Source organism: Gallinula chloropus (genome assembly GCF_964237585.1).
Source record: "Gallinula chloropus genome assembly, chromosome: 17".
Lineage (NCBI taxonomy): Eukaryota > Metazoa > Chordata > Aves > Gruiformes > Rallidae > Gallinula > Gallinula chloropus.
Window position 1 is genome coordinate 6160577 of NC_140102.1, and position 282707 is coordinate 6443283.

At 46.5% G+C, this 282707-nt stretch overlaps 11 protein-coding genes across 11 annotated transcripts; 5 read left to right on the plus strand and 6 right to left on the minus strand.

The window, feature by feature from the left end:
• Positions 1-7820: 7820 nt before the first annotated feature.
• On the minus strand, positions 7821-22016 carry BRAP (BRCA1 associated protein; the record flags this gene model as incomplete). Its single annotated transcript, XM_084272182.1, has 12 exons — positions 7821-8965; positions 10169-10272; positions 12161-12250; positions 13864-13973; positions 14478-14616; positions 15235-15310; positions 17475-17623; positions 18115-18228; positions 19669-19858; positions 20579-20780; positions 21568-21726; positions 21935-22016. 12 exons carry the CDS (start codon positions 22014-22016, stop codon positions 8605-8607), a joined length of 1776 nt encoding a protein of 591 aa, XP_084128308.1. The 3' UTR covers positions 7821-8604.
• A 942-nt stretch (positions 22017-22958) lies between these two features.
• ACAD10 (acyl-CoA dehydrogenase family member 10) lies at positions 22959-37523 on the plus strand (the record flags this gene model as incomplete). Its single annotated transcript, XM_084272016.1, is given in 14 exon segments — positions 22959-23124; positions 23625-23773; positions 24595-24789; positions 26782-26940; positions 27727-27886; positions 28322-28463; positions 29161-29229; positions 29985-30166; positions 30745-30895; positions 32052-32197; positions 32894-33067; positions 34541-34772; positions 34775-34895; positions 36914-37523. Coding segments are annotated over 14 exon segments (2157 nt in total). The 3' UTR covers positions 37025-37523.
• Positions 37524-39889: 2366 nt separating this feature from the next.
• On the plus strand, positions 39890-49239 carry ALDH2 (aldehyde dehydrogenase 2 family member). Its single transcript, XM_084271863.1, has 13 exons — positions 39890-40045; positions 41008-41112; positions 42105-42245; positions 42529-42608; positions 43139-43250; positions 44099-44227; positions 44738-44851; positions 45236-45338; positions 46073-46257; positions 46600-46764; positions 47075-47232; positions 47991-48105; positions 48985-49239. The coding sequence occupies exons 1-13, from the start codon at positions 39917-39919 to the stop codon at positions 49015-49017; spliced, it is 1569 nt and encodes a 522-aa protein (XP_084127989.1). The 5' UTR covers positions 39890-39916; the 3' UTR covers positions 49018-49239.
• A 7646-nt stretch (positions 49240-56885) lies between these two features.
• MAPKAPK5 (MAPK activated protein kinase 5) lies at positions 56886-72219 on the plus strand. The gene is made up of 12 exons (XM_084272166.1): positions 56886-56924; positions 58126-58223; positions 59722-59834; positions 62436-62521; positions 63146-63241; positions 64469-64549; positions 66543-66730; positions 69032-69152; positions 69473-69603; positions 70229-70350; positions 70696-70800; positions 72024-72219. Exons 2-12 carry the CDS (start codon positions 58138-58140, stop codon positions 72116-72118), a joined length of 1224 nt encoding a protein of 407 aa, XP_084128292.1. The 5' UTR covers positions 56886-56924; positions 58126-58137; the 3' UTR covers positions 72119-72219.
• A 5846-nt stretch (positions 72220-78065) lies between these two features.
• On the minus strand, positions 78066-91208 carry TMEM116 (transmembrane protein 116). The gene is made up of 11 exons (XM_084271848.1): positions 91146-91208; positions 90813-90859; positions 90619-90682; positions 86752-86883; positions 82937-83041; positions 81406-81455; positions 80890-80973; positions 80669-80807; positions 79376-79520; positions 79200-79273; positions 78066-78677 (listed from the first exon to the last, which is right to left on the minus strand). The coding sequence occupies exons 1-11, from the start codon at positions 91191-91193 to the stop codon at positions 78477-78479; spliced, it is 1089 nt and encodes a 362-aa protein (XP_084127974.1). The 5' UTR covers positions 91194-91208; the 3' UTR covers positions 78066-78476.
• Positions 91209-91951: 743 nt separating this feature from the next.
• On the minus strand, positions 91952-96985 carry ERP29 (endoplasmic reticulum protein 29). Its single transcript, XM_084272137.1, has 3 exons — positions 96861-96985; positions 94915-95053; positions 91952-93807 (listed from the first exon to the last, which is right to left on the minus strand). Exons 1-3 carry the CDS (start codon positions 96978-96980, stop codon positions 93305-93307), a joined length of 762 nt encoding a protein of 253 aa, XP_084128263.1. The 5' UTR covers positions 96981-96985; the 3' UTR covers positions 91952-93304.
• A 1993-nt stretch (positions 96986-98978) lies between these two features.
• On the minus strand, positions 98979-127889 carry NAA25 (N-alpha-acetyltransferase 25, NatB auxiliary subunit; the record flags this gene model as incomplete). The annotated part of the gene is made up of 24 exons (XM_084272267.1): positions 98979-100823; positions 102535-102681; positions 102874-102984; positions 103199-103296; positions 103794-103859; positions 104217-104340; positions 104562-104805; positions 105113-105238; positions 105538-105689; positions 109944-110043; positions 110683-110863; positions 111855-111941; positions 112520-112727; positions 115318-115430; positions 116197-116366; positions 116727-116816; positions 117637-117748; positions 118236-118314; positions 118764-118871; positions 119719-119793; positions 121555-121673; positions 123142-123280; positions 124406-124491; positions 127832-127889. 24 exons carry the CDS (start codon positions 127887-127889, stop codon positions 100701-100703), a joined length of 2916 nt encoding a protein of 971 aa, XP_084128393.1. The 3' UTR covers positions 98979-100700.
• A 391-nt stretch (positions 127890-128280) lies between these two features.
• TRAFD1 (TRAF-type zinc finger domain containing 1) lies at positions 128281-138249 on the plus strand (the record flags this gene model as incomplete). Its single annotated transcript, XM_084271942.1, has 11 exons — positions 128281-128330; positions 130135-130270; positions 130344-130397; positions 131468-131741; positions 133145-133411; positions 134120-134193; positions 134358-134570; positions 136235-136361; positions 136578-136884; positions 137322-137394; positions 137591-138249. The coding sequence occupies 11 exons, from the start codon at positions 128281-128283 to the stop codon at positions 137642-137644; spliced, it is 1629 nt and encodes a 542-aa protein (XP_084128068.1). The 3' UTR covers positions 137645-138249.
• Positions 138250-138687: 438 nt separating this feature from the next.
• Positions 138688-211340, minus strand: HECTD4 (HECT domain E3 ubiquitin protein ligase 4; the record flags this gene model as incomplete). Its single annotated transcript, XM_084271919.1, has 76 exons — positions 138688-141433; positions 141869-142091; positions 142808-143003; positions 143357-143523; positions 143985-144206; positions 145030-145133; positions 146075-146230; positions 146374-146493; positions 147551-147697; positions 148291-148481; positions 149272-149395; positions 150277-150383; positions 150593-150744; positions 150828-151051; positions 151879-152086; positions 153771-155074; positions 155393-155572; positions 155782-155987; positions 156238-156368; positions 156661-156866; positions 158333-158514; positions 159056-159216; positions 159389-159525; positions 159660-159797; positions 160409-160535; positions 160708-160844; positions 161264-161501; positions 162044-162207; positions 162343-162422; positions 162693-162841; positions 162981-163142; positions 163417-163520; positions 164409-164524; positions 164950-165119; positions 165551-165721; positions 165996-166178; positions 166852-166987; positions 167179-167381; positions 167936-168017; positions 168759-168948; positions 169269-169549; positions 169885-170038; positions 170541-170725; positions 171021-171167; positions 171741-171907; positions 172019-172160; positions 172310-172445; positions 172875-173050; positions 173619-173707; positions 173791-173895; positions 174071-174263; positions 174508-174741; positions 175105-175268; positions 176056-176160; positions 177315-177461; positions 178823-179021; positions 179933-180033; positions 180325-180478; positions 181523-181647; positions 182791-182919; positions 183783-183903; positions 184535-184640; positions 185297-185367; positions 187612-187757; positions 188227-188459; positions 188761-188901; positions 189579-189692; positions 189788-189949; positions 191257-191449; positions 192494-192664; positions 193627-193765; positions 194409-194517; positions 196770-196900; positions 197268-197357; positions 199846-200363; positions 211170-211340. 76 exons carry the CDS (start codon positions 211338-211340, stop codon positions 141297-141299), a joined length of 13284 nt encoding a protein of 4427 aa, XP_084128045.1. The 3' UTR covers positions 138688-141296.
• A 16866-nt stretch (positions 211341-228206) lies between these two features.
• On the minus strand, positions 228207-231777 carry RPL6 (ribosomal protein L6). Its single transcript, XM_084272078.1, has 7 exons — positions 231754-231777; positions 230837-231070; positions 230645-230743; positions 230077-230220; positions 229361-229409; positions 228852-229036; positions 228207-228398 (listed from the first exon to the last, which is right to left on the minus strand). Exons 2-7 carry the CDS (start codon positions 231068-231070, stop codon positions 228246-228248), a joined length of 864 nt encoding a protein of 287 aa, XP_084128204.1. The 5' UTR covers positions 231754-231777; the 3' UTR covers positions 228207-228245.
• A 551-nt stretch (positions 231778-232328) lies between these two features.
• On the plus strand, positions 232329-257986 carry PTPN11 (protein tyrosine phosphatase non-receptor type 11). Its single transcript, XM_084271880.1, has 16 exons — positions 232329-232389; positions 236978-237100; positions 238279-238473; positions 239627-239819; positions 241070-241186; positions 241693-241806; positions 246165-246261; positions 246850-246929; positions 247066-247224; positions 250239-250370; positions 251240-251394; positions 251818-251885; positions 252981-253132; positions 256318-256430; positions 256630-256731; positions 257740-257986. The coding sequence occupies exons 1-15, from the start codon at positions 232376-232378 to the stop codon at positions 256697-256699; spliced, it is 1782 nt and encodes a 593-aa protein (XP_084128006.1). The 5' UTR covers positions 232329-232375; the 3' UTR covers positions 256700-256731; positions 257740-257986.
• Positions 257987-282707: the final 24721 nt, after the last annotated feature.

The following is a 282707-nucleotide window of genomic DNA, read 5'->3' on the forward strand; positions in this document are numbered from 1 at the left end:
AGACAAGGTTGTGACAAAGGGTCTGGCCGCAGAAATTAAATGTTCAGGATTCAAAGTCACCTGCTCCATGGTCCAGAAAGAAAAGTAACGATTTCTAATGGCAAATTACATCCTGCTTTGCACTTTCTGTCCAGGGCCCAGCTCAGAGCTGCTCTTTTTTGAGGCTACTGTTCTCATTCAGATTTGTGACTACATGTGCAGGCTGTATTTGCCTACGAAGATGAATGACTGATAATATCATTACTTACCAGGAAGTGCTGCATGATGTAACATTTCCTTGATCTAACCTGCTCTGAGGCGGTGTGCTCTCTTCCTGGAGCTACCCGGGGGGTGGGGGGGGATCCTCAACAGCATTAGACAAGACAAAGCACGCGTGGCTGCAGAGAGACAAGTGACACAAGTGCTTGGCATTAACTTTAAGCAAAATCAGCTGTTACAGAGGCTTACAGAGCCTGGTTCTACACTTGCATTTTCTGTTACTTATTCCCATTATCTCTAACCCTGTTCTCAGAGGTTGAAGCTTTGTGAGCAGTGTCATGAGCACAGGGATCTCCAAACATTTGGAAAGACAGAACAAAGCAGGTACTCAAACACAAGGGGTACTTCCCAGAGAGATGCGATTTTAGCTGGTTAGTGAAGCTGCCATCGGTTTTTAACTGCTGGCTGAACCAGAAAGAGGTGCAAACAGCCCAACGAGCAAAATGAAAGCCAGCTAGGCAGGACAACTGCCTACCTTCCTTCCCTCCTCGCCCTGCTCACTGTGCAGCCCCTTGAATTCACAGCTCAGTTCCAAGCAGAAACCAGCTCCCACTGGATACAGATTTTGCTCTGTAGTTGCACTTTTATAACTATTACTTCCCAATTTCTCTCAGCCCACCAGCATCCCCCTCCAGCTCAGTTCGGGCTGGGTGCACAGGACAGACATGCCTGCTGAGCCATGTGTGCCAGCTGCTCCTGCAACCAGTGGGATATGAAGGGAAATACTGATGTCCACGGAGCTCAGGAGAGAGCTACAGAAGTGCCCAAGCTCCTTTTACCCCCAGAAACATTTCAGTGAACCTTGCTTTCTGTTTCCACTGCCACAGATACGAAACATGGGGATTTCCTTCCTCAGGCAGTGTAGCTCCAGGACCTGTATGGCAATGCTGTGGCTCTGGAGTAATTGATGTGCAACAGAGCCACGAATGGGGACACCAGTTCTGCCCAGCAAACTGCCAGACAATTGTCAACCAAGCGCTTTACAGACTCCACATTTTGACAAAAAAGGAGGGGTGAACCCAGCCTTGCTCCTGCTAAGCAGCAGCAGCAGCACACAAAGCAATCGTTATGCCAAGATTTAGCTCGTAAATCCCTCAAGATCTGGTGCTCACAGAGCATAAACAACCTTCGCCTCACAGCCTCGTAGAGCTGTACCTCCACGTTTCCCCAGCGCAGCCATGCAGACCCGCCAATACCCATCCTCTCCCCGTCCCTTCCCTGAGACAGGCATGCCAACAAGAAAGCCAGTTGCCATGGCATTTTTTTCCCCCTACAGACAGATGTCCATTAAAAACCAAGTCAGCCTCAGGTTTGCTTCACAGAGCAGCTTTCTGTTATTATTACCAGCCCGCAAGGAATTTCCACTGTGCCCCTTCACCTCCGATGTTTCAATGCACTTCAGTATTAATCCCTGGGGATTAGAAGGAAACTACTACAGAACAGGCACAGGTACAGTCAAAGGACAAATTTAGGATTATGATCTTGTTTTATGTTTTTGGCAGATAACTACCACACAACTGCATGTGGAAAGGGTTGAATTTGTTACCTCTGGCTCTCTTGATTGCTAAGACTCTGCTAAAATCATCAGGGAAATTGGAAGTGAGATGCAGAGCTTTTCCCCTCCTCCAATACGTTACACCTGGGGCTCAAATCCTGGGTTTTGGCTTCAGGAGGATCCTGCCTGCCCCACCCAGGCTGGAGCATCATCTGAGGATCCATCCGTGGAGGAAGAACTGCCACCCCTGTGCACAGGAACTGCAGACAGCCTCTGCAAGCAGGGCCAAGTGCTTCCAGCAAACCTGTGTGCAGCAGCAGAGTGTGATGTCTTCTTCCCTGGTTACAAGGCCACGGTTTTATTTAAGGTTGCAAAAACAGCTTAATGGATTCCATCCTCCCCCTCAGCCCATCCCACCTGTGGTGGGGGCCAAGGGCCGGTCAGAGGGGTCCCTAGGGAAGAGCAGGGGAGCGCACTGCCAGCATCTCTGCAGGGGTGAGCTTCAAAGGGAACTGCCAGGTATTTCTATTTGGACGGTATCAGCACTAAAAGCTTGAGAACTAGAACTCTGAAACAGAACGATACAGGGAAATGAGTTTTGCTTGCTAAAGCACTGCAGTGCTGAGACAATTGTTAAAGAAATCCCCTCAGTGATGTCCAGGGAGGGATCTCCCCTCTCACATCTGGGTCTAAACCTGGCAGGGCTTCAAACACGTTCTTTGGTTAGGCTGTGGTGCTCAGGAGACACAGACCTTCTGCGTGGGAGTTGACATTTTGGAGACGTTATTGCAGCTCGGAGCCCTGCATCCGGGCTGGCTCGCAGCGACTTTTCCACAGGAGCCTGGGTCTTTGGGGGAGCCAAGCGCCGCTACTTCAGCTGTAGGAACGACAGCTCCTCGCTGCTCTGTGAAACAGCCAGGCCTGAGCACATAGCCAGATGCAGGGTCCCAAGGGAGCACTCCTTTCCAGGCTCGCAGTCACTTCCCAAGGCGAAGCATTTGGATTTCTTCTCTCGGTTACAGCTAGCGCAGCTGCAAATATGATCAGAAATATCTAATCCTCTTAACTGCTGCTGCAGTTTGACTCTGATCAGCACAGAGGAAAAAGCAGCGATTTCAGCACACTGCCTGTGTTCCCACCCAGCTGCCTGTAACCCCTGGCTTTTACACCATGGTTCATTCCTCCCTGTTAATTTCTTGGAAGGAAATTCCAAGGTGTTTGGCTGCTTGTGATGAAGCTGCAGGGTTAAGTTAGCAAGGGGTGGAGGCCAGGAGCTCCCGGATCCCACAGCTGCACACAGCTCTTGGTATTCCTTCACAGGCAGGATCCAGTTGGGATTTCTTCTTCATTCCAGTGAAGCCAGAGCATGTTCAAAAGCTGCCAAGGAGAATTGCTTGGGAAAAGCCCCCTTTGCTCTTCACGCAGGCCCTAAAGTTACAGAGTGAAACTCTTGGCATGGCTGTGCTTGGATGAGACCAGCCAGCTCCCTCTCCGATGGCACAGGGCCACTGGCTGCAGCAACATGCCTGTCTCCAGCAGACACCACCAGCTCACCCATCTCGCTCGGCTGCATCCCCCGCTCAGCTCCTCCAGCCTGTGCAGAAGGTTTTCCAACTGGGACTCCACACAGACCATGGATTCAAGCCAACTGCACGAGGAGTTTCTCCAGCCTACGTTAATTCTGCTTGGACCAAGATTACCAGCAGTGTAGAGGAATTGTTCTAGGAGATCTAGTCACGTTTTACATGCTAAACAGATTTACTACGGGTTTATTTTTGGTTACATGAAGGCATCCTGACTGTTTGGTCTTCTGACTGTTTCGCAACCTCCACCAGCACCCGCAGTTCCCAGTATTGGCCCTTGCACACCCTCAAGCACAAGGCACAGGGGCTACACAGCTCAACTTGAATACTCTGGAAAGCACAACTGCTTCAGCAGCGTGTAGAAGAGAAGTGTTACCACTTAAGTGCCACCTTCAGATAACAAGTAACATGCCGGGCCCAGCACTGGAGACCAGCTTAGCCCCAGGGGTCTCAGGTTGGGAGTAAGGCACACCTTTAACACAACACAAGCAGGACAGCAGCTCATCCTCACCCCACTCCTCTCAAACCCACAAACCCAGATGACCTGTGCAACCACAAAATCATGGTATTAAACCTACACCGAATCCCAAAATCTCGGTCTCCTGGTGAGCTCAGGCGTGTCCATTCAGAGCTCAGCTCCCACCAGCTCCCAGCAAAGCTTTCCACTGCTTCTCAGCCTCAGCGCAGTGTAGGAAACGCTCCACGGAGAGCCCTCCCTACCCCAGAGCCAGCTCCAGCAAGGCAGCAGCTCCAAGCTCAGGAGCTTTGTGGGACCTGTTGTCCCTGAAGAAAATTCAACACAAACCAGCCCTCCAGTGGGGAAGCAGAGTGTTCTCACTGAGGCACCTGGTGTTTTTAACTGGTTTGGGATAGCAGGAGTTTGACTTCCCAGCTTGCTTCAAGAAGGTGGAAGGAAACCATACAAAGTGTCCTGAGGTTTGTTGTCTAACTCAACCAATTGCTTCCAGGTCAAGAAGGGGCAAAGCTATAAATGCTGCATGCTGCTATAAATAATGTTTGCTCAAGAGCGGTGTGGGAGCAGGAAGCGCTAGGTGTGGGGTTCTAACTTGGCCTTGAAGTGAAAGCAAATAGCACAAATTGCTTCCTGCTTCAAGCAGATCTGTCGGTATTTTGCTGTTGCCCCTCGGCGGCTGAAGGGAACCAGCGCACAGAGCTGGCTCTTGCCTTGGGAAACGTGCAGGAATTCAGGCTGGAGAATGGATACACAAATGTCCCTCCCGTGCTGCTAAACTCCTCCCCGAACACCGCTGACTGTGCTGGTGTGAGACCTGCTGTGGGGAGCTGGACCGGCCGGATGCATCCGCCTTTAAAATACAATTATTAGACCAAAATGCACTTTTATGTTAAAAGGGGGGGGGAGTGGGGAGGGGAAAAGGCCTAGGGGGAATTGATGTGAATTTCCAGCACTCAAACGAGAACCGACAAGTCAGTTGGTGTGGATCAAGGCAGGAATTTTCCACGGGGCCTTAGGGAGTTAGGCTCCAGTGAAAAGGTAAACGGAGCAGAGAGCGGGTGGTGGGACAGCAGCATAGCCCCCTGGAGAGGCCTGAGCTAGCTGTGACCTGGGCACAAGGAGTCTGGTGTGTCCACAGGGCTCTCCAGCTGCTTGGACAGACGGATGTGGACCTCTGTCTGCAGGGTTACTCCCTGTCCACTGTGCTCATGGCACTGTGCAAGGTAGGGGCAGAAACCAGAGCAATGTCACCTCACCCAGACCTCAGCTCCTAAAAGAGTAGAATCACTGTCACCGTGGGGATTAACTGCTGTGAAGGGATAGGACCTTTCCAAGGAGAAAATTAACCCAGGGAAAAATTACTGAGCCCCTGGAACCATGTGAAACAGAGCAGTGTCAGCCAGCTGCAGCACCCCAAACTGCAGTACCCACGTTTGGTTGGACCACACAGACACCCCCCGCACCATTGAGTTGTGTCCCACCAAGCAGCACTGCTAATCTGCGCTTTGCTGTTCGTTCCCAGGGAGCATCTGTGGTGTGGAACAGTGACAGCTGAGCCCTGGGACCCCGCTCACCCCGAGGTGCCCTACATTTCCCCTCCGAGCTGGGGGGACGTGGCCCTTTCTGTCCCTGCTGTCCCTCCGGCTGCAGGTGCCACTTCTCTCGGCCGACGAGAAGCTGTGCCAACGCGTCACCCCATCGAACCGCCTCTCCCCTCTGCTCGCTCAGGAACAGCTGCTGGAGTGAATCATTTCAGCATCCTCAAAGCGTGGAGGACTCTGCCAAGCTTCATGCGACTTCTGGCTGTCACTCCGCTCCATCTGTGTTTCTCCATGGCCATTTTAAATCCCGCAGCCGCTCCCGCAGTCCTGGATGACCTCCTTGTGTGAGCAGGTGGGTGCTCTCTCCTCAGAGGTGCAGAGCTGACCCCGGAGGCTCGTGGGCTCCCATGGCTGTTCTTGCCATTATCATCCTGCTCACGTATGCAAAACCACGAGTGGTTTTGCTGCCCTGTTCCTTGCCAGCCTGCGACCTGGGGACCTTCTGCTGTTCAGGGACCTCTGCTCTTCAGAGGGAGATTTCCTTCATGGTTTAAAAAGAATTTAAAAAAAAAGAAAAAAAATAGTATCTATTTTAAGGTTTTTAATCAGAGCAGGAGCGTGGCCAATCTCAGCAGTCCAGCGCCGGCGGGAAGCTTGCTGCTGCTGCAAGCTCCTGCTGTGGTGACCCTGAGTCATCAGCCACAGCGCTGACCTGTTGGTCGAGTTACAGATGTCAAAGCTCAGCTGCAGGCGGGAGAGGTCTGAGCTTTCTCCAGGCACCCGGATGACGAGTAAGAAGAGTCACGGATGGGCCTTCACTAGGACTTCTCACCACACGTGGGCTCCAGCCACATTGGCGCAGGGATGGTGCCCTTGGCCGCATGCCGTGGGGAGCCTGGCTGATCTGTAGTGGTGAATTGAGACCCGAAGGGGTGTTCAGGCACCTCACCACCCAGGATGATCTCAGGAGAAGCTGAGAAGTTAGGGACCAGGCTAATTTGGTTTAACACAAAAGCATTCAACAGCTTTTGCTTTTTCTGCAGGAGACCTTCGCTTCGTAGAAGCCAGAGATAATTACTCTCACCTTATATGCTCCTGCCAGCTCAGCTGAACTATACTTCCCACCAGCCCAAATGCAACAAAGAGCTCCTTCGGCCAGCTCTGCCTTCGAGTCAGAAAGGAGACCTCAGAAAGAGTATTGTGTTGTTTTGTCAACCTCCCTGCTAGTTGAATACACAAGCAGAAGTACCGCACGCTGGTTTAATGCGCAATCAGAGTTTTCAGAAATGAATTCCAAGCTACAGTACAGCATCGTAGTGCTCTACACAAAGCAGGCTTTCAGCAAAAGGTCAGAGGGTCTCAGACAGTGTAAAAATATAACTTAAATAAAATTGTTTCCATAGGAGAGCAAGCTGTTGTACAGCTCTAGGTCCTTAGAACAATATGCAGAAGGCAGAGGCCTGGCTGTACAATCCCCACACTAGAAAAGAGTCAGTGTCCATTCATACTACAGTGTCAGAGAAGGTGGAAGCTCCAGGTGGTTGGGCCAGACCTCCCAGACCTCCAGCCCCCCCCAGCAGATGCAGTGAGCGCATCATCAAGCACCCTGTATTTCAAAGTGAGTAAGTTCAACACTTCCAGCCCATAAAGTCAGGAAGCAGATTGCAAAGACTCACTTTCTGAGGGTCAGTCTGTGCGCTGAAGCACATTCCTTCAAACAGGTGGGGAACAGCTCTAAGCAATAAAGGATCAGCTCTTAGCTCTTCATTCTAGTTTGCTGCTAAGTCAGAGCTGCACTTTCAGCACTATAAGCTAAGAGTGAAGCTGTTCCTCCAGTTGGGACACAGGAAAGGCTCATGCTATGGTCTGAATTGACAATTGTGGGAACCCCAGCCCTATTTAATAAGGGATTAACCTTTAATTTAACCTTAAGCACTCAGATTGCTGAGTGCAACACAGCAGCCAGGACAGTCGCCTCTCCAGCCAGGGTAGAAGTCTTCCCACCCCAGAGCCCCAAGTCTGGCACCTAGAAAACCCCAGGTGTCCCCTCAGGTTTCCCCAAAGGTGTGTGGCTCCCGTAATGGAAACACCACAACTATTGTGCCAGCAGATTTTGGATACAGACAGGTCTCAGACCAGAACAGACAGAGCTAAGAAGATACAAGAGCTGCATCTATTGGTGAGGGTCCAGGCGCAGGGCAGGGGGCTCAGCCCTGCCGCAGACCTCAGCACAGCAGCCCTGTGGGTGGGGGCTGGCAGCTCCGGCGAGGGCTGGGAACAGGCACAGAGGAAGTTTTTCAAACGCTGCGTTGGTCACTGTCCCCAGCTCGTTTTGAGGACAGCAACACCAGGGCTTATGCCAGCCCAACCCTAAGGGCAGCTCAGGGAAGGAATGTGTACACATCCTGTGGCAGGAAGAGGAGGATGCTGCGGCAGGTGTGAATACAGAACATGCACCGGGCTTTGCGAAGATGGTTCTATTTTATTTGTAGAAACACCTGCAAAATAACCACAGTAAAGAGTTGCCAGAGTGTCATGACCATCCTGCCATCTGCCCCAAAGGCAGCAAGCACAGGCCTGTCAAAGACCACCCTTAAAACAAAGGAACAGATCGTAGCAAAGTCCCTTAAAGTGTTTAATCTCTCAGATTACAAACCTTTAGCACTCCTTCGGTTTCTTGCACCACTAAGATGGTTTATTTTCCACACCTCATTCCTTTTTTACTTCCAAACTACACTTCTACTCCTGCACTGGCAGTTCTGCAACTGCCAGTACTGCACATACTAAAAGGAGATGTATATAATCTAATTTACACTATTTATTAAATAAAATCACTTCTTAAATGAGAATACTTTTAACCCAGAAGAACTGGAGAAGCCTCACACACTGGGCCTAGCCTACTCTACAGCACCCCCATAGGGAAGGCGATGTTTAACACCTACACACCCACCCACCCCAAAACAGAACACTCTCCAAGAAGAAAGTCAAACGCGTGATAGGAGGGGGCTCAGAAAAGGTAGGAAGGCAAAATGGTCATTAAGATCTGCCTAAAAATAGCTAAATAGTGCAGTGAAATGCTTTTAAATACCACAGACAGCTCCATTGACTGGCAGCCAGTTTTATGAGCAGCTCTGAAAACAATTTCTAGCTGAGCTTTAGTGAACTGGGCGTTCCCAGCTGGAGTCCCAAGAGGTGAGCCTGGCCAAGCACCAGCATGGCCAGTATCAGGATGGCAGTGGGGTGCTCGGCTCTTCATTTGCCCCTCTTGCCACGGCCTCTCCTGGAAGAAGGTTTGCCTGTGCTCCCTGTGGAGGAGCTGGCAGAAGATGCCACTGCAATGTTGATTTGTCCTTCCTGGATCTCCTGTCGAGTCTCAGCTGGGAGGTGATTGATTTTCTGTTGCGTCTCTAAGTAGAACATGACATCCCGCAACTGCTCCTGGATCTCGGAGATCTGCAGGTCCTTCTGTTCACAGGTTTCCTTTAACACTCTCTCCTCCTCCTTTAGCTTGTTCTGAAGCAAGGCTTGATTCGCTCGCAAACACTTATTCAGTTCTTGCTCCTCCTTCAGTTCAGTGGAAAGTTTAGCAACTTTGTTATTCAGCTGAGAACACCTTACAAACAGAAGCACAAGTCAGGAAAGCTGCGCTCTGCACCAAGATCAACCACCACCACATCCCTTTTATTTTGAATCCCTTAGGGCCACTGACCCCGCTGTCCCTGGCCCCACCAAGACCACCCAGGGTTTGGCTTTCTGGCAAAGGATGGGCAAGTGAAGGCAACACAAGAGGACTCTGAAATTCCTCCTGGATTTTCTACCCATCTTAAGGCTTCCTAACAGCTGCCTATCTGTGTGGCATTACCTGCCTATGGAATAGGATGTTGTGAAGCAGAATCCCTTCCTTTTGTCCTTCCAGCTGCATAACCCAGGAGACTTCTCTCCCTGGCAATTCCATCCTGTACCAAAGCTGACAGGGACAACACACAGGGGGTGTGCTGGGGCACAGGATTGTAACCTTGAACACGCATCGGCAACTTAGGGAACAGGTGCTGAAAAGGGTAGAGAGACTTCCTGGAGACCCTAGCAAGCCCAGGACAATCAGGAGCTCCCAGACGCTGGCTCCCACTGCACTCAGAGTACAAGACCCTGAAGATGCCACTTAACTCGGGAGCAAGATGCTCGCACAAGGCTATCTGTGGCCTCGTGCTTCCCTGCTCCTGACAACTCAGTGATTTCGCCTTGCAAGCTTGCTGGCATTGTAGGCCAACTCCTTTCCTCTCATCAAGGTGAGCTGTGGGGACCAGGCCGAGTTCCCTACTCCACGCAGTGCTGCTGGAGAGGCAGCAGAGCCAGCAACTAGGAGGAACCGAGTGCGCAGTCCCACCTCGGGAGCGGCACGGCACTGATTTGTACAGCCCCCATGGCTGACAACCTAAGATCTACATTTTCCTCTGTGCTGGGCGAGATGCCTCTGCTGAGCTGCCTTTCTTCTCTGGGGATGTATCCACCAATTGTGGCACAGCCTGGCATCTGCTTCAGGGCAGGCAGAGGAAGGATTGCTGAATGCTAAATACACAGACCGTGTGAACAGAGCCAAGAGCCCAAAAGCCGGGTTCCACTCACCAGGCACTTTCAATTTGTGAACACCTACAGAAGTGAGAGCTTTTTGTGAAAATAACTGTGTTCTCAGTACACCAGTTTAAATAGCTCAAAATCACCCAGGAATAGCAAGTTTGGTTTTTTTTTTTTTTTTTTGGATGTCAGCAGGCAAGAGTTTTAATGGCTGCACAGAACTAAACCTGGCAGCGGTACCCACTTCCTTTCGACAGACTGCTTTTCTTTGAGCAAGTCATTCAGCCTCTGTTCCAGACTGTCACACTTCTCAATGGTCTCTTTAAATTTGGTCTTCATGTTGTTAATCTGTGAAAACAAACACACAGGCATTTCAAAGAGATCAAAGTCCTGTGCACTTTCATCACGACATTCATTTTCCTGCAGTGGTTTCCAGACTTTGACCAGTAACTGGATCCAGGTAAGCAAAAAGCTTTGAGTGGAGAAAGGGCTTCGTTCTGATGGAGACCCTCTGCCTTTAGTGTGTGCAGTACCCCAAAGAAGAACCACGTTGCCGTGGAAGCTGCTCACACACAGCAGCAACTCAGGCTGCAAATCTGTGCCAGGCATCCCATTCAAACAAAAGCAGCATCAGATCCTTCCCTTCTCTTTGACTGCAGCTAAGCATTCATTTAGCTCTCAGACTTCTTTTTTTGTGTCTGTCAGCAAACTTAAATTTCCATCTTAAGGCTTTACAGTGTTGGGCTTTTGCTCATTTTAAATTAAACCTTAAATTAAACTTTAAAGTACGGTCAAAGTCTGAAAATTAACATGCTACTTCGCTCAGCACTGACTCAGCAGCTTGCTGTCATAAGGCAGTGACCTACTGACACGAATATCTTACTCACACAAAACGCAAACAGAAACACACATACATTGGCTTCCTCTTCCCCTCTGCTTCACAACTCCAGACTGCTACAGCTGAAGAAATACAAGCTCTCCTTCTCCAGGCACCGCACAGAGCATGTCACAACCTCTAACGTTAAGGCTTGCAGGAGATTTACAGGCAGAAAAACGTGTTGCCCTTATATTAGCGTCAAAAGTGTGCTTGCACGGAGTGGAGATGGGAATTTAAAGGGAAAATGCTTTCCTGGAGGAGCAATCTGGATAAATGTCAGTGTCAGCACACATGGTGCCTTCACTGGTGCCAGAGTCAATGCAGAGCAGGTTTTGAGCCTTCCGGCCTTAATCACTGAATGTTTATGCAGCTGATGGTTAATTTGGGGAAGTAGCCCGAGCACTGATAATGGAATACACTGCATGGTGGCACCGATCCAGCCGAGACTGACACAGAGCGAGCGCTGGGAATAAAACTGTAAGGACCTTTAAACACAAAACCATATTTGGGGCGTGTATCGTAGTCCTTTCACTTTGAAGTTGTTTTATGGATCACATTTCCCAGTCACATGCAACACGATTTTCACCCTATCTTTTCCTTTATAGGGCCTGCTGTAAGATTTCTGGGATCATTCTTTAGACCAGGGTCTACATAATGCTACTTACCTGCAGATATGAAACAGTTAATTACAAGTCACACAGAAAGTTCAGTTAAGGACTCAACGCTAAATCCTGACTCATTTTAAATCCAGCTGAAAGGATCTATGTGGAGTGAGAGAGCATTAAAATATTCTCACTGGATTTTTGCTCATGACATTTTGAGGCAGTCCTGCCTACAGAATGCGCTATAGGAGGAGACTCTGAACTTTTCCCAAAGGGTGATGAGGAGAGATAGGGGATCAAAAAGAAAGGGCAAATCAATATGCATTTGGAGCAGAAAGACTGCTGCCACTTTCTGCAGCCGAGCAAATTAAAGTCATATTGTCTATGCTACACTAACCTTCCCTAGAGATAGGCGTCAGTGTGAGACGGATGGCATCAGCAAGCAGGGATCCTGCAGCAGCACAGACTTGTTTTCACTGCTGCTGCAGTTTCCCGAGCAGCACATTTAAATCAACCTGCAATCTAGGTGGCAATCTACCTCCTTCTGCACCACCGAGCAGCAAATTGCTAGATCTGAGCATCCAGATAAGGGATACGTCTGGAGCCAATTTTCTCAGCTGGTAGCGAAACAGGCTACACGAGGCCACGTCAGGGAACATTCAGGCTGTGTGAGGGACCGAACGGCTCCATCTCCCATTTAACAGTGTCCAGGGGCATGTTTCAGCAGGGTTTCCCATGTGCCCAGAGCAGAGCTCACCTCTTCAGCCGTATCCTTTTCTATCCGGACAATCTTGTTTTCCCAATAGATCCGCTGCGATTCCAGCTGGCTTGTTAGCAAATATGAGTACTATAAACACAGGAGATAAACGCAGAACAGTCAGCTTTTCCGTCAGGGTGGCTATGCTGATTAAGAAGCCCAGAGGGCTCCGATACACAGATCGATTTAATCAGATGAAATTGAGCATACAGGACATTCCGAACATACGTGCGAACTGCAGATCCAGCAGATGTATTCCACCAATTTGATTTCAAAAATCAAATCACTTGATTTTTATTTTTAAGTCAAGGAAAGCCTTAAGAGCAAACAGCAAGGATCAAGGAAGAGTTCTGCCAAGCCATACCCAGTATCATGCCAAAAAACTTAAAGAGGAGACAGATTTTTCATTGTTGTAGCACTGTCTCTACAGGTTTTACACTCTACAGGAAAATGAAGCATCAACCATCCCTGTCACAAGTCTGAGATCCCCAAGGCTGAGTGGCTATGTTCCCCATTCACAGCCCAGACCCAGAAGGGTAAATGCACATATTTAGCTTCACTGAAAGAATGTCTCTGGGAAGGCCTCCTCAGCTGTGTGAAACTATTCACAATTACTGTTCTCCAACAAGTAGGGCCCATTCCAATGTTACTTTGGCATCTGAACATGGATATATGCCTTACAGCCCATCTTTTCCCTTCTGGTTCTGAAAATGAGTTTTAAGAAGGTTGGAAAATGTGATCGTTTCTTATCACCAGGCTAAGAAGCACCAAGTAAGAGTTCACTACAACATTAAATGTGGAAAGAGCCTTGAACACTCCCAGTAACGTCTGAGCACCAAATTACCCTGCCAAATACATTCTCTCCAAAAATATTTAGATTTCATAAGCTAGAGAGACCTCACATACTCTAAGCACCAACCTTCCAGGAAAACGGGTTAAAAGCAACTGGTTTGGCATCTAAATGTTACTCAGGAAATCCAAGGGAAAGCAACCAAATATTTATCTGAGCAATAAGCCTACAAAGCCTGGTCTCTATGGGCTGTTCCTCCGCAGATACCCTTGTGTCTAATGCGGCTGAAGTCATGCTGCAGCGTACCTGCTCAGTGGAGCAGGAATTCTGAGTTTCTCTCCTTTATGCTTCTACATAGGGTAGGAGAAGCCAGCCAACAGGGACAAAGAAAAAAGCATTATCTGTTCAAGAGAAGGGAGCAGAACAAGGCTGCTGGATTTCTTTGATAACCAAGGTAAGCACACAGCTACGGATTCCTATGGATTCGTTCTGTTCACAAGCTAAACTGCTCCATCTGATGGTCCCATACACATCCTGGCTCTTCAGCCAAGGCACAGATCTGCTCAGATAGGTCTGGCGAGCAAGTCTGGGCATTCGGACCCATTTCTCTCTCCAACGACCTGAGGGTTTGTAGCAGCGTAACCAGCTCATCTTCAAGCTACTGGTGAACACAGGCTGGAACTGCAGCCAGCTTACACTTCGCTGCATTGGCTCTGCAGAGCCAAGATGAGAGAGGGGAAAAAAAAAAAAAAAAAAGCAGTAAAAACATCCTGCTTCTGCCTGAAGATGATTGCCTACATGCAGGGAGCAGGTCTGCTGCATAAGCTGATGTAATTTTCCTCTAGTCGTATCTGGATTTGAAACATTTCCACGCAGCAGCACAATGCAGAGTCCAACAAGCCAAAATATTTACCTCCAATTGTAAGGCATCGATTTTCTCTTCCTGACACATATCTCCCTCACACTCGTACTGAACTATCTTCCCATCGGTTTTACTCGCAACCAGTCGATGGACGTAGTTATCTGAGGAGAGAAGAATTTAACTGGGGGGGGGGTGGGTGGGTCAAGCTTAAGAACACCCAGGTTGACACCACTGGAAATACTTTATGCAGCACAATTAACCATGCAGACTGCTGCAACAGCACATTAGCAAGGCAGAAAGCCAACAACAGATGTATTTGTTATTTAGCAGACTTCACGCAGACACCTTACAGAATATTTATTACAACAGCCCCATTCCCATACCTCAGGGCAAACTGATGGAAAGGGAAGAACAAAACACATTCCACAGAGACTACAGGACTGCTCTGGTTCATTACAGAACCATGTTCTCTCTCCTTCACCTGCTACAGACCCAGGAAAACTACTATTAGAGAGGAGATGGATGTTGCCAAAAGACAAGGTACTAGACACAGATACAAACCCCTTAATCTCTGAGCAAACTCTCACAACTACTCTTACTATGGGGTCCCAAAAGCTGTTTTACAAACAAGGTCATCCCACAAGAGGGGAAGACAGAGCACTTACCTCCTGCATAGTCCCAGACTCTGTGGTTGGTCAACTGCATTGCGTAGGTGTGCTGGGTCTCCTCGAAGTGCTTGTAAGCGTGTCGACTCACGTAGCGGCCGCAGCCTATGTGCCCACATATTAAGCAGATCCAAAGGTTCTGTCAACAGAAGGAGAAAGCTCTGTACCTCCAACGCTGTCAAGTGGTGAGTTGGTGCTTTGAGAAAGCACGATCTGACACAGCCAGCCTGCTGATGCTGCCAGGCACTTCCTCAGGAAGCAGAGAGCATTTACTTCCTCCCCCACCCTTCTTTGAGCTCTTCTCAGCGGAAAGGCTGAGGAGAGTCCCTGCTCATTCAAGCCTGTGGGTGCTGGGTTTGCTGACAGGCCGCTGCAACCACGGAAGGAAGAATGGCCTCAACTAATGGATGCAAGAATGAGGCACCTCAGCAGGACCACAAAAGTAAGCTCTGAAGAGCACGGACTAGAAGGGACCACTAAGTTCAGCGTTAGTCTAGCTATCATACTCATTGTGTACACCCTGACCAGCTTACATGCTAATACTTCTCTTGAAGAAGCAGAAAGATTTGCTGGAGCAGAAAACCTGGGAGGTAAGATCCCTTTACAGTCCCAGTGCTGACTCCAACTCAAAAGGAAAGCAGCTATACCACCGAAATCAGCCCCAAAGCAGCCACAGAATTAACCCCAAAAAGCAACTAGAGCAGCAGTGCAATCAGATTGAGTCTAGATCTTGCTCACCATCCACCCACCTACTTACTTCTTGAACTCCACACTCAAAACACTTGTTCTCTTCCACGGGCTCAGGAGTTTGGCAGTATCTGCAGACAGGACACCTAGAGGGCAATAAGCACTGATTAGACACAAGGATCTCCCTCTTAATATCACAATATAAGAGATATAATATAATATAATAGAGAGCCAGAAAATACATGTCTTATGCAGCAAGACACATCTCTCAGCCGTCATTTACCCCACTCAAATTTGCCTCCATTCCACACAAGGCTACTGTTTATACAGTCAGTAGGTGATAGAAGAACAAAGAACGGTTCTTCCAAAGCCATTTCAGTCTCAGCTTGATCTGGTTTTGCTGCAGTCCAGGTGTAGAGAACATCTGCAACCAAAACCTCAGTGGGGGCTGCCAGCAACCACAGGCTCTGCCAGTAAGTAAAAAAAACCCACAACCGAGCTCTAGAAACACTTCCCTGCCTCAGCCATAAACACTGCAAGGAACACTTGTATAGATGTGTTACACGTCTCTAAACATCGCTCCTCGGACTGCTGCCAAATGACATCCCCAGCTCTCTACTACCTGCAGGGCTTTATGCAGCAGCTACACACTGTTGTAGAAGGATGGTGTGTAACTACACACTGCTGAGGCCAGTTGAGTAACACTCTGCAAACATCCCTTAGTACCTAAAGCAATCTCACAGAGATGTAAACATACAATTTCCACTCCTCCTCCAATGGATTCAGACTCCGCCTTTCCAGGAAGGCCATCCCATAACTGTACCCTAAAAGAATCAGGGGCAAGCACACTGCTATGATTTCTTTTGAAACTATGCCACCGTGCTGCCAGAAAGACAGGCTCCTGCTGCTCCTGGGTCTTCTTTGTCCAGGCCTGAAGCCCTAGAAACTCAGCTGGGGGGCAGGGTAACTGAGGCTGTGCATCCTGTACCAGGACTGTTTACTTATTTTGCTTTAGATGCTGGATAAGCTACAGAAATATCCAAGGGAGGAGACAGTTGGATTACAGTCAAGCTTTCTACACAAATTCAGGCGCTTACCAGCCTCCGCGGCGCCTAAGCAAAGCGGACGGGGAGTTTCTTTTATCGTTCTAGACTGGGAACATAAGTTCTGCTCAAATTCTATATTTAAGTGCTATTTTGGATCTCAATCCTACACTGGCTAAGCTCCACTGCTTCCAATCAAAACTGGTTTTGATTTAGGGAGCAAAGGGGCCCATAAACTTGAGTGGCTACAAATCCGATCAGTCTTCCCGAGGGTCTGGTACTGTGGCTTACAAACGACAGAGAGGGCTACAATTTTCCTCACACTCCATCAGCAAATTGGGCCACTGGTGGTACTAGCGACAGAGAAGACAACACAGTGAAAATCAGCAGCCTTCTGCTGCAGTTTCTGTTTCTGCCTGACATGCAGTAAAGGAGAAAACAGCGCAGCGCCCAGAAGAACCCAAACGTGCGCAGCTGAGAGCAGCCCCTGGGTGCCAGTCAGGGGTCTGCAGGTGGGAGCTCAGACACAGGGAAATCCCTGTCTACAGGGATGTGAAGGATGGTAAGAGAAGAACAGGGAAGGGTCAGCAGCAGCACAAAGAGCAGCTGCTTTAAGGACAGGCGCAGGTCTGGTCCCCAGCACTGCCCAGTGACGTGGAGGGTCTCCCCAAGGCAAGTTACCCCAGCTGGGAATATGCTTGGCCCATGCCCACCTTGAATAACACAGCCCATCTAGAGCAGCTGCCTCCCCATCCCAATCTACTGAGCGATCTTGTCCCCATCCCTTGTTTCCCTGCCTCCCTTCCAGGCCTGTCCCCCTGCACGCCTGTTTCTGCCCAGCTCTTCTTCATCCTTGCCCAGCAGCAAAGTAAGACAGCGAGACCACAGGGCTCCCGAGAGGACTCCTAAGCCCCAGCCAGCCGTGCAGATCTGCCCGCAGCACAGCCTCAGCTACGCCAAGGAAACGCATGACCGAACAGAGACAGAGAACTGAGTGAACCAGCTCTGTGCTCATGCAATACTCTTTACCCTAGTGTTTCTATCCTACAAGACTTTAAAATCATCTGCATTACTCTGCAACTCACTTCCTGCCTTAGCGGCGAGGCCCACAGGAAACACCGTGCGATTACTTTTGGCAGGGAGATTTCTCTCTGGGAGTCCCGTAATGGGAAAAAAGGACATCAGAACTTGCTGTAATTCCTGTCAGCAGGTAACCACCACACTCAAACCTGGGTTTAAGGTGTGGAAATAAAGAAAGGCTTCTTACGTGGTGTCCTCCCACCGCTGCAGACACTGGCTGTGAAAGCTGTGGTTACACAGGGTGGTAAGGATGCCGTTCACAGACTCATCCATCCTCTCCAGGCACACTGTGCACTTCGGGAGCTCTGTCAGATCCATCACAGGCAGGCTGGCCCCCTTCAAAAGAACAAACAGAGCCAAATTGCTCAGCATCCTCCAATCACCATATGTTGAATGCTCACATAAGAAAAAGTCAAACCTCTCTCTTGGTAGCACTCCTGGCACTAGGGCCCAAAAGCACTAGCAAGTGATCTTGTGAGCCTACACAGTGGTTAGAGATTTATTGAAAGAGAAAGCGATCCCACAACATTTAACAGACCGCACCCAGAACACAGCGCAGCACGGGCTCAGAGCACCAGCAACCAGCCCCATTCTGTTTTCTGGGTTCATTAGATGTAGTCCTCACAGCAAGTTTAAGTCAGAGACACTGCAGGGATGAGGGATGAAGCCCATGAAGTCACCACACAACCTCTCCCAAGTAGCAGCGCAACAAGAAACAAGGTTTGGGTTGATGCAGTTAAGCAGCTCTTGCAGCATTCCACCCAGTCCAAATAATCCCGTTAAAATTCTCTGAAGTGCATGAAAAAAAACCCCAAAAACAAACTTACATCTTCGGATTTGAAGACTTCAGCCCTTTCCACGTACACCAGCTGGCAAACATCCTCCTCTATCGAGTTGAACTGCCGGCCATTGCACGCCATATAAAAGCTATCTGCATCAGCCTGCACACAAAACAAAGGCAGCCAGTCACAGAGAGACCTCGCAGCTGATACAACCCAGGAAGAGAAATCTGCTGTATCCTCTCTTCTCCTCTCCAGTGAGCCCTGTAATACCAGAGGGGGTAGTTTGGACAGCCGGCTCCTGCCAGTAGGCATTGCATCTTGGCACTGGGTTTAACTTCACCACTTGAAGACAAGAAGTGAAGTTCACAGCAGTGACAGTTACTCTGGCATGTGAGCATTCAGCAGGAATAACAGATTTCCCTTTGGCATCTGCTTTGCCCTTTGTCAGCAATTTCAGTGCCTTTGCAAAGCAAATTTCAGCTGTGCAAAAATTTGAGGGCCACATTGCAGGACACAGATACTCATGTCAGGGAAAGGAACAATTATACTGTGGGAAAGGATCTGTTTCACCAGTCACAATTCAGCTGTGCTCCGAACCATACCCCAGAGTCACATGCAAAGAGGCAGAACCAAACCAAAACCTGTGGATTACACCACCCATTTTCACTCCCCAAACCCTTCCCCTTGTAAATGATTGCACCAGACTGAGGCAAATCAGCTGAATTCCCTATTCCTGGTTGCTCTATCTGGAAGTGTAAACACCTGTGAGGTTTGCTTTTGCTCCCTGCAGACACAGCCATGAGGGGTCACTGGGGAACGGGGCTCCAGGGAAATCTCCCAAGAACCAGGAATTTCAGGGTGAGCTGAGTACAGGTTTATGGATTTGTTGGAAGGCTCTTTAGCATTAAGTATCTGCTGCATAATCTGATGTGGTGACAGACAACACACACACACACTGTGGCTGTACAACAGGCATGGGAAACATCTCACGGAGCGTTCATGGCTAAGGGACGCCTCTCCCCTGGCTCCAAAATAAATCATCTGCAGCTGGGAGAAGAGAAGGGACAAGTGAAAGGGTCCACACAGGCATTGTGCATGGGCAATGCTCAAAACTACACAGTCCAAGCACACCTGTAAGCAGCAGACTGTGCTATCATTGCATTCCCTAGGCTCTCAGATTTTTGTGTGACTGTTCTTTTCACACTGTACTGACAGCGCCTGGGAGACCACCCAGCTCTTCAGAAAAGCAGATCAAGTCTTCCCTAAAATGCAAGCAAAGCCCCACTGGCTGGGTCCTTTCCATTCAGTGTAGCACAACACACCACCCTCTCTCTGAATACGCTCTAATAGTGAAAAAACTACATAACCACTGTTTTATTTTTAAATATCCTGCCAACAAGAAACAGGATCACTAGAACATGGCAGACAGCGGCCCCCAGGTCCCAGTGTGGGACTCACCCCAGCCAGCAGCCCTGGGAATTCTCCAGCTCTCCAAGGGTAAAGGCTGACAGCTGGCCAGTGAACCAGAAAGTGCTCCTACACAGTGGCTGCACGTGACAGCGCAGTCATTTCTACAGCAAAAGGACTTCCAGCTCTTACCTGTGAGCTGAACTTTATCAGCACCATGTACTGGTTCGGAGTGGAATCACGGATGATTTTCATGTGCTCGATTACTTCGTAGAAGGAAGCCACAAACTTCATCAGGTCGTGACTGGTCATGGTGGCAGGGACGGTGAGGATGCAGAGCATGGCGCTGCGCCTTACGTCTTCTTTTAAAGAAGTCATCTTGCTGGTAAGACAACAGTGACACAACCCCGTGTCACTGTGGAGGTGGATACAGCACACTTCCCACAGCCACAGTTACTGCAATAGCTCTGCTGTCAAGCATCCTGTGTACCCATGTGAAACTATTAGTCCTTTGCAAAGGATTCAACCCAGCAGTGCCAATACACAATGGTTTTGTCCAGAATAATTTGACATCTGTTTTTCTGTAAGAGGTTGGCAAGCCTCAGATGCTCAGAACTATTCCCAGAACAAGCCAGCAGCATTTGTTACTATTTCAAGTGCCTGTTTTGTGTCCTCTGATCACTTTCATGGAAATTCTCACACAATTATAGGGGAACAGCGTAGAATTGTCATCCCTGAAACACGGGATGAAACCTCTTGCTTCAGACAGCTCCTCAGGCCTGCTGCCAAGACCCCAGAGATCACAATATAATCGTGAGAAGCTGCTTTCAAACATGAGTTTTTAGGAACACGCTTTCATCTAATGCTCCTACAAGCCCTTTCCACCCACAGCAGCATCACCCATCACAGCTGGGAGATCTAGGCCAACCTCAAGCTCCACCACTAACCCGAGGCACCTCTGCCCTCCCAACACGAGTCACCCTTCCTGTTTGTCCCAGCTCAGGAGCCGCAGCCCCTGGGGCGACCGACTCACCCTTCCGGGTGGCAGCAATACTCAGGAGCACTGTTCCCACTAGAGCTACGATGAGTGGAGCATTCTTACTTTGTTTTGTACAGATGCATAATGCCATGCACGATTTCAACCGAGGGGTTCCCGCTGAAGAAGGAAATCTGGTCGGGGAGCTGTTTTGAAGGCGAGTCTGGAGCAGCCTCGTGCTCTTTACTTTGATCATCATGTTTATTTTTGTCCTCGGCAGAGGCAGCCTCTGAAGCTTTTCTTCCTTCCACAGCAGCTTTTGTTTCATCTTTTACAAACCAAAAGTTTCCACATTACTAACGGCAACATCAGACCCGCCTGCTGTTCCCTACCCATATACACAGCACTCCCCCAGAAGTCAAATCAGCAGCCTTGGAAATAAGACTGAGACACCTCTCATCTCTGCTGTTCCTGGGGGAAACTCTGGAGCTGCCAGACACCCGGTGCACCCCCCCCAGCAGGGTTGGTGCTGTGCCTCCAGTTACCAAGGTTTGTCCCGTGCCCAGTGAAATCCCAATGGGCACTGGTATCAACAGGAGGCAGCCAGGCCAGGTTTGCTGAACACAGGCAAGCTGTTCCTCCTGCGCTGCTAGGGCAGCAGCTCGGACATTCAACATCACTGGGAGTTTCTCTCTACTTAAAGTTTTTTAATTTAAATACCTACAAAACTGAGGCACCCCACTCCTACCAGCCAGCAGCGTTGGGAAGCAAAGGCTCAACCAGCCCGTGACACAGCCCAAAGTAAATCAATCCTCTGTGGAGCAGGGAACACCAGCCAGCACCAGCACCAGCCAGCTCACTGCACCCCAACACAGTCCCAACTTCCCTCCTTGGCTTCTGAGCCACACGACTGGCTCAGTGCCCACAAACCCAGCAGTGCCTCCACAATCCCACACCGACAGACCCCCTCCCACACGGGGCCAGCACCCGGGCAGCGCTGCGCACCCCTCTGGTGACGAGGGGCCTCTGCGCAAGAGGGGCAGGTGACCCCAAAAGCAGCGTTAAGGCATCTGCCCCTCCACACACACACACACACACACACCCGGGGTCGGTACCTGGCCGCGGCTGGATGGTCTCGATGATCACGTCGGTCATCTCCCTGCGGCCGAGGTGCTGGTGGAGGATGGCCGCCCTCTCCCCTGGGCCTTTCCCCTCCAGACAGGACGGCACGGCGGCCGGGGCCGCCCCGGTGTTCTCCGCGGCCATCTCCGGAGCTGCGCGGGGGAGAGGAGGCGTTGGGATGCGGCGGTTGGGAAGGGAACCTCGGTACCGGGACCAACCGGCGGCACCGGGACGAGGAGCCCGACCCTCTCCCCGGGCAGCCGAGGGCCACGGCTCCCTGCCCCGCCGCGGCGGCCAGGGCTGACCCACACCGGGGCCCTCCCCTCCGGCAGGAGGGAACCGGGCCGGAGAGGGACTCACCAGCCGCGCTGTAAGCGAAGCCCGCGGGCACCGGCGAGCGCTCGGCCAGCTCCAGCCGGATCACCACCAGAGACACGCTCATGAGCCCGGACGCCGCGGGCCGCCGCGCTCCGAAGGGCCGAGGGAGATGCAGCGCCGCTTCCGCCTCCCGCACCTTTCCCCTCTGACCCCGCCGGGGCCACGCCAGCGGCGTGATGACGTAGCGGCGCCGCCGCAGTAGCGGAGGAGGAAGAGAGCGCTGGGGGGCTGCGAGCGGCGCCCGGCCGCCCCTCGCGAGATTTCCATGTGAGTTCTCGCGATGCTTGGGGGCGGGGGTCAAATGGCGAGGGGAAGCCTGTCCTCTTCCTCGCAAGGCCTGGTCTGGACTAGGCCTGAGGGGGGGAATGGGGGCAGACTTTGTCCCTCCACAGCCCAGGGTGCCCAGAGCCCCATCCAACCTGGCCTTGAACCCTGCCAGGGATCCAGGGGCAGCCCCAGCTTCTCTGGGCAGCCTGTGACAGGGCCTCCCCCCTCCCCAGGAAGGATTTCTGCCTCCCAGCCCCTCTCCAGCTGCCCTCCTACAGCTGAAGGCCATTCCCCTGAACCTGGACCTCCTGCCCTTGGCACCAGCCCCTCTCCAGCTTTCCTTGAGCCCCTCGAGTGACTGGAAGGTGCTTGAAGGTCTCCCCAGAGCCTTATATTCTCCAGGCTGAACCACTCCAAACTCTCTCAGCTTGTCTCCATAACAGAGCTGCTCCAGTCCTTGGATCATCTTCTCTGGACTGGAGCTCCAACAGCTCCATGTCCCTCTTGTCATAGGGACCCCCAAGCTGGATGCTGCAGAGGGGTCACCCCAGAACAGAGAAGAGGGGCAGAACCCCCTCCCTCAACCTGTGGGTCTCACTGCTGGGGATGCAGCCCAGGATACTTAATGCACATGAATAAATACTTACCTTTGTAATTCTGTACTTTGTGTCCTAGCCTCACTCCTTGGTCAGCACAGGCCAGTTGTGAATTTGCCTAACAGCCTCTGCACAGCTGCAGCATGTACCTGAGGAGCATTGCCTGTGCCCCTTATCTGCTCTGCACCCGAATCTGGCAGCACCCACAGGGGTTAATCTGGCAGAGGAGGTCTGGACAGCGCCACTACAAAGCCGTGATCTTTGAGGAGAGCGGAGTGCTCCTCCCGTCCCCTTACAAGACAGCTGCGGGTGTGTATTCCCATTTCTAATTTGATCCTGTTATTTCTATCCATGAATTTCAGGTGTCCCAGTCAGCCCCTTTCCCCCAGTTCCAGTAAGACACTCAGAAACTTAGGATGATGATGGTGGTACCCTGTTGTGCCATCAGAACTGACAGCAACCGATAACCCTCTTGATGGCTTCAGGGCAGGGTCTGAACCCACCCCATAGTGAAACTGTCCTGTATGGCACTGGCTGATGCCACCCAGCACTGGTCCTGTCCTTCGGGGCGCTTTAAGGACTCAGTGTTTTCACCCCAAGGGTACCACACCAAAACCAGAGGGGAGATACTTCGGTTGGGGTAATGCCCAAACTTCGCTCCATGTCTGGACAAATGACACGGCTTTGGCCTGTCAGTTCTTGTGAGCGCTGGTCGATATGTCAGACCTCAGAGGGATTTCAAGCCAGTTTCACAGTTCTGGTGATACTATGCATGCTTTCTCCTGGCTTTCTTACTTCTCTCCATATAGACTGGGAGGCCTGGAATTGTATTCCAACCGGCACCATCCAGCAAGCTATACTCTCTGGAGGGGAAAATAGTCCCTCTCTCAAGTACACAAGAGGAGAGCTGACGGCTGTGGAGTTTTTGCAGGAATTGGGACAGCAGTGTTTTGAGATTGTAAGCCAACTCCCCCCTCCTCTCTTTGTGCTTCCCAACTGCAGGGGAATGGGATCCCGCAGTGTGGTGATTCCATGGGGAAAGAGGAGCTTTTAAAAGGAGTCCTTTGATGGAAGGGCCTGGATTTACCATCTAGGAAGCATTGCTGTCTGATCAGGGCAAACTTTGCACTGCCACCAGCGTTCTGGTACCCAGGCAGGATGTTCAGCTGAATCTGCCTTCGCTTCCACCAGCTTCTTCCTGCCTATTTCATAACTTCTTTATTTCAAGACACCCCTAGGATCAGCCAAGAGGAGAAGTCAGAGAGTCAGAAACCAGCTGAAAGGCTTTTGCTGTTAGTTCATACCCAGGCATGCTCAATAGATGGAGACCACGGTCTCCAGGGAGGGTCCTTAAGATCAGCAGAAGCAGCTGATCTTAAGATCACCACAGCTTCAGGAACACAGTGCAAGAATCCTCTTTTGAGTAAAACCTTTTTGAAACAGTTCAGTCTAAAATGCAGGTTCCTTTCCTGCAGTATTCATCTTTACCCTGCCTTGATTCCACAGCAGGCACAGTCCTGGTGCCCTTCTCTTTCTGCAAATCAGCCCTTTATCTCCGCTGCTGCTTCTGTTGAATTAATTAATCATGTGAGAACGCTTGCTTATTTGGTCCAAGCAGTTTAGCTGGGAGAGTCACTGACTGCCTTCTGCTGCCAAAGGAAGTAGAACAGCAAGATAAGATGATCAGGCAACCTACCTACCCAACCACTCTTATTTTCCTCCCTGCTTAAAACCTATTTACGGCTAATTATCATTCTTGGTGTTTCTCTGGTTTCTTAGGCAAATGTCTGTGTTCCAGTGGACTCTTTTCTCTCGGACTTAATCAGAAAAGAGATGATAAAACAGCTCCCCATAATGGCAGAAGCAGTACGGTGTATCCGTGCAGAAGGTCTTAAGACAGCTCTTCTAAGCAACAACTTCTGTCTGCTGAAAGGAGAGAGCTCTCTGCCCCTCGACCGAAAGCACTTTGATGTGGTAAGGCTGGATGGATTCCAAATGCAGTTCTGGAGCTCTGTCTGTAGAAAGCAGCAACTAACATCCTTTACGTGCAGGTACCGAATGAACGGCACCCAGCAGTGTGTGTTAGTAGACATAAATCTAACAGTCTGTGGAAATGTTTCTGGCAGTGCCTGGGCATTGGAGATGGTCTGAGTGAGTGGCAGGTACTGGGACATGTGAAAAGTTGTTGCAAAATGCCCATACAACCACAGGTATTCACGTAACAGGCACAAGCAGCAAGGGCGAGAGAGGATTTAGAAGCTGGAACACTATACAAGACATAAATATTGCCCTGTGCCCCTGCCTGCTTTACATCTAGTCCTTATTGTTTCAAAGCTTGTTTCATCCTGAAGAATTGCAGAGCATCCCCTACACTGCAAAACACCCCATCACCCCACCTGCCGATGCAGAGGCCCCTCTCCCAGCTTCTGCAAAGGTGAAGCAGATGATTAGCCATGAACCTTGTGGCTGGTTTGGGTGGCTTCACTGTAGCAGGCAGCCACGAGGACTCCCTCAGCGTGATGGGAAATTTGCTTTTTTGTGCATATCCCAACTCATCTCTTTGAATTCTGGGAGTTTATTTGTGCTGGGAGTTTGTCTTGATTAAGCAATGCAACATGCAAAGAAGAGTCTTATCGATACATTTAGGGCTACAAAGATGATTAAAGGCCTGGAGCATCTCCCCTATGAGGACAGGCTGAGTGAGCTGGGGCTGTTCAGCCTTGAGAAAAGAAGACTGAGAGGGGATTTTATTAATTTTTATAAATATCTCAAGTGTGGGACACAAGAGGAGATAGCCAGCCTCTTTTCAATGGTCTGTGGAGACAAAACAAGGGGCAATGGCCTCTAGTTGGAGCACAGGAAGTTCCACACCAATATGTGGAAGAACTTCTTCACGGTGAGGGTGACAGAGCCCTGGGACAGGCTGCCCAGGGGGTGTGGAGTCTCCTTCTCTGGAGATATTCAAGAACCATCTGGATGCCAACCTGTGCGACCTGTCCTAGGGACCCTGCTTTGACAGGGGGGGTTGGACCCAATGATCTCTCAAGGTCCCTTCCAACCCCTACGATGATTCTGTGATTTAAAACCTGAGACTGTTTAAAGTTTTCTTGACAACATTATGTCATTATCGCATTGGCTTCCTGTGCATTAGACCCCTGCCTCAGAAGCTCTCTCAGTGCACTGATGCTCTGGAGCAATGCTCTGTGGTACCTTTCATCCCAGACTGTTCCAAAGCACTTTAATAACCGTGGCCTCACCGGTGTCGTCACTTGTGTGATGTGGCTCTTGTGTAACAGCAAGCAAAGCACTGCACAGTAATTGGGGGGGGGGGGGGGGGGGGGGGGCAGAAATTGAACTGAATGTGGATTTCCTTTAGGATTGGCTTTTTTGTCTATCTGATAGATTCATTTCTATTCCTAGAGCCTCTGTCAGTGCGGGGGTGAAATACTGCTTGCATTTGTTATGTTTTTGAGGGCAACATGAGTATTCAGAGACTGACTCAAGGAGTTTTTTGATGCAAATTTGGGCAGATGATTATGGCCAACATCTCTGCTGCTGTGAAGATTGCTTTGGTGTGGTTGATAGGTGCGATGGTCAGGACACCACTTTTCCAGATCATTTGGAAAGTGGTGCAATCAAAGACTTTCTTGGATAGCATTGAGCAGTCAGTTCAGTGCGGTCTGGGACATCCAGTGTGTCTCCCACATCATGACATCTCGTTGGATATCTTCCATCCCAGGACTGGCTGATCCTGTTTAGCTTATTTGAGCTGATGGAGGCACAGCCAAGGCAATTGGCACCCACGCAGTCACTTGAATCATGTCCTATCCATTCCTCGTGTCCTTTATTTCACATGTTACTTAGCCTTCCAGTCTCTTTCCCACCCTCTCATCCTCCATTTCCAACACTGCACAGATGTTTGTGGTCGCAGCAGGCTCATGCATAACCCATTTGTTGTTGCCGTAGATGGTTGAAGCTTATCGGGAAGGAGTGCGCCAGCCAGATCCTCGTATCTACAAGCTGTGCGTGGAGCGTTTGGCCGTTCGGCCCCAGGAATCCATCTTCCTCGACAGCAACAGCCAGAACCTAAAAGCAGCAGCCCAGCTTGGCATTAAAACAGTGAAGGTACAAAGCAATGTGACCAGGGCAGGCTTTAGGTACGGTTTCTAAACCCAGAAGCTGTGTTTGACTCGAACGAATCAGGGTTTTCAATCACAGCGATTCACTCATGTTGCCAAGCCTTTTGTTTCAGCCTGTCTCTATCCCTAAGGATGTGGCAGGGCTAAAGGGGTGGATTACTGGTGAAGTTTGCACTGGCCCGTGTCATTTACAGCTTTAAACCCTGTTACATGGCCAGCGTAACCTCGGGGAAGTCGCCTCCCCATTATGGACCTCAGTTTCCTGATAGAGAGACAGCCCTAACCATGTGGTTGAGACAGCCACAGCCATCCCATGGGAGACAAATATTTATTTAGCATTTACTAAATTTCTAGAATTTCTCTGAGGCTTTGTGCATCTGTCAGCTGGTTAACCCCAAAGCTAGTGAGCACCAGGGTTTTAGGTTGGTGAGGAGGAAGGACAAGCATGGGACTGGTGGGAAGAGTGAACTCTGCTCCCTGGGACGCTGCACACAGGGAATTCCCACTGATAGCCCAGCCCGAGCTCACAGTGCCTATCCCACCATAGCAGGTATGTCTCAGGGACAGAGACCAAGGCAGCAGGCTCAGCACTCTGGTAATTACAATGGTAATGGCACTCTGGGCTGGCAGGGACTGAGCAGCCAATTCCTGTTTGTCTCAGCATATCGGTGCTCTTAGACTCACAGATAAATGCATCATGAGAGTGCAGAGCTCTTTCTTTCCCAGTTTTATCTTCTATCACCCAGCATTTCTCCTTCCTTCCTACTTTCAGGTTGATGATCCAGAAATAGCTCTCAAAGAGCTGGAAACCTATCTGGGATTTCCTTTGAAAGGCTTTGTTCCATATACTCATTCCGTGAGGCCACGCATGGAAATCCCCAAAGATTGTCTGCAAAAGTACCTTGAAAATATTCTCAATGACCAGGCAACAGGTACCACAGTGCTTTCTGCTCTTCAGCCTGAAAACTCACATGTTCTGGAGCCATTGGCTCTTTCCATCCTGTGACAGATAGGGATTAAAAAATCCTGTTAAGGAAAGGCTCCTAATCTCCAAGCAAATGTTGCAGCCACTCAGGTTGCAGTGATCCATCACTGCTTCCTAGAAATGGGAAACAACATCATAGGACTTCCTCATTTGGGAGGGGTTGGGACAAGTTGCCAAAGAAATGCCAGGAAGTTCCGGGCCTTTGAGTCACCTGTGAGTGATCACCACGCTCCCCAGGGATTTGGGACACAGGAGCGAAGCGTAGGTTCCTGCAAGGGAGGGCTCAGACCTGACTGTGAGAAGGGGAAGTAAAACCTGAGCAAGTGGGAAATAATCCCAGCTTGTACTTCTGTCTGCTGCCCCTCTGCTCACAACTCTTCAGGCCCACTGGTGTTACGGCAGTTTGGCCATGGAGAGTCGACCCAGACCTATTTTGTCAAGTTTGGAGACCGTTCGCTAGTGCTGAAGAAGGAGCGCTCTGACGGGCTGCACCCCTCAGGCCCGGCTCTCCGAAGGGAGTACAGGTGAGAAGGCAGCTCTGCTCCTCTGCCAGTTGGGACAGAATTCTGCCCCAGCCTTCACTTGTCTCTGCCCCATCACAGTCTGCACACTGTCCTCCCACATCGTCCTCCCCTGTGTTTTGCACAGCTCCGTATCCCAGGCTGGGCGCTGTCTGTTTGCCACAGCCGGGCAGCCCTGGCTTGAGGGACGAGGCTGTGAGGCTGTGCTCCCGCTCTGCAGCTGGTGCTTAGCGTGCCATGAGGGCCCTGTGCCCAGGAAAAGCACCCTACTTGCTCCCACATGGTGATCCTTCCAACTCAGGGAGCACGGCACAGCTCTCTCAGCACATGTTGGGAGATGCGGGACCTCACTGAGGCCTCTGGGACCACAGCACAAGGCTGCAGCCAAGCAGAGGAGCCTAGCTAAGGGTTGGTCAGGCTGCAAACCAGGTCTCTGTTTCAGCAGCAGGACACTTGGGGGGGGGGGGGAGCTGCAGGATCACCTTTTGGGTTTTCAGAGCGTGTTAGTCTCAGAGCTCTGAGCCACACAAAGATTTTGGTGTGGTTTATGTCTCCTGCCCCCAGCCAAGTTATTTTACTGTGTTTCAAAGTGAGGACAGGGCTCTCTAATATTGTGAGTCTGCCTAGCAACGATGCAGTTCTGCTATCGATTCCCTGATGCCTCCCCGTGCTGATGCAGCTCTCTGACTCGCCCTGGCAGGCTACTGAAGGCACTCTCCAAGGCCGGTGTTCCTGTTCCTACTGTGCTTGCTCTCTGTGAGGACAGAAGGTAATCTTGTCCTTCAGCTTTCACTCTCTGCTTGACGACTTCAGCCAGACTTCCCCAAAGATGAGGAGAGGAGAAGGAGCCAGAGCTCACAAAGCGTGCTGGCACAATGAGTGCTTGCCCAGGCTCGGGCTAGAGGAGCCTCAAGAAGTTCAAAGGACAGTAGCACGTTTATTTGGCTCGGTTTAGGTATGTCCTATTTTAGCAGTTAATCAAAATGCTGCCTTCCCTTGAGAAGTGGCTGTAAAACAGTGTTGCTTTATGCTCAGGTTTCCAATAAGCAGGTGATTTTTCCAGCTGCCAGACCTCAGACTTGCCCCAGGATCCTCAGCCACGGCAGCAGCAAGGCTGAGACACCCTGCGTAGCTGCAGTGAGCGCAGCGCCGCTCGTGTCTCTGCTGCCTGCTGTAATAAAGCCTCTGCACTGCAGTTAAACACATGTCCACTGCTCACGGGGTTTGTGTGCAGGCTGACAGCCCAGAGCTCACTGCGGGGGAGGCAGGGAAGTGGTAGGTGCCATAGCCTGGCTCCAAGCTCGGCTCCCTGGGGCTGGCGGGGGGGGACAGGACTGATCAAGCCACAGCTGTGTGCCAGCCTGAGTTGGGCTCCTGCCCTGGGCCACAGCTGGGCGCTAATGGAACTGTGCTGCTGAGGGTGCTCCTCACCTTGCTGTGCACCAACATGCATACAAGGTGCAGGTGAGATAAGTGGGTAACAGAATTAACCTCAGACCCACCAGTTCCACCTTGCTTCCCCAGCACCTTTGGCACTCCGTTCTACGTGATGGAGCACTGTGCTGGCCACATCTACAGCGACGTCTCCCTCCCTGAGCTGCAGCCTAGTCAGCGGAAGGCTATTTATGCTGTCATGAGCCAAGTCCTCTCCAAGATCCACAGCACAGACATCAGAGCAGCCAGGCTGGAAGACCTCACAGAGCATGGTGAGAGAAGGCACTGTACCCTGTATCATTGTTTTCTCCTCCTGTGATTCAGCATCTCACAGGATAGGCTTGGGTACAGGGCTTGGGCCAAACATAGGGGCAGTTGGGAAGGTGAAGCTGGGCAGCAGGGTGTTTGAGTCCCCAGGCATGGGAGGAGCCTGTGAGGAGCTGCTTCAGATCCTCCAGGCCTGTGTTTACTCGTAGCAGTCCCCAGAGCTTCCTGCCATGAGCAAGAGCTGCACTGTGGGTGCAAGAGTAACTTGTTTGCTGCCACCTCTGACCAAACTTCCGCTGCTCCTCCAGTCTCTGCAGGGTACCTCGGCTTCTCAGAGGCGATGGAGAAGTTACTGTTTTCTCTGAGATCTGATTATTTCCACCAGAATATCAAATCCAGTGCCCAGTTAAGAATGCACGAGACCTCTGGAAATCACAGTTAGAACTCTTGGAGCATATCTCAGGGTGCTGGACTGAGATCTGCTTGGCTGTTTGTCTTCTTCTGCACGTACCTTTTATGCATCTCCTTTGAAGGCTCTTTGTGCCTGTCCCTTTCCCTGAGAACCTTCCTTCCCTTTGTACAGGTAATTACATTCAGCAGCAAGTTGAGACCTGGACAAAGCAGTACCGAGCCATGGAAACTCATGTTATCCCAGCCATGGAGAGACTCATCGAGTGGTTGCCTCTGCATTTCCCTGAATCTCAGAGGATGACAGTGGTGCATGGTGATTTCAGGTACTGCTTGGCTGCCAGCACGGCCCTGGAGCACGTCCCAGGAGGCAGAAAGGGAGAGAGAGAGTGCAAAACAATATGCAGACTCCAAAGAGGTCCTGAGCTGGGCTGGCATAGCAGCTGCAGAGCAGTCTGAATGCAGAGCTCTGGATCATGTCCAGCATCCCCAGGGCAGTGAGACCTGGAGGGAAACAAACCCTTTGCATCCAACATGAGAAACATGTTTCAAGAGCTCTGACTGGTGCTGTCTTGCGCTTGGAGCTCTCATATTTTCCCCAGTGTTTATCTGCCTGCTGATCTGTGGCAGTTTAAAAGCAGTTCCCATTCCAGAGCAGGGAAACTGTGTGCAGAACTGAAAGCTTGGACTCCCTATGTCCAATTCCAGCCCTGCTGCCTCATTGGTGTTTCTGAGTTCCTCCCCACAACAACCACTGCGAAGACTGGGCTAACACTGGAGGATCATCAACTGTTTCTGTGATACTCTGAAATTAGTCCTGGTGCATCCTGCTAATGATGTTTGGTGCTTAGAGAGTTTGGGTGGCTGGTGAGGCGCTGCAGGGTGTGCGGCAAAACCCGCCAGTGACACGGGTGAAGGCACATGGGGCTGTGGTTGTTGGACACAGAGGTGAGGGATGCTGAGAGCTGCAGCGCCAGTGCAGGCCATTCCTGTGTGACGAAGCTGCCGAGCTCCCCGCACCCCGGCAGGATGGCTGCCCTCGGTTTCCTCCTCAGGAGGCTGCTGCCCTCTCCTGGGGTTCAAACTGCTGAAGCTTGTACTGCACATCATCTCCAGCACATGACAATGCAGGGCCTGGAGGAGTTGTGTGCCAGCAGATGCCCCTGGACAATGACTTCCCTGCGTCACCTGTTGGCTAGCCTGTCCTGTTCCATCCATGCACCATCTGAGGCCCTGAACAACTTGGTTTCATTCTTCAAAGCACAGTTCAGTTCATCATTAACCAGAGCCTTCACTATTGAGTAATCTCTATCCTCCTTGACCTATGCTTGCAGAAATTAATCTTCCACTTGTGCAGCCTCCCAGTGGACTCAGCAATGATTGTGCGGAGTGAAGAGCACCAGAAAGCACCTACTGCTGCTGAGCATGGGGAATTTTTTACCCCTCTGGAGACTTTCTGATCTCTTTTTCCCTGCGATACAGGATGGAGAACCTGGTCTTTCGTGCAGACAGGCCAGAAATCCTCGCTGTCCTTGGCTGGAAGTTTTCGACTCTTGGAGATCCCATCTCTGATTTGGCGAATAACTGTATGGCCTTCTTCCTGCCGCCTCACTTCAGCACACTGAGAGGTACAGAGAGGGGCAAAATCACATTTGACGCACAGAGAGAGGATCCAGAGCTCAGAAGCAAATTAGCTTTGCCCAGATTGCTCAGTGGACAGTTGGGGGTCCTTGCAGCTGGAAAATGCTGTGGGTCTTATACCATATTCTCCACTCCACCCTTTCTCCCCTCCTTTAAGAACCCTAGTTGGTGTCCTCACCCTGTTTGTCCACACGGGGCTTTGTTAGCAGTCACATCTGGAATGGCCCCGGAGAGGAGGGCCCCTGCTTCCCAGCTTGCAAAACTGCATTTAAAAATTAGTTTGGATTATTTTCCCTCTCACTTCAACTTTAAAGCTGGGGAACTTTTTTGGGTGGGAAGTTGTGAACTGGGCTGGCTGGGAAGGGGTTTGTCCACAAAGTTCTACATGTGTTAAAAAGAACAATACGGGGATAAAGGGGAGCATTTCACAGGAAGATCCATCAGTCTCTGCTTTCACAGCCTTGCCCCAGTAAAGGAAACTACCCCTGTATGGGTTTCACCTGCGTGGGTCAGTGCTGCACCCCCCTTGTAATGCATGGGAACAGCACAGCAGCACTGCAGGCGTTGGGTGGGTGCAGCTATCTCCTGCTGCACAGCTCTGCCACAGGCCTCGTGGCATCCCTAAGAAAGCTCTGAGCTCCTCACCTGCTACTGCTTCACTGTTGCCTCTTCACATCTTCCAGGCTTGAGGAAGTGTGATTTGGGGCGCCTGGGAGTCCCCACGGCAGAGGAGTATTCCCAGATGTACTGTGAGCGCATGGGAATGGAGCGCCCCGAGAACTGGAATTTCTACATGGCCTTTGCCTTTTTCCGGCTGGCTGCAAAGCTGCAGGGACTCCACAAACACTCTCTGGCAGGTGAGGAACCCATGGGGCCTCCAGACACAAGCGTTGCTGTGGGGAGAGCTCTCGTGCTGCACCAAGTGAGGTTGGACCATAGCATCATAGAATGGTCTGGGTTGGAAGGGACCCCAAGGATCACAGAGCTCCAACCCCCCTGCCACAGGCAGGGCCACCAACCTCCAGGCCTGGAGCTACACAAGGTTGCCCAGGCCCCATCCAACCTGGCCTTGAACACCCCAGGGATGGGGCAGCCACCACCTCTCTGGGCAGCCTGTTCCAGCCCCTCACCACTCTCTCTGTAAAGAGCTTCCCCCTAATATCTAATCTAAACTTTCAGCTTCCATCCATCTCCCTTGTCCTGTCATTATCTACCTTTTTAAAGAGTCAATTCCCCTTCTGTTTCTCTGCTCCCTTCAGGGGCTGGAAGGCTGCAATGAGGTCCCCCTGCAGCCTTCTCTTTGCTAGGGGACGTGTTCCAGTCCTCTGATAATCTTCATGGCCTCCTCTGAACCCCCTCCAACAGTTCCACATCTTTCTTGTATTGGGGGCCCCAGCTCTGGACACAGGACCCCAGCTGGGGCCTCATAAGGGAAGAGCAGAGAGGGACAATCACCTCCCTGATCAGCAGTGTGTGCTGCAGGGTTTGGGCACCCTGATTGCTCCGAAATCCCAGACAGGAAAGCAAAGCATGGCATTTCTGGGAGTCTTGTGCTTTCTGCATAGAGCTCCTATGGGGAACAATGGCTCAAAATGAGAGAGGTCTTGTTTTCTCTCTGGCTTTGGAGATGAGCAACCTGGGAGTAACTGTGCAGCGAGATATTCACAGGATCACACAGAATCACAGAACTGTCAGGGTTGGAAGGGACCTCCAGAGCTCATTGATTCCAACCCCCTGCCCAAACAGTTTCCTTAGGACAGGTCGCACAGGGAGGCATCCAGATGGGGCTGTGGGAGGACAAGAAGGATTCGAATAGCATGTCCTTGTCAGCAGAGCTCCCTCCCAAACACAGCACAGGCTCTGGAGGGTGCAAGGCCGCTGTAACCTCTCAGGCAGGCTGGGCTGTGTAATCAGGATGTGTCCCGCCAACACAAACGGGCCAAAGGGGAGCACACACAGGGCATTTCCCCAGCCCTTCGCTGGGTGCAAGGTCTGTTCGGCTGCGTAATGGCTTTTCGTTGGCCGGGGACCTGAGCAGAGGACAGAGTTCAGAGCCCAGTGCCGTGTCCTACAGGTGGAGCTCTCAGACCTTCAAACCCAGCACCACCTTCAGAGAGAGACCCGAAAGCAGGGAGGTGGGGAGAACTCTCGGTGGCGTTTATCTGCCTGCATCAGCTCTGGCCTGGAGTCTTTATCAGAGAAACACAAGGGGTTGTTTTTGTGCTCCTTGCAGTCCTGCTGGGCCGGCCCAGACAAGGTTTGTTTGCACGTTCAAACATAACACGGGGGCTCTTCTAAACTAAGGTGTCCTTTTCTTCTCTTGGCCCCAGGGAAGCCAGCCCCAGGTGAAAGCAGCCTGCAGGATGTGGAGTTTGTGGCCAACCTGGCTTGGGACTTTGCTGTAAAAGAAGGATTCCGTGTGTTCGACAGCCTCCCCGCCGCAAAGCCCCTTGCCCGGTGTTACGGCACGTGGGCTGGGCGAGGGCCAGTCCTCAGCAGGAGCTATGGTACCTGGCCACATCCTGGGGCAGCTCCTATGCCCAAAGACCCCCATGTCACTTCTCCCCCACACACCCTCCCAACCTGCTGGGGACGGCCCAAGGTATTTGCTGCAAGCTGGAAGCGATCACGAGTGGTGAGTGGAGTTTTCCCAGGTGGAATCCACATCCTGTTCTAGAGCTGAAGGTGAGACATCTCTCTCCCTAAAGCAGCTTTGCTTTGCTGTACCTACAGCAGCGTGGGGGATTGCAGCATGTCTCTGAGCGCCCTCACTGTGCATCAGACACTTGGCACTCCCAGAGCCCAATGGCCGGGGCAAAGGGGGCTGGGTTCCCGTTGCTGCCCATGTTCGAGTAGCAGAGTTCATAGTCTGGGAATCAGCAGTTTCAGAAGCCAGCGCTCCTTTCCAAGATGAGCAGATCAACGCCAGCCCAGCTGTATTCATTGGTGCTGCTCCACGAAGTCCTGCCACCAGTGCTGGTGGTTGGGCTTTCCAGTGCCTGTCAGGCAAGGGGAAGCCTGGCTGCTGCTCTCTGTGGGAAAGGCTACGTTAATTCTAAGTCCCTCCATGTACCTCTTTGGGAGGTCCCTCAGGTAGGGTAGGGAGCTGCTTGCGTGCTGCGCAGCATCACTTCATCCTTTGTGTTCTCTCACCCTGGTCTCCATGGCAGGGGCTGTCCCTGCAGACATCCCTGTCAGCAGTCTTCTGCTCAATGATAAGCCAAGTGCAACCAGGCCCTCGGCAGTGCAGGCTCTGGGATGCCACTTGGACTTTGGTCTTGCCACCATCCTGGGCTCTTCTGCATAGATCAAGAGCTGCTGCAGCCCTGACCCCCCAAAACCAGAGGGATATTGTTCATTTCTGGTACAGTGGGTGGGGAGGAAGCAGAAACCAGCTACCAAACAGACTTGTCCACGGTCATGTGGTGGGTCAGGGGCAGAGGAGGGAGTAACATCAGGTCCTGAAGCATGGAGGTTTAATTACACGTCTCTTCTTTCTGCCAGCACAAGGCACATCAGGCCAGTACGCAGGTACCAGGACACATGGGTCCCTGCCTGGGTTCTGCAAACTGGTTTCTCTGTGCTTCCACTTCCCAGTGCTGCTGGTGGCCACAGTGCGGCTCAGTGTGCTGGTGGCTCTTGGCTGGCTGGTGTTGCAAACAGATTTGCTGGGAGTGGTGTTAGAAGTAATGATTCACAGAGTGTGTCATGAAAGCAAACTTCCCTGTCCTTGGATTGCTGCTGAGATTGTATTCTTAATGTGTTCTAGTGCCGTTATCAAATTCTACTGGGTTACTTAACCGCCTTTTAGCTGCCAAAAAATAAATCCCATCTGTTGTTCAGCCCTTCAGAAGCATTTCCCTGTGCTCTGGCAGAAGCCACCAAACCCCAGCATTTCTGGGTGCTTAGCAGCTGATCCCTGGAGAAGGTGAAACAGGAGGGGAAGCAGCAGCTCGGGGGGATTTGGAAGTGCTGAGATGGGGCAGATCTCCTCGCCCTTCTTCCAAACACTTGTCTTCAGAGCTGGGAGAGAGTCGCCAAGTCTCCGAGCATCAGGACTGCCACAGTCTGTCCACTCTGTGCCTTGGGTTTGTGGTAGAGATGCTGCTCCTTGTCTGGGGGAGCAGAGCAGAGCCCCTTCATCCCTGCCCTCTCGCTGTCTGTGCCAGTGTCTCCCCCCTTGGCACTGTCAACCTTTGCCATGGAAGGACGCTGTGAAAGCCAGGGGAGGAGTTTTGCTGCCTGCAGCAGAAAGATGGAGCATTAAACATCCCAGGACTGTCACATTGCTCCTGAGCTGGGCAAGGGCCCAGGGGAAGGGCAAGCCTTTCTCATGCCAACTGGTGCTGCAGTGGCAGAGGTTCATCCCAGTGAGCTTGGCAGTGAGATGCCCCAGATGAGGGGCTCTCTGCTGAGCAGCATCTCAGCTGATCCCATCACGTCCCACATGGGCAGCCAGCAGACTGAGCTCTGGTCCCAAAGGCTGCCTGTGCCCACAGATCTCCAGGGGAATCCTCCCCAGGGCCACAGAGCAAAGATCAGTTTCTCTCTTGGAGCGAGCATGTGTCTGGCCAAAGCATGGGGCACATGGCTGCGTTCCCAGAGTCGAGCCTGGGAAGGAGCCAGGACTGGCAATGGGAGGGGGGAGGCACCAGGGAGAGAGCATGTAGGAGGGTATAATGTGTCTCATCCTTTTCTGTCAGGCAGAGAGTCCCCAGACCAAAGCAGCGGCTCTGCCTCTGGCTGTACAGGCCGTGGATCAGGATAGCCAGGTGAGCAGATATGTGCACCTGCCTAACATCTGCCCCACATAAAGTGACCCAAGGACACCCTCCCTTCTGAGCCAGTAGCTGTGGTGCTGGAGAGCCTTGGACATCAGACTAAACCAGTTGCTCTGGCACAAGAGAGCTCCTGCTAACAGCAGCTGGGGAGCTGCTGCATTTCAGTGATGTTCACTGTTATCTCCTATCTGGGCTCGGTGACTTTACTGCTGAGCTTGATGGGTGTGGGGTGAAATCTATCCCTGGCTCCTGAGGCAGTCCCCAGAGCCTTGAGGGGGAAGGTGGTCAGGAGGACCTGGGTGGAGGTGCAAGACTCTGTTTTGGGAATAAAGAGAAGGCAGCAAGGATGTCTCTCCTCCTTCAGCACCTCCTGTTACCAGCAGACCCAGCCAGATTCTCCAGCTAGTGGTAGTGGGGAGCCTCCAGAGCTGATGCAGTGCCTGGGAGGAACTGGGAGGACTCCATGCTCCCCACGGCTGCAGTGGTTCTCCCTGGGTTTCTCTGGGGAGCAGGGAAGATGCAGACTGAATCAATGGGGGTTTTCAGGGCTTCACAGAGACCAGCAGCAAGGGGAGAACTGTGGGAACAACCGTGGCAATTCCTGGGCTCTTTCTGAGTGGTCTAGTACTGATTCAATATTAAACTGACTTTGAATTCTCCAGATTGTCCAGCATGGGCACAACCTCACCCAATTCCACAGGGCCACATCCATCTGCCCACAGTGACCAGCTCAGGGGCACTGGGGTCTTTGGAGAAGCCCCAGAGCTGCTGTGCTGTGAACAGTAGGGCTATAGGGAAGCCCTGAAACCTGAGCTTTGGTTTCTCCCAGGCTCCAGGGTGAAACTCTACCTCTCTCCCAAAGGCACTTGGCCCTGCTGTGGATCTGCGCCTCTATCTGCCCAGCCCAGTTGGGGTGGCCTTTGCACCTCTCATCCTCTCATCTTTCAGGCAGGCTCAATCCCAGCAGCTATTGCAGGGCTAAAAGTTTGGGACTGAGAGCTGGGTCTGCTGTGAAGGTGTTTTCTCCGCTGTGTGTGGACACCGTGCTGCTGGGTTTGACTGCCAAGCCCCAGGGAAGGGAAGGGTCCTGCTCAAGAGGAGCAAAGGTGTTAGCACAGGATTACTGCTCAGTGTGGTCAGTCGTCCATCTGGGTGTCAGTAGGATGGTGTGTGGGAGCTTGGCTGGAGCTCAGCTCCGAGATGTGCCCTGTGGACCCACAGGTCTGTAACAGAACATGCTGGAACCAGCAGTCCTTGTGAGTGCCACCTCTGAAAGGGCTGCCCAGGACCCACTGTCTGGGGATACGGGCGGCCAAGGACGGCAGAAGCTGAGGTCCAGCGCAAGAGGATTTCTTTTCAGCTGATCTAGGAACCACACAGCCTAATCTGAGACCTGCTGGATAACCTTGGGCAGCAGCTTTGCCTCTCTGAGCTTCATGGTTCATCCCTGCAAAATGGGGCAGATATTCCCCTCCTGGAGAAATGCCCGGGGATCTGCAGGTGCTGGAGCTATTCCTGTGCCACCACCAAGGCTTTCAGGACAGGGGGTTAAATGATTTTTGAATTGACATATGGCTACAATTTTTCTGGCTGCCCACCCCGTTACCCTCAGTAAAGACACCAAAGAGGTGCTGTCAGATACAGGGTTACTACCACACGGTTATTTTGGAGGTTAAAAGCACTTTGTATTTTCCATCTGTGGCTTCCTCAGTGATGGCAACGAGAACTGTCCCCATCCTCCCCCCTCCCCCGTGCGAATCTGCACTGAAGCACCCTGAAGTTGCACAAGGCAGCTTAGGCAAACAAGCCGAAAAAGCCTTTAGCCATTGTTGGGAGCAACTTGACAAAGCGGTCGGCTCATTCGCATGCAGGGAGGGAAGGTTCCTGCTGTGGGAGCGCTTTGCTGGCTTTGTTCCCCTTCCCAGTACACAGCACCGGGTTTGGATTCCTGTGCGTGTGCTAACGGCGCCATGCCCAGGTAACCAGGGCTCCCCAAACCTTTACCTGGGCACACCACCTTCCCCACAAAACCGACCAGCGCAACAGGGGTGTGTCTGTTTTGCCTCTTTCTCCTGCTTTTTGCCTGCGCAAAGTTCCCTGGGCATGGAGTGGGATGGGAGAGAGACGGCGTCTGAGCCCAGGTCAGGCTCCCCTGCACATCGAACTGGGTCGTACCAACGGGATCTGAGCTGAGCCGTGCCTGGCTGGGGTTGAGCCGACCTGAACCGAGCAACTTCGGCCGGGCCGAGCCGGGCGGTGCGGGGGCCAAGCCGGAGCGGGTCGGGGCGGAGCGGAGGCCGAGCCCGGCGGGGCAGGGGGGAGCCGAGCCGAGCCGGGCTGAGCCGGGCCGAGCCGGGCCGGGGGGGGGGGGGGTGAACCGTGACAAGTTGATGCGGACGGAACCGGGCACAGCCTCGCGGGACCGCCCCTGGCTGGGCCAGCCCAGGCTGGCACGAGGGCGGAGCCGAACCGGGCCGAACCGAGCTGTGCCGAGCCGAGCCGTGTCGTGCCGAGCCGTGCCGTGCCGTGCCGAGCCGAGCCGTGCCGAGCCGAGCCGGGCCGAGCCGAGCCGGGCCGGGGTCCGAGCCGGGTCGAGCCAAGGCGGGGCGGAGCGGGGCCGAGCTGGGTCGGACCGGGCGGGGCCGGGCCGGGCCGGACCGAGCCGGACCAGGGCGGAGCGGAGGCCGAGCCCGGCGGGGCGGGGCGAAGCCGAGCCGGGCTGAGCCGGGCCGAACCGGGCGGGGCGGGGGCCGAGCCGGGGCGGGTCGGGGCGGAGCGGGGCCGAGCCTGGTCGAACCGGGCAGGGATCGCCGGGGCGGGGCGGAGCGGAGGCCGAGTCGGGCGGGGCGGGGCGGGGTGGGGCGGGGCCGGGCCGGAGGAGCGAGGGCTGTGCCCGCTGCCCAGCTCGGCCCAGCGCAGCGCAGCATGTTGCGGGCAGCGTTGTGCGCTTCCCGGCTCTGCCGCGGCCCGGCCCAGCTCGGCGCGCCGTTCTCGGCCGCCGCCGCCTCCCCCATCCCGGCACCCAACCCGCGCCCCGACATCACCTACAACAAGGTACGGCCGAGGCCGGGCCTGGGCACCACCCCGCCGCGGGTGGGCGCGTCCCGGCCGCTGCATGTGGGCTGCCCCGGCTGGCGGCTGCGGTGGCTTGGCCAGGAGGGAGCTGAGCTGGGACGGGGAACTCGGAGCTCGGCTCGGCCGCCGTCCGGAGGGGTCGTGCGGTCTGCTTGGGCCAGCGGGGTGCGAGTCCGGGGCGGGGCCGGGGACAGCACCATTTAGGGCTGAACCGGGCTGTCCGGGAGCAGCCGGAGCTTTGGGCCCAGAGCTTTGCGTTGCGGGAAAAAAACAACTGGGTTTGCAGTCGAGGCACAAGGCGTGTGTCCCGCTTATCCCGATCCCCGCGGGTGCCGACAATCCGAGGAGAAAACTCGGCGAGAGGGCGTATGAAGGGTGCGGAAGGGTGCCTGGACTGATCCCGGTTATCAGATCAGACCCAGTGCTCCTTGCTCAGCAGCCCTGGGGAAAAAACACTGAATATGCCTGTGCTGGTGGAGGCCCCGCGGTCCTCTCCCAAGGCCCTGACTCCTTCCCGGCGGCCGTGGCAGGGCCGATGGCGCTTGGCCAGTTGTTCGGCAAGTTCTCAGCAAGCACCACGGTCTTTGCACTGGCACTGCCTTGCCAGGGACCTGAATGAAGAAATTCAGCCTTGCTGAGAGAGGAGGAGTTGGTCAGCAGCGGCTGGTGGTGCCTGGCTGGGTTTACACGGGGGACCTAAAATGAGCTAATCCGGGAAATATTGCACAAAGCTTCGGCTTTTACTGATGTGAGGCCGCGCCTTTTGTTGTGGACTTTTAAGCTAAAATACCCTCTTCACATGGGTGCAGTTTTGGAGCCTGCACAAGTTAAGTCTCTTAATTAAGCAGCCTGCTAAGATGTTATCGAACACCTAAAGCTCTTACCGATTTCACTGAGCTCTGCCTCTGAGGCTTAGCACTGCATTGCTTCTTTCATCGCAGATTTTCATAAACAATGAGTGGCATGATGCAGTCAGTAAGAAAACCTTCCCATCTATCAATCCAGCAACAGGAGAAGTTATTTGCCAGGTTGCTGAGGGCGATAAGGTAAGTGCTCTCTTGAGGAGGTTGGATTGTTTTCCACGTGAGCAGGTACATGGGGACTGAGAAGGAAGACACCGACTCTTCTCTCACTGAGGGCAGCTCTGCTGAGTGTGTAAATACCATGTCAAGTGCTGCTTGTGTTCTTCCTTGCCTGCTCCATTGGACAAAAACCCCGTGGCTTTGTCTCTTATGAGTGGCAAGCAGGGACTGGAAAGGGCAGAGAGGAGTAGAGCGCAGCAGAACCCGAGTCGGGAGGCTGGGAAGCAGTCATGGGAGGAGGTTGCTGCGGCAGGCAGGGGTGAAGGCAGACACCTCTGTGGTCCCGTGGGTGCTGTGTTTGGTGATATGACCCAGGGTCACGGTGGCAGAGGATACAAATGGTCGGGATTCCCCTGAGCAGCCCCTTTGTGCTTTACACATGTGATGGGAGACTGACCTCAGCCCTAGGAAATGAAATCAGGGTTTTTTCTTACAGTGTGGAAACTCATCTGTATTTCCTAAGGGAGGGGTGGATGAGGGAAACCCCTCGTTGTTTACTTGTTCATGGCTAGCTTATCCTGGTGACACTGTTAGAGCCAGCCAGAGCAGAGCACCTACTAGAACCAGTTAATGCCCTGACAGTGCACAAGGATGGATTAGAGATACCTGAGCAAGAAAAAAAACCCTTTGGACCGTGCTGGTGAAATCAAATCCTGAGAGAGTGTAAAAGCCAGCTTCCAGAGCTTTTCCTATGCCTCGTTCTAGGGTGCAAATATTAACCTGGCAGGTGACACCGCAGAAATAACAATATTTGCACTCCGCATAGCTAAAGTAAGAGAGTGTGTAAGCACAGGTGGAAGCAGTGGCTGTTGCACCCATCTGTTTCACTGCCACTTCTGCTTCCTCTTCGCCACGGAGGCAGATGGGGCAAGAAAGCTGCATTGAAGATGCGTTTTGAGAGTGCGAATGCAGGTCGGTGACTCTTTTCTGACCCTCTTGCTGGGGCTTCTCTGCAGGCAGATGTGGACAAGGCGGTTAAGGCAGCCAAGGCAGCCTTCCAGCTGGGCTCGCCTTGGAGGAGGATGGACGCTTCTCATCGTGGGAAGCTGCTGAATCGCCTTGCTGACCTGATCGAGAGGGACCGGGCCTACCTGGCGGTGCGTGTTGTGCTCTGGGGTTGAGCTCTCTGTCATGATCGCTGGCTGCAGGGAGGGACAGGGTGAGACTCGTGGTTTGTGCCCATTGGGTGTGGTGGGGATTTGAGGCACATCTAAACTGTGAGAGAGAGCTACCAAGGGTGGGAAAGTAGTTTTTGGGAAGCTGAAAGGAAAAAGGCCAACATGCAGAACTGATCTGAGTTACAAACCAAGAATGAAATCTAAGTCTGTGTGTGCCACGTTCCCCACCTCGCCCTTCAGGCAATCTCATTGTCTTTTGTAGGCTCTGGAGACTCTGGACAATGGCAAACCATACTCCATCTCCTACCTGGTGGACCTGGACATGGTAGTGAAATGTCTCAGGTAGGCGTGGAGGCTGCAGTGACAGCTCCTTGTGCTCCACACTTGCGCTCAGGTGGCCCATGGTGGCAGAACCTCGGCACCTGCAGAAACTAGATGCCTCCAATTCAGGCATTGTGGTGGCAGGGCTGCACCCGACCTGTTGGTCTCATTCGGCCCATAGCAGGGTATCACCCTATTTTCCTCTGTTTTTTGTTAAGGCTGTAACTCCTGAGGCTTTCCAGAAGATTTTCTCTATACATATGTTTCTGTCTTGCTACACAGAGGACTCGTGCTAACGGGGTAATCTGTGTTACAGCCCAGAGGTGACAGAACGTACGTTATGCAGAGCACTGGCAAACACAAAGGGATGGATCTCTGGGTTTATTGTCCATTCTTAAATTCACCTGTTTGGGAAATACTTGTGTCGGTATGGTTCTGGGAAGTGGCTGGAGATGGGAGGAAAGCAAATGTTGGAGGAATTCTCTCTAATTTTCTCTTGACAGGGATCTTGTTATTTATAAATTCAGTGACCCAGACTTTATTGTCGTTAGGTACTTTGCAGGGTGGTCAGATAAATTCCATGGCAAAACCATCCCGTTAGACGGAGACTTCTTCTGTTACACAAGACATGAGCCAGTGGGAGTTTGTGGACAGATAATCCCAGTAAGTAAAATGTATCGGCAGTTTCTGCAACATTTCAAGAATCCAGTGTTACCACCAAGAGTTGTTTTGCAATACAACTTGTTATCTGTTGCTTCCTTCCAGTGGTAAAGTTGTGCTCACACCAGCCGGGAGGACTTTTCCTTTACTCTGGCAGTGCAGAACTGCCTGTTGATTTCACAAGCTCTGAGTTAAGTTTACTTTATATCTGCTGGGAAAACAAAATAATTAAAAAAATGTAAACCTCTTTGTAGGAGTCATCTGGCTCAGAACCACAATTAAGTTTTAATTCCTCCCCCAAACTGTATGCAGGCTTCTGTGTGATGAGGAAATAGAGACCTGGCATGTAAAATTCAGGTGATGGTATTTCTGTAGCTGAGTAACAAGGTGGTTTGTCAACAACAAAGCCACATTTCTATAGTGATCTGGGGGTAGTGTTACCCCTTTAAGGCAAAGGGTGGATTCCAATTGCTGCATGCTGTCTTTGCACACTTTTCAGATTCATATTGAGCAGGAACTGAATGTAAATGCCTCGTGGGTCTGCGCATGCTGCTCTGCCAACCCGGCTTGCTTTCAGAATGCCTTGAAAGAGTATTTAACAGTTAAACTGACAGTAAAGATTCATCTGTGAAAGCTCTGGTTTTTGCAGTGGTACTGAGAGCCCTCCTGCTGCAGAGGCAGCGCTTGGAAGAGCCACTTCCAAGTGCTCTTGGAAGGCCAGACATGGAAGAGCAGCTAGGGATGGATCAGAGACTGCTTCCATAGGTGCTGTGGCTCACTTGAATGAAGCTCACTGGTAACTTACTGATTAATCAGAAATTTTCAGTTTCAAACACCTCCTTGTTTTTCAGTGGAACTTCCCGCTGTTGATGCAGGCGTGGAAACTGGGCCCAGCCCTGGCTACTGGGAACGTGGTTGTGATGAAAGTGGCAGAGCAAACCCCCCTGAGTGCTCTCTACATAGCTAATCTCATCAAAGAGGTGAGCAAAAAGGCTGCGTTTCCATCTGCTGCCTTGCTATCGCTGCTGGAGTGCACTGTGATACATCTAAGCTGGGGAGCTGCAGCGGGCATGAGGCAGGAACAGAGAAGGGCTGGCTGATCTGAGGAAAGGCTGGATGGTCTGGGGTATCTTAGCATTTGATTTACCAAAATTCCAATCCCCCTTGTCCTTATAAATGCATATGCAGAGGATGTAAATGTTGATTAGGGAAGGACTCTGAGGTTCAGTTAAATAACTGTCTTCGGGGTGATTAGAAAGCTGACGTGTATAGCTCCAAAGCACGCCTAGGATGTCGGGTGGGGAGAGGAGTTACCTTGTTTGGCTTTTACAAACCAAACAAGAAAACTAAAGACCTGGGAAATGAAAGTGAAGTAGCAAAGGCTTTGTTGTTTATGGGAGGCCTGCTCAAGTGTTCCTAGAAGGTAAGGGTAGGTGAAATCCTGATTTGTAAAAGGAATAATGTTGCTGTCTCCTGTGGTGAACCGGCAGGCAGGATTCCCACCAGGTGTGGTGAACATCATCCCTGGCTATGGGCCCACTGCGGGGGCTGCCATCTCTTCCCACATGGACGTGGATAAAGTGGCCTTCACTGGCTCCACAGAGGTAAGGGAGTACCTTAACCTTTAAGCTCTTGGAATATAGAGACTATCTCATTGCTGTGATGCCTTTCCTGTATCAAATACTGGAGGTCCTTTGCCTTCTACACTTCTTTTTAAAAATACAGCTGCCTTCAGGGTGTGACATTTGTTTTCACTGTACTTAAGACTCTTTTTAGGTGCCTTCTTTAGAAAACTTCCTTTTTTTTTTTTCCCTTGAGCTGCTTCTTACTAGAGGCAAAACTCTGGGCAGACTTCAATTGTTCCCTTAACACCCTAACCCCAAAGTGGTTATCATTAAACTGCTGACTGAGATCTAAACCCAGCTGCCCTGCCAGGCATTTTTGTAGGTAGGAGTTAATTCCTAATAACTGTTCTTCTCCCACCACAGGTTGGGCATCTGATCCAAAAGGCTGCAGCTGAGAGTAACCTGAAAAGGGTGACACTGGAGCTTGGAGGGAAGAGTCCGAATATAATCCTGTCTGATGCTGACAGTAAGCACCTGCTAGTGTAATATTCGATCCGTACCTTGTACACTGGCTTTCTGCAAGCAGAGCTGGCAGGGAAAGGCAGCCTCCCCTGCGCTGTACAAGCCTCTGGTTCTGGCACCACCTGGCTGTTCTCACCCAGGGAGCTCTCCCTGCCTCCTCCTGTAGCTGCTGTATTTGTGTATCAGTACTGCTTCACTCCCACGTTGTTCTCAGTGCTGCGAAGTTCAGCTATCAACAAATGAGAGTTGTTTTGGTATCTTCCTTTGGTCGCAGGCCCATTTTTGTCTCTGTTTCTTTTTGTTTCTTTTTCCTTTATTTTTTTGTGTCTCAGTGCATACTGCTCTTTTCTGGTGTCACAAAGTTCTGGTTCCCTGTTCTCCTGCACACAGGCTCATTTCTGGTCTTGATGAGCCAAGACAGAGTCTTTTATATGGCAATAAGGAAGGAAATTCTTCTTGACCTAAAATAACTTGTCCCTAATACCTGATAATTTCAAAAGAGAACTGTAATCTGCCTCAGATTAGGTGGGGCTTTTTTCCTCCAGTATGGGGTGCTTTACTAGACCTTCATGCTAATTAAATCTCTGTGTAACTTCAGTCCTACCAACGTATGGAAAGTGACAGTCAGTTGAAAAGACTTTCTGTCGTGTGCACGATAATGGCTCAAAAAAGAAGTTGCTTACTGACTTTGGTTGGTTTTGCTGGCTTATTTGTTTTCTCTCCTCTCCCCAATCTTAGTGGACTGGGCTGTGGATCAAGCCCATTTTGCCCTCTTCTTCAACCAAGGGCAGTGCTGCTGTGCTGGATCCCGGACGTATGTCCAGGAAGATATATATCATGAGTTCGTGGAGAGGAGCGTTGAGAAGGCCAAGTCCAGGGTGGTTGGAAATCCGTTTGACTTCAAAACTGAACAGGGGCCTCAGGTAAGAGCAGGAAATGACCTGAACTGTTACCTCTTGCAATAGGTCTCGAGTCACTGTGCATCGGTAGATCAAAACGAAAGGTGTTCTTTGGTCTCCTGATTAATCTCCTTTGAACTGTGCCCATTTTCCCCTTCCTTGTGCAGGAGGGCAAAGCTAATTACTCCAAAACCTCTGCTTGACACTGGCATTTAACAATTACCATCTCCCTTTGAAGCTGTCTGGGCAGCCTGTTGAAATGCGGGGTTGCCAGAGTGCAGCTGAATGCACAGCAGATTGCAGTCAAATCCCTTTTTTACCCCCAGTAAAAGGTGAAACTGATCTCTCTGTCCTCATGGCTCTTAGGTCGATGAAGAGCAGTATAAGAAGATCCTTGGTTACATCAGTACTGGGAAGCGTGAGGGAGCCAAACTGCTGTGTGGTGGGAACCCCGCTGCAGACAAAGGCTTTTTCATCCAGCCAACTGTCTTTGGTGACGTGCAGGACAACATGACAATTGCCAGAGAGGAGGTGAGGCCTGCAGTGCCTTTCAGTCTGTCAGCTTTTGGCTGCTTTGCCATGTTGCCCCCTCTCCTGCAAAAAAAAGCCAGTCTACATGCCCTGGGCAGTCATGAACTGCAGAACTTGATGCTTCTCACAAAGTTACTACATTAAAATTCCCCTTGAGTTACATCGTGAGCACCTTGTAATACAGGAAGTGATACTTTGAATTTGATGTCCTGTGTGACTTCCAGCACACACACACAACGCCAGCATCAGCCACAGCCTCCCCCATGATGGATGTACACAGATTTTCACACGTTCTGTTTGGATTTTGCAGATATTTGGGCCGGTCATGCAGATTCTGAAATTCAAAACCATCGAGGAAGTTGTTGAGAGGGCAAACGACTCCAAGTACGGGCTGGCAGCTGCGGTCTTCACAAAGGATCTTGACAAAGCAAACTACGTGTCGCAGAGCCTGCGAGCTGGAACAGTTTGGTGAGCCTCGACACTTCCTCTTCCTCAACTGTGGGAAGCTTCCTTGTGTGTTGCCATTTCTTGTTAAGTTTGCTCTGATAGACTCTCTACTTCGGATCCAATTTTACGTGCGCCTCACTGAACGTTCATGTCAGACCTTCAGTTGTAATGCTAACTGTTGGTCAAGTTTAGATACATTAAGCTTCCACATTCCTGCTGTGGATTAAGGAATGGCATGGAGGAAAAGAAATCCTGTACTGCAGCTGAGATCGACAGCAAGCGCTGCAGGGCTCTGACTGCCAGCAGTGATCAGATGGCCGAGCACATCTTTGCAGTCTTGGCTGCTGCATTTGATGTTCCTCTGTGTACTGAGGCTGTGCCAGAGACGATGCCCAAGTCAGTACTTCAACATCACTTTACTGTACTAACACAAGAGATTTTGGAGATCCAGTACCTCACTATCTTTCTGTTTTATGGTAGAGTGACCAAGTAGGTGCTTTTGGTATCTGTCCTATGAAGGATTTGTGAGTGGCAACCTGAATGCTTGTCTCTGCGATAGAGAGAGGTGAATTGATTTCATGGGGTTCTGCTTTCTGGTTGATGCGGATGAGGTTCCAGCATTCGTTCTGTTGGCTGAGAGGTGACAAATCCAGAAATCCTGCCTAGAAATTCAGCTGTCCTTCTGTTGCGAACAGCTGAGATGTCTGTTTGCTGTGAAGGGGCTCTTCCATTAAGCAGGTCTGAAACTGCAGGTGCTTAACTCTTGTTTTCCATTTCAGGATAAACTGCTACGATGTGTTTGGTGCCCAAGCCCCATTTGGTGGTTACAAAGCCTCTGGGAACGGGCGAGAGCTGGGAGAGTATGGTCTGGAGGCCTATGTAGAGGTGAAAAATGTGAGTATCCTGGTGTCCAAGGGCTTCCCAACCCTCTGCCACAGCTCCAGATAGTATTTGTGGCTGTTGGTATAGGATGGCCTGAGCACTGCAGTTCTCCCTTCTAACGTTTGATACAAATTTGGAGCTGCAATTAAAAGTAACCACAGACACAACTCCACATAACTGCATTTAAACCAGAAAGCTGGCCTTGTGTTATACGGGTGAGGGAAAGTGATACACGACCTAATCAATTACCAGTTGCCTGCACCTCTTGCCACTGTTCAGCTGTTTCTCACTGGGAAGAATGCAAGTGTGGGGACTTCTCCCCGAATTTATTTTGTGGAGAATGTGCTGGGTGTGTGTGCCTGATGGGTAAAGCTTCTGCAGGTAAGAACGGGCAGGTGGACACTGGGCAACAGTGCTTAATGCTGCTCTTCTGAATCGATACACCCTCCGGTCCCTGTGCAAGGCCAAGGTCCCTGGCGTTAGGCAGGCCCATCACTGCAGGCGGAGTGATTTCCTGAAGGACAGTGCAGAAGGGCTGCTACACTGACCGCTGGCAGCTGGGTGACAGAGCTCTTGCACGAAGGTGGTTAGCGTGTAGCCTTGGAGTTACAATACAGCGATATGTGTAGTGGTGGAGAGCTCCCAGTTTGTGACTGGCAGGGGGCTGATTTGGTACAGGAGTGCCAAGTTTGCCCACTCCCACCTCTCAAAGAGCAGTGGCATGTCTGGAGAGACCAATTGAGCTTCCCCCTTCTCTTTGAGCCTTCCACCAGCCACTTGTTCTGGTTCTCTTCTGCAGGGTGTTGCTGTCCCTTGGCCTTCGGGTGACAATAACTGAACACTCTCTCCAAAAAAAGTAACTGGTGACTTTTTTTTTCTTTTTCCTTCTAGGTGACAATCAAAATTCCACAGAAGAACTCCTAAAAGACAGCAGCCTCTCCATGCGTTTGGAAACGCCTATGCAGCTTCATGAGATGCAAAGCAGGACAGCTTCTTACCACACGCAGAGCTTAGGTGGAAAAGTGTGTAACTCTGCATTGAGAAATGCTTCTTCAGAAGGCACCCAAAGCAGCTTCTGTTAAAAAAAGTTACTTGGCTTTATCTTTTTAAGGTCCCAAATACAGTCAATTGAGTACTAATGCATTACAGGGGGTGTGCTCTTGTTGCATCTGTATCTGAGGAACGTGCTTTTTTTTCCCCCTAAGAAATCGTTTAACTGCTTTAAATTATTCTTTACAGCAGTAGGTTTTGTAACAACAAAGAATTTTATGTACCTTCTCCTGTACCCCCACCCTCTGCGTCCCCCTGGGGACAGCAGAGGGAACTGAGGCGCGGGGGGAAAACCTGAGGTAAAAGTGCTTTCTCTGTCCCTCCTCCCGCCAACTGCGCCTTGGAGAAGGAAACCGGAGCGGCTGTGGCAGCGAGGCAAGCAGGGTTTCCTCCCCCACGGCATTACTCTCTGCCTCAAGGCAGGGGTAGGGTTTTCCCGCCCTTCCCGCTCTCCTCGCCCCTCCGAACGCCGCCTGGAGCCGCAGCAGGGCGGGCTCGAGAGCTGACGGTATCGCAGCGGGGAGGAGAAGGAGGGCGGGTGAGGTACAGGTGTGAGAGGCCGCTGGCGGGGCGGGGCGAAAGGAGAGGGCAGGTGTGCTGTGCGGGGGTACGGGGCGAAGGGCAGCGGAGCCGCTTGCTCCCCGCCTGAGGCGGGGCTGCCTCCCCTCAGGGCGGCCGCTCGAGCCCCAGATCTCGCGAGGTTTCGCGCCCTCTAGCGGCTCCCCGGCAGGGGGCGGGGTCAGAGCGCTCGGCTTAGCACCGCCCCTTTGGTGGGCGTGCTTCACCCGCCCTTCGTGACGTCATTAGCAAGCGCCCCAAAAGCTCGAAGGCCCCGTAAGGGCTTTGATAGAGATGTCGCGTTTATGGGGACGGTAGTGGCCGCCTGTGCGCCGCGCTATAGCGGTGGCGGAGGCTCCTAAAATTCCCCGGTGGGAACGGGGAGGAGGTGGAGGGTACGGGTGGCTTTTCTGCGCCGGCTTTAGTGGCAGCGGTAGCGCCGCGGCGGGGCTCGCCGCCCGGCGGGGGTGACCGGCTCAGGGTGCCGGCAATGCCTGGCTCCCGGGCGGCGCGGGCGGCGGCGGCGCCTCGGCGGCGGCGTCTCCCGGGCTGAGCGGTGGCTGTGAGCCCGCCCGCGCCCTCCCTGCGGCGCTCCCCGCCATCCGCGCCGGGTGGCGGCACCTTCTTCTCCCCCCGCCCCGGCCCGCCCGGCCGGGAATGAAGCGGTGCGGCGGTGGCACAAAGGCTCCTGCGGGGCTGCCCGTGTCCTAGCGCGGCCCAGCGCCCCTGGGCCGGCTCTGCCGCCGCCCCTGGCCCCTCTCGCCGCTTCCCTCCCCTGTGCCGCGCCGTCCCGCTGTCCCTGCAGCCCCGCCGTCCCTCGCTGGGGACGGGCCGGCGGCTCCCGCGCCCCCCCCCCTCCCCCCGCCGCCCCGCAGCCGCCCGCAGCCCCGCGGGAGGATGTCGGAGGATCACGAGATGGACAGGATGATCAAGGTAGGCGGGAGGCAGTGGCGCTCGGATCTCCCCGCTCGTTGGACCCTGCTCGCCCCCTGCCCTGCGAGGGGAGGGGGGCAGCCCGGGCGGGGCCCTGGGGTCTCCCCTTCTCTGACGGCTGTGGCTCAAGTCCTCGCTGTTCCCCCGCAGGGGCCCCGGCTGCCCTGCGGGTCGTCGCTCTCAGAGCTCCAGTGTGGAGCTGCGGACGCCGGGCAGGGAAATAGGAGCCGTAGGCAGGCAGCTTCCACGAGATCCAGCCTTGGGGCAGTCGGTGTGGAGTCGCTGAGACTGTGGGGAGCAGAAGGGGTCTACACAGGGTGGCCAGGCACTGGGGTCCCTTTCTCACAGCCGTCCCCAGCCGTGGAGGTAACGCTGTTGCCTCGATCCATCTCCGAGTTCCTGTTCGGATGCTGTCATGAAAACAAATCTGGCGTGTGGGATGTTTGTGTTTCGAGTGGTGGTAGAGGAGCTGAACAGATCCAGGATTCCTTTCTCTTTTTTTTACAGTGAGAATCTGTGTGTGAGCTTAGTGCTTCCCGGTGAATCCCTCTGTGACCTGGCTGAGCGGATTTCCCAAAGAAGCTGGGGAAACCCTTTTGAGATAAAGGGATGATAAAGCAGTGTTTTAAAGAGCCTCTGCAGGCTCTTTACTTTGTGCAAAGCATTTGCTGTCACAGACTTGGGATGCCTTTGTATGTGCTTATTTCAATAAGGTGAATGAGTTCCTGGAGGACGTAGGCAAAAAGTGTGCATATTGGTGTTTGCCACCTTAGCCCTGCTGTCTGCCGTGGTGGGATTTGGCTTTCTAAAGCTCACTGGGTTCAGAAAGCAGTGTAAGGGAAGTAGTAACACCATCTTGTGTTGCTAGAGTCAGGGTTGGTTTATAATATATAGGTCTTGCCTTCTGAACTAAAAAAGCCCAAAGCAGGAGGACACCAAAGCACCGTGTCCAGCCAGCACGGATCGTAATCAAACCACAGGATCAAGTGCTGGAACTGTATATTGTGGCTTCTTGCTTCGTTATCGGTCTTGGAACTGTCCAGAAGGCTTTCAAAAGGGTTTTTCCAAGTATTTCTGTGGTATTGCATGGGAAGGTAAAGACTTATATCAGAGGGGTTCAAAACAAAAAGGCTGACACGGTCATGTAAGTGTAGGGACAGCCCTGAATGTGCCTCCTGCTCCTCTTAGTTTGGGGGTGGGATCTGACCGAGAATGGATTCTGGGCAAATCCTTTGGGTTAGTGGCATTGTCTGAGTCAAAAACACAATTTAATGCTTTTATGCTGGTTGCTCTGCTTCTCAAGTACTTGGTTGTTGTTTGGGTTGGGTTGGTTTTCACCTGCATGTGCAGGTTTAAGGTCTGTGATTGAAGATAGCGATCGCTGTGTAAGGCGAACCAGCCAGAGTCGAACAGCAGAGGTGGAGTTACACTGGTTGTTGGCATTTCACTTGTTGACTCTGGAGTTTGTCCCAGCAGCAGCCTGTATACTTTTAATTGCCTGTAGTGAGAATGTGTTACTCTTAAAGCACTTTATTCCAAAGCTTTTCACGTTGGCATTCTGGGGAAGCTGAGAAGTGCCCGAGCTTTCCCCGAGCAGCTCTCTCCCTGTCTGAAAGCTGCTTGCCAGAGATGGAGCTAGGAGAAATCTCAGAGTCCTGTGTTTGCAGGCTGTTAGCATCCCAGCCTGCTGACTCTGCATGGGAGGACGCTTGGACCGTTTGTTTTAGGTACCCCAAGCTGAAAGGGAATTGTGCTGTGTGAAATCCCTTTGTAATCAAACACATTTCAGACTTTGAATGCGTTCGATTGCAAAGAGATTCCACACACATTATTTTATCCCCTTTGCCTGGTGGCAGTTAATGTAAGGAACAGTCGGAAGCCAGAAGTTCCCTTAACAGTAGGAGCACAAAGATTCACTGTAAGAGATTGCAGTGCTGCAGATTCTCTGATGCTCCTCTGCCTCCTCTGTTCCCAGCCACAGCAGATTAATTCCAGCTGACCTGTTGGCCTGTCTGCAAGTTCAGTGCTGTGCAGGAGCCTCTGATACAGAGCTCAAGTGCAGGATCCCTCACCCTCTGCTACCTGCATCCACGGTGATTTAATGTAAACGAAGAGCCAAGGTGTTTAGGTGTACCACTTGAAATAGATTTTGATGTTTTCAGAGGGCAGTTTTGCATCTGTACACGACTATTTCACGCTGTCTGAATGGTATGAGCTTGTGCTGACTTGGTGCTAGATTTGGAGTCCCTGTTTCTGAACTAGGAGGTGTAGGTGATTCCATGCAGTGACAGACACTGAAGTTCTCAAACATGGTTATTTCGTAGTGTCAGGAAATAAACAGTGAATGGTGTTTCTTGGTTGCCAGATTATTCATGTTTACTTCTGAGTGGCAAAGCTGCTTTTGAAGGAAGATTTGAATGCAAATCCGAGATCTGAATCTTTTCAGACCAACCTGCGTAGTTGAAAGCATTAAGTTTTGGGGCAGGCAAAAACACCTAGCACAATGGGACCTAACAGCCCCTTCTGATTTGGGACAGGAGCAGCAGACTTCAAAGTGCTGTAAAAAATAACAAACAGTTGTTGTCACTGAATTGTGCTGTTGGTCCAGGGTAATTTGGCGTTTGCTTCTCTGTTTTAACAATTTGACTTCACAACTTAAACACTAAGCAGGATCTTGAGAGCCTGGGCTGAAGAGGCTTTCCCCAGTTCAGAGAAACCCTTTTCCTGCTCATGAATGCTCTTCTAAAATTGTGTGTTCATTCTACCTCGATGCCTTCAATTGTCTGTATGTGTCAGGCAAGTTAAATTACCTTTTCCCTAACAGGCTTTCCATGGGTGAAACCCGTGTTGGTTAAATTGGGAAGAAAGTTTCTTTGTGCTTCTGTTTGAAAACAACAAACCACATGTGATGTGCTGTGCTGCTCTTCTCCTTCCTTTTAAAACCCCTCATAAACTCCCCAGTGAACTTTTAACTTTAGCTTCTTCCTCTATGCCTTTCACGCTAGTTATTTATGATTCGTGTCATACCCACTACAGACTGTGCTAACAGTCAATTTTTCCTTTCACATCTGTGTTTTTTCACTCCCTAATCCCTTCAAATCTTGCCTTAACCATCAGCTTTCTCTTGCTTTGTGTTCGATCCGTGCGGTTTGAGGTCTGGCTCCAGCCTGGCAGCAGTGTTCATCTGCGACCTCAGGGTTTTAATACCTCCATGGAAAGCACGAGTGTTCAGTTTTCTCATACCCTGTAGCATGAGTGAATCCTGAAGAACTCTGGGCTCTGAATGAAAGCTCATGGAAGGGCTGAAGCCAATGAGAATAAAGTTACATTGAGAGGGGTGGCCAGCAGGGACAGGGAGGTGATTGTCCCTCTCTACTCTGCACTCATGAGGCCCCTTCTGGAGTCCGGTGTCCAGATCTGGGGCCCCCAATACAAGAAAGATGGGGAACTGTTGGAGAGGGTTGAGAGGAGGCCACGAAGATGATTAGAGGGCTGGAGCACCTCCCCTAGCAAAGAGAGGCTGGGGGAGCTGGGCTTGTTCAGCCTGGAGGAGAGAAGGCTGCAGGGGGACCTCACTGCAGCCTTTCAGTACCTGAATGGAACATACAAACAGGAGGGAAATTAACTTTTCAAAAGGGAAGACACTGGCAGGACAAGGGGGAATGGATTAAAACTAAAGGAAGGAAGGTTTAGATTAGATATTAGGGGGAAATTTTTTACAGAGAGAGTGGTGAGGTTCTGGAACAGGCTGCCCAGAAAGGTGGTAGATGCCCCGTCCCTGGAGGTGTTCAAGGCCAGGTTGGATGGGGCCCTGGGCAACCTTGTGTAGATCCAGGCTGGAGGTTAGTGTCCCTGCCTGTGGCAGGGGGTTGGAACTCTGTGATCCTTGGGGTCCCTTCCAACCCATGCCATTCTATGATTCTATGATTCTTCTGTTTGTTTTCAGTGTGTTTGGGAAGTATTTTACCCGCTTGTCTAGTGCTGAGCTATTGTTACCAGCTCCTTCTTTTATGATTTATCAGGACCCATGGCCTTTTTCAGAGGTGATTGTGGGTAGCAATGTTGATAGAGGAACAGAGGTGGGATGTTATGGGGTGTATTCCTCAATGGCTTCAATTTGCTCACAACGTTTCTGCCATTCAGCCCTGCTCTGTTGTTAGATCTCCATCTGCGTAACGGCACGTGGCCGTGGCCTTAACAGAACGCTGCATGCTGAAGCGACGTTTGCATCCTGCCTCGTGACATGTCCAAGCGTGATAACACCCGAGGTGCATCCTAACAAAACCCAGACCCTGTGTACACATGGATTTGGACAAAAGGGTTATAAACATAAGCCTGGTTCATGATCAGGCGAGCTAAAACTAGCCCTTCAGGGTTTCATTTACAGTACAACGATGGCAAAGGCTTAAAAACGCTAAGAAAACAGCAAAATCATTTTTCATTTTACAGCCTGACCAAAAAAACACGTAATAATTCTGAAATCAGGCCTTTGCATTCAGTTGTGATTGATCATTTACAGGTAGGAAGCCAGATTTATGAGGTGGCAGGGTAAGTGCCCTTGATACGCTTTCTGTACCATTTGGTCTTCTCAATAATCCTGTCTCAGAATGCCAGGGTGAGCAGCCTCAACTGCACAGACATGATTTTAAACTGAGATATACTACTGTGCAAGCGTTTGCATTTGATATTTTTCCTATCCTAGGTGAAGCAAGACTCTTTCTTTGCTCAGGCATCTTGCAAGTCAGGTCTGCTCAGCTGGTTGGGTGATTTTTTTGGAAGGGGTGTAGTAATCTATTATTTTGTGTCTTTTTTTTTTTTGCTCTCTTTCCCCTTCCCCTGCTCCTTGAACAGGAAACCTCCATTTTAGAGGAGTACAACATTAACTGGACTCAGAAGCTGGGAGCTGGGATCAGTGGTCCTGTTAGGTAAGACAATACAGCCACAGATTTGTGTGTAGCCTCAGCCTGTTTCATTAGCTGCGGAGAAGTGAGTATGTATTTTAAACATGCTAACAGCAGAGCACTGGGCTGTGTGGAAGACTCTCCTTATAAACAAATAAACTCTCTACTCCACGTGGGTCACAGCTGATGTGTAAGCTGGGTGTTGTCTTTTATGGGGGTATGTTGGAAGTGGAAACCCTCCTCGCCTCTCTGCCCTGCTGCAACTCCCTGCCCTGTTCCATGAGAATCGATCGTATAACGACAGCGGCAGAAAGTTCTGCAGAAACACCTTTGTCCTTTTGGTCCTGGTGTCAGCATGGTGCAAAGGTCGCTGCTCCCATCTATGGTATCATCACTTGGGGCATCAGCACTACGTGCCCATTAGCTATTTTTACCGGCTATTTTTTTTTTTTCACATCATCATGTGAGGCCAAAGCAGATAGTGCCACGAGCTCTGCATCTCCTACCAGACTTGCCCAACCCCTCTCCTACCAACCCCTGCACCAACAGGGCACTTTCTTTAAAACAAATCACGTGTTGCCATTTCAACCCAAACTCTCCCTTTTTTCGGAGTGGGAATTTGTAGAAGCTCTGGAAAACAAAGGTTGGTGCCTCTCTGTTCCTGGGCGATTGTCATTTGCCACCGTTTATATTCCTGTCCATGCAATTGGTTCCTCCTCATTCATTTTCTGTTGCTAGATTGCCTCTGATCTTTATTAAAATATCCCTTTGTTTTTCCTTCATTTAGCTGCCTGATAATATGTGGGCCCTTCCCTCTGATGCGGTTCAATTGTTAATGTTAAATGGGGGAAAGAGAGAAAAAAGTGCATGTAGCATAGTCGATGGCCTTGCTAGAAGAAGGATTTCCATTCAGAAACACTTCATTTATTGCAGACTACACTCCATTGGAGATATTCAGGCTGCCACTGTGGGTGTTGGGGTTTTTTTTTTTCATCAAAAGTATCTCGTCAGGCTGAACGTTTAGAGTACATTTTACTTGTCTGCAGTCCCCATTCACTCTGAAGTGCTTTTTCTGTGTTGCTGAGAATAAAACATTGTGCTAGATGTTTTTTTATAACACATCAGATTGATGTGGAAAGCTGAAACCCAAGGCTTTCCAGCTGGGGCGCTGTGACTGATGCCCTGTGTGTTCCAGGTTGTGGGCATTCCAGTTAATTCCCAGGTGGAGAGCAAGCTCATGACTACAGATCAGTTGCTTAAAGTGTCTCTTTAATATTCTTGCTGACTGAATAATTTTATTGCTGTAATACCAGAGTCTGCGTGAAAAAATCCTCTCAAGAACGCTTTGCACTGAAAATTCTTCTCGATCGTCCAAAAGCTAGAAACGAGGTACAGTTCCTGCTTATACCCTCTGCCTTCTGACACACCACAGTCTTGCACTTTTGGTGGATTATTGTGGTGGTTTTTAGAAAAAGAAAGAATTAAATCTAAAAAAAAAGAGTGCTCTGCAGCTCTTGCAGATTCCTTGGGTATCATCCTTGTTGTGCTTGGTTTCTAGAGGATGAGGTGGTGGGTGGAACAGGGGTCTTTCCAACTCTGAGTTTGCTGTGGATGTTAGCTGTCTATATGCAAGTGTCCTTTGTAGAGCTGCATTTTAGTGCTGTCCCTACATCCCATTTAATGGAAGATGAACAGATCAGAGCTGACTTTGTTTCCGTACATCTCACCCTTGGATCTCACTGCTCTTTAAGAATTGCCAAGAATGCTTTAAATTGCAGGCTGAACAGTCTGGGTTTATCTGTGTACCAAAACCTAAACCCACTCACTGATCCTGTTTGTGGCTTTCCATGGCTGGAGGAGTGTGCCATGGTACCAGACTGTCAGCCTGTTGAAAATGATGGGCGGCTGTTGGAGGTGGCACGAAAGAGAAAGAAGCGTTAATTGTCCTCCAGGTTTAAGCAACTTCCACTTCTCATTGCTGAGCAAAAATCTCCTTTAGGATTCCCAAGGAAAAAAAAGAATCTGTTTACAAAGAGAACCCAGCCCCTGGATTTGATTTAACAGTCCAGGTAGCTTTAAAATAGGGAAAATTCCTTAGGTTCCTGTTTCGGAAAGGCAGAACAGGAGGTGAGGTTTCACGTGTTGGGAGTGAAGACCTCAAGGCCATGAAAGGAGCCAGATTATGGAACATCAGGTTTTATTCATGAATTTTTGGGTTCAACCCTATCTCTGTTTCTACTTTAAAACTATTTCAAGTTTTAAATTTATTATAAAACCCCAAGAAATAGAAGAGTGGGCTTTTTCTGGAGCTCTGCTGGGTTTGATTCCATGGTCTGTAAGAAATAGGTTGGGACCTTACAATCTCCTTGTCCTGCTGGGTCCAAGCACTGTAGTGGCTGTTGGTCACCCACATAGATACTTGTAGGCACTTCTTAATTTTCAAATCATCTTAAATTGGGTGTGATGGGTGCTGAGCACAGTTGGCAGCACCCAGGCTCGTGTGTGCTGTAGTCTTGGGGGTGGAGGGAGGAGTGGAACAGGTCGAGTACAGGTCACTATGTACAGTAACGTTTCTTCCCTTCTCTTCAAGGTACGTCTGCACATGATGTGTGCAACACATCCAAATATTGTTCAAATTATTGAAGTTTATGCTAACAGTGTGCAGTTCCCACATGAATCCAGCCCAAGGTAAGATTACATAGGGTGGTTCATTCCCACAGCTTGCTTTCCATGTTTAGGCCAAGGTATAGTGGAGTTTGGTTTTTTTTTTTTTAATTTTAAATCACAGTGAAACGAATCCAAATGAATATTTAAAGGCTCTTCCAGATTTCCAGATATGATATTTAGTCTGCAGATGAAGCAATGCTTGCTTTTCCCCTGTCAGTGCCCAAACCTTTGCATATTTAAACGAATTTGCATCCTTCACTCCTGGCTTTGAATACGTCTTCATTTCTTAGGTTTTTCATTGACTCAGTCTGAGATACCTGCATTGTCTGAGAGAGTATCAGCTTCTAGCTTCTGCCCTGCTTTGAACTGAGTTGCAATCTCTGAGCTTCCTCCTGCTTTCAAAGCACTGCTAAAGCAGGATTGGAGCTGTGACTTTTGTTGCTGCCTAGAATCCTGAGTGAGATCCTTTTAGATGATGAAGATGCCCGTGAGCCACTGGGAAACTGAGTGCCAGCCGTCTTTTTTTTTAAAATAAGAGATAATTGTTGCTTAGAAACCACTAGTTTCTGCCCTGTAAACTCTCAATATGTTGTATGTAAAACAAATACAGCAAAACATGAAGCAGACTTACTATTTTTCATATGTTAATACTGCTTGGGATAAAAACATCTTATAATTGGATATTAGTTGGGGAGGGGGAATCAGAGCTGGGAGAATTAAAGAGCTGAGACCTGTCTTACTCTCTGATGTATCTGATTTTGCTATGTGGTGAGAAGGACTTCAAGTTCTTGAAGGATCTAGCAGTTTCTAGAGGTTTCTTGAGGTTCTAGTAGTCCTGATCTCCACATTTCCTATTCCTTGTCCGTAATTATGTCCATAAAACCGTAAATTAAAATAATGATGTATGGTAGAGTATCCAGACTTGAAAGCCTTAGAGATAATTCCTCAACCTGTTGCTTCTGAGTTTTCCATGAACACCTTCAGCGCCTGGGCAGGTCGGCGTGTCTGCAGGGATGGGTGCAGACAGGTGTACGCTGTGCCCTAAGCCAGCTCCAGCCTGGAAGCTGTTTAGCCTGTTTAATGCAAGATTCTACCTGCCCTATTGTTCTTTTGAGGGTAGAGTTGTACACTGGTGTGTCGAAATGGCTTCCAGGTCCATCCTGGCCTACTGGTGGAAACCAGGGGTGGAGTTTGCATGCATCTGTCTGTATGCATCCGTGCAGACATGTCCATGGTGGTTATTCCAGCTGGATGTGGGAGCCCAACGTGAAGAGCAAACTGTAGGTTCCTGGCTGACAATCAGTGAGTCAGATTGAGCTGGGAGACAGAAAATCCTGTAGCTTACGTGCTTAAACGCAACATTACCGAACCAAAATAGCTAGAACAACTGTAGGAGAAGCAAGTGTATGTCTCTCTCTCTTGGCCTGCGTCAGTAGATGTGAAGTATGCATTGTTAGCTTAGCAAATCTGTTATTTTTTGATTATTTTTAATATAACAAAATGAAATGCTTTTGAACAGGGCTCGGCTCCTAATTGTAATGGAGATGATGGAAGGGGGAGAGCTATTTCACAGAATCAGCCAGCACCGGCACTTTACTGAGAAGCAAGCAAGCCAAGTAACAAAGCAGGCAAGTTAACACCCATGTATAAGCAAATCCATGACTGATAATGGCGAAAGTATTTAACAATTTCTTGGGATGGTGGGGGTGGGGAAAAAGGAAGCTAAAATAATCCTCAGTTCTGATCCGATGATCATTGCCTGCTTTGTTATAACCTGACAATGCCAAAGTTTTAATAGAAGCAAAGAATTTGAAGGTGTGGGCTAGTTCTTCTGGGTTGGGACCCTGGTGTCTCTGCTGTTCTTAGCAGTGGTTTTCCTAACCTGGTCTATGGAACACTTCACCACAGAGAGCTCTTTTCTTGCACAATCCTCCTCCTGTGTCCTGTCCCTTGCTGTTGTTCTGGAAGCATCCCACCCAGTTGTCCACAGGCTCTCACCAGACTACATGTGGCTCCTCAGCTCCGGTTTGAGAATCGTTCTTGGGTGTGACACAGACTTGGTGTTTCTCTTGCCTCTCACATGGCGTAGCAGACAGTAATGTTACATGTGTTCTGGGCCAGTGGTTTTCAAGCTGGGTTCTGGATTTGATTTTGTGGAAGATAGCCACTATAGCATGTGTTTTCTGTACTGTTTGTTCTGATATCACTTTTATTCTCTGTTTCTCTAGGGGACTCTCTTGAATGTTGTTTTATAGTCTCCACAATCTTTATTACTAGAGGGTTTGGTGTCTGTCAGACTCTTTGTTGCTTAGCAGTGCATCTGGTGTGAGTAGCTTGTGTCCTGCTAGAGAAGGCAGGATGGTGAAGCAGAAGGTTCTCCATGGGATTTGATGTGGGGATCCCCAGAGTTGGTTCCTCTCAGTTTCAGGGGTGAACTTGTTCCTTTTAATTTCCAAGCTGTTGGTTGACTTGTGATGGGGAGGTAGCAGGAAAGAGAACATGGCTGGATGTTGTGAGAGCCTCTCTGGGGAGCCACAGCATGGGACCATCAGGTTCCCATTAAGGAACCATGAGGCAGAAGGATCTTGCTGTTGAAATCACTGAGCGATTCTGTGTGGGAATTGGCAGCAGGACATGAAGCCGAGGGCCAGAGTCGCCTTCGTTTGCTTCTTACAGAGATGATAGTGGCATTTATGAACTGTAGGTGAGAGACTATATTGGAGATGTTAAGCAGTAAGTGTCCTGCTCCCACATCAGTGATCACTGCAGTGAATGAAGGAAAGAAAACATGAGACAAGATATTGCAGCATTTGATGTAAATTGTCATGAGTTTGTGAGTCTATCCATATCCCGATTGCTTCCCCCTAAGCTGGAGAGGTAACGTTTGGTACTGAAGCCAAAAAAGGGGGGCAAATCATTCCTTCTTACTTCTGTCTTGTGCTTTGACGTGTTTCTGATAAAACAGTGATGGTGCTGTTACCTTTTTTGGCTTTGTCCAACAAAGAAATGAGATGGAAGTACAAAATTATTCTTGATGGTTTGTTTCTGCATCCTTTGGGCTGTTTGATTTGGACAATGCAAGGCAGTCTCTGGGGTTAATGTGGTGGGGAAATACTTTGTGCCGAAAGACAAGGCTTTGACTTGAATTCTGACTGTGCATGCACTCAGGTTATCCATGTCCTGAGTAACCCTTTCCTTTAATGTTTATAGAAGTGAAGTTTGAAAGCAATGCTAAGGTCTTATTCTTTCACTTAGTGGTTCTTCATTGCTGTCTTGAGCTATTGGTCTGAGTTCCTTGTACCCAGCAACAGTTAAAACCTTGTTGCAAAGCTGCCTGGTTTTATTTCAGACTGTGTTTGTATTTGTTTCTGAGTTAAGTTAATGCTGAAGTTCTCTTGTCACAGTAATTTTCAGTCTCCTAAGGACTCCTTGCTTCACCAGGGTGCTGTGTTTGGGCAGGATCCTGCCGAAGCCAACAGGAATATTACCAATCCAGGGGCCTGTGGCTTTGCCTTACTTTTCAGTCATGCTGTTTACATGTTTGTGCCTTGGTTTTCTTTAAACAAACTGCACTTTGAAACGTACAGTTTGTAGAGCTGTCACCACAGGGTCACAGGTTTCTAAACTGCAGCAGTGTTAAGAAGCTGTCCTTGAAAGAATTGTTATGCCTTTCTGTGTAATACCAGATGGAACGAGTAAGTTGCAGGCAGCAGCCTCAAGAGTTGTGGAATAAAACTGCCTGAATGTTCACTCTGAAGCCAGTAGCATGCCATAAAATATTCACCAAACTATTGCAACAAGAACTTGCTGTTGACTGTTGTACAGAGTGTAACTGCTGGAGAGCACGCGAGCAAGCTCAGCCACCCTGTAGGCACAGCATATAAAGGACACTGTCATGATCTGTTTTGTTTCCAGGGCAGGTAATAACACCCTGATTTTAATTAAACTAAAATGGTTGGGAAGCCCAGCTCAACTTAGTTTTTGTTTTCTGTTTGCTTGGAGTGAAATGCAAACTGAACAGCTGGCTGGGTTTCGTTTCCCGATCGTCGCTCTGCTGCGCTGCCATGCGGTGTGGCCGGGCTCTTCTAAACTCGGAGTCGTATCCGAGTGGAGTGAAAATGTTTGGGGTCTAAGATGTGTTGGCAATGTCCTTTTTAAAGCTAATGTTAAAGGTCCAGGCTAAAGGAGGAATTCTGTAATTGTAGTTGGTTTATTGTGCCCTTTTTCAGATAGCTTTGGCTTTGCAGCATTGCCACTCGTTAAACATTGCACATAGAGACCTCAAGCCTGAGAACCTCCTCTTCAAGGATAACTCTCTGGTAAGATGAAGACTTGGTGCTCTTTGTTTACTGCTGAATTCTGTAACGTGGCTTGGTGGTGATTTTCAGAATAGCTGTAAAATGGCTTCAAGGCAATGTTTTGGTGACAAAAATGAATGATTTCTTTTGGCTTCATGCTTTTCCGTACTCTGATGTGCGTGGGGTACAGCCTGTCCATGATGGTACTGTTAAACACAGGTCAGGTTCCTCACCTCAACAGAGAATCCTGCTTTGCTGAGGAGAAGATCCTCTCTGCCACGTCCCTAGGTGTCATCAGGATGTTCTAACGTGAATTATAGATGCTTTGAAGTATCCAGGCACTTGCCTGCTGCTTTCTCCTGCTCACAACCACTTAGATGTGCAGTGACCCCCACACCCACAATGCACTTAGTGCTTTCCAGAGCTGAGAGGGGGACTGCTTTTGACCCACAGCACCCTGAAAAACAGAAAAGGTTATTTCAAAGCTCACTTTAAGACCTTTTAGCTGCTTTGTGGAATGGTAAGGGGAGAAATGCAAAAGAGGAGTACGTGTGGCAGAGGTAAGATGAGTAGCAGGTGAGAGGGGTGTATTAGAAAAGCTGCTACGATGAGATTTTATAACGAAACCTCTCCTCCTTGTTTTAGGATGCACCTGTTAAATTGTGTGACTTTGGATTTGCCAAAGTAGACCAAGGTGACTTGATGACACCACAGTTCACTCCGTATTACGTAGCACCTCAGGTAACAAACGATTACAGTTCTAGGCTGAAGGGGAGTAATGGTCTTTATCACCTGTGCCTCCATAACCACATCACTTTAAAATCCTTTGCAGTCTTGTTGAGGGCTTCTGGGAGCAGGAATCTTGAGTCATGGTATAGTGGCTGCCTCTCAAGCTGGAGTGCCACAGTGATCTATTGATTACAGCAGGAGATGGTGAGGCAAATTTCCCAAACTGGGTGCTTAGTGCTGATGCCTCCTGACTCTCCCAGGCCCGATTCCCCCGGCGAGACTGCTCCAAGATTCTGCTGATTGGCCTTTAACTGTATTAGAGTGGTTATTTTGGAAAAGTCCCTGCTTCACAATCCTTCTTCCAGCTCAGGCTCATGTAAGATTACATTAAAAAGGGCTACGCTGAAACAAAAAGGTTCTGTAGAGGTAATTGCCCAAAAAGAGGGCAGTGCTGGAGGGTTGGCTTGGCCCTCTCCTCTGTATGCATTAAGACATAAGCTGTAATTACAGACAGGCTGGTTTTTGTGGTGCTCCTCTTCTGTCCTTTGTGTTGGAGTCCTGAAGAAAATGAAAACTGCAGCTAGTTATTTAATTGCAGTGCTGAGCGTGTTGGCAGGCTTGGATGACTATGAAGAGGTATTGCAGAGATCAAACCATGCAGTCACAGTCCAGTGCCCTGAAAATGCTTCATCAGCTGGAGCCTGTGGGTGAAGGGCCATGTGCACTACAGGCAGGGGTTTAAAATAAACTATCAAACCTGTATAAAGCTTTTCCTGAGCATATTTAAACTGAGATTTTTTTTTATTTTATTCTCTAAGAAACACAGAAACACAAATTTGGTTTCATTTGTTCATGGGTGAGGCAACAGGGGCCATCTCTGGAGCTCAGGTTACCCTCCAAATGCATTTTAAATCCTAGCCCCAAAGCATGGAGCTGTTACAAGCTTTTGAACAGGAGAGGTGTGAGCAATTGCTTTAATTCAGGCAAAAGTAGGATTTTCATCCAAAGCAGCAAAGTATTTTAGCTTTCCCATGTAGAAACTTCCAGCCTGTCTTAGGAAGAGCAGTTTGAGTTTGGCAGAGCTTTCAGTACCTGGCATATGTCCACCTAACTAAAAAGCATCAGGCATCTTTGGTGTGGATGTTGCTGTTTGTGGTGCCTGTAAGTCAGATGTGTTTTTCTTTTTCTTTTTTCCCTATTTTATCTTTTTCTTCCCCTCCCAACCCCACATGGTGACAGGTATTGGAGGCACAAAGACGACATCAGAAAGAAAAATCTGGTATTATCCCCACCTCTCCTACACCTTACACTTACAACAAGGTAAGCTATGAAACACTCCACAAGCTGGTACCTTCAAAGCACGGTGTCTTACTCCCCCTCCCCACCCCCTGACAGATCTGTAGGAGTAGTCTATAGGCACAGCATATCACCTCCAGCAATAAACTTGATTGCCCTGAAATCACACACTTATGGCCAGAAGCAATAAAGTTCTTCTGCTCTCTGTGACAGGAATGCATCTAACAACTGGCCAAATCTCTCAGGATCTGCAGGAAGCAGTAGGGAGATGTCATCTTGCTGCTTGTTTTGTGTAGGGGGGTGTTTTCATCTGCAAGGAAATAGTATCTTTAGGGCCTGTATTTCTCCAAAGTGTGGCTCTTTCAGTTTTTCTAGAGGATGCCCTAGGGACCCTGCTTTGGCAGGGGGGTTGGACCCAATGAGCTCTTGAGGTCCCTTCCAACCCCTACGATTCTGTGATGTGACAGAATGAGTGGATATGCAGTGGTATTTCTCCTCTTAAACATGCTAGGTTCAAACTGGGTTTCATTCATCATCTGATGAATTAGGCCCAAGCCTAATTAATGATCCTCTGATTAGAGGGAAAATATGCAAATTCTGCTTAAGGAGCACTAAATATTAAAAAAGGTTTTGGAGAGAGTGTGACTGTGTGGGAAGTTCTTTTGCCCCACAAGAGGCTGGTTCAAATGGATCCTCTTTTCTGCTCTCAGATGGAGTTTTTGGATGTGCAGAGGGCTTTTTAGGCTTGTCTGAGCAGCTGTGGTAGTACCTTGGTTGTATCAAGGATCTTCTGCAAGCTGACCAATAGTGTGTTGTGTTTTCTGCAGCCATAGTATCGCCATGGGCATTAGCAGCTGCTGAGGTCTTGAACAGTGCCATCAGAAAATGTCCTGAGGGGTTGTATGACCTTTTGGTCATTCCAAAGTGTTTTCCTTCCTGTCAGCATCACTTGCAGGTCTTCCCATAGTCACCTGAACAGGGCTGGAGGTCGGGCTTCTGCTCACACTCGACCACGTGTTGCTGTCTGTCCTTGTGCTGGTGTAAACCTTTGGGAGTCCCTAGGAGGCCTGATAGGGCTGGAAAGCCAGCTAGTGAAAATAAACACTTAGCTTTACAACTGCTAGTGTTGTCACAGAACAAGTGTTGGGAAGGGATGGCCAGGATGAGAGCAGGTCCTGGCTTGCATCATGCATGCCTTAACTGAATGATGATGGAGCTGCATCCGTAGGGATATAGTCCAGCAGAAGCTTGAGTTGAGGTCTAGGCTGTTACTACATCGCTGAGTAGTGTCTGTGACCTGAACACACAGCGATGCAAAGGGGGAAGAGATCTGGCTTTCAGCTCCTTTTCTGAGCTGTTTCTGGGCTGCATCTGCTTCCTGGATGAGCTTGTTCTGTGTCACATCAGCCACAATGCTAGGTGGGGGGGCAGCAGGGGGTGGGCTGCAGGCTGGGCTGGGGGCAGGAGGGAGCTCAGCATGAGCAGTGTGAGGTACTGCTCTTGGCTTTCTGAAACTGCTTTGTCTCCATGGCTTTCAGGACGTGTGTTTTTCTGTACAGACGTCTCAGAGGAAGTCCCTCTCCTCCCTTGCTTTGTTTGATGGCGTTTGTTTGTTTAGTCTGGCATCCTAAATGAAAAAACACCCCACAAATTATTCCAGTTTCTGTTCTGAGAGATTGGGATTCATGTATCCTGAGAGAGGTGATACATGCACAGCGTGCTCACACCTCTGACGCGGTGGCGGTTCCCGTAGGCTTTGCCATCGTGCAGCAGAGCTACAGGAGCACTTGCTGTAAACAAGCTGCTTTTGGGTGCTGGAAGGAGTTGAGCTTGGTGACATGGAGTTCTCTTGTGCTTATGTATTCGCCACATTTAGCCACGAAAGTCCTCAGATGGCCCTTCACGGGGAGCTGGGCAGTATTTCTGTTTTCTGAGGGAATCACTTAGAACTTCTAACGTAGCTACACCACTGCTTGCTGCAAACTGCACCCCAAAGCGGTTGTTTCCTTGCTTTCAGAGCTGTGACTTGTGGTCCCTGGGCGTCATTATTTACGTGATGCTGTGTGGCTACCCTCCGTTCTACTCCAAACACCACAGTCGGACCATTCCGAAGGACATGAGGAAGAAGATCATGACAGGAAGCTTTGAATTTCCAGAGGAAGAGTGGAGCCAGATCTCAGAGATGGCAAAAGACATTGTGCGAAAGTGAGTCACCTGAGGAAAATGCTGCATTGCTCTTTGCTGCTAAGAAAATCACTCAAAAGTCTGTTATCACAAAGGGCTGCTTTTTCCAGAGGCAGGGGGAATTGTCTGCAGAATGTACAGCTGAAAAAAATTCTGATTTATTTTGCACAAATGAAGCTTGGTAAATACTTTTCTTTCCATCTCTCTCTCTCTTTCTTTCTTATTTTTTTTCCCTTCACAACTGCTGTGTTTGATTTTTGATGTTTCCTGTCTCCAAAGTGGCTGGGGTGTGTTTAGCCTTTAAGGGGAAGGGGTGCCCTGCCTTGCTTCAGAGCGATATTGACAGCTGACTGCCACATCTGAAGTGCTCCCCGAGCATGTACCTCCTATGCTAACGTTTAAACCCCTGTTCAAATCAGGGGGCATTTAAGGTGGCGTAATAGGATCTGGTAGATCTGTCCCTTAAAAACCTGTGCACGTCATACACAGTCCAAAAGGAGTCGAGAAACAGACATGGCAAGGGAGGCTGAGACCTGTCACAAGGTGTCAGGCTAGGAGATAAGGTTTTGGGTTGATACTGTATTCTAAATGTTATGGGAACTGTTTTTCATGCAGTGCCCTGCTTTCAATCACAGGTGTTTCAAGGGCTGTGGTTCCATGGTCCTGTTTGAAAGCAAGAATGTGGCACTGCTTAGGTCTTGACCTCTCTTGTTGTTTTTTAAATATGAGAGAGACTTGCTGCCCTTGCTTCTATCACCAGAAAAACTGGAAGGATAAAAGCAACATTGATAGAAAATCCCCAATCCATTCAGCGATCTCAGAACGTTTCTGTCTTCTCAGGCACACTGTAAAATCTCCGAGGACCTAACACTGTTTGGAAAAGGTGCCAGGACCCATTTAACGGTGCAGGAGAGCCCACAACCCTTCACCAAATAAACCACAGATGATGTTGCAGTGAAACTTCTGTGTATGCCAAGCTTAACTCTTTATCCTCACTCAGCAGCTCTGCAGTCAAAAGGTTTCATTGTCATTCAAAAAAATGGCTATGAAACTCAGCTTGGGGGGTGTTGTTACTGGGATTCAGCTCACTTCACTGAATTCTCTCCCTAAGGTTATCAGGACTCCCCTCCCTGCTTGCCTTTTCCAGCCAGTGAGCCCAAACCTGTGTGGGAACACGTTTAGACTTCATATAATTCTGGATAAGTTTCCATTTTATTTCTGTAGACTGCTATTCACATGGAACCTGGCTTCTGGAGGTCATAGTTTGCATTAAAGCAGCTGCTTCCCTTCAAGCATGTCAAGCTGATTCCTGACCTCCAGCTTTACGAGCTGGAAAGCTTGATAATAGGTTAGGGCTTTGAAAAGCTACAGAAAAGGAATGTGTGTGGCTTGGGTCTTGTATCAAACCTGAACTTAGGACCTGTTTGGCAGCACAGCCTTGGAAGTGAAATCTGTGCTCCTGCTGATGTTTTGTAAAAGCTGTTTCCACTTTCTTGGTCCATTAAACAAATTCTGCCGATTTTAAGAGTATTGCCTGAGAAAGTGTGGCAGACTGGTCAAGCCGTTCTGTTTCTGATTTCAACAACTTGTCATGCTGTGTGGAATTTTACCCTTTTTATGAAACAGCTGTGATTATCCTGAGAACATGAGTTTATCTCCAAAATCTCTTGCTGGGGTTATCTTCTCTTAAAGTTTAATTCCATGGAGTTTTCTGAGATCTCAGAATAAAGTTCCTTCTTAGTTTGAGGTGCTGTAGCCTGACAGGATGTCCATCACCTGAGGCTTTTGAGGGGGAGAAGAGCCAAGATGCTGCATGGTGAAAGCAGTTAGTAATTCAGCAAACAGGTTTCCAACTTTGAGGCTTCACCTTACTTCAGCACACCTAGAGTCCTTGGTATAGGACTGTTACATGGATGAGCTCTCGACATGTGTTTCCAGAGAGTGTCTGGTCTGGATCATTTCCAACTCATCTGGAAGATAATTTCCTATCTGGGATGACAGGAACGTAGAGTTTGGCAGAGCACAAGTGCTACCAAAGTGGCCTTCAGTGCCTTTCTTTGCCCTGAGTTGCTGAATAGAACTGAATGGGCAGTGAAATGGGCATTAAAATACCCCCTCCCGCACATGCCCCCACAGCAAGGGTCTGTGAGGCTGGTGGAAAGTCAGACTGAGTTTGGGTCTGGTTAATGTTGTGATTTTTAGGAGAAGTTTCTTTTTTGGCCCCTCTAATGGCTAGAGATGCTAAGAGCTGTGATCTCAGGCAGAGCAGCTCGGTGTAAACCAACAAAGACCCCTTTATGGACTGACTCATTCCTCTCCCAGGCTGCTGAAGGTCAAACCTGAGGAACGGCTGACCATTGAAGGTGTGCTGGACCATCCCTGGCTCAATTCCACCGAGGCACTTGATAACATCCTACCCTCCGCACAGCTGATGATGGACAAGGTCTAAAAATCATTTTATTTTAACAAGAATGATGCTTAGGAGAGTTGGATAACCCTTGGATGGTTTGAGTGTGGGTTTTTCACATGGTGGAGATGAGACTTTGTCCTGTTTGACCCCTGTATTGCCCCACAGTCAGTGTCTGTAGTTCTCATCACGTCTTGCATAAAGCAAATGTGATTTTTGTTATGGATCCCTGAAATAAATAGGATTTTGGTGCTTTATTATATTTTGTTTCCCTCCCTGGCTGACACTGTGTATATATTGTTCTATAATTCACAAAGAGGTTAATTAAAACATCAGGTCATCTCTCTTCATTCCAGGCGATGGTTGCGGGGATACAACAGGCTCACGCAGAACAGCTGGCGAACATGAGAATCCAAGACCTCAAAGTCAGTCTCAAACCCCTTCACTCCGTCAACAACCCGATCCTGCGCAAAAGGAAACTGCTGGGGTAACTCTCTAAAGCCTTTTCTGAAAGGTGGAAGCGTGGGCAGCCCTGGAGCTGGGAGAGTGAGTGACTCTAAACGTGGTGCAGGTTCATTCAGTTGTAACGGTGCCCCTGAATTTTGGAGTTGGTTGACACTCTTCATGCTGAAGTGGGTCAGGTAATACTGGCATAATAAACTGGGAATTCCAAGGTAACACAGGACAGGAAGGAGGTGGAATCATTCCACAGGGAGTGGAACAGGTCTGTTATGGGAAGGTGCCTCATGTTTTGAATAAAAGGGAGGGCAAACTGGGAGAAAGAATTCCAGTGTTGTTTTTCCTGAGCCTGACATTTATTTCCTGACAGGTAATCTCGGTCTCTGTTGGAGTTACCTATCTGAAAAACAGGATAACACATTTTAGGCTCACCCATAATTGAATTAATTTAAAGCAATAGGTTGGTTGGTTTGGGTGTTTTTTTCATATTTAAAGTGATCTCATGGTGCAGAACATTGTTAGAATTAATGCTAAGTGTGGCTCCCAGCCCCAGATTTCCAGAGTGAAAGAGAGCATTATACTGGGGTAGTTACTCAAGGTGTAATGGACTGGAGGTGTGTTCAAATTGTAATGGTTTCCTCCTTGTTTTGCAGCACTAAGCCCAAGGATGGTGTTTATATCCACGACCCTGAGAATGGAAGCAACGACTCCAATGTGGCTCTGGAAAAGCTCAGGGATGTGATTGCTCAGTGCATTCTACCGCAGGCTGGTAAAGGTTGCCACTTTTAAGCAAGTTACATTCCTAAATGTGTGAGGCATCGACTCCTTACGGTGTCAGCCTGTGTCAGTAGTGAGGGTGGATAACCAAAACCCCTGTTCTCCTTGTCAGACTCAAGAGGAAAGCATTTTCTGTGGAAAAACTTGGTGCATGCCTAATATTAGTGTTGCCAGTGATGTGCAGAGCTGTTAAAGCCCCTCTGAAACACGAGTATCTGCTTTCCAGCTGATTTCCTTCTTTGCATGAGGCAAGAAGGAATTGCCCTGTGTACTGTTTGCTGAAGCTGTGAATGCTGCTGCGAGGCAGAACGACAAACCTCCTGTTTGTCTGTCTTCTCAACAGGAGAGAATGAAGATGAGAAGCTGAATGAAGTGATGCAGGAGGCGTGGAAGTATAACCGAGAGTGTAAGTTGCTGCGAGACACCCTTCAGAGCTTCAGCTGGAATGGTGAGGAACTCTTTCTCTTGGAGAATGGTGCTGATACTGGGTGTAAGCAGGGAGGGAGCGGTGACCTTAGATAGGAATAAACCCAACTTCTTTGCTTTGTGTCAGGCTGATTTAGGTTTAGATGTGGGTTTAGCCCACTTGCTGACATGGGTGTTCTCAGAATAGGGCTGAAAGTTCTGCTTTCAAATTTCTATGTGAGGTTCAGGGTAGTTTCTGAAGGCACCAAGTCATGTTGCAGCCTAACAACAGAGCTGGATCATCACTTCAGAAACAGCTTTAGCTGTTTGGAGCTGGTTTCCTTCCAGCTGGTTATTACCCTCTTTCTGCTGAAGCCTGCCATCCTCATCTATGTCAGCACAACATCTCTGCTCCGTTGGGTAGGAAGGGGTTTTAAACAATGCCCGCTGCCTTGGAGTGGTTCAGCTGGCTGCTTGGCAGAGGTGTGTCCTGGTTTCAGCTAGGATAGAGTTAATTTCTTTCTTTCCACCACTTTAAGCAGTGGGTGGAATGCTGTGCTTGGGAGTTAGGATCCTGAGAACAGTGCTGGTAACACACTGATGGTTCTAGTTATTGCCAAGCAGTCAAGGATTTTTCAGTTGTTCATATTTCCCCGCTCACGAGAAGGTGGGGAGGACAGACAGCCAGGACAGGTGACCCAAACTGACCAGAGAGGGTATTCCATACCAATTACATCATGCTCAGCATAAAAGGGGGCTGGTGGGGGAGGACCAGGCAGCTCCAGGACGTGTGGTTTTGGGGATGGTCCCATTTCGGGGCGGCTCTGAACTGTATGGCTGGAGCTGTGCAGTTCGGTGAGAAACTGCACTGTGCATCACCAGTTTTGTGTATTTTGCTATAAAGCCCCATTGTTGTTGTTTTTGTTATTATATCTATCTTTCTGCTATCCCAGTAAAATATCCTTATCCCAGCCTGCAAGGTTTTGGTTTCTTGGGTTTTCTTCTCCCTCCCTTTCCCCGTCCCTCAATCCCCCCTCCCTTAAAGAACAAGCAGCTGCATGGTGCCTGGCTCTCAGCTGGGGCAAAAGCACAACAAGGTGTCAGCCCCCAGGAGGAGATGCTGATGGATATAAGGGGACTGAGGACCTCAGCCGTGTTCACAAAGGCTTGGCTGTGCCTCTTCCTCATGGTCTATGACTTAGTTGTGAGAGCTGGTGGCAGGAGCAAGGAGGAAAGCAGACTATCTCTTCTCCCTTTTTTTTTCAGGCAGAGGATTCACAGATAAAGTGGATCGACTAAAACTGGCAGAAATAGTAAAGCAAGTTATCGAAGAGCAGACAAACTCCCATGACTCTCAATAGCTGGAGCTTCTTAATCTTATTTTTTTTACCATTTAAGATTTATTCTTTAACTGTAAAAAGTATTTTTATGTAAATTAATAAATCATAATTATTTCATTAAATTTCCATACTGCTTGAAAATGCTGTATAGTTGTAGATACGGAAAAAAAAAGATCATTGGTACTGTAATATTTTTTTAAAACTCAGTTCCTTGAGGTATATATGATCACTTATGTACTGTTAATCATGAGTCCCTCAGATGGGGCAAATTCTATTGTTAAAGACCATTCTTTTCCTTACTAACCGGTTGCAGAAGCTGCCTTCCATCTGCTATACATACAGCCAGCCGCGGTGACTGCGTACATGAACACGACAGCCACAGTTTCTCAACACCCTGCTCAGTAAGTACTTGAAGTGAGTGCTGTGGAGCACAAACTTCATAGATCCCCTTTGCTCCTAAAACCTGAGGCTTTGTGTAGAGGCAACTCAATAGCCGCCTGTTTCGCTAGATGGCCCGAGAGCCACGCTCGGCCTTGCCAAGGGCACCCGAGTCGTCCGCGTGCTGTATTTTTCAGTTCTGAAGAGCAGCTCTCTTTGGGTTGGGTTTTCCCCCCCCCCCCCACCTTCTTCCTCATCTTCCTCAAGCCTTCGTTAAGGCTTAGCCCTCTTTCTTCTTCCTCACCTTCCTCAGCCTTAAAAAAACAAAGAGGCTGAACTGGCCATTCAGCATCAAGCTCTTCTTTTTATCACATTGTTCAACAGCAGAATGGAAGAATGTTCTAGTGATTATTTCCATTTTCATGATGGACAACAAGAAGTGTGGGGTTTACTATCTTCAGCCCCAGATCAGCAGCTGTGGGTGTTCCACCCAGATACTTCATCCTTTCCTTTCTAGAAGATCCAACGCTTGGTTTCAGACTTGTCCTCGTGTTTGAACAAGCTCATCCTGGCACGGGTCATAGTGCTGCTGTGTGAATCCACCGATGAGCCTTCTCTTGTGTCAGCCTCTGGAGTCCAAGCTCCCCATCGCTTCGATGCCTTTGAGCACCTCCTGGGGACAGATGCAGGGCTGCTCCTTGACACATGTCCTTATGCTGCCTGGACTGTGAGGTTGTCCAGGGCTGATTCTTACACTAGTCTGGAACCTTGGCTCCAACAAAAGCTGCTTTTCTTTTTCCTTTTTTTTTTTTTTTAAATTATTCTTTTAATTAAAGAAATGAAAAGAATCTGTACATATTTCTAGTTTTCTACCTTCTGAGGCTTTTCTTTCTTTTGAGACTGGTCGAAGGCTTTTTATAGAGATATTTTGGTACTAAACCTGTGCAGACATCGAATGAGTTTGGTCTGCAGACTGAAGTGCCAATTCAGGGCTATTAGTAATGACTCTTGAACATTGTTATTGTACTTCATAGCTCGTTCATTTTGGGTTTACATTTACAAACCTGAGCCATGAATCTCCCAATTTCTGACAGTCCAGCCTTGTTCCTTCTTGTCTCTTTGCTATACCAGACTTCTCGTAACCTTTAGCTTGGGATGGCAAACCAGTGTCTGACTCTTTCTATAACATTTTGTAAGCAGTGGCTTGGTTTTTCTACATGGAGGTAACTTCATTTCTCATTCTTCATCAGCACCGTGTCAGCTTTCTTTTAATCCTGTTGACAGTTTTCCAATGCCTCATTTATTGCAGAGTAAGAACCTCAGACCCTACTTAACCATCCCTTTTCCTGATGGAAACAGGGAGGTTTTGTGTAAGCAGGAGTCATACTTCTGACACTACATGGAATATTTGTGCACTGACACATTATCAATTACAACTGTAGGGCTTCAGCAAGAGTATTTGTAATTTTTTTGGCAATATTGAGAAGTTTGCAGGCCCTGTTATATGCAATTCTGTCCTTGCCCTGGATTCTAGGTCACGTCAACATCCACACAGTCTTCAGACATGATAGATTGTTTCCTTTTTAACTTGAAATCCCTGTTGTGGTTTTTTTTTTTTCCTGAGATGTCTCATTGTTTTGGAACTTTAAAGTGTGGCAAATGGAGAAACAAACAAAGGAGATCACCTTTGTTTGAATGGGAATGCAAAAAAAATCCCCACAAAAGCACTCTGCAGCTCTGCCCTCCGAGGAGGAAGAGACTCAGCCTGTTTCTGAAGTGCCAGAACTTGTTAGCAGGAAAAATAAAAGAGGATTGGAATGTTCCTACTGTCATGGTCAGCACACGGTGCAGTCAGCAGAGCCTAATGGATCTGAGTGCCCTGTGAGCAACACAGGCTGTAATGTGCTGGGGTCTGGCTTTATTCCTCTCTGGCAGATTGGTCTGGTGTTGAAGATGACAGTAGGGAGTTGGGGAAATTGCTAGGAAATGGCTTCAGTGTGTTTCTGTGGTACTGGTGTGCGTTGGATGTAGTGGGAAGCACCTTGGGATGTGAGAGCAATGCCCAAGGCAGCTTGGAAATAAGAGGAGAAGGTGGGATTGGACTCTGCGTTACAGGGTCCCTCCTCTTGCTGTCTTCTTACCTGACATGCTCATCTCAAGCTGTTGCTGATGGTGAGATGGGGACATCGGTGACTGGGCGTGAAGTGTTCGTGTGTCTGGAGGGATTCCAATTTCTAAGGGCTTTTGTGACTAAGGAGCTGTTTTTTATGGATTTACTGTGGATTTTATTGTGTGTGAAGTGAGTGACTTGATCTAAAATGGAGGTAGGGACAGATTGAGAAAAACCCAATTTGAAGATTGAAGGTCAAATGGTTTTATTTCTGTGAGAAAGTGGATTATTTTACTCTTTAAGAAGTTATGTTCTAGACTTCAAAATTAAAGACACACTAATGGATTCATTTCTATATTTTTAAGTAGTATTTTACTTTCTTCTTCCTGTGTTTTTCTTAATTTTTCAGTTGTCACAAATGCAGGATGCCTTGTCTTGATGATCTGAGGTTTCACTTGGTAATAAATCCACTGATCCTTTAGGGCAGACTGTGAATATTGTAAATACCTTGAGAGGGGTGGGTTGTGTGGGATAGAAGATGATGTTCTTTGTGCAAGGATATGAGAAAGCTCTGTAGGGTTTTGGGGTTTTTTTTAGAATTTTATTTAAGAGGAAAAAAAAAAAATCTCTGAAATCATTTGACCTTTTCAAAATTCTATGTATATCTGAGTTCTCCTGTGACTTGATTATTTTAAGAAGCTTTATACATATGAAAAAGTTTGAAGAACTTGATGAGGCAAAAGTGTTTCTGATTGGAAACAGCACCGTGTCAAAGTCTTGCTGTCATAACTTCGTAACTCCAGGTTTTGACTTGGGAAATCTGAGTCTGTCCTCACACCTCATGTTTTAACTCCTCTGTATTAAAATGTTTTCATGTCTCCTTTTCAGTGTTACCTGGAATACCTTTGTTTCTTTTGGATCAGTATTATATTGTAAATAATTTACGCATCGGTGTATATAAATGATTTTACTAAACTTAAAAGTTACTGATTGCTTTTGCTTTGGTCCTAAGTCCCCGTATTCCAGAAGGGAGGAGAGCCTGGAGGGGCCAAAGAGCACCTGGCTTCACTTCTCCTGCCACCCCCAGCCCCGTCCTGATTGCTCAGCCCTTACCAAATGTGACCAAGCTTTGCTTTGTGTTTCCCAGGAATGCCTTGAGGTGGGAGAGTGACTGATGGGATAAAGCCCTGGGAATTGATAGGCTCTGCCTGGCACTGCAACCTCAAATATTTCCTTTTAAATGCGGTTTTCCATTAGATGGCAGCAGTACCTGCCCAGTGCTGCCCCTTAACCCAAGGGCTGTGGGATTTCTCTTGTAGCTGCAACCTGGGGAAGGGAGGGACGAGTTGGTGTGTGTTGGGTGCTACTTCCCCTCATGGGTAAGAACAGCTCCTCCGATTCCAAGTGTGTCCTTTAGGATTGGGTAACAGTTTCTTGAGGATGCTCACCTTTACTGGGTGCTGTGCTTCACTGAAGGTGGCTGCAGTGGTATGGGGGCTTGTGGCAGGGCTGGCACCTCGGGGGGCACCAGTAGATGAGAAATGGGTCAGCCTTTGTCCGGCTGGAGTGTGTCTCCTCATTCCTGGGCAGTCAGCCCGCCCCGACACAGACCCGTGCTGGTGAGTGTGGCACCGGTACCCTTTCTGGCACTGGAAATGGTTTTAATATCCTCAAGCCTGCTTGACAACAACCAGCTAGGCCCTTTTCACATGAGCAATTCGGGACAAAACTGACCTGATGAGAGGCAGCAGGAAAGCCTGGAGCACCTGTGTGCCCCCAGCTCTCTCTGTAAGAGTTAATGGCTTGACACTGTCAAGGAGTTTAGGGCATGTTGTAGACGAAGCAATGAGCAGAGCATCCATAGCATTGGGAAGGGGAGAGAGAGAACAATTTCCAAATAGCCTGGGAGTTTCTAGGCAGCCAAACCAGCTGTGAGCGCTCTGTAGGAGCACCACAAAAGACTCTTCCCCTGCTCACCGGAGGATGCGTGGCTGACAGAATGCCTCTGCCTTTCCAGCAAGAAAACTCCCTTCAAACATTTAAAAGCATTCAGGGCTGTGCTCAGCTGAGTGAGGAGCCCTGCAAGGGTATCTGTCAACACACATTGGGGGCTCTCAGGGTGCAGCTGAAGGTCCCATTAGCAATGAAATCATTGTTTCCCTGGTAATCTTCTCCTGCTTTCCACTTACCAAGGCTTAATCCCCTTTTAAACAAATTGCTGTAACAGCAGTGGCTCATCACGTTCTCAGCAAACGGGGTCAGCCCGAGTCTGGTGCAGCAGGCCCTTGGCAGGGAGAATAGGGTGCATTTAAGGTGCTGGGTGCTCCATCCTGTGTTGCTGTCAGGGAGCTGTTCTGAGAGCGCAGTTCCCATCATCCCTGTGGAATGTTTGTGTTTGAAGTGGGGCTGGAGAAATGGTTGCCCCTCGGGGCCCTTCTGTTCCAGCCCCAAGAGCAGCTCTTGCCTGGACCTGCCCCCTGCCAGCATCGATACACCCGATATCAGAGGAGGGCTTGACAGCACCAGACGTGGGCCAAAAAAGATCTGCATTAACAAGACACGCATGGACATCCCAGGCAGGATGGAGTGCGAGGGGAAGGTTTTGTGCAGGTGGGAAAGGGGTTTGCAACACCCTCAAACAGTGCCACTGCAAAGCTGGCTGGGCCCCTCCTGACTGCCGCTTCCATGGCCTGGGAGGGAACGTGGCCAGTGGCCCTCCACCATGCTGCACCATGTCCATGGGGGATGCTGTCCGAAGTAAAGTGTTTGGGGTGGTAATTGGGATCACAGTTCCCTCTGCCCTTGTTCTGATTGCTCCTTGGCACCATAACCACATACTGAAAGGCAAGAGCTGCACTTTTCAGGGCAAGTTTAGCCATGAAGATAAGCAAGACTCCTGTAGACGAGGAGCAGAGTAAGGAAGATGATGGTTAAAAAACCCCCATGAAAGCAGTGGTACCCCTGCTGTGGGTACAGCCCTGAAGCCAGACTTGAGAGATTTTGCACAAAGTGATTTTTACGCAACACAACTGTGTAAACTGGATGAAAGTTAATTACACAAAACTCGAGTATTTCCTCTTCTTGTATTACCTACTACGTAAATAAATCTGGGTTGCAGCCAAAAGGAGAAGCTGTTAGAAATTAGAGTGTAACAGTTGTTTTCAATGCAGCTGAAGATCTGGTTTGTTTTCTGTAGGACAGTGAGCCCTTAGCAAGTAATTCACTTGGGCATCTAGAAGAGTATAGACAGATTCCTGCTAAGTCCTCCTCACCTGATTCAGGAGAGATGCTCCAGAAGGTGTTTATTTTTCCGAAGGTTGTAGCCGCATGGGATTTGGCACAAGGACCAGGATGGGAATGTGCAGAGACACAGGGTGCAGGCGCTGATTCGGCTATGTCATTCTCCACTCCTTGCAGTTGGCTGTTGGCATGGAACGTGCCCTTGTGTTCAGAGTGAATGAAAACCAGAGATTGAAAAAAAACAGTCGCTTCTGCTTTACTTGTAAAGTTGCAATGGTAAATACTTGGGGAAGTAAAGGAAAACATCCTTGTACCACCTCCCCGCATGGGAGCTGCACCAGATCGATCTCTAAGCTGTTACATGTCATTTGCTGTGTTTCTAGATATTTCCATAAGGAAAAAAGTCTGTACTAAATATTTACCATGTTTAAAGAGTCCATTTACAGTCCATACAAACCTGTAAAATAAATATCTTCACTGGGAGGGGCTGGTTCTGATAGCTCTGCTCAGGCCTCTCCAGCACAGCAGCTAAATCCACTGCTGGTGAGACAGTTCACCCCAGGGAGGTCGATTCCGGGTCTGGCTGACATTGCCAAAACACGATGTGGTCTCGTTGGGACCTGGCCTGTTCTCCTCTGACGCAGGGACTCATCAGAGCAGGGTGGATGTGGACGCCTCTGCGTCCGGCGGGCTGGCGGGGAGGGTGCTGGCGTAGAACTTCTTCTGGGAGCGCAAGAGAGGAGTCTGGGTGTCAACGTCCCGGCAGGCGTTGCGTTTGAGGGAGAGGAAGGCGTGCTGCGTCCAGCCGTAGATGATGCAGTTCAGAAGCCCCTGGGAAGCTGCTGTCAGAGCCTGGGAGAGACCACAGAGGAGATGAGGGCTCACACGCCAGGCAGCACAGCGCAGCAATGCCACGGCTCCCTGCCAGGCTGTCAAACCTGGAGTGCTATGCCAAGCCTCCCACTTCCACCATGGTTTTTATCTTCCTGATACAGGAATCACACAGGTATTTTCATCATCTTTGCTCAATGCTGCCTTCAGGCCCATGAAGCAGCTGGACAAGAGTCAGGGAGGAATTGCATGGGGAAACTTGGATAGAAAGGGAATAAACTAACTGATTTCTGGGGATCCCTTCTAGTCCTGCTTTCCACAGTTCCCATGGCACTGTGCTTTTGGCTCCTGAGACCTTTTCAAGCCCGTGAAAAAAACCCTGAAACCACTAAGAAAGTTCTTTGCTACCCAGAAGTACTTTGGAGCTTTGTGGCTACAGACACGCTTTGTCTATCAGAGATCAGGAACAGGCAAACAAATGCCCACTTGCCTGTTGGAAAGGGGAAGGAGAAACGTGGGGGGGCTGCAGAGGAAGACGTTTACCTGTAGAATCAGGAGAGCCATGTAGACAGTGCTGTTCATTGACGCTGTCAGCTTCAGTACCCCAAGGAGGACAGCTGTGAAATGGGATGGACAAGAGGGTATTGCTTTAACCCCTGGCCTCTTCTGAGTTTCATTGCCAGGGGACTATTGTGAGAGCAACTTGGGTCTCTGCTAACCTGGGGTCCAGCAGCAGAAGAATGCGACGGGGTAAAAAATCACACGTTGTTCTACCATCTTAATCATGGCCCACTGCTGATCGCCCAGGAATCCCGTGGAGTTTACGAACCTTTTGTACAAACCTCGGGCTTGACTGAGTATAACCTAAAAAACAACAAGAGTACATCACTGCTGGTGCACACACTCTGCTCTGGCTCGTTATCTAGGACAGAGCATCCCACTGCAATCTCTTATAGAATCACAGACTGGTCTGGGTTGGAAGGGACCCCTAGTATCACAGAGTTCCAACCCCCTGCCACAGGCAGGGCCACCAACCTCCAGGCCTGGATCTACACAAGGCTGCCCAGGGCCCCATCTAACCTGCCCTTGAACACCTCCAGGGATGGGGCATCCACCACCTCTCTGGGCAGCCTGTTCCAGCCCCTCACCACTCACTCTGTAAAGAACTTTGCCCAGATACCTAATCTAAACCTTCCCTCCTTTAGCTTTACTTGAACCTTTTCACCCAAAAGTGTACTCCCTGGAGGAGAGTGGCTGCTTTTCATGGGACCTTTTTCTGAACAGAAGCCTCGGAGATGATGGTTTGGGCTCTTGTTTGCCCACGCAGGAGGCAAATCTCTGCTGCTGTGTTCTGAGTATCCTCTACCTACTAAACCCTTCTCTGGCTAGACTGACAGAAGGATGGGATAGGAACATCTCCCCTGCAAGGAAAGGCTGAGTGAGCTGGGGCTGTTCAGCCTGGAGAAAAGAGGACTGAGAGGGGATTTTATTAATGTTTATAAATATCTCAAGTGTGGGACACAGGAGGAAATGGCCAGCCTCTTCTCAGTGTCTGTGGGAACAGGACAAGGGGCGATGGCTTCAAGTTGGAGCACAGGAAGTTCTGCATCAATATGCAGAAGAACATCTTCACAGTGAGGGTGACGGAGCCCTGGGACAGGCTGCCCAGGGGGGTTGTGGAGTCTCCATTTCTGGAGATACTCAAGACCCATCTGGATGCCAACCTGTCCTAGGGAACCTGCTTTGGGAGGGGGGTTGGACCTGATGATCTCTCAAGGTCCCTTCCAACCCCTACGATTCTGTGACTCCAGATGTATTTATATGGGGGCACAACAATGTTTTCTCTCCCCGAGCACCCTTTGTGAAAGGGAACCAGCCCCACTTAGTTCTGCCCCTGACCTTGCCTCGCCTCTGGTCCCATCCAAACAAAGGTGGGAAGACAGAAAGGGGAAAATCTTCTCACACCGATCATCTGGGTGCCATGGCCAGCATGCAAAGGCTACGATTCTTACCAGGATGGCTATGAAGCTGATCAGGAAGGAAACGAGGAAGACCCCAATGCCGTAGAAATGCATCGCGCGGCAAACAGAGCCGCTCAGGTTTTGTGGCTCGTTGGTGGGCATGGCTACTTCTGAGTGCATCAGGAGACACCTGTGGGGACCAAGGGAACAGCCTGAGCTCCTGCCGTGACCCAGCAGCAGCTGGGGCAGTTTCAGAGATGTGTGAGGCTTACCCGTGCTTCTGGCTGAAGTTCTGGTAGCAATTACTGCTGTTGCCCAGGCAGAACACAGGCACCATGAGAAGGAAAGGAATCAGGCTAAGAGGAGCAAGGACACCAGCAGTTATTAGTTATTGCACTGCACTGCTCGTACACCCCCCACCAAACACCACTTGGTTTTTCTCCTGGCACTGTCAAGGACTTAAAAACACTTGGTTTTTATTGGCACTGCTCTGGAAGAGTGTTTTATCATTACCAACTTTGATGCCTTCATTCATTCAGGTGAGACATCAGCAAAAGGAGAACTTTCCAGAAAGCTACACACAGTTACTACAGTTGTAACTAACTCCACTGGGAAAAGGCCCTTATACCCAGAGCCTCTTGCTCTGAGTTTGCTGACTCACTCTGCTTTTCCCCACGAGGCAAACACAGGTCTTAGTCAAGCTTGCTTCAGGCTCTGTAGGAAGCAGAGATCAGCACACTGCACTTCACCAAAGCCACCTAACTCTGCCAGAAAGAATGGACCCTTACCTGGAGCAGATCGTTGCTATTCGGCCAATGCAACTCGCGTAATCTACAACCTACAAAAATCCAAAAGAGCCTAATTAAAGGATTGCTTCTGCACAGCCATTCACAGCAACCAGCTCCCAGGGAGCTCTTCAGCTTTTGAGGGTTCTTCAGACCCAGGTTAACCCTCAGACTGAGTAGAAACACCCTGCACTGAATCAGCACCACCGAGTTCAGTCTGTGCTGGCTTGCAACAGACTCAGCCAATGCTTCCAGCTGCTTACCGGCTTGTTCTCCCACAGGATTTGAGAAGGGGACTTGGAACTGACCAAGGAGCGGACACTTGATGAGCTCTCTGGTGTAACTTACTCATTATTTGTACTGCTTGTTCACTGAACCTGGCCCTGCTACTCAGAAACACTATGTTCTGATGAAGAACCATGGGCGTTTTGGACTGCCCTTGTCTCTGCTCACCAGGACATGTGTTTTGGCAGCTGGCAGCCACACGCCAGCTGTGACAATACAATGTGGGCATAGCTGTAGTGGTGGGGAGCTCCTGGGGGAGTGCTGTGTTTTGAACAGGACTCCAGCAAGAAGGAAACCAGCCCTACAAGTGGATGCAAACCCTATGGACAAGAGAAATTGAAATACAGACTGATCCACCCAGCCTGCTGCTCCCAAACCAACACAGGGAATATCTGGGATATAACAAATCTCTAGGGAAAAGGAAGGAAAAGGGTCTGATGGGTGCAATGGGAAGAGCTGCACGAGGAATCTGTCATCTTGCAGCGATACATCAGGAGCAACACACCGGTTACAGCGATGACAGGACCTTGCTGTTTAATTAGGTGTGAGGAATGAAACAACCGCAAGGAGAGGTTGTGGTCATATGGTATGTGAAATGTTTGCTCAGCCTCTCTCTTTTTTTTGAGTGCTATGTCCTTGTTCCTCAGTTCCCAGCGATTACACTGGATTCCCAAAGGGCTTTTGTAAAGGCCAGCGATGATGAAGTGAGGACTGGCCACTGTGCACAGAGCCAACTGGTCTTTTATCACTAGCTCACTTACGTCACACCTCCCATCTCAAACTCTCCCAATACCTGGCTGACGTTCTCCAAGCCATATAACACCTGGGGAGGACGGAATTAGTTGGCCCTCAGTTCCAGGCTGTCCAGGCGCCCCCCCCGCTTTCCCATCCCCTCTGCTGTGCACTGGCAGAAGACAGTGACAGCAACAAACCCCTCAGCTGGTGCAAATTCTACCTGCAGAAGTCACCAACAGCCAGTTCTGAGCCTTCTCTGCTCAGAGATGTACACTGCCATTGGCCTTTGCTTTAGTCTTGCAAATCTAACCTTCCAGTGAGAAGCTACAGCAGACCCAGTGCTAACTCCACTGACCTCAGTGGGCAAGATGCCCCAATTCATACAGCCCTGGGGCAGAAGGGCCTTCAAAGCCCTTGCAGTGATACAGGGTTATGTAGGCACCTTCTAAAGCCCACCACAACCCCACGGTGAGGCCTCGGTACCCAACAGTCAAGGCACGTCGGTCCTACTTACCTGGGGGGGAATCCGGAAGAGGTTCTGATTGTATTTCAACTTCAGGTCTGTGTACAGATGCCAGGTGTAGTTGACAGTGTACAGGAAAGAGGCCACGTAGAATATCTGAGAAACAGGAACAGGCAGTACGTCAGGCCTCAAATAATAGTTCCTGTGGCACTTTTAGTTCATCACTGATGAACCCGAAGTCCAGGGACAGAGGTACGATGCTAAACAGCATAGTGGGCTGCCAAAGGTGAGGGTCCATGTGCTCATGTCTACAGTGGGACACCAACTGGGAAGAGCCAGGGAGAGGAGGGGCTCCCACCTCAGACCATGCAAAGGCAGCTTCATTTTGGCCTCAAACCAGGGACAGGAGAACTAATGACAGCAGGACTGTCTTAAAAGTATAAATCTTTGTGACTTGGCTCATTTTTTCAGCCCAAATCCTGGCAACAAAGGGTTCAAAGGCACTTGGACCCTCTCTGTGCTACATCCATTGGGAAACACACCACAGATACGGTGCTTAAGATTTGCTTTGCCCATAATGACCTCACTACACAGTGAATTCACGGAAACAGAAAACAATAGTATATTTAAAAAGGAAAGCAGGGGCAGAGCAGATCTGCACTAAGCCCAAGGTAACATCCTAAGAGCCCTTCTCACTCCATGGGAAAAAAGGAGGGAAGAAAAGATACAAGCCACAGTTCCCTATGGAGAGTTTCACAGCCCTGGAGACCACCTTGTGATGAGACCAAAATCTCAAATTTCCTGTAAAAGAACCCCAAATCTTTCTCACATTTGTTTTGGAACCCGCGGTTCCTCCATGCAGCTGAGTATAAACAGCGCTGCCTAATCACGCTATCTCTATGCGCGTGCTGCGGCCCTCACAGGAAACGCATGCTTCGGTGGCAAAGAGGAAGGGCTGGGCAAGTGAAGGTTTCTATGGATTTCCTATCCTTTGCCAAAAAAAGACAAGGAACGCAGGTCTGCCGCCCCGACATCGTCTAAGTCTGGGAAGGTAATCAATAAAGTTGGTCTCCTCCACTGAGGTTGCCAATGCTTTTGACTGACTCAAGAGGCTGAGTCCAAGGCGCTGCTACAGCACAGCAGGAACGTTACAGTGACTTTCCAGCTCATTAGACAAGGCTTAATGAGGGTTTGTCGCCCTTCCTCAATTACTCGCAGGGAAGGTCACTGAAAACAGCCCACAGAGATCATTCTCCTGCCTCAGAGAGGCTCACAAAACAGCAGCACTTCCTTCTTTTTTTTTGGAAGGGGGAACCAAAAGGCACATGTGAAGTTGCCAGCAGCAAGAAGAGGGAGTTCTGCTCCCCTAAGCCCCCTGACACGCTCACCCTGAGGAGATAACACAGGGGCTGGGAGACGCGAGGGGCCCTCATTAGAACACTTCTGTGGCTCCCCATTGTGCTCCCCAGCATGCACTGAGCCTGCCAGGACATTATTAGGCCACTGGAAATGAACCAGAAGAATATGGAGAGGGGGAATTGTGCAGTTACAATCGTAATCGCTATTGGGGATTATTATTGTAACGCAAAGGCAAGGCAGGGAGGAGCAGGGAATAAATCAAGGGACAGCAGAAGGGAGAAGCATCTGCATTGGACATCAACCGAAGAGTCTGGAGCTGAAATGGAAAGTCCAAGAAACAAAGCAGTTGCCTCCTTTCCAACATGGTGTGGATGGCAGGGGCATTCTATCCACTGCAACATCAACCCTTGGCGATAAAGCAATGGCAAACAGGCTGAATACACCGACATGTATCAGTTAGTCCCTTGAGACAACCCTATCACATGGACCAGAGCATGAATCTTGCCAAGGGCTGCCATCGGCAAACACTGTTGCTGAGGAGCCTTGAGCCTGTCCCCACCCTTGTCACTCAATGCATTTGACATCTTCTAGTGGTTTCTCTGCAAAGAAGCCACCGGTGCTTACGAGACACCCAGGGACACACCCCTTGGCGAGACACAGGCAGCGTAGGGCCAGGAGATGTGTGCTCACTGCCTTCGGTTACAGATCACTTATGCCCTGCAGAAGCTGCTGGTTAAACCTGTTACTGCCTCCTACTTATGCACAAGGTGTTCCCACCACCAAGGGCACTGCTGGGGTGTTCGGCAGGGAGGTGTCCTGCACCGTGTCACGTGTGTGTGCCATGCGGGCAGGGTTGCTATGGCAAGTGCTCCGTTTGTTTTAATTTCTTCCAGAGCAAACAGCAGCCACAGCTCTTGCCGGTTCTGCCGCCCTGGCAGTCCTCCTGATGGGGGTGGTCTGCTGGTGGCACGTGGGAGAGAAGCCCAGGGACCCCTGTGGCCAAGGTCGGGATTTGGCAGGCACCCTGCACACCCCCACCCCAGCAGCCTGACCATCACCCATGGGGCTGAGGTAATGGTGAATCCTGGAAGGCCAGCTCTGCCTACCTGTGCTGTCTTTCCCAGGGCAAAAGTAAAGCTCCTTATGCCTTGTCGGCATCCCGGAGACCCATGGGCAGAGAAGAGCCAGGAATGCATGGGAGCATTGCACACCTGTAGCATCGCCCCTGAGAAACGATGGTGTATTGTCTGCATCCAACCTGCTGCTCTGCTAGTGATGCAACCCGGCTTCTCCAGGCTGTAAAATCATCACACCAGCATTAAGAACTGGCCTCCAGGCAAAGCTGCAAGGGAAACAGCTCAGGAATACCCTCAGCCCCACATGCTCCTTCCACCTTCCAGCCCTGAAAAGCCTCTCCCAAACTCTTCTCTTCTCCAGCACCGTCAGCTAAGAAGCATCTTTGACATCGTTCCACATCATTCCCAAGCGACCGTGCTACGAACACCCCACTGTTTCCTTCTCTCAATGTGAACATATTGCGCCGCTTCCATGGCAGCACAGGGGAGCGAGAGAAACCAGAGATAAGCTGGGAGCGGAACAGCTGCTCTCAGCATCACAGGCATTATGGCTTTACCCACCACAGCAGCTGCTGGCACAACCCCGGGCTGCCAGCACCCGTCCCCAGGCACACGGCAGCGCAAACGCTTCCATACCGCACACACAGCTGCTTCCCTGCCCTTCCCTGCTTCCACGTCTCCATGTCCTCCATTGCAACGCAAAGGCAAGGCAGTGAGGACATGGAGAACCATGAGGACACGGAGGACCTCTCCAGCTTCAGTGAGGACATTTGCATCACGCTCTCTGGGAGCTGCCTGAGCACGTGACACACATTGATGGTCCTGATGGCTACTTGCTCTTCCCAGACAGGTTTTTGTGGGTCCTTTAAAAGGGAGAAAGCAGTTGAATTGCTGGGGTACGGGGCTCAGCTCGTGCTCACAGAGCAGCCCCTGAGCATCCTTGGGATTGTCTGAGAGAGGATGGGGCCAGGTCAGCAAAAGCAGGGCTGTTTATAAGAGTAATGTCCTAATTCTGAGCTGATGCGAATCGCAGAACCTGCCTGTTCCTGCCCAAGACAGAGGAAACATGAAGAGGAATAGAAAAGCTGCCGTGTGAGAAGAACAGAGATCATCATGGGCACAGATCCAACAGGAAACAGATGAAGACCCATCTACTCACTTTACACAAGCAACACAAACACAACAACAACGAAACACTTTCTTTGCCTTCCTTATTGCTTCTCACAAACCAGATACACCTTAACCCAAGCATCATTATCTCCGTTCTGTGCACAAGACGAGGAGATCTGATCAGTCAAGTTCACATAGAGAGTCTCTGCCAAAGCCTGTCTGGAAATATTCCCCCCACAGCCACACTGTGATCATCAGTGAGGCTAATTAAGACAACAAGTGAAAAGTAACAGCACGGATGGTGATGCCGAGGCTACTCACCTGTCCCGTCGCTTGCAGGTTATAGCAGATGAGATCTTGCTTGGAGGTTGGTGTGCTGTAGAGAAGCGTCCCAGCGAGCCAGCACATGCCCAGAAAGAGGTCAGAGAGGCTCAGGTAGAAAAGTGGACGAACCTGGGGAAAGCGAAATTGGTCAGCGGGTCCGAGCGATGGTCACAACATCGTCCATGACCACCCACGGCAGCAGCTGTAACCCCTCATCTAAACCTGCTTTCATCCCCCAGCTCTTCTGGAAGGGCCGCTGGCTTTGCGTGCAAAACCCCACACTGATTCCTGCTCTCAGGAGCAGTGTCAATGCAGATAACCAGCTCTAATCACCCTTTCTGCCAGTAACGATGCCCCAGGATCCAAGAGCAGCACCAAGCCTTACAGAAACCATCTCAAAGGTCCAGAATGTTATAATTTTGCATAACAGGACAGGCTGGCAGGGAGAAATGTTATTTTTTTAATCAACTGAGAGAGAAAGCAAACTTTTGGCAAACACAAACCCTCCTTTGGGTCTGAAATAACTTGAAACAGACACTTTTCCTGAGTGTTACATGTCATTTCAGTTGGTGACTAAAGCTTAATCTGGCATACAAACCAGATTCATTTCCACTCTGAGAGCTGCTCTTCTCTCTGCTGCACATCGCGTCTCGCTCGAGAGTCGCGTCTCCTCTAATGGCAGTTTCCAGCCCATTTCCAGTTCACATGCACTGGCCAAAAAGGGCTGTAAACACTGCAGGAAAACATTTGTGTGGAATTCTGGCTAATATTTTCGTTGTTAGAGGGAGAGCAGACACTCTGGAAAAGCAGCCTAATTACCTAGGTTCTTAATTGTAGTCTTTGGTACCTAATTTTCAGCATCTTGGAGAGAAAATGATGGTGCTTTTATTATTCCACCTTCCCCCCCTCCGCCCCTCCCTGGAAATTACAATGCTAAACAAAGCATGGAAACATCTCAGGAGGCCCTGATTTTTAAGATCCTTATCCTTTATGGAACTGAGGTTTTGGTGAGATTTGCCTCAGTATCGCACCTTTGAGTAACCATTTTCCACCCACTGCGTTGTGTTATGTTTGTCTAGCTCCAGTGAGCAACAAGAGCAAGCTTAGTAAGACTGGGAAGCAGAAAGGTAGGCCTGATTGAGCTAGCTCTGTCCTTAGGTGCAGTTTTAGGGAGATCTGCCTGGTGTTTTCTGGGCTCCCCACTGCCATGCAGCAGCACAACTGGTCCTCTGCCTCTCCTCAAACACCCTTGTCTGTCCAGCTCTGTATTTGTACCATCCAACCCATCGACACACTAAATCAAACTGCTGTTGCTAACTAAATACCCAGAGCCAATTTGTACATCGTGGCATTTATGAATCATCTTCTTTTAGTCAGGCTTTTCCTTGCTGGTGCAGAACCAAAGTCCCAGTTGGGGACACAGTCCAGTTTGCGAGCATGGCAGGTTAAAACCAACCAGCTCTGGAATAAGCAAAGAGGCAATTTCTGCAATCAAACAGGTGACCCCTTTCTCTAGCAACAAGTATCCTTGGAGTGAGGCACCGCTGTTTGGTCGAGGAGCTATTTTGGCACCGATCTGAATAAAGAAGTAGGTGACATAGTGGTAAGTGAAAGGCGGTGTGGCTGTTGCAAAAGGGAAAAGAAAAAAAAACAAACCCCAACAAATGGTATTTATAAAATAGAGGAAGGGAATGTAAAGACGTAATGATTCAGATGAGCTGCTGGGCTGGAGCATCCATGTTGACGAGCTCACTCTGGCCGTTGCCCAGGGACATCTGCCCGCACAGAACCTGTTGACATGACAGAGGAAATTCTTTCTTCCTTGCTTTTCATAATCTCCCACATTATTTAGCTTGGGCTGAAGAGCTTTATTTACCCCACAGAGACAGAGAACAAGCTTCTAGAATGCAATATTTGATTTCCTAGGCTGGAGGCAGGAGGGGAAGTGTTTATAACATTATTCTATTCTCAGCCTCCAGAGCTGTTTGTTTTTAAACATTTTATTCTGGAGCCTTATGACTCAGGAATAAGCTGTTTGTGGCAAGCCTTGATATGGATCTCTTCCAGACCCTTTGTTTACATATTTCCCCTTAAGACCAGAAACGTGGGGACAAGACGATGGGGAAGTTAGTGAAGACTTTGCAGCTTTTGAAACACCAACAATGAGACGAGCAGAACACGAGCCTGGAACCCTGCTGCAGGCAAGTCACTCCAGCTGGTATCCAACCCTCCCATCAGAATTCACAGTAATGATCTGAGCAAAAACATCTGGAGTCCCTCAAGCAGGAAGGGTCCATCTGTGACCTGGAGCCATGAGTGGCTCCCAAGCAGCCAGAGCATGGCTCCCACGGCACAGCCACATCATATGACTGATGGCACAAGGGCTCCTGAGTAATTCCGACTTCTAGCCATGGAAGTAAACAGGCCGAGGCTGTTGAATCACAGCAGGACCCTCCCATGTTATACCAGAGTGGGGAACCACGTCTGGAGCTCTCCAGATGTAGCAGATGTGATGGGGGGGAGTGGGGGGTGTGCATCTTTGATGTGCACCTCGCACAGCACAGCCTCAGGCAGGTTTTCTATCCCTGTACTAAGGTGAAGTCCCAGCGTTCATTCCTCCTTGGGAATGCAGAGAGATCTCCACAGCTCATTCCCGATGCGCTGGGCAGAGTGTTTCCAAGAGGCCAGCTGCCTGGGTGTGAGACTGCCCTGCATGCTGTAAGCGGTGCAGATTTGCCCTGCAAACCTGGACTTAGGTTCTCCTCCCCCTGCTTCATCCAACAATGCATCAGTTGTTGGCTTGACTGCATGCTTCCCTTCTCTGGGAATAGCTCACAGCGTTCCCTGGAAGTTCTGTCCTCCAGGCTGCAGATCAAACCCACAATGTACAAAGAATGCTGAAGACGAGGGAAGGACAAAGACAGTGTCCTTCCAACACTACAGCCCCATGGCTCTCAGCAGTAGCCTGTAACCCGTGTGGTCTGCAGGCTGGACTGTGTGGTTCCCAGGTCATGCACCACCTCAGGTGAGTCCTGGACAGACAGAGGGACTGCCTGCAGACAGCAAGAGCCCAGCACGCTTTGGATGGAGGTCTGTGGTTATTGCAGACGTGCTACCCTCCTGCTCAGCACATCGGACACATCCCAGATGCGTGTGGTTCCCTACACACACACACACCCTGTATGCAGGATGCACCCGGGACATGCCAGGCACTGCACTCATGTCAGATCTGCTGTGCACATGTGGACAGCCCCAGCCCAAGGGAGGTCTGTGCCCCAGCCCCACCACCCCAACACCCGAGGAGTTCAGGGCTCCTGGGCACAATGAGGGTCCCTCTTCCAAAGCCTGGCACAACAAATGCTTTTTCTTTCAAGTGTCTTCTTGTCTGAACTTTGCAGCATCTTTGAGCTCTATCAGTTTTAGTAGCACACCTGCCTGGAAAAACTACTCAGGAACACCTGAAGATAGACAGACAGACACACCTGTAACTACATTTCCTATGGGGACTGCTCTGATCTGCACTTCAGCGGCTTTGTACACAGCTCCTCAGCCCTCCAGGTGTTTTACCCCACAGAGGAGGACACTGGCTAACAAATCCCTGTTCTCAGGATGTTTGAACTACTGGAGGATGTTCCTAGAGCGGCAGAAAGCACGGGGCTAAGGAACCTGCTGCTCCCTGCGTGGGTACAGCTCAAGGTTAGTCCCTGCAACTCCTGTCACAGGCAAATGGCCGAACTCTTGGCAAGCCTTAAACAAGGTTTAACCACATAAACCACAGATCTGCAGTTACATCCGACCCACCCGAGTCTTTGCAAAGTACCACCACCTGGATTTAGGGAGGAAAAAGAGAGGCACAGTCCTTACCTCGGGGGACCGCACTGCATTTTGAAAGACGGCGTAGGCAATAATTGAGCTGGAACCTACAACACTGAGAAAACAAAGCAGAGGTTGGGGCAGGAGCTGGGATAAGCCGTTCCTCTTTTTAATCTTCCCTGGAGAAAATCGTTGTTGCGATCGAAACTCCAGCCCGGCATCCCGGGGTGAGCAGTGCGTTGTACCTGAGCACGGCCATGGTGAACTGTATCCACTGCAGAGCCGAGTAGATCTGGGTGGGGAAGGAAGAATGGGAGCTAAGCACGGCTCGGCCTCTTCCCCGCCAGCCCCCGGCCCCCCGCCGCCCCCCCGGGCAGGCACACACCGGGGACCCACGGACCGGTGCCGGGGCAGGTCCCAGCCCGCAGCCGCTGGAGAGGAGCGGGCAGGGCTGCCGCAGGGCACGGGGCTGGGGAAGGGCTGGCCGGTACAGGCGGGGAGGGGATGGGGGGGAAGGGTCCCGGGAGAGAGGTCAGCTGCCGTCCCCGGGGGTCCCGGCACCGGCGGGGCTCGCTCACCTCCTGCCAGTCCGCGTCCACCCGGGCCGCCTCCGCCGGGAGGGCCATGGGGACCCGTCGCCGCCGCCGTACCGCTCCCGGGGCTGCGGGCACCGCCTGCGCTCCGCCCCGGGGCTACCAAACTCCCGGCCCGCCCCGAGCCCTGGGGCCAGCCCCCGCCGTCGGAACCGGCTGCGGGCAGCGCCCCGTGGTAGAGAAGGGACCGAAAGGAGGCGGGGGCCAGAGCCCCGGGGGAAGAGCGGGGTCGGCGTCCCGGGGACCGGGCACCCGTTCACCCCGCCTCCGTGCACCCCGACCGGGATGCAGAATGCGCCCCGGCGGGAGGGTGCGCGGGGGACCGACCACCCCAGCGTGCACCAGCCACCCCTTCAGGAGTCGACCTGACACGACCCTAATTAGCTTCCCTAGCAAGCTGGCAGCGCACCATGCCTCGCTGCTCTAGAGCACCACCCTTCCGTGACGTCCGAGGGCGGGAACCTGGCTTAAAGGAGCGGGCGGGCGAAGCCGCCTCTGAGAGGGCGCGCGGGATGGCGGGCTGCCCGCCTGAGGCAGCGCTCTCCCTTCAGGAGCCGGGCGGCAGCACACTGGTCCTGGACGGGGCCCCCCGCAATCTTCCCCTCCTCTAGGAAGGACGAGAGGGAGCCGGGCCCCAAAGACGCGCTCCCACCGCTTCATGTAGCCCCCTATCTCCGGGGCATTCCTTTCGCGTCAGGGTGGCATCACCTAGCCGGTCAGCCCTCGCTTTCCCCTCTTCCCGCAAAAGCAGCAGCAGCCTCCCTAGAAAGCAGTTTAAGCAGCAGCGGCTCTTAATCGTAACGGGTTTTTTTATTATAGCATCAATAATACATTTTATCTTGCAGCAGTATCTGCTCCTTGTACCCACCCCAGGATTCAAAAGGCAGCAAAGCTCCCACAGAAACCAGTTTTGCTTGGCTGAAAGTGTAGTCTGACAGTGAAACACACAGGTCTTTCCCCTTCCAACTCTAACCCTGATGGGCGACATCTTCCAGCCGCCATCTCAATCCTGCACGGCGTGAACAGCACATGTGGCATTGCCTCTCAGGGACTGATCCCTTTGTTACAAACATGTAGATGAGGCTTCCAGGGGCATGAATACTTCTTTTTGGTACAAAACCCCTCATTTTTCAAATATTTAAAACTACTGAATGCTAATGAAGCTTTGACGAGGCTGGAGAAAACACTATGGCTGGAGACTCTCACGTGTCCTCATTGGTCTCACACCCCCTTATTCTGAACCTGGGCAATAAACCTTGGGACAGGAAGGATGGACAACACACACAGGCACTGCACGTGCTCTTCAGCCCTAAGAACACTCAAATTTACCTCCCCAAAAAAGGTGTTTTTTGCAGAAACTGGCAAGTGTAAGTGTAATAGCACCTCAGGAGACCGACCGCCTTTGCTCAGAGGTCCAATCACTTGCTCTGTTAGGGTATCACAATGGATCTCAGGAGAGTGTTTGCTCAAATGGCTGCTCCGGCAAGAAGATGAGGGGCGAGTTCTGATACGTGGAAGACCTGTCTTCACTACGCCTGCCAGCATCTGGCTGATACCCAAGCCAAACAGAGACAGGAGCCATTGAAGGAGAAAGCAGAAAAAGGAAACTCCAGGTCTCTTGGTCAACAACATGTATGGAGAACAAGGCTGAGAAGCCCTATTGGAAAAATAAAAGGCTGGGGGAGAGGGGTAGATTAAAGAACACAAACCCCAAGAATACTAAGAGGGAAAAGTGGGGATGCAAGGGGCGCCCAATCTGTACCATTTACAACATGTAAGATGGAATGTGACACTGAATGTCGGTTGGGTCTTTTTTTGCCAGGGAACAAACAGCTGTAAAAACCACCAGGAATGTGCTTCAGGCCAATCCAGTGCTTTTTTTTTTTTTTTTGAGTGTGTGTCTACTTTAACACTGTTATTGAATAGTATTACACAATACTGGCGTCTTGCTTTAAGGTGATTTTTTTTTTTCAACATTCAGAATACTGTTTTTAAGGAATGTCTTCCTCTTGATCTTCTAAACTGAGAATACCAGAAGGAAATCTGCTGCTCTCTTGAAGTCAGCGGGAAGTTTGCTTGCATAAGGAGAACTGGTTAGGACTCTTGACAGTATTTCACAGCTTGTACAAAGCTCTCTGGACATGTTAGAGCTCATCTTTTTCATTATTCTTCTTCAGGAAAGAAGCAAGGATATTGAGGCTTTTCTGGAGCTCCTCCTTTTTCCCATCGCTCATTTTGTTCTTCTCAATCAGTTTTGTGATTCGGACAACTTCATTAGCAGCAAACTCTTCTCCCTGCTCTAGTATCTTGCTCATAATCTTCAAGTATTGCTCAGCTGACTTCTTCTCGGTTTCTTTTGTTTTTTCTAAGCTCTCTTGTCCCTTCTTCAGGAGGGACTGGCGTTCTGACTTCTCGGTGGTGCTCATGAACTTGCCGGCCAGCACGTCGTACTCTTTCAGGCAGCCCGGCATCCCCAGGTAGATGCCATTACTCTTCAGCCAGCGCTGAATAGCCCCGGCCTTGATGTGGCCGCTGTAAGCTAAGGGGTTATCAAAGTCACCATCCTGGAACAAGTAAAAAACAGGGAACTTCTCCTTATCCAGCTTGTACTTTTCTCCCAGCTCAGTGTTCAGTTTATCACCGTAATCTACCAAGAGAAAATGAAACACAGGAAAACACAGTATGTTAATCATTAATTGCATTAAAAAGGACACATTAATTTAGGATTCTCTCCTACGCAAACTGATGGTTTGTCTTGAGTTTCAGCATGCCCTAATAAGCTCTTTGTCAGGAAACTCCATACCCAGAAACAAAACCACCCCAGAATATCACCTGGGCAAGGCAAGCTATCATTAGGCTTTCCAAGAAAAATACAAGATCCCAACGATGCTTTGCTGTGACAGCGCAGGACATCTGAAGGACCTCGAGGTCCAAACCCCGCCCTCCTTATGGGAAATGATTAGCTGTTTTCCTCCTTGTTTACAGTCAAATGGACTTTTTTCCTGATCTGTGTGCAGAGCGTGTACCTTACACGTTTTTCATTCTGACAGCATGCCAAGCTACAAGGTGTTTTCTCATCTTACATAAATTGCATTTATTTCTGGGGACAAAAAACATAACTTCAGACTATTTCAACTATGCTACTTAGCTAAACCCACGTGTGTTCAGCGACATCAGCGTGGGCGAAACTTCCCAGTCTGACCTGTAAGCTTTAATTCTTAATTCTACCTACAAAGCAAGAGCGGGTAAGGTGACAGCAATCCATCCTTCACTGCTTTTCTCTGAAAGCCGATTACAAGAACATCAAACTACCCTGGCCACACTGCAGCAACCACTTGCTGTACTTTACCAGCAATAAATCGAGGGTTTGTCACAATGAATTAATTGTATCACATTTGCTTTGTTTGACTGGGCTTGTGGTTAAAGCACGGTTCTTCTAAGGCCCCTTCCCTGGAAATAATTATTGGTAAAGAAAGAAAACAAACAAAGGAAAAGACAAGAAGTGCTGCAAATGAGGAGGGTGGCATCCAGTTTAGCAGCGTGGGCTGATTTGCTTCGTTAATCAGCCAAAAGATAGGAGATAAGGAGCACTCCTGTGCTCAGGAGAGAGGCGGCAGAGCGGGTGCTTTGGTGTGACAGGGCTGGGCCTGTCTCTGTTCTCACTACCAGAATTACTTCAGAGCCTGTTCTCATCAGTGAATTTTCATTCCTCCACGCTGACCCACACTGTACCAATCTGCCCAGAGTTCCTCACCTGATATGCCCACTTCAGCCACCAGAAGATCCTCGCTGGAGCCTGAGCTCTCTGCCAGCTTTTTAAACTCATCTTGCTTCTCCCCGTAAGGATACTGCGTGTCGAATTTCACAAGGACAAATTTATGCTTTGGAACTACCTAAAAGAAGAAAAAAAGACCCCCAACATTAGCATTTCAGGCCTGAGCAAGCTGTAAGTCACGTAAGGTTGCTTTAGATTGTCCTTCTTTTCCTTTACAGTGAGGAGATGCAGAGGGAGAATGGAAATTTTATAATTGCAGCCTTTCAAAAATGACTCACTGCAGTGTGGAGGAAAGACTGAGCTTTGGGCGTTTGTAGTCCTACACCAGATGATAAAGATGGTATGTGGTAGGGTTGGGGGGGGGTTATGTCTTTAATTATACGTGATTTGCTTATTGTAAAGCTGATTAGCATCTTGGAAGGAAGCCAGTTAAACCATTTCCAGTGGGACATTAAGAGGATAGAGGCCACATCTAATGTCATTCTGAAGTGTCCCAGTGTGAGAATGGCAGTTCTCTGCTGTGAGGAGGGAGTGGACATGCTGGAGGTGCACTGTGCTGGTTCAGGAAACGGACAATTCGTGTGTTCCTCTTCCCTTGTGCCACTGCCTTCGAGTTTTGCACTGCCCGGGTGATGATGCCTTTTCAAACCAGCTTGGAAATGCATCTGCTGCCTGGTTTGGGATTTTTTTTTTTGCCCCTCCCTCCAGGAGAAGACCTTGCAAAATCGTTTTACTAGCAAACAGGGTGAGATTGCAACACGGGTCCCCACCTCCCAAGTGCACCGCAGGCACTGACACCACAGTTGGCTGCAGCGGTTACCAGCAGCCAGTGGGCCTGTGCCACCGGTCGCTCTGTTTGCTGTCCCAGTGAGAAGGGAGCGTGGCAGGTGCCACGGCTTTGCTCGAGCTGCTGGTCTTTCCATGTCCCTCTTGCAGCATTCTGCCAATTCAAACCCTTCTCGCTGCAGAAGAGCTGGAAGCTCCTAAGGGTTGTTGAGTGTTGCAGCCCTAAAACACCAAAACCGGTTGGTGACAGCAGAGAAAAATCAAGCGTAGGGCTGGCATGTGGCAAGAACTATCCGCTCCTGCCCGAGCAGCTGGCTCAGGGCAGGTACTCTGCAAACAGCTCAGCTGATTGTTGTCTCTTCATCTCACGCTGCTGCTCCCTCCTGCCATCGTCCCCCCTCCACCGGTGCCTCTGCCTCGCCATCTGCCTCGAGCCGCGCTTGCGACACCTGTCACAGCACCACTTGCTGCTCAAACCAGAATCCTGGCAGGCTCCCGGGAGCCACCTGCATTTCCATGTGACTCAGCGGGGGAAAGAACCGAACCTGCGGCTGCCGGCGGCCTGTTGCTCTGCTTCGTGAGCAAAGCCGAAGCGGCGCGGGCCCGGGCTGTCAGCCCTCACGGCCCCGACTCGCTGCCCTGCCCTGGGGCACAGGCACGGGCAGAACAGCAGCCAGCCGCTCGCGTCTCTTCCGCGGCTCGGCCGTGACCGCAGGTCCGAGGAGCCGCGGCGGCAGCCCCGAACCGGCCCTGGCCCAGCCGAACCGGCCTGGCCCCCCCACTCCCCGGCCGCAGCGCTGCCCCGGCGGCCCGGCTCCACTTGGACCACGCCGATTGGCCGTCCGCCGCGGCTGCCGCGCTCCTATTGGCTGTGCCGCGGCGGGCCCGCCGCCTCGGCCGCTCCGCCGGCCCTAAGCGCGCCCCCGCGCCGACGGAGGGGAAGGTGGGGAGGGGGGTGTGGGCCCCGTGCTCGCAGCCCGCTCCGCACCCCCGCACCGTCCCGCGGCCCTCTGCAGCCGCCCGCCCGTTGCTACGGCATCGGTGGCGGGGCACATGGCCGCCGCGCCGCCGGAGCGGCCCCCCCCCCCAGCCTCTCCCCGCCCCGAGCGCTCCGCCGGACCCGGCGGCGCCCGCCGTACCTTGTAGAAGGTGATGGCGTCGAGGGGCACGGAGCCCTTAGTGTGCAGCGCGCTGCCGCCGGACAGCGCCAGGCCCAGCAGGCAGAGGAGCAGGGAGACGCCGGCGGGCGCCGCAGCCATGGCGAGAACGCGGAGGGAGCAGGGCTGCCGGGACACGTGACCGCGCGGAGCGGCGCCCGCCGCCGGGGACCGGCCCCGCCCCGCGCCCAACCGGGCACCGGGGCAGCGCTCGGGGGCGGGCCCGGCCTCGGCCTCCGGCCTGACACCGTCCCGGGGGAGCGGTCAGGACGCTCCGGCAGCCGTCTGCCCTCAGCGGGCAGCGCTGATGGAAGGGCCGGGGCAGGATCGAACCTCGCACGGCCGCCTGCAGCGCTCCGGCTGCCCTCTCAAGCACCTCAGGGGTGCCCCGGTCCCCGACGCCCGGGACGGAGCAGAAAGCCTTAACAGGCATCGCGCAGAACCCAGCCCAGAGCTGGAAAGCATCCATCCCCCCCATCCCGCTCTCCATCACCCCCCTCCCCTCTGCAGGGCTTCTACTCACCCCACACCCGGAGCATCCGGCCACACTTAGGCCGGACAAAGCTCCAGAGCCCCCACAAAGCCAGAGCAAGGAAAGAGGCAGCGATGCCGATTTGTAACGAAACTGACTTTTATATAAATTATAAACCCATCCAGTTTAAAGCAGGTCATTTGCAGTTGTGTCACTTAAGTCCGTAGAAGGCTGAGGCGTACGTATCTTCTACAGTCATAAATTAACAACGAATAACCGAGGGAGAGAAGGTTCAGGTAAGGCTGCAGATACAACAGAAAGTACTCAGCGGTTAAAATAAAGAGTCATGATTATCAGTGACTGCAAAATAGAAACGCAAGTTTTGAACAGTTAAAAAGTACAAAAACGGGCAACAAACAGGCATTGTACATTTTTTTTCCTGCATGTAGACGAAGCAGGGCAGGACTTCTGGCCTTCACCTACACCAGACACCCATTCTAAGCAAAGAGAAGAGTTTGAGGGAATCTGTAAAAGGATCCTGGCTCATGATCCCAGTAGTACAAAAGCAGTATTTTTTTTCAGTCTGTAAACAGTAGTCGTGGTAGCTTCTTCTAGGTACGTCTCTCAGTTCACCCAACAATAACAAAATAAAGCAAACCAAACAAAAATCCTAAGAGTGAAAAAGGGGAAACAGCAGCAACAGGGTAGAGCTTGAATTTCTTATCGGGTCCCTGTGGGACATATTCTGGAAGGGAAATGCTCTTTCATAAGAAATATATAATATATTTAACTATACACAATTTATAGGGGGAAGAGAAATTCTCCCTCTCCCTCAACTAAGCCCCCAGGCAGTCAGTATGTAGTCGTTTTGGTACACCATCTCCTCTGGTAAACTACAGCTTGTTAGGAGGTGGCATCTGGTTTTATAAAACACTGAGTAATGAAAAAAAACCCCAGTAACTATCATTTGCCAGTGGCTGAAACCGGAACCAGGACAGCAGCTAATACCCAACAGACAGCATGGCCCCTCTGCTGGCACAAGGATGCTCTGATTGACCGGCCAACACCAGGCCTGTTCCATGCCAAACACTGGTGACGGGAAGCGGGTACAAGCCACAGCTCCACCTCTACTCAGATTTGCTTCAGATGACACAGGTCCATCCATGTCCTGTCCCCCATGTGTCCCCCCTATAACAGTTTCAATTCTGCTTTTGAGAGCTGATGCTGAGAACTTTTTTTTTTTTAATTAAAAAAAGTTCTGCTTTCAGGCATGGGGAGGATTTTAAAAGCCTGGTTACGAACCTTACACTTCACTTTGATTTCCACCATCGCTTAGTGATATGAGGGGTTGAATTCAACCTGTTGTAGCAGCAGTGGAAGGAAATTCCAGTATTAATCAGGCCCTGGCCTGTCCCCTCTGGATAAGGGCACTGCGTCAACGCTGCAATCTATGCTGGTGTTTGTGCAGAGCTCTCTCTGGTTTGTGCTGCTGTGGGGAGAATGGGCACAGACATTCAATAACAGCACTTTGCCCCCTTGAATGAAAGCTCACTGGCCCAGGGCTTCTCTATGAACTGCGGCACCTCGGCAACGGAACTGTTCTCACCCTACACACGTCAAACCATCAGTCACCTGTCTTTAGTTTAATGGAGCACACCCTTTGTTCAAAAAAAAGTATTTCTATACAACATTTAACAATTCTCTTGGTTTGGTGTTCTTTTTTTCTCCTTCTCTCTACAGGAAAAGCATTACTATAAACCAGACGTAACACGTTTTGTTATTCATCCAGCCCAGAGCACTTACCAGACTTTGCAATCAAACCATCAATTTGAATAGACAACCTGCAGACATTCTTCCTTCCCTTTCAGGATGGGGCAAAGCAAAACTAAATCCAGCAAGAGCAGCAATGGCTTGGTTTTTTTTTTTTTGGTTTTTTTTTTAATACAGGGGATTTATTTTAAAAAAATACTCTCATCAACATTCTAGCATTACTAACAAAACATTCAGAAGAGGTGACAAAGGTAGGATTGTCAGCTCTCTCAAAACTTTTAAATATAGACTTCAGGTACTAGCTGCTTTAGATCAGAAGATGAGGAATCCGTTAAGTCTGACCTGCCCCTTGCATGGCAGGTACAGGTAACTTCTTTTTTTGCCTACCAATTATAGGCTGCATTACTCCTTTAAACTGAAAAAAACCCCAACCCCAGCAGAAATGCAGATTCAGTGGGAGCAGATGATGCGACTGCACTTTCTAACAGAAAGCCTAACGAGCTGGTACTCAAATAATCAAAGATCAACTGCAAAGAGCAAGCATACAGTTACAAAAAGGATTCTCAGCCTCATACCACAGCGGAAGCAAAAGTTACCTCTGCCAACGTAAAACCAAAGCCAATAGGATTTAATTTCTAGTAAAATATTTAAGTCTTAAAGTTTCAGTAATCTAAATACACTTTTTAAAAGTCATGATGATTGCTCTTTTACATTAGCTGACGTGAAACCAGACCGCAGCGTCAGACTTCACCCTGGCTATGTACAAGGTCTCTGGTTTTGTCTTTTTTTTTTTTGCTCAAATACTAATTCCCATCTCTCTTTCTCTCAAGCTTAATGGTCAAGTTTGCTCCTCACATGGTTCACAACTTTTCCAAACGGGAAAACAACCTGTGTGTACGCTGACATCGCCTCTTCCCTCCCGCAGTCCTCTCCTGAGGGAATCCTGCCTGGCCACCAGACAGGGCGCAGGCCCACTCCCACCCTGCACAGGAGGACTGGGCTGTGCTGAAAAGCCATCTGCGGAGGGTCTTCCTCCGGTGCAGCCTCCCCTCTCCCTGCTGGGCCAACACCAAAGGAGCGAATTCACTCGGAAGGACCAGGGGACAAAACAGGCAGCTCGGAAACGGGCCGATGTCACCGGAGGCGGCTGACGTGGGCATCTACAACTCTGTGTTTCTAAGGCAAGGACCATACAAAAATTATAAACACTGTATGGCGATGAAAATACAACTCCTTTGAGATATATGCTTTACACTGGATTTCTATTGCTGCTTCTAAAGACCATCTCCAGTTGTTTCTAGAGATCAAAAGGGAAGAAAGGTAGTTTTCTCCTGTTGCAATATGCTTATGAACATGTATAAAAAGTGGTCAAACCCTGATAAGGGTCCCTGCTTCTCATTTATGTACAATAATTTAAATCAGCTCAATACATCTGTAATACCTAAAAAAAACGGTTTATGATTTTTAAGTCCTTCATGCATTATGAGGAAGTTCTGGATTAAAGTGATGGTATATTGGATGTTGCTTCTGTCTGGGACTCTGGCGTCACTCCCCTGTGGAGTCTGTCAAGGATGCATTTCTCAAATCTTTAGCTTTTTAATGGTATCGAGTCTCTTTTTCAGCAGCTCTCCGATTTCCTGAACTGAGTGATGGTAACTGCTCTGCACCTTCTCTTGCACAGTCTTTGTAAACTTTTTTTCTTCCTGCAAAATGCAAAAGAAAAAAATCATTCACTCCACAGCAACCACTCACACCCTCCTGTTGAACCTGCACCACCTTAAACACTGCTAACAAGTTTATGGGCATCACAGTGTAAGTTTACAAGGGAAATACCAGAGTAGAACAAGCACCTGCTCAGCAGCAACAGTTCCTGCTGGTACTGGCACTGCCCAGACAAGGCTAGTAACATGTTAACATTTCTTCAAAACTTCTGGAAACATCCTTGTGCAAATATTTGGGGCTGAAATCAAAAGCCTGTGTGGCATTTTATTGTCGTCAGCATTTATTAGAGAATCTCTTGCAGGGAAAAGTCAAGTCAAACAGCAAGTGAAGCAGCTAAAAGACTCCTGCACCAAATCCCAAAGTACAGTGAGCTGCAGCAGTGCCGAGGACAGGTTCAGATGTCACCGATTCAGCACACTGGTACCTGTCTTTCCCAAAGGGATTAGATCCATTGCCTTAAGTACTGTCTAAGCTGTTGCCTTGCTTTCTATCAGTTTTGGCAGTTTTTACATGTTTTATTTTTGAGATACTTTGACATTATCCTCATGGAGCAAAAAGGGCAATTTTAAGGAACAAGTTGTGAAATAAACTGGACGATCCAACTGAAAAAAACCCCAAGCTGGCTAACAGCAGCTTAGGTGGCTGGTTGTATTCTAAAATACAGGGGTGCTGCTCTTAAATCCTCCCCAATTCAAAAGCCTCCAGCTCTCCCACCCAGACAACCATGAAGGCCAATACCCTGTGGGCCAAATCTCAGCCTGCCCCCAGCCCCTCTCCTCCGTGCATCAGAAGACAATGCCTATTCCACCACTTTGCTAACGTTGCACTTTTTATCTCCACCCGCATTTCAAGAGCACCGCTGAAGAAATTCCAGCTCTGTGCTTCCAATCACCTTCTCCAGGCTTTTCAGCCGGGCTCTGACACTAAGTTCAGGACTCTGACCAGTGGTTTTAAACGGATATATTCATAGTAAGTACCAAATGGTCAGAAGATCTCGTGTGACAGTAACATTAACTTGTCTGTCACAAACTTTTAAACCATGGCAATCAGATAAGCTTTAAAAGCCAAACTTATTCAGTAGGCCCATGCTTCACACATCTCCCTTTGGCATGAGGTTTGGCATGTTTAATGCCTATTACTCTCTGGTGTATAGCTGGGGGGGGCAGGCAGGAGTTGCTACTTGTTTTTCTTTAAAGATCAAGTAATTATTTCCAGGGAAGTGACTAATCAGCAGTAGGTGAAACTCAATTGTTTCCTGGAATAAGTATTTTGCATCCATTACCGCACGCTAAGATACAGGTAACAGAATAAGTCATAGCACAGACAACAAAACAACGTTAAAACCTCAAGTTTTTCTTCACTAACACACCACACACCACAGAACTTTCACATTTCTGTGTTTAGATCTTATTTTTGTGCCAAGAGTTAGAACTGATCAGATGAGGCAGAGTCGCTGTCACTATAAAAAAATCCCACTCAAAGCTTTCCAGTAGCCTGGTCTCTAACCTCTGGCTAAGGGCAATTAAGTCAATCAGAACACAGTGGGGTTTTTTGGTTTTGCCCCCCTCCCCTTCCAGTAAAATATTTTTGGGAAAAGCCTTCAGCAAAGTCATCCCCTAGACACGCACATACAGGTTGTTAAGGGTCACACACGCATGCACAGGGCAGGCAACCAAGGCTGCAAGTTCTTACCTGTAAAAGCAGAGTGTCCTTGAGGGACAGCTCTTCAAGTTTTAGTGCAGTCAGAATTATTTCAAGCCCTTTGATGTGATCTATTACATTGGAAGTTAACGTCTGTAGTTCATTAACGTAATCCAGAAAATGCGTAAATACAGGTGGCTACAAAAACAAAGACATTTTAAAACACGTATTAACATCTCCTCAAAGGACAGTTCCATCTGAGCATCTCTAACCTGTGCCAGCCACCCCAAAGCAGAGCTCATGGAAAACAATTTAAAGTGCCATCTATCCTGATTTTTCCTCCCATATAAATATGGAGTGGGGGAAGAGAATAAAGGAGTGTGTGCCTACCATAGCTACACTGCTTTCTTTTTTTTTCTTCTTCTTTTTTTGCAGGTTGGATTTAAAGGGTCGGAGGACACCGTCACAGTAACTGGATACCCACAAGGCAATGGAGATTGTCTGGGGGGAAAAAAAAAGATAAAATATGTTACAAGTTGCATTTATAGGAGTTGAAAACACTAAACTTGTTTTAGTGCTCCTACTGATGAGATGCAGAATAGATAAACCTCTGCTTTCAGGAATGACTGAGACCAAAGAGCCTTTGCTGTATTTTAATACTAACATTTCTACCCTAAAATACTTCAAAATTTTGAGTTTCCAAAGACAAAAATACCTCGACAAAGAAGACTAGGTTTTCTAACAGGTTTGGGTGAGTTTTCAAGGTGCCATCTCTGACTTCAATCAAATCTCCTTTACATTTATTGAACAAGTCTGAAAAAAAGAAGAGACAAGCCTTATTCCAGACACACAGACCAACTTAAATGCCTATTTTCCATATGGTTTGTATCAGAGCACAGCGTGCTAAGCTGTCAGAGGACCAATCACTAAGCAATTCATGGTAAATTTAGCCAAAGCCTCTCGAGAGGGTCCAGCTTTTAAATTTCCTCCAAATTGTGTTTCATGACAAACTATATCTCCATGGCATTTATTAGCACACCCAGACTAAGTACCAGAGACACAATGGTTGCTAAGATCAGAATGCAAGTTAGCAGAACGTGACTTAATGACATCATGCAGCATGCAACAGCTTCATCACCAGGCAAAGCCAAAGGGAATCTCAGCCTGTTCTTGAGAATCCTTCAAATGGGTGAGATGCATTAAGACGCTTCCCCCCCCATAATGACAGTGCACTCTGCAAGCAGTGCATCCTCAGAGCACCATGAAGCGCTACCTTAGTTACCAGCGCTTACTCCTGAGTTACCATTTACCTGTTAGTCGTTCTACTAAAGACTTGAAACTATTCCCTATCCTCTCCTGAATCTCTGCTGAATCTTCTGAAAGAAAAAACAAACAAGTTATCAAATTCATGTATTTTCTACTTCCAGAAAGCCAAGAGGCATTTTTTTCCAATGTAACTTAACATTAGCAGTCAAAAAGCAAATGCAACTGCTTTCACAGAGATATTCAATCAACATCCACTGTACAGAAACAAAGACTGGCATAAACCATGATGTTACAGCACAGTCTCCCAGCTAATTTAGTATCAATCAAAAAAATTAACTCATAAGCAACATTTTGGATCCACATCATCCAATCCCTAGTAATTTTCAAACTGAACAGAGACACATCTCACTCCCTCCCACCATGTTATCACACCAATCCAGTGAAGCCCCTGCCCCACAAACACTTACCTAAGCCATTGGTATCTAGTTCATAAATATCACTAACAAGATAAAACAAGCTAGTCTGGCACTGACAGCTGCCATTACTGAAGAAGCCAGCCATTCGGGTAGGAGGAGGGCCAAGGACAGGATACTAGGCAAGAAGCAAAGAAAAAGATAAAGGTGTTGCAGCTTTTCCTTATCCAGAACACAGTGTTTGGCACATCTCTCAGTCAGATTCATACACTACAAACTCAGGGTCAGTTAAGTGCATTCTGCAGCCTGCTGGACGTTACAAGATGCATTCAGCTTCTCTGCTTGCATTCACGTTCATTTACTATTTGGGGATAGCTTTTTTTTTTCCTTAATGGGTACCTGAATTTTTTGTTCTAGAAACTTCTTCCCTGAATCCACTGCCGCTTCCAGCTGCTGAAGCAGGGAACGAATCGTATCAATCTTGGATGAGACGCCGTTCTCTGCAGTCTTTTCAGAGTTCTTTGGTTGAATAGTGTGACTAAGAGTTGGGAGTCCGCTTACTAGCCTTAAAGTTAAAGACCGGATTCGCAACCACATGGTTTCTTCCTCCAGTGAGAGTTTCCTATGTTCTTCAGAAATGTCCCTAGAGAAAGGCACCACATGTTTTCAGGCAAATGCTTCAATTTTGCACATTAGCAAGCTTCACTCAGGTACAACAGCCTACCCAAAGTTACTGAACACGGTACGAAGAGGAAGGTCAGAAATTCAGAAAACTGTATTAATGTGTAAAAAGGCAGCACTGCTAGAAGTGATGAATGACGCTTGTTAAGTTTGCAGTTAGCCAGCCTAGAGAACATTTTAAACTTGGCAGTTTCCCTCAAAGGATTTTCTTCGCCATGAGTGCTGCAAGGATGAGGCGTGACTCTACCGCTGAGGGTTTTTCTGCTCACCTGCCTTTTGGATCCCAGTTAAACAAGACTGTCAGGTCTCTGTTGTCACGCAAGTCTTTCCAGGGAATGTCATCCTCCTCTGGGCTCAGACTCATGGACTTTATACTTTCTTCTAAGCTGGTCGATCTGTATGTAAGAACAGGAAACGTTCAATCAAACATCCAATTACTGAGAAATAGAAAACACGGCTCACTAATGGATGATGTTCTCTCCACTTTTCAACTCTTGTGATGTCAGGAGTGTAACACCTGCATGGTACTGACAAGGATGCTGAAGGGGACAGCAGAGGAGTCATGCAGAACTCACTTATCTCTGCCAAAAAGCTGCGACTCGCCAAGGTCTCACTTGGCAGTGCTTCTGTGTACACACAAATCCCCTAACTTTCTCCTCGTGCAAGGTGCTGTGCTCACTGCTGCTGTACTTACATATTTGCTTCAAGTAAGAGGTCTAACAACATCCGTTCTGTGCGAACTTGAGCAAAGTGAAGGGAACAATTCAGCCTGTTTCTAAATGCAATGAATTCCGGGATCTTCTCAAACGCACCGTACTTGTAGGCTTGAATGATATGTTCTGAGGTCTGGAAGAAAACACACATCGTCTCTGTATTAGTTACTCCCACAAACTCAGAATAACCAGTTTAACAAGGTCACTGCTGAGAAATTGCATTTCTGTGGCTTTCATTAACCCAGAGGTACAGCATCTGGCAGAGGCTCAGTCCCTGAGACCAGCTTTGCACTTCTGCATGTCCGAGTCACCCCAGCAGTTCTGCTACTTTACTCTGATAATGACCAGACACTCCATCAGGCAGTTGTGATTCAATAACTACACCAGCCCTAAGAAACAACACACTCCTGTTGCCACTGACACTTAAAAAAAAATACTTAAAAGAGGGGAAGAGATGATTTTGGAAGGCTTTTATTGAGATGCGTTATTCAAATCATTAAATCATTGTGAAAAGTACTTTCGGGGAAAATCCCAGATTTTCTGGAACTGGATGCACATCACATTATCACAACATAAATTTTAAAAAATCACTCACATGGGGTTTTTGTTTCTCTTCATTCGATTTTTTTGAATACAGTATCACAAGGTAACATCACACAGTGTACGCACCTTATAATACAATCTAAACCCCAAAGGAAACCATCAGGGTCCGTGGGATAGCTGGCTTCCCCTCTGATGATATGCAGCAATACAAAGCAAGCAACGAATATTTCACACTAGTCCAACTATCTCCGTAAAGAGACGTGCAGGACAAAGGAGCCCCAAAGCAGCACTGTATTTCAATGAAAATTGCTAACTCCAGAAACAGAGCGAACCATTTATAGTCCCAGTCAAGTCCAATGGCTATTTTTTTATATCAGAATTACTCCACCAGTGAGAAGCTCTGGCAAATCAAAGATTTTCTTCTGAACAAGATTATGAAATGCACCCAAAAGGCCCCTGGTTAACCAAGCTTTATGTGGTACTAATAGACTCAACATAGCTGGAAGGCTCTGAGAGACTACAAGCCAGTGCTCACAGGCAACACACACCTTTTTTTCCCCTCCCTTTCAAAGTATGGGATGTCCTCTGGGCAGCTCTGTCTTGTTTTCCCTAAGAAATTTGGTTATTTGCACTGTATAGAAAAAAAACCCCACTAAATATTCAACAACATACCCCCTGATAAACAGCCTTGCAGAGTTCATTGTCAGGCTGCAGGGCTGTGCTATGGGTGTTAATTCAACTGCATAGACATGGTTTTTAAATCCCCACAGGACACGTTGGTGTTCTGCTTGCCTGCGGTATCTGGAGAGGTTAAAGATGGGCAGACACAAGACAATTAGAGACACCACTTGTGATTCTGCGTATCTAGAGGGGGACCATCTCGAGAAGGATGAAGTTGCCTTTTTAGTTTCGGCCAAATATAGCAATACTGCCTCCTCTCTGTCCTTGGCATCTTCTCCTAGAGCTGAAATATGATGTCAGGACCGCACAGCATCTTAGATGGCTGTTATTCACGGGGCCTCTTACGCAGGATCTGCTGCAGACTCTGGAGTTCACCAACTCAGAAGGAAAATGTGTTTATCCAAAGCAATCTGGCTGAATCTGTAGCTCTATTTTTAGGCCAGACCACTTCGCTCCTACCCCACACTTCCTGTTCTAGGCAGTCCCACGCACGGCATGCTGCAGGACACGTTCTCTGTGCTGTAGCAGGCATTCTAGATACCATAAACATCAGCCTAGAGAGGAGCAGGCAGTGTCAGAGATCACATAGGAATGTAACTTTGAAAGGACAGTCCTCCTCTAACGTTGCAGTTTGGTGCTGCTATGGGACTTGGATGGGAAGCTGGCATCAGGACCCTGAGCAGGAGGGGCACCCCCAGCAGAACCACAGAAACTGGGAGCAGGTTCTGACTCTGTGATATCTGGGACATGTCTTACAAGGAGGAGTCTTCTCTTTTGTCTTTGCTCTTGTCACGACCTTATCCCAGGCAAACAGTGTCCTGAACTGTGCCTTCACCTCCACAATTTGTGCCTTACAGTTGCTTTAAAGGACACTGGCTATTTGCAGATCAGTACAGCTTTTGATGCACTTCCCAACTAAAAAGCATCTTGAGGTGGCAACCACTGAAGTGTCCAGAACTCAAGGGAGACGTGGCTACCTGAGATCAACCGTGGCTTATGATCCTTTGGTTGCAATACTCTGTCTCCAATAAGAGACAAGATACAAGCATGTTCCAAAGTCGCATCCTTATCTCGTAGCATGAGGAATTACACACTTCTGATTGCATCACTTCTGCCCCTCTTGCAGTTTCAACCTCTGATGGTGTGGTAGTGAAGCAGGTCGAACCATCCAGGCTTCTCAGGATCTCTGGAACATGAGTCAAGTAGCATTTTCCTGGCATCAGCTCTTGAACACAGACAGCTGTCTTTGCCTGCATACAGATGTTGAGCTACAGGAGACAGATCAGCTCTTCTCTGCTGAAAGCACCTTAATCCTTCATTCCAAAGAGAATAAATAACCTTCTTCCAAGGTAACCACACCTGAAGTTGCTTCAGACTGGTTTGCAGAAAAAAAAACAGTTTCTTGATACTTTACAGTGTAGTGTTCCCAAGCAAACAAATCCCATGCAATAGGTTTTCCAGTTTGGTGGAGGTTTGGGGTTTGTTTTTTTATTTTTTTCTTTTACCTGTCACCCAGCAGTTGAACCTTTTTAGACAGTTGGTTCCAGGTATGCTTTCCATTAACATCCACCAAGTGACTTTTAAACAAGATGGCCAAGTTACTCCTCATAAGAAAATAAAAGCCACCACTACCAACAACAAACACGTAGGAGAAAGCTGTCTGGATCCAGGGCTTCTCTCCAGGTCAGAACATTGCACATAGGAACTCAGAGACTCTACTAAGCAGCATCAGTGCTTAAACAGCAAGCAAATAAGGGAAGCAGATGAGAGCGAGCTCCCATCACACAATCCAGATGCAACTCTGCACATTCAGCTCCCTATGGTGACATTTCTGTGTCAGACAGGTGATGGCAACTCAGCATCCACCTCCCAGGCACAGATAAACGTCAACACGCATCTTGTACGTGGGGATGACCTGGGCTGCCAACAGAGCACAGGTACTTCTCCCGAGGGATCACCGTGTAAAGGTCTTTAGTATCTTTACTATTCAGTATAGACAAGTCCTGTGCTTTCATCTGTTACTGGGACAGTGGGAAAACAAACTGCATGCCTGCAGTGCCTCTGGAGCCAACTCGGCCAGTGATTGGGGAGATGGACTGATGTGCATACACTTCCCTACCACAACTCTGGACCTCTGTTCCCATTTGCCCGATGTATTTCCACCGAGACTTCAAAATTGTGTTATTCCACTGTTCTCCTACCTCGCCTGTTTTTCATGATTCGCTGGGAACTCTGAAACACAACTGATATTTCCCTTAGGAACATATCAGGACACCCATCACAGCATACTTTCCAAGAAAGATCAGTAAGTGTATTTGGCAGTGATCAGCAAGCTACACACATGGTGGATGCCCGGGCACAGCATCTGTTTTAAGCACCACCTGATCTCTCTGGAAGAATTCAGCTACTGGAATCCAGCCTTTTATTTCCTCGATTCCAGACCTGTGACTCTCATTCAAGACCACTTTCTTCTTGTTCTCATTGCTTTTAGGGGTAAATGGAATAAACCAGGTAGCTCCCATTAGGAAAAGAGCAAGTTTTGCAATTCGGTTCTATCACTTGAAAAGAATGTGCTTAGTTATGGGCTCTACTCTGCATAACTGAGATGTCAAAAGTCTGGTTTTACCCTCCAAAATCCTCCCACCTTGATCATTTTGCTCTCCCTACCTTTTAAATTAACACATGTTCCTCACTATCCTGTGCCTGGCACAGCCATCACTACAGCACACTGCCTCAGGGAGCAGAACATAGGGAATCCATATGTATGCTATCGCCCATCCCTGGCTGCTGTGTGACATTCCAAACCACCACAAGTTCCAGGACACCAGGACTTCATCACGTGACATTTCACTCCAATTACCGCATAAAAACCACAATCCATTCATTTAAAAGTCATCACACCTATTTGGTGGTGGTTGGTTGGTGTTTTTTTAGGAGCATTAAAACCCTTTTATGAGAAGAAAGCTAAAGCAAACATCTAATGATGAGTTACAAGTTCTTGTAATGACAAACCACGTTGAGGCAAACTTTACTACAAACCAAGGTGCACGTGTTACCAACCCATGTTATCAACCACTGTGTTTCTGTAAGCCCCCATGTACAGCACAGACTCCTGTAAGACATCTTGACTGGTACAAGGACATGGAGGTTTCTTTCAACTTACATCTTTCTGGTTGGAGTGGAAAAACCTGAGTGCAAAATTGCAGGATTGGGATGCAGCAGCGTAATGGCCCAGTGACTCTGCATAGCGCGTCAGAAGATAGCTGCAACGCAACACAGCACAAGTCAAACATCAGCAGGCAACCCTGGAGAAGCCTGAACCTCAAAATGCAGCTCCAGGGGAACTGTAGTATAGTCCAGCTTCAACCAAAAGTCTGGAGATTTAACAGGTGGCAATTACAACTTTCACATAAAAATTGAAGCTTTTAACAATAACAGAAGGAATTCTTTATTTAAAAATACCCCAAACAACTAAAAATCAGTATGTAGGGGCTGAGAGCTCCTTCCTCCACCTTGTTAAGTGTGCAAGAGCTTTCCTTAGACACCCACAAACACACTCACCAAGGCACAGTCGTTTGGTACGTTTGTTTTAACTCGTGTTCCCAAGCTTTGCTCAGCAAGGACACGAGCCAGACCACCAAGCTAAAACTGGCATCAAGATAGAACTTTCACAAGTTTCTTTCAGATTCCCTTTAGTTAATACTCTGAAAATCCAAAACCAATCAAAATCATGCAGGAAAAGATATTACATGAGAAGTACACTTAGGTAGACGCATCCCAGGTTAATTCCCAAACACTTTTACACAACCCTGTAGGAAAACCTGATAATGTCCTAACTTTGGGTAACAAAACTGAAGATCTCAAGTCACCACCACCAATTATTCTCAGTATATACTACCCACCCGATGGTGTCGTGTTGTATGTGTTTCGCATCGAGGCTGGCATAGAGCTCTGCAACGGGTTCGAATGCACCAAGCCTGCAGTAGATTCGAATGAGCAGCAATTTAAACTGAGCATTAGAAGGACTATGAGACAACCCTTCTTCTAAGAGAGTTAGGCACTGCCACACCGCTGTCTCTTCACCTGGTGATGAAACCGAGAACACAGACAAGGTGTGATCAGAGAAGGGCACTGAACGCTCCCGGCTCAATTCACTTTGGCACCAAAGCTTCCCCACGTCACACACCTCTCAAAACATTCCCTTGCAGTTAAAATATGCAGATGGAATTCAAGAGCCCCACTGCTGCCCCCAAAACGTAACGCTCGCTCCATCGCTACAGCTGCTCTCCGAGGGAAAAGCAGAGGAATAATTCTGCACAGGGAACATCTGGCTGATGTTCGTACAGAGCACAGCACTCATCTTCCCTGGTGAGTCCTGCCTGCTCAGGATTTACAGCTTCCACAGAGAGCAGCACAGAATTACAGGACCCATGCTCCACCAGTGACCTGCTAGGAGCCTGATGAAGGATCTCCCTCAGGTTAAGAGGCTGAATCTTCCTCAAGGAATACAAAAGTGTAACTGGCAACTACACAGGAATATAAACAGCGCCCACAGCAAGCACTGCTGTACACTGACTCTGCAGTTAGGAGACTAACAGGAGAGCAGATGTGCAGTCCAGGAACACGAAACAAGGCAACAGGTCTCGACAGAAGGTCTAGAAGCAGGGAGTCTACAAGAAAGTATGTCAGGGAGGGAAAGAAATCCTCTCCAAACACCGCTGACATCAGAAGGGAACTGTCAGTGGAAGTTGTGCAAAGAGAGAAAAACATTATCCACATGGCAAACTTGGAATGAGCTGCTGGAGAGAGGCAGCACTGAGCTGTGGGAGCTACCAGCAGAGCTCTGCCAGGACTTACAGGAATTAATCAGTTAAGATAAATCCCTTCAGAGGTCAGCGATGTTCCTATCAAACACCGATTGGGGGACTCCTGGAATGCCTCATACTGAGAAAAAACTCCAAAAGCCATGGGCAGAACAAGCCATGCCAGGCACACACTGGCCACAGGACACAGCCTCCTAACCACAACCACCTGGGGTGGCATTAAGACAGACAGACACACTTTAGGAACATACCTTCCAGCCACAGATCGAGCAGCAGGTGAACCGCAAGCAGGCAGTAATAATCTGAAAACTGCAATTCAGTTTTCAAACAAGATTTGCCTAAAATGAGAGGAAAAAAAAAATTGATCCTCAAATTACTCCAGTGCTGTCAGCAGCTTCTCATGCCGTCAGCATTACCCAACGCTCCAGCCATCTGGTAGACAATAACCACAGCTTTGTTTAGCAAATCCAGAGTCGCCTTAAAAAGCAAGACAACCGTATACATGCTGTGTTTGTTCATCACACAAGTGGACCCTGGGCCCCTTCACATGTTGACATCTACTGGAAGAATAAGAGACTCTCCTACAGCAGCAAGATTTACAAATTAACATTCCTGCCCGTGTGCTTGTCCGATGTTTGCCAGAGATAAAGCCTGGCTTTGCTTAAGGGCACATGCAATCCTGCAAATATACAGAGGTACTGCCTGAACTACTTGGGAATGTCTCCTTTACCTTTGAGATACACAACTGAAAAGAAGGAGGAAACAAGGATGCAATCATAAAGGTGAACCCAAAGTATTATCTAGCAGCATGACAGGTGCCATCAGCATTTGTGCTGATCTGACCCCCTGAAAGAACCTTTTGCTCACAAAAAGCTACAAGTGAACCACAATATTAGCTTCAAGATTTTTTTCTCACCAAATTCCAATCCGTGGCGGTATCTTAACATGAACTCTCGGACCACAGAGAGCTTTTGCTTCTTATCCATGGTGTGATAGATACCGAGCAATCTCGAGAGCTGCACCACACACAAGTGTTGTTGCAGGGCTTTGATATTGGCTGGCAGCGCGATTTCGCTCTCCTCTGTTGCTGACAGAGGGATTACTTCCAGCAATTGACTGATGAACTGAAAGAGAAACGCTGTTGTTAAATTCTGCAGAGCATCTGGGACTGTGTGAACAGAAGGTATCAGTTCCTCCCTCAAACCAAGCGAGAAAAAAAACTCAAGGGGAAAGTGGCAGCACCAACCCCGACATAACACTGCAGTTGGTGGTTAAAGAGCAGGCTTCAGAGTTTGGGGAATTTTTACTGGTTTTGCATTGAAAAGTGGAGAGGCACCCACACAGTTCTGGTCACACTCAGTGGCTTTCCATAGGTTTCAAACGGGGGGGGGGGGAAGAAAAAAAAGAAATCACAACAAACTTCCAATACACTGACACACAAGGCAGTTCAAGCACCTGCTAATATTCACAGTAATAACACATGCAATTAAATTAATTAGTTACTGAAAAGCTCCACAGCATGCTTCCAGGAAATGGTGGTTTTATATTAGCTATTACATTGTCTCTCGACTCTGAAGCAATGCACTGTACTCAGCAAGGTCATCATCTCTGATTAATGACTTAGTTTTTTAAATTAAGCCTTTTGCTGTTTACAATTTTAATAGGAGACAGCAGACTACTCCTAACACAGCCAGGGATGGACAGTTTTTCCCTTGCCCTAAAAATCCAACAGCACCCCTAATCTTAAAACTGAGTTAAGAGTAAATTAATTCAGCTTTACTGCATTTGGTCCTGAAACACAAGAACTACATCAAATTCATGCCTCAAGAAAAAAATCCTGACAGCTAGCTGGAACACACAGCAACAGGCACACTGATTCTAGTTTTCTCTATAGGTTTTGATGAAGAGAAAATCCTTTCAGTTTGAGATTTTGCCAAGCTGAGCAAGGTCAACTGAGTCACCAGGCTGCATATCCCAATTTATACCTCTAGGAAGCTGAGACTGATGTCAGAGGGAATGTTTCTGGAGCATCTCCTGTGTCTAGTGGCCCAGCAAGATCGCCACATTCTCAACTCCTGAACTGTAACACTATTGAGAACTCCAGATGACAAAAAGTCAACCCCCAGCTGCCTATAGCCTCAGTGGGACCCTGCTATTCTGTAGCTAAAATACAACAACCTTCAGCATCTTTCGCTGTGAAAGAAGAGTAGAACTAAGACAATCTACACGTGTTTTAAGTAACTTAAAAACTCATCAGCACCACTAACCCCACACAGCAACATGTCTCCTTGACCAAGTTAAACTGCTGTAGATGCATGCTTCAGCAATGACAGCCATACACTGGGAAGACTTCCTAGTATGTCAGTATGGCACAGTACAATATAGAGTCAGTACATCAGCAACAGTTTTAAGGCCAATCAGAAAATTATAGAGAATTTATTAAAATTCTGTAGGCTAAACTATGATTATTATTATTATTATTAAAGATCATGCCCCCTGCTCTGGGTTTAGAATTTGTTTCCTGGAAATTAGGATGAAACCTGTTTGGTACTTCAGGGTTATCTCACAATGGCATCACCACTTCCATAACTAGGAGTTAAATATCCTTCTGACCACATCTCTCCTCACCAACAGGGTATACTTTCCCCTTTTAACACAAAACATCAACCCACATGTGCCAGGACCACCGCTCTCACCGGTAGCCAGGCTGTGGGAAGAAGCTCGCATTAGCAGTCACAAAATATTTTCAATAAACAAAGAACCCCCCACTATCTACACTGTGTTTACAAAAACTTTTAATCAATAGCTACTGGCTGACCCAGAATTCTCTGCCCAGCCCTCCCCAGCTCTGAGAATTTTACACAATGGCTTAGAAAAGCAGCGGGGTGAGTGACGGGATTCCCAGCTGCTGAAGTCACTCAGCGAGCCGCTTGTGACTCCGCACAAAGGGCGTTCAGAGAGAGCTTGTTTCAGGAAGGGATTCGGGGTGCGTTGCTGTAGGTGTCTCAGTCACCCCTCCACGTGTATCAACGTGTCCATTCTCTAGTGCGGGAGCAAAGCCAAGCAAAACATCCATGTGACGCTCTACCCACATCAGGTGAGGGAGTGGGGTTTTCCCATTAGACATGTAACTTTAAATGGGAAAAAAGAAGTGATGAGCAGGAAGGGAAAGAGGAGGAGGAGGTCTCTGTATCAAGGGGAACTGCAAATGAACAAACAGGGTGGTCTATCTCTGTACTGCTTTCACCTGACTCCTGTTTGTAAGCTGTGATCTATAAAAGTGACAAGTCATTACTCATTTAAAAGCGAGCTAATCAGTAGCTTATTGATTGAACCACAATTCCTAGGGAACTTTTTGTTATGAGACACAAGTGCGTATCTTCTTCCATCAGCATTACCAGCCTTTCATTTTCAAAGCAAGAATTCAACCAAGACCACCTCAAAGCACCTGGATGCCCTGAAATGGTAATAATATTGCATCTGGGTCTGAGACTCTGCAGGATCAAACTTAAGTTCTTAGTCTCCAGTAAAAATTAAACTGCTCACTGTATTCAGAGGTTGACTGTATTTTCTGCAGTGCAAAGTTTTCTGAATTTTAAACAGAATGTCAACGTTTCCAGTTTCTTAATATGACCCACAGGTATTTTAAGATAAAGGGACCAGAGTGCAAACAAGCACTGCAGGTCCTGCCACCACTTCTTTATTTTTCCTTACCTTTGGGTATTGGTTGGATGGGAGGAGATCCACAAATACTTTAAGATCAGTAAAACAGCAGGGTTTCTCCCCAAATTTTTTGAAGTACTGGAACATCAGTTCTTCTGGATCACCTAGGGAAAAGGCCAGATTGTCTTTTCAATATGCTCCATCAAAACTGAATCTGTAAAATCACTATGAGAAACCTTTGGTAATACTTCCTCCCCTTTGTGATTACACAGCTATTTAGAAAATGGATAGCTGTGCTACTGCAGATTTTAACAGAGGCTCGATGTCTTTGGTAACCAAGGACACGTAAAAAAAAACCAACCAAGAGCTTCATTCAAGCTTCTCTGGCAGATAAGAGCTCAGCATAACAGGAATGCATACACAGCCTCTGCTTATCTAACAGTAACTTATTTTTGAATGGAAATACAAAAGGGACTGGTAAGTAGCACAGATGTTGCTCTAATCACATTCTCTCCTTCACCGATTCCCTAAATGCGATTTTTAAATGCAAGGTTTTATAAAGCAAAACTAGATACTACTGTCAAAAATCTTAAATGAAGAACCACACAGAGATTACAACAGACTTTCTGCAAAAGCAGTGCACCAGGAACACCCTTTTCATTACCCTGTCAGTGACTGTATGCTCCTAGATCCCACAGGTCCTTTCAGAAGCTTCCCTGCTTGCCTTTACAAGCCCTGGCGTAGGCTGGAACTACCTGCCTTTCTTCCAGGCTCATCTTTTAATGCTTTTGAAAGCTTTACATACAGACAACAGCACGTATGTTTTCATAACAGACGCTGTATTTATCTTAGTGATTTAGCAGACAGCTCGTTCCAAGTTTCTGTTCCCTCTCCAGAAGATGAATTTATCATCCAGTTAGTGGCTCTTACCGAGTTTATATTCGTCATTACAGCCTCTGTATCGCAGCCGTCTGATCAGCTCCAGTTTAGCTAAATATGGTCCCCGAAGCGGCCGAGAGTTCTTAGACTCTTCTGTTATCCTCTCTTCTATAAATTTCACAGCTTGCTCTATAGAATAGTGTACCTCTCCTTCCAAAGAGCTGTGCAATTAAAGAGACAAAAGGGTCATTGATGTTTCTCATTGCTAGGGTACTGACAACACGTGCTCCGCATACTCCCAGCGTACTCTTAAAGAAGTCTGGTACAATGGATTCTCTAACTCCCATCACCATGAAAAATACAAACTGGAGGAGTTCTGTAGGGTACAAGCCACTGCTTATTCAGCTGGCTCAAATAAACTACTGCCAGCCTCTAAAACTAAGCAGGAAGAAGGTATAATTTGGGGTCTGATGTCAAGAAGTCACCCAAAGATGCAGACTGCGCTACACTAAATCTATGAACACAAACAATTTGCTGTAGCACAAAAGGCAAACAAATCCCCAGCAAAACTGTGAACTTACTGCTCTTCTTCTGGTGGAGGTGTCCAGGATTCATCAATGAGTTGAAACACAGAATCAAAGTAAGTTATGTAAAACTGCCAATCATCTGAGCTGAAACAAAATTCAGGCACAGAACAAAGTTTAGGGAATTGCCAAAACAGTAATTCACTTCTAAAAGTACTTTTCTTGCAAAAGCTGCATGTGAAGTACTGCACGTGTTCCTATCACAGAAAACAAGCAATTACAGTAAGAATAATTTATCCTTGAAGAGGTCTTGCATCTTAAAAGAATACTTCTGGGAAAGTATTAAAGGACACAACCTCAATACATAACTGATGCAAGCTATAAACTCTTTTCCTAACGCTTACATTCCAACCAAAAGCTCATGAATATCCCCACAGAGTGCTAAGGCAGAAGTTTTTCCCCTGTGTTTAACTTATATTTAAGATTAGGACACAGCCAAATACAAAAAACAAGCAAGACATCTGTCTTGAGGAACCATCAGAGATTTGATCCTACTAGTACACTCTCTCCTGACACGTCCTTTCAAAGCATTGCATGCATTTCCCAGTACGAAACCTGGCCAAGTGAGAGTATTAAGTTCCAGGAAATTAAATGTAAATGCAGTTCTCCTCTCCCACCATGGAAGTTAAGAGCTGGACAACCAGCACAGCCTTTACAAATAAGGAGGTAAAGATCAGTCTATTGCATTTATGTATTGCTGAAGTCAGCTTTCAAAAAGGAGTTCTGACACTGAGTCGTCCTGTGACCTTTACCACATCCCTTCAACGTTCTGTTCAGCTGCCCCTTTCCTCAGGCTTTGGAGCATTTGGAAATGCTCTGAGATCCTCTGATGTACTTCTATTTTAGCCACCATTTACAAAAGCCTCTAAGCAAGGCAATTCTCAACCAGCCAGGAATATCATCTCACTTTTTCAGCAGCAGCCTTCTCGACAGTGCGTTGCACTCCGGCCACCTACACAGCTTCTTGTACATTGCCATACACTTGTTCTCACGGCTCTGGAGCTCACTCGTCAGCTTCTCTAAATTAAAAACAGAAGGGCAAGTTTATGCAGAAAGTAGAGAAGGAAACACATTGACTAAATAAAGCTTCTTATTATAGCCCAGCATGTAAAACAGCAAGTGCAGAGGAACAGAAGAGAGGCCCTCGAAGGACAGAAGGGACAGGTTTCCTATGGGAACTGTACCCCAAGTCCTGAAAAACTGCAAATGCAATTTAATCACCAGAAAGACGCCTCAGTGATGTAGGATATTAAGGGCTACAATAAATGAACATGCTATCAACGTAATGATGCTGAGAAGTTCATCACTGAGTAACAAATACCACGAAGAGATGGGTAAAGCCAGCTTGTGCGAGCACACCTCTGGAGTTTCCATCGATGTTTGCAATTGGTGCTGAGAGCCAGGCTTCTTACAGCCTTTTTGTTTTGAACCAGTGGACAATCAGAAGCAAAGAAGAATTGTGTGTGCAGCACACAACTGTGATTATTTATTGGCAGAAAAACTTACCTCCTAGTTTTCCTCTCACAACATCTAAGGCTTCCTTATACTTCTCCAAGCGTTCCAGAATCATGTAGTACAGCTCAACCTTAAAAGAAAGATTAGACTGCAATGAAATTCGCTAGTAAAACAATATACAGGTATGCCAAGAAATAACGTAACATAACTTGTGTTACTGTCACTAGAAACAGGAGACAGCCAGGACTGCAAAGCTATCTTTAGCATCCCAGAGGGCAGAGCATTCAAGAATTCAGGTCTTTTTTTCCATTCTCAGTCCTGAAGCTTCTCTTGGGGCCTTCCAGGGAGCAAACTAAAATACTTCATCAGTCAAATCAAACACCAAAGAATTTCCTTGACCACAAGACTCCAAACCCCTGTCTGGTCTTCGTTTCCCTTCTGTTCCACTACATTCACATTTACTCCCAGACACTACTGATTATTATCTTGGAGAACTGTTAAAATAACCAACTTCCTTCAGCAGCGCATTCCTTCTCTGAATAACGTTTAAAATTAGCTGAAAGTATCTGTAAGCCTTACTTCAGCCTCAGCTTCAATCTTATCCTCCTTCACCATTTTTTCCACCATTCTTTCAGCCAGTGGCAAAAACATCGTCTTTGAGAGGTTTTCATCCTGTGCTGAAATAGACTAAGGAAGAGAAGAGTTATCGTAAGAGCTCATCGACTTTTTGTGTTGTCCCACCCACTGCTTTTTTCTAATTAGAAAAGGAGGAGGGGGGAACCAAACCCCAACCCAAGTGCTTCGATCCCCCCAAACCCACACGTTCAGAGCTGCCATCTGTCACACGCAAGGAGAGCCTGCTCTGTTAAATCAGCAGCAGTAAAGCTAACGATACCCCGAGCAGCTCGCTCCCGATTACGCTATCCAGAGGCATCCATCCAGGCACACAACACCCATGGTGAATAACATGTGGCAAGAACACATCTGTGTTTTCCACAGCACAGTATTTTAGGGAAGGCGATTAACGTCTCTGTGTTTATTGTCTGCTTGGCCAACACGCTGTCAGGTTGTTTGTCTAGTGCCTGAATCTGTTCTCTCAGCAGCAGCAGAGCTATTTGCACAGGCTTTCTGCAGTCTCACAGACACACTAAGTCCAGAGCACTCATTCATTTCCTCCTAGAGCCTTTCCTTACAGAGAGCAGCTCTGCCTAACTAAGGAGCTGCAGATATCTGAGGATTTATTCATTAGCTCTCTAACTAAATAAATACTAGAGTACTAGTCCAGATACAAGAATAAATCAAGTCATATAAATGTAGCAGGGCAGATCAGTTAAGCTGTGTTACAGAAACACCACCTTTGTTTTGCACCACATCGATAATGCTGTGTAAGCAAGGCTCAGTCCTTCCCCCAGCATCATATAGGAACAGCCCAGACATATTTCACTTACAGTAATACCTTGGTATCTTCACTCAGCACATTTCTATAGTTGCATTGTACGTGCTGCAAAAGTAAAATTCAACATTGCATACACACCTGCATAATCAGGCTCATCACAGACCAAAAATAGTAAGGATTTTTGGGTACAATCTTGTAAAGTGCCATTCCAGCCTGAAAAATAAAAGTTTCATCATTCCTGAATGAGTTCTCATGACAGACAATGCAAGCTAAGCAGCAGTGACGGCAGCAGGCAACACAGAATAGGCAACTACATGGGAGGATTTTTATCAGCTCTATCAGAGGGAACTTGTCAGCCCTTCCATCCTAAGAAGAAAACAGAGGGGGAAAGTGTTTCAAAGATCAAGTGCCCTGAGGAGGTCTGACAAGCAACAGTAATGAGCATGTGTTTGTACAATGGCTGAAACAGATGACAGCTTTAATTAGAAGTGGTGACTACATCAGGGAGCAGAAGACTTATTTGCTAGAAGCAAGAGGGATATTTCCAGTGCTGGTTTTCAGTAGTGTGCTCAGTCAGTGCTAAAAGACACACCAAAGCACGTGCCTCCCTTGTGCAAGCAACTGCCCTTCAACACTCATTCAACCCAGATTCCCAGCGCCTGCATAGAACAAGCAACACTTTTACCCACACAAAACAGGTACTTAAAATGAAGAACACTACATCTAACACAGCCTGCCACCACGAATGGACTTCTGTGACTATTTCCCCATTGCTGTCTTAGTCTGCCTCTTCTAGCTCTTTAGCTGAAACACCCCAGAACACGAGACACTGAGGTTTATTTTCGCTCTCCAATCAGTCAGCACCCACACACTCTTTGCATACCTAAGTCCTTAGTTGAATGCACAGGCCAATCTGGAACACACTACTCTGACAACACCTGGATAACCTAACTAGGTACACGTCTGTGCAACATTTTAAACATACAAAAGGTCAGATAAACGTTAAATATTGTTATCTGGGCAAGACTAGCATTTTTTTCCCCTTCATGCTTGTAGGCAGGGGTACAATTAACACACAGTCACATCTCCCTGAAGTTTAGATGATCACATGAGGCTTGTAATGTCATGTACATTAATAACTTAGACCCTATCTATAGCCTGAACAGCATTCAAGTTGAGGTTTTTATGGAGCATCATCACAGTCCTGCTTAATATGTTTAGTTATTTAAACCAAACTTGCACAAAAATTCAAGTCACCTTAATACAGTGGGAACAAGAGGGAGTTTAGGACTCATTTACTCGTTGCTCTCAGCTTTTTTACACAGAAGAGTGAGAGCGCATGCTTTGAAAAGAATCTTCCATTTATAGGCATTCTCCAGGCACCTAATTTGGAAGGGATGAAAACAAAACTAACCAGGATGACAGTGTTCTGCCAACTGGGAAATAGGATGTACTTAAAGGAAGTGCTTTTTAGTTTTAATTCACTCGGTGACAACCAGTACAAACCTAGTTACACATTTGATTCCAGAGGCAATAGGTCAGGCAAGATTACTCTTCTTCCTCCAAAGATAACAGCAAACTGAAGATTGAATCAAGTGTGAAAACATGGTTTGGAAGATCTTGCTAGATCATCTTGTGTTTATTCCAGAATTCCTTTATAATACACAGCCTCATATGGAACCACTGTACTGATAAAAGACCTCCCAAAATAACCAACATAGTCTATCCGATCAGATATGCACAGAAAAAGCAGAGCTGTCTTATCCCATGTAAGGAAAAGAAAGCATCTCTCTTCAGATAAACCTCTAAATAATGCTCTTTTAAAGCCTTTCTATAAAAAACTATCAGCCTATCTTCTGTATTAACCCAGCTTAGCTTTCAATAAGACTATACAGAGTACAAGAAAGTGTTAACTGGAAGATACACAGAAAAAGACACCTTAAAAACAACCAGAATAGAAATTCTGGATTGTACCTGTTGCATCTTCTTGTATTCTCCAACCCGGGCATAGGCCATGAAGAGATGAGAGTGATACTCTTCACTGTTGGGAACCTTCTTTACAGCTGCCTCATAAAGTTTAGTCACCAGTTCCGCTACAGCAAAACCAAATGCTCGAGTTAAGACAAATCTGGGAATCATTTTAAAGCACAGCTACCTAAAGATAGCATCAGTGATGCTGTGAACAAGAATCTAGCTATGCTCATCAACCACAGACACCATACACTCTCCCAAAAGACCCCGAGCACTATAAACATTAGGCAAAAGAGGGAAGTGCTTAAAGAAAACAAACAAACCTCAAAATAGAGTTAACAGCAACAACTGAGCTGCCCAGCAGCACCTAAGCCTTTTTCTTAAGAAAGTTAACCTCTTTTGGAGCACTAAACTGAATGAAGATTTCTACTGCTGGCAGAACGACTGCTCCACACGAATTACAGAATGTTTGCAGAGCCTGGTATCAAATCAGTTCTCTTATCACAGGTTTACTTACATTAATCATATCTGTTATTTCCCAACTGCCTGGTTTAGTAGTCGTACCTCAGTGTAGTATTAGAAAGCTAAAACCAACTTGCCTTTTCACATAGTTTACATATCCTTGACACACATACATAAAACATCTAATTACAGTCTTCTTGCAGGACCAAAAGTGGAAGTGCCTAACACCCACTATTTCCTTTCTGAATTATAAACTGAAAAGCCAGAAACTCGAGCTTAATGCTTATGCAAGTCATTTAGAACACAGAAAGGCTTTTGACATTTTCAGGGGGCTGTATGTTGAGGTCACACCTACATCCAAAAATCTTCTTCAAGAAATTATGCTTTGACTCCATATACACACGCACAAAGAAATAAACCAGGAGAGGATAAGCAACTGCTCTACTGCAGGCTGATGCCAAATAAACTGTTTCTACAAAAGCTGTTTCAACCCATTGTTACTGCCCCAGAAATTCCACAATAAACATTGCTACTACCAGCAAGAACCACAAGAAGCCGAAAGAAACAACTGTTTAGAGCTGTAGATCAGCAGTATGTGAGGTCTGGCTTCTTTCAGAGAAGCACAGGCAATTCTACCCTGCCACTCAAATATTCACAATTCAGTATTTTTAAAATAATGCAATCTCTGCAATGAACTGTGCAGAAAGCCAGTGGTTGGGACTTCCCTTCTATTTGTCCCACAGATTCTCGAGGCCTGAACCCCTCAGCTACAGCGTCACAGCATTAAGCACACCCCAAACCACAGACAGTGGGATCTGTCATCTCCACCACATGCACTGACAACAAATCCCAGTAGCTTTCATTAAAAAACCCCCATCGTGATGGATGGGCATTAGCACGCCACTCACTGAGGAGCTGTGTACACAATGTTAATGAGAGGAGCCTAGACAAGGTTCTTCTCTCCATGCTAGAGCCTCAGAGGCGTGTGACAGGCGTCATTTACATTCTCCTGTGCTGTAATAACAAGCCTTTACACGAACCTGGACTTCTCACACTCCCCATGAAACCCTGGGTCACGTAGACTTCCAGACCAGCACAGGGAATTAGGAGGCAAAGGAAAAAGCTTACGTCTGTGCATTTCCCGGTAGAGAATAGTTAGTGCTTGTAAGGAATTATCATCTGTGGGTTCAAGCGCTGCTACTTCTTGCGCCACAGCATACGCTTCATCTTGCTTGCCAGTCCTCTGCAAGCCAATTGCCTTCAGAACCTATTGACACAACACAGAAGCAGCTGTTAGAAACCCAGTCGGCAGTTGCCTGCAAAAATCAGATGAGTAGAGGCCCAACCACCTCATTTCTTCTACACAACTTTGGGTTTTATTAAGCTTCTGAACCATATGTCTGTAGAGGAAATCTTCCAAATGCAAGTGTCATCGAACAGTGTGGCTTTGCATTTCTTAACAAATTCACAGAGCCGCTAAGGCATCAGCTGCTGCTCTGTTTCCCCTACCTGCAGGCTGAAAACCAGCCAGTCCTGCCAACTTTCATTTTTTTCCTTTCAATAACTGGCCAGAGAGAAGTAATGTAAATGAGATTCAGGTCAATGACATACACTTGGGCTCAGGAAGTTTTCAAAATGCAGAAGCAGTATGAACTCTAGAGGAAAACCCATGGGGAAAAAGAGGAAAGTAGCAAGATAGTCATATGTTCAGAAAACTGAGGAACAGAACTCCTCTCCCTTTAACAGGGACACAGCAAGGAGGGCAGCGAACAAAAGGCAGAAGAGCAAACGCCTTCAAAGTCACCTTGTTACATTTTGCTAAGGAGTACACCGCCCAGATAAATCACAGCATGTTAGGAGTTGGAAGGGACCTTGAAAGAACTTCTAATCCAACCCCGCTGCCAGAGCAGGATCACCCAGACTAAATACGCAGGATGTTTTGGTGGAAACTACTACAGACAGGTGCCTCGACCTAAGGTCTGTAAGAGGTGTTTCTGAGGCACAGCCCGGGTGCCACAGTTGCTTGCAGTGGCTCTGACAGGCAGCTGGACTATTAGTTAAGGTGTAGCCAGTTAAACTCTAGTCATTAGAAGCACCTCACCAAGAGGATCTGTCTGTGTTTTCAGGCAAACATGGGGAAAAACACTATCTTGTGTGAACAAGAACAGCCCGAAACGTTCCAGAGGGTTCAGAAAACACCATGGGCTCTGCAAGATCATGGACATGGCTCAAAAAGCACAGCAAAATCCCTGTGTGATCTAGCCTAGGCGATCCTGCTCTGGCAGGGAAGGTTGGACTAGATGATCTTCCAGGGTCCCTTCCAACCCCTAATGTTCTGTGATGCTGCAAAATGCTCCATGCCCCAGAGCTACTCTCACCAAACCAGACCTACCTTTGCACAGTGAAGATCCTTGTGTTTCTTGAGCAGTTTATCTGCTTGCTGGATGGCCATCTTATTATTGCCATTATCGAGATAATCTGCATAAGAAAAATACATACAGCATTACAGAGGTAACTTTCCCAAGTGGGTCCTGTGTTCTGTTAACCTTCCTATCATAGAGTATGTGCTCTTAGGCCAGCAGCCCAAACCACATTTTCCTCGTACAATCACCACCAAGCCAAACACCCAGGAAGCATGTCATTTAGTAGATGAAGTATTCATCTTGCTGTACTAGTTTTAGTCACTCAAACAAACAAGCTTTTGTAATCTCTCCACACAGATCATTACAGCAACAAAGGAGACATAATAGAGCGGGTTCTGCGGCAACAGCTCTTTGCTAGCAATGCAGCTTAGGCGCTTTGCTTCAGTAAAAGTGGAAATTAATTCGGTGTGCCTTTGGGAGACTTTCAATGACTTTTAACAGGCAGCAGGTTGGAAACTAAGCACTCACAATCTATCAAAGCAGGGAGCGAGAAGAGCTGCTCCTCCATGTGGTCCATGCTTCAGCACAAGAAGTCTGGCCCCTGACAGAGTCTTGCTACACTTTCACAGGGCTGGTTTTAAAGACAAAAAAGCAAAGCTCCCCGGGGGGGGGATCCACTATTTCCTGGGGGAGATATCCCACTAACCAGTAAAGCTGCAGCTGTAGAAAGCCCCTGTCTCAAGACAGCTTTCTCCTTTTTTCAGACCGCTATTAAGATTTTCAGCTTGACCTAGACAGTCACCAATGAACAAGTTTAGATCACGCGAGCCCTTCCTCTTGCTCAAAAGTTAATACACAAATTACTAACCAAAACCTAGCAGAAAAGGCTGAGCTGCACCTGATGTGCCAAGAGGGAAGGGGCTGCTCACCCCGTTCTCGCCTCTCCCCCACCAAACTGCAAGCAGAGCTAATTGAAATTACATTACACATCTTTTTCTCCTCAGGACCGTAGTTCTCATTATGAGGGAGAACTCTTACCAAGCAGAGAGGTGACCTTTAGTAATTCCTTGGTATATGGTACAAAGTGTGCATCTATACTAATGAGAGTTATATTCGGCAGCTCTCACTGCTGTTGCTTCTGTGGCCGAGCGCTGCGGATTTAAAGAAGAGCTAATTGGACTCCTGAGCCCATAAAGACAAAACCTCCAAGGAGGTCTCCACAATGAAGGAAACGTAACATCGCTGTATAAAACACATCTTGAAATTATAATACATTGTCTTCACATGGGCTAGACAGCTACCTTAACTTACAAAAACCTGAGCACTGCTTTAACATTCAAACTTAAAAGAGGGGTTCTCAATGAAGAGGTCGCAAGACTGAACCAGAACATCCCAACGATCCTTTCCCACACCAGCAGAGACTTCTTGATTTAAGATCGGTGCTGTACGGTTCACTTAAACACAAATTATCTGCCACACTGTGCTGCTTACCTTGGATTAACAACTGTGCTGATAAGATCTCCACTTTAGGTCTCCTAAAGTAAATCAAATAAACCACAAGCCTCTCTAAACTGCAGGAGAATGAAAAGACTGTATTTCGCTAACAACAAGAAAGTTTGTCAGAAGCCAAAGCAGCTGGCAGCTTCCACAGGAATCCAAGCTAAAGGAAAATAAACTTAAGGCTACGTTAGGTGCAGGTCTGTAGGTGGAGATGTTCAATGGCTGGAAATGCAACCTCCAGGTGAAGGGAGAAGGAGTCAAAAAGAAAGATAAACACAGCTGTCAAGGAACCCCAGTAACCAAGGCACTGGGTGCAAACGGAAAAGCAGTGTTGTAAAAGGACCAGACCTTCGACCGCACACTGTGTATCTCCAGTTTACAACTTCTGCAAAGTTGGGTACTTATCTCTTTAAGAACACACAGTTTGTTTCGGGTCCTGCAGCACCAAAGCCTAAATTCAAACCTCACACTGCAGATAATCCTTTCTGGATCTAGCAGAAAGCTCTTTTAAAGCTCTCTCCCTTACAGCTACACTCTCTGAAATGAGTATAGCAGAACACATCTCGGCATCACCTGCCTTCCTATCGGTTGAATTCGCCAAGCTTTTACTTCTAAGAACATTTAAGATGCTACACAGGTTATACTACAAGTAACTGCACATTGATAAAAGCTGCAATCACCGCACATACGACGGAAAAGACCCCCAAAATCCTGACATAAAGACACACCGCACAGCCTCGTTCGTCACCACACCACGAACCTCAGGACAGCTCTGTGCTCACCCTTCTAATCAAACAGAACCATCTCCCTCCATTTCACTGGAACTCATCACAGACACGACCCACACCATCCTCACTGCCTGAGCAGCAAAGGACATTCCCAAAGCACGCTCACCCTAAAATGAGGGCAGAGCTCCAAAGCATTCCTAGGGAGAGATTTTTTGGTTGGTTTTTTTCCTGGTGCTGAACAAAGTTGGGAACGCTTTCCAAAACCTCTGCCCATCCCTCGGTTTTAGGGAAGAAGCGATACCATAGCTTGGGGGGGTGCTTTTCTTTTCCCTTTCCCTGTATTTGCATAGACAAGATTGTCTGCAATTTCTTAAGCAATCGCAACTGGAAATATCTGGGGACAGCCTAATACAAGAGGTTTCTTAACAAGACTCTCTCGTTCTTCCAACTCCTGTCTCCCTAACACCCTAATTAGCCTGCGCCCCAACACCCAACTTCAACGTGCCCCTGACCGCTCCCGCTCCGTTTATGAATGAATCCATTCCCGGCCTCTCGGCAGCGGGAAACGAACGCCCACCCAGGTGACCCCGACCGAGAGAAGGGGGCAGAGAAGCAACCACCGCCGCCCGTGCCCGCTCCTCCTCCGGGGGGTTCCGAGTGGGGAGCCCCCCATCCCCCCCCCTCTCTCCCCGGGAGGGTAGCGAGGGGAGCCCCGGGTGAAACGCCGCTGGAACCCTGGTGCCGTCCGCCGCCCGGCCTGGCCCAACCGTCGCTTCCAGCCCCAGGGAGATGAAGGGAGCCGGGCTTCGTGGGTACCTCCCCGCACACACAGACCCGCCGCAGGCTCCCCGGGTAACGGCGCCCGGCGCAGAGGCGCCCGCAGGAGGAAGGACGGAGCGGCGGGAGGCCGAGAGCCTCTCCCGGCGGGGCAGCCGGGGCCGCGCTGCCCCCGGATCCCGGAGCGGGCCGTCCCGGCGCATGTCCGCCGAGCGTAGCGCGGGGCTCCCCCGCCAACGGGGACGAGGCGGGAGAGGCGGGCGGGCGGCCGGAGGGCCCCGACAGAGGAGCCAGCCAGGGCTCGCCGGGCCGAGCCGAGCCGTTCGGCGGGGCCCTCCGCGCCGTCCCCAGGCGCCGCCGGGCTGGTCGGAGAGACCCAGAGAGGCCGCGGCGACGGAGCGACCCGCCAGGCCAGGGGAGCGGGGTGGGGGGGGGCCGCGGAATCCGTACCGTAGATGGGCCGCAGGCGCCGGTCGTTGGGGTCCTGCACATGGCCCCGCGCCGCCATGATGAGAGCGCAGAACCGCAGTGCGCAGCCGCCGGCCGGGCCGGCCCGGGGGCGGGGGTGAAGGGGCCGGTAGGAAGCGTGGGGCGGAGCCGGGACCGGCGTTGGGCTTCTGAGGAGCCGGGACGGTGCGGCTACCGCTTTTCCCTTCTCGAGGCTGCGTCGAGTCCCTCCTTGTCCGCCTCCCCTCCCGCCTCAGGGTGTCTCCTCCCGCCTTGGGGTGTCTCCTCCCGCCTCCTGAGGCACGGGCGCCCCGAGGCCTCTCCCTGGGCCGAGGGACAGGAGCAGAGCCCTGGGCCCCGCGCTGAGGAGGGAAGAGCAGAACGGGGGTCTCTTGCCCCCTCACCGAGCGAAAGGAGCGGGGGTCCCTCTCTTTCCGTCCCCGGACAGCGCCATGGCTATCGCTGCAGTCCCCGAGGCGGAGACCCGGCTGTGTGGCAACTGGTAAGCGGCGGAATCGAAAGCTGGGCAGGGCTGGCGCTGGGCTGGTGCCCGGCTCTGGGCGGGCAGGCTCGCCCGTGGGTGAGTAAGCAGCATCTGTGTTCCCTTTGCTACAGAGGGCTTAAGAGGAGCGGCTGAGGGAGCAGGGGTTGTTTAGCCTGGAGAAGAGGAGACGAGGGGAGACCCCACCGCTCTCTACAGCTCCCTGAAAGGCAGCTGTAGCGAGGTGGGGGTCGGTCTCTTCTCCCTGGTAGCCAGTGACAGGACGAAGGGGGGAAGTTGCCTCAGGGGAAGGTTGGGTTGGATGTTTGGAACAATGTCTGTACTGAAAGGGTTGTCAGATACGGGCGCAGGCTGCCCAGGGAGGCGGTTGAGTCACCGTCCCTGGACGGGTTTAAAAGAAGAGATGTCGTGCTTGGTGAATTGGTGTTGGACCTAGTAGGGCTGGACAGGCGGTTGGACTCGATGCTCTTCAAGGTCTTTTCCAACCGAAACCATCCTATGATTCTACTAAAGGGCCAGTTAACAACCATCGTGTTATCTTTTTAGAAATGTTTGGGGCTTGGTTTTGCTTTGGCTGGTATTAGCGCCCTATAAAGCAATTTCCCCAGCTGCTACTCAGCTTTCTGCCTTAATGAGAGAGGAACGAAAGTGTTCCAATAAAAGCGAAGGCTTGATTTGCCGTGCAGTAGCTGTGGAGTACGTGATTCCCATTCTTTCTTCAGCAGCCGCGTGTCTCGGAAGCAGAGCTGTGAGCATGGAGTGGATACTGCTGTGGCACTGGGTTCTCTTTGCTAGCGGTTCCCTTTTTGTATTCCAGAGATAGTGGTGCATTTACAGATAATGACGTCACCTCAGGGGCTGCGACTTAAATACAAGGAACTAAACAAGTTAACTTTGTTTTTGCCCCACCCCCCCTTCCTCGAAGAGACATTGTAATCCCGGCAGCTTCTCGCCACGTCCGTCTGGTTTGTTTGCAAGCAGCGAGTGGGGGAAGTTTAGACGCTGCTGTTGGACCTCGTTGCTTTGGCAGGCTGCTGGCTGTTTGGGATCTGGCAAGGGAGAAAGCTGAGCATCCGTAGTGTTTTCCCTCTGTGACAGGGGGAAGCGCTGGGCGATTGGTTGTAAAGTTACTGTGGGTGTTTTGAAGGCAGATTTCTTGTGCGCAGAGTGGGAGTGATACATCCACCCAGAGATGACGCCTGAGGCAGGAATAAGGGCAAAGCTCCCTGTGCCTTGGTTCTTTTTGGACCTTTTGTGTTTGTAAGCTTTGCTTCCCCCTCCAGATAGGAAAAGCAGTGTCTTAGAAATGAGGTGGGCTGGGGAATTTTGGCTACAGAGTAGTGTGGTTTCTGCAGTTGCTCCCTGAACAGATCTCACCCAACAGGATCTGTTCCTTATTTTTTCCAAGCAGAGCACAGTTTGACCTCCCACAGCAAAGTTATTTTCAGGAAAAAACCCCCAACAACAACAACCCAAAAAACTTCTAGGATTATTTTTTTAACTTGAATCTGGTGATAACTTGTTTATGCTGCAAAATTTGTCTTTCACATGAGGAAATAAATCCACCTTGATTTTATCTTAATGCAGCATGAGAGCTGTGGTCTGTGTCTGCTATATACGTTAATATCCCAACTCTAAGGGAACATGGAAGCCTGGTTGGGCTCACCTTTCTCTTTAGTTACTAAAAAGAAACTCTAAACCACAAATTCATAGAAAGCTGTCTTAGGGTTTTTCGTTTTATGAAAACCTGCCTGAAGTTGTTGTTATTACTTTCTGAAAAGAAACCTCTGTGCCTCTCTCATAGTGAAAAGGATATTCCTGTTGTTAACTTCATCATGCACGAAATCCACTGTCGCAGAAATATTGAAGTGTGCTGCTTCTGCAGTGAATCAGTCCCAAAGTCTGAAATGAAGAACCATATTGAGTCTGAACACGTGCAGGTGAGAAACACATTTCTTTTCAGACGTTGGTGACTCCTATGGCAATTAGTCTAATGAGGTCTGTTTGTTGCAGGTTACCTGCAAGTGCCAGGTGAAGATAGAAAAAAGCCTCTTGAAGGAGCACGAGGTTAGTGGACTTCAGCACTGATTGTGGAGCCTTTCGGTCTGGCAAGAGCTGGGTTCCAACCTGTGCTTTAGGTGTCTTTTTTATTGAGCTGTGTTTCCTAAATTCACACCCTATGAGGGATGGTGGTGGGTGGTGGAGCCAGTTCAGGTCTCCGTGCCAGAGATAATAGGTGGTTTTATTCTTACTGGGGAAAGATGCTAGGCTTTTGTAAGTGTGCAGAGTGTGATTACCTTGGCATGTTTCGTTGCACTAACGTTGCACACCTCTGACTCTGCTGCCAGCATTATGTGAGTTTTTTAATATCTCATTATGTCCAAACAGACTTTTTAAAACAGCTTGTAAGATAAGCTAAAATAGGCTAAAATGGGACACAGAGGAACGGTTCTGAATTTCTGAGTCCAGTCAGCTGCTGTCACAGACAGTTTTGTGACAAATGTCAGGATCTTCCCTTCCTGTGGGCTCATGTAACGCCAGCTCTGTAAGTGCCACTCCAGTCTGCTTCTTGGTGGGAGAAGAAAAAAGGATTTTCCTTGAAGAAATGTCCAGTTCCAAAGACTGGAAGTAGTTTATCCTGTGCCTTTTGCAGCACCTGCAATTATAACATGTATAACGTGTCTTACCTCTCTTGAAAGGGGGAGTTACATGTTATACATGTTCTAACGCTGTCATTCAGCGTAGGGTAAAGAACATATGCCTGTTCTTGTTGAGTAGCAAACCTTGGTGTAGGTCTGGTCCCTAGTACAACACAGACTCACACATTTTTTAGCAGTACTCGATGAAACATGATGCCAAGACTATGTAAAAGCTAACTTCCAAAAGCTGCATCTGCTGCCCAAGTGTTACAGGTTAAAAAAGAATGTTGTGTGTATTCAGCTGGCATCTTTATGACTACACAGGTTATACAACATGTTGTTCTTACGTTTCTCATGAGGTATCTTATTCCAGGCTGTTCTTTAGTGTAGCTTAGGGTCTGGCTAAAGAAACAATAGACTGCCCAACTCTTAAGGAAACTGAAAACCTCCCACCTCAGTCTTCTGTATGTAAGGAATAATCCCTCTTTCTTTTCCCAGGCATCGGCGTGCCCTCTGCGTCCCGCTGTCTGCCAGTACTGCAACATACAGCTGGCTTTCAACAAGCTCCAGGACCATGAAGTTTACTGTGGAGCGAGGACCGAGCTGTGTGGCGGGTGCGGCCGTAACATCATGGTGAAAGATCTAACAGAGCATCCCGGAGTCTGTGGGCAGGAGGTGAAACAAGTCGGAGGACGCAGAGCAGTGCCTCACCTTGGGGATGAGGGTGCCGATTTGCACGTCCTTCGAGACCTTAGAAACCGGCTAAGATCAGGTAACTGTGTGGGGCCTCTGCGGGGAATAGGGGAAAAGCAGGTTTATAGCAGCTGCTTCGGAGACAAAACCCTTTAGAACATTGGCAGAGGAATGTTTCAGCAGCTCGGAGAAAGCAAAAGTGAGGGGAGGTGTAGGGAAGGGTAATGATCGACTTCTGATTTGGTGGTTGGCAGCGGATCCAAGTGAGAGGTTGTAGCAATTGCTTTCTCTGAAAGTGCCAAATACAGAAAGCTCCGGGGGCACCGCGAGCGGGGTGGAACTGCAAGAGTCTGAGCTAAAGAGCAGACTGCTGAGGTACCTGCTGTGAGAGCCCGCTCTGCTGCCTTCTGGCTTGAAGTATCTGGCTTAAAAATGACCTCAGAGCTGTTTGATTCTGTCTGTTTTCATCCAGCAGCTGCACTCCTCTTTACTTCAGTTAGGTAGAAGGTGACATCTGGGTGTGGGTTTGCCTACGTAGCACTGCAGTGCCATCTGGTTGGACGTGGCTGAGACTATTATCAATGCCCTTGCTCTTTCCTAAGCCTCTCAGCTCTTACCTCCATGAGCAGAGGATGATGTCACACTTAAGACATACCCTTTCCGTGAGCTCCTGGCTGAATCCGTGCTTTGCTTAATGCTGTGGGACACTGGAAGGGCTAAATGACAGTCTTTGCTGTAGGCCAAGAAATACTACAGAAATAACTTCTAGGCTTAATTAATAAAAGTCAGTAATCTGGAGAGCTGTAACTTGTAGGCCACTTACCCTGAATTCCAAAGAGTGTTTTTATGCACACGTAAGCTTTGTTTAAAATCCCCATGGGATCAGGACAAGGGAAATACTGGAGAGATTTTAAATAGGCTGGCACAGGGGAGGAGGACTTGGCCTTTCCTTCAGCATCCCCAGTTGAATCTTGGGCCCCGTTCTGGAACCCCGGTGCACTCCTCAGTGTAGCTTTTTTTTTTTCCCCTATTGGGTTTCTTCAGTACATGTTCAATTCCCACTGCTGTTAAATGTAAATTTAAAGGAATTTGTTTTCCCACTGACAGAACAAAGCTGAAGTGTTTCAGCCTCATCAAAGGGATGAGGCTACAGTACATTAATTGGACCTTGTGCAGGTTACAGGAGGTTCCTCAGGGACTTTGTAAAGCTCCCAAGAAGCTTACATTCAAGCTTTTGGAGTAATAAGAACTTATTTTTCTCCTTTTTTTTGCTTGTTACAAGCAAAAATAGGATGGCTGTTTTACTTCTTCATTCTGAATTTGATAGACAGGTGTCCTTCTGGGCTTGGAAACACTGACCTCCATGAGTGGCCACACAAACACGTGTGAAACCCTCCTGGTTGAGCCAGTCTCATGCACAGAAGCGAACTGCTTGTTGCAGATTTAACGTTCTCTCAAATTGATGATATTTATCTTTTGAAGAGGATAAACTGAAGCCGCTGGAGAGGAAACAGAACACTCGTTCTTCACTGTACGAAGAGTGGAACGCCGATTTAGACTACGTGTTGGCTCTCAGCCTGCAAAGTGAGAATAGCCCTCACAATAATGCAGCTGAAATTCCTGGTGACTTCTGGGATAACTACTACACCAAAGAGTCTACACCCTTGGCCTGCCTTAATGAGACAGACAAGTCAAATATCTTCTCCTCTGACTCTTTAGTGTCTTTCAACACATCAATCCACAAAAAAAGTAAGTATAAATGCGGTTGTGGTGGGGTTTTTTCCTTAAAGTTTGAGGGAAGGGAGGATTCTTGGGGTGGGAACATCAGAGATTATCTGGGTATTTTAAAGTGTCAAAATGAGTCTCTTTCAGACTCTCTCTAAATCATTTTTAGGTAATTAATACACAGGACATTAGGCTCTTCATGAATACCAGTCTTACTTCCTTTCTTACATTTTATCTTCTTCTCCTTCAAAACTTGGCATTATTAGTGTTTAGAGTAGTTTCTTTCAAAGAGGAATTCCTTTAGAAAGACAGTGAGGGAAGAGGAAATAAAAGTTGTGGTGGATCTCTGGCCTTGATATGTGATGAGGGTTTTACCATGACTGAGTAGGGAGCAACTTTCTTGGTGAAGTAAACATGATAGGAAGGGAGGATCTGGGGAAGGCCACAAGTGCCAACTTGTTTTGAAAGGAGAAATGATACCAAAGGATGTATCAAATGTGGTAATGGGCTTTTTTACCCGACCATTTGATGCATCTTTCACCCCAAAATGTTGTGCTCACTCTGGGCGACGTGATTCTGCTTATGTGAAACTCAGCAAGTGGGACTGGAGTAGCCATTTGCTGTCCTGCCACACAGAGCAGGAGCCTTTTGCTCAGGGGTTCTGAAGATAAGCTGATCCAACTGCATCAGGCTTCCCTGTGGAAGAGGCTCTAACCATTACTTCCTTTGCAGATGACGAGATGGTCATGCTGCCCTGTGAGTTCTGTGAGGAGCTCTACCCCGCCGAAGATCTGATTCTTCACCAGGTTTAGTACTTTCTTGTACTGTGTCTGGGGGGTTGCAGTAAAGGCTTCAGGCTTCATTCTGATACTCAGAGGGCTCTAGCAATTTTTTCTTTGCAAATAATAGTTTTTAAAGTCCACCTGTGCTCAAGAGGAGAGCTAATTTTTCCACGTTGCTTGTGTAACAGACAGGTTGTAACCCAGCAAGTGCCTTTGCCTCGTTCAGTAAAAGAAGCTCTCTGAATCCACGAGGATATGACGGTCTGCGTGCTGTCGGGTCCAAAAACTGCAGGTCTCTCTCTTCATCCCACCCTCAAGCTGTCCAGGCAGAAGGAAACATCATGATTCCCTGTGAATTTTGTGGCATCCAGCTAGAAGAGGAGGTGCTCTTCCATCACCAGGTACTAAGCAGGACGTGATCAGGTTGTTCAAGAGCTATGCCAAGCCCTGTGGCCTATTTCAGGAACTCAACTAACTGTCCCCTGTGTCACATCTTCCTAAATACCTTCTCTTGGGTTCCATCTAAAACGTGGCATGCCGAGGCTCTTACTGACAAATTAGAATGCTTTTTGAAATCCCCTTTAAGGAAAACTAAACAAAAGGCCCTGAAACTGCTCCACATAAATGTTTTGACTTCTACGTAAAAGTTATGTTGATAGCAGGATGTGTGAATCACAGCTGAGGTGGGAGAAGGACACAAGAGAACAACCTGTGTAGGTAAGAGAGGGGGTAGGTAACTCAGACTATACATCTAGGAGAGGGAGGAATGTCTTGGAGGGTAGGTGTAAAGAGACAGAGGAGGGGTGAGAGCATGAAGATAACAGAAGCTCAGCTTGAGAGGAGTGGTGGGTGTATGAAGTGGCAGGGCTGCAGAGTGCTTGAGGGGGGGTTCCCGTTCTTCTCTGCTTCTAACACTGAAGGAACACCAGCTCTTGGTACTGCTGGGGCCGTTACTGCTTTTCCAGAATGCTGGACAGGCAGCAACTAGACCACTTGGTGCTTCTCACACCTGAGGAGCAGATCTGGGAGCGATGTCTATGAGAAAGAGACAGGGCTCTGCAGTTCCCTGCTGTGGCAGACAAGTTCCCAAATTGCTGAGCTTGCCAACTTTCTGTTTCAGGGCCAAAGGAACAGGGAAGTTAACAGTTCTTCAGTCCTGACTAACAAAGGAATGAAGCTGTGTTTCATTTGTTTGTTTTTCTGGGCCTTTCCTCTCCTAGGGGATAGCAAATCGGTGTAAATAGAGGAGATCTGGTAGATTGGAAGGCTTGTTATTTCCCCTCACCCCTCATTGCCCTGTGTGACAATTTTGGAACCCCAGAATGCCAGGACCACTTTATCTAATATCTTTGGTGACGTCTGTGTACGATGATCAGGACGTGCTAAGGATTCGTGACGGGCGCCGAGTTGCAATGATACGGTTGGTTTGTGAGCCGTGCCAAGGACACTTAAAGGTTTGGGTTCCATGTAGCGTTCCTGGTGTCTGACCAAGGTAACACACGTTTTCCTTTCTAGTTCCTATCTTTGTTTTGTGTCCTGTGGGTTCCTGTCGTCTTCTCATGTTGTTCCTGGATGTGAGGTACCTTCAGAAAAGGATGGATCGCCAGCGGGAGCGCTGCTGTGGGCAGTGACTTGGGGTCACTGTTAACTTAGTGGTTTTGTCCTTGGCTTTGCCTTTTGTGATGGCACTGATACTGGGGTGATAGCAGGACCATGATCCGAATTCCAGTGATGGTCCTTTGGGGCGGCCTCCCCCTTGGTTCTGGCTTTGAAGGGTCATTTCTTGGCGTGGGAGGCAGAACTTGACCATGAGAGCACATGGTTACTGGCTGCAGGGCTGTGAGGCCTTGGGTATGGGGTGGGTCTGCTCAGCACGACTGGCTCACGCTGCCAGTCCCGTTTCCCTTAGTGGTTATTCCTGAGCTCTCTGAGAGAAAACATGGGTGTTTACAAGCTGTGTCTGCCTCTTCCCTAACACAATTCCCTGCTAACCCCAATCCTTGCAAGGGGCGTTCTTACAGGAACAAGCTCTCATTTAAACCCTCAAACCTCTGTTTTGCTGTAGCACCACTGCGACCTGCGCCCAGCCAGCCCAGCCACCACCTTTCCACCTCCACAGCTGCTGTCTCCTCCAGCCAACAGCGAGAGGAGAGACTCACCAGAGCTGGTTCGGAGACGCATCAGGCATCAAGGTGCGGGCAAAACAGACTTGGGGAGCGCTCTTGGCTTTATGGCTGGGCACACTCCAGGCTGAGGAGAGGTTTTTACCCTCTTCTGTCTCCAAAATGTATGAATCTTTGCCACCACTGGTCTAATTTTACGTAAGAAAGATGAAATTGCTGAAACGATCTCAACGGCCTTGGCTGCATTTGCTTGTCCTGTTAAGCGCTGTGTTCTGGTCCCTGCAGGAGATGTTTCTCCGTGGTGCGCTGATGGCTTTGGGCAGCAGAGGCCCAGCTGTGCTGCAGGAGGGACCCAGGCACTGCATGATTCAGCTAATGCCAGGAACGCACCATCGTGCTTCTCGGGGAGAGCCAGCAATGCTCCCGATGCCAGAGAGAAGCCGAGGAGCCGGGCAGGTGGTGAGGGAAGACTGAAGAACAGAGGTGCCAGTCAGTCTGCGGGTGGGATGACACCACGTGCGCGACCTACTCAGACCTCGGGTTCGGAAGCCTTCACATCCAGCGTTTCGAGAGCTGCTCCCACCCAGCCAAGGTAACACCTTTCTCTTCTGTGTCGAGGGGCAGCAGGGGCCTGTCCCAGCAGCTGAGGGCCCCGTGGCACTGCAGGAGTGGAGTTTGCTCTGCTGAAAGCTGGGGCATAGCCTCAGGCCTGACCCTCAAGTGGCAGCAGCCCCCCAGTAGGACGGGTCCGTGCCAATCCTTTGCCTCATCTCCTTACAGCACAAATCTGGATTCCCCTGTCCTTGCCTATGGCTCAAAGGGTTCCACTCTGCTTTACTCTGTTGCTGCTTCCCCGTGTTTCAAAGAGCAACGTCTGCTTTTGTGTCAGACTGGACAAAATGCTCCCAGATAGAAACAGTGGGGTAATGGTTCATTAGTGCCTGGAGGCAGAACTGCAATTATCCAGCACCAGGAGCACTGGAGGCGGTCGGCTTGCTTCCTCTAAGGTCTCCCCCTTCCTTTCTACAGCGCTGGCACTGGAGGAGGAAGGAGCCTCGGGATATCGGATGTTCCTGCCGGCTTCAGGCGCAGAAACACAAAGGTAAGGCAGTGATGTGGCAGAGCTGCGCTTCTGTCCCTCAGCGGAGCCACCCAGCTGCCACTTCTTGTGAGGGATTTGTCAGTTGATGAGCTTGTTTCACCACCCTTCCTGCCTCATGAGGGTTTCACCCCCTGCTCCTTACCAAGGGCACTTTGGAAACAGCATTTTTACCTTTTTTTCCCCTCCTTCCTTTTAGGCCAAAGCCCAAAACCGGGTCTCTGAGGAGCAAGAGAAGGGACCCACCACTTAGAAATCCACGTTTCGCATGCTATGCACTACAACTGCACCCTGTAGTACTTACTCATCCGAGTGCAAATTCCTGTACTGGCTTTCTATGAATGTAAAATTTTATAGGCAGTGATCCTTTTATATATATATATGTATTTTGAATTTGTGAGAGTATACTCCAGATTTTTACCTCTGTGACTCCGCGGCTGCGTCACTCTTTGTGGCACTGGCTGAAGGAGCCACCTGGACCTGCAGCCCCAGCAGCTCCCTGGAGCTCAGCACCAGGCTGGGAGGGGTCTGGGCAGCGCTGAGGCGCCCAGGAGCTGTACCCTGCTTTTTAATGCTGTATCTGGCCTCGCTTTTTAAATTCCTTGTAATAAACTTTGTGTAACGATGCCCCAAACTGCAGTGGGGCGGGGGGAAGGTGGCATTCTGTTGTTACTGCCTGAGTTACGTGTGTGTTAAATTACTTAATGAGCCATGTCAGCATCCCTCTGCTCCGGGGAGGTGCCAAGCACACCCCAACGCCCTGGCACGAGCTGGCCTAACAAGGGCAGCCCAGAAGGTGCCTCATCATCCCTGAAGCAACCTTGGTTCTAAAATAAAGACTATTTTTCTGGCTGCTTCCTCCAGCTGTCAGCCGTTATTTGTGCAACGGTATTTAACAGGGGCTGTGACAGCGCCCTGCGGCCACTTCCCTGGGGAAAATGGGCTGAAGGAGGCAGCTCGGGGCCCTTTGCTGCCCCCATCCACGCGGCAAAGGGCTCCGAGCTGCCACCACCAGTATAAAAAACAGGCGTCTGCCCTGCATTAGTCCCTAGGGAAGGATGGACACAGCCCTTTCTCTCTTACAAGAGAATGAATGGCAATCATTGCGCTTCCCTTTCACTCAAAATACTCACTTTTCCAAGTAAATAACACATAATTACAATGTGTGGACACCTAAAAAAAATAGGATTTCAAAGTGGCTTAACCCACATCTCTACCTCCAGTTCTACCCCAGCGCCAGAGGGATCTGGGTTTTCCATGATTTCCAGCCCCAAATGAAGGACACGAAGCATGTCGAGGGATGTTGAGAATCTCCTTTATGCAAGTGTACACTGGATGGCCAAGAGCACTTAACAGGTTAATGCTGCGTATGGAGCCGGGATGGACACACACCCACTAGAACTAAGTCCCAGCTCCGGCGGTTCCCGTTGGTTAGTATAGTTTTTACATTCCAAAGGAATATATATATATATATTAAAAAATAAATCACAAACCAGTCTTTGACAAACAAGCTCGTTACAGACAACGTCAAGTTCATTTTAAAGCACGAGGAAGCAATGATGATTAGAAAAGCTTTAATTAAAAGGCCATTTGAGCTACAGTCAGACCACTGCAGCACTTCCTTCCTAGGAACAAACCAACCCCCCCCCCCAAGCAGCCCACTGCAATGCTCTTGTGCAGGGGCTTTCCCTTCTTCAGAAAAAACACAACCCAAAGGCGATGAAGGTTATTGATCTGGGTGGAAGAAGCTTCATTTACACAGCAAGGTGTAAACTGCATCAATTAAAAAGTTCGTTATTTGTAACCATAAATAATTTGTTGTAATAAATACGCATCAAGTAACGTGGGAGGCGCAGAGCTGTCCCCCTCCCCTCGGCTGTGCTCTGGAGGGAGCAGACAGACGCGAGCAGTGGTTTCTGACTTACAGCCCAGAAAACCCTGGTACCCCAAGTCCTCCAGTGCCTGTGAGTGAGGTATCCATGCTGCACGTCCACCCTGAGCATTAAAGGGCTGGAAACAGGTGATTTAAACCCGAGACAAACCCCCTGCTCCCCGGGCTGGCTGCTGGAAGGGAACCCCAAACTGATGTCCTTCGCCCTTCCCTGCGGCAGATGGGAACAAACGGGCCCAGGCCACTCCTTCCGCTTCATTCTCCCCGGGTCTTGGTCAAGTCCAGACATGTCTGCACTCACCCCAAGTGGCTCCGTGGAGCAGGCTGGGTCACTATTCCTCGTGCCCCGTTCCTTCCGAGGGCAATACACAGCGGCAGGGTCACAGGTCTCCTGCCCACAGGACCTGGGGGGCTCCGTACACCATCAAACTGCTGCTACAACTGTCAGGCGCACACAGTATTCCACTCGCTCACAGAAGAAGAATTTACACACTGGTGGAGGCTTTTCTCTCTTACATTTTATCTTCCAAGTGCCACACACCCATAATTCCCAATATTCACAGTAATATACAATAAATACAGCTTTTTCAATTCCCAATACCACTGACAAGCCAAATGAGCGTACGCTGTCTTCTAGAGAGACACATAATACCGACCTTAACGTACAGTGACACACACACACCCCCCATCGCAGGCCTTTCACCTGCCTGACGTGCACTGAGCACTTTGGCATGAAAAGAACGACCCTGGAGCTCGGTACTGGCACTTCCATAGAGCACCGAGCTCATCTCAGCACAGTCCCTCAGGTCCCTCAGCACACAGGGAATTCTTGGGCCAAGAAAGCAATGCCGTGCTCCTAATCCCACCCGCTGCGGGGCGGCCACTTGGAGAGGGGCAAAGGAAGATGCAGGAGGGTGTTTGGAAACCACCCGTGAACGTCTCTCACTCTTTGTTCGCTCTCCCCAGTCTGTTACCTCCCCGCAGGAAATCAAAGCTTTCTCTTCCAATGAGGGGCTTCAGACCTCCCCCACCCAGGCCACACGTTTTGGGATGATTTTCTCTTCGATCACAGGTTGGTTTTTTGAGTACAAAAATGAGTTGCAGGTGTTTAACCCCACCCCGATTATCCCGAAACCTCTTCGGAAACAGGATCAAGTCCCAGCCGATGAGCTTGACCCACGGGGATCTCACACCATACAGAGAGAAGCCGATTTGTTTCTGCTAAGATTTTAATGACAATAAATTATTCTGTCACTGAGCAAAGCAGACATTCAAGAACATCGAGGGCAAGAACCCGACCGAATTACGGCCCCTTCACTGTTCTTTCAGTTATGGATCTTCCCCATGGAAAGCGTCCAGGTGAACCCCCAGACTGACAGCGGCAGCTCCCTGTGTGCTTGCTTATAGTTTTAAAAAGTTAGGAGAAAATGGTGGGAAGGTAAACATGCAGCTTGGCAGCACATTTCCTGCTCTAAACCTCATGGTTCTCCGCCTGTGATGGAGGAGGCACCGTGCTGTGCTCCTGCAGGTGCCCTGCGGTGATTCCCCCCTGTCCCCACACACACAATTTCTTTCCATTTTTGTACTCAAAAAGAAAAATGATTTGGGGGAGAGCGATCTCCGAGCCTTCACCCACGAGCGCTCCCCAACTCAGAGCGCCCTCTCAGCTCCCGTTGTGTTTGCATGGGTCGGCTCGTTCTAAATTACAAAATTAGAAATGTACATGTTTAAAGGTTTTTTTTTTTTCAAAATTAAATTATACACAAACCAGTCTTTACTAAACTATCCTACAAATATTCCACAAACAAGGCAGCAAAATAACCAGTCCACCACAAAGTCTACGAATACAAAATGTAAGTCTTCCAGTAATTATTGTAACGGGAACGAAAGTTCAGAAAATAAATTAACCTCCAGCTCGTCACACAGTGTCACGGGAGGTATTTGGATGCGAACCGAAGGGTTTCAGACGCCAGCAGAGTCACGACACAATCCCGACAGCCCCCTTCCTCCTGGCTCAGCCGCTGAGCGGATCCTCCCGGTAGTGGATGGCGTATCGCAGCTTTTCCAGCATGATGTCCAGCGAGGAGTATTGAGGAAGTTTGATCATGAACATGCACGTTTCCACGCGGATGTACCGAGAGTCCGGAGAACCTGCAGGGAAGAAGCGCCAGACAGGGTTTGAACACTCCCTCTGCTTCCCACCTTGTTTTCCCCCTCACACCCCTTACTAAGGGGTATCAAAATCACTGAAACCAGACCACCATGTGTCTCAGACTCTGAATACTTCCGGGTTTCCCAGTTTGGAGGCCGGTAATTTTCTGGGAGTCCAATCGTTTTAAAAGCACAGGAGATAAAAGCTCCTCCCATCTCTAGTGGGCATTGCATGATATTTATTTTCAACTTTATTTCTATGTGGTTTAAAACAGAGTTCTTGCCTTATTTACGGCCAGAACTGCCCACCTCTCATTTGTCACTGTCCACACTAAACTTGAGATCAATTCAAACAGGGGAACTGAAGTCAGAAGCACTCTGCGAGCAGAACCCGGCCCCTGGGCCTCAGGAGATTGGACACACACACACACGTACCTGCAGCTCCGTCTGGGGGGGCGATCTTCATGGGGTACGGTGGGACGTGGGCAGTATCAGGGCCCCCATCTTTGCAGGGGCAGGTGAAGGGGATCCGTTCCTGGTTACAGGCAAACTTGATGAACTTGCAGAGCTCCTCCTGCGTGAACATCTCCAACGCGCTCCAGAAGAACTCGATGTGCTGATCCGTCTCCATCAGCCCCACCTGGTACATGGTGTGTGCCTGGGAGAAAAGCAAGCAAGGTGTCCACTGCTGCTCCTCCCTTCCTCAGCCTTCCCCACGCACACGCTGGAGGACAGAAGGGGACTGTAGCTACACCTCTCCCCTGAGCATTCCTGCCTTTTCAGAGCCAGCAGCCAAGGCAGAGCCCGGGCCCATCCCAGTGCATCTCCCCCTTAGTGCAGGCAGCACGTGCTGTGTTGTGCTGGACATGCCCAACAGGAGCAGTTGGCATTGCCGCAGACACAAACCAGCGCAACACCCCTGGCGAGCACATTCTACAGCTTCTCATACAAGAGAACAGTTCTTTTTATGGCCTAATTCTTATGGTAACAAACTATTTAGGACTAGAAGTTATTACAGATTAATTTGGGGTGTATAGAGACTATTTGCAATTCAGGAGAAGGGCAACGGCTCTTTCAGCCCTTAGCTGGAGGGACAAATACTGAATAAAGCTCAAGAAGACCGAGATGGATTTAAAATTTGATGTTAAGAGGAAATTGTTATTCCTTTCTGGAACAAGCCCCACTCCTGCTATTTCCTGAATCCATCGAAATCTTTAACAACTTCCCTGAGGACAAGGGGGGTGAGCACAGGCCAGCCTTCCACAAGCACTATCCTGGCTGCATCACAAGCAGAAGACGCCCCTAGGGGGGAGGGTTCCCTACTCCACCTGCCAGACCGGGAAGTTTTGCCAAAGCATCCACAGTTTTTCCCACCTTGAGAAACTCGAGGTTGATGTATGGAAGCCCACATGTCCTCAGCTCCATCTCCAGAGGGGTCAGCGTGGTCAGCAGCTGCAGGGGAATGATAGACCCAAGGCCAGCACGCACTGCGGTCATGCACTCTGGTGTCTGCAGCTCACGCATCCTCAAGCTCCGGATTGCTGCTGCATACACATCTTTGTTCTCCCACCTGCAAGGGCAGAGATTCAGGACAAGAAAGGAGATCAAGCTATTTGCATTCTAATGCTTCCCAATTTAATTCCACAGTGCCTCAGCTTCCTCTCCTCTCCCCTCCCAAGCCCAAGAACAGTGGGCACTGCCTGAAGGCAGCAAGCAGCGGATGGCTGTGTGCGTCTTCCAGAACAAAGGCCAGTGCTAGAGATCCAGAGTTCCTGCAGCAAGCCTCAAGCTTCCCCAGATTGTTCCGGCATTCAGTTTGTTACAACTGCATCTCCAGAGAGCCTGGTGCCTGGAAAATTATTCCAGAGATGCTTCTTCTCATGTAATCCAGCACAACATCCCACCAAGGAAGCTATTACTCACCCCACCGGAATGTGCCTGCCTCTGGGACAAAGCTCCACTTCTTCCCCTGTCATGGTCAGGTAGGTGAATTTGCAGCATGGCTTGTTCGGGCAGTCAGGGCTCTCTGTTGCCAGATGCTGAGAGGCAATCTCTGCACACAGAGCTTCCAGTTCTGTCTCATCGTTTATCTGTCACAGAACACAAGACCAGGACCTGATGGTACAATGTTCCTCCACCGACTCTTTAGGGAATCACCACAACATACAAAGCACACTCCTTATCTGGAGACATTTTGGACAGTGAAAGCTGGTAATTCCAGCTCTTGTCTCGTTTAGCACAGTCAAGTTCCAGTAAACATCACAGAAGCCTTAATTCTATGATTCTATGATTCTAATTCCACCGTGCCTGGCAGTGGAGGAGGCTGAGCAGCTTTTCCAACCCACCGGGATGTAAAACCCGGAGACCAAGATGCATCAAAACACTTCAAGACCCTGCTCGTATGAGAAACATCTGTGAGCCAAGCACTACCAGTTCAGGCAGCAGGAGAGCTGGCTGCTGCTGGAACAATGTGCTTGTGGGGGAGTTTCCCTCCCCAAAAAAGTTGGGGGGATGGGGAGGGAGAAAAAAAAAAAAGTAAAGAGTTACCTACGTTTTCAAATTTTTTGACGTAGTTGTAGGTGAGGATGTCAGCTTCCTGCAGATCTACGTCAGGGTCCAGTGGCTCTCCTACCAGGGTCTTCCAAAAGGAAGGCAGGAGGTCAAGTGGCAGAGGAACATCTGCTCGAATTGCAATACCCAAGAGCTGCCCAAAGAAGTGGAACAACTGCTCCTCCGTGTAGGTTATAGGGCTAGGCGTCAAAATGTACTTCCCCTTTGGCAAAGAGCAGAGCACACAAAGCAGTTACTGGCTGATGCAGACCCAGCAGGTCCACAAGTGAACAGGCTCATGAAAACACAGATCTGACCGTGATAAAATCTGCTTCGTTGGCTACAGAGGGATCAAATACAACCCCACTGCTTCCTCAAGAGCTTTTACAAGCTCTGGTGATCAGCATGACAAGACTTTTCTGTACATGTGCTATCAGTTCAGTATCTAAGCCCTTCAGTTGTGGGATGTTTCTGAAATACAGCCTGGATGTGCAAAGCCGGGTTGGCTACACAGTTGGTCTTGCAGGAAATGAGCCCGTTTCCTGCCCTGAGAACACTCCTAGGAAGGAACTCTGCCTCAATGGCTGTAAAATCTGTGGGCCACAGACTCTGTCTTGTTTCTTGGCTACACTGTGCTAAACAGGAGGACTCTCATGATGCATCAAAGGTGCAGATGAAGTGTCTTGTTCCACTGACTTTCCTGTAGTAATGCCAGTGGAAAAGGACTTTGCTATTTGGGACAACCTCCAAATCAGATACCCAAACCAGATTCTCTCTAAGTGAACTCTAAGCTAAGAGTCTCTATTCTGCATGTCACAGTTTTGACTGGCCGGCTACTTCAAGTGTCATGTGAAGTGCAACAGGGAGTTTGTCGACACCCATCTCCTGTTCCATCAGGCACAAGACTTGCTGTTAGGTGAGCTAACAGGGGCTGCTGATCTGAAGCTTCTCCCAGGATCGCTAACCGAACGTGTCCTGCTCCTGTTCAAACACATACATTCAAAAAAGAGAAAAGCAACTTGATTTCTTGTATTGAGATGTCACACCTTGTTCTTATTGACTGCAGAGCTCGGGCACAACAGGAGAAGGGAGAGTGAGGAGCTCTGCAGCTCTTTGCAGACTTGCCAGAGGAAGTGACGGAAAGATCCACCTGAAAGAGAGAGGGGCAAAGTAACAAAATGCCCTCCAAGGCTTGGTACCGCTGCCTGCAAGCCAGAGCCCGGCTCCTTGGAATCTTTTTCTGAGCCTTAGAAACACCCAACCTTTCTGCCTGCACAGACACGTGGCTTAAGCCAGGCTGTGGCAAGCAGCCACACCGGCTTACTAGTCAGTTCCACGTTTAAAGAGTCTGACTGCACACAAAAAATCAGGCACTGAGTTGCTTCCTGCTGAATTCCTGAGTGCTGCTTTGTCTTCCAGCACTCCAGTTCTGTATCTCCAAGGAGAATTTTTAAAGCACCAAACTCCTCACCATACCACCCACGTTACCATGGCTGGGACATGCTGGAGTTCACGCTTTGGACACCATGAGAAGAGATCTCAAAGCCACCTCCCTTCAGCATGGCCGTTTTCTATTGTTCATGGTTGCATAGTCCTTGCATGTTTCAGCATGTGTCCTATACTAATAGTTAATGATATCTTAATCCCTGGGCTATATAATCTCACATCACCGTAGCAGTAAGAGCCACAGTAGAGTTGTGCAGCTCCTGATTAACAAGAAAGTACTTTAAAAAGTCTTTGTTATCAGGACAGTCGGGATTTACCACTGCAGCGCATCAAAAGAGCCTGAAGAGCCACTCTGACTAAATACTCTCCTCCCTACGCTTCAACCAACCCATTGTTACTTTATTTACTTGCTCTAGTTTGCAGAGTCACACGCCCAGGCACCACCTGCTCTATTAGCTGAGAAGATGAGAATTAACCACCTGCCTCACTTAATTCTTGGAAACTTTGTCCTTTCCCATCTGCAGGACAAACAGCACGTGGGTAACGCTGCTCCTTAGACTTTGCCGTGCTCCGGTGAGAACCTGGTTGTAAGTTCTCCTGGAGTAAGTTCTCACGCCCGCAGGTAACTCCATGATCCCAACTTACTTGTTCCATGAACCTCCTCGCCCGTGAAGCGGATGTTGAAAGCGTACGTAGGGTCTCCACCGCTGGCCAGTTTAACGCAGAGCTGTGAGGACGGCACGCAGGCCAGCTGCCTGGCTGCCTGGCAGAAGTAGGAGTTTTCTGAAGAACGGATCTCCCCTATTTAAAAACAAAAGAAAAACCTAAAAGCCCTGTACTCTTGAGTGTTTTGCATTAATAAGCACCTGAGCTTGGTTAAAACAGATCTGGCTTGTTACAACGGATTAAAGTAGGTTTTGGAAAGGGTAAAGTGTTTCCCATACCTCCAACGATCTCCAAGGGATCCAGGGTGATTTCGGGGGCTGCATGATCAGCAGTTCTTTGGACAGTGGCGTTCAGCACTCTGTTCATTACAGTTACTTTTGTGTCGTAAAAGATTAAACCTACATGAAGAAGCACATTTCAGTATAGTTAATCTATCCTTCTACTACAATCCTAGCTCCTGAAATCCTCTAAAGGACAACAGCTGAATCAGAATTTCACCTTCATTAAGTAAGTAACATATGGATAATTAATCCACATCTTTTTAATTCCCCCCTTTTTTTTTCCACCCCTCACAGTATTAGTTACTAAAGTTCCCTGGAAGAAGTGCTGCATTGTGTTAGAGCACCGAGGAAGACAATTCTGATGTTAGGGAATTAGAGCCTAGCAGCTCCACTAGAACCTCTGTAAATCAGAAACCCTTTGCCAAACATCTTTCAAAAATGGGAGGTGTTGTGACAGCAACACTAGAAGGAAGAAAACATGATTCAGAAATCAGGGTGTCACACTGCACCACACCCACGGGCTGTGCAAACCAAACCCCTCCTGCTCCCCCAGCCCCTACACAAGGGCTTTCTCACTGAGGCCAGTACAAAGCCCTACTCATGCTCACTGGCACCTCTGGTGAATTATCTTCTCCAGAAGAAAACAGCTTGGGTAATGTAACGTCCTAAACCTTGGGTTTGTGTGTTGCCTAACAACGACTTGTAAAAACTCCTTGAAATGCTGATGCACAGTATTTTCTTGATCTAATTCCACATCATCGCGACAAGGTGGATGCCAACATGTCCTGGGACCATCACCTGATCGACTGCTTGTTGACTAACAAAGAATTTCAATTTACAGACACGCCCAGGAAGATAAAGGACAGGAAAGATGGGCCAACTCCCTCCGCGGTCAAGAAGAGCACACAGTGACTATTAAGACTTGGAAGATTAACCCCCCTTGCTTTAAAAAATGCACCACAAAAAAGGAAGTGCTCTTAACACCAGTTTTCCTCTGCCACCTCAGACCCATGCCAGCTTATCAGGAGGAGAAAGAAGCTGATAAGCCTTTGTTAGCACACTGAAACCACCCACTGTCTCGCTTTCCCTTTCCTCTGCTCCTTCTCCCTTCTGTCACATGTAACACACCCATTAAAATCTTTCAGGCAATAACCACATTCCCTGAGAAACAGACCTTTGGCCTCTTGCAGTAAGGCAGCAATACTATTAGCATACATCTCGGTCTGCCGAAGCTCCACCAGTGGTAAGAAGAACGTCTCCAGCGTTGTGTTGAGAGACTGAAGCAGGGCAAACCGTAGGCGCAGACTTTCAACGGGAACATCTGAGGTGGGAAACATCTGGTCAGAGATATAAAAAGATGGCCTACCTTCTGCCAAAGTCCATCTTTGCAGCAGGCATGGCCCAAAAGCCACACTAGCATCATTCTAAAGCAGCCCCTCCTGATCCCTGCACATCGAGAGTGCTGATGATGCAAGAACAGCTGTGATCAGTGATGATCTTTCCCGAATCTCAAGTCTCTGGGTATCAGAGTCCAGTATCTTTCATCATCACCGAAACTGCAGTATCTGGAGACCCTCTTAAAGGAGCTTAGTGCTCAGAACAGGGTTTAGGTGACTGAAACCTGCCTAGGCCAGAACTGGAATCCAGCCTTCCTTCTGCCTGCAAGCTAAACTCACCAGGTATCCTCCTGTTCCAGCCTGACTCAGGAGGTATGCTCAGAGAGCAAAGGGTGGTGGTGCATTTCCAACAGTGCAACCAAAGGCACTGCGGTGCCCAAGGAGAGAGATGCCTAAATCCCCTCAGCCCACAACCTCCAAAGGAATGGCCCAACTACCTGGCCGATAGCCAGGTCATTCAGGAGCACTACCTGGCTCTTCCACTGAAGAAAGCCTCTATGCAACCATCTATACATACTCAACAGACAGGAAATCCTGGGATCTGCTGCATCAGCTGGATCCAAATAAACTTCATGGGGATGGAGCCGTGCTGGCGTGATTGCAAGGTGACGACAAAGCCTGTTAATATACTGCACAAGGGCTACATCCATCTCCAGTGTCCATTTCCGGGACGCTTTCTGAGCGTGTCTGGCATCGATGCAGGCACACCTGAAACATAAGAGGCATAAGAACCTGTTGGAACCTAAATGCAATGCTGCTTGCTAAGAGCCCGTTGAGCACAGTGCCAGGGAACTTGTTCTATTTCTCTCCCCTTTGCTTTGTTTCACTACAGAAGTTCCAGCTGGAGAACAAGAACTGATTTATCACCTGCCTTGCCTCACTATCATTTAGTAACAAGAAAAAAAGGAATTACCAATTAAGCTTACTGAGTGCACTATCTTCTTTATGCTCTGAAGTGGATACAGGGGAAGGGGACGTGGCAATTAGCTTGTGGCTTGGCACAGGGAGGTAAGGTATTCATTTAAGGGTTTTTTTTCCTGTACAATATGAACAGGGAATAACAATTCCCTCTTCCACATACTGCCAGTTTACACAATTACCCAGTGCCCAGAGTAGAAAGCTGTTGTGGAAGGAAACCAGAGCCAGCCAAGTGGATCTACAGTTCGTTCTTGCCAGGCCAGTTTCTGATACAGCCTGGAAGCTGTACAGGACAGCGCGGCACGTGTCTCTGTTAGCTCTTTGGAAAGTCAGGAACCTGCATTCTGATGGCACAGTGACCCTTCAAAGCATGTTTTAAGAAAAAAACCAACAATTCTCTCTATGGACCTTGCAGCTGTGGACAGAAGTTTGCTACTGCAAACTTAAAGTTAAAGCACCTTGGAGTAGGAACAGATGGGATCAAGTTTGTTGTGGGTTGTTCTGGTTTGGGTTTGTTTGGGTTTTTTTAGTGAGCGCAATTCATCAGGATCATCTATACAAAGAGATTTGCAACATCTACCTTTCAAAATGTAGATCATATCCACAGGACAGAATAGCTCTCCACACACTACGGATATCCTGTTTAGATCGGTCAACCACAAATCTGTGAAATCCATCCAGCGTCAAATACTTCTCCTCAGGAACTGACAGCAAAGATACAATCATCAAATAGTGAAGGACTTACTGCAAAGCCTACAAACCACACAGTAAAATGACTGATGTACGAGGCTACCTGCCAGCTTTCTCCTGGCTCTACCAATCCCACCATGGCTGGTTTCTCAGGTAGTTCTAAGCGTCACGCTATCCAGGTCAACCAGGCCTTCAGCAAATGGCACTCACTCCTTCCTCTCAAGGACACCAATTCCCCAGCCACCCTCTGAAATAACTCCACCAATGTACCTAACCAGGTACGAAGGATTCATACTTGGCTGAAGGCTGAAATTCCCCTGTTCCGAGCTAATCTGGCATTTTCTACAGTGAGGAGTAGAGTCCAAGCTCATGCCTGCACACTCTTCCACCTGACTAGAGAAAGAATGACCAAGGAAGATCCTGGAACTAGCCCTCTCACGGCACTGCCGTGCTGTGTTGTCCAAGGATAGATTAGTTCTGAGGCATCTGAGGCTTCTCTTTCACCCAATTTTCCTCTTGTAACTTAATACTTGTTGACAAACACGATTTAAAACCACCTACTTCAGCTCCACAAACTCCTGTTTTCCCCTGTACAAAAGCAGCCCTGGAACTACACCGCTCAGAGAGGCCAGTTCTCCACCCAGTGTATTCATGGTGCCTGTGCACACTGTTGTGTGAGTTGCACGAGCACGCTTTTCTCTGACTTACACTGAGGCAGCCAGATTTACAGATATACAAATAAAGGCAGGAGGTTAAACCACCAAAAAATAAGTTAGCCTCACTGCAAACAAAGACAAACCAGATTCATCATGACATTGTATGAGTATGCCAACACAAAAGAACGTTACTTCTTTTCTACAATGAAAAACAATTGAAAATTCTATTTGGCTACTACCTTCCTGTTTCTTTGTGGGAGACTTTTCAGGGTCCTTCTCTTCAGGTTTGCTTTTCTCAGGAGATTTTGGCTTTACAGTAGGTTTCTTCTCACTTAAGGCTGTTCGGCTAAGGGACAAAGCAAATGTTAAGATCAAAAGTTTTCTTCCCTCTGTTCAACAACCCAAAACATTCCTCAAAGGTTTGTTTGTGATCTCAAAGTTCCACCTCCCTCTTCCAATCCGTACATGGGAATACAGAGCAAGGGGGAGTAAGACTCTGGATTCCTAAAGGGAAATCAAATGGTTTGCAACTGTCAAGAGGCTGAAGACACCAACCTGACGCTATTGAGCATGGATTTTTCCTTTGTAGGTGGTTTAGTAACCGGGCGCTTGGTGCTCACAACTTTCACTGGGTGCTGTTCTTTGCCCGCCTTGTTGTACTTGCTCTTGTCAAATTTTGGCTTGGGCACACCGTATTTCCTTAAAATCTTCCAACACAGAAAGTGAATAATTACCCAATGCTTTCAAGCTACACAAAAAAGAAGCTGGAAATTAGTTTTCAAAGCACTACCTGAGTAAGCTGGTCCTCTAGCACCTTCTTTGGAGGGCGGACATTGGTGAAGAATACATGGAGAAGGTTTCCAGGAGTCTGAGAATTGATCTGCTCTTTACTAAGATAGATATCAGCAACCTTAATGGGTTTTGCTGGAGTCAGGCTCAGCATTTGCTCAGAATGGATGCAGCTTTTAAATATTTCCGTGAGGACTTCCCGAGCACCTGGCACCAATTTCTCACCTAGAAATAATAATAATAAACCACAAATATGATACAAAATCTCCTGACAACCGCTTAGAATTTGAAACATGAAAAACCATTTTGCATTCAGCTAAAATATTGCATCACTGCTTCTTGCTCTGAAAAAATTCTACTAGCAGACCTGAATTTTGGCACTCTAACACCCAGTTTATGACAGAGCATTGAATGCCTTGTCTTAGCCACATACTGTAATTAGCATTTCAGTGGCTGTAATGGTAATGAAAAAGTAGATTATTCATGATGACAGTATAAAAATTACATTGTGTAGGCACACACCAACACCAATCGACTGAACTAGCAGTCAGCTGTATTGCCTCCATCCTCCCTCTAGCCCTGATTCAGGACTCTGGCCCACTCCAGGTGTATTAAGGTCTGTAGACCCTTCAGGTTGTTACAGAGTATAAATTACAGCTGTACTACTTGAAGAGTTTCTACTCTAAAATCACACTGTGTCAGTCATAAATCATTGCAGTGGCTGTTTTTGATAAAGACTCACTAAAGTCATCAGGGTTTTTTTTTTTTGATGGTGTTTTTTTTGTGGGGTTTTTTTGTTTGCTTGCTTGGGGGTTGGTTTGTTTTGTGTCTTTACAGTCTGATTAGCTGTAAGGACAGTTGAGCAATGCTCAGATTATAAATAGCGGCTTGCCAAACTGATGGAAGTGAAGAAACTTGGTTTGAAATCCCTCCCTGGCTCCTCCTTGTTGTCATCCCTCAGTTAGCAAGTCACAAGGAATTCCCACAGGCAAGGAGAAGGCAACTCCTCGTACAATGCAAGCGAGCCATTTGCCAATATGAAACCCACTTACCTTTTATTGACTTATCATTGAAATAATCTTCTAGTGCTGGGCTCCCTTGTGTGTCAAATAAACTCTGATTTACAGTAGAAACAGTTAAAATCTCTTCAGTTGACATCTCCATCAGTTCATCTTCACCATCCAGACTTGACAAGCCAATGAGATCGCTACTGTTAAAGAGACTGGCTCGGATTTTCTCTATTTTAGCTCTTGACCTTATCTGTGCAAATAGTGAAATCAGTTAACAGGAATTCTGACAAAAATTCATTTGTATTTGTATGAATTCAGGTCGGAAGCTTTCTCCCCTTCCCCATGCAGACTATCACTACTGCATCTCTTCTAACATTCTTCTACACCAATAATGTGATACCAGATTTCAGGTTCAGCCTAGAAGACATCCTCTCTCAGACCCTGCTGCAAGTGAATTAGGCACAGCTCTGAATGAGCGTTTCAATCCTTAGCCTAGAGACAGCCCGGAGAAATACCAGGTAGGAAGGGGACAGTTTCTGACAGGTAACCTGCCATTCCTTGAGGCTCGGCTCTCCTCACTTGGATTCCCCATTTAGAGAAACATATCAAAATTAGCACAGGCCTTGAAGTCTCAGCTACACAAATCAGGAACAGGAACAATAACTTCCTTTGATTCCAAGAATAACCACCATACATCATGATCAGAGCAGTAACAGACTTGGAGTAGGTTTTGATGTGAATACGCTGACAGCTTTCTGTACGCAGTTTATGGTTTGTTTCAGCTCTGGTGGCTTCATGTCAATTAATAGCTTAAGAACAGCAACTTAACATTTTCTATCTGAAGAAGCTTATTTTCTTCTAAAAAAGAAACCAGTGCAATCCTGGATTATGCAAAAATGCCTCTCTGCATTCATAAGCTATCAGAAACGGCCAGGCTTTTGCAAGCTCCCAATACATCCACAGCAGTTAATGTAACAGAGAGGAAGGGCTCTCCTGCACGGCTGAAAACCTGAAGTGATTTGGCATCACTGACAGCCACCCACAACCACCCACCATGCTTTTAAAAATTAACTTGGATCCAGACACCAACAGAATTCATCATGTAAAGTAACCTCATAGAGGAATCTCTAGATGGTTTAAAATACGGGGAAAAGTAGTCATTAAACATGAAAACTGTTTTGTGGGTCACACCAAAGGGCCACCTCTCTCCTAATTAAGCTCCAGCAGCAAATCTTTGAAGACAGTGACACAAAAAGGAAATGAATAGATGTCTTTCCTTTATGTATTCTCTCAGCCTCCAGAAATTGGCAGTTTAAAGATTTCCTGAGTTGAAGGCTGCACTGAGGGCTGTGCGTAATAGCTACCGATTTATGTGTCCTCCATGAACTTAATCCCTTATAAATTCATTTATACTCTTGGTTTCCACAACACCTTGCAGCGATGAGCCCTACAACTTGGAACCTACACAATTACTTCCTCCTGATTTAAAACTGCTACTCTAACTCCATTGCCAGGACTCCTGAGCGACAGCAAACGCTCCCAAGATGGTGAATGATAATGGAAAATCAATGGCAAGCAGAGTGCTGTGCTCCTCACCACCCTATCCAAGCTGAGAACTGCTGGTCTCAGGCTTGCATATACTCCGACGTACATCTGGTCTGCTGCACTCATGACCTACACTGAGCTACACTTTGCTAGCAGTACCTTTCACCCTCCATCATTCAAGCTGTGGCCTCAGTCAAGCGGAAGAGTCTTTACAGAGGAAAACACACAGCACACCGTTTCCTCAACTGATCCCAGGGCAACACCCAAACCACAAAAAGCACAGTATTTCTGAAAGCCAGTGGTTTGGAAGTTACTAGAACCTGGTGTCTTTTTGTCAGAAAAAAAGACCTGACCCAAAAGGCACCCTTGTCCTGACTGAATGATATTACCTCCACCACAGCAAAACCTTTGATTGGCCGGGACAGAAGCGGCTGGTTGTCCAGAGATGTGACCGTGTACATCGATCCAACGTCAGATACAGATGCTGTTTCTACATTGTCAAGTGGTTCCCCAAGGCTGCCCAGGCTGCCGAGACTCCCGGTACTGCAGTGTGAAAGATCCAAACTCTCCTGGCTGGAAACAACATGTGGTTCTAGCAATCCCGGTGGGATGGCCAATTCCAGGCCAGCTTGAAACTGGTCGACTGAGATGTCACTAACGGTCCGAGATATACCCTGCGAGCTGCAGAGGGAAGCCTGGCTTGTAGAAGCTGAAGCGCTAACGCTCATGGCAGGTGTGACGCTGCTAGAGCTGCTGATATCCAGACTGTCTGCGCTACTGGAAACAGTTGGTTTTTCCAGTTCAGTTCTACATTCTCCTCCTTCTGCTTTGTCCTTGATCTTTTTGGGATCCTCTTCCTGCAAAGGGATGTAGATCTCATCTTTGAAGACTCCACCGTGTGCATTGCATGCCTTTCTGATCGCACTTCTGACAGTGCTCTCCTCCAAGTGAGTTGGTATTCCAGAAATGACCAGCAAGCGGCTGTGAGCTGTGGGACCCACCAGTGCTTGACACGCATCGGCTACAGCATCGTTCGTCACACCCAGCCCCTGAGGATCTTTTTTAGTCAGGTGTCTGAGAATTATAAGCAGAGTCAGTGCTCTATGAAACCACAACATGTCCTCAGGCTTGCTTCCTCCTATACTGAGGATGGCAGTGTCTGTTTCAGCTGCTCTGGATGAAGAGCGCTTGCCTGAGGATGATGTCTTTTCCCGCTTCATTTTGACTTTTTTCCTCTTTGACAGCAAGCTTGGACTCTGTGGTGTCTGTCCAGGGGAAGATGAAGACGAGGATGAAGAGTCGCTCAGATTTGGGGCACTGGTTGAAGACATCACATTAGCTGTTACACTCATATTGATAGGTAAGGTGACTTCTGCCACAGCAAGGCAGACTTCCATCAAAGCATGGAAGTATGTTGAAAATCTTCCTTGGTCAGCACCTCCAACACCAGAACCACCACATGCATTTCCAGACACCCAGTTTTGTGTTTCTTCATCGTACAGCTTGTGAAGTTCTGACTGCAGGGCCATAAGCATAGCTAGGCAGGGATTTAGCTGAAGTGCAATAGAAGATGACAGTCCTGCTGGATTTTTTTTCTGCTCCAGGTTGTGAATTTTGCGAAGCAATTCAGCCAAGAGATGAAATATTAACTCCTTCACACATGCTGCCATGTCAGTTGTCCAAAGAAAGTTCCCTGTGTGTGGAAAGCAAGGCATGGGAGTGAGCTGCATTGAACCTTTAATAGCTTTATTATTACATGAGTTGCAACAGCAATTTAAAAAAAACAACAAAGGCACAAGAAAAGGTTGTTTGGATGGCTGTATGTCAGCAGTAAGACAGAGGAAGGCTATTGCAAGAAGTGCCCATCAACAGAAAAATTTCTGGAGTTTGAAGACAATTTTGGTATAATGCAAGAGCACAGAAATACTTTGTGGCTGTAATTTTTTCTTTTTTCCCCTCTAAACTCTCCCCATTACTGGTTTTCATTACTAAGTAAATACTTCATTCCTACCTAAAAATTCCACTACTTGCAAGAGAACAGAAGCAGGAATAGTATCCAACTCGTCTTCTGATTTTCCATCCCCATCTTCCAATTTCCAAGTTAACAGCTGTTCTGTGAATGCCATTGCCAGGGGGAATTCAAGAGGAAGAGAATGCAAGACCAACACAGCTCCAGGAGGAGGAGATACTCCTAAGTGGAAAGGTCAGAGAAAGCACTTATGATGACTCCAGCCATTTGTAAAGCAAAAGTAGTACTGTATCTTTCAGGACGTTTTTGAGGCTAAATTTATGCTAAGTGAGAATTTTCTCTTTGAAGCACCTTGTAATAAACAAACAGGAATCTTTATGTCAATATAATCTATTTTAAATCTATTTTATAATATTTTAAATTTTTATTACCTAGTTTGATGTGGACCTTGTCTGTTGGGGTGATCACTGAAGGGTACTGGTTGGTTGTTGGGGGAGGAGTCAGGCCTGTGTTGGTTGGCGAGGCATCTCGAGGGTAGCACACTGCTTCAATGAGGTTTAACTGCCCGTTCCTTTTGACTTTATGCCCGAGCCCATAGACAAGCACTCTAGCCCAAGGAGCTTTATACAGGGATGAACTAAGAAGAGAGCAAGAACAGTTCAGTAAGACCATAAGCAACTACTAAAAAGCCCAAGCCAATCACAGAAATATTATACTCTCGGTGGTTATTTATCCAACCACCCAGAAACTGAGTCTCTGAGAACTGAAAAATCTTAACAATAAGTAAATAAAAAGAGACTCCCACATTCAGGGTTCAGGGAGGCTCAGTGGAGAGGCTCAGTAGCACATCAGTGATCTTCACCACTCCTGACCCCTCAATTACTTACTCTTTGCGGAATCCAGACTGACTTTCCTTGCAGGACACAATAACAAACGCAGCCCCAGGAAAATTAACATCCATATTGACTTTGGATTCTGAAATTGGGAATTCTTCAGCAGGAAACTGTTCTGGTGCCGTCTGTAACATAATGTTTCAGAATGAAATCCCCAAACAGCAGCAAACCACCTCCCTTCTCCTTTTTCCAAATAAAATATAGTATTATAAATAACAACACTATGTGAGACCACCTCCTTTTAGTATGATCCAGAGTATCATGCTTTCAGAGCGTCCACTATGATCAGAGTAGGAGTCCAGTCTGCCCAAATAAGCAATTCAGTATGAGGGACAGTACTGCAGAAGTTAAAATCACACACAAAGCAAGAAAAGAAGAAAAGCAACCCTGCTCATAAAACATTATTAAGTGTTTTACCTGCAGAAAGGAGCAGATCTGTTTAGTGAGGTCTAACAGACTCTCCTCTCCTTGATGCAGTGTCCGAGTAATGGCAACAGTAAGCCACTCTCTGATGGCTTGTGAATTGCCCTGGTAGAAGAGGTCCGTGGCAGCACAGTTCTGGGAATGGACACAATGCTGCAGGGACTGAGCCAAAAGAATAGAACTCGAACTGATAGTTCCATCTGTAATAACAAGAAAGATAAGAGAAATCTGGAGATCATTTCAATGTGTTTATGTAGCCTGTGAAACAGAATGGAAAGAGAAGTTTTAAAACACTCAGATTACAAGCTTCTATTTTCACTCTGGAGCGAGTGCACACCTCCTCTCAAATGCCAGCAGTAGAAAGGATCCACCCAAGACCAGACTGCACCTCCAACGCAGTTGGTTGCAGATGGCATGGCCCTCTAGATACCAGCTGTATCTCCACCTGCCTCAGCCAGCCCGGAAGGAGCCCTGCTGTGCACAGCTGCCTCCTTTTGTCCCATGTGCAGGGACATAAAGGCAGGCTTATTGCAACGTACTGCACGTGTACACTGAGGACAAGTGACCAGAAGCACTCTTCCCCATGCACGGTAGGTGAGGTGAAAGTGGTTTTATCTGTTCTCAAGCTTTCCCCACATATATGGACAGAGAATACTACTTTTGGGGGGGATCCCAAAAGGGTCACAAGCCCTGACATCTTCACAGCTGTCATTCTGGAGCTGATGGGAGAAGTCAAAGAAAGACAATCTACAGCGCACACAGGAGTGGACAATTCACCAGGAGGCCAGTTTGGAAATGATGTATTAGCAGGGCTTGAATTAGATGTATTTTAAAGAGGAAGAACTAAATAAAAGCTTGTAATATTAAAGCCATGCAAAGTAGTGCTGTACTCTGCAAGGGGATCTTTTACAATGCAGTATCTGTTAGAGATAGCCAAGTTTCAAAGTAACTGGAGGAGAGAGCAGGCCTCTTTCCAATGGTAAATAATTACCTTCAGTTATTAAAAGCCTATATTTAGCACTTCCTACTTCCTCCTTAATGCTCCAGCCACATTACACACATTTCTTTGCATGCAGTACAGCTTTGCCAAGGATAATTGTCTTGGTTAACACTCACTTGAATTAGCCAAAGATTCTTTTCCATGATTCAGCACATATATTCTCTAATCAGATCTGTGATCCCAGTAGGAAAAGGTCAAACCACTTTGTGAAATGAAGAAGAGTTGAATTTTGAAAACTGAGACCCCCAACTGGCATGTAGCTTTATTACCCTGGATCCAAACTAAAACATTCTCAACTCCTTACAAGCATCCCATACGGACACTTCCCCCCCAAACAGAAGACAACCAATAACAAAGGGACGGAAGCACACCGAATGGAGTCTTTTTTAGGGCACCTGAACTCTCTTGAATACTTTTAACTAAATCATTAGCAGGAATTTCACTTTTGTTGCCCTATCACTAAGGCCAGGAGTCCACTGAGGTATATATTTTTTCCAAATCCCATTATTACAACTCATTACAGAATCACAAGGTTGGAAAAGACCTTTAAGATCATCAAGTCCAACTGTTAATTACTTGGCAAATGACAGATTTATTAGACTTTTTTTTTTGTCCCCAGGAAACTACTGGACCAAAAAAAGAGCTGTGATAAAAATCAGCATTTACCAGGAAGAGGTGGTGCAAGGAGTTGGTTGGATAGCAGCTGCAGGTGCTCCAGAGTGATATCACGGATAGCAGGAATATGGAACAGACGAGTAAACATATGTGGAGATTTGGGGGCAAAAATATTGAGGAGAGCCATGCGGCAGTATAACTTGGCCAGGGAAGCTTCACTTCGCAAAAGCTCTCTAGAAAACACAAACATTGAGACATAAAATTGCTTTGTTGTACCTAACAGAAGTAATTTCCAGTAACCTGCCCCTGCATCCAAACACATACGCCTAATTTATTCTTCTTTAAAAGGATCACGTAGATCCAGCTTTCTTATCCCCTCCAGATAGCACTCAGCCCATCTAATTTTGGTACCAAAGTACAGCACCTGAATTAGAAACCAACTCTACATGAAGGCAGTCAGGAGTTCAGATAGCGCCTGATGGATGGTACCAGAGACCCAAACTTCCAGGAAGGTACCTGTCAGGTCAGCATGTACAAAACCACTGTCATGTGACTATCTAAAATCCTTCAAACAAGACAATTATAGTATGTCCTTTATTATATACAAAAAAACCCCAAACCCCAAAACCCCCTTACCCATTAAACCACGATGACTTCACAAATCTTTGTTTAATCCAACACCTACACTAAGATTCAGAGGCTTCCTACTGCTCAAAACAAGGTTGCAGAATAGCTGTACTATAGGCTGTAGCTATAGCTCCATTTCTATTTTACCTGTGAATTTGGATGTTGGTGTTATCCAGAGTGACCAGTCCATTTGTGGCAGTCCTCCTATACCCAGCAGGTGGTCTTTCTAGCATGTCAATGGGGTACCAGTACCTTACCAGCACTCCTTCGCTTCTGAGATACGTCTCCACTTGCACCAATTCATTTACCTGGAACACCAAAGCCACCACTGTCCATAAACACAGCAACAGTAACAGTTTCTTCCCTCAATAGGAGAGCACCAAAGTAGCATATGAAGCAGCTTGCTACTTGTGAATCTTATGTGCTCACGGACACATGATGCTGATGCCTTAAAAGCCCTCCCAATGTATCTTTACTTACAGAATCGACATCCAGAACAACGCCATGAAGACCGAACGTCTTCAGCATCCCACGAATGGCAAACTTAGGTAAAGCTGTTCCAACAGCACTGCTGGCAACGTTATTGCTGTCAGGAGAGCGAGTCACCACTGTGAGACCTGGTCAGAAAGGAACAACACAATTTTGAAGGTGCAGCATTTTCCTCAGGTTGACAATTTACGCAGTAGATCTCAAGTACCACACAGCCCCTTAGCTTTCTTTTTCCCCTTAAGATGCTTTTTCCTGACCTTACCTTTTCGTACTTTATCAATTGTAAATTTGTTTGCTTCATCTTTGATATCCTCAATAGTAGGAAGGTAGAGGTCTCTTGGAATGCCACCGTTTTCCTCATAGAGGAATTCTACGGTTTGCCGTGCTATATCAACCATTCCTGGTAGACAGAAGGGAGCGATTAGTTAATTTTCCCCAGCCACTTGAAATAAGTTCTTATTCTCATTAACATCATAAACAGATGAGTTATCTCTTAAATATTGTTTTTGTCAGGCTCAAGAGCATTCCTGACAGACACTTTGACACTTGTATGCTGCTCATTAGGGCTCAGAATTCTTTCTTTGCTCTCTCACAAACACAGTGTCTTCACAGAACTGTATTTATCTACACCCCCCCACACACCCTTTATTAAAGTGTTCCTCTTTGCCTCGATATAGCCATGGAGAGACAACACATGTAGGTAATTCCTTCCCAAACTATTATTCTAAATTATTTATTATGTATGCACATCACAACAGCACAAACTCAGCTACTATTTCTAAAGCCACCTTCCCTATTTAAATAGTCCAGGTTAAGTAGAAGTGTTAAAGAAAAAAATCACGCCCCCAAAACAAATTCTAAACACTTGAAAAAAACAGCAGGTGAAATTTTTTCTTTAATTTATATTTTCCACCCCTGAGTACAGTAACACATAAGAGAACCACTAGGTTTATCTTCACACTTATTGCACATCACATAAGCCAACAAGCATGGAAATAAACATAGCCATACCTAACTGTAGAGCTCCTTTGATCTGATCCAACCCAGACTTCCTCTCAGCCTCATTACGGAATCTTCTTCTAATTGTAGGGAAAACCTTTGTTTCCCAGGCTTTAACCAACAGGGCATAATGATCCTCCTGTGAAGACAAACATTATTTACAACACCAAGAAGAAGGTAAAGTTAACAGCAGCTGTATTTTCCCTCAGGAAGCAGGGAAAACCCTTGTGTGACAAAATTTAAAAATCTGAACTGCAAGAGCTGTGTTCAGGCTACAAGTTACAGTAGGCAGAACTTGCCACGTTCCTTACCCGGGGAATATCATCGTCATCATCATCATCGCTTTCATCATCTGCAATGGGAGGGGGATGAGGATCAGGGCCTGATGTGATAAAGTTCTCATAGCTTAGTTCCATTTTGTAGTGGCAAGATGTGTCACTGTCATATTCTACAAGACACAAGACAACAACAAGATCATAATGTGCTAGAAAGCAGGCTGTAATATTCCATGGAGTTTGAGATACATTGCAGTCTGTTGTCCCCAGTCAGTCTGTGGAAGTGTAATCCATTTTGGCACAATGCAATCAATCGCCCGATTCAATCAATTACAACATCTTGTTGCATTCAAAGCGCTAATATGATAATTTCTCATTGTAGTTGCATTAACTGAGCATAATTTGTGCATCCATATAAAAGACAACCAAAGTAAGGCTTTAACTACCTTGTCTAAAACCAAATAAGCATGTATTTGGTGATGCTTGCTGTACTGCTTTACCTAATAGGCAGTACCTGAGGACTACAGCTAGGATGTGCTTAAACCCTATTTAATTAAAAGAGATTTAAAAGAAACATTAATTATCACTTTACGTTGTTGAGCCGTAGCAACAGCAGCAATTCTACAAGGAGGTCCATGGGTCCCAGGATCAGAAGCTATGCTGGTGCCAGCATCGTTATCACTGTCAGAAGCCATGGCAAAAGGCAATGCTTCAAAGTTGGCACTTATTTCCTCGGCTAGGTCAATACACAGGTCTGCAGCGTTCCTGTGAGCCTGCCCTTCAGCGTAGGCAAACTGGCGAGATCCAAAGTTAGCACGGACTTTTGTGTTCTGAAAGAAGATGGACATAAAAGCACAAAGATGAGTTGTGGATTGTTTTGATCCTTCTCTTTGCTCTTTTTTTTTTTTAAATAACCAGTGGTATAAGCTGATCACACATCTCCAGGCCATGTGTTTTTCCCAGCATTGTTAGCTATAAACCTGGGTGCAGCAGGGAAAGTATTAAAGCTTTTAAATACAAACTTTGAACTTGGCTTTTATCTAGCTTCAAGACACAGCATACTTAGCTAGTATACTTTGAAGCAAGGTCACTGCTGGGAAGGAATGCTAGTACAAGGGCTGCTAGCCCAGAATAGTGCCATCTCATGAAGTTGGCTGCACATTACTGTCTCAATGGTCAGAGAAAGTTCCGAATAATGACAAAACATACTTGGGAAAGAAAATGGGATACCTCTACCTAACTCAATAAAGATAAAAACTATCAGTCTGCTTTTTCATTGATAGGGAAGCAGGCTCAGTATTTTCTATATGATGTTTTTAATACTTCTGAAAGAGTAGATATATCAAGCAATATCTTTCTGTTGAGAACGTGCCTTTTTCTGAATGTGGACAACTGGCCACATTCCACCGGAGACATCTTCTAGATAGGGCCCAAGTCGTTGCCCACAATACGTAAAATAAACTCTGCCTTTAGCTGGCTGTCCTGGAGGGGGAGGAGTTCCTTCTGTTCTTTCCCATCCAATTCCTGCTACATCACCTGTAGAAAAATATAATCATCGAAAGAAGATCATGGATTGAGTCTGTTTTTTCATCCACTGTTTCCCTTTTGGAGAGGATTTCCTTTTGAAGGATCTTCCCCTTTGCCAGGTAAGTTCACTGTACTCTTACGTACCAGGAGAAAGAGTCACGTCCAGTCTAACACTCTTCCACTGCAGCAAGCTGGAGCCATTGTAATGCACTGCTCGCCCATTGCTGAGAAGTAACACAAGAGGATGATTAAAGAGAGCACTGAAACAAGTAAGGATGACAAGTCACTACCAGCTGAAGTTGAGGTAGCTGTGATACTGACAGAAGGCAACTCAACTCTCCTTAGTTCCGTAAGAAGATAGCCTAGTTCATCGTCTTAACATTTAAATTCAAATGCACGTTACCTACTACAATGTGCTCACAACACTCCTCCCTAAGGAGCATACAAACAGTACTGAGCAAGGCCATGATTTCTGATGCACATCTCCAACGTACTTGTGAAAGAGACAGGTGCCCACTGGGTTTGTCCAAGCACCATCCCGTTTTTCAGCTTCCGTAGCAAATCCGAATGAAACTATTGGTCCAGTATCATCATCTGTATCTCCATAGGAAACTATTTCAATTTCCCAGTAGAACGATGGTGCCTAGGTACAGAAATAACAGTCATATTCTAAAAAAAGTATTTACAAATGATAGGTAAAATAGAAAAGGTTCTTTCTTGTTCTCTTCATGCACCATTGAACATTAAATAGCACAAACTGTTGTGCAGTTGTGGGTTCTTACCTGCACTGGAACTGGGGAAGTGGCATAGATAAATGTGCCCCGAGGCAGCCCCCCTCCTGCGCTCGGATCAGCCAGGAAGGTCACAGCTGTGAGATGCGATGAAAACATGCACGCTCGCACAGGGGGAAACACTCTCGATGGGCTCCAAGTGATTTCTTTGGGCTGCAAACAGGAACAGAGCATTGTACTTACAGCTGAAGTCATCTACTGGAGTTCAATGACAAATTCTTTTACGATGTGCACATTTAATGCGACACATGTAACAGTCACAACTGCAATCACAACAAATCACATCTCATTACAGAATTTCATGTTAAATGAAACATTTAAATAAGAATCCAACTAGTTTGGCTCCTGCACCACAGGCAGACCCCTGCCCTCAGTGGCTGGCTTTGTTTGCAAGGAGCAGAAGACTCAGCAATGCTTCTATGCTCACCTGCCTTCTGTCTGCTTGCAGTGGAGGAGGAGGAGGTCGAGCACAGTCACGATACAACATGCGTAACCTTTCACACTGCATTTCTACAACAAGGAGTCTCTCTCCTGTAACAACAGACCAAGCAAAGTCATGAGGTTCCAAGCAAGCCCAGTTACTTGAGTCCAACACAGTAAATAGAAACAAATATGACATTTGCATTTTAAGAGATCTGATCCAATTGTCTCACTTACCCGATCAATGAAACTAAGGACAGAGTCCTTATATACAAGCAATTGTTTTCCTCGTGTTTAGATCTGGTTAGCAGATCCATTGTGTGTTAATTAAGACATAAAGTTCATTTTAGTGAGCAAGTTTATGATCCAGCAAAAGCAGGAAGATCAAAGAATTTACGCCTACTGTAAAAAAATCTGTATGCTCCCTTCTACATCAGAGATCACCCTGATATCCACTTGGTTCCTACCCTAACATCCTTCACTTCAGCCACTGAAAGGCTCTGATTTGTTCCTAAAACTTGCCCTTGAACTAAGATTTCTGCTGGGCCCACTGCTTATCCTTAAACAAGAGGAAAGGAAAGCAAGAGCTCAACTAGAAGAAATAAAAGATAGCATTGTAAAAACAGCAGCAAAAAGGTCATCAAAAGAAAACATACTTGATAAAGTCAAGGAATACAGAGTGGGTTATGCTAGAAGCAAGAAAAGTGCAGAGGGCTTAGAGGTATGGTAGTAGAGAGCTAGCCCCAGGATTTGCATCTTCTATGATGCATAGGATAATCATGTTCTGGCCTAATATTTATGCCTGATGTTAAAAATTATTTGGTCTAATCATTAGCTACTCTGACCTCAGAGATCTGCAGCTGTGACAAGACATGCTGTACTGTGCTAGCTAACTAACTCAAAGTAGCTGGAGGACAAAACACTGAAACAATTTAAAAAGCTGGTATGTCTCTGAACTGAGTATGACAATGAAGCTGCAAGAACATGTTGAATACCTACCAGGGCTGCACTCCTGCGCTACCAAATTGAGAACTTCTACAGCAGCTGGACACTGTTGAATGAATTCTTCACAGAATGAGCTGTCTTCTAACAGCTGAGCCATCACCAGGCAAGCTCTTAATGGAAAAACCATACATTGAAAGCATTACAAAAGTGTATGCTGAATTCAAAGCTGTCTTTACACATACTGAATTCAAGACTATTTTAAAAGGCAGCACGCTGACTGATCTCTCTCTTTGTCTGGTTGCTTAGCTGTCCATCAGAACTTCCACAACAGCAGCTTTCCCTGCTTTGCGACATTTATTTACTTATATTGAGCACTTGCTCCAGTGCATGATCAGTGTTACAGGGGCGCTTGTTTTTCACCTTCATGTTACCACCACCCAGACACTAAACAGACTAGGAAGCAAACAAGAATTTTTGCATCATCCCTTGCTCTCACATCATTACCCAGAAAGAAACCAAGAAACTGCAATTTCCTTCCATATTTGTGTACGATATTGAAATGGACCGAGGTGCTGTGCAAAACCCAGCCACTCACCTGGTTCTTATTTCAGCAAGAAGCCGCACCACTGCCATTACTGGAGTTGAGCCATCTCCTGTTGCAGGAAGTGAGGTGTGAATAGATAGACTTCCCTCCTGAGGAAGCAACATGGACTGGACTGCCTGTACTACCTTCTCAGTAATGGACAGTTTATGAAGAGGCAATGCCTGATGGTGGGGGGGCACGGTAAAAAGTTAAATTCAAGTAGTTAGTTTCTAAGAAATGAGGGTGTTTTATTACCTGGAGTTAATTCTCATTTTGCACTATCACAAAACCAGCACCCAAAACCAGTTAAAAAACCAAAACAACCCCCAAACAAAACAAACCAACAGAAACAAACCCCAAAACCCCAACACACTATGCAACAGAACATATTTAAGCACCAAAAGATGACTATATCCATGTTACTTGAATGAGAACTTAAATATAGATATTTTTAAGAGATGTTTACAATAACGAGGCAAACTTTTAGAATAATCTATAACCAAAGATGAAACACACTTTTTACATGCTATAGATTCATTGCCAGTAAGCCATGACAAAAAATAGATAGATAATTGATATTGTAGTTAATACTGGATTCTTAAAACTACCGTACCTCAGATCTTGGAACACAGAGCCTAGATAATGGAATAGTTAATGTGTCTGATGCTTGTGAGGTCTTTCTACTGTCTATACTTGTAGGTGGAAATTTGACCGTTGCTATACCTTCTTGCTCATTAATAGATGCCACAACTCCAATGCTTCCTGCTATTCCTTTACCTAAAACCTACAACCAAAGAAGGTCGGCATAAGATTTAGGGCTTTACAAACAAGAAACACTGATTCCTTAACACCGCATGGCAACTCAGCAGACGACTAGAGCTGGGTGCTTTAGGGAACAGGAATAGCACACGACAGCAGTCTCTGCAAGTGGTATTTCAACTGCTTCACGATGGCAGGCAGTCCACATGCTGCTTCACAAGTTTGCCAGCGTGGGCAACACCAGCAGTGAAAGCACCAATTGTCACTGAAGACATAAAATGCAAACGGCGCTGAATTACCTGAACTTCAGAACCTATTTTAATCGTCTCCTTAAAGCCACCCAGAGCACAAAGGGCAGCTACTGCCTGCCGAGCAATTCTCTGAAGTTTAGCAAGTTTCCTTCCACTGCTACTCCCGTTCTCCAAAATACTCTCTGCATACTTCCCAAGCTGTGGAATGTACATCAGAGCCCGAGACAGAACCTGAAGAGAGAAGCAAAAATACCAGAGAATGACTTCAAAGCACAATTCAAACAAACCCCGACACCCCAAGCCTCCAGCTCACACAATCTCAGAAGAAATATTTTTGTTCTTGAAAAGAATGATATATTTCAGAATATTCTAAGTTCTCTGATGTGCGAACACCATCAAAGCCAGTTCCATTCTCTAGTAACTTTCAGAATCACAGTTACATAGATAATCTTAGCTCAAGGATTAGCCTAAGCAACAGACTGGGCACGACAGGACTCAAGAGGAACATAAAAGCAATGTGCTATCCTTTCCAGCCAATGCTTTCTACCCTCAGAGGTCATGAAAAAGAAGACTGAATAGCAAAGGTAGAATAAGTTCGGACAAAGGCAAGGTAACTCCCAAAACAAACAGCATTATTAATTAGTGAAAAGAATGACAGGTAAATTACAGAATAAACCCACGATCTCTAATGCTAGGTAATTTTTAATTATTTATTCCACCCCAAGACATCAGATAGATACCATCTACCAGAAAGGGCTGTTCCTGTGCAATTACACTTCCTGATTTGAAGTCTCAGAAGCAGTGAATCAGAAAGGAGTAGCTCAGGAAATTGCTAATTAATTTTTCTTAACTACTCAATACAGGCTTGGTGTAGAATTTAACAGTTAATCTTCTGGTTGCTTACTTTTTCAGCAGTTGTTGTCCATATCTGAGCTGCATTAGATTCTGGTGCCATCAATAAGCTATGTAGCAAAGCAATGACCTCTGCTGCCATGCTGTTTGCAACATGACCACTAATGAATGGCCTGACAGGATCCGTCCTATACAGGAAGAGAAAGCAATCTGTTTTGAGATTAATGCACAAGAGAAGGAAAAGAAGGTTCAGTTAACAATATACAGAACAAAAAAAGGGAAGTTTATGAACACCCAGGCTATTTTCTAGAGCACTACAAATACAGAAGATACAGAAAAGCAGAACCTAGACTCTAAGTATGGAATCAAAGTGACCTACCTGGCAAGCTCAGAATTCCTCTCTCTGCAAATAGATGTTTGTGCGGTCTTCTTTTTGTCTCCTGTGGACAACCCACTAGTAGTTTCTGGATTGACAGTTTCTATGGGTGGTCCCACACTAACTATTAGACCAGACTGTGCCCATTTAGTCGCTTTTCGAAGAGCTGCAGCAGCTTCTTCTGTAATAACTTCACAGCAGCCACTCTGAAAATAAAATTGCTAACGTAAGCTCTAATTGGCCACACTATGTGATGCATTTAACTCTTCTCCCTCTGCATATGTAAAAGTACTGAGAACACATCAAAACTTCCTCCTGTGTACGTATTAGAGTCATGAGGGAAATCCTTTCTGTTGCTTTTTCTCAACTACAGAGAAATCAGAGATCAATGTGGGTCCGTTGCCTTTAACATTCCATTCTCAGCTTATAGTTCCTTTGATCACAAAGCCACACGTGAGTACTTCTAGTACAAATGCTCAAGAACGTGTTTGAAAATACACATGGAAGTTTAACTTAAGTGTGTGGCTTAAAATTCTTACTATCAACGTGCATCAGACACGTCAAGAATTAGAGAATTTACCCCTGTGTTTACATCAATAAATATATAATGCTAAGATTCCATATAAAGTTATCTTTCTGAAGAGTTCTGTAAATTAAACAACATTTAACAAAGGGGATTTAACATCAGTAAAACTCAAGAATTCTGATGGCCACCGATTTTTACCATGTTGAATAATTCTTTAGTTATTCCTTTTCTTACTTTTGTCATGTCTCGATCCATTTTCACCACTTTCTCCATATTGGCTCCAGTTCCTAGTCGGAATGGACGACCTTCTGAGCTGCTATTGAAGCGAAAACAAGACACATTAGTTTTGTTTTCATTAGTGGAAAAAATAGCTGAACTATACCATCCAATTGAATATATTATGTGTGTTTGTAAATGATGTGAAAGCAACCCTTGTGATCAAACTGCTCAACTGCAATAGAGATACTTGATAGTTAAGGACATACTCAATTGCACTGTCATTTACAAATGGAATTTAATACTACTGAATGTAGTTATCTGCATAGCAATTTAACTCTTCCCCCTCAAAAAGCAGCATCATGAAATTGGCTTTTACTGAACACAAAAGCCTGATGGTTTCATGTGTTTGTTTTTTTTTTTGCTCGTGGCTTACACAGCTTGTAAGTAAAGCAAAAGCAGAACGTCACACTTCATATCCTTCTCCTCCTTTTCTACACGTGCATACTCAGCTCTGTTTTAGCTCTGCTGCTCTCATCATTGCTAAATGGTCTTCTTCAAAGCAGACAAATCCAGGAAGTGTTGGGATTTAGAGTCTTTCTGCCACTGCCTCAACACGAATTCAGTGTGGTGGGATGTTTTTTTCTCTGAGTAACAGTATGCTAAGCATTGGCTCTACAAACCTTTCTCCATTATCTTACTATTTTGCCAGTAAACACAACAAAATGGGAAGCTGCTTTGCTCTCCCATCATGGCCAGGATGTGTATTTCTACAGCTGTAGCACTAAAAACAGGAAAGAAACAGACCTGGTGGAATTCCAGTCCAGTGAGTTCAGATTACCTTAGTAGTGGCTGAAGGACTTCATGGGATGACTGGTCTTCACGTTTATGAATGAAAATAGAAAGTTTACCATCCACTGCTTCGCTTTCTTCTCCAGGATCTTTATCACCTTTTATGGAATTTTTAGGACTGGCTTTTGCCAAAGTAGTATCTGGCTCAGAGGCAGTTGGAGACAGAACTGTCTGGCATCCTTTAATTAGAAAAGGAAAAAAACAAAACAAAGAAAAACACACAGCCATGAGCCCCATCATGAGCTTCATCATTTCTTGCCCTTGAAACTAAAGCTAGCACACCCAAAATGCATTTAAAACTTCACTGTGGAACACAAGTTAGTCTCTAAAGAGTTAACTCGAGGCAGATGGAAAGTCACAGAAATATCCTATCTTTCAACACTGACATATCATATACCTTTTCCTACTTGAGCTTCCTGTCAAAACAAAAGCTCTTTGCAGAAACAGGACTGACTTAGCGATTTCTCATATTAACATGACACCAAAAAGACGCCGGTACCTGGTACTACATAATCTGCCAGCTTTGCCAATAGCAGAGAGGCAATTTTGGAGGCTGGGTCACTGGGATCATCCTGTTCACTGTTCAGAGATGGCACAGAGTAACTCCAGGGAGGCAACTCCACATTTCCACAGTCCTCAACGCTCATGAGAGGTAGTGCGGCACGACACAATTGGAGAATTATAAGGACCAACTTTGGAGAAGGACGTTGATCCAAGAGGAGTGACAGAAGCTTGGACACGCAGGCTGGCTGGCTTAGGATTGCTTTACCTATGTGACTCCTGAAAGGGAAAAAAAACAGGTACCTGCTGTTCAAGAAAAAGAAAACTGATTGTTTGATGATGCTCTTGGAATTATAACTGAATCAATTTATTATTTACAAGGTGTAATAAAAAAATAATTCAGTGTCTGACAAACTTTATCTCAACAGTTCTTACACAACCTGGTAGCACTGATTAAACCTCAAGACTGAGTAAGTGTCTACAACCAAGTTTTAGAATGGCTTTGAAAGTTACCTTACCTCTGCCACTGAAAGAAGAGATCCCTAAAAGAGCCCCAGCCGCTTACAGATGTAGAAACAAAAAAAACCTCCAGAGACAAAGGCTGAATCTAGTACCTTGACAGGTCATTAAGAAGACTGAGAACATCTTGAAGCGCATCATTTCCTGCAGCTTGATTACCACAACACTCCGTGGCTCGTGCGAGGTGGTTGGTAAGAAGGCTGGAGACCTGACGAGCCAGACCAGAGTGAACAGCTTCGGTTGAGCCACCTTCAAAAGGAATTCCAGAATACACAATTGATATTAACTGAAGTGAAGGTAACACAGCTACATATTTGCTATAGCAAAGAAATAATTACATAAAATGTCTTCAATTAAAAATAAAACCTGATACTACATCTGTGTGCCATTAGCCTATAGCCATGTGTCTACGAGTTTATGTACATTATATGTGTGAATCCTATCACAGGACACATGCATAAGCGATTGCTCAGGGTCTCTGGTTGTGTCTAGACAGAACTGAGTGGTAGACTTGAGATTATCTGCAACATGAACACTCCCATGAGGAGGTAAAAAGCTAGAATTAAAGCCCCACAAAACAAACAAGAAGAAAATAGACTTATTTCTGTATGCACTTGTGTGTTCTAAAGGACCCATGCAGTACTGAAATCACGGTGAGCGTGTGTCCTGTTTTAAATACATTTACACGCCTTCTCAGGCACTGAGGCAATTCTAAAACACGCAGCAGAAACTCATTTGGCATGGTTCCTACCTTCTTCTTTCTCCCATTCAACACAGCGATTAGCTAGCACCTGGAAGGCGGCCCAAGCCATGGTGGCCACCTTCTGCTTCTTAGTCTGTTTTTCATTTGAACTGGATTCTGTCTGGCTGCTTAAACTGCAGAGCCGGTCCATAAGTTGTACCAGGCCGCTCCGTACCAAACACTTCTCTTCGCTCCTGAGAAGAGAAATTCAGGTTTCACTTAAGTAACTAACATCAGACACAACAAAAATCCAGAACGTGCTGTTAACTCAGCAATTAAGTACTTCAGTTAGCAGAAAGATGGTTCTGTTTCTCCCTTGTGTCCACACCCCCCCAAAGAAATTCTGTGTTCTGAGAAATGTTCTCTGATACTCCTCATTAGGAAGAAAAGGAGCATAGTTATACTATATAATGCTTCTCCTTAAGGCAAAAGCTAGTAAAGACAGCTGTGGGAGCCCTCCTTCCCTCTCTGAAGGAAATACTTTCATACCTCGTGTAAGGTATAGTGCATAAGAGGCCAATGCTATTTGCACAAGCAATGGGGTAGCGAGCACACAGAGAGACCACAGAAGTCATCGTCTCTCCAAAAGCTTCCTGGACTTGTTCCACCATCCCACCACACGTGAGCTCTTCAATTCTGTTGGTAAGTAGAGAATTGAAATGGTAGGCTTTCTAGGTTAACTAAAATGAAAAAACTTCCAGATCTAGCTTTTTTTCAAAAAGAAAATAAATTAGTGCATATTGAGAATTACTCAAGGAAGATTTAGAAGCAAAATTACAAGTCATAATGTTTAAATATGAAACATGTAAACAAGATAATATGGTAGTTTTACTTCAGACATGACTGAAATTTGACTACAAACAAAATACAAAGTATTTATCAAATTTAGATGACAGTATCTGCCAAATCTACCACAAATGCCTAATTAAAATTAATTTAGAGTTGAGTCAGGACTAAGATACTGTATGTACATATCTGCGGACACGTCATCCCAGTATGAAAGGAAAATTTACCTACTGACAAATAAAAAAGCATTACTTTTAAGTTTGTGCCTTCCCTCCCTGCCAAGAGCCAGAGTGGCTGCTGCAAGCTTTGTTCTGCAAACCTGAGCCCTTGCAGCTAGGCACGTCTCGTGGTTTTTTTCTTGGCACAAAGCACTGTACTATCTTCTACAGAGGAAAATATTTCTTTTCAGAGAAACAAACAAACCTTGGTCCTCCCTGAAGTACCATGGTCACTGGGCCCACAAGATGCGTCACACCACCAACACGAACAGCTGCAGTCAGCAACTCTCTCATGTGCACAAGGGCTTGCTTCCTCGTGTTCCCGCGACGCCACCTTGTCTGAGCAGCCAGCAGAAAACTGCTGCTGGATACCTAGAGGTTGTTGTTTGGGTTTGTTAACGAGACACAAGCAAGATACCTCTCTTTCATAGAGAAAGTTTGAATTTGAAAATATAACGTTTTAGTGTATTTAAAGCAACATACTGCTTGGTCGGGGTTTGTTCCGATGAAAGCAAAAAGTTGCCCCAGTAAGACACTGTACGTGGGTTTATCTCTGCTGTCCTCAATGGTCAGTGACTGGAGGAGAGTGAAAGAGCTACTTCTGTGGCTGGTTACGTGGCGGCGCCTGTGAGAACATCGGAGAGTTAGATGATCCAATGGAAAAAAAACCCCAAACAACCACCAAAACATGCTATGCTGGCAAAGTTTACAATTATTTTAATGATGCAAGTCACACTATTGCAAAGGAGCTTAGTGGAATAAACCCTTGTATACCTTTGGCTTGATCTAGCAAACTCGATATCTTCATTACCAATCATTTCTAAGTCAGAGGGCGCTGACATACTGCGGAGGAAGACGGGTTGGCGCACTGCATGAGATATCACTTTCGTTTCAGATGCTGATTTGCAGGCTGCAAGATTATACAACATGAAAGGATATCACTCCTGGTGTAGGAGGTTATTTACAAGCTGTTTTTACAATCACTGAAGATGTTTCAATAAAAGCTATTAACACAGGGTGGGGAAAAGAGTCCAAGCAAGAGTCTGCAACTTCATTTTAGAGGACTTTGTGTTTTCAGGTATTGCTTTAAGTTAGTTTTGTTTAGATTAGGTTAAGCCTTTTTCCCCCAGTAATTCATGAGATTAAATTCCACATCATTACAGCAATCAGAAAATAAATCAGACTCAATTTACTGCAAAAGAATTTATTTTATTTGAAAAGTTAAAAAAAATTCATTTTAATGTAAGTGAAAGAATGAAAATAAGAGAAAAGAATAAGTTATAGCTTTAGAATAAAATAAAACAAAATGAAAATGCAATACTGGTAATGAGACATATACCTGGAGTCTCTGCAGGGGTACCAGATATGCTTCTGGTGATTCCAGACTGTGCTGCAATAGTGACATGTAACAACAGCTCTGCTCTGTTCATCAAGCTCTTCACTAATGTCTTTGTTTTTGCTAGCGGATGAGAGGTCTTCTGTATGAGGGAATTTACCTCTTGAAAAAACTTCTCCCTAAGATTATTAAAGAAAAAGCAGCAAACTCAATTATGTTTTAATACCTTCTGATATAAAGTGTTGCTGTGAGAAGGGTTACTTCTAAGAAGACATATAGCATCAATGTATTTTCTGCCAACAATGTAGAAAGCAAAAAGAACTAAAGAAAGAAACAAGTGATTTGTTAGTAAGTACAAGTGGCTTTATGCACCAGTATTAATTTATTTAGCACAAATATTTCTAACAATTCACTCAGATATTAAGTTCCCAAGTATTTGCATCCCTCATTTGAAGTTCACCTGAATGTTCCTGCTCCCAAAGGCTGTGTTTTGGCTATAGCCCTCTCAGCCTGCAGTGGAATCAGACATAGAATGTTTTCAAACGTTTAGTGCCAGCTTCTATTTCACATCATTAAGTGTCACAGGGTACAGAGAGATTCAAATCTCTGCTTCAGTAAGTGTTCATGTATGTGTGCATGAACCCTGCACAACTGCTTTGGGAACTCACTTAAATTTCACTGCTGCTTGAAGCTGTCTATCTTTTAAGTGCCTTGCTGAAATGGTATGCTCCACAACCAGCTACTAACCTTAATGCCAGGACTACGTTCTCAAGATCACTTCCATCAAAAGAAACTTCTTTCATTGAACACAGAAGTTCCAATTCTTTCATCTTGCTCTAAACAAAGTGAAGGAAAAGGGTGAACATGTCTTGCAAGAGCAGCACAGACTGTGAGCACACACAGCAGCCACTACACTTACCTCATTGAAGTGATAATCATAGAAGAACGGGACGTTGTTCTCCAGCTTCCCATGCATGGCATCATCTACTTCATTCTGCCATTTCTGTTCCAGCTCGGCCACACTCTAAGAAAGAGACAAAACCAACATTTATTGCAGTTGTTCATCTTAAGGAGTAGAAGAGATCTTAAGAGAAGAAATCTGAGTACATTTTCTATTTCCATATTTTTCTAAAATGCTGTTAATACACCCTTACTCTCAGAAAAAGCCTTCTGGGTTTTTTATGTAATTTTGTTTTTACCTGCAATTGTCTCTCCATGGCATTTAGCTTCTTAAAGGTTTCTCCCATGATTTTACAAAGTAAATCATATTCTTCAGCATGTTCCTCCTGATACTGGAAATTTATCAGGGACTGGAGTGCATCAACCAAATTCAAATGTTTAATCACACATGAGACTACCATCTCCTCCATTACTTCTGGCTGAATCACTTCCCTAGGGTTACAGGTAAAGCCAAACTGGTTAATCAAGAATTAGAGACAAAATTTGACAACTTATATTTACAGTTCAGTACACAGCGCATTCACAAACAAGTATTTCCATAATATTAAACACACACCATTATACATGACAGGCATGCCGCATCCTCATCCATCCCCTTTTTAGCTTTCTTTGGCAACAAACATTTAAAGCAATAGCAGTAAAATTAGAAATACAGAGCACAACAATGATTACTTACTTTATACTAGGTCTAAATTGAGGCCGAGCGCGTCCAGAAATTTCCCTGAGCTTTATCATGATTCCTGGAGGCAGCCTAATCCTAGGCAGATCAAAATAGTGTCCAACAGGAGGCACAAGAACATCAGAAGGATATGTAAACTCTCTATCTTCATCGATAGTAAGAGGCAGTGGAGAAGGACTTGGTGTAAGTGCTGGAGATATTACACCATTAGCTTCCACCTGCCACTGGCACCTAGAAAAATAAATAAACACACATGAAAAGGATTTCATTCCCCCCCCCTTCTTGCTACTCTCCCCTCATTCAGAAAGGTACATCAATCAACTGCATGTTACAAAGACAAATTACACATTAAGTGTGCCTTGTACCAAGCATAGCCCAATCCTCCTCCTACTTACTCTAAAGAAAACACTGCTATTGTAGAGAATATTCCCTCTATTTTTGGCATTACTGATGGCAAAACAAACTCTGCAGGAAGTTTTCAAAACACCACCTTAAAACACAAGACTTAAGCATAACTAAAAAAGTCCCTCGGAAAACAACCTGTAAGGGAGTACAGCAAGCAAAAATATGTTTGTTTGTTTGGGTTTTTTTTACCTTTGTAATAGTTTAGATCTTAAGAGCTCTTGACAGGTTTCTTCATCTTTGGTAATTTCTGGTCCGTTGTATAATATTCGCAGCATAGAACAAGCTAACACGGAAAGGCCAAGTGCCAGGTCAACTAAGAACGGCAAGCCTCCCGACACATCCTCTGAAGACTCCTGTAAGCAGGAATAGCCATAAGTTGCACTAATCAATCAATCATGAAGTCCTACCCCAGCATATTTACAAGATAGATTTTATATTTTTGCATATAATCTTGTATATGTAAAACATATCTATGTATATGTCTCTTACACAGAAGTATACTGCAACAATGCTTAACAATTAAAAGCAATATATAAGAATAACTCAGGACAAGAAACACAAGATTTAAGTGTTATTGTCCCGAACCAAAAAAGAACAGAGAGAGTAAAGCTATTTTTGGTTCAGTAACTCTTTGGCCTGCAGATCCGTCAGCTCCCAGGCCAGGTCCTAGCTTCCCGGTACAGGGCTTCAAGTTTCCTTTTGTTTGATCCCAACATCCCTTCCCTCTCTTCTTTATGGCCTGGAATCATTATTCGCTCATTAACTTCCTGATTTCCAGGTCATTACAAGATACCCATCTCTCCAAAGAAATCCTGATCTACAAGCAGCAAGTGACATTAAAGTGACTTCATCCAACTCCAATGACAAGAGCTAGGTAAGACATACTTGGTAGCAACTGTCCCCATCAGACCATGCCAGAGGGCATCTCTAGCTTAGGAAGCCAAACAGCCAAAACTTAGGTCCTTCATGCTGTAAAGACATGATCTCTCTTACTGCCAAAATAAGCTATTATTGGTCTAAATCTCAAAAGTTCTTTTCCAATTTTGAAGTATGTTTCTATTTGATCTATAGTAAGTAACAGAGAGAAGAGGACTTGAAGCTGAACCTAACCCATGGAATCCGGGATGTTTGAGTGAGTACCTGTGCTCGAACAGTGCAAGCAAAGCCCCACATAGCTTTGTCTGGAGTGTTGTGCTCACGACCACTCCGCATTTCAAAGGAGAAGGTGACTGTATCTCCTTCCACCTTAACATTTTGATGGGGAGGAGAGGAAAAAAAAAAAAAAGAAGATACATTTAAGAATCGTGGCAAACAAACAGGCTTTTCATAAAAATGGCTTATTTTATGGATTAATGTTTTTAACAACACATTTAAGTATGATTTCTCTCTCCAACTGTATACTCTGAGTTAAGTTTCTTCCGTTTTTGTAAGGACATCTTTCTGTGGACAATTCAATTTTAATTTTGCTGCTGACAAGCTATAGTAAAACAAGACACAACACCGTAGTTGTAGAATCGAAAGTAGAATTTATCAGTCTGTGTCACTTGGCCTTGATTTTAATCAAAATGCTTTCATTATTTGTCTGCAAGAAACCATGAGATAATCAACAGTTCTCTTCCTGAAGACAGACAAGCTCTTGAAGGAGAAGAATGTCAAAACATTAGGAGAAGTGTTTGCTAAAAGAGCAGTATAACAATCTATGCCTAAAAATAAATGAAATGCCACTAATTGTGAACATTGGAGTGCTTGTCTGAAATTGCTTTCCAGTTTATTACTTCTTGTTTTGCTTTTTGAAACTATTCCTTGTTTTAGAATGGGACAACATAGCAGCACAATCACATAAGGAAAAAAATAAGTCTTATTGCTTACAATCTGAGGGAACATACTGCAAAATTCTCAAAATGCTGAAGTTACAAGAAGTTTAAGGGATTTTTCCATCTTGGCTTTACTGCCACAAGCCTCCAATGTCATTTTATAACCCAACACAAATGGTTGGAGAGTTGATACATTTAATACTTGTTGTATTTGTGGGTTACTGTTAGCAGTCCCACCCGTGGCCCTTACAAAAACAGGCACAGCCTCAGACTGCGCAGGACTTTCTCCTGGGAAGACTATGAGAAGAGCAGTCCCTTTAGAGACTCCAGGACTGAAACATACTGATAATGAATTCCAGGAAGACATAACAAAATGAGATAAGCTCATAGAAAGTATCACACACAACAAAGAGTTGGGTTTAAAGTTACTCCCCAAGGACGTAACAGCCTACTTAAGAAGTGATCTCATCATAACCACACACTTAAAAGCTTGGACGTCATTTGTTATAGGGGTTAAAATGGACTTGACATGGTTTCCAAAGGGGATTTTTCTATATGAAATATTTTTGGATTGTAATACTGTACCTTTACTAAGTCTTTCGGCCAACCAGTTCCTAAGACACTACGGCTGCCATATCCCAGTGTATTGCCTCCATACTCAGCAACCTTCCTACTGTTTGTGTTAGGACCAGCATAGATCACCAACTTCAAAACATAAAATACACTGTTAGACTGTAAGAGAAAAACAAGAAAATCTAATAATAATAATAATACTTAGCACTTACACCGCGCTTCATATTTTCAAAGCGCTTTATCAACATTAACAAATCCTCACAACAGCCCTGTGAGGTGCGTAGGCAAGTATTATTATCCCCATTTTACAGATGGGGAAACTGAGGCAGAAAGGAAATTGAATGACTTGCCCCCGAGGTCACACAGCAAGTCAGCAGAGGAACTGGGAGGAGAAATCCTAACTTCCAGTCCTCGTGCTGAGCTAACTAGAACATGCTGCCTCTCTACAAACAAATGGATTGATCCTGTTCCCTAAATAAGTATTTTGTCAGTGGGAACACGATGAGGCCCAAAGCTCTCTGGAGGAGTTTCACCAGTAACACATGACATTAGTACCAGAGACACATAAAAACTAATGGAAGTCGCACAGGACTTGCCCCATGTCAATGAATATATGACATCAATTTGTAAGCAGCACAAGCAGCACTAACTATACAAAGTGCTATTAGCTGTGGTCTTGAAATTGAAAACACTTGTTCATATTAATCCATGTAAACAAGCCATTATCCTTGGCGGGGGTGGGGGGGGAGAGAAGTAACTTTTCCAGTTCTGCCCAGTTTAAACAAACCTTGCTGTTTACAAAGTATGCAGCTAGATTAAAATTTGAGAAATCAGGAAGCTGAACAAGAGCAAAACTGAGACAGAAGTTCAATTACAATAATCTGAGTCATCATTAAATGAACTTTAAAAAGAAAAAAGAAAAGAGCTGGTGTGAATTTCTGAGGGGTTTTGTTATGGTTTTTCATAGCAAAACCTCCATACCTCTAGGGCCTACTGTATTTCTCCCATTTCATAGCTACTTGACACTTGACATAGCTCAAGGAAACCTACTAATTACAAAGCCTAACTCTTAACAAAAGATGCTCCTAACTGATAGGTTTTAAACATTGAAACAATCACTGGATATTATGTTCTGATACAATACACAAGAAGAATTAACCATATATTCTTTTGGGATTGTTTCTGCAAGAACAAGAGAAATTAAACCATTTATCTCCATCTTCCTGCCTTTTCATGTCAACAATTCTTTACACATTTTCTAGCTAAGTTAGTCTTAAGATAAAACTCAAGAATTCTTTTGAGAAGTTCTTTACATTTATGCCATGCAAGACAGAATCTCTCTGTACCCCTGTCTTGAAGTAGGTAGGCTGTGCCATGAGTGCAGGCTAATATGCTCCTATCAGTATAAACCTCCTGCATTATCCTGCCATGAAAGACAAGGGCAGAAAAGATGACAAGTGCTGCTCACAGAAATATATTTAAAAGAAAGAATTTCTAAATTGGCCCTCTAAATCGCTTACCTTATCATAGTCATATTGTGAAGAACATCTGTTGTCAAATCTAAGGTATAAACAGCGGGCTCCTGGAATATGTACAGTTTCTTTAAATTTATAGTTATCCCTGACGGGATGAACTGTTTCTACAGTCTTCCCAGCAGCCCAGGGAGCAGGGATCTTCAAACCCGTAAGAAACCCTGGTTCTTCTTTCTCTTCCAGCATTCTGAAATTAGAGTGAAAAATTAGTCCTAACATTCAAAACACAGATTTCTACTAGCTATTTTGACATCAAAAGTAATTAAAAGACCATGTAAAATCTGAACTTCTCCCTGTGTTTTCCCATCTCCAGGGTATGGTAAACAACCTGATGGTGCTATACATGGTGTCTAACACATGACTGGGAGTGTAAAAAAAACTCCCTGGGACAGCACCCAAAACTGATTGTACCATCATAAAATTCAATGCCTAATATGTCTCACTGAAGCTTGTAATTTGGAGGAGGATTGAAAGGAAAGTCTTCAGAATTTTCACACAGTATATTACACATTATCACAAGTTGTTTAATACTACAAATTGTGCAGCACTGTAAAGAGCTAGGATAAGCACTTTTATCTAATTTAGCTGTGTGTTCCTGTTTCTAAGCAGACACTGTATAACTCTGAGCTGAGACACAGGATTTAAATACAGGACTCAAAATCTTTATATTTATCTATGTACATGAAACACCTTAATATCCTTCCAATGGTTGTAATGCTAGATCTTATGCTTCCAGGTCAATGTATCTTCTCTCACGATGGTCTTCTTTAGCCTAATCTACTTTAAGAGGAATATTTGGAATTAATTCCTAATGCTTGAGGCAAGGGAAAACACAAACCAAACCATATCCTGTGCAAACAACCTGAAGATATTAATCACTTAATTCTATATATAAAAAAAAAACTAATTCAGAACTAATTGCCTTTTGTTAAGGCTTAGGTATCTCTAAGGCAGCCTTACAAACCATTACAGCTTTGCCTTTAAAAAAAAGTTTGAAAAAAATTGCTGCTTTAAGATTTATTCCACAGCAACAGCAAAACAAACATTACAGCTAAGGTATTTCAACCCATTAAAAGACCCAAATGTTAAGAAAATTACCTCTCATCAGGTAACAGCTTCCCTTTCTGTTCTGATGCCCCACTGGGGGAACTGTTCAGTTCTGAGAAAACTGGAGACTGAGTTTTAAGCAGCAGTGCAGTCTGTGGCACAAAACATACAGTGTTAGATTCACGCAAACAGCAAAGAACTTTAAGACCTCATCATCGAAATATTATTAACAATCGCACCTAGTGTTGTTATTGACAATAATTCATTGCATTGTAGCTGTTGTACCAGGTCAAATCTAGTATTCAGCTTTTGTAGCAGTCAAACTGGTCTTAAACTACAATCAGTGGACCAGTGCCAAAAGTTGGCCTGGATCTGCAGCGCTTTAGAACACACGTGCCACAGCTGTTTCCCTTTGCTGGCAGCTGCTGACACAAAGGTCATACCTGACTTGTGTAAAGGACCAGCTGCACCAGCTGAGGCATCAAGGCATCAGCCATCGTTAGAGTTTGCAAATTTGGATGCATCAGAGATGTCAGTAGGACGGGAAGCAGGTGACCAAGCATAGTAGCCTTCGTAATTTGCTCCAGGCCTTTTAATCTGTAAGGAGAATCAAAGTTTACATAGTAACAACTATTCATAGAATCATAAGAGTATTACTACTAATTTTAGTCATCTGTTTAATCCTGCAACAGACTGACCAAGCAGGCAATTCAAAATGCAGAGAATGTTTATTTAAAAATGTCACGATTTCTCCAAAGCATTGGCATCTTAGTCTTTGCTCCCAATACTTACTAAACAATGACAGATAATAAATCAGGCATTTAATAATTACTTAGAGAACAATAATGTCCCATGGGTTTGGGATAAAAGTCCACATCAAACACAATGTATTTGTTCAATAGGTGTATCAGGCTCCTAGCAGACATAGCTCAAAATACTTTAAAAGAACCTCTACCTACAAAAATGTATTTGAGCATGAAACCCATCTGTGAATTTCTCAAAGGAATTGTGTATTGTCAATAAACAAAACTAATGTTGCAGGCACAGAAAAGCATAGAAACTGAAACCTGAAAGACAACAGGGAGAGGGAGGTGTTTATTTAATGAGAGAAAAGGTTTGCTGCTTTTGTTTACATCCTGTTCCCAGCATACATTTTTAAGTGGAGGGGAAGACAGGGAAGGGTGAGGCCAGATTATCTGATAAAAAATGCAGGATATCATAACATCCAAGACTTGTTATGGATAAAATAATCTAGTCCAGCTACTAGAGGTGTAATAGTCAGGAATTAAAAAAAAATTACAAATAAAATTTTTTAAATCACCCAACCTTACCAAAATACTCCCAAGTGAGTAACTACAGTTTGTTTCCAGTCACCCTGCTCATAAATCCTACTGTAACCAACTAAACCCCCACCAGTTTTCCTAGATTATCAAGCTAGTAGTTCTGACACTGAGACTGATTCTAAATTCTTCAAATACAAGTGCTAAGCAAATGCTATAGTAAGGAACAGTTCCTGTATGTTCAAAGCTCACGGATGGAGTTACAAAGAGTAGTAAATAACGCTACCTGTGCTCAGGCATTAAGCCACAAAAAGCAGCAGCTCACTGTTTAAGTTATCAGACTCGTTCATCCTGGTCTTACCTTTGCTCTCTATCAGAAATGTCACTGTTAATTAGTGCTGTGGTGACTTGTTGCAGCATTTCTAAGACTTCATCACATCCTGTCAGAATTTGCGTGGCAAGAGACAAAATGCTGGTCTTGAGCTCCTAGGCACAAAGGGAGTTACAGGATACATAAATTCTTAGAGAATACAAACAAAGGACAACACAACAAAATGATGGATTTCCAAATTAAAAGAATGATAATGTGACCTGGCAGGCCTGCAGCAGTAGATTCATCCAAGACTTAAATTTGATTAATGCTAAGCCCCAAAGTGCTGGGAGAAACTAGGTGCATATTTTACAGGATGCACATCCAGTTTCTAGAGGGAAGGAATCCCCAAGTCCAGCACAGGAGAGAGAGCTGTTAGCCAGCCAAGGTACAGCATTGGTGACAGAATGTCCTAGCAGGTATGAGGATCACTGTAGAGAGAAAAACTGAACAATGAAAACATGGGTGAATAGTGAGACAAGAGAAGTACTACAATATTTAGCATTTACTCAATGAGCCTGAACAAATAACTTTCAATTGCAGCAGATTACAAGCACACAAACCTCAAAGAGCAGCAGACAAAACCAGCTTAACAAACAATACCAGAAACTCAGAAATCAATACTGCTATAGAAGAATTGTTGCTGTTACAGGAGCTACCTGCACGCTAGGACAAACCTGGCTTTTATGGGTTCATTCAAGACTATTCCAGCAGCAGTATGAAATCACACCAGTTTAATAAACCTTAGAGCAACAAAAACACCTGTCCACAAATTTTGTCCTCTAACAGTTTCCTTACCACAGACATTATTCACACTATTTCAGCTAATACGTATAGGTGGTTCTACATAAGCTTTCTAAGTTAAAACTGCAGAAGAGCAGAAGCCAGGTAAGGCAAATGAGAAAACTCTTTCCCATTTAAATCTGGAAATTATTGTTTCAAAGACCACCTAAGTGATTTGGAGAAGAGGAAGTGTGTGTGTGTGTATGTGTGTGTGCACACGTGCGTGTGTGTTATGTCCAGAATCATTGTACACATATTTAGGAAGGGAAGTGCCTGTTCTCACAGATAATATAGAACCCAAGCTGGAATACTGAACACAGAATAACTGCAGACTTTAGCTGGAGAACAACTATAGCAACTATATCAAGAGGAAAAGAACCAACAAAGCAGCATAAGTAGAATGCATTGCAGAAATAAGAGGTGTCACAGGAACACTGACTGTAGAGAGGCATACTAGGATAAAACTTGGTGTTTACCTGTACCTTCAATGTCTCTCCCTGCAAGGAGCTGTCACTGTCATCATTTTCATCAGGTTTAATCAAAATAGTGTTACTGAGGAGGTGGTTCTGTACAGCCATCAGATACCGCAAACACGAAGATGCAGCCTTTAACATAAATAAATATACTTTACATTATCTAGACACTCTAAGCAAACTTGATTCAGGCAATCCTTGTACTTTGAAATAGAGGGAAAAGTAGAGAGAGAGGACGAGCAAAAGCAACAAATTATTTCCCTTGAACAGAAGGGGGTTTTGCTGATTTAGCACAAACTTAACTCATGTCTAAAAGAAACACATACAGAAGCAGTACCATTTTATTCAAGTATGTACATTATAGTAATATTCAAGTACCATAACATTAATAGATTCTTAAAAGAAAATGCCATCATAGAGCCAAATTTATTTCATGTTCCTGAAGGTGACAGATCCATGATGCTACTTGTCCTTTCCTGCAGCACAGGCCATGACTTTCCATTCCCTTCCCAGGGATGTATGCAAGCTCACCTGCCTTTGCCATCAGCCAGACCAGGGAGCTGACCCTGCTGAAAACATCTACACATACATACTTTTACCATTAAATACTGTCAACTTTCACTCATTTTTGGCTGTAAATAATAATTTCTGCTTATATAAATCATTACATACAACTCGAGAAAGATTTTTAAGTTGTTGTAAGGCTTTGAAGATTGAGATACACAAATTTCCATTAAGTTGAAAAAGCTACCAGAGCAATTGAACAATATATGCACATATAAACCTATTTTAGCATTACTGCACAATTTACTCTGCTGTAAGAAATTGCTTCTTCCTTCCCTGCACAGCATAAACAAAAGACATTCTTTTCCTGTACTTGTTAAGACGCACAACTATAAAAGTTTCACCTCTGTATACACAGCAAAGATGACAGATTTAAGGAGGAAAAGCAGCCAAAAGGCAAATATACTTTGATCAAGATACATTTTACTTACAGGCACAGTTGAAAGAAGCCTTTGAAAATCATCTTTAGATACAGTTTGGCACTTGGTGATTAAGACACAAGATTCTCGGACAACAATCTTGAGAATGTAGTGCAACAGCTCATCGTTTAGTCTTCAAAAATGCAAGAAAGATGAAAAGTGTTAATAGTCTAAATGCTGTGTGTTTTGCATTGCTCAGCTCAAAAGTCTCTCCAAACCGTATCACTACCTACATGAAACCAAAACAATTATCTGTTCCACTGGAGAGATTCAGGCACAAAGAAAACCAAGCTGAAATGTTTAATGACAGTGCAACAGGATACCAGGGATTTCCTGCACTGACATAAATTCATAACTTCTAACGACTCCTAAAAACAGGCTCCTCCCAACTTGAACTTGAGAGTGGCAGTGTTACTGCTGAGAAGGCACCTAACACAGCATTGTGGAGAGCAATGTTGTAATATTGCACTTGTGAATTATCTTCCACATTTACCAGATACACTGTAGGTAGGTAGCAGGGAATCCAAAGCTAAGCCCATGTACAGAAGACTCCAGAGTTTTCCCTAAAATGTCAAGCCCCTCTCTCTCTCGGCCTGATGGAATCCTACCCACCACAGACACAACGACAGTATTTCAGGTCACAGTGCTAGTAAGTTAACTAGAAATTTCAGGAGAATTGGTTCAAATTTACCTGGAGCAAATAACCAAAAGCTGCATTATAAATGAGATAGGGGTGTGTGTGTGTGTACATAGTTGCATTTTACCTATAATGATCATCATCTTCACTCCCAAATCTGTTGCTCTGAAGCTGCTCAGCTAAATTAGTGAGGATAACGTCACGAAGTTGCGAGAGACCACTATTTCTCTCTCCTAAAATGGAATGCAGAAACTTTTGCAAAACAGCATTTTACAACATTAACATTTTTATTTCCTCAGATATCTTGCTTAATATACGCTACCTCTCAGAAATTACTGTATTTACAGCATAACCTGATTCCTGTTGATATTATGGACCACTAAAACTTACTCTGCACACAGCACTGTTTTAAATTCCAAAGACTTTGACACTCAAACATGTTCCCATGAAGCAAAAAATTACTGTGCATCAGCTGCTTCTCAGTCCCAACTCCCATTTCACAGGGAACAGAAGTGGTTATTGCTCTTTCGCTATGGACTAGAATTACTTCTGGTTACTGTGTAATTGCCATGGGTAACAGTACCTGCTAACTAGGTGTTCTGAAACACAACCTGGTCAAGAAACATTATTAATAGAGACAAGAGAGAACTTTAATGCTTTTGGATTTCAAACAGCTGCCTGATTGAGACAATTTTTCCTTTTCTACAGCTAACATTCAGATGCCATTCGGAAGCCAGCTCCAGAATTCAAAGCACTGTACAATATCCTATAATAGGATGGGTTTAAAGCAGAATTCTGAACTGTTCCCCCTGCAGAGGTCAAGTAGTATTTCACTCTTTGTTTTCAATTAGAAAAAATACCCTCTCACATGTCAATAAAACATTCTCACCTTCAGTTAAGACCAATTTCAATAAATTATTGATTTCTGCTTCTCCAGGATACAAGATATTTAAACCAGAGCTGAAGAAAAAAATAAAACCATGTATTACTTAGTGTATTTAAAAGCAAACAAAACAATTCCAATGGACATATAAAAACGGTGTCACAGAATCTCAGCTTCGTATGCAACATAACATTTAGAATGCCTCTGTAATAGCCTCTTCCAACTTAGAAAGCCATCCTCCAGGTTTTAACATTTATTAGCCATAAAATAAGTGGCTTCTTTCTCCAGAAATGCCTTATAATCAACTACATTATATTGTTTAGGTCCCAAAGCTCCTTCAAGAGCTACTGGCTTCCCTCTGAGAAACTCCACATTAATCACTTGTATCTATGACAGCACAGTAATTTATTTCAAGAAATGGAGAGATGGCAGGAAAAAACCCAAGCAAATGATGGCTTAGAGAACGACTCACACAACTCTGGTGACGGGCTTATCTGTGATAAGAGTAACAGAAAATGCAAGCCAGAGTAATCAAGTAGTCATGGCTTTTACAGTTTTATAGTTAAAGACTGGCTCCTGAGAGGAGAATTAATTTAGGATATGCAGAAGCTTCTAGAACTAGAATTTCAGAAAGAACATACATATCCATAAATTGTCCTTGTGGAGATTTTTTTTCCTCCTCTCACAGGTGATGAGCTTTGTCCTTTCTACGTGAATTACCACCTCAAGATAGAGATCACTGTAACTTAAAAGGAGTACCTCCTGACTGCCTGAAGCATTGGGACTATTATGCAATTTTTTTCCTTTTCCCTTTTCTTTTTAAATAATGCTCTCATAGAAAGGAAAACTGGTACATTTTTCAGCTTCACACTGAAAGCAGAGATTACTGCAGCTTCCCTCCCTCTGGCTCATGCTGACCAACTCACAATCAGGAAAAGTTGTAAGTTGCAAGCTAAGTTTGGGTTTTCCATGAGTATCAGAATCCCCCAGTGAGAAAACAGGAGGAAAAGGAGAGTTGCAAGCTAAGTTTGGGTTTTCCATGAGGATCGGAATCCCCCAGTGAGAAAACAGGAGGAAAAGGAGAGTTGCAAGCTAAGTTTGGGTTTTCCATGAGGATCGGAATCCCCCAGTGAGAAAACAGGAGGAAAAGGAGAGTATTACCTAATCCCCATCTCTGGGGTCGGTTTTTGGTTTTTTTTTTTTTCCTAAGCCATTGGAGAACACAGGGTTAAAAAAGAGAAAAAGGTAGCTGCATTTTTGTCCATTCAGTTGACAGGATACACTTTTCCCTGTCAAAAAGCAAGGCCCTAAAATGCTAGATAATCATACTAAAGCTAGGCTATTCTTCACTCAGAGATGCACAAAGCCACTGAAATTCAGAATGTCGTGATTCACACCAAAAAAAAAAAAATGCAGGTTGAACTTCAGAAGATTTTGTTCTCAACCTTTGGAGCACTTCCCACTTGAAAGCAGATTATATTTGTACTTAGGACATTTGAGACAGCATTCCTTGTCCTTGAGATTTACATTATCTCGTGTTCGTGATACACAATCGCACTTCTTGCTCGCTGCTTTGTACTTAGTCATTCTGCTATTTTGACAAGCCAGAGAAAGGAAATTACACTGCATCAGGTTCAAGAGATGCAGCAGTTAATATGATGTGGAGCTAAAGCAACAATCCTGCTGGAGTGTTTGATGACCTGGTGTACCAGCCCACAGACATGATGCCCACCCTTCTACCAGAATAGATCCCTGTTTTCTAAACATAAACCTGACTTTTTCCAGTTTTACTACCCTGCCAGTGTTTTTTCCTGGGCCTTCAGTCTTCCAGAATTCCTCAAGTATTATTCATTCTGTTTCCCCTTACGTCCCTTTCGTTTAGGAGTATTTTAGTGTTGCTGTTTGAAACACATTGGTGTAACAGTGGAAAATATTAGCTTGGCCTATTCCAGAACAACAATAACTATAAACTGAATAAGGAAGCCATTCTGGCCATCAATGAAATGCAGAAAACAGCTTGATTTTATCTTCTGTATTGAAATAAACATTTTTTATAAAAATTACCCTCTAAGAGTCAACAAGAAGCAGCAAATGAAAACCATGGAAAGTAGTTGCTATCTGTTATTTCAGTCTCATCAAGCCAAACATGCTGTATTTCCCTTCATCCACAGATAAAACCCATAATAATTTTATCATCCTAAGTTGACCTCAACTTTATCTTATTCATTTAAAATTAAACCACTGAATTCAGTTTGAATGTTCATCTGTTGCAGCACTTCTGAATAATATAAGTTAAGTTTACTTAGACAAAACATATTCACCTAATAGCTAAGCAAACTTCCTTCTGAATTTCAGAGCAAATCTGGTCCCTCGGTGCCATCAGTAACTGCCACAGTAATAGGCCAGACCTTCTAACGATTTCTCTGTTTCTTTCTGTTTGTGGGCTGAAGAAAAATTTAAAAACCACCTAAGAAAAAACAAAATCAAACATAACAATATTTAAAAATTTAAACATTGTTCACATGAACTCATTTTCTGCAGTCAGTTTCTTGAAGTATTTGAATAGGCCACTAGAAATCTCAGTCAGAAAGTGATTTTGGATTGCCAAAATACAGGCTAATGCTTTCGCACCAAGAGAAACCCTGTCTCTTTTTTTTCATCCCCCCATGGAAAAAGGAAGGAAAAAGTAAAGAAAGAAAGAAGTTAGCTAGCCTCTCCAGATTTTGTTTCAATCTATGAAAGTGGTGATTATATTCAAATTAGGACTCTGACCTGGCAGTGGCTTTGAGGTATTTTATTACACCCATTTCAATCTCCATTAAATTGAATGCAATGGAGAAAAAATTAAAAATAAATAAAATCAAGTGGTTGCCTGTATTCTAAGACAGCTTTTTTTTTAGTGTTTATTGTGAAGTACATTAAAGATGTTCTTGTACCTGAAAGACAACAAGGATGCAGCGTATTATACACGTATCTCCGTTCACCATCGCTTTCTCCATAATGTCACAAATACTGCTGAGGTGATGTGCTTCAATTGGATGCTGCTTGCCTAAAAAATTTGTTATAGGAAGACTGTTGCTGGCTGCAAGCAGGTTGAGTTGGTGGATGCACATGGCACCAACGTGGTGCAGTAACTGGTTAATAACCTCATTTGTGGTTGTTGCATCCCCTAGAAAAAGAAAAGCAGTTCAAATTCTGTGTGCAAGCACAAGTTACTGCGTTAGCGTTTCCTTCTCAGATGCAGTGTATCACCATCGACTCCAACCTTGATACATCTGCACACATGATAAACAGAACTCCCCACACCTGAAAGCTTCTAAACATGTGTCAGTTGTTGCTTTTTCCTTTCTTAAAAATGAACTCAGCATTTAATGGAAGGATTCAGAAGGCAGATTCTGTGTATTTATTTTATGACAATTGCACATTTCACTTTCACTTTGTACAAACTGCTGCCTTGTGGTTTACCTCACCTTTGGGCTCTGTAATGACATGACTCACTCCCAGTCTCTGACAGACACAGTGGAATGCCTGGTTCCCGGGATTACACCACTGATCAATATAATCATTAGAGCATGTCCATATCATGTTATTCATGGTATCATAACAGGCACCTACAAAAGGGAAAATTTGGTAGATAAGTAGCCTAAAGTATTTTTATAGCAGATATAAATCCAAATTATTTGCTTTAAGAGTTCTCTGTCACATGACAGCAATTTACTAACAATGCTTTGGGGTAAAAGACATGAAAAGGAGATTTCCTAACAAGAAAATGTACATCCCTTTTGATGTTTCAAGTAAGTATACAACAGCACCTGTTTCAGGCAAATATTCCAGTTCAAAATAGACTGTTCAGAAGATTATTCTATTATACCTAACAGTTAAAAAAAAAGTCTCAAAGAAAACACTCATGAAGTTTCAGTCATAAAGTAATAGGGAAATGAGAACTACCTACAACATCTTTCCACCTACAATGCATTTATGTATTTTCAAATACAGAGAGCAGATACTCAGAACTTTGTTACACCTTACAGCATAAGCAGGGTAAAAGAATCAGACTTCTTTCAAGATTACTTTCTTGACTTTTTTTGAGCTCGTGTGCAGCGAAACTGCAAAAAGCAAGATATTTTTCCTGCTTTCTTAACTTCCTAAAAGCATTTAATTTACAAATTTTCACCATAGACACAAAGCCCCACCAACTGCAAACCAAAATCCAGATAGATTATTTAGAACTGAAGGGTTGGATACATCTAGTTCTAAGATACTCCCAGAAATCAAGTCTACTTCTTACCGAGTCCTGGAACTAAAGCACCACGTCCAAGGGAACTTCCTGCAGCATCAATGAGATCCGCTCGGCTTGTGAACTGCCCATCCGAAATATTGAACACCAAGCTTGAAGCAAGAACTAAATAGAAGAAAGTCTCCGATAAATTTCTGAGGACTTTATTGTATTTCAGAAAACCAAGGCCTTAAACTGTGCCACAAATGTATCTGACTTACTTTTTAAAGATGACAAAGCACTTGTTCCTCCAAAAAGTGAGCGTGTTGCAGAACTGCCTGATCCACCTGGGGGTGGGACCAACATCACCAAATATGTTCCACACGTGTATATTGGAGTCTTCCTTAACATCTTCAGTGGTAGCCCACAACTAGTGTTTGCAGCTGAAATGTTAAACCAAAAAAATAGAACATAAACTTGTGCTTCTTCACAAATTAAGACTTTAATAATAACTGGCAGCAAATAAAGCAGATTTCTATGTAGGGCTTCAAATAAGTTACTACAGGAATTCATTTAAGCTATATTTTGCAACATTTAGAAGTTGCTTTAAAGAAGCTGTATGTAGTGGTGGCCTCACAATCCCACACAACCAGTTCAATCCCCAGGAGGATACAGTTTCATAGGTTATTGTACTAAAGAGAAGAATTTAAAAAAAACCCAAAACGCAGTAATCTCTAATTTCCAAACCAGGAAAATCTGAACCCTAAATTTTACATGTAAACAAAACTGGTTTAAGAATCACATGGTAATAAACATATTGACAGCAGTATCTTAGAGCCAAATAATCTTTGAACAGAGACATAATTTAAGATTCACTACGCATTTACTATTTTAAGTTCTCCTGCTCCACATGAAACGTATACAGTCATCATGATCTAGCTCCTGCCACTGCTGATCAACACTTTTCTGAGCACTAACTAAAGAATTATCCAAGAATAAACCGCCACTTCTTGTGCTTCTCTAGCACTCTAGTTGTTAACTGGCAAAACAGTCTTTAAAATAGCTCTTCAAGTTAATTCTTTGCCAATTTCCCTGTAAGCATATCTATTTCCCGTATAGTTTATCTTCATGGAAAAACCTTTAATTGTTTAAAATTGAAGAAAAGTCACGTACATGTGAAGAAAGAAGTAATTCAGGATAAACTGAATAAAATCTTAAACCCAATCTTAAAGCTCTAGATCACCCTGAAAGCCATCAATGCTGTTGATTCAGGACGTGCTTCAGGAGCCCCTAATTAACTGGTGCAGTTTCAGCAAGCTCATAAAAGAATATCCAAACATCTTGCAAATAACCTCAAAAAACCCAGAACTACCTCTAATTTATAATATTCAACTTGCTCGTAAAAAGGTTTTCCTTATCTAAACTGCAGACTAATTGTACGTAACGATTAGAAGCCCAGTTGAAGTACCAGCAGAGAAATGCATTTATCAGTTTGATCAAATGTGGCATAAAGTGGTCCTAGAATTAAATACATGGGGGGAAAAGGGCGCTACAAGCATCCTTCCTGTTTTCTGTTCTTAAATTGTCTCACAATCAATGCCTTATTTAGCAATTCAAGCATTAAACAAATATAATGCAGTATTTCAAACAGTTATTTTGGAAAAAAAACCACTCTTTTTTCCCATGTCTTGAGATTAGTAGTTACTAGAACCATGAAAAATTACTGAGCATCAGTAAAATGTCCTCTGACCTGCTTGGTCCTCTTTCAGTGTATTGGAGATGGTCGAGCCAGTGAGAGCAGCCAATGTTGCTGACGGGGAGGCTCTATACCTAGACAGCCTGCTCAGAAGCATCTCATTTATACTCTTGGCAGATTCACCCTCTTTTCTCATTAATATAATTCGTTCCTGTAGAGGATTTGCTATACATACACCATTTTCTATCTATTAAAATGGAAGGGGAAAAAAATAATAAACCAACAACTTTTAGACATTGAAATCCACAGGAGTCAGATTATTTCCTTAATTGAACAAGACAATATATCAGGTAGGTATACAAATATATATACAGATACAAATTCAGGGGGTGTTTTATTAAAGAATGCATCTCCTAACAAAGATAAGACCTCATTTACAGCATTAGGTGTTTTCCCCAAGTTGTACTACCATAGCCTACCAATTCTAGTCCCATTACCTCACTAAGTACAGCAGCTGTACAGCAACTTCTGAGCAGATACACAGCTATCATGCCCAAATTACTCCACTGAGGCTAAATCCTTGTACAATTTCAGTGACCAATCCTAGAGGTCTGTGAACTGCTGCAAGCTCTGCTATACAAATGAATCCATTTTCAGATTGAGATGTATTGTCAAACTGAAATATACACACACTTCTATACAGAAATGCATGCACACATATGTATATATACACATATAAGCATACACATGCAGAAGCCATTGAGAGAAAAGGGAGTTCAAGCTGCTGATACATTTCTCTAGAGTTAATAGTTTGAATAGTATGTATGTATATATTGGGTTTTTACACAAAACCCAATGGCTGTCATATAACACAAACATACTTGGTTATAAAAAATGCAGTGTAAACAAAACAATTGTATTTGTAACTTGTGGGACCTGATTGGCTTTTAACACAATGAAGCAGACCCACAGTAAACAATGCTTTAAATCCTAATATGCTGAATTACTGTCACACCATAAAATTTGATTGCTAGTTACAATGAAATACATTTCCTATTACAAGACAATTCATACTGCTAGAGTAAGATAGTTCTAGGTCCTCTGAAGACAGAAACAAACAATACACCTTCTGTTCTGTTAGAAGTTATTTTGCAACCACATTACAAACAGCTATTCAAACTACACGGATCTATATTCAAACCTAGGATGTTGACTTGAAAATGTCACTATTTAATTAAGCAATTGTCATGCTATCAACTCCAGAGTCATAGAAAACATGTAATTTGCTTACTATAAGTTCAAAAATATCCATAAAGACAGAGTGGCCTTTGGGGGTTTTTTCATTGAGGCTTGCAGGAGACCAAATCCAGTAGAAATATGTACCATCTGAAGAAAGATGCACGGTAGTCATCGTACTGCCAACCGGGAAGTGATTTACTGGCATTGGGATTATTTGACATACCTATGAGAAGGAGAACATCTTAATAGTTCTTATTCTGAAGTCTGTTCTTATGAGTATTAACAGTGTACTTAATAAATAAATAAATGATTAAAGTGCAGTTAGTCTGTAAGAGGCTTACTGACGGACATAATAGTACCATTAAATTTATTTGTTATGAAGAGCTACTCTATAACATTTGCCTAATGGATCTACTGCATGCAAACCACTTGTGTATCTAAACAGTTAGCATATCGAAAAATAAAAGGATCGTGTCCTCTCTAAGGATTGAGAGCATACCCACACTACCATAAGGAAAATACATGTGGCTAAAGAGTTATCTACTTTCTGCATCCTCTCTGAACTGTTACTTGAAACTTGGGAAGATAAGGGTGATCCAAATAGTTTCAGTTGTACATCCATCCTTAAAATGATGGCAGGAAAAAACCCAAAGTAAACAACCTATTTGTTTTTACAAAGAATGCCAGTTGTTTATCTACAAAATACAAATAGATCCGAAAAAAATACCTTAATTTTGTTCCAGAAGAATAATGAGCTGCGCAGGAAGATTCTGTTGTCAGTTTAAGTCAAAGTCCATTTTGCTACTGTTTGCTTGTTTTACAACATGACCATATCATAGCCTAGCTCTTAGAATACTACAGTAACATCGTACGCCCTAAGACCTTATACACATTTACAGGTATGTGTATACATTCACACAGGTGTGTATATATATATATATATATACACTGTATATATATATACACACATACATACACACTAATACATCAGAAACAGAGATGTATCTGTACCATACCAAGTTTTGTCACGCAATGCTTTCAACTGGGGTTTATAAAAAGGTGGTTTCCAAACTAAGAAGAAACCTGAAGTACAAAACTAATTAAAGCTAGCAATGATTATGATTAAATAAGAACATTTCCTTACTCTACTGTAACTGCAGTGAGCATCCTAGCTGTGCTTGTTACCTGAAGGGTATGCTGATCCACAACCTGGAAAAGGGAGTGAGGCTTGTTATCGAAAGAGACGGGACGATGAAGTAGTTTGCCGTTGCCAAAAGCAACCCACCCAGCCTCCAGCTCCTCATTACGGCAGTACACAAAACCTCTGGCAAAAGAAGCAGTATATTAAAACTCTTTAAAACCCTATGCCATGTTTTTGGTTTGTTTTTCTAAGAACAGCTCACAACCACATCCTTGAACTTGACTGAACTTCAAGTCAGCATAAGGCAGCAATTTCTGTAGTACAACTTAAAGCGTAAGAAGCCTCATGGCTTCCAAGCAATAAAACAAGGAGACACAGTGAGTCACATCTGCACTAATTATTTATAGAATGAATGACATAATTAGAAAATAAAACATATTCAGCAACCATACAACCACAAATAAAGAGGTCATGAAACTAGTCTATAGTATGTGTCTCAGCAAAGAATAAGCCAACTTACTATACATTAAAACAAAATAAAATAACCTTGGAAATACTAGCTATTCTGCTGGTACAGCTCTTTGCAGGAGTTAGACTAGATGGCCTTCAGAGGTTTCTTTCAGCTTAAATCATTCTACAGTTCTAGAGAAGACATAGTCAAGAAGAAAGTTCAGATAAGAAAATCAAAACATTAAAGTAGCATTCAATGAAAAAGTGTAATACACTCTAGTCTTGGTACACCTAATATCTGAGAGAGGGTCACCAAAACAGTAACTGTTTTTTTTAAACAGATCTGCAGAATAGCAAATATTCAACTGTCACTTACCGCAAAGTACCATGTAATCCAGATCCTAATTTGCTTATTCCTCTGCCCACCGAATTAGTTGTATAAAGATAGAGCCCATCTGCTGCAAGACAGCGCCCCAAGTCTGCATCTGAATCGGGAAGAAAGAAAAGAACAGGAACCTCCTCTGTAACATACAACACTGGAAATTCTCCATGGTTGTTACACTCCTGTGTAGCTACCACAGTAACTGAAAAACAACAGATGCTGGTGACAGGTCATCACTGGCAGGTCAACCCCCTTTTTTTTTTTAAACACTGAATTTACAATAGCTCTTCAAACACCAAATAGTATCACCACCAAAGTCCATTTGCAGTAGTTTCTTTACACTTGTTTCAAGCCTTACGGAGGTGCCCAGATTACACCTCACTCACCCACACAAATACTAGGACTATTTAAATCTCTCACTGTTGCCAAATAAATTTAACAAGAATTAGGTGCTAGTCACTTAGCTTCTTTTTTAAGACCATAAATGACTTCAGTGCTCCCCTCAACCCCCCCTGTGATTCAAACATACATCATCCATTTCTGAATGGTTTCTTTTTCCTGTGTTGTGTTCACATTGCAGTGTTACAGACCTGCCTTGGGGTATCACAGCCCAAGCTGCTACATAAAACCCAGCACACTAAGTTTAAACTGGCTTTTTCTGCACACTATTCAGAACTCTAAATACAGTAGGAACTCAACTAGCATAACCAACTGTGCTTAGGGACACAGGCCTATTCAACCAAATTCCTTTACTGCAATATAAAACATCTTTAGTATTTGCTACTAAATGCCTTTATAATGATACAAAGGAGGAGAAGACCGCTCTCCTCTGCTTTTTGCGACAGGTAACACTGTTCAGAACTGAGAGCTGGCAGCAAGATAAAAAACAAGCCAGGCTGATGACTACACAAGCCTTCCTGCTCAGGACTGCTGGTATAACATGCTGCTTGTGAGGAAGGAGTAATGTAATATTGAGCCTTGATCAAATTTGTGGTACAACTCTGTGCTTCTCCTAAAGCTAGTAACCAGATCCTTCCACCTCTGAACACTGTTAAATGAAGACAAAATGTATTTCAAACACAGTTTTGTCACTCACAAAGGAGTAATTATTAACAATCGAGATGGGTCATGCAAGGCAAAGCCTTGTAACAGGAATGTCAATAAACCAGTCCAGCCAACCTATTTAAGTTCACAGAATCTGAAGAGTCAGCTAAGGAAAGGAAAAAGATCCAGCCACTCTAATAGCAAGAAAGCCTCTTCAAAATATAGATGTCTTCATTAAATTTGCAGATAGCCTAAAATGGCAACTCAGATCTGTAAATTCCTATGGCTTGCATTAAACTTAATGGGATGTCAGCAAAGCTTGAACTAGTATTTCTAAAGCAATGTGAACTCTCTCATTTAGTGCAAAAATAGTAAGCAAAGCAGGAAAAACTTACAATTAATCCAGAGAAAGAAATACAAGAGAAAGCATGAAAACCCCCATGCAAGAGAGACTAGACAGAAACAAAAGTAGAATAGGAAAAGGGGGGGGTTGAGGGGGAAACCCACAACAATGAACTTTTACTTCTAAAAATAAACATGCTCTGCCAATGACAGCTACTGAACGCAGCAATACTACATGGGACAAAAAAAAAAAAATGCTTACTGAAAGGCTAACAAGTGGATACTATCCAAACTTAGTTTGACCTGTCTGCAAAATTCCCACTGAAGTCAGACAGAGTCCCTGTATCTACTGCTGCCTTTGGTGGTTTCCTCCAGTCCTATTACTAGACAATTTGAAGTATCAGCTGGCCTTCAGCAAGTGAAGCGCAACACTTTTCTGAAGGCCATTATCTTGCATTTTAAAAAATATATATGCCATACTATTATTAACACACCAGACTTAAGACCTGCCTTCTTAATTTTAATATAAAACAGGATACTTCTTTTTATCTGATACCTAAATGACTTTAAAAAAAACCCCAGCAAACCGATCACACACATATCTAGTCAGATTAGCTTAATGTGAATAGGTATGACAAGCCAAACAATGGAAACAATTTAGCACTCCTGTAAGTTTGGATCATGTTTTCAAGTACAAACTAAGACAACAAAATGCCCAGTGAGTTGCTGCCCTCCCCCTCTCATTAAATACCAGGCATCAGGACACTCCTGTGATGCCCAGCTCTCTCACCAGATGGTTCCTGTAAACCCTTTCAGCTATTTGATAGGTACTGTACTTGCTTTTAATTCCTTCCAACAGAAAAGAAGAAATCCTTTCCAACTCTAAAGCTTTACATGTTGTTTGAAACAATTACCACCACAATAACTGTCTCCTCCCCTGCTAGCACCAACAGCTATGAAATAATTCACCTTTATTTTCACTGCTGGAACTAGTGTTGGCATCAGGTGCGGGTAACATGTCTTCAAAGCCCCAAGACACTATGTGCTTTCCTCCGAGCAAACAAGAGGGTGATCCAGGTCCTCCCTCCAAAAGCAACAACCTTTAAGCAGAAAATAAAGTAAGATGCAAAAAGACCAGCAGTAGTAAAAAAACACAGCTAAGTCAATGTTAAGAGGAAGATGTTTCAAGTAATTCTTCTGCCAAGAGTTCAGAAGCCATTTAAAGGAATGAGCAATATTTAATTTAAAAAAAACCCACCACAAACTTAACACCCCAAAACCAATAAGTAGATTCTTTTAGATTTTACTTTCTAATGTCTTCCTTCAGCAATTGACAGAATTTCAATCTTTACAGAGCTTTCAATAGCTCTAAAGCCTTTTAATCACATTTTAAGACATTTATCTGCACATACAGTTACTCATTTTCAGAGCTGATGTACAAGTGCTACAAGAAGAGTCACTACAAACCTGTATAATACATCAGCCACCGGCAAGGATCCTAGATCAGTCTGTTTCTGTAATAGATGCACTGTATGAACAAAGGTTTTCAGCGACCCTCTAAAAGGATAAGAAAAACATGAATTAAAGATGTCTATTGAAACAAGACTGAAGGCACATACACAGCAGCTAATATCCAGTACTATAAAGAGAGACTATCTATGATATGTCATCAAGCTTCTTTTTTAATTTGCATTTCTTTTCTGGATGATTTTCATTCTTTTGTGGAGGAAGTGAAAAGAGGAAGAGAGGGTAACAGAAAGGAAGAACGCTGGAGAACTGCCGGTCTAAATCACGCTCTTTTTGGAAAAGGATGAAGCACTGTGTAGGTAGGGAGATCAGCCGCCATGGGCTGTGTCTTAAATGACACATAAAGGTAATCTAGGCACGTGATAAAATACCTCAAGGTCACATCTATTACAGATAGCTACTTTCAATATTTCTTGCAGCTGATTAATTATATTTAGGTTTATCAAATACAATCTGCGGGTCTTCCTGGGGCTGAGCCAATGTATTAGTAAGAGCTGCTGCAGACAGCCAGAGATGGCTCTCTTGGCTAAAATAGTTATTATCAAGAGTCTTGTTAGTTTTACTTCCAAGCACAAATTTGGAAGCTTCTTCCCTTCTGAAGTGATACATTTAAATGTATATGTGGACTAGATACTTCTGAAAACAAAATTCAACCAAAGTAGAAGTTGTTCCTAATCTCACATAAAAGCGTGTTCCTTTAAAATTGTATTGTGGTATTTACAAACATATGGAGTTTGCAATTCTAATTCTTGTTCATTCATAAGCTAAAGACTTTTTTTTTTTGAGAATCTATGAAATCTTTGTTTATAACATAGTGGTAAACACCTGTTTCCTCTAGAAATAGAGATATAGAGGTCTTCAAAAACATATTTTACAGTTTCTGTTTTAAAAGTCAGGGTATTGGGAAGAAATTGTTTTCTGCAAGATAGGGTGGCTTTATTTCCAGGCATAATAGCCTAGCTAACTACCAAGATCCTGACTGCATCTTAGACGTGATAATATTTAGGAATTGATTTCTTCAGAGGCATGACTGATCAATTGAAGAGATCCTTTCCATGCACTTCACTGAATATAGCCTTTTGTCACACATGGTCAGGCTTAGCTCCTTAACTTTCTAACAGCATCTCCTCCCCCAAGCCCTGTTTTTTCCCCCCATATTTTTCAGCTGTATGCTTCCACTGATAAACCTCAGCTTGGAGAAAAATCGACACTGAATACTTCAAAGTACCTCAATTAATTATTTAAAGCAATATTCACACTGTTGTTTTATTCTTAGTAATATGAAGCACCCAGGATTGCAGCTAGAAACCTCAATAATGGTCTCATTTTGAAGGCTTATTCTTCATAATGGTACCCAATACTCAACTTACATCTCTAAAGGAAAAATGCAAGGCTTTCATAGGTGAACAAAGCACATCAGGATATTGCAACCCTGTAAGCAACATAAGACAGCTTTGCAGAGGAAATATAATATCAACCCTCATTTCAAAAGCTGTATTTGAAATTTAGCTCTTTTACAAACTCAGGTGCAAAAGAACATCCCATAATTCCTGAAAATTGGCATCTGGAAAAAAAAATTAGTTTGTGTTTATCAAATCCAATTTATCTGAACTATGTTCAAGTACATTGCCTTTTAGATAAGGCAGTCGTCAGCGACGAGGAGTGTTACATACAGTAGATTTCACATTGACTTCATTAGAACAAGTACACTAGAAATTAAGTGGTTTTCATTTGAATACAGCTTTTTCTAGGGCAATTCACGGCATCTCCCAAGAACTTCAACATCTTAAATCAGAGTTAAACTTCACAGGCAGGACTGCAATTTGAGAAACATTAAAGCAAAGATTTTCAAAAGGCAACTAGTGACTTTAGACCTAAATTCATACGGCTCTGCAGAAGCAAAGGTCTGCGTAATCCTCCCCCTCTCCCCAAGTCCCATCCCCTAAAAAGTATTTATTAAAAGTTATTACTGCCGTTTTGCCCTCAATCAGCTGACACTGTGCTAAACCCATGCAGAGCACAGGATAGTTCAGCCTACACTGAATTCTTCACTGGCAACAAACTGAAAAAACGTCTCCAGATGTTTCACAGGCAACACTGAAGGCAGACAAATTGCCCTGAAACTTGGCAGCAATGCCTTCTACATCCAAAGGAAGACAGATAAACTATGGGATTAAAGGGGCAGCACAAAGGGAAAAGTGAGACAACTTTCAGCCACACTGAAAACATTTGGAACCATTCCTGGAACTGATCACTGCAGCAGAAGCAGCAGTATGCACAAGAGGCATTTCTAACCTAGATCCTTCTGGTTTTACATATGCTAAACACATGCAAAAAAAAATGCTAAGCTTATCAGTTTCACCCCTTCCAAACCAGTATTTATTGGGGGCTGGAGGGGGAACAAATGTAAACCAAAAATTAATAGCAACAGTGTGCTTGTATAATTTTTTATTCTGTTGAAACATAAATGCTTACTACTGACACCAACCACAATGTGTCATTTCAGTAGTTTCCTTACCTTGCACAAGCCAAGGCAACTAGGGCAGCAGCAGCATTTTCTTTTTGCTTATATGGGATCTGTTGGCCTGAAGCAGAAGTGTCTTCCAGCCAGGAGCAGAGCAAAGACTCTATCCCATTGAGACAGTCAGCTGGTTCCTTAGTCAAACTCAAAGGCTGGCAGTCTCGAAGGCAATTCAATAGCACCTCAGCAGTTATGTTACAGAGAGAAGGGTCTGTTCTACTTTGCGACTGAATGAGGGGAAAGACCAATAGGAGCCCCATTCGTGAAGTAAACGGTGCCTGTTCAGGCTGCTGTAACAAGCCTTGACGTTTGAGCAAGGCCAGCGCCTCTTCATCCCCCGAGCTCTCCCGGTCATGCTGCTCCTCCAAGGCCAGTTGGCGCTGGGCATTCCAGAGTCCCCGCAAGGCGTTCAGTCGGTACTCCAGCAGTCGGGCGTAAGCATTGCTCTGGTTCCCGCACACAGATCGTAAGCGCTCAGCCAGCTCCGTCGGATTCTTGGTCTCAAATGTTAGTATCTGCAAGGAGAGAAAAGGTTGGGATTGAGATAGGTTTTCTTTTTCTCAAGGGGAAAAAAAAACAAAACCCTAATGTATGGCTGCAGTATGATTTCTACATCAGCTGTCCCCTACAACAGATTGTGGGATATATTGTCTTAGTTTGTTTATTTTTTTAATTTCTTGGCACAAATAAAGTTACATCGGAGGCTGAAGAGGATGCAAGTGGTATGGAGTCTGTTACTGTCGAGTCAGCATTGCCACAGAAGCCTGGACTTGAGGGCTGCCAACAGATTTTCAGACTTTCAATCATGGTGTTAAAGCAACAATATTGTAAAGAAAAATACAAAATAGTATCTTTAAAAATAAAACTTTTTTTTTTTTTTTTTTTGTAATTGAGGCAGTTTTGCTAAGAACTTCAAAAGTACTGAGGGAGAAAAAGGTCCGGCGGGGCTGAGTTTAGAGCCCTTCTATGGAAACCAATAGGTCAACAATATTTTATAATAAGAACATACATATTCTAGCTTCAGAGCTTTTCAAACAAACAAACCAACAAGCTCTCTAAAATAAGCCAAGAGTTTTGTTATATGCTTTCCCTCCCCTGCTTTCTCTGCCTCCTCAATTTTATCACATTGCACTTAGCTGCACCTTTCTCAAAATACTGCCAGCTGCTGCCATAGTTTAAAAACCTTAAAGTCTCATCATCATCATTTCAGACACAAGAAAGAGGCTTTTTTGGCACTTCTAAGTAAAATTGGAGACAGAGCTGGAACAACAGAAAACAAGGAAACGATGACAGAAAGAAACATCTTTATGGGTTAGTACCCAGTCTGGTACTTGAAAGAACTTACAATTTTAAGTAATTTACAGACAACTTTTCTCCCTACAGTATACAACAACTTGAGAGCAGCAAAGTCACTTGGGCTATGGCAAGCTAAAGGAGAGCAGTGAGCCAAATGTTTTCCATGCCTCTGGATCTGGTGCCTGCATGTCACACTGCCTCATCTCATCCACCCCAAACACGGTCTCTCTGGCCCATCTTTACACTCTAGAACTGTCCTTCCTGCATTTAATTACCCCCCCAAAAAACCTCAAAAAGGGCAGGAGAATGCAAAAGAGGAGAAGAGATGCAATGGGTAGGTTTTTTGTTACTGCCTGGTGCTAGGTTTGGGGGGGGGGATTTATTGTAGGCAGTAGTCATCTAGAATATGAAAGAGATATTCATGTCTAATTGTAGACTTTTGAACAGCTTGACAGAATGCTCCAGGACAAATCACATCTGCCATTTCGACAAACACCCTTCCTAAAGTCAATGAACAGCTTTGTAGTAGAATGCTTATCATTAAAGTGAACTTCTCATGACTCTAGAAGTAATTCACATAATAATTACACTTGAATAGATGTTAGTATTCAGCTTGTTAAAACTTATGAACCTCTTTTAATTAATTTCCTCAAAGAGATTAAGAATATTAATCCCCAAGCCACATATTAAATATTTAAAATAACTACCTCATGTTAATTTGTGTGTTCTATTGTCTCAAAAATAAGTCTGTTTCACGTTATAGATGCAATCAGTTCCTAAAACAGTTCGCTTTGGACTTTTCTGAACTAAACTAAATCCCTGATGAATCCTCAACTAAGGGACAACGAGCTGCAGAAAGGGAGGAAGAAGAGAATTAGTATTTTCATCTTGACAGTTACATGCTGAAAAAAGCATGTCTGTGGCCATGCTAATAACAAAGAAAAAAAGTCAAGTTGTGGTATAGGTCGTTGATTTTCCCTTTTAGATTATACTTCCACATCATGGACCTGCCTAGAGTCTTCTCCCCTTCCCACAAACAGAGTGGAAGCCTGCAATCCATGCCAAGTAATACTTCAAAAGGTTGTACCCACCTAACATATACATATACCACTATGTATATTCACAAACTTCTTACTACCTCACGTGGACTTCAACCCAAGTCTGTGCTCAGTACGTAACAGCAAGCAGGGTTAAACAGTCAAATATTCAAGCACGTGAGAATCACTTTATTTCAGCTGAAGACATCATTCCAGTTCAGCCCATGAATATTTTCCAGTTTCCTTCAAGTTACCAGTATTACACTGGGTGGGTTCTCAGCAATGCCACTAACCAATCTGTTGCAGAAAGGCAGCATTCTGGATATAATTTAACCTTGTAAATGTTCCCAGTCATTCGGGTCCAACCCAACGGACACCTTGAAAAACTGGTCCCACTCAGTGCCTTAGGACCCTTGTTCCTCAGGTCCCACAGCTCATCAAGAAGGTGGATTGTTTGTCTCCAACATTGTTCCGCATCTCTGAGTCCATCTTGTATAAATGAAGGCAGCATCAAATATCCGCAGAGATACTGATGAAAAACCTTTCTCTACTAAAGCTGTATTTTCTTGCTAATCTCACAGTTTAAAATTTGCTTTATCAGCTTAGTATGGTCTGTCTGGAACTGTTAAGAGTGTTTTGCTTTGGTCTTTCACAAAGGAAATATGCGTCAACAATATACAAAGTATAGTAGCTTCAAAAGATTTAGAAGTTGGTTCCAAACCTGGACTTACAGATTTATGAAAATAAAGTAATTAACATCATCTATTTTTCACACACAGATCATGGAGCCAGTGAAAAACTGAAACATTCAACATCTGAGGGTCTAAGTAGGTATTTATACTTCCAGAAAATAACAGGGTATGAGGAGAAAGGTGTATGGTCATCTATACAGGAGTCTCCAGAAAGAATTGTTAGTCTGTTTTCCTCGAAAGACAATTTACTGTCTAGAGGTAAGTCCTCACAGCTACTTCCACACAGGAGCTTCCAGACCACATTTTTGCTAAAATGACGTGTACTAAGATTGAATCAGAAAGATCTTCCCCATCCTTTACCCAGCTGATTTACTGCAGCCCTGCCTGGCACATGTCTGTGGAGGCTGCCAGGCTGAGCACCTTTTGCCTGAGGCTGCACCCATTAAAAAGGGTTTCTTCAGGCTATCAAAGCCATGTACTCTGCCAAATGTATCTCTGAACAGTCCCACAAAATTTAACCCTTCTCCACCAAATCTTCCTAGCCAGAAGCACTGACCATTCTCTTTGTTAAAACAAGCAGATGCCCTTCTCTGTTACTCAAGCTGTCCTCTCCAGCACTTCATGGAGCCAACATCTACTCCTCATCCAGCAGAAGGTAAAATTTCCTTTCCCCACCTCCTTGCTGCCTCAGTCTTTACCCCTGAGTTTCAGCTCTGAATTCGGATGAGTTTCCACCATCCTTTTGTTAGTGGTATTTGGGCACCTTGACTTGTAGGACACCTGGGGAGATGTCAGAAGCACACAAAAGCAAAGCACAATCACCTGAACTAGTAAATATTCAATAACTGCAAAGCACCCATCATTTTTGACCAAGGTGGCTTAAACAAAATCTAAGAGTATCAAGAGGTTGTAATGATCCCTTTGCTTTGCAATAAACCAAGTTACCCAAGTACCTACTTACATCTCAAAAGACTGTAACAGAAATACCAGTTTAACAGTAACAACAACATGCTAAAACCACAATATACACTTAGAAGAATACTAAACATAATTTGGACATACAGATTACATTCAGAGCTAACAAAAGACGAACAGCCAAGCTGCAAAAATAATGCAGGTGAATATACTATGGAAAGATGCACATGAGAAATTTAAGATGCTCAGGAGCAGTTAAAATAACTTAGTCATTTTATAAAGACAAATCTAAAGAGAATTGAGAGAAAAATCAAAGTCTAAATTATACACTTAACAGCCTGAAGTTACATATAATTAAAAAACCCTGCTAACAAAAAGTTGAATTGTCACTACTTTATTTCTGCTGTATCTTGTCCTTAAATATTATTTCCTTATTTAACAGTTTATAGGCATTTTAATAAATATTTTCATTGGAAAATGGTTGAGTCAAAGTTCAATCACGCTAGCTGGTCACTGACATCTTCCTCAACACTGAGAGGCATAAAAGGTATTTCATTTTAGATCATCAGCTATGGAGAGGATGTTATCTTTCCTGCTACAACAATTTTTTGCCCTGTTATCCTACTACATGACCTTAACCAGACATTTCTTTCCATTACACTATATTTTAGCCAACATGTCTCCAGAAAGTAGTCACTGGCATTCACTGTTATTAGGGTAAACTGTTTCTCTGCTGATAGTAAATACCGGGCATGCTACAATTAAGACATACTAAAGTACATGAAGAATTTTACCCTGAGGTTTTACAACCACATTAAGTAAATCTTACAGTGAGCTGCCACTCAGCTTTCTTCTCTGACCGTAATTCCTGCCCCCTCATCCTCTCCCTGGTGCTGGTAGTAGTGCTGGGTGTGTATGTGTATGTAGTTTGGTTTGGAGTTTTTTTTTGTTTGCTTAGGGTTTTTTAAACTACATTTTTGGTTTAGACCAGTTCCCTGGTGTGGAACAGAAGGTAGAATAGCAAAGAAGAAAATGCACAACCAATGCAGGATGTGAACACAGACTTTTTGCAATAGCTTTCCCAGCATACTAATCACAGTCTCAGCCTGACTACGCTGGGTCCATTGATCAGTAGTAATTCTACTACACAGTTAACTGGTGAGCAAGGAAGGTGTTCTCAGAGGCATGCTTTTCCTGAAGTTACATGTTGCAAGTGAAAGCCTTTAAGTGCTGTTTTGGAGATTTAATCCTTTCTCTACATAATTAAACTGGCTGAACTTCACACCTGAAGAGAACAGCTTCTGGAGGATGCTGGTACAGTTACCATTATCAACTAGATACTTCCATAATATTCCCCTGAGTATAAAGTATTACTCCCATCTCACAGGTGATACAAACCATACAGAAAACCTGTAACAATCTCAAAATATTATGGTATCTTTAACAGTGGCATGAAAAAACTTAACTACATTAGTTTCTACACCACACTATAGCTATATGGTCATTCCTCTTGTACCACAGAGTTAATGTACAGGGAGCAACAACTCTTTACTTGGTTCCTTTCTCCCTAGATATCCAAATAAAATCATGTTTAAAAAAAACCCCAAACCTGAATTAAAAGATTTATAGATTATTCTATAAGAGAAATACCAGAATTGACAGTATTAAAGGTACCTTGAAAATTGGAATACACATGAAAATTTAAACTGCTCCCCTAAACACGGCTGTATACATACACCTAAGTCTTACACTTGATGCTGCTCTGCTGGGCAACAGCATTTCTGCTTACAGCAGTTTCTGAAGACACACAGTAGGAAGCTGTCTTAGAGCAAACACTGCCTTGATTTCTTTGAAAACATTTTTCTAAACCCTCCATAAGGCTTTTTGTTTGATACGCCTGTGTGTCTGCAAAACATAAATATGTGCAAACATTTTTATCCTGATGTTTTAGATACTGAAATTTTATAGGTTCTTAGCAGCTGCCACATACCTGACATTATGCTTTTAGTGTTGCAGTCGAATGCTACAAGTTTAAAGATTGTTCTGAATTTTTCTTCTCTAAGAAATTTCAACCGTATCACCTTGTTCAAACCCTCTACTGATTCATAATCTTGCATACAGCACCACAGCTTTTTAACAACTCTGCTAAAAGAATGAGCTATTTTCCCTTGTGAAACCATTAGAAACCTAATCACTTGCTCAGAAATAAGCACTGAGAAACCTGTATCTTTTACTGCATACAGAATATAATATCAAACAATTTTTAACTGTACAAGTTCACCAAATAATCTTGATGCCTGTGCTCTGTAATTAATGTCAGGTAAGCTGTAAACATACACAAAGATGCTGTAAGAGAGAGAGTTGTTTCTTTATTTGTTCATTTGTTTGTTAAAAAATTTCTTTGGCTCTTCATTTAAGTAGTAGATGAAAACATCTGCGAAATGTGACTTTGTCATTTAAAACCCTGAGAATGCAGGGCACTGAACTAATCAGCTGCAATCAGTAAGAAGAACTGTATTTGGGAAAGATATTTGCAAAATCATCCTTTGGAAGAAGTTTTCTAATAATTCTCTACCAGGACAACTAAAACATGACTTTAAAAATAAAAAGCAAAGAGGTGTGCTGCTCCATATTACACAGGTTTAATGAAGTCAGTCATTTTATGACAATCAATGACAACAGCAGCAACTCTGCCAGTGACTAAACCACACAGTATTGGTGGTTTACACACTCATGTAACGAGTGAGCTTAAAAAGCAAGTGATCAAGAATATCTCTCTAAAGGCACAGGAGAGACTCACAGCAATGCCTGAAAACCACCATCAGCTCCTGTGCTGAAGCAACAGCCAAGGTGCATGTGTGTAAGGTTACCTCCCCATGCAGAATTAACTTCATCTGGTGTTACACTGAAAGGCATAAACCCTCTCCAAGGCCGGAATACCAGAGTGTCTGAAGCAGAAGGGGTGCGCAGCCTCACATACATGCCTGGATCAGCAGTTCCCAAGCTAGAGGTCGTAACCCCAAAAGGGGTCATCCACTTAGGAAGAAGTCAATTGTTTATGCTGGCATTAGGGAATTCTCTCTTGACAGAGGTGAAGCTTGTAGATGGAAGGAAGGTCACAACCAGAAAGGTTTGGGAAGCATTGACCTAGATAATTACAGAGACCTACTCTCTCCTTCAGCAATCAGGCAAAAGTCACAAAATGTTTCTACTATCTGTGAGGAAAGTGGGTGAAAGTTTAGCAGATATCTTCAGGTCCACATATTTTTGACAGAAAGCACAAGTTAGTCACAAGATTGGCACATTCTGTTAAAATAGCACTGGACTTCAGCATCCAGCTTCTCCCCAGAGGGCTAGCCCAGACCATCTTGGGGGAAAGAGGAACCACCCTTTTTTTCTTTTTCCTTTTTTCCACACTTATATTTGATTAAAAATATGTATCTGCAGCATGGAGTGACAGCTCCCCAGTAGCTTCTCATACTCTGTCCTACAATAACAGAGCTTGACAAGAGTCAAAACATCAGATGAGGACTGATATATACATGATCCAGACAGCTATGGTGATACAAGCTAGGACAGATGCATAGATGATCCAGCTATTGAGGTAGGAGCTACACTTCTAATACATTTTTGACATGAAGCTAAAGAGGAAAAAACTTTTTTAAAAAATCAGGTATTTGGAAGTTTTCCAGGATACACAAAAGAGCAGCAAGAACAAATATCCAAATGACTATTATCTCTGCCAGGCTGTTATGTAAAACACAGAGCGCTTACGAGTTAAGCAGAGTGACACATAAGGTTGCTCTACTTTACACTGTGACTATATACCCAAGACTTGCCTTTCTTCCCACTTACTACCTTGCTGAAAAAAAATAACTGAGCTTATCACTTGTTAGTTGAGAAACTGCTGACACTGCACATTTAAAACTAATGAAAATACTGACACAAGTGTGAAGATCAGAAAGAAGGCCCCTGCAAATGGAAGGATGGCAACAGTAAAGTATGTCAAGCAAACTAAACTGCCTAGAAACAAGTGAAGGCTTTTTTGCCATCAGATGGCTATGTTGTCACCTATGTGAGCAACCAGCCTGCAGTAGTGTCCTCCAGACTGAGTCACCACAGGTTAATGCATCGGTTTGTGCTGCTGGCACTCTCTGAAGTCTCAGCACATTGACTCCTGCATACCAGCAGATTAGAAGCGGATGGTTTAAAGGACCTCTACCTTCAGACATAGCTCATGCCCCGCTCCCAGGGGTTCCTGTCTCTGTGAAGACGTTTGATTGGGAGGATTCTGCAGGTGCTGCTGTTTCCATTTGTGGCACGTTAAAGATCAGCTCGTGTGCCATTAAGCTGTCCCTCCTGTGCAGGCACTGACATCCAGGGCAGAGACCGGACAAAATGTCATGGCAACATCTGCAGTTAGTCGCAGAAGGCTGTCTCCAAGAAGCAGAAGACTTTGCACTCTGAAAGCCATTTTGCTGTGTGTAACGTTTTTCAGGGTGCAAAGGCCTGGGTAATTGCTAACTCAAACTGTCTTTTGACTTTTATTGGGAAACCTGTATCAGGAACTGCTTTCATATACACATCCTCACAAAATTCTGCCCTCTCCCCAACCCCACCCCCCCAAAAAAAAAGTGCCTCCCTTCCTGGCAATATGTTTTTCCTGTAAATATGCTGACAGTCTATGAAGTTAGCATACATCATTTATAGAACATAAATATATATATATAACACCATAACAAAACTCCACACACTCTTGAAACCTAGAGATACTCCTAGAACAAGTTACCTTCACATGAAAGAGCATGGGAACACTTTCATGACCTACAATTAAGGAAAACAAAATAAAATACACAGATGAATATATATGGTTTAAAAGTTGCATAGGAGTCAAAATAAGGATTTTTCAGAAGCCTTTCTCAGCATAATACAAGTACCTTAACATTTTTCCCTTCACTTTTCTTTTTGTAAATAGACAAAATCCCTGAAGAGGAGGACAAAGGCAATGCATTCAAATACATAGTCATCATTCACCAACAAGCTATTTAAAGGGATATTTAAACAAAACAGACTGGCATGATACTGCCCCCACCCCTCGCCCCCCAAAAAATGAAGTATACAGCTTTGTGTAATTAAGCACATCATATCAGAAACTCAGCCAGGATTCTGACCACCATTGTGAAGCACAAGAAGTGTGTTAAAGTTTACTAATCAAAGCAGCAGCTGCAGCATCTCCTACCCTTGTCCTATAAGAAATCTCTTGAGATATGTATTTGGACTGCTTTCAAATATATCTATCACATTGCAAGCAGGAGCAGAAATGGTGCAAAGAAGCTATCCAGTGTATTGGACAATGGCACAGCCACACTTCAGTAAAACACATGCACCTATTTCCACAAAATGGCTCCTCAAAGCCATTCCAGTTTACCTTTATTTAAAACAACAACATTAAAAAAGGAAGAAAACCAAGAAAAGTTATGAGTTAAATAATTTACATTTACACCACTTGAAATTTCCTCCTGCCTCAATAGCAAAAGCTACAAACCGTTTTAAAAATAAGATCTGAAAAATAAAGTCACTTGAGGTCATCAATTCTTTCTGGGGAAGGAAATAAAAGTCTTGAATATTCTGTAACGAGACTGTATATCAAAATAAATAACTAAGACTCTCTGCTATGGTACTTATTTATTTATTTCAAAGTTCCACACTGCAAAGATGCACAACAGGGAAAAAACCCTCTGGAACAGGAAAGATTATGGGAATTGGTGGCACTGGATTGCTGAAACACTCATTATAAAAGGACAAGACACAGTAATGCTGATTCCATCCCTATCTCACCCAAACAATTATAGTTTCACAGACATTCCTAGCACTAAAAAAAAAAATAAAAATAAAAATTTCAAGAGCTAAATGTTTGTCAGGTTTCACACTGGAACATATTTCTGCTCTAGTTTACAAGATCCTAAAAAATAAGGTTTGTTTGGGGGTTTTGTTTTTTAAAGGATATCCTCCTTTACTATGATATGATACAAATAATGGTGTGGGAGCATGCATTTTTCAAACACAGTTATTAGACTCAATGCTGCTTCTAGAACTATGTAATGGAACCAAAATATTTTCTCGAATGCAAGCTGCACTGGGTGCCAGAGTGGACTCTGACCACAAGGGAGAATCATCCCATGTTTATACCAGAGATAAGTCATCCACCTTAAAAGTCTCTCTTTTCCTGTTCATGTGATATTTGCCAACATCCATTTCATGGGAGCTGCTAATGTTCCCATCCCAACCCCCAGCGTCGCATCACACAGAAAGGAAAACACACGTTCAGCGAAAAATATTCTTTCCTTAGATAAGGCTGTGGAAAGTTTTCACAAACACTGTAAAGACTTCACGTCACAAGGCGAACAATGATGCTGTCAGAACTGCAAGCCAAGCTCGTGGGTTCTTCTTAGCAACACCTCAGTTGGCAGCCACAGCTTCACGAAAGGGTTTTGCGGCCTAAAATGCTTGTGACCTAACACAGCAGAGATAAAGCTCTGGCTGAACCAGCCCCTCTCAGCTCACACCACTCAGCTTCTCTGACAAAGACCCTGTGTCATTGCAAGCCACATTGCTGGGGAAGAGGGCGGGGTGAAAGAAGAGAAGGGAGGCACACAGGGAGGAAAAAAAAAATGCAGTCTACAAAATAGATGCAACCTACAATCCGTGACATTCAGTCCTTCACCGTCTCCTCCTAAGATAAAACAGCTGTACCATCTGCCTGCAGCCCAAGCCACCAGCAGTTTTGAGAAGGTAAAAAGCTGTAATGAAAATCCCAGCTGCCCTCCTGGCTCTTTAATAATCATCACTGTCACCAGTAGAAATAAAACACCCAGACTCTCCCCAGTACCCTCAGCACCTTATTGTAAGGTTTATTAATTGCAAACCATTTAAAAGCAACAGCAAAAAGATACAAAACCATAAATAAAAATTACAGGAGCCAAAGGCCACCTTGAAATGAGCATGGCTCATATTTCCTAACCCTGCTGATCCAAAACAAGGAGGCAGCACCAGTACTTCACCCTCCATCTTCAGCACTGCCTCACCACCCTCTGCCCAGCTCCATGCTCATCATCATTCAGAATAAATGAGATGGACTTAAAACAAGTAGACTGCTTCATTACCCCAAATCAGCCCCCCTGCATCCGCACCCACCATCGTCCTCCATCCCGGCCCCCCATCCTCCTCTTGTCATTCTCCCAGCACCTCCCCCCAACACCATCCTCCTCCTCCTCCCCTCAGGCCCCCACTGCCACCGTGTCCTCCCCCCTCCCGCCGCGAGAGCATCCTCCTCCTCACCGCCCCCTCGACCTCAGCTCGGGGGGCCGTGGGCCCGGCTCACCTCCAGCTCGGTGTCGCCGGGCTCGGCCACCCCAATGATCTCGCTGGGCAGCTCGGCCAGGTCGGTGACCCGGATCAGCCCGTCGTGCAGAAAGATGGTCTCCTCCTTCACCGACAGCCACTGGGCCGAGTCGGTGGCCGCCGCCGCCGAGGCGCCCGACGGGGACCCCATGGCGCGGACGGCGGGGGGGCTCCGCAGGGCTGAGGCGAGGCGGGTCCCGCTACCCCCCCATGGCGGGGGCAGGGCGGGGGCAGGGGGGTCCCCAGCGGCCTGGGTGCCAGACAGCCGGAGCGCGGTGGGGAGCAGCGAGGACCGGCGCGCTGCCACCGCGGCGCCGGCGAACCGGGGACCTCCGGGAGCCGCCGTGCCCGCCCGCAGCCACCACGTCCCGCTCCCTCCTCACACACACAGGTGACAGCGCGACGCCATGTTGGGGGCTGAGGCGGGCCCGGCATGCACCGCGCGAGGAACAATACACCCTCCCCCCCTCCCGGCCCCGCGGGGCCCCGCCTCCCGCCGCGCCCCTTCCCCGCCGGGTCCGGCCCCCCGGCGCCCCTCGGTGCCGCCCCACGGGCGCGGGACACGCCCCCCGACGATACGTCCCCGAGGGCGGCTCCCGCCGCCTCACGCCTCGTCCCGCGCCGCGGGCCCCACCTTTCAGTACCTCATCCCCGCTCCCGCCTGGGGGCCGCCCCTCTCAGCGCCTCGCCCCGCGCGTCCTGCACGGTGGGCGCCCCCCTCGGGGCCGCTCCCCCTACGCAGTGCCTCGCCTTCTCATGCAATGGCCGATCCCCTCACCGCCTCACCTGCCTTCGCCCAAAGGCCGCTTTCCTCAGCCCCTCTCCCGAGAGCCGACGGCCCAGCGCCTTACCCCGAGGGCGAGACCGTTCCTCTCAGAGTTTCCCTCTTCGGCCTCACCTCCTCGGCTAATCAGGGCCCCTCTGAAACTACCCTTTTCTCTTAAGGACTGATCCCTCTTGGTGCTTCATGTTCCCCTCAGGGGAGTTGCTCCCCTCTGGGTACCTCTGGTCACCCCTTTTTTATCAGTCTCTCCTTCCAGAATGACCTCCATTTCTGCCTTCCCCTCCTCTGCCCATCCATCACCTCCTCAAAGGAATCCAGTCACCTTTCAGAGAGCCTTTAATGGAAGGACTTGGGACCAAGCAGGTATGTCTCTTCAAATCAATACCTCCTGGTTTATCTATATAACAGGGATGCTGGAAGGTACAAAATAGAAGGTTCACAGCACCACAGTTACGTGTGGAAGAAAGGAGATCCAAAGAAAAATCGACCCTTCCCTCTCTCAGTCTCTCTTTTGGGCACCATCAGGTAGCCTGTCCCATTTCACACCAGTCTAATTTCACACTCCATTGCCTGAGACCTCAGCCTGAGCCTGTTCAGAGAGGCACAAAGTGTCACAGGCAGCTGTACCTGACTGTTCAGCAAAGGATGTGCTTGTGAGACAAATCATGTTAATGAGAAAGACACGATGATAAATGTTAAATATTTTTAGTGTATAATTACTGTGGGGATTCCCATTGATAGTGGTTGCTTTTCATGAAACAGTGACTGTGCACAACCGAACGGAGATGGAGTGCTACAGATTTATTTACCTGCTTGATCAGATTAAATTATATTTGCAGATTATAACATGTGCTGTGGTATTGGAGGAAAAGTGTATTGAAAACTGTAGGAAAATGAGATCTACCACCAGTTCTTTATGTCTTACTCTGTCTGGTTAGGAAGAAGCATTTTTTTTCCCATGTAATGGACTGCCACTCAGCTTAGGACCCACACAAAGTGTCTTCATGTCACTGATTCAGCAGCACAAGCATTCACACAATTGCGAAGTTTGTCTTTGAGGCAAGTCCAGACAGCACAGGGTTCAGGTGAGTTCACAGATCTGTGCGACAGCTCAGTACACTATATTTGGTAGCATATCACTGGCATTCATGTATTGGAGAGCAGAAGAGTCTCCAGGCTTGGTTTTATTACAGAAATAGATATTATTTTCCTCTGCACTAGACAGTCTCGTTATTGAACGGGGAGCATATGGGAGAGTTGCAATCAAAGGTTTTTGCAAGGCAGAGATCGTTCATGGGCACCTGTTATTTTTGGTCAAGACATGACACAGAGAACAATGGCTGCAGATGGACATACCCACAGATAAGAAATCCACCCTGATCCTCCTGCAGCAGCCTTGCTAGTGATCAGAAGAGAGAGAATGCTGAGATTTGAAGATTTTATGGCAGGTGGGATGTGGCAGCTGAGTTCTGGCACTTGAGATAAGCTGTGCTCACAAAGTCTCCTTGGAGCAATGGGAAGGCTGCTGAGGTTAGATTAGTCACAATATTTCATTGCAAAATAGTGACTGGTGTGTATTTTTTGTTACCAGAGTAGGAGTTCTACATTGTTTTTGTTCATTCACGAGACAGGAATGGAGGAAGAAAAATACAAAGTGTGTATACATTTTAGTGGGAGTAGTGCTGAAAAAAATTCTGTCTTTAGATTTTGTAATACTGTCATGGTACTGTTTGAATATCTTCCCCAGAACCGATACAAATAGCAGAGCTGGGAGTAAAATGGGATGTTCACAAGCAACACTGGTGCCAGGAAGGCTTGTCAACAGAAAAGATTTGTTGTGTTTTCTAGAAGTGGATGAGTTTTGGATGTATCTGTTGTTCTCCAAAGGACTGTTTCCTGTGCTGGGTAACCCCAGGCTGAAAGTTCTTTGTCTCTAGCTCTCACGTGCTCTTTCCAGGGCCTTCTGGACTGCTTTATCCCAGGGGAATATGGTTGTCACAGCAGCTCCCAGATGGAGAATTGGAGTTTAATATAGCTGTCAATTCAATCAACTAATTGCTTTGAAATACAAACCAAGGCCTTGTATTTGAATGAGGAGCTGACTCACAACTTGAAGAGAGGTATGTGTAACTCTGGATGTATTCATACCAGGCTGAGCATGAAAAGAGGTGCCTGGCTAAATTATATACTGGCCAGAGGCTGTTCTTTGTCATTTGACTGGGGGTTGGTGAACAATTTCTCACAGAGAGGATCCTGATAGAGGTGGTTTTGTGTGGTAAGTAACCTGAGCTGCCCCTGAGTGAAAAGCAGGACACTTAACTGTGAATTGGAGGTTGTGTGGACATTTTAGAAATCCCTTTTGGTTGCATTTGTGTGAAGACATCCCAAGCTGAACAGAGGGGATGTTTACCATTTTATAGTTACTCATTTACTTATTTGGAGTTCTTCTCAGTCGTATTGATTTGACAATTCAAAGGTAAAAATCTGTTACTGAATTAATCTGAGGCCAGAAAACTGAGAAATGTTTCCTGTCCTGCCTCAGTGTGGGTAAATAAAATAATTACTAGTATATGCAAGATTTGCTAAATTATTTTAGATGCCTGCCATTCATGAATTAACAGTATGTTGTACAGTCTGTAAGCTTACATTGCACGGAGTGCTGACATAGCTTTCTGCAAGAAATTTTCAGTCTTAGGGCCCTGTGATGAATTCAGCAAGTATAATGCAGTTTGTCTGGCATCTGCAGCAGAAGGTGTTGTATAATATAATGAAAAAGAAATAATATTCTTCTTTTTGTTCTGCACGTCATTGGAAAATGTCAGTCACTGTAGCTTCGGTACAGGATTCAGAGGGGTACTGCAGTAACTACAAAGAAGTCTTGTACTACATTATGGGAGAGAGTGGGACTTAAAAAACCAGCCTGGAATAACTTTGTGACACAAATCATTGAGGTGAAGAAACAAAACTCTTACCCTGTAAATAGGCTTTTACATAAAATCAGCCTTTTGCTTTAATTATTTTCGAGCAGACGGATGGCTGGGTGGCTGCTCTCTGGCTGCATCTGTCTCTGGTGGCAGCATCCTGGCATGAGCTTCCTTACAGGGCGGTCCCTGGTCCTTCAGCTGAGTGTGCCCCTCTGCAGCTCTGTGCATCATGGTGACTGAGATGGAGCAGAGGATGCTCGTGGTCTATGGTCCTGTGGGCTGTAAATGGAAATTCACGACTCATGATTCAAACTGACCATTTGTCTATTATGTAATGGAATTTAGAGGAACGTTGTCTCACCCTCCAGTTTAATTTTATATTAACAGTTATAACATATGGTGGAAATTCTTTTCATCCTAAGGCCCTTGCTGTGCATCTTTCTGTTAATTTAGAAATGGCAGCTTCAGTTTTAATGACCATTGTGGCATCAAGAAATGTGTGAAACAGAAGAAATAGTTGCTATTTTTATGTGGTCTGCAATAACCAGATTTCCATACCCTGAATCCTGGTTCCTCTGCCGAGTACATGTTATTTAGAGAGCCCGGATGCCATCATTAATAAGGCTACTATGTAAGGAATACTGGCATTTCTTGGCACACTAACTATGATTTAAAAAATACTGTCTCTTAATTTTTTTCCAAATAAAACTATAGGAAAGACTGAAGTGGGAAAAAAATAATCAGTATTTGACAGAGGAGAAAGAACAGACTAGACGGTGAAGGAGAATAATTTCCAACTTCAGAAATGTGTTTTAATTGCAAAGAAAAAAATCTTCACATTTTTCTCATGTTGATATATTAGCAATAATCTCTGAAGAAGGCTCCAACTGATAGCAAGGTAGGCTGGAGGAAGGAAGAACAAATAAAAAGAGATTTTTATTAAAATTAATAAGGACAATTTTATTATAGGAAACACGAGTATGAATCACCTACCTCACAAACACAGCCTTAGTTATATTGGACATGAAACAAATGTAAATTACAGAATTGCAATAAAAATGCTGGAATGTTTTCTTAGAGGCAATCTAATCCAGCCTTGTGACCTAGGCTGAAACCAGGCTACTTACTTGTGACACGTACTTGTCCCATCTAGAGTGATGGAGACTCCACCTGCAATCTCTTCCATTGTTGAATTGTCATTACAGTTTGGGAGTTTCCTAATGCTTAATTAAACTTGTGATACAGTAATTTAAGCCTTTTAATTTTTTTCAGCATTTGTAGGCATAGAGAACAGCTGGTGTGGACACAGAGAACAGTTTATTTCCTTCCTTTTATGTGCAGTCTTTTTCATGTGTGAAGGCTGTGACCACAATTCCTCTCCATCATCTCTGCACTAAATAATCCTCATCCTTTCCAACTTTTGCTGTAGGCCATGTACGCCAGAAATCTGATCATTCTTCTGTTATTTGGGATTTATTCCAGCTTACCCACATCTCTCTTGAGCTGCTGGTGCTTTAGATGAAGACTTACCACTGTGAAATGGTTTGGACAAATCCCTGTGTCCTCAATGCAATACTCCTGCTCAGTGTCTCAGCATCATCTTTGCTTTCTCTGCAGCTGTATGATATTGTTGACTCATACTGGGTTTGTAAATGAAATAACAACTTAGGCTTAAATTCTGTTTGTGGTATTTCACATGCAGAAACAAAGAGAGCTGGCATTTAGCGTGGCTCTTGGTAATCTTATCTCTCATTTTCTTATTCAGGATTTTAACAGGAGTAGCCTTATATGGGGGGAAAGTATTTAAATGCTGCCCATCAGTGAGGAAGAGTGGTTGGGAGCTGAACAGATCCCTTAGTAGTTGTCCTGAATTTCTGAATCTCTAATGTCTCAGAAGACTCATTACTAATATCCAAAAATAGGTAGGTTTTAAATACAGCTATTCGGTACTGTTTTAAAATTCAACCTCTCTGAAAACTGGTGCAGTGAAATGAAGAAAAAAATAAAATAAAAAAAGTCTGCTCAATATTGTAAAAATAGAAAAGTAACAAAGTGGATTTATATAATTCATACAAAGTATTACAAAGTCCACTTTATATAGTGTTTTTCACGGTTTGTAATGTTAAATTGATAAAATCCTTAATAGCTTGGCTGAGATCTGAGGATTTTAAAATCAGTTCTTGAGAATGAGTTAGAAAAGTGGTAGGTTTTTGGATCAATGTATGTTGTGAGATCCTCTTGTGAGAGAGGAAGACTGATTGGCAATGCTATTAGGATGCTGAAAGGGGTCAGTGTAGAGAAGGGGCTGATACTTAAGACACAAATACAAAATGTATCTTTCATCAGAACTGTCTCTAGCTTCATATTTACCCCTAGCTTTATGCAAAGTTTTATTTAAAATTCTTGGAAAGAAAAAGTACCATAACCTGGTTTTCTAGTAGACTATCAAGAAAGAGTTTGAGTTTCTATATTTGTGTTTCAATAATTTTCTGTAATTTCCCACCTAAATTGGCTGAAATACTGACCCTGCAATCTCTGTGTTTGAGAGGTATTCATTGATAACAAGAAAAAGTTCCAGCCCCTGACACTAGAACATACAGACTTTCATTTTTTCTATTTTGTGTTAAAAGACCTCAGCCTTAATTTTAGTAAAATCACTTGGAGTCACAGCTCTATATTGTAATTTTAAATCTCTGGTAGTTGCAAAATGACAATGGATCAGTTAAGCATGTTAAAGCCCTCTCATCTTTAAATTAAATATATTTTCTTCCTTTGCATTAAATAACATGAACACTTCACACTTGTCTTTTAAGGGGAATTACTACTTAAAGTCATCTTCAGTGCAGTGTGCAGAAAATGAGATGCATTAACCTCTGGATCATGCTGCTGTCCCAGTGCAGGGCCCCTCTGCATGAACAGGCAAACAGGATGTTCACTCCTCCAGAGATGGGTGGGGTGATCTGCCGGGGTTTGTGTCTGATTCATTAGACTCCCTGAAATGTTCATTCAGTGCTGATTGAAGGATGTTGTCAAACCTGCCATCAGACTTCCCGGGGGAGGATAAGGATGTTCCCATCACCAAAGCCCGATGGAAACGTGAAGCCTGGGGATAGTAGCTGCAGCTGCTTTGTAAGACGGGGAAGCCTCGTACCTTGCACTTGCAGGTGCCGGGGAAGAGCTCCTGTGGCCAGGCCACCAACACTCTGCCCTGGGAAATCTGGTCCTGGTTAACTAGCTGACAAGCTTCATGCTGCAGGAGGGGAGGAGAAGTTAACGTTACTTTATATTGAACAAGAGCTCTAATGAATAAGATCTCTATTTTACAAAACTTCTATCCCTAGGAGAGATGAGTTCTCCCTCCCCATCAGGATAGCCCTACACAGACATTGTTTCAAAGCTGACTGAGTATTGGACAGTTTTATGGAGTATTATCAAAAATTTTTCATCCAATTTAGGAGGTACTCTTCACAAATAAGGATGCTGATCAACAAATTGAAATGAGTGCATCTTGGCTTTTTCATTTCTTGTTGATAAAAGTCTTGATTTGTTATAGAAAACACTTTAGGAGTTAAATAAATTAGAACTTATCAAGGCTTTTTAGTTTACCAAAAAGGCAAACTATCTAGGGAAACTTATAAATATTAGGCTAGTTGAATTTCATTCATATATCTCAGTCTAAATCCATCATGTGGTAAGGTTAGGAATATTTTGACATTGAGAGTTTAAAATACATATAATAAATACTGTAAAATGAAATGTATGAATAGGTAAGTGGGTGGAAAGCAAGGATTACTATGAGTGGCAAGAATTTGTCTATACTACTTATTTTTTTCCTATTATCTATAATTCTGTAGCAGCTGTAAGCTTCCTTCAAAACCAAAATCCTGCTGTGATGTTTTACAGATGCAGAACTGCTCAAAATCTGAACAGGAAGCACCACCTGGATAGCTGCATTGGGAATTGACCACTGTGTTTCAAGCCTGTGGATGTGCTGGAGAAAGTCTTGATGAGCATAATCAGGCGTCTCTGTAACACACTCTGTGAGGATAGCTTGAAAGGATGTTCAGTCTTGAGAAGGTGGAGAGGAGACATGGTAAGGAATGTGGCTGAAGCAGAGAGATATGTAAGCTGCTGTTGGCAGGACACAAAGTCACAGGCTTAAACTGCAGCCGGAGATATGACATCAAGAAACATTTCCCATTGGTATGACGTGTTCAGCAGCAGTCTGGACTGTCTTCTGAGGCTGTGGGATCTCTGTTAATGGAGAGCTTTGGCAGTGCCCTGGGCAAGTGTCTGTTGAGCCTGCTGGGGACTTAGCTGATCTCCTGCTGCAGGCTTAGATGGTTGTCTTACTCCATTGGCTATTTTCTGTACTCCTTTCAAGATTATTTCCATACCCACAACTGGGAGGAAGCAGAAGGAACTGCAGGAAGTAAAAAGACCATAAAATAAAGCAAGCGTCTTGGGGAATGTGATGTAATAGCTTGTTCTCAGAGAGAAGTAGTGATGGAGGGGATGATGGAGGAATGGAATTACTCAAGAATGGCAAGAAGCAGAATCTTGCCAGCATGCTTCCATCAGCCATGTCACATAGATTTCATTCAGAACCAAAGGCCTGAGGCAGCTGTTTACTATGAAAGGCTAGAGCTGGACATTTATGTGAGTTTTAGAAAAAGGTTTGCCAATCCAGTTCAGTCACCTCTGCCAAGTTAGCAATATTGGCAATAAACCCCACAACTCATTACATGTTATTCATCCAAAAATTACTTCCTTTTCATAAGCACGTCTCTATGTAAGGATAACTTGCAAGGGTGTTATAAAAGAGATAACAGTAACTGGAGAGTCTGAAACAACAGGACACCAGAGAAAAGAGTCAAAACAAGATTTTAAATGAGAATTTTAAATGAGGTGGCTTTTCAACTTTTATTATCTTTTTCTGTTACTTGAAATTCACAAATCAGTTCCAAGATCCTGTGAAGTCTTAATTAGCAGGTGTTCACAGGCACTGCAGCACTAACTACCCTTTTTTCCTAAGAAAAAGAAGCCAGGTCAGTGAATCCCTGGCCTGAGAAAATGCTATAGTCTGTACTGATTTTCTCTTCAATGGTGACAGGCATTCAAAACAACTTAAAACTGAAAGCCACTAATTGAGAACTGAAACCACGCAGTGCAAATTGGAATGCCTTTTCCTCTGGGGAGAACAATTTTGCTCTCTGTGTGGTGGTGTTTTGCAGCTGTAAGTGCCCACATCTCCAAAGGTGCTCTTCACCAAGTGCCTACCTCCCCTTCCTTTCTTTCTTGAAGCATTTATCCTGTTCTTCCCAGTATCTCTTTCCTATAATTTCCAGCCAACAGTCTAGTTTTAAAAGAAGAGTAAGAACTATTATACAATAAAGTAAAGGGCGAGCAACTCTCTGGGATATAAATATGAGGGAGACAAACTAAAAAGGATATAGATGTCTGCTGTGGTTTTGTTAGTGAAGGGATGTCTCTTGACTTCTGAGAGGTGCAGTCTTCTGATGAACACTATGACTCACCTGTTTTTCCCTCTGTTCCTCACAGCCAGATGGCATAAACCAGTACAGGCCAAATAATTCCTCATTCTGCAGCCCTGTGGTGGACTGGTCTCCAGATGCAGCCAGGATGGTTGGAAATCCTTCCATGCTGCTACAGGTAGGACGGTTTCTTCGTCTGTAATATTGTAGAGTTGAGTTTATGAATGCTGCAGTGGAATGCCAAGCCCTGGTCTTGATAGGTAAAATTTGGTGTGTTTTGGAATTCTTTTCTAAACCCTTGACTTCATGCTTAACAACATAGCAGGGTTTCTTTAAAAAGAGCAACGTCACAAGTAGCCTACAGATAAACCATAAAGAACAGTTAATTGCCCTTCAACTAAAATAACTCCATGAGCAATCAATCAGTAGAAGAACCAAGAGCAGTGCTATCTGTCAGTCATCCAAAGCCAAACGACTATTTGGAGGACTCTACCAGCATCACCTTTGATCATGAATAGACCGTGTCAGCCCAGCCTTTCACATGCAATACAGTGACCATGTATTGTGCTCATTCCTCCAGATTGTTGTCATACAGCTCTTGATTGTGCGTGACAACCACATAAAAAAGCCATTTCTTAGGCTTGATTATCCAGTCTCCCCAGACTCAGTGCAGTGGCTGATAGAATGACATGAAAACTTGCAGCTTGGTGTGACAGGATGGGAAAAGTGATAGAAATTCTAATGAGTATTCTTATAAATCCCCAGGAGGCAGCTGCTCTGCCTGGCTCATGCTGGGACACCCTTCTCAGGTACTTGTGAAATCAGCTGTTATTTCAAGTAAGCCCAAGCCACATAATTTGTGATGTTATTTGTATTAGTTTAAAATTTTTGATTCAAGCTGTTACCCAGTCTGTAGATTAATGGGTTGCCTATGTTAGAAGACAGTTACAGGATGATGATGATGCACCTTGCCTTGGTGAAGTCCTGTTTATTTACAGAGCATGAAGAAGTATTCTTTCCTAGAGTGGTGGATTAAGAAAACCACAGATTGTTGTGTATATTGCTTTGACCCAAACTAGTTTTTGGGTTTTGGGATTGGGGATTTTTTGGGGGGGAAGAAAAGTTCTTTTGCATCAGCAGTCTCAAAATGCAGTTTGTCTTTTTCTCCCTCAGTGTCCCTAGTATATGCTTGGCTGGTTTTTTTTTCCTCTCACACAAACACAAAGCTCCAGATTTGAAATGCCCTTTTTGTACTTTCTCTGTCAGTCCAGAGGGAAGCCATGCGGATAATGTGCCATCTACAGAAACTTTGCCATGTGCCTGTCACTTCAGTAATAGTTGCTGTTGTTCCGGTTCTCTGATTCTAGAGGGGAATTTGTTTATTGTTTGTGCTTATTTGAAGGAATAGCTGTGGTTACCCTCCAATTTTTACAAGATTCCATGAAACAGATCACTGTAATTTGAATATTGATTTTACCTAAACACCTCCAGTCAAACTTGTTTTTTTTTTTTTCTGGGAGGGTGCATTATTCTTTTTAGGGCCTTCATATTTCCTTGCTCTGAAAAATAACTTTCCTCCCTTGTATATGAAGGACATTAGCTTGCTGCCTAGGACTGTTTTCCTACATTTTATCTTTGTATTTTATTTCCTCATGTGAAAATGGGCATTTTGAACTATAGGATGCCACACGTAGCACACGGCGATATCTGAAAGCCTTAATTTTAAAAACAATTACATCCTAAGTGCATCTGTCAAGAGAGTGAAAAACCTCTAGATCAAGCAGGAGTGACAAACTAGATGGAGATGTAATTGCTGCTGGTTTAGCCTCCTATTTTCTTCATGAGGTTTAAAGCCTTTCCTAGTGTTGCTTGGTGTGGTTCTCTGCATCCCACTGATTTGCTCCAATGGACTGAATAAATAATTTTACCTTTGTGTACAGTTTCTCAGTGTTATAATGTCAGTTTTTACCTCTGCTGGGTATCACAAGACCCATGTACTCAGTATATGTAAAGTATGAGAGGGTTTTTTATTATGATCATTAAAAAAATTCTAGAGGCAAAGTGCTAGGAGCTGCTAATTTGGCAAAATTCAGAACCACAGAATGTCACCAGAGACTAAATATTCTACCTGTACTGTCCTGTACAAATGTAATGGACTAAGGCCTGCAAAAAACCCGACTTTACAAACAGTAAATAGACTAGCAAAATAGTTATTCCTCATGCCACCTGTGCCAGTCTTCAACACCACCTGTTTGGGGTTTTTTTTAGTATTAAATGTTGATATGATCTCAGTAGGTGGAGATTAGAATAATGGCTCAGGTTTTCTCCTCAGCGACATCCAAACATAGACTTTTTGTTTTTCGATGTACCTTAGAGCATTGTTATGAACGCTTCTTGAGACCTGAGATGAGGAAGCATTACCACTGTTCTGCACTGAAATTAAGGTGCTTGCTCAAGATCACACAGAAAATCAATAGAACTGAGGAAAAAATTAAAAAATAAATTCTTTAATCTCAAGTAATATTTTGACTACCATGCTTCCTCTCTTGTTATTGCTACTAAGAAGTATTTATGTCTGGTATAGTATGAACCATGGTTAGGTCATAGCAGTTGCTGTCTGTATGTACAATCTATCACATAAAGTAATTTCCACAGAGAAAGATAAACATTAAAATAGTGGTTGTGGGGAAATCAGGATAAAATGAGCCAAAAAAGGCAGTCAGATGACAGAAATGTTTTTTGACTCTTCATACACAAGAGACTCAACTGGTCTGAACTAAAAAAACCCCACCTAAAACCAACCAAGCTGTGAAAAAGCAACTAAGAAACGAATGTCATGGTTGCTTACTGGCAAGCATGTTCAAGTCCACATACAGCCATCACAGACCAACCCTCTTGCATGAGTCAGTGTGAATGTTGACTGCAGCCGGTGGGACTGGCTTGCTTTGTTCAATTAATAGCTTCCTGAACAATGAGGAAAAAATATAGTGAGAACTATTATGACTAAAATCCTTATAAAAATATGGATTTAATTGCTCTAATTACTTAAACAATGAGTTGTCAAGTGCCTAGTGCAGACTGTAATGCAGGAGAACTGGAGACATCAAATTAACAGGTAAACAGTTCCCCTTTTCCTACATCCTCACATCCCACACAAGTCACTGGGAACTCCACATGCTGCCTCCAAACCAGAATAGGAGCAGGAACTCTTAATCCTGTACCTGCATGGTTATGTCGTTTATGTGACCTGCTACTTCAGGACAGTAACGATGGAAGAAACCAGTGGAGTTTACATGATTCTCCTATAAAGTTCTAGATCTCTTAGGTTAAGCTTTCCATGTGTCTGTCTTGTAACAGAGTAACAGCTGATAAAATTGCAGGAGCCACTGGTATGTGTCGATTGGCAGGTTGCTTAATGCCCTAGGCAGCACAGGAAAATAGTGCAATAGCTTATCCTGATGGAACTTTCAGGGTCCTCAGTAACACAGCCTGCACAGTGAGCCTGCACTGTGAGCACAACTCTGCTGTCCGGTTTCAAACCAAGCAGGGTAATTGCTTGCCTGGAGTTCAAAGTGCTGGTCAGAAAACTGTAAACAAGACAGTTTTGATCTTAAAAAAAACAAAATAAATCAGTGGGTTTTAATAAGGAGAGACCAGGAAGCCCTCTTCATAGAATCACAAGGTTGGAAAAGACCTTTAAGATCATCAAGTCCAACGGTTCCCATCTTCACTGAAAGACAAGAAACTAAATGTACTGAAAGAAGAATATACAGAGAATTTGGAATAGATTCTGTTAGTAAAATCCATTTGGATGGTGCTTCTAATGCTTGAATCATTTAAAATGAGATGGGAAGCAGCATTCGGAGAAGAGCAGGAGGAGTTACCTTGCACTGATCAGAAGGCAGCTGCCTAGGCCAGCTCTTTATGAATGGTTTCTCAGCTCATCTTGCCTACATTTTCTGAGACCAAAGCAGAGCTACTTCCAGGTGGTGAAAACAAAGAAACTGTCCCCAGATTCTATTTATTCTTCATGGAGCTTATGGACATATCCAGAATGTGGAAGCCCCATCCCTGGAAGTGTTTTAAGGCCATGTTAGATGGGGCTTTGGGCAACCTGGTCTAGTGAAGCTGTCCCCGCCCATGACAAGGGGGTTGGAACTTGATGATTTTGAGGTCCCTTCCAGCCCAAACCATTCTGGGGCTCTATGACTTTCTGTAGAAGCAGGGCTTGGTATACTGGTGGGAGTTCTGTGAGAGGAAGAGCGGTGGATCAGGGGAGGGGGATCAGGTGGAAACATACTGGTGGAAAAAGGCTCAGCTGCCCCTTTGTGACAAGGCACATCCTATAGGTATCCTGTAGCACAGATGACCTGAGAAGCTGGTCACTGACTTCTGGACAGTTGGTATTTTTATCTCAATGTCTGGCCAAAATGCTATGTCCTGCAAAAGCACTTTTGCATTCCAGCCATAGCACCTTCTCTTAATTAAGTCAAACCTGAAGTGCCAAATGTAATATTCACCTCAAAACCGACACTGGAAAGTACTTTGTCTTGCAAATAACCCTCAGTTTCTCCTAAGGCACCTAGTCCCAGAAGCAAAGCTAGTGTCTGCCTCCCTGAGACTGCCAGCCAACGCAGCAGCTGGGACACAGCCTCTCTGGGCTGGACTGAATCCACCAGGTCATTTCAGAGAGGCAGCTCATCGTTAAAAAATAGGTGCTCGTAGATAAAAAGGCATTGCATCTCATCACCAATTCCCTGAGAAAGCCAACATCCCTCTATCTTTCCTCTCAAAAGGATGCTTTATTATAATTACATATCACTTTATTAGGCAGCTGAAGCAAAGAGCACATTTGATGCTAATGAAGTGCTGCTGTGGTTGAGTCTGTCACTATTTTTGGACCTGCACATCTCCAGCACTTTTGATTGGGTGACTGAGGCTTTGGATGTCTCTAGCTTCTTCTGTGGGGGATGCTCAGTGCAAAGCAATGACTCAGCTAGCCAGGACTGCAGAACTGTTTACATGCTCAGAATGAGAAAAGCCGCGGGACGGCCAGAACACAGACAAAAGCTCTTTATGTGGTGGAAGTATTTTTCAGGTAGTGGTCAGTGTTATCTAGATTGAAAAATCCTTCTGAATATTCACTTTGTTTCTCTGTTGGTCATCTGCAGAGTCTTTGTTTTTTCCTCTTTTCCTTCCCCCACCTCAGAGTATTTCAGAAACAAGCCAGTTTTCACAGAACTCAAGGAAAATAGTTCAGAGGTTGAGAGAGACAAATCACAGCTGTCCACTGGCTGCCATTCCTTGTGAAAGATGAGGCTTTTGCTGTCTCCCATTTTCTGCAGCAGAGCCTGAGGAGCTGCTCAGCACCATAAAGGCATGATTTGGTGTTAAAATTTGACTTCACAGCTTGCACCCCCAGATGCAGGCCTGCTCCCACGCCCCTTTGTGCCGACACCAGCATTCATCTGGTCCCAGTGTGACTCAGTTCAAGGATCTCAACCAGCAGGGAAATAGTCATTCCTCCTTCTCTCTCCCCACCTTGCAGGGCTGTGTTGGTCACCACCCAGTCAGACAAGCGACAAGGACTGGGGCAAGGGAGGCAACAGCAGCACGTGAGACCATTTCTCCATGCCAGGACCTGTTAAGACGTCTGAGCTGTATTACCACATCACTTCCTGACAGCGCAGAGACAGAGCTCCCCCATTCAGTAAACACAGGTACAATCCCAAACAGCATTTCATGTCTTCTGGTAAACGAATTAGGAATGCAGCAGAGTCATCAGTAATTACAGAAAATACTGTTGTATCAACACCTGACTATCTTAGGCTGGCCCATAGGCCTGTTTTGTTAGCACAACTTCCCTGTTCCCAGAGGCAGAAGGGACAGACAATGCACTAGTACCTCTTCAGTGTTCTTACATGGCATCCCTGTTACCCAATCTGTTGGCAGACTTTGTGATGCCATGTGCTGCTACAAATTCCTTTGATTAAGAGGTCTCCTTGCTGGTCTTGGGCTTTTCCCATTTGAGTGTTCTCACATACAATTTTCTCCTTTAACTCAGCTTTTTAAGCATATCAGGAGATAATTATTCTTTCGTGCTATCAATAAACTTACCTTAGTACTAGCGGCACGATGAGCACAACACTTGTGTATCTTTTTGAGTTGATCTATGTGAACAGGACAGTATAATACCTCACACCAACTTAAGAAATTCCTGACTGTACCCATTATCCACCCAACCTCATACAACAGATGTGATTCATCAACAAAGTTCCAACATCACTGAAAAATAAAAAACACCCATCTTCCTGGAGCACTACAGGGCGGAACAAAGCACAGAGCATAGGTCTGTGGAATCCAGTAGGCCAGTTCTGCCTTTGGACAAAGCTTACTCACTGGCTCCCCCTGCTGAACCACACTAATATTTAATATCTTAATGACCAGGAGATGAAGAGCAACTGTGTACTTCCATACCAGCCAGCAATCAGCTATGAAGATGACCATAGTCCCTCCATGTGTGATAAGCCACCGAGCCAGATATCCTGCATGTGTTTTTGAGTTTTCTCACTGACCCTGCAGCACCTGATGCCCAATTCCCCCTTCCCCAGGAGGGGGACACATTGCAGGCTTTGGCCTTGGTGAGGGCCCTTGGTGAGGGCCATATCATTGCCTTTTCACGAAGCTTGAGAGTTTGATGAAATCTCTGCTCTCCATCAGCCTTGACCCCATGGGCTACTTTCAGCAAAGAATTAATAGGAAGACAGATGGTGCAGTTACGTAAGCCTCAGTGCCTGGCTAAGAGTGAGCTCAAGCGTGCCAGATCTGTTAGTGTGTACATCCTTGGGTTTTGTACAAGCAGAGCCATTACTACCCCAGCATCCTCTTCCAGATCTCTGGTAACTGACCTCAACAGATAAATCACTTTCTCAACTCGCTTTCTGCCAGTTTTTGAGATGGGAAAACCATTAAGATTCCAGAAGTCTTTCAGGGTAGGAAAATACTTGCCTTTCACAGCAAGTGATTGTTTCTTAACTCATTTCCAAGACTACAGAATTGCTTTTTGATCTAAGCGGGTATTCTTCCTCCCAATGGGAAGGGCTACAGCCCACGTGGGTAAACAAGTAACTGAGGGGGCTGGAATTATTTGAGAAGGGGGACAAATTACAAATTCAGTTATGATTCCAGGGATGATGTTACTCTGAAAAATTCAACTATTCCCACCATTTCCACTTCCAAATGCAAGGCTTAGCTGCTGAAATGCCTCAAAAAAGTTATTTGCTGAGGTTTATGTGGTGATTGAGGGAGCTCAATTTTCATCAGAAATACCACTTTAACAAGCTGTACACAAGCTTCACAGTGCTAACGAGTTACCTAGCAGGGGTCTGTTGTAAGACCTGGCTCTTCATGAGATACCCAAAGCACTGTTTCACCAGTACAGACCCTGGGCTGGATGTTTATTCTGGAGTTTATCCCGATGGATAGTCAATGCAGTATCTGTATCTCCTTTCCCAAAAGGAAATCTGTTTGGGTCGTCTCCCCCACAACTCATTCATTGCTAAGAAAATTGAAATTCAAATTCTAACTCCTTTCTGGTTTTACTAAACAAGAAAAAAAGTGGAAGAAACCCAAGCCCCAAAAATCACCTACTAACCCCAAGCAAACAATCCCTCCACCCCCAACACTTACACACTCAAAATCTATACACAGTCCCTCAGAATTTCATGCCAGTTCCCCTTTCCTGTAACATGCACCGCAAGACTTGTGTGACGTGTCCTATTATGGATCACAAAGAAGACACCAGAAATCCTTACTGTTTTCTCTTCTAATTTAATGTGGTGCTTTCAGGACAGTTAGAACACCAGTTTGTGAGGATAGACTCCATTAGAGAGAGAGAATGTAGAACGCAGGTACCCACGGAGCTGAGGCACCTTCTTGATTTGCGCAAGGACCTGTGAATCCACTGCCTTCTGGTCTGACTTGCGTTGCTCCGTTATCTCGTATTTCTAGAAAGTACAAAGGACAACGTTAGAATCCTGCAGAGTGACTCCAGACTCTTCTATGGAGATATGAAAATTCAGGGCAAACCCTGAATCATGGCATTTTCAGGAAATATTATTCCATTTGTTCTAAATATGAGAGAAATGGTAGGAGACCGGAGGCGGCACAGAGAACTGCAGCCACTGCTTGGCTTAGGTTGCAGATACCGGAGCCAGCAGCAGGCAGTTGGCAGTACTGAAACACAGAGTAAAGGTGTTTTGCAGTCAAAAGACATTTAACTCCAATAATCACTGCTGCTGTTCTGCGAAAGTAGAAGCAGAAAAGAATCTTTAAATTTATGTGGGGATTATCTCAACACTGCTGTACTGATTCATTTCAACAGCATCGCCTCACTTCATTAAGCAGCGCTTAAAAAGTAACAAGGGCATTCAGAAAGAACCAACTATCCTGCTCCTTACTTCTTTTTCAGTGTCAAAGATCTCGCCTTCCTGGTGCTTGGGCTTACGCAGCCTCTTCTTCTTGAAGTATGCATCAGTGAGATGCTTGGGAATTTTCACTCCAGAGATGTCAACCTTTGTAGATGTAGCAATGACGAATTTCTGATGGGCCCTACGCAGGGGGACGCGATTGATAGCCAATGGTCCTTAAGGCAGAGGAAAGGCAGAAGAGAGAACAAGGTTAGCATTCCTGGTGACAACTGCTGCTAAAATTTGAACAAGCACCAAGGCATTTCCCACAGCCTACACAAAAGCAGTGATGCTTCCCCATCTCTTCCAGGTAGTTGGGTATTGAAGCCTAATGATGTCTCCCCAGCAAGCCACAAAACATGATTCCACGTAGTTACATGAACATGACGCACCAAACCATCCACGCACAGATCTGTAACACTACTGACCCCCAAGACAAACTTGAACTTACCCCAAACCCACAAAACAGAAGTCATGACACTTAAGCAAAAGTTTTTTACCTGTAACCAGCAAAAGACCAGTCCCAAGCTGCTTCAAAAAGACGACACGCTGAAAAGAGATGAGATGTGATGTTAATCCTCAGGTACCAGCACTGTGAAGTACTACAGCCAAGCTAGGACCCTGCCCTACTGGTAAGAAGCATCAGCAAAGCATCTGGGCATGACCAGGTAAAGTAACCACCATCCCAGCCAAGCTACCAGTGCCTCCCAGTGCAGTGTTGCCACCACATCCACAACAGACTGTGACTCTTGTGTGCTTTATCACTCCAGGCTGAGCAAAGCCAACCAGGATGGTTTTTGTCTTGGCTTGCTTGGATGGTGAGACAGCGCCATCACCCTAGTTCTTTGTGCAAGTTAAAGTTAAGAACTAAATAAACCCTGGAAGGGCACCACGATCTATCACATGGACAGAGCAGCTGCCCAGGTCCTTTCTTGCCTGACATAAAAGGATGTCAGGTGAGACTTGTCAGCAGAGATGAAGAACACAGCTTATGTTACTTTGTCTAAGCAACTGGACTGGCCCAATTTACATCCAGCTCAGCATAAACATTCAAGACAGTTTCACTAAAGGCAAAAGCATCCAGACACACTTCACAACCAAGAAGATTCATTCACTTCTCATGGCTCAGCATGTCAATTCGGGATCACCCCTCGGTCAAAAGGGGCTCAAAGGGGCTGCAAAGCTGCTGAGACAACAGGATGAAGTCCCTGATTACCTTGCCTCTGTGACGACCAGTCAGAAGGATGAGAACAGTTCCAGGAGTAATAGATGCCCGCAGCCGCCTCTTGTGCTGGCAAAAAGGCTTTTTGCCATGACTCAAGAGCTTGCGAGGAACGTCTTCAGTGGGGTAGTATCTGGGCTGGAAGAAGAGAAGAAAAACCATTTACTACCCTGTGCACCAGGAGCCAGGCAGCTTTCACTATGGTTTGGATCCTTCCTTTTTGTAAGAGAGACTGTTTCCCTAAAGATGACCTTTCCAAACGACTTTTTCCCAGCTCTTCAGGATTATGAATATTTTCTGAGCAACACCACCACAGTGAGAGTTAAGGCCAGCTCTGTAATTCTGGAGATGCTTCCCAGATCAGCCCAGCGACAGAAACAGCTTTTGCCCACTAACCCTTCTCTAAGTTACCAGTATCACCCCAGGAATGACAACCACTGGGTCTGCACCTCGAACAACTGTTCAGTGAAGCTGCAACATCAGCCTGGCCAAAACATGCATCGCTCAGTCCAATGTCACACGGAACCGCCGCAAACTGCCCCACCTGAGGTCTCTTTCTTACCATTTTGCGGATTTTAACCACGCGGCTGCCTCCGTTCTTGTCTCCACCAACCGGCTTGGTGATGGTGGCGCGTGGCATTTCTTTCTTCTTCTTTTCTATCTGCAGGGAAAGGACAGGGAAAACGTTATTTCATTTCCAACCAAAGTCGGGGCATAAAGCACAGTTCATTCGGCACAGAACTTGCTGTCCTACCTTTGTTTCCGGAGCAGTGTACTTGCGCTTGTACAGCGCTTTTCTGGCGTACATGGCTGAGCGGGAATACCTCCCGATACCCCGGGCCAGGACAGGGTTGCGGCTGGCATGGTGCTTCTTAACCTTCTTCTTCTTCTCACCTGCGTCCTTCTGGCCTGCCTTCTGCTCAGACGGCTTCTTCTCACCCTTTTTCTTGCCGGGGTTCTTCTCAACTGGCGCCTTCTCGCCCGCCATCTGTGGATCCAAATAAAATAGAAATCACACATTATCACACAGCACAGGCAGATGCATCAAAGCTGCAGAAACAAAATAAACCAACATGAGCCAAATCCTTTATGTCATTTAAGCTTCTATCAGGCACCTTTTGACTGCAGTCAGCGCCGCTTGGTGTGCTGCAGCCGACACAAGATGCTCCTCATGGGAGCCGGAACGGCTCTAAGCCCAGCCCTCCTCGCCGGGAAGCCTGAGCAAACAGCCGGCGAGGCCGCGCCGCCCCTCTGTCCCCCAGGGCAGTCACAGCCACCCGGGCTGTCCCCGGCCCCGCTGTGGAGCTGCTGGGCCTCGCCACATCGCGGGGCTACGCCGGCCTTCCGCGGGCTACGGCTTAGCCTTACAAAGGCCTCCAGCTCGGAGCCGTGCCGCGACCGGCTCCCGCTTCTCTGCTGGGCGCCGGAGCGAACCAGGAGGCTCCAGCGCGGCCGGTCACGGCCCGGCCCAGACCCCGCAGCCAGCCGCGGCCCAGCGCGGCTCAACCTCCCGCTGCGAGCCCGCCCCATACGGGCGCCCAGGCCTCATCGCCACCCCTCCCAGCGCGCCGGACCGGGCCCGCCGGCCCAGCACAGCTCCCCAGGGGCAGATGGCGGCGGATGAAGCCCACCAAACCCCGGCCCTGCCCGCCACTGCTCCGCCATCCTCACCTTCCGGGGAGGGAAAGGGACCTACATCCGGGTACGCGGGGGCTAAAGAGAGCGTGGCGTGTGACGTCATCGCGCGGCCGCGGAGCACGCCGGGAGTTGTAGTTCGGCGGGGTCTGGAGCGGTTCGGGGCTGGCCCGGTTGGGGATATCGGGCACCAGCATTGCGGCTGCGGGGCTTGGGGGTCTTGCCGATACCCGGCCGCCCTTTCGGCTCGGGGCGCAGCCGCGGTGAGGCTCCGCACCAACTCCCGTTCTTTGCGGGACGAGGCTCCATTAACTCTCGTAGCAGCTGCCACCGGGACCCGCTTGAGCGGCCCGGGCCCGTTCCGCGGGGACCCCTCTGGGCCCGCCCGTACAGCCCCCCCAGAGCCTCCCCCGCGCTCCCCTTTGAGGCGGAGGCGGGGTGTCGTCGCAGTCCGATGACGCAGCGCGCGGGTGACGCAGGGCGGGCAGCGCCGCGCCGCGCTCCGTGCGCCTCCGGGGCCTGAGGCCGTTGTTCACGCTCCCCTCGGGGCGCTCGTAGGCCGCGGCCCGCGCCGGGGAGGGGGCAGCCCCATGTGAGACGCGGCCGTCGAGGGGGGGGCGGCCGGGCGCACCGCGACCCGCCGGTGCCGCGGGAGAAGATGACATCGCGGAGGTGAGGCGGGAGCGAGCGGCGCCGAGCCCGGCAGGGGAGGGAAGGAAGGAGGGAGGGAAGGAGGGAAGGGGGCGGGCTGGGGGCCGCCCGCCCGCTGCCGGGGGCGCGCAGGGCCCGGGCCGCTCGGTGCCCGTTCCTTGGGGGGAGCCGGGCCTCCCTCCCGCAGGCGAGCCTGGCCTCCCGCGGCTGCAGGCAGCGAGGGACGGGGGCTGCAGCCGCGTCCGGGCCCCTCTCCCCGCCCGCTCCCCAAGTGGGGTGCCCCCGCTCCCGCCGCCTCGGCTCCAGTCTGGGCCTGTCTGGTTCCGCGCCCCGCGCCTCCCTTCGCATTCCCCGGCGAGAGGACCCCTCCCTCGGCGCGGCACAGCGGGGGTACGCCCTCCCTGGAGGGGCTGGCGGGGCGAGGGGCCCAGAGACACCCCCACCTTCCCCGCGCAGAGGCCAGAGCTGCCACAGCGGCGTTGGCTTGGGGCGGGGGGGTGTTGGTGGATGTTGGGACTGGGCTCCCCGCGCCCGCAGGTGCGTTTGAACCGGAGCCGAGCGTTGGATTTTTGCCGTGTGGCCGCCCGCTCGGTCCCGGGGCCACAATCCGACCCCGGGGAGGGTCGTGTCGTGTCGCTGTTGTCAGGAGGGGACCTCACTTGAAGCTAAAGCTTGAGCCGGCTTTAACATGAGCCTTCGCAAGCTGACCTGTGCTGTGCCCCTGGTTTATTAGCAGCATTTGGTCTAATTTCAAAACCTCCTGGTGTTGCAAAATCAGGTTGATAAATCAGGTTGATAAACAGCTGAATCTTGTTTTCTTTGTTGTAGCTTCTCGCTGTCCTTAATGTACTTTGATGTTTGTCTTAACGTGCTTTGTTTGTCTTCTTTTAACAGCCCTTTTTGGGCTGAGAGGTGAAGGTGAATGTTAGACTCAAGAGGAAGTATGGGTGTAAAAAGGAAAAGAAAAGTTATATTCTCACTTAACACACCTAATCTGAAACTTGATTCATTTCTAATACCTATTAAAGTACAACTTCTTTGGCATTGGGTTCTCCTCTCTCTTGTTCTGCTTAAGATGGTGAAGCTAGGTGGGTTGGCTTTCGGTCTGTCGCTGTTTTGGGCTGAATTTGGAATCTTCTGAAGTGTGGTGAAGGGTCTCCAGCCTATGCTGAGTTTTCTGAATGCCCCTACTCACACACTAGGAGTGTGTTAAGTTACCTTTGCAAAACACTTCCAGGTTGCCAGGAGTAATCCTCTTATTCTGCTTAGAAATGTAATTTGTAACTCAGGAGGAAGGCTGGAAAAGGATGAGAAATCTAAACTGATGAGCCTATAAATAGGAGTAATTAAACAGCCAGTCGCTGCTTCTGAATGCTACGGTTGTGACAGCTGAGGCTCGGGATGTAATCTCTCCTGGTTTTGCAAAGGTGATTTGAAAAACCCAATCAGGGTGTGGAAAAACGTGTGGATTTTTTCCTCCTATCTCCTCGGTGTGGGAAGAGAGAAATGCACTGGTGGTGTTTGGCTTCCAAAGCAGAGGTCCTGCTAAGAAAAGGGGAAAAACAAAAAGAGGACTGTAGCAAGGCTGTGTTTCCTATCGTGGCTTGGCTTTCAGCAGGAGGTTTCCTGCTTTGCTTAGCTGATATCCCCTCCGTTCTGTGAACCTGACCCCCACTATTTCACCGGTTATTCCTCTGCTGATGTTTTTGTAAAGGAATAAGGGACTAGGAAGGGTGTGCTGCTGAACCCCCTGGGTCAGAGTTGCTCTAAGGAGTATTCCACACATACCAAGGACAGCCAGTTTAATTAGAGTGTGGGTTTACGTGTGCGTGTGTTGCTTTCTTGATTGTACTTACTGGCTGCGATGTCCTTTGCCTCTGCACCTGCTCGTAAGAGAAGGAAAGTAGAAAAAAAAACCCCTCTAAAATGCATTCCATCCCTATAAAAGGAAGTGTAAGAGAAAGTCCTCTATAGGGCTTATGTTACTGGTGTGTGCAGTCCCCTTTGCACTCTCCTCCTGTTTTGGAAGGGATGTAGCCACTGAGGTTCAAAAGCACAGATGCGATGGCAGTACTTCAAATGAAGGGATCTTGATCGCCGGTCCGGAACCATTTAACAGAGATCACTAACACCCCCATTTTTCTATTTGGGGTGCCTGACAAATGCATCTTCCTACTCAAAGCCAAAAATACAGAGACGAGAGAGCAGGAGTACAAGGTGCCGTTAGAGCAGGAGTTACATAAAGTGCAATAAACCCCGCCAGTCTCCCAGATGCAGCTCATCTCTTGCTTGCTTTTCTCCCTCTCCAGCACGAGTGTATGTATATCTAGGGGTGAGAGTTTTGTTTTTAAACAATCTGTCATCTTTTTCACTTCTCTTTTAAGCACAAGTTACTTGTACTCCCTTCTGTTCATGAAATGGTAACGACTTGTGTGCAGTTGCTTCCAGATGTGTTAGGGTTTAGGGTAAGATGTTCATTGCAATTTAGGGAATGTCACCATATAATACATCTGTGGGGCTGATTTGGATAATTCCTCCTTAGTATGTTTATACATTTTGGGATGTAACCTCAAAAACTTGCAGAGATGTCTCCTGAACCCGTTGCATATTTAAAAAGCTCATGAATTGTTCAAAGTGTTGCTGCACTTGATTTGTTCTTTGCTTCCTCCTAATGGAAGTAAAATTTTGGAGGTGAAGCTGTGATGGATGTATTACCAGCTCCTGCAGACCATGTCACATTCTGGGCTGTATCATTTTGTGTTCAGTTCACCCCAGGTATCAGGTACCGATACTTGGGCAGTTTCTTTTGGGAGACGGGATCCAAACAGAACTTCTCTTGACCTCTGAGTAGTCATTAGATAAAAGTAGCATTATTTCTTAATTTGGTATTATTTGTTAATTCATTCCCTGCACTAACTTGAAAGTATTTTTTATTTTATCTTTTCACCCCTTGTGCTGCATAGGTTGGGGTTTCTGTTCTTTGCTGCTTTTCAGCTGAAGACCTGGTAGTAGTCACTAGGTTTTCTTGGTGCAAGCAGAACAGCTTTAATTAGGAAAAAAAGAAAGGCAAGATTAACAACAATAAAAATTTAATTCTGAAATGGAATTGGCCTGTAAGTAATCCTAATTCCCACTTGGATGACTTGCTAGAGGTTTGGATATTCTAGACTCTCCAAAAGTCTCCAGGGTGTTCCCATGTGAATCCAGGCCTGAAGTGAATAGGCTGGGTAGGGTCTTGGTAGGAATACTGTCAGTTTTTCCATATAGAAGGAATTGCTAAAACAATTGGAAGTAAAACCCCTAAATTTAGATATGCATATTTTGCTGTTTTAGCAATTTAGTGTGAAATGCTGACTGTGTGAGGAATCCTGTGCAGGTTTATTTTAGATATAACCCTCGTAGCTGCAGGGAGATTGGTTGCAGAGTCTTGTTGTTTTGTTTTACTTTGGAGAAAGCAAGAACCCTGTGTACGGAGAGGAGGAGCAGCCTCTGTTCTTTCTGCAGGCATGGATGCACATTTTCACTTGTGCCCTGTGCCTGATTTATGGCAACTGAGAAATAAAGGGGATCTTTTAATTGCCAAATACAAGCCTCGATGAAGCTCCTAAAGCAGTTCGTAGTTGCTGCGTTCACATCTCTGTCCCTGGGCTTATGTGGTGGTTTGAGTTTTGCTGGGTTGGGGTTTTTTTTTTTTAGGTTTGTCTTTTAAAACTGTGCTTTGTTAAAAACTCCTCTAATCCTGCACACACAGATGCAATTTAGTGCTGTAAGAGTGCAATAAAAATCCTCGGATACAGATAAGCGCGAACGCAGATGTGTTAACTGACCGGCTAAGAATAAGTCTCTCCAAAGTTAATGCCATAGGTGGGGACACTGAGCTTCTTCGATATAGACCATATACAGCTCTCCCTTGGCAGGGCGCTCCATTAGTCACCCAGAAGGCTGTTTGTGGGTGGTGAGTATCAATATGAGATTCCTCAGTGTTTGTATTTAAGCGGGATATATTCAGACCGGAGAAATTACTGTGGTAGTTAAGAGGCAGAGCCGTGCTCTCGCGTCTGGCGGCGGTCAGCACCGCCTTCTCTTGAGGGTAGAAGACTGGGCAACTGAGTAGGTTGTCCCTAAGTGAAGTTCCTTCCATCCCTCACCAACTGGTGGTCAGCCTGCGCCCTGAAGCATGAGGTTGGGTTAAATTTTTCACCTGTAAAGCATTGCTGAGTGTCACTTTGGCTGTTTTGGTTTATTTTGAAGGAATTTTTCCGGTTGTATTTCATTTTCTCTGCATGTCTTGTCTTCCAGGAGCAAGGACAATGGGTAAATTGTGGTCTCTCTATTGTAGACCTTTCTTTGATAGAATTCTGAACCAGCAGTCTGAATATGTATAGGTTTATACCTTCAAAGTATCTCTTACAATATCACAGTGTGATAGGAGATGAGAGATTTATGCTTTCCACTAAGACAGATAGCCTTACCTTAGGAGCAGCATTTGGTGCTTCCTGGTTTTGAAACTGTTGGATTGTTCTGTTGACTCTTGTTGTGTCAGTTAACTCTGAAAACCAGAAGGACTTCTATTTATTTGTTAACACTCTTTATTTTTAACCTTTTATAGATGGTTTCATCCAAATATTACCGGGGTGGAGGCAGAGAATCTACTCCTGACAAGAGGAGTTGATGGCAGCTTTTTGGCACGGCCCAGCAAAAGTAACCCAGGAGACTTTACGCTCTCGGTTAGGTAAGTTTAAATGTTTGGGGGGTTTGGTTGCTTGTTTTTCTCCTTAAACTGGTAAGAGTCTGCATTTAATGCTGTTCTGTGGGAAGGAGTTGGAAATGAACTACTTGGGAGAGATGAAAGACTGCATGGATTACTTTTTAGTCTGTTGTTCACTCCCTCCCCTCTTTTTTTCTTTTCTTTTCTTTTATTTCCCCCCCCTGTTTTCCATGAAGAAGGAATCTCAAATACTTTAACTCAACTTGGGGAAACTGTATCTTGGAGGGTGGTGAATTCTGATTGAGGAGAGAGACAGAAGCAGTTAAGGGTAAGCAGAGGTAGAGTTGTAATAGCATTACTTTAATCATCTCCTTGATTAACCATCTGGAAGTAGCAGAGATGATACGAATCACTGATCAAGCACGTGCAAGGAAATGCTCTCCAGACTCTTTGTACAGGAAAAGTCAGCAAGTTTTTAAGGGCAACTGCAGTGCTCTTCCAGCTTCCAGAACAAGCCTTTTGTAAGGCTTGTCCCCTGACACTGTGTGTGTCCTGGTAAGAGTGGGGGAAAGGACGGCAAGAGGAAGTAGATAAAGGAAAAGGGAAAAGTGGGATTGGTGATAAGAGTAACGCTGCTTGGATACCTTTGAGATAATGGGCCTTGAGGAAGAGAAGGGGACTGTTGGAGAGCTGTTCTTCATTAGTGCTGGAGGCTGCAGGGTAAGTGACGTAGAACAGGCAAAGGCCACTGCTTCCTGATGGATGGGCCTGAGCACTTAGTGTGAAATTCTAGGGAAGGGAGCAAACAAGCTCCGATGGGTGTCTTGAAAATGCTGAATTCTCTCCTCACCCCTCCACCTGTTTTACTTGTGTGTGAAGTTCTTGGGGGTCTGAGGGATTCCTGTTGGAGTTTGTGAGGCCACAGATCCTACACTGGCTTCAAGGCTCCCTTCGTCTCTTTTTTTTTCTCTATTCTTCCTGACTGTTGGACAGCCACTTCACCTTCTTGCAAGCCACTGAAATGTGGCTGAAGGTGTGCTAGATTAGTTATTCTGCAGTATTTCAGCTGGAATATGATGGAGATGTAAGTATGGATTTCTCGAACTCGGGCGATGGAATGTTAAATATAAATGTGATTGATTTGGAATCAGCTGACTTGTGTGTTGGTTTTTTGCCCCTCCCCACTTTGTTTCAAACCTTAGACGAACTGGAGCTGTCACCCACATCAAGATTCAGAACACAGGAGACTACTATGACCTCTATGGAGGAGAGAAGTTTGCTACGTTGGCTGAGTTAGTCCAGTATTATATGGAACATCATGGACAGCTCAAGGAAAAAAATGGAGACGTTATAGAGTTGAAATACCCACTGAACTGTGCTGATCCTACGTCTGAAAGGTCAGAGAGAGAGTGTGGTGGAAGCCTCAGTGTCCATGCACTTTGTAATAAATACATGTCTTACCCCTGTTAACACTGCAGCCACCTTCTGTTGATGAAAGGGTGGCCGCTGTCATGCCATGAGAGGGGTTCCACTGATTTCTTTGAGGGTGATTGCAGTGTAGACTGATAAACATTATTAAAGGTAAAACAATTTCAGCCCCAGAGCCTATTTTCTTCAGCATTTTTCCAGCTGTAATACAATACTAAAAAAGAGGGCATAGTTCCCTTTGCTCTTACTGGGAAAATGTATTGTAGAAGTTCTCCTAAAGCTTCCTGAAGCTGTTACTACGGCAGGGAATTCCCAGGTGTGTTTCTGGGCATAACTTTCTACCCAGCAATGGGCATATGTGTAAGAAGGTGACTGATGTGGAAATACACACACTGCTCAGACTCCTGGTTTTGGGAGCATGGCTAGTAAAGGGGAATTTGAGGCTTTAGGCTTGATGTGTTGTGAGGAGGCATATGCATGTTGGAAAGAAGCCTCTGTGGCCAGTAGATAGCAGTTTATTCTCAGAAGTGAAAAAACAAGGAAAAATATTAAAACAAGTTCGCTCCTCAGAGTAGCTTGTGTTTAACAGCAGCAGGGAGGGTTATTACCTTCTTGGCCACGTCTCTAGAAGAAATGAGATTGATGTGATGATCCTGCCCAGTTCCTAAGGTGATGGAAGGGTAAAGTCTCAAAGATGCTGTAAGTGCCCTCTGGTTTATCAGGAAATGGTGTCCTGATGAGGGAAATTGAAGAAGAATAAATGCCTGGACTCAAGAGAAGTTTGCAGTGTGAGCTCCTGGTTATTGGACACCAAGAGAATCCATTTGGACTTAGTGAAGGATCTAAACCAAAGCTCCGTCTGAAGCTGGCATGAAACACCAATTTTGGTGCTTAGGGAAGTGCTTGCTTTGAAGTGTTTCTGTAATCAGTTGTGTGTATTTACATGTACTCTTCCAGGGCTATTTTCTTGTTTTTTTTCTAAACTGTGAAGCTTTCTGTGGACCTAGATGTTGTTCTGTGTATGTAAGTGTTTTACTTTATTATAAATATTTAGAACAAGTGGATTCAGCTGTGGCCAGAATGATAAGTAGGATACCTGTCTATATCTTGCTCTATTTAAAGGTGGTTTCACGGGCATCTCTCTGGAAGAGAAGCTGAAAAACTGTTAACAGAAAAAGGAAAACATGGAAGCTTTCTTGTGCGTGAGAGTCAAAGCCACCCTGGGGACTTTGTTCTTTCTGTCCGGACAGGAGATGATAAAGGAGAGAGTAATGATGGGAAATCTAAAGTGACACATGTCATGATTCACTGCCAGGTATGATGAAGCACAAGCTTCTTTAACAGGGCTACTTCCATGGGCTGTGGGTTTATTCTAGCAGGAGGGCCATCCTCACCTCGCTACAGAGAGCTGAATGCTTTCCCCTTTCCCTCTGGTACTGTACATGTAATGTATCATCTCTTTGATCAAACTGCCTCATTTGGTAGCATCAAAATTCTATTAGGCTTTTTTTTTTTTTTTGCCTGCTTGTGTGAGTGAATCATGTCATAACACACTGTGCTGTCAAGCACCTTCTAATAGATTTGCTTTTGACTGCATCAGAAGTCTGTCTCAAATCCTCTGCTGCTGCCTAGTCTTTCATGATCATGAATCTTCCTAAATGAGCTTCAGTCTCCTGGATAAATTATATAAAAATCGGAGTGGTTGGACAAATAGAGACCCATCTGAGCAGATCTGTTTCTCATGTCAGTTTATAGAGATTCACCTGATAGATGATCAACGTTCTGTGAAAATTCTGGTAGTGAATCTAAGGAACACCTTCAAATCTACAGCTTGAATTTAATATAGGGTAGTTCTTCCCTGAAGTGTTACTGAATTACAGTCTTTTGGTATTTCCATACACAGCTGTGGGTTGCTATTGAAAAAACCCAGAGATTTCTTTCATTTTCTTTTTCTTCTGCTATCCTAGAAGACAGTGCAGCAACTTAATTCTTTAAAAACAACTCAAATGCCATGCTGTGAATAGGCTGGAGATAGAAGTGGCTTACCAAGAGTGTAAAAGCTAAACTACACGATTTTTTTCCTCTTAATTTCCCCCCCAAGAAAATCTCTTTGATTTGCAGATAACCCCTAGCAGCATTTATGACATTGAGGAAAATAACTTAGCTCTGCTGCCTTAAAATAGGGATGGTGCCAGTCACTACCAGTCTTTTGGGGCCAAATGATACTCTTTTAGCTTTGAAATCAATTCAGATTCCTGTCTCCTGGATTCTAACTGCGTAGCTCAGGTAGCGCTTGAGCTGACTGAACCTCAGTTCCAAAGGAATCGATTTTCCTGGAAAAGCAGATAAAATCATTCTTGATTAGCTGACAAAATGGATAATGTCCTCCATAGTCCACGTTTCTCTTTATGAAGGTTTTACCATCCATTAGGAGAAGGATTTTACTGGATTCTTCTACATATGGTTTTCAAGAGAATTTCTCATGCGTTTCTTAGCCTAAAGCTGACAGTAGTGCAGACATCACTGTGTGAGTGCCTGTATTTTGATGAGCATCTGTCTTTCAAGGATCTAAAATACGATGTTGGCGGAGGGGAGAAATTTGACTCTCTGACAGATCTAGTGGAACATTACAAGAAGAACCCTATGGTAGAAACTTTGGGCACAGTATTGCAACTCAAGCAGGTGAGTGACTGGGGAGGACACCACTGAGCTTTCTTACGCTGTTGAAGTGCAGGATTTTCATATGATCTGTGAGATGTCATATATTTTTTTTCTTCTTTAATGCAAAAATGAAGAACTAAACTTCATGCAACTGGATGACACGGGCAGTTATTTAAATGGGAGCAAAGTTTTGCATGCCTGTGAAGGGATAGACTCGTGTTTCTGCATGCAGATCTTCTCCTGGTTTCATTGTGGGCTGTAGGGATTGCAGGACTAGTCCAGAAATGTGACAATGGACTGTCTTGAAAAAGCAACTGTGAGACTTTATCTAAAAGCAATTGTTCTCTCCTTCCTCTCTACCCTCACTGCTCTTTATTTTATGAATTGTAAATCTTTGAAGTCCAAATAGATGTCTGGATCCTAGAGTTGCCTATGTAAAATACACTTGGGGTAGGAGATCTGTGTTTTACCTGCTTTCTCACAGTTGTCATTGTTACACCTTTGTTTAATATTTGTATCTTTCTCAGCCTCTGAATACTACCCGTATTAACGCTGCAGAGATTGAGAGCAGAGTGCGAGAGCTAAGCAAGCTAGCAGAGACTACAGATAAAGTCAAGCAGGGCTTCTGGGAAGAATTTGAGGTACTTTCTTACGTTCCAAGTGTTACGGTATTAAATCTCTATGCTGCAAAAAAGTGAGGTTTGTTACTGCCTTCCTGACATCTCCTGTGTTGCTCTGTGCTTTCTGTCATGTGTCCTGGTGCAGAGCGTGTTGGGGTGTGCACTCTGCCCCTCTGGCTGGGAGGTTGGTACTCTTGCTTTATGGAAACTTCAGCGTGATTTCTCAGTCAGTACGTGCCCTTGCCCTTGAGTTTGTGGCTTTTTTATAGCCATTTATGTGGGATCTTAAAAGTGTTTTGAAGTGTTAGGAAGCTCTGAGATGAAGCAGCATTGATTATATGTATTTCTTGGACTCCTGGAAATTTATTTTTGTTTTATTTTGGTATTTCATTTCTGCATGCTGCCAAAATTCCCTTTCCCTCCCAGCAAGTAGCATTGTCTTTTCCTTCTGTCTTACCTGCATGCCTCTCATGTATGTAACGTAGCTGTGCTGGCCCAGCTCTCCCCGTTGAAGTCCTGATGATTGCAGGGGGCTAGTTACATTTGAAAGAAAATGCAGCCAAAACTGTTAATTTCTCAAGCAGGGCAGATTAAGTTTGAGCGTTAACTCTGCGTTCCAAACTCCTTGAGCCTAGCCCGGGCCCTAACCCTTCTCTGATAACTGCAACACCTGAAAAGCTGAATGAACGTCATGGTCATAGATTCTATGATTCTATAGCCAAAGCTTACAGGGGTCTTAAAGATAAGGGGCTGGTGCACACGAAGAAAACCATGGTGGAGCCTGGAATTCCACCAGCAGATGGCAGAAGGGAACTGGTAAGTCCTCTGCTGTGAGGGAGGCTGGTTGGGGCTGTGTAATGCTGTTTTGAGAGACTCCTCAGATAGTGATGGTTTTGCACAGCAACCATTCTGGAAGAAAGCCTTTTTTGTTTATTTGTTTTGATCAGATGCATTAATCAGCTGAATGTGCTGTCTGGTCTGCTCTGAGGAGCACGGTCAGGAGGAGAAAAGTAGATCTGTGATAAAGCAAAAGACTTTTACCAAAGAGTTAACACATTTCACTACCACTGTGGATGGAGCGTAAGAATGGGAGGTCATAGTGGTGAGGGAATCCTGAAATGAGGAGCAGGGAGTGTTCCCCTGGCAGTGGAGTGGTAGTTATCCTGCAGAGCAGTTCTCATCTATTGCTTCTGAACCTTGCCTGGAAGTAAACTGGCCTCAACCTGTGACGTGCCTCTCTTTGCAGAGTTCGATGCGTGAACTTTGATATGGGGGCCTGAAGGCTGGGGAAGATGAGTCACGCCCACTCTGATGGTGAACACTTGCCTGTGGGAATTAACTGCTTTTCCCAAAGACCAATTAGTGGTGTGCTTTATCTCATCATGGCACAGCCGTGTAGGTTGTACCAGTGATCGCCGCGTGGTTTAGACTGAAGGTGATTTGCCAGTTAGCCAAGAAAGGGTGTCTCTTGCCTTCCCTGGAGACTCTGAGCGTGACTGACGCTGATTCAGAGGGCGTAAAAAGGCAAAAGCATGCCCTTTGGCTTGCCCTTCTTGTAATTGGTGCTGGCCTGCTAGAAGCTATGTGAATTAATGTTTGTTTGATTCCTTTTTCTAGAGGGAAGTGCTTTTCTGTGGCATGTTTAGAAACAGGTTGTTGATTTGTCAAAATCTGACTGAACTGTTACTTGACACTTAACGACTTCTCTTCCAACCTCTGGTCGTCGTTGAACAAAATTGCCTGGTAATGGATTTATCCCTTGGCCCTCCAAACCAAGGTGTTTTTCTGTCTTGTGACTTTTCTGAAGAGCATTTGCTAGCGAGCCAGAAGTCTTACAAAAAGCGTAACTGTGAGACAGGAGGGATTTTACCTGTGAGACATGCCGCTTCTCCTTCTCCTTCACTGCTGGCTGGGAGGTCAGCACTAAACCTTATCTTTTTTTTTCCCCCCCTTGCTGTTTTTGGGACTGAATTAATCTCATAGCACTTTGTGTCATCCTTCTTCATTCACCTCAGGTAGGCTATTGCTGTCAGCCTCGGTGGCAGGAGGCGGCAGGGAGGGGGGCAAACTCCAGGTTGCCCGTGGATCTTTGCCGGTGCTGTTTACGATTTGGCAGTCCAGATGGTAGTTATAAATTACTTGTCTTCAGGCATATTTAAGAATGTACCTCCTGTCCCATGAACCACTAGACAGAAACGTTGACAGTCCTTGGAATGTTTTTGCTTCTGAAAAATGGCCGTTTGGTGAGCTTAATGCTTGGATGTTGTAGTGAAATTGAGGAGCGTGTTTCAGATTTATTGTTGCATTGTGTACATCTCTTAACAGGCTTGTTAGAAGTCGCTGCTGCTCATCGATCTCTCCTCTGGGATGCTCAGAACAATAATAATTAACTGTATGAAGTGAAGATGTGTTTGAAGCTATGGTTTCTGCACGCTTAATTGCTTCCATTTTTTACCCTGCTAGCAAAGTTTAGCTCTCAGTTCTTTTGCTCTGTGTCTCACTTGGCAGAGACTCAGAAGTGTTAATGTTATATAAAGGTGCTCTGTGATAGTGGCACTGGAGAGACTCAGGGTGTGACGTGAGGTGAGCTTACTGCAAAGTGCTGTTCCACCCATCACTAGCAGTAGCAGGCAGTGCTTTTTGGGGATGTGTTTCCTGCCTTTGTTTCCCAACCATGAAACCTCACAGCTCTCTTATGTTGCGTTTGTTCTTTGGTTTCCCTGTCTTTAGGATGAGCCTGGTTGGCCAAGGGCACTAAGTGAGGCACTGACAATAACAGACTGAAATAGAAGTGAGCAAATGCACTTGACATGCCCAAGCTTTAAAGTAAAAGCATCTCAGCAGGAGTACTAAGGGTGGTAATAAATAACAAGGGGAGCAGCTTCCAAAGCCTGAGTATTCCTTTTGGTCAGGACAATACTGCTTTTTGGGGTTAAAGCTTGGAATGAAGACGTTGAGATTCAGGTCTCTCCAGCTTCACTGCAGGCAGGGAGATTTGTGGTCGGTGTGGCTGCGAAGCACGGAATTGCTGTTGTCCCTGTCAGCTCAGTTGTGAACCAGGCACTGGGAAATGAGCTCCTTGCCAACAGGAGAAATCCCCACGTGGATTTATTGTTTCTGCACTGGGATGATTTATGGACAACCCTGCTTGTAGCTACCTGATGCCTCCTCTCCCCTTCCCCCAACAAAGTAATATGAGAAAGACCATGTAAAATTTTGGGCTGGTTTAGTGAAATGGCCTTGTGTTGGTAGGAGAGAGTAATTAGAGCACTTAAAAAGTGGTACTGGGCTGTGGTGTAGCTTGTACGACAGCATTTTACCTGTCTCACCCATACCTTTAAAAATACTGTAGTGTTCCCATGTGGACATGTTTAGGGGTGGGGATAGGGAATACCATCTTCCTAATGTTCTGCTTCAAACTGCTGAAGGACTTTTCACCGTGCTTGGTATTTAAATACAGCTGCTTGTCTTGATGTGCTGCTCTGGGTTTTCTGTGTAGTCCTTCCTCTTCTTTGGCTCTCCAGAGCGGGTCTGGCTGCCGATTGCAAGCATGGCTGATGTAACACAGCCATTGGAATCCCCAGGACTTGTACTGGGGGCTTTCCAGCCGTGTCACTGCAGACTCTCTGTAGCTGAAGGAGCTGAAAGCTGCTGGTAAGGCCAAGATGAATCCTGTACAGCTTAGGGAGAGAAGCGCTGGATCACTAAGTGCCTTACTCCTTTGCAGCGTGGCGATGTTCTGACTGCATTCAATACTGGTCTTTATTGGTACTAAGGCTCATTCCAGTTCGGTGGAAATTTAACTCCTTATCTGCCTGATTCAGCCAAAAGGAGAAATGCAATAATAATCCTAACTTCCATGTTTGCTGAGAAAGGCCTGTCGAGTAACGTGGGGTTTTGCACCCGCTGCTTGTGGTGTTTGGTTAATTTAGCATTTAATTTAGCATTTTATTTACCTTGTGTCCTTCAGTTTAGCTAGACTTCCACAGACAGACTTTTGCTGTGGCTCCTTGTAACCAGTAATGTTGTTTTATTCCCTTGTGAAGTGTTTCACAGATAAAAGCTTTGTGGGGCCAACCAGTGTCTGCTTGGTCAGAACAGCATCGTGACTTGCAGGTTATATGGTCAGTGATTTAAAGAAGCTTTGAGTTTGTAGGTGTTTGTAATTATCAGGTGGAAAACAGCTTGCCTTGTCACTCATGTTCCTGTGTTTCTTACATACCTTGGAAGCGATGCTTTGCTGTGTCTGAACAGAGGAATCCAGTGCATTTCTCTCTACCCAGCATTATAATCGAGTATCAGCGCTTTGGTGAGACAGGGTGGTGGAACAGTTCATGCTGCTCTTGCTAACACCGGTTGTTTGTGCTGTTTTCATTTAGACTTTGCAGCAGCAAGAATGCAAACTTCTCTATAGTCGTAAAGAAGGTCAGCGTCAAGAAAACAAAAACAAAAATAGATACAAAAACATTTTACCCTGTGAGTATCGATTTATTATGTTACAATGTAAGCCTGCTGCTTTTCTCTGCTTTATTTTCATAGCTCATAAATACAGGGTTAACTAAGCAGCACTTTCTCTCTAGTGATAATTTCCCCTCTTATGTTGTCCATATTAGCCTGTGCAATTTCCAATTTGTGTTCAAACATTTGCACTTTGTAGATACTGATATTTCAATTCCCAAATACTGGGTTTTATCTTCAGCTTTGATCTGAAAGCCTCACATCCCTGAACTGTTGCTCAGATATTGGAATACTTTAAGAGGATTAATTTCTGGTGCAAAACTGCATGGTGCAAAAGCAGGGGCCGTTGGCCTTGACTGTCCATGTCCTCGTGAGTTACTAGGGGCCATGAACACTTATTGTCATCTAGCTTCTTGTGAGTCAGCCAGTTGTCTTAAGAAATAGCAAAAGAGGAAAGGTTGAATATTCTAGCTGCTCTTTTACTGACTTTAGTAACTTTGGCTTCTGGTAGCAGTAAGAGATGTACCTGTCTGTGGGATATTTAAAATAGCTGTGTGTTCACAACTATAGGATGCAGATGCCTAACATACGTGTACCTTCTTCCAGTTGACCACACCAGAGTTGTTCTACATGACGGTGATCCGAATGAACCTGTTTCAGACTATATCAATGCTAATATTATTATGGTAAGCATAGTCCTACCCACAGGAGCCCTGTTGGCACAGCCCATCTCTGCTCTTTAACATACATGCCTAATTCCAAGCTAGTCTTGTAACCATTTGTCACCATGTGTTAAACTGTGGTGTTGTTTTTTTTCTCTAGCCTGAGTTTGAAACCAAGTGCAACAACTCAAAGCCAAAAAAAAGCTACATTGCTACTCAAGGTTGCCTACAGAATACAGTGAATGACTTCTGGAGGATGGTGTTCCAGGAGAACTCTCGAGTTATTGTTATGACAACGAAAGAAGTTGAAAGAGGAAAGGTAAAAACAGGTGCTCAAATTGGCCTTGGGAAAGGTCAGGACATTCGAATGCAAGTGAGGGCTGGGCTAACTTGGTTATCTCCATTGGTGTGCTGAACTCTGATGTGCCACTGCTGTCTTCAGAGGCCTGGGAGGTGCTGAGTGTCCGTTCTTTATTGGTGCCTGTGGGAGCTGAGGGTACACCCCTATTGCATCATCATCAGGCCTCCCTTTTCTTAAAGGTTGGCTGATTAAATTTTACGTCCTAACTGTGAATTTATATATTTTTAAATTATTCAGGGAATGAGGCTCTGGAGTGTGAGATACAAGCTTGTGGAGACATTCCTGGAAAAGCAGCGTTGTAAGAATGAGTGTCAATGACATTTCTTCTTAAAAACGACAATATAATCCAAGTGTTACTGCCCCAGATTCACCTCATGCAACTCACGCTTAGTAGAACACTGTTCCCTCTTCTGGCTTTACCTTCTGTGCTTGGATTTAATAACATGGTTATTACGTGCTGAGCTAGTGATTCCGGCAGAGGCTGGACCTGGCTGTGAATCCCCCAGCCTGGTGTGTTGTGCACGAGCACAGCTGCCTGTCCAGCCCCTTTGTGAACCTCTCTGGCATTGTTTAATGATGGGAAAGAGGAAATTTCCCTGCAGTGGTGTATCCCAGGAACCTCTGTTTTACCTTTTGAAGTACAGGCACCTTGTTTTACTCGCTGTTTTCTGGCAGATCAGAGGCAATGACTTTGTTCCTGGGTTCTGATGACGTATGGCAGGAAAGAATAGGAAATAGTTGATGAAATTCTGGAAATCCTGCTTCCTGCCTATAATACGGCTTTATCTTTGGAATTTGCTGCTTCTGATCTTTTTTCTGTTTAGTAAACAGTTTCTTTTGGGTTTTTTTTTTTTGTTTTATTTTGCTTTAGTTTCTCTGCTTTTCCCACATTCCATTGTCTACCTTTTCCAATGATGGATGGTCTGTTTGTGCATGGAAAGCTGTTGCATTGTTAGCTGAGCATCACTTTTGGAAAAAAAAAAAAAGGAGTTAAATGTGTGTAGTTAATGTCTTTCTGTGGGTGATGGATAATTGCAGAGGTTCTTTACCACTGCCACAAAAAAGATCCTTTGAAGACTACCAGCAGTTGACTTGATGTGCTTCTCTTCTGAAGCTGGCCATCAAAGCTGCCATGGGCAGGGTCTGTGGAAATCATCAGGCTCTGCTCTGTGAATTTTTTATTTTTATTTCTTTTGGGCTTTTTAAATTTGTGTCTGTTCATCCCCCTTATAAAGGGGCATGATTTGTGTCCCCCCTGAGAACGTGTCGAAGGAGGAAGAAGCTAATCCTTTCCGGTGACCTTCCTCTTAGATCTTTCTCCTGGAAGAAGAGGCATAAATTACACGGTTGCTTTGGGAGAGTTGCCTTGCATGCAGTACATAACCTGCTGTGAGGCCTGTGCCCCTCTGCAGTTTCTCCATGATTCTCTCCCAGTTTTGCTAAGACTGTTTTCAGTGCTCTGGCCGTGTAAAGCATTTTAATGTCTAATTACTTAATCAGTGCTGCATGCGCTGATTTTTATTGTGTTTTCTTGGTGCCTATTTCACTCCTTCAAGAACTGCAGACAACAGTCCTGATAGAAAAGCTCTTATAACTCAGGCCAAGATGCTTTCAGAGGAGATAAACCTCTGCATCAGAAATGACTTCAAGAGCACGTTGCCAGAGGAAGGGAGGAACTGTGGAACATCTCTGATCCGCAGAAAACCCTGACTGCATTGTAGGAGCAGCTAATACTTACGGGTTAAAATAGTGGGGGTTTGGAAGCAGTCCATTGAGTCAAGGCATGCATCACCTCTCAGACTAAAGCTTATTTTGACATTGGGTGTTACTGTTCAGACTTGCTCTGCCAACTGCTCTCCTGTTCAGAGGTCTGCATTGAAACTGCAAGTTGCATTGCTATACACTAAGGTCAACATCTTTTTCTTCAGCTCCTGCCCTTCTGGAGAAGGTGGGGAAAGAAGGGCAAAAGTAACAACCAAGCATCTTGTTGCCTAAGTAGGCTGGAAGCATGTGTTCAGTCACCTTTTACGGTGTCTTGTGCTGGCAGAAGGAACTTCTTTCTTGCCAGGTTTTCTCAAAAATACAAAGTAGTAACTGCAATAAGGAAATTTTTCTCCCTGGTACCCGGTGCTGGGAAAACTGTGTTTTCTGTTGCTGGAAGCTGCATCGGTATAACCCATGGTAATGTCTTGCTTGACACAGTGTGTGATGTGTTCAGAGACTAACAGGAGTTGCTCTTCCCAGAACTGTCCCAGGAACCAAATGGAAGTAGTGATAGGAGAGCCTGTTTTTCAGTGGATGGAATATATCCCTGGCCAAAGATGAGAGAGAAGCAACACACCAAAAAAAAAAAAGCCAAAAAAAGCTCTAACTTTCCAAAGCTACAGACACCTGAGGCTTCAGTCCTCTCCCATGGGGAACAACTCTTTGTTCCTTTGGTGATCGAGTTAGAGAGCTGTGTTAGCCCTTTCTTCTCTCGGGGATGAAAAAGCAAGCACCCAAGTTTAATTTCTGCTAAAAATGGCATTTGACTTGTGTTTGTTTTGCAGCCTGTTGGGTTTTGGTTGTAGAGCAGCCTGTGAGGCTACAGCGCTCCGCTGAAAATTCTTGGTGTTTGGAAACCTGTAGTTGGGTGGAGATACAAGTAACAGGGTTTTTTTTCCATCTCTGGGTTTTGAAACTATCAAGGCCAAGCAGGGACTGATGGTTACAAGGAGGAGAGATTGCCTGTACCTGTTGGTCTGAAATCAGCTGGTGTTTGCTGTGGGGAAGAGCAACTTCCCCCTAAAACAGACTTCATCACGTCAGCGAGCTCTCCAGTTGGTGCTAGTCTGTGTCCCCTATTTGTCCTCTAGGAATGAAGGCTTCAGAAATGTGTTTGCTAACCAGGTTACAGAGCAGCCTTTCTTCTTGCTGACTACTCTTTTTTTTTTATTTTTAAATTACTTTTTATTTTTTTCTTAATCTTGCAGAGTAAGTGCGTCAAGTACTGGCCTGACGAGTACTCCCTGAAGGAGTATGGCGTGATGCGTGTCAGGAATGTGAAGGAGAGTGCAGCACACGATTACACGCTAAGAGAACTTAAGCTTTCAAAAGTTGGGCAAGTAAGTACATTAATAACTCTCCTTTTAATTTAGGTTGCAGATCACAAAACAACAAAACAAAAAGTAATGCAGGAATAGATGGCTTCTTTGGAATCAATAAAAGCACTAAGAGATTAATAAATTGAGCCCTGTCTCTTTCTTTGAAGCTCTGGGTTTAGTTCCATACATCTTTCTCTTTGTCCTTGGGATAATTGAAGATTCTTAGACCTAAGCACTTCTTGGCAGAAGGTGCACAGCTGCAGGGCTTTGAGGATAGCTGGAAAGAGGGATGCTGCTTTTAAGTAATCACGCTTAAGTCTATCTAGGGCCTTGTTCCCTTTCATGGAGATGGTTGTGCTAGAAGAAAAGTATCTAGAAAGAGCACTTAAGGGAAGGAACCAGGAAGGAGACAGTGGACTAGCGTGGAGATAGCACTGCCTTGGTAAGAAACACTGTGTATCAGGGTGTGGAATGAATTGTGTAAGAAGCAAATAAGCAAGCTGCATTAGAGTGGTATGTCCATGGGATGGAACTGAGCAGGAAGAAGTGTGTCAGTGTCACTAGGGACAAATGATGCGTATGGCAGATGAAGGTCCCTCACTGTCGGTCACCCTCAGAGAGAAATTTGCCATGGCTTCTGAAGGTGAGGATGGAAATATTCTTGGAAACAGCTGCAGGAGGAGGAGGGAGCTGAGGAAGCAGGTGGTGTGATTGACTTGTCAGGCCGAGAAGAGGTCTGGCTTGCTCCCTCCTTTGAGACTTGGGGTGCCATGGATACTGAGCAGCAGGTCGGATGTGTCACTTTCCGATCTGACTCAGCCATGTAAATGCTTTTAGATGGATTCTGATCTGAAGAGTTTTGTTTTCACATGTTGGCATCTTCCTTCCAGGGGAACACAGAGAGAACAGTCTGGCAATATCACTTCAGAACCTGGCCTGACCATGGAGTCCCAAGTGACCCTGGTGGTGTACTAGACTTTCTTGAGGAGGTGCACCATAAGCAGGAGAGCATTTCTGATGCGGGACCAGTTGTGGTCCACTGCAGGTATGGTGATGCACTGTGCTGCGCCTGCTGCTTCTCTGTACTCTGTGGTGTTCTGTTGGATCCCATGTTTCACCTCCCCTGGGATCATGGAATTCCTAATATATCCCATCCCACCTCCTGTGAGTGCTCTCTCCTCGGTCTTGGTTTATAAACAAGATACTTCTAAGGCAAAGAAAGGTTTGGGGTTTTTTTCTGATTAAGAATGTTAATAAACACTGAGGTACAGAAAGTGCTGTTAGGACTTCTTTCTCTGCCACGGTGAGTTGCTTAGGCCTAGGCCTGTAGTTACTTTTGTCTGTGTGGCTCCATTTGACTGTAATTTGGAAGTCTAGTGTCTCTTCATGTTAGACTCTTCATGGGCTTGTGTTTGGTGTCTGTTCAGAAAGAGCAAAACAATTTTTTCCCCTTTTTTTTTTCTTTCAGTGCTGGGATTGGGCGAACAGGAACTTTCATTGTGATTGATATTCTTATTGACATCATCAGAGAAAAAGGTAGGTTCCCCCCACTTTTATTTTCCTGTGGGACACTGACAGGTACATCCTGGTAAAACAACGGGAGTTGTGATAGAATAGAGGGGTTTGAGTGATACCACAAGTAGGGGTGTGGTTTTGGCATGGGACTTGCTCATTCCTCTTGACTTTGCTGGGATGAGAGTGCTCAAACGCTGCTCCAGTTCAGCAAAATGAAAACCCTCAGCTGAGGATTAGCCAGGAGTCTGAGTATTTTTTAAAATTATTATTTCTTTTTCTTTTAAAATAGTTCGTGGGTGTTTGGCTGTCAAGGAAGTCATGCATGCTGAATTTGAGTAATTTGTTTCAGAGACCACTGTTTATTTCTGTATAAACTGCCTTAAACATTAGCTTGGCGTGTAAACTGCATCGCCCAGCTTGGAACAGCATGAAGGGATGCAGTAGGGTGGCCAGCAGGGACAGGGAGGGGATTGTCCCTCTCTGCTCTGCTCTCGTGAGGCCCCAGCTGGAGTCCTGTGTCCAGAGCTGGGGCCCCCAATACAAGAAAGATGGGGAACTGTTGGAGGGGGTTCAGAGGAGGCCATGAAGATGATTAGAGAGCTGGAGCACCTTTGCTATGAAGAGAAGCTGAGGGAGCTGGGCTTGTTCAGCCTTGAGAAGAGAAGGCTGTGGGGGGAACCTCGTTGCAGCCTTCCAGTCCCTGAGAGAAGCAGAGAAACGGAAGGGGAATTAACTTTTAAAAAGGGCAGACACTGGCAGGACAAAGGGGGATGGATGAAAGCTGAAGGAGGGAAGGTTTAGATTAGATATTAGGGGGAAGCTCTTTACAGAGAGAGTGGTGATGTGCTGGAACAGGCTCCCCCATCCTTGGGGTCCCTTCCAACCCAGACCATTCCATGATTCTGTGATTTTCCCCCAGACAACTTTTCATGTCATGCTGGAGTTCTACAGGTCTTAGTGTTAGCAGTGAAGAGCGAATCCTCTGTGTTAAACGTTAGCAGTCTTGCCTTTATGGTAAGATCAACCACGACGGGTTCTGCTGGAAGACGAGACCAATCTCTCCTCAGAAGACCAAATTTGTTTTACTGTTCTTCACTTTATGATGATTCTTCCTAGGTGTGGACTGTGATATTGATGTTCCAAAGACCATTCAGATGGTGAGGTCGCAACGGTCAGGAATGGTTCAGACAGAAGCACAGTACAGATTTATCTACATGGCAGTACAGCACTACATCGAAACGCTTCAGCGCAGGATCGAAGAAGAGCAGGTATATTTGTCCTGAGTGTAAAATGTTACATAGGAACATGTTAGTGTTTGAACAGGGAGCAGAGCTGCTCATTTGCTGCCTGTGACTTTAGGAGGTATGACTGTTGAGTGTGTAACTGCTGCATGATGAAAAGGCTGGGTCTGCTCACCCTCATCAGAGATGTTGGCCTGTATTTCAGTTCATTATGCTTAAGAATTACTTCAGCTATTATGTGGAATTAGAAAACTGAAATAAAAACTGTGTTTGGCTGCTGGCAGAGGAAGAAAATCCTGCCCCCCAATCCCTGCACCCCAGATCCCAAATTCCCTTCGTATTACCCAGTTTTCTGTGCAAGAAGTATAAATGACAAGGCTTTGTTAATTAATACAGAACCTTGTGCTCTGTTGAGCTTTAAAGAGATTTCTAATCAGTTAAGTCTATTTCTGAAACATGCCAATCAAATTAAAATGCTCGTAGCTTTAATATAGACAGCACGTGTCAAAAAGCAGTTAAGAGGAGTGATTTGGTGCAATGAGAAGTTTTGAAATACATGGTGACAACCACAATACCTTCACCTCCCTCTTCCTGTTCAAGTACTTCCTTGCACTCAAATTCCATAGGCTTTACAGAAGTTGCCTTGTTTTGTGCAAACGAGCTGACCTGCTGTCTGGCGTTTCCATTCTCTGCCCCAACCTCTGGCCATCTGAGGGGTTGTGTTATCCCTTTGTTTCAGAATTTCGCTCTCTCTCCTGCAGCTGACTCCCAGCTCAGGAGGAGATAAACCCTCACAACTGCTCAGGCAGATGTGGGTGCTGCGCGGGTAGCACAGTGCCAGGGGTGAGTTCTAATCCCTCTTTGGAGGTGGAGTGTGCCAAGCCCGGGCTTGGCACTCCTGTCTGGCTTCTGACCGCGTTGGAGCGTGGCAGAGCTTATTTTATATTTGCCTACATGATGTAGACTCGCTGTTCAACAGAGAGGATAGGGACTTTATTCCTCTCCCCAGGACAGCTGTTCTGTGCTCTGATGGTGATTACACACAAAGTGAAGAACAAGAAATCCCTCAGGTGTACTTTTTTTTTCCTCTGGCTTTGTTGTCTCACTTCGCCTTAGAGCTGCCTCATATCTCTGTGTGTCTGTAGCTCTGCAAGCCTCGGATCCTCAGCTGCTTGAATATGGGCTCTTTCCACTGCTGCTGTTTACAAAGTAGATCTGTGAATCTCTTGATCGCTGTAATAGGTTCTCAGTAGGATTTTGACAACAAGTGGAGCAGCGGGCTTCTCCTTTAGTGATGAGGCTTGGTTAGTTGTGTTGCATCCTCTATTCCATTACTACCTCAGAAGGCACAGGTGTAAAAGTTGAAGAAACTGGAAACAGAACATTGCTTTTCTTCAGGAGGTCTTGACCTCTTCCTGGGGCTGGTGGCAGCTGTAGGAATAAAACATTCCAGAACCTCTTGGACAAAAGCAAAGCTTTGTGGTGACTGCAGGGACTGATGTCCTGAAAACACACACAGTGAGTTGAGAATGCTCCAAAGTGTGGAGCATTTTGATAGAGCAGGAAGAAAGATGGGCTGAGCAGTAGAATACTACACAGAATGCTTTGAGCTGAGTAGTAGAATACTACACAGAATGGTTGCGTTTCACCCTGGTGAGACAGTTTTTGGAAATGAAACGCTGTGTTTTGAGAAATGTTAACTCCTGGAACCTGTTTTTCAACGCTCCTTTTAGTTCCAACTGCAAACAGTGAAAGCTGGGAAGAAACCCAGCGGAGTCAGTTAGGGCACCTTTCTTGGAGAGGATGAACTGAAATGGGGTAGTCACGTTAGTGAGGCTGTTGGTGTTGCACGGCTTACAACCAGCTGCACTGGAGAAGGGGATATGTGGATAGCTGGATCCCTCTGCATAGAGGTGCCTGCATTTTCTGTTTGTATTCAGGAAAAGATTTTGCTGCTCTGCTGGCTTTCTGTCTTGCCTCACAGTGCTGAGAGCCTTGAGGTTTCCTGGAGTTAAGGGTTGTGTTAAATATTGCCTGTTGTTTTACAAGTGCAGAAGTGAGTTTGGTTAGGGTTTGGCTTTGGAGTTTTTTAGTGCTTTTTTTTCTGGTGATTTTTTTGGTTTGTTTTGTTTTCCCCTGTGGAAATGTGTGTATTCCCTTCCATCTAGTAAAAGGTAGTTCCTGCCACACTGCTGCTGTTCTGAATTCGGAGGATAACTACAGTGAGCTAAACAGAAGGAAGAGAAGCCAAATACCTGCATTTTTGTCTTGGCTTGTTTCACCTGTTTCAGTCAGCTCAAGTAATAGAAGAACTGAATCTTTTTCAATTGCTTCTACTGGACAGTACATCTGTAACTTGAACTGCCATTCATCATGTGGTTTTGGGGGCAGTGGTGGAAATCAAGGTCTAGTTTTGGACTTCAGAATGTTCTTGGCAGGTGGGGGGGTTGTACCCATAACACTGTAGAATGCAGCAGAGTTTGAACCTTCGCATTTCATTTATATCTTGATTTTTGTTTTTAGCACTAACCTCCCAGGTAATTGATGTGGGCTGGTGGTCTGTTTGAGAGTGATTTGTCAGGAGTAAGTAATTCTTCTTGAGAAGGAAGAAAGTCATCTCCCCTTTCTTTCCTAGCGTAGCTTTGCTTGCTGGAGCCTCCAGTATCTTTAGATGAATGCCAGCGCAATTGGCTGCAGCTTGTAACATATGCTGCAGAATACAAATAACAGCTTGGGTTCTTTTTATATCAAACCTAATGGGCTAAGATGTTATTTTATTAGAGATCTTGCAAACAACATTGTTACTCATTTGGCCACATCTCCAAGCTGGAAATAAGGTCAGTGGGAAGCCCACTGGCTGGTACTGCCTGTAAAAGAATGAAGCGTGGTTTCTTCTGCCAAGTAAGAGGAGGATTGTGTGCAAGTGCTGGTTTATAGGATTGGTACTTGCTGCTGGAGACGGTGGTGAAAAGAGGAATATCAAAAAGTGATGCCTTCTGTGTCTTGTAACAAAGAACAAACCTAAAGCTAACCTTTAGGTCCTACCCAGGGCCTGTGTGTTATCTACAGAATTGAGCTCTCTTCTATTTGTGGACAAACCTTCCTTCTAAAAACATGTGTGATCAGTTTGACATGTAATTTCTGTGCTACTTCAACGATTGCTTTCTGTTAGTAATTCAAAACCTGGCTTTTTATTGTGTTTTGCTTCACAGAAGAGTAAGAGAAAAGGTCACGAATACACAAACATTAAATATTCTTTATCGGACCAGACAAGTGGGGATCAGAGCCCGCTTCCACCCTGTACCCCAACCCCAACGTGTCCAGAGTAAGTTCACTGCTGCAGTCAGTGTGTAAGTTCTGAACTGTGCTAACTGGCCTTCAGGGACCTTGGGTGAGGATGTTGCCCTATGCTTTGCTCTTAAGTTAAACAGAGCAAACTAAATCGTTGCTGCATTATATTGTGTGTACACATGTGGTTTTCTCCAACTCCGTTCTTTGGACTGTAAGTTTTGGTTTCGTTTCAGAATGAGAGAAGATAGCGCTAGAGTATATGAAAATGTGGGGCTGATGCAACAGCAGAAAAGTTTCAGATGAGAAGCTGTACAGAGACTTCCATGCAAAGGCAGGTATGTGATCTGGAGGGAGTGTGCATATCCAGGCTGGAGCTGAGGGCTTGAAAACACCGACTTGAGACCAAACTGTGTGAAGAACTATAGGAAGGGCTTCCTAATGCCCAAAATGCATGTTATCTCTCCCTCTCAAGGTGTTTAAATTCCAGATGCTAGTTTTGATCGAGTTGTTTATGCCTACCCTTCAAACCAGTGTGGAATATTAGCTTGGTAGTTTGGCCTTTGTTCTCATGCCCTGACTCACCAGTGATGGAAGTTGGAAGTCTGTATTATTCGGGAGACTGAAATTCAGCATGCTAGCAATGGATGAGTAGCAACTACAGTCTGGGCTTCCCATTCATTTAAAAGTGATCTTTGCTCTGGGTTGATAAGGACTTGTGTGCATCTACAGGTATCCAAGGAACACTTAAATTCACGCTTAGCCCCGTAAAAGATGTGATGAGCAAAGCTACTGCTGTGCCTGTGTGGTGCGAGCCGTTGGTGTGGTATTGTTGTCACACCAGTAAAAGTTAAATCCTTGCTTTTGCTGGGAGAGAAACCTGTAGACTGTCTGTTATAATTTGGTTCTTGCAGCCAGACAACTGACTGTATATGTAGGCTATTTGCTAATAAGTTCATCTGATACTGGGTTTAATGGGCTGTGAATACAGCGAAGGCATGCCTCGAGCTGTCTTTAGTCATCAACTTCTGGATTCTAATGTAAAGCCTTTTGTCTCCTTTCCCCTGTGTTTTCAAAGACCTCTGTAGTTCTGTTTTCTCTTTTCCACTTGGTAACTGGAAGTGCAGTTCATCCCTTGAGTCCAGGGACCTTCTCCAAATTTATATGCAATCTCATCTTTTCCTGCCAAAGCACCACACAGCTGCTAAACAAGGCTGGAGACGTGGTTGAGTCAAAGGCTTTCTGAGACAAAATTCAGCATTTCTGTATAACACCTAAATAACAAAGAACTGCTGGGGGTATTTTGCCCAACTAATACTGAATTTTCTTCTCCCTTCCTTTCCCAGAAATGAATATGGTTTTTAAAAAGGTCAAGAAAGAGGTGGAAGAAGCTTCATATGAACAGTGAACTCTGAAGGCCTTTTTATTTACGGTTTTAATCCTTCAACAGTAGGCAAAACTTACGACCATCTAAAGATTGTTTATATCTCTTCTCTCCGATACCTGATTTACAATTGCTCATTTTCCAAATAAAAGGAAATCCTTTCTACAATGTAGAGAACTACTTTGTAGAGTCAGTTTTGAATCCTGCAAGCTGTTGGACTGTCATCCATTTGTTGTTTTAAATAGTACTTTTGTTTTACAGTATGGCTATTAGTTGGGGTTTTTTTTTTCCTTATTTGAGCAGTTGTGGGATTTTATCTTTCTATTTTTTGGGGGTGGGGTGGTGGGGGAGCAATGGTATGGATAAATCCGTTACACTAATGTAAAATACTGATGGGAACAATACTTGATTGCTTGAAAACAGTGGATCACCAGCGTGAATAGAATCAACTACATGATAAAATTAGTCCTAATACATTTCAAACTCAGATCGAGTTTCACAGGGGTGAGCAGTTGCTGATATGAAGGTGCTTTTTGTGATAAGTGATGGCTTTTGATGATGACCTAGCTGAGTGGCTGGATGGGCTATTTTTGAGTAATTATGCAAGGTAATTATGCCTTTTTATCAAACAATTTCTTTGACGTGATCTCTACCCAAAATAGAACTTTGCTGTCTCTCTCAAATGACACAGTGGCCATGGGGCTTGGGAGGACACTGTCTGTGTTCATTGTCTGTGTCTGTCTGTTAAGCAAGAGATTGAACTTGTAGAGTTTAAGGTATTTTACAGAGTTGCATGATGACACCTAGACAGCATATTAAACCCAGTGAAACAGGTTACCCACTGTGCAGGCTCTTACCTTAGGGTGACCCCTTTCCCCTTCTGCTGGGGGTGGGTGATGGAAGCTGTTGAGACTTCTGGTTTTTTTGGTAAGGCCTTATGCTAGTGTCAAGTGGCTAAATTAAAGTTGGGTGAGAAAAGCAGCACATGGAAGCCAGCTATCCACTGAACTTGCCTTAGATGGAAGGGGCAGCACGGGCAGCAGCCTGGTTCTGCTTCCTTTCATCAGGCAGGAGTTTGTTGCCGTTCTACCTGAAGTGCCTTTCAGAGCTGCATTAAGTTTGCTGTCCCTGTTTGATTCTAAAAAAAAAGATTAAAAAATTGATAATAAAAAAAATCACATTTGCCTGAAACCACTTCCGATTGTTGTCAGTGAGACAAAGCCCTCTTCTAGAGGCTGTAGAACGAAGACCTGCTGTTAAGCTGCCAGTTAATTGAGTTTCTTCAATTCCCTCTGTCCAGTTCCCTGGACCAGAAGCTCCCCTTGAAGCTGTTAGCTGCTGCATGTGCGTTCCCAACAGGCTCTGTCCCCAGGATCTCTCACTACTGGCTTTCCCCCCGTGGCTCTGGGGAACGTTCTGTGACTGGGCTGGTGGTGAGGAGTCATGGCCACTTTCCTAACGGCGCACGCTGCGCTGCATCGCTGTGTGCAGGGGTGCAGGGCCAGTGGGAAGGCGTTACTGGCCTTACTTGTGAAATTAAGCTGAAGCCTGGAATGTAATTAATGCAGCTTGTGAAAGGTTAAGTGGGAGATTCCATTATCTTTTCCTGAGAGTGCTTTGCAAGATCAAATATTTGAACACTTTGTTTGAACTGAATGAAGGTGCTTCTTTAATGTTAAGCAGAATTTTGTTACTTTGCCTATTGTCCTTTTTGTCTTTGAGGCTTTGGGTTTTGGTTTGGGGGTGGGGGTGGTGTTTTTTGGGTTTGGCTTTGGTGGTTTTTTTGGAACTCCTGTCACCAGCATACCATAATAGGTGTTTTAATGTCATATAGCCTTGTACTTTGGTCGTAAAACCTTATGCCCTTTCTAGAGCTGAAATGGCTAGTACTGATGAGAGCGAAATCTCTTCATCCGGCAGCGAGATAGATATTCTCCATCCCTGCTTCCTCTCTGGTCCCTATTCACAGCCTCACCCTGCTGAACAGGGATGGGCTTAAAGCGCTGCTATTTGCATCAAGCATTTGACAACAATTAAATATTTGTCTGAAACCTTGTGTGGAGTTAGACAGATTCTACACTTCATACATTACGGCAAGGTGGATCGTGTGCTGGGGTTTGGAGCTGCTGTGCCCCAAACTGTAGTGTCAGGGGAAGAGGAAGAGAGGAATGAGAGAAGGATCCTGCCTGAATCTGAACTGTTAGGAACTCAGATAATATGATGTGTCTTAAAAGATTGCCCTGTATAAGCAGCAGTCGGTTACATGGCCAATGTGACGTTGTTGCCTCTTACGACCTCATTTTAGCTGTTTTGAACCTGCCACTGTGGGATTATTAGTGGTTTTCTTGGAACCAGGGAGCTCTCACTGCAGAATGTGCACTAATCCAGGGAGCATATGGTGGGGGAATGTCAGTGAGGGGGGCACAATTTGATGATGCTGAATAAATACTGAATAAATTCAGCCCTGTCCACTGCTGGAGGGGAGACCTCACAGAGGAAAACCCGCCTGCCTTTCCTGCTCCCGAGAAAGGGGTGGTTCTTAATGCAGGGTTTGAAATTACTTTAAACGGTGGCTGGGGTGCATAACAGGGGAAGCAAGGAAGAGAAACGCCCTTGAGGTCGGGGGAGTTAAGGGAATGTGGGGTTTGTGTATTTCTAGTGAGTTTTTAGAGGATAAATTTTAAAGCATCGATTTCCAAGCTTTTGCGCTACCATTGGAACGGGAAAGGGATGCGGTTCTGTTCTGTTGTAGAAGACTTTATACCACAAGGGAAACTTTAACCCAACTCCTAAGGCACAATAATTTATGCCAGCATGAATTTGCTGCAGACTTCATCTGAATGTTTTATAGCATACACTTTAATTCCAGCTAACCGGTGGTTCTCCTATTAATCCTGACCGAACTACTTTTTCCTCTCAAGATGTGTGGTTGAAACACGATTAACTAGGATATGGCTAACGAAGTTATAAAACCTGTTTCCTTTTCTGTTGAGGGGTGGGGCGGGAGGGTGGAAATCACAGCTGGTACTAGGATGTGTTGTCAGGTTTTGAGTTTCTACCCATAACTTCAGTATTTCAAATTAATTTTTAATTTCTCCCTTCTAAATAGTGAAACCTAATTAATAATTTCAAGCCTGTTTATTTATGACATTATTGTGATTTTTTTTTTATTACAGTACTAAAGACTAATGAAAAAGGATCCTCTCATTAGGTGGAGTAGACCTTGCATTTATTATTATTATTTTTTTCCTGCAGTGTATGAAGTATTGTACCAGAGTATTAAATGAAATGTAATATTTTATTGAGAAATCTCTATCCTTTAAAAGGAATACGTTTAGGATGTCATCAATTTGATGTGAACCATGTAAATGTTGACGATGCGCTGTTTATTCTACATCTAGTGTTTCGAGAGACTCACTTATTGCCTTTTTGCCCACGTACGTTCTGTAGACCATTTACAATTGTCAAAATGTGACATTAAAATAATAGTTCATGTATAGAAATATTGGTGGTTGTCCATTGTTTTCTCTGCTGGTATTTATGGGTCTTAGTTCAGCTGCTCTGTGCTAGCTGCATTGTGATTTTTATTTTGGTTTGGTTTAATTGCCGTGAAGCTCTATTACTGGAAAGGAAAGCTTGTCTGTAAACATCAGGACTCCAAAAAATGGAGGGGGTAAAAAAAAAAGAGACATTTAAAAAAAGGAAATAAAAATCGTTTTCTTAAGAAGGTTTGTCGGTTACTCTGTCCTCCAGCTTGCCCTCAGAGGTGGTGTTGTGTGGGCATGATCCTCAAGCCTAAATCACAGCGTTTCCGAGGTCTTCTGCTGCACCCCTGTGACATGAGAGAGCAGCTGTCCTCCCTGAGCACCAGTGGAGCAAAACTCCCATTAAATGTGACGAATACGAGCTTTTATCTTTGTGTTCCTTCCATCCTCGTCCAGATGGCTGCCCCAGGGGAAGTTTTCCACGCTGTCCAGGTACAGCTTCTCCAGTCAACCCTTGTCCTGGGAGTCCTGCACATGGGCCCCTGCTCCTGGCACCTTCAGATAAGTGACCCTGCTCTTTCTTTCCTGACTTTTGAACTTGATGTGGAACTTCCTCTAAATTTGGGATGAAGATTAGGTATTAGTCTTTTTTTGGGTGTTTTTTTGGTGTGTATAATCACTCACTCTTAATTGGGGAAGGACAGGCCTGTTCTTTGTCCACATTGCACTTAGCTGCAAGCGGCTCTTCTGGCATGAGGCAGAAAGAAGCTGTTGCTCTCACTCCTGCTGCTTCTTCCTTCCAGATCTTTCATCTCTTGCACCATTTGTCTTCAGGACTCTGCTGTTTCCTGCGATCCTTTCATGCCAGCACCTTGCAGTGACTCAAAAGAGAGCCTGGTGCTTTGAAAAGGAGCTGTGTTACACTCCAGGCTCCTTTCTGCCAGCTGCTGCTACCATGCTTCAAAAGCTATTAAAATTTCTGACTCTCTGTAGCACTTGGAGCTAGACGCTTCCAAAAACGTCATGTCCTACCTCTTCTCCAGGCTGGAGCAGAAGAGCTTACGTGTGTCACTAAGTATTGCATATCTCTCTAATTTTAGGCTCACTAATACAGCTTTTTGCTCACTAATACTGCTTTTTTCCTAACTTAAAGCCGTTGGGAATGTTCCCACCAGGCACACTGTCGCTGCTACAGACAGCCCGAGCGGCTTGGCTGCCGTGGGAAGGGTTTGTAATTTGGGGAAAGGTTCTGCCACACATCAGCTCCCCCCTCGATCCTGCTGCCAGGACTGACCGGTAAAATCGCAGCTGAGCCATCCTGCTGCTGTGTGTTTGTCAGACCAGCAACACGAGCAGCGCCCGTAGAACACAGAGCAAATACCGGCTGCATCTGTAGTAAAACAACCTTAATCCCAAGGCGATGGCAGAGCGTAGAGATGAGCTACTGAAATGCCAGGAAGGAGGCAAAGCCCTGTGGTTTTGGCCTGTCTGGATTCATGTTGGGGCTGGATTCAAATGAGGACAGGAGCTATGTAGAGCAGCTTGGTTTTAAGGCGATTATCTGTGGAGTAAGATTATTATTTTGGGTTTTTTTTTATTTTTTTATGAATGTGTTTTAAGAGTTTGCATCGAGCTCTGGGCATAGCAGTGGGTTTATAATCTGTCTCAGGGCTGGGGAGAGAGGGGGACTGGTCCAATCTGAGAACTTTGACAAGACTGAAAGCATCCCCCCTGCTTTCTCCCAGGTGCCTGTGCTGCACTCGCCTTTGATTCGTGTCGGTAAGCACGAACAGAATGGATTCTCACAGCACTCCCAGTGTTTATACAAACCTGAAGTGACTGGATATTACTCAAGGATGAGTTTGTTACCTCTGTAAAACCTTGAAACTCTACCTGACTTTCTATGAGCTCTGGCACAGCCAGCGTTTGGGTCGAGGGGATTCGGAAACGTGCTGCCATCCAGTGAGACCTGGACAGGCTCAAAGGCAGGGCAGGGAGAAAACAAGTGAGGTTTAATGAAAGCAGTGTAGAGTCTTGCACCTGGGAAGGAATAATGGCATGTATCATTACAGGCTGGGGGTGACCTGCTGGAGAGGAGCTCTGCAGGAAGGACCTGGGGGTCCTGGTGGATGACAGGTTGGCCATGAGCCAGCAGTGTGCCCTGGTGGCTAAGAGAGCCAATGGCATCCTGGAAGGCATTAAAAGGAGTGTTGCCAGCAGGTCAAAGGAGGTGATCCTCCCCCTCTACTCTGCCCTGGTCAGGCCCCACCTGGAATATTGTGTCCTGTTCTGGGCTCCCTGGTATAGAAAAGACAGGGATTTCCTGGAGAGAGTCCAGTGGAGGGCTGTGGAGATGATTAAGGGCCTGGAGCATCTCCCCTGTGAGGAAAGGCTGAGTGACCTGAGCTGAGTTCAGCCTTGAGAAAAGACTGAGAGGGGATCTTACTAATGTTTATAAATATCTGAAGTGTGGGACACAGGGGGAAATGGCCAGCCTCTTTTCAATGGTATGTGGGAACAGGACAAGGGGCGATGGCCTCCAGTTGAAGCACAGGAATTCTGCACCAACATGCAGTAGAACTTCTTCACGGTGAGGGTGACAGAGCCCTGGGACAGGCTGCCCAGGGGGGTGTGGAGTCTCCATCTCTGGAGATATTCAAGACCCATTTGGATGCCAATCTGTGCAATATGAGCTGGGGAGCTGCTTTGACAGGGGCGTTGGACCCGATGATCTCTCGAGGTCCCTTCCAACCCCTCTGATTCTCTGATTTTCCCGTTGCACAGTGAGACGTATTCGTCCTGCCGCTTTTCTGATCCTGCAACGAGCTGAGTGGGTTGAGAGCAAGGAAAGCATCCTTCACCCAACCCACTCACTCTTCCCAAAGAAAACATTCTTCCAGTGCCTCCCTCTTGACAGAGCTGGTGCAAACCAGGTTTTGTTCTCACGGTAGCGATTGTTTCACATCCCCCTGTGCCGCACCTGGCTGTCCTTTTTAAGTCCTTGGAGTGGTGGTAGGTTTGGTTGGGATCACCCTCGAGCCCATTGTGTGGTGCTTGTGCTTCATGTCTGAAATCTTCCTTCGCCTTGAGCCGCTCCAATTCTATTTTATATATATATTTTTTCTTTTTGTCCTCTTTTTCCCTTTGTAACGCTCGGGAAAGGTACCTTCAAAGGGTGCTTAATATGCTGATCGCTTCGTTTTCCCCCTCCGGAGTAAGACAGCATAACAGTTCATAGATCAAAACGCTTGATTTGGAGGAAAAAAAATCCCTCCAGCTCTCCCACTGAATGCCTCTCAAGTGTTGGAGGCCACATATTTAGTGCCTGTCATCCCGACAACTTGCTGTTCTTGACTATGTGCATGTTGGCTCCTAAAGGAGAGATCTTTGGGCTTTCGTGCTGGTGCTTTTCTCTGTTTCCTTATTTGTGTCATTGGATGTGAAATGGGAAGGGGGAGGAACTCCCTGCTCTCTCCTGTGCTGGAAATCAGGCTGGAAGATGCTGTGATTCCCTCTGGTCTCTTTATTTAATAGCCCTATGCCTGAGCTTTAGTTTATGATTGTTATTTTTCCGGCCGCTCTCTGTATCTTTATAGATCTGTGAAAGTCCCGTGTATATTTACAGCTGGGAATGACAGCTGAAAGGATATGAAGTGCCCTAAGAGGGACAGGAGAGAGGAATAATATGGAAGTGGTGGCTTTTTCAAAGCACTTGATCCCGTTTTACCTTCTGCATTTAAGTTACTGTATTTGTAGAGCAGGTGAGCATCCCTTGGAAGAAAGAGAATGGCTCTGCCCTTCCTGCTTGGCTGGAGAGGTCCAAGGCTTGGCTGCTCGGAATTGATCACACTCCCTTGATTTTTTTGGGTAAGTCTGACCTCAGCTCCTGCCCAACTGCAGCAGTGCCTGCTCAGGCTGCATGGATTTAGCCAGACCAGCTTTCCCAGGGGGAATGGCGTCACTTAGCCTGCGCTCTGCGGTGACAGACCCACATGTGGACACATCTTCCCGCTGGTTTCCTGATGCTTCCCATGTCCTCGGGCTTGCAGCACTGTCCTAATTTAGTGTAGCAGAAAGCTGCTTTAATGGGGGGATTTGTGCAGGCTCTTGTGCCAAGAGCAAACCTCCCCGGGACTCCTCGCCCGCGCAAGCTCCGGGCTTTGCAAATCTTTTCCCCGACGGCATCGAGACCTGTGTTCCGATGCTCACCCATGTGACTGCGGCAGCCAGTGTGTTGTGCTGGCATGCGATCTACTTCCCTTCCTTCAGTCTCCTGGAGTGCTCTTGTTAATCAAAGAATCACTGAATGATCTGGGTTGGAAGGGACCCCAAGGATCTGAGCTACAGGCAGGGCCACCAACCTCCAGGTCTGGAGCTACACAAGGTTGCCCAGGGCCCCATCCAACCTGGCCTTGAACACCCCCAGGGATGGGGCACCCACCACCTCTCTGGGCAGCCTGTTCCAGGCACCTCACCACTCTCTCTGTAAAGAGCTTCCCCCTAATATCTAGTCTAAACCTTCCCTCCTTCAGCTTCCATCCATCCCCCTTTGTCCTGCCAGTGTCTGCCCTTCTAAAAAGTCAATTCCCCTTCTGTTTCTCTGCTTCCCTCAGGGACTGGAAGACTGCAATGAGGTTCCCCCACAGCCTTCTCTTTTCTAGGCTGAACAAGCCCAGCTCCCTCAGCCTCTCTTAGTAGGGGAGGTGCTCCAGCCCTCTGAGCATCTTTGTGGCCTCCTCTGAACCTTCTCCAACAGTTTCACATCTTTTTTGTATTGGGGGCCCCAGCTCTGGACACAGGACTCCAGCTGGGGCCTCGTGAGGGCAGAGCAGAGAGGGAGAATCCCCCCCCCCCAACCCCATCCCTTCTGGCCACCCCTCTCCTGATGAAGCCCAGGATCCCATCGCCCTTCCGAGCCAGTCACAGAGGTTTGCAGTGATTTGCACAGTGGCAGTTACCGGCCTTGCGGCACGTTGCAGTCAGTTTGTGTTCCTCCTGAGCTCAGGGAGATGCGGTACTTGAGCATCCACACTGGGTTGCTTCGCACTGCTGTCCCTGCAGGTATCCTGCGCTAACCTCCGAATAGCCTTCAGCCCTCTGTGCTGCTGTGATTCAGGGACTGCTGCTCTCCCCTAATAAAGTGATTTGGCTAAATAACGAAATTTGAAATCAATCTCTACGGGTTCTCCCAGAAGGATCTGCCTGAACGTGAACCTTTCGATTCATGGCAGCTCCTAATTGTACAAACCATCGGTGGCTGCGCTGAATTTCTATTAGCTCTGGGCCATTTCCCAGGCCGAGATCTGCATAGTAATACCAGCATCTGGACAGCCTGCTCCTAAAATTCAGCTGAATCAGTTCACAGGGCTTTGAGGGGTGACTTCTATCGCAGGGATGTGTTGCTGTGCAAGGTGGGAAGGTGGGTGCTAAGACTCCGTTACTTGGATTGCTCTTCCCAGGCATGGGTCGGTGGAGGGACTCGATCACGATGCTTTTATCAGAGGCATGAGGAAAATAACAGAGCTGCTCTCTCAAGCACTCTGTCCTGCTGCTGTCACCCTTCAGGAGAAGAAAGCATGACCTCAGGGCAGTTGGCTGTGACAGACTGCACTCCATCCTTCCCCAAGGGATGGGTCCCGCTCCCTGTAGCCATGTCTAGCCCTTTGAGTATGAAGCTTTTAATGGTTTTAGTGGTAACACAGCTTGGAAATGAGATTGGGGATGGAGCTTTTGTCTGAGGCACCACCCGGCTTGCCTCAACGTTCGCTGCCCTTCCTCAGTCAGCATCGCTGTGTCTTAAGCTGTAGGATAGGAGGGAGGCGCTATAACCGATGTTTGGAGGGTGTGAGGATCCCCCTCCCAGGGGCCTGGAGCCTTTTTCTCCCCTTTTTTTCATCAAGTGTAGGAAGAAGAGCCGTCCATGGTGGCAGTGTGCTTGTTCCCCTTTCTTTGGCCGGTCGCTGCATGTTTCAGACACTCAGTGTGCTCAGGGCTCTGGTGCATGGTCCGAGGGGCTTTGTTCCTGTCTGTGCTGATGGTGTGAGAGCCCAGAGGCTCTTCTGTGTGAGCACTTGTGTCTCGACTGCTTGGCTTCTCACTGTCAGGTTCTGGCTCTGCTGAGCTGGACCCCCAGAGATGTGGGGAATAACAGACTGTGCTGATTTGTCAGGTGTATCATGGAAGTAAACACCGTGGAGACCTTGGGCCTCTCTGATATCACCCCGCAGGCACCATAAGCACTGAGTATGAGACGTTTGTATACACTTAGCCTGGCTGGATCTCTGATCCTGCTCCTCTGGAAAGCCGTTTTGCTGGAGCCAGGAGTTTGATTTCCTACTCCGGTGCCATCAACCCTGGCTTGCTGTGAGCCCCGAGCATCACCCATGGGCTTCTGAGGGGGCTCTGCGCAGCCTTCACTGAAGCTGCTGCAGCCCCCAGTCCCTTTGTGGCACAAAGTCTTGCACTAACGAACTCCCATGATAATTATTTGTTTGTTAACCATGGCAAAAAACAAGAAATAAATGAGTGTATTTGTGTTTCCATCCCTGAACCTGATGGCCCTGCTGTCCCTCTTGCCAGAGACAGTTTCACTTGCAGCAACCTCAGCATTTAGCAGTGATGCACAGGCACAAAACACGCCCCGCGTGCCGTCAGTCTGCAGCTAATCCTCGCTGGTTTATCTCTATTAATAGTTATTTCCTCACTGAGGGGTTTTTATGCTTCCGTGCGCTTAGGGAAGGTTGCTTTCAAATTCTCCTCCTATCACTCGCGATAAATGGTGTGTCAGGTCCAGGATAAATAGGCAGGATGGGGAAGGTGTTGCCATAGTAACAGAGGGATTTCAGTGATCGGTATCCATGGCGATTGTTGCTAAATTCTGGGCGATTTTAAAAATGCTTTATTTAAAACATAATGAGTGCGCCGCTGCCTGTGGTGCCGGCGCGGCGGGGAGCGCGACGCGCCTCTGTGTGTGTGTGTGTCTGTGTGTGTGCGCACACGTGCACGCTCAGGCACACGAGCTTGCAGGGGGGATGCTTAATCGAGTGTGAGAAAGGAGGGGAAGTTTATTTTAAGGCCATTTGGATGCTGTGTCACGGGGCAGTGAGAGCTGTCCTCTTCAAACGTGCCTGTGCAGGGTCCTCGGGGGCTCCTTTGCTGCCTGGCCGTGCTGTGGGGTGGGGGATGCTGGACCTGCGGGTGGTCCTCAAGGCCAGGCAGCTCCTGGAAAGGGGGTGATGCAGTTTGTGGGAAGTGCGGTCTGGGGGAGAGGTCCATTTCTGTGGGGTCGTGATGATGGAGCCCGGCTGGAGGTCTTGCAGATGGGCAAAAGGCTGGGCTAAGGTGCAAAAACTGGCTTAGGCCATGGGAGTGCCTGTCCCAGTGCAGAGCAGGGCTCTGCAGAGCACCACTGCCTTTCCTGGGTTTGTCAGAGAGGTGTTAACCCCCTCAGTCCCCTCCGTGCCTTGCTGCAGCAGCTTTGCTTTCCCCTCTTGTGGAGCAGCAGCAACAGGGATGCTCCTGGCTCCATCATGCGGAGCAGCGGTGGGCAGGGCAGCCGGTCGCCATCTGGGCTCTACTTCTGCTCCACGGGCCCCGAGCTGGGAGCAGACAGCGTGGGCTCCCAAGGATGCAGCTCTGCCATCCTCCCTGACACTAAGCAAGGGAAGGAAGTGCCACCGTGCTTCGGCACAGCTTGGGAGCAAACAGGCAAACCCAAATAAAATCCCTTTGCCGTTAGCCCTGCGCTGGCGTCGCAGCGGGGGTGGGGGTGGTGCTGGGTAGGGGTCCACACATGCAGGCAGCGATGGGCAATCAGCCGGCGGCTTGGCACTGCCTCCTACTAGCCCATTGTTATCGTGAGCGGAGCGGGAGCAGCTGCTGCCCGTTCCATTAACTGTCCCATTCTGGCAGGGGGCTGGAGAGCTGCCACAATCACAGCGAATTAAACCCCTCTCCAAAGCACTCCCAGTCCAGCCAGGGCTGCTGTTTTATTAGCAGGGATGGAAAGCAGCAGAAACAACATCCTTGGGGATGGTGGCAGCTTGGTTGTTTCCTTTGTACCTCCAGGATGCAACTCTCTACCCCACGCGCTTGGAAAAGGTCTGTGGATCGCAAAGGCCGAAGGTTCATCCGGCTCCGGGGAGGACCCCCAGCTGCAGGCAGAGCCCTGAGCTCCCCAGGTGATCACTGACTCCCTGCCCCAGCAGAGGGGGAGGTCCTGGCCCCACCTTTGGGCTCTGTCTAGAGAGAGGGGATGGGGATAAAGAGCCATTTTGGGAGGAGTAGCTGGTGAGAGCATCCGAGCTTCCATGTCTGGTTTGGTTTAACAGGTGGAATTTATCTTTGCCCCCTCTGGGTCCCAACACCCCTTTTCTGGAGGCTGAGGTTGGGTGTCAGGAAGAGGTTCTGTACTGAGAAGGGGTTTGAGCACTGGAACAGGCTCCCCAGGGAAGGGGTCACAGCACCAAGCTCATTCAAGAACCATCTCGACAGTGCCCTCAGTCACGCACACTGGCTTGTCCAGCCCTGTGTGCAGCCAGGAGTTGGACTTGATGATCCTTATGGGTCCCTTCCAGCTCAGTATATTCTATGATTCTATGATTTTGTACGCTGCACTCTGGTATTCCAAGGCCTTTTGAGGGTGTTCTGTGTTGCAGCCTGACCTGGGACCCACCCAGGCTTTCTGCTGTGATCTCCAGGCTCGGCCTCGCTGCGGTGGTTTCCCATCGTGTTGACATCCCCTGTGACTGCCCTTCCACCGCTCCGCTGGCCGATGAGACACCAGGGTAAACGTCATCTATAAACAAAACCACCTTCTGCCTCCGTGGGCTGTATTAGCATCCCTTGTCTGCTGCAGCGTCTGGCTGTAGCGCCTGGCTGCTCCCCCGCTGTATCGCGTCAGCGGGTGTCATTTTGGGGGCAGTCATCACCAAGGGCAGTGATGTTTCCTACCTGGCTGAGAGATTAAATGACTGTGTGTTTTCTGATGGGAATGTAACTGTGGCTTCTGTCTCAGTGCCTGGAGTGAGTAGCGCTGAAGCATGTCAGCTGCCCAAAAGGAATCATCCATAGGGTTTTAGGACGGACGGCTGAGTCCTGCCTGTGCTGGTGGTGGGAGAAAGGGGAGATCTCGGGCACTGGGGCAGATGGGGCACCTGGGGTGTTTCCCAATCACAGCTGTTTTTCCTTGGGAATATATTGTCTCTGGCATATGCTGAGTGCTGGAGTTTGTTTCTTTCTTTCTTTCCTTCTTTCCTCTCTTCCTCCTCCCTTTTCTCTTCCTCTTTTCTCTCTTCTCTTCTCTTCTCTTCTCTTCTCTTCTCTTCTCTTCTCTTCTCTTCTCTTCTCTTCTCTTCTCTTCTCTTCTCTTCTCTTCTCTTCTCTTCTCTTCTCTTCTCTTCTCTTCTCTTCTCTTCTCTTCTCTTCTCTTCTCTTCTCTTCTCTTCTCTTCTCTTCTCTTCTCTTCTCTTCTCTTCTCTTCTCTTCTCTTCTTGTCACTTGGGGCTGAAAAATGAAGTGTGGGCCAGCGATCGTTACACTGCCCGCCAAGTTTGGGTAAAGGATCTTTTTATGAGCAGATTTGTGCAGCTCCCTTTCCAGGCTGCTGGGCATGATAAGTTCGGCCTGTCACGGGGATAATTGCTTGGCATTATGAATCATAAAAGTATGTTCCAACCCCCCCTGGAATTCTATCCTGACATTTGATTTAATTTCTTTTGACATCCCATCCATTATCCCGCATCGCCTTGCCCTCGATTAGCTGAATTTGCATCCTGGGAGTAAGGACCAACAGGTTACCCGGGGAGCAGAGTGGCTGTGGACGGGAACACTCGCCCTATGCAGAGGGACCCCTTTCCCAACGTGCTGAACCCTTACAGATGCTCTGGTGAGGAAGCCGGATCCTCCCTCCTGCTTGAACCCACCTCGCTCCCTGTTCCCATGCTTTCAGCACATAAAAACAAGGAGGTATTTGCCTTGTCTCGCTTGATGAATGCTGCGTAATGAGCACCCTGGCCTCGCTGTGGAGGTGGGAGACCCCATCAAGCCTTCCAATCTTTCCTCCCACTCCCATTTTGGCACTGCTCTAAGAGGGGACCCTCCCGTGGTGTCCCCGCTTGGGGCTGGGATCTGCCGCTCCGACAGCTCCATGGGCTCCCTCCCTCCCTCCCTCTTGGCGCATCCCTCTGTCGCGCCGACTGGTAATTAGCGCGAGTGTAGGATCTCATTAATTGCCGTGGTTGTGATGTTTAGATTTCTGGGTTAATTGCTAATATCTGGTGTAACGGGGTTTTTTTCCCCTCTGGATATTTTTGATCACAGTAATTAACCTCCCCCGGTTTGGAGGAGCAGGCAGACATCGCCGTGCTCCTCGGCAGCCCACAGCGAGCATCCTGGTGGGATCGCTCTCTGGGTGCTGATGTGGATCCCGCACTTCAGGGCAGAGAGTCGCTGCAACGCGTCCCCTCCGTGCATTCATCTTCAGGGAGGCCAAGGCCACCCCAGCTCTCCTTTGAACTGGCAGCAATAACACTGCTGCCACCAATGTGTGTGCACTTAGGAGGCGGCTGGATCGTTACAGCCGGCTTCGCTTTCTAATTATCGCTGTGGTGACAAACGAGAAGTGGTGCTGGGGCCATGAGTGCCAAACACAGCCGCCCCGATCACAGTTGCCCTTCTCTTTCCCTTCCTGATGAGTGTCCCACTGTGGCTGGACTGGAGAGCAAGAGATGGGGACGTGATATGGGGTTTGTGAAGGCCAACATGGTGCTCCATGTAGCATCTGCGCTGCCTCCATGCTGGGCTCTGCAACGGCAGGTTGCCTCTTCCCGCCATGCTGCCTGAGCCTCACGGGGTGAGAGATGTTCTCCAGGGATGCTGGTTGAACTCTTATAGGGCTGGGGCAGGTTTTGGGATGGCGTCTGGAGAGTTGTCCTTGTGAGCTCCCCTGTTGAGAGCACCCTGTATTGAGGAAGATGGGAAGATGCTGTCAGTGCTGTGCAGCGGGAGGCTGCCTATGGCTGAGCCTGTGCGCGGTGGCACATCTGGAAGGCTTAGACCACACCTGGAATCTTGTGTCCGGTTCTGGGCCCCTCAGCTCAAGAAGGACATAGAACTTGGAAGAGTCCAGCACAGGGCCACCAAGGTGATGGAGTGGAACACCTTCCTTATGAGGATAGGCTGAGGGAGCTGGGCCTCTTTAGCCTGGAGAAGAGGAGACTGAGGCGTGACCTTATTAATGGTTATACATATGTAAAAGGCAAGAGTCAGGAGGATGGAACCAGGCTCTTCTCAGTGACAGGACAAGAGGCAATGGGTGCAAGCTGGAGCAGAGGAATGAGGGGTGTCGGATGAGTTGCCTTTAGCAGGGCTGGGGAGCTTGTGCTGAGAAGCGATGTGCGAGTACAAGGGATGGGGCTTTGAGCTGTGGCTGCCGCTGGGTCTCCTTAGCTGGTCATCTGTGTCCCTTGCAGTGGGTTCGGTGTCTCACTGCTGGCTCATGCCCATGGCGTTTGGGAAAAATCCCTTCTCCTCACGGATTTAGCAGCAGGAAAGGGAACGCAGCATCATCCCGGTGCCTTGGGTCACAATGGGGATTATGGGTTGATTTCCATGCTCCCATGGGGCTCTTAAGGCCAGGGTTTCTCCACAATGAGCCAGAAGGTTTGGAGCTTGCTGAGTGAAAGGTGCTTCACCCCGTGATGGAGGTTACCCGCGAACTCATCTGGTTGGGAGAACAATTGTTCTCCATCTGAGTAGCTGCAGCCTCCTGCTGCCGCACCAGGTTCCTCCCCCGAAGGAGAGATGAGGATGAAACGCTTTTCCCCTCTCGCCTGCTTTCCGTGGGGGTAAGCGACAATGAAGCCAATTAAAGTAACTCTTGGCTGCCTCCAAATCACTGCCTCTGCGGTGGTGCTGTGGTGGCGGTGAGTTTTCAGTTGGAGATGAGAGAAGTGCGATCTGAGCTGGCTGCAGATCCAGGTTGCCTTTCATCATTCCCTTCGTTAGGGCTTTACTTCTCCATTTCCTTATTTATTCTATTTTTCTACAGGAATTCTCTCTCTCTCACCCCCCCCCCCTTCCACTACACGTTTAAAATTTAATTGGCAAATGCCTAATTGCTTGTCCAGATTAATATGGAGTCCTGGAGGAGGCTTTATGGGTAGAAGAGAACTCAGCATGATTCACAGCCAAGGAGGATGCTGCTGGGGGGGATTTTGTTGCTTGGGTTCTGTGATAAATCTCGAGCGGAAGGGAAGGTGGGGGCACGGGGGAGCACCCAAGGGTCCCAAAAGGATAGCTGGATGCAGACAGTACTCTGCCTTGTGTCCTGCTGGGTCCAGACCCAGAGGAATGTGGGCTAATGGGAAGGATGCTCCTGCTTTTGGGAATCCCTCCGCTTTGTGGAGTGGTCATCCCACTGGGCTCATCCCACCTGCTGCCGCTTTGTTCCCTGGAGGAGCCAGGGTTTGGCCGGTCTCACATGGCTTCAGAGCTGCATCCTCTGCTTGGACTTGCTGTGTTGCAGTGTTCAGGTGAACTTCTCCTGAGGAGCATCCCTGCGGTGGAAGTGGAGCATGGGGATGCACCCGTGAACTGGAGGCAGAGCGGAGAGTGCATTCATGGGTCGCTGCAGCCAGGGTGCTGGGATGGACACCCACAGTGAGTATCCTTCAGTGTCATCCCTCGCGTCTTGAGTCATCTCAGGGGGGGCCTCATCTCACCCGGTTCTTCTCGCACCCTCACGCTGGAGCAGGTGCTGACGTGACACGTGCCCTTCGTGTCCCTCTCTCCTGGTTTTGCCTGGAGGGACAGAGGGGAGCTGGGGGGGTGCGGGAAGCGGTGCCAGCCACAGCCCAGAGAGGACCCTGAGGGTCACGGCTGTACAAGTCTCCAAGGAGGAGTGATGGGCATTTGGGCTTTGCCAACAGCCTGGCTGTGGCTGCAGCAGTGGCAGTTTTGGGGGCACAGCGGGGAGGAGATGTGGTTCTGAGCCCCTGGGAGGTCCTGGCCTCAGCATGTCATCACCTGCTTTTTGCTGAAATCAGCCCCAGTTTGCAACAGGTCTTGGGGACAGCACCAGTGCCCGGGCAGGTCTGCGGAGGGATGGTGTGAGGCTGGGGGTATATTGCTTTTGGGGGGTGCTGGTGGGTCCCCGCTGCTCCCAGGGCCTTGCACGGAGCAGAGTGGGAGATGGATGCTCCCAGGCCCCAAAATCAAAGATGCCAGCTGAGCTTTTGGGATTAATTCCTCCCACTCCTCCTCCTCCTATGACTCTTTCCAGACAAGAGCACTGATGAGCCGCAGCACGAGGGCCGCCCCCTGTCCTCCTCTCCGAAGAGGTGACATTCAGCAGCCGGCTGTCCTATTATCCCTGCCCAAAGGTACAGGAGCGCGCGGGCTGGGTACAAAGGGGCTCATCAGCGTCGGGAGCAGCGTTGGCTTCTCCGCCTGTGCCTGCTCAGAGACGTGAGGGTTTTGCAGAGAAGCAGAGCCAGGCAGGGGGGAGGAAGGTGCCTCTGTGTGCCCAGGAACACAGATCTGCATCATGCTCCCTGAGATGCTGCTCTCGGGGCTGAACGTGGAGCGGGAGCTGTTTGCCCCTGTGTGCCGGTGCCTTTTGGGAGAAAAACCTTCTCCCTCAGCAGTGTGAGGGGCAGTGGAGTTGAAACTGATGCTGGGGCTTGGCTGGCTTCTCACCCCTCTGCCCTAAAACCCAGCTGCTTCCCACAGCTCCCCAATCCCATCCTTCCTCCTGCTGCCCTAAACCTCCCTGTCACCGATGGTCCTTCTGCCCACCCATTGCCCCCCTCCATGTTGGGCTGTTACACTGGAGCTGGTGTAAAATCCTCCCGGGACTCTGGCTGGGCTTTGGTCTCTGTTCTGCTGCTTTTCACCCCAAAGATGTCCCCAAACCAGCCCCAGAACTGCCGCTCTCCTCTCCCTCCATGGCTGAGGGCAGCAGCCGGAGCTTTTCATGCATTGCAATGCTGAGCAGAGCAGTGACTTTGTGGGCTGGGATGGGGCTGGTGGCATCTCCAGGGAGAGATGTCCGCAAGAGGGATGACTTTCCATGTGCGGGGAGGAGACTTCCCAGCACTTGCAGTTTAGGTGATAAAGAAGGATGAGCTGGCCCTGGGGTGGGGGGATGGAGGGCGGTGGGGGTTTGGTGAGCCCCAGAAACGTGTCTCTACCAAAATGCCCAGGGCCAAACCCAGCAGGTGGCTCTGCCATGTCCTGCCTCACTCCTGTTGCCATGGGGGGCAGCGTCTCCAGCGCGGGGTTTCTACATGACCCACACATTGACCAACCACTATGTGGCAATTAAATCTCCCACCACCCAAAGCCCCAACCTGTTGATACCCTCTTGCTTTGTTCAACCTGGATTCCCTACCCTGGGTGCCATTGGCAGCATCCCCGCTGCCTCACATCCATGCTGCCGTCGCTCAAAGCCTCACGTGCCTCTGGCTTTCGGCTGCGGCGGGCAGGCTGATTTCCAGCACTTTCCTTTTCTCTTTGTCCTACTAACTGGGTTTTATATTTTTTATTTTTTTTTCCCCCTTCCCTGTTGTTGCTGCTGCCTGTTGCAGAGCTCGCAGCTTGATTTCCCGGGAGAGGAGTAAAAGCTGGCGCACAAACGCAGCATGGAAAATCACCGTCAGCGGGCACGCTGAGGACGGAGCCCTGTTTGAAGCCGCAGCAACACCGCGACGTGTGTGTGTGTCTGTGTGTGTCTGTGCGTGTGTGTATGTGCATCCATCTGGGTGGGAGCAGAGAGAAACCCCTGTGCAGCCTTCACCAGATGCCTCCCCATGCCTCACTATTACTGGCTCTTAAGGCCAGGAGGAATCTTTTAGCCCCAGTTCTGGTATTAGGCCGGTTGTAAAACAGCTTTCTCCGCATCTGTTATTAGCCCTTGTTACTCAGTGACTCATCAGCCGGCAGAGCATCCCCATCGCCAGCGATCCCTGCCTTGGGCAGCCCCCCTCAGCTGCTGTTTTGGGATCAAACAGGTTCCGGTGCTTGATGTTATTTTTGTGTCATTCCAGTTTCCTCATCAGAACATCACCCGCGGCCGAACCGAGTGCCCCAGCCTGTCAATAAACTCATTTAGGAATCTCATTAAAAAAAACCCCAACAAACCCAAAAGCTCGGGTCAGTTTTAAGGAAATCTGATTTCTGTAACTGCATGCTGCTTGGTGCTAATTAGGTCTCCCCTCTTCGTTAAGTGAGCCTTCTCTCAGCTCCTGGCTTTGCCCGGTCGCCATGTCAGGCCTGCGATGTGCGAGGTGCTGTGTGAGGCGCTGCAGGCGATTTCAGTGCCCGAGGGAACGAAAGGCACCACTGGCAATTCACAGCAGCTGTTTCAAAAAGAATGGAAGAAGAAAAAAATTAAATATCTAGAACTCCTGGGCTGGCTCCTTAATTCCTCAAACTCCTTTTGATTCAATTCCTCTGGCCCTCACTGATTTTTACAGGGCCTGGCATCTCTAATTTATTGGCTGGGTTTAATTTGTGTGGCAGTGCCAAATGCCTCGCCGTAGCACGGCACCAAGGCGTCCCCAAAACCTCCCTCCTCCATATCCAACAGACCCAATTCCTCCAGGTCGTCATCAGCTCTTCCACCCCATCTGTTAATTACCAGGCTGAGGCCGGTGCCGGGGTTTCCCCATGCAGGTCAGGCTCGGCCGGGCGCTGCTTATGCCCAAGCGTGCTCTCGGGGCTGGTGCTCACTCTCCTGCTTCTCTGCCAGCACCTCCCTAGCTCTAAATCTCATGTTTCAAACAAAAAAACCCCCTCCAAACCCAGCCAACTTCTAAAGCCCAATTGCCCCAGCCTCCTGAGTGAGGCTTTATGAGTTCATTTCTTCACAGCTTTTCCCGATATTAATTAACCAAGTGGCTGTAAGTACAGCCCAACTTTCCCTTCTTTTTTTTCCATTTTATTTTAATTCTTCTCACTAAATTCTGTCTCTGAGCTGATGGGCTCGTCGGCACCCCCAGCTTCTGTGTTATCAGCCCTTTTACAACCGGGCTCTGTGTGTGAGGCCGCTGGTTCGAGTTTGAGTGTGCCCCAGTACAACTGGGAAAGCTGATGCCCAGCCCAGCATCCCTCCTTCCCTTCAGGCAGCTGCTGAAAGGCTGGGGGTGTCTGTCATCTTCTTTCTTTGCTGAATGATCTTAGTTTAACTTGGCCTTAAAACTCAAATGCCATCTCTTTGCTGCCCCTCGATTCCCTCTGGGCTTTAAAGCTGATTTTATACATCACTTTTGGTATTTAGGGAGGGAAAGTGCTTGGGGATCGTGGGGCCAGACCTCTTCAGGGTCCTTTTTTTCGACTTTTTTCTTGGAAAGCCAATGGCTTTGCACATTTCAGGAAGGAGAACGGGGCAAGAATCCCAACCTCCTCTCTGGGGGCTTTGGGAGCAGCCGTATCCCCCTCCCTGATCCTGCCCTCCATGGGTGTAGAGGGTGTGGACGCAGCGGGGAGCTGCTGACAAACAGATCCTGTGCAATCTGCCTCTGGTGAGGGGTTTTATGCCTGTAGATAATTCTCCAGCGTGCGTTTGGAAAGCCGTTAGTGGAGCATTTTAGGAGGGGAGAAAAATAAAACCCATCTCCTGGGAGAGGATGCGTTATGTTTCTTAAATGGCACCCTGAGAGTTTTGAGTGCACTTTAAAAAAGTGATTTGCTCTGAAAAAACCACATGTGGTTTGTTCCCCTCTTCTTTTTTTCACCATTTTTGGTAGGAGGAGGGGGATGAGGAGGAAGAGATGCTTCAGCCTCGCAGGGGGATTCAGCTGGGAGAAAAGTGCAGAGAGTCCCTGACAGTCCTTCGCATCCCTTTAATTCCTTTTTCCATTCTCTTCCCCAGCTCTGCTATAACCTTTATACCCATCTGATGGCCATATGGGGAGATGTACCATCTCCCCAGGGTGGGGGGCGACCCCAAAACCACATGGATACGGCTTGTCAGCAAAGGAGAGCCAACCTCTGTGCCATCCCATGTGGAGGCAGGCGGCTCTGTTCGGCATTCGGAGTCAAGGAATGATTTTCCTTGTCCTCAGGTTGACAAGGGAATAAATAACCCCGTGGGCTGCGTTCAGCTTCTTTGTGCGTGCTGCTTGATGCGGGGGGATAAGACAGGCAGTAGCCCAGGCTTTCTGCTCTTCCTCGTGTTCTCATCTTTCATGGTTCTGGAATAGTTGGCAGCTTCTCCTAGATCGGGATTTTGGGCTCAGTGGGGTTTAGGGAAGCAGAGAGAGGAAAATCTCCAAGATCTCTCCTTCTGCTGCGTCCTTTGACCGGACCACGTGTGGCTCTGGTGGGGGCTTAATCAATCTCCATCAGTGCGGCAGGGATGAGCACCTTGCTCATCTCAGGACTTGTCTGCGGTGAATCCCACAGGGAGTGGGGCAGGGAGGGTTTGATCCAAGAGGATGAATGCTCACAGCAACAGTGCCAAAAGGAACTGTGGCGTGAGGCTTTGCTGTGCAGGGCTTTGTTTCTCACTCGCCCACGTCTGAGCAGTCTCAGCCGGGCAAGGGCACGGGGCATGAGGAGTGTCTCCTTGCTGCCATGTCCCTCTCCCCATCCCAGTGCAGAACCTTGGAGCAACTGGTTGTGCTCGGCTCCCGGCACAGTGCCTTGGCTGGCTGTAGCCGGGTGATGGGAAGGTCCGTCCTTCCCACTGGAGTGGTCCCCGCTCCCACAGCTCATTTCGAAGAACAGCTCTGCCCAAGGGATGCTCTAGCAGACAAGGGGCTGCTTGTGCTCTCCATCTCCCTGCCCTTAAACAGGGCAGCACCCGCCCCTGCCAGCCAGGAGCTGTGGTGATCCTTCTTTGGAGGACACCAGGAAGAAGCACAGGGGGTTTCTCTCAGCTCCCCCACCCCAGGGACAATGTCTGCCCTGGCAGAAGAGGAGCACTGGTGGCTGCTGAAGTTGTCTGCAGGAGGGCTTGCTGCATCACCCTCCTCTTGATTTACTACAGCCTTGCTCCCACTGCACTGCAGAGCAGATGGAGATGCTTGGTCCTTCTGTCTTCAGGGCTTTGCAGAGCTCCACAAACACACACACGTTGGTTTGGTTGGGGTTTTTTTTTTTGGTCTTAAATCCTTTTGAGTGGGGAAGCTTCAATGAATTTTAAATAAGGTCTGGAAGCCGTGTGTTAAAACCTAACGAGCTGGGATATCAATTACACTGATGTAAATGAGAAGTACCTCCAGGTGGCTCTGGGTTGATGCTGGTGGCAAGAGATCAGGACCCAGCTGAGCAATGGGGGTAAATTTAAAGCCACTGCCTCCTTTTTCTGAGCATCAGCTGTGCAGAGGGAGCCTGAACAGTTAAACTCTGGAGGTGAAGGCAGCAAGGAGAAGAATTCAGAGGAGAATTTAACAACTAGATTAGCTGGAAAGATGAAGAGGTCTCTGGTCTCCTGGGCTGGGGATGTTGCATGCTGAGCATCATCCTGCTCGGGGGCACAGGCAGAGCTGTCCTGTGCTCAGACCTTCGTGGCTCAGTCCTTGCCGGCACCTTCGGGCTCTCTCGCTTGTCTCGCTGCTTCATCTTCAGCCACCTCTGTCTGTGCGTCTCTGTAGCTACGAGTGGATCTGGCTGGGTCTCTGTCTTACAGGCTAATGCACCAAAATCCTTTTCTTCCCTGCACACTCCCTGTCTCCTCTGGCTTGTCCCCATCAGCTCAGATTAGGAAAAAGGAGCCACCAATTTTCCTTGCAAGGATCTTGCCCCTTTGCCAACGCGACGGAGGTTATTAATGTTATACTTGTCCTGGCCTGCCCCCTCCCCTCCACATGGTTTTCACTCGAGTGTGATTTTCTCTCTAGGTTTATGGGCTCTTCTCTCTCATGGAGCAATTAAACTCTCTGAGTGCAAACGTGGACGTGGGTTGCCCAAAAGCTGTGCCCAGCACTGTTGGCTCCAGTGTTTGCAAGCTCTGCCCTAAGCCCCGCAGCGGTTTGGGGGTTACCAGTTGCCTCTTTCATGAATTTTTGACAGTTCTTGAAAGGAAATCTCTTTTATAACTCAGCTGTGATAGTGAAAATTGCTGGAGGAGGTTGATGAGTTTGTGTTTAAACTCTCGGCTTGGCTTTTGGCTTGCTCACTGGTCCAGCATCCTTCAGAGCTGTCATCCAGGGAGATGTCCTAGTGTGGTCCTGCCACCCTCTCCAGTGACTCCCAGGGATGGGCACTGCACGCTCCAGCGCCTTAAAGCCTTTATCCACAGGGTCTTTCTGCGCCCTGGCTCGCCGTGGAGTTTGGTGTGACGCAGGCTGCGTCTCACTCTGTCCATGAAGGATGGGCAAAGCGTGTTGGAAATGGACCAGGCTCCAAGGAGGCTGCTGGATAAAGCTTTGAGGGTAAGTAAGTTCCTACAAGTTGGTGTGTTTAAACAGCGAGGAGGAGGAAAGCTGGGGGGATGTTGGAGCAGGCGCTCAGCCTTTATTAGACACTTGAGAACCTACTTGGGTAGAAATAGCCTATGTGGGAAGGGGGTGGGGGGAAGTCTTCAGTGCCCCAAGATTAAGATGGGGGGATGGGGGGGCTCCTTGAGCCATTGTGTGGGGTCTGTGTGGGGCAAATCCAGCTGGAAGCATGGAATGGGAAACAAAAGGTGTGTTTAGTCCATTTTGGGGGGCGGATGAAGCCGAGGGGTGCTGTAAGGACCAATGAACGGAGGCAGGGGAGTGGGTTGTGGGTGGGAGAGGGACTGGGGTGCTGCCATTTCTGACACATCCCAAACTTTGGTGGTTGGTAATTCAGTGGCCGAGGCTGCAGCAGATAAATCCGGGGCAGGTTTGTAAATGCTGCATTGCTGGCAGCCAAAACACAAATACAACCTGAACGGCTGCCAAATGGTATAAAGCAGGGGGAAATAGCTCTGTGTCAGGATTTACAGCCCTAGAACAGAAAAGGCTACAGCAGCCTGCTCGGATGGGTTGGGATGGGGCTGAGCCAGGCAAAAGAAGAAGAGGAGCTGGTTCCAGGCTCGCTGCAGCACCGGTGAGGTCATGGAAAGGGATCTGGGGTGTTTCTTGAGGCTCTGTGATGCCATAGACTCAGACAAAGCCACATGTGGGGAAGCGGATGGGTGCAAAAATGTGTAAAAACCCCTTTGTGGTCACAGGTTTGGTGATCCCTGTCCTGGCCAGAGCATCACTGCTGCCTGGCCGGCTGCAAGCATCCTGCTGTGAGCATCCCACCCAGCAGCATCCCGCTCAGCCACAGCCCAGCCCCTGAAACACACCCAGCATCCGAATTTTCCTGTGGTCAGGGCCAGTTGTGCTGGTCAGTGCTTGAGCTGCCTGGTGTTCCCTACGACAGGATCCTGCTTTCAGCCATTCGTTACCTTTTTCTTTGGCCATAAAACTTGAGGCTGGAGTCACAGAGCTCCTCCCAAGAGCACAGGGAAGGAGGATGGTGAGCTCTCGCCTTGCAGGTCGTTCCTTGCAAGTGGGCAGCAGGACATCAGCGCCAGCCCCTGCCTTTCCTTCACCTCCCATGGGGTGGGAAAACGACCCCACATTTCATGAGCCCCACATATCACTGCAAACCTCCCTGCTCGCAGCTGGGGAAGTGCAGACATGTGGCATCGCTGCCCTGTCTGCGAGGTCTCGGCCCCCAGCCATGCACTTTTCCCTGCTTCTTTCCCTCTTTGTTCCCTTTTCTTCTTTTTTTCTTTCTCTTCCCTTCCATTTGTTTTCCCAGCAGGCAGGTTGTACACCCCTGGAGCGGCTGCTGAAGTGGGGACCTGCTTCCCAACTATCCCCAACACCTTTGCAGCACCCCAATGGGTTCCTCATGCCCGAGCCAGTGTCTGAGGATGGGCCAGCAGCAGGATGGGAATTCTTCATCTGCCCTATGGGGAAAAATCCCCTGGCCCTTTTCATACGTGGATCCAGAGGTCAGGGAGACTCAGCACCGGCTGATCGGCGTCCCCCACTTCTAATTTATTCCACTGCAAAGGCACATGGTGATGCAGAGAATTGTTATTGATTGGGTGGTTTTGGCAGAGCTGCAAAGCACGGCCGAGCCGCTCGGTCCCGTCTGTCCCTGGTGCCACCCCGGGGTGCTGGGAAGTGGCGCAGGGTGGGAGAGGACAAAGGTAAGTGATGCTGCCAGAGCAAGGGAGTTTGAATTCACCGGAACACCTGGACCTGATCCTCTGAATGGCAAATCGTGGTCGGGTTTTGAGTGGAAATTTAGGTCAGGTTTCTTGTTGGTGGGCTCAGGCTGCAGCGAGTGAGGTCCGGGGGAATAAGCTCAGCTTGGGCTATTTTAAGGTCCTTTTTTCCTGCTGTCTTAAGTAGAGGTGGCCTTTGAGACAGGCTGGTCCTGTTCACACGCGATCTCTGCCTGAGGGATGCTGGCCGGACGCGGATTTGGTGGCGCGCCAGAGCTGCCAGCCCGGTGACATGTGTTATGG

Coding starts and splice junctions, on each gene's coding strand:
- MAPKAPK5 (XM_084272166.1), top strand. CDS start 58,138: ATGATGTGTGCAACACATCCAAATATTGTTCAAATTATTGAAGTTTAT. Junction 59,835..62,435: donor CCAAGTAACAAAGCAGGCAA/GTTAACACCCAT, acceptor TTTTTCAGATAG/CTTTGGCTTTGCAGCATTGC. Junction 62,522..63,145: donor TCTTCAAGGATAACTCTCTG/GTAAGATGAAGA, acceptor TCCTTGTTTTAG/GATGCACCTGTTAAATTGTG.
- ERP29 (XM_084272137.1), bottom strand. CDS start 96,980: ATGGCTGCGGCGCCCGCCGGCGTCTCCCTGCTCCTCTGCCTGCTGGGC. Junction 95,054..96,860: donor ACGCCATCACCTTCTACAAG/GTACGGCGGGCG, acceptor TTCTTCTTTTAG/GTAGTTCCAAAGCATAAATT. Junction 93,808..94,914: donor GGCTGAAGTGGGCATATCAG/GTGAGGAACTCT, acceptor TTCTCTTGGTAG/ATTACGGTGATAAACTGAAC.
- ALDH2 (XM_084271863.1), top strand. CDS start 39,917: ATGTTGCGGGCAGCGTTGTGCGCTTCCCGGCTCTGCCGCGGCCCGGCC. Junction 44,852..45,235: donor CCTTCACTGGCTCCACAGAG/GTAAGGGAGTAC, acceptor CTCCCACCACAG/GTTGGGCATCTGATCCAAAA. Junction 46,258..46,599: donor AAACTGAACAGGGGCCTCAG/GTAAGAGCAGGA, acceptor CATGGCTCTTAG/GTCGATGAAGAGCAGTATAA.
- PTPN11 (XM_084271880.1), top strand. Junction 237,101..238,278: donor GACTTTACGCTCTCGGTTAG/GTAAGTTTAAAT, acceptor TTCAAACCTTAG/ACGAACTGGAGCTGTCACCC. Junction 253,133..256,317: donor GCAGGATCGAAGAAGAGCAG/GTATATTTGTCC, acceptor TTTGCTTCACAG/AAGAGTAAGAGAAAAGGTCA.
- RPL6 (XM_084272078.1), bottom strand. CDS start 231,070: ATGGCGGGCGAGAAGGCGCCAGTTGAGAAGAACCCCGGCAAGAAAAAG. Junction 229,037..229,360: donor TGGTCTTTTGCTGGTTACAG/GTAAAAAACTTT, acceptor CTCTGCCTTAAG/GACCATTGGCTATCAATCGC. Junction 228,399..228,851: donor TCTTTGACACTGAAAAAGAA/GTAAGGAGCAGG, acceptor TGTACTTTCTAG/AAATACGAGATAACGGAGCA.
- TMEM116 (XM_084271848.1), bottom strand. CDS start 91,193: ATGGCCCTCCCGGCGGAGGCGGCCCGGGTGGACGCGGACTGGCAGGAG. Junction 86,884..90,618: donor ATGCAGTGCGGTCCCCCGAG/GTAAGGACTGTG, acceptor CGCTTTCCCCAG/GTTCGTCCACTTTTCTACCT. Junction 81,456..82,936: donor TCTTCCGGATTCCCCCCCAG/GTAAGTAGGACC, acceptor GGATTTTTGTAG/GTTGTAGATTACGCGAGTTG.